The sequence below is a fragment of the Toxotes jaculatrix genome, chromosome 1 (assembly GCF_017976425.1).
Source record: "Toxotes jaculatrix isolate fToxJac2 chromosome 1, fToxJac2.pri, whole genome shotgun sequence".
Taxonomy (NCBI): domain Eukaryota; kingdom Metazoa; phylum Chordata; class Actinopteri; family Toxotidae; genus Toxotes; species Toxotes jaculatrix.
In genome coordinates, this window is record NC_054394.1 from 7,932,615 (window position 1) to 8,186,499 (window position 253,885).

Below are 253,885 nucleotides of genomic sequence, written 5' to 3' on the forward strand. Positions count from 1 at the left end.
CTGTGGAGACCCTCTGACTGTGATCACTCAATGCAGCAAAACTCATTAATGAAATCACCAAACACTTTCTAATCTTGACAGATTAAATCCCCATGGATAATAAATATCCTACCCCTGTCCTTTCCCCGTTCCCGCAACAGAATCAAACAACATCTTGCACAGCTCAGTGGGCGCACTTCCAGATTTATTGGTTTCATTTCCATTGAGCCCACCAGTGCTTAAAATACATGCAATTGTTGAGATGTAACATGCTTTTTTAAAAAGAAATGTACCTTTTTTTTACCACATACATACAATAGTTATATAGCGAAAGATACTCCAAACTTGTCAGGCTGAATCACAAATTTAGGGCTGCAATACAAAAGAGCATCCATTTCTCACCAACTGAGAGCCTGTGGAGTCACTCATTCGCTTCATCTGTACTTCTCTGCATGAGAATCCTGTGTGGCATTTTAATCACATTGTGCTGCGTAATGAAGTTTCAAATTTTTAAAAAGTTGCTTCTCAATGCAATCAAGGGAGTTGTTGATGTTGAAAAAAAAATCCATATACAGCTTTGACAAATGTTTTTGAAATGAAGTAGTCATTCTTTTTGCTATTTCCTGAGATGAAAGAAGGTCAGAAACCAGGTGTGTCGTATGAAAGGTATGCCAAGCAGAGCGTGGTGTGTCAGGACACTCGGAGAGTGTTGGGTCACTGGCTTTGTCCTCTTGTCATACACTATCCTTCACAGTGAGCACACAGCTGCCTCGTGTGACCTTTTCACAGAGCCCTGCAGTCCCTCTGTGTCCATGGTACTTCTCCTTCACCTGTACCTGCTCTGCCACATCCTTTCTGCTTTCTAATTAGCACATAGTCATTAGGCCTCTCAAATGCCCATGTACAATATCTAACTTCCCCAGTGAATCTGATGAGAGATTATGAAACATCCTCTGGCAGTGTGTCTTTTCTTTTATAATCATCAGCCTTCAGGTCAAATGCTGCATCCACATCGGAAACATGAGCACAATGAGAGAAACAGATCAGATCACAGGTAAAATCTCATTTTATCATGCTCCAGTACACAAACAGGACACGCTGAGCACAGACTGGAGTATCTGAGAACAACATCAGAGGAGATCAGTCTGATCCTAAGACTAGACATGCCATATCTGTGGTCAGTAGTTGCGGTTTTAACACAGCAGATGGCTCTAGATACAACACTGACACAGATCGACTGAAACAATTACCCAAGCATCCCTGCTGTGTTTTGTTTGGAATCATCCATTCAATGGAGACAAAATCCAGCACAAAATCTTATCTTGGCTTGGTTTGAAGAGCCAAAGAAATTCTGAGGTAGCTGTGAGCACTGTGGCTGTCTTATCTGTATCAGGATAAATATACCACAAGCATGGGAACAAATGCTGACATTGATAAGGAACATAATGTTCCTTTGATGGAGAAAGAGTGGGACACACTTAACCAGACTGTAAGGATACAAAACCATAGCTACTTACACCCAACACTCACTCACCTTTCTCACTCACTCACCTTTCTCTTTCTAATACTTCTAATCATTATTTCTGGTGAAATCCCCCTATAGAACCAACTACATGCATTTCAGACAAAAGCATGTTATGGCTCCAACAGTGGGACAAAAAAACAAAAGGACAAAATCTTGAAGCCCTGACAACAGATGTAACAAATGCTCTTGTACTTCTGCTAAAGTCAGAGATGATATGACATGAAGAACAAAGGAAAGGGTGAAAGGTAGACAGTCGGCCTCATTCTAGTAGATGAACTTGAGAACAAAGTTTTTAACACGCACACATTTTTGGGCCCTTGAAGCTGTCCATCAAATGTGAAGAAAAACATCAAATGCACTCAACTTGTCCCTCAACTGCTCCCTGAGCTACTGGCAATGGGACCACAAATGACTGACAGCTGGAATTAACGGCCTACTGTTCCTCAATTGGTCAGATACTCAAGTCAGAAAATGTCCTGAGCTATGTTGCTGGCATGGGAAAACTTTTTTTTTTGCTTCCATTGGTCTTTACTCAGCAGGGTTATTTTTGAGACAATCAAACAAATACTCTTTTTTTTCACCCGCCTACGCCAGTTTCAAATAATGATGTGCACTTTATTTCTCTGCCAGCTTTTGAGGGTGACTATAGGTCTGTAGGGCTGAGTTGCATTTTAGATTAGATAGGTTGAAAATAAGGCAGCAAGTTGCCACAAATTACAGGATTCTGACACTGTGTCCATCAAAAGCCATGTCTTCTGCTCAAGTGTCCTTTAGAAAGTTGCTCTGAATAACAGCTTCAGCAAAATGTGTGGGATGGAAAATAAAACTTCTTGCTTTCCACCACTGGTCTGGTCAAAGTCAACATGCCTGACACTACTGTTGCAGGATGAAGGACAAGACATAGCAAGGCTGAGTCATCACATCTACTCCACATGCAATCAATTTATTCAATCTGATTGATGTGTGTACACTTTTGTCATGGGAGCTGTCAACAACTGTGATAGATTTGCTGGTTGAAAAGCAAATTCAGGGCTATAGGACTTCACCATGGTTTCCCATGTGTTGTACTTATTGTATGCTACAGTACTTTACAAAATGTGTGTGGTGTGTTGTTATGTAATGGTCTGTAATGTTCTGAACCAGTTAGACTCAGCAGGAGGTTAAAAAACCCAAATTGAGTCACAAATTTGTTTCTGGAGATTTGTCATGCCTCCCAATTTACTTTTAAGCCTCTAAACTCACCAACTGTGTAAGTGGAACATCTACTTAAAAGTACAGTTGCTGTCCTGTTAAAAGTACGTTTTGTTTAATAGCAATAATTTTTTCAAATGACATCCAAACTTTAGTCTGCGCCTTGATGATTTTTTTGTCCTTAAGAGGCACAATCTAGGCCAAACACTGCAATGATTTGGAAAGGTTTGCTCTGCTGGCCATCCATAACAGCCTGATCTCCATTGATGGCTGAATGAAAAGTGACCAGTCTTGGGAGAAACTTAATATTTTAAAAACTGAGCCAGGGCATGGAGAGAGGACATTGCATTATAGCTCAGGGAGATAGGGAGGAACGTGATCAGATACTTAAAAGAGGCTCAGGTGCTGGAAAGAGAAATTTAATGATGTCCCAAGAGAAGACAAAGCCAAAGCAGGCTGACCCTGTCAAGTCAAAGCCAAGGATAGTTACCTTGCCAGGGCGAGGGACATGTAAATGTGCTTGTCCCTCTTCACGCTTTGACATTTCAATGAACCAAAATAATCTACCTCATTAAAGTCTTAGTGCATCTAGCACAGTTTAGGGGTGTGAGAGATGGCTGTGCACCATTGTTTAGTGTCAAATGTGTAGAAAAAATTGGGTCAAAAAGAGTAAAATTGTTTTACTTTTTTTTTTTTTTACAGCATCCCAGTCACATGAAATGGAGTCACAGCAAAACAGACAGTGCAACAGTGTTTCTGTCATTGAGCTGTACAAGCTTTTTCTACAGTGACAGATGGTGCGGTCAGCTTGAAAACAATGGTGAAGGACACAACAGCCAAGATGTCATGGAACATCCCTGCCTCCATCTATATTGACTTAGTGTGAGTGCAAGTGAGACGACCTCACACTTGGCTTCTCTTATAACACACTACATCAACTTTATACAGTGTGTGTCGTCTCTATTCCCCAGACCCAACCCAGCACAGCACCCTCTCATCAAGCAGGTTCAAGGGTCAACTGGCTGCGCAGTCCGCCTCTTGTCAGATTTACAACATACAAGAGGCCTTGAGACACATTCTTACATTTTCTCAACACAGTACGTGACAGAGTATGGCCTCTCCTGGGAGATGTAATCTCCCTCATCCCCACTGGCCTTGAGGATGCCCCTTGCTTAGCTGTGTCAATTAAACTCAGCAAAAATTATGTCGACCTCAAATTATGTACAGCCCATCCTGCTGCGGTCACCTCTAAGTGTAGCTGTTCAGGCCAATCTGCAATGCAGCATTTTTAAATGCACCACATTTAACATTTGTGAAGGTGATTTTTATCACACTTTAACTGATATTCAGAATGACTGGTTTTCCTATACTGATGTCAGCTGACAGAACGTTTCAGGTTAATGGTTCAAGGTTGACTAAAAGCCTGCAAAAGACTTGTCTACTCCCTCTTTAATATCTCTTCTGGGAAATTCTGGTGGCTTAAAAACAAGACATTCAATCTAGCAGATCACACAATAACAGATGATACCTACACACACCCATAAACACTCAAGGCTTCAACAAGCTTCAACTGGGAATTGTCACGACTAGGGCAAGCACTTGGACCCAAATGCACGACCCCACAGATGAAATCAAAAATAACAGTTTTATTCTAACAAAATAGCAAACAAAGAAAAATACAAAACATGAACACAAAATCACTCTTAGCGAGGAGAAAGACTGAACAACCTGAGGAGTGAAAAAACCAAACAAGAAACAAAGTAACAAATAATACAAAACCTGACTGGGGAAATAATGATAACACACAACCTGACATGAGATACGAGACAGGGCAAAAGACATGTGACAAGAGACAAAAAAGAACTGAGAAGAACACAGGGAAACGACGAGACTTAAATACACAAGGCAATGGGCAACAGGTGAAACCAATTAGGGCGGGGCAGACAATCACAAAGGCGGGAAACAAGACAAAGACAGGAAGTAGAACAAGACACACAAGGGCAATGATTTCAAAATAAAACAGGAACTATAAACAAGACTTAACAAACTGAATCTGAAAAGGTCCAAATGTCCACAAAAGAGATCATAACATAACAAAAAGGGCTCAGAAAACAGCCCCATTAGGGGCTAGTCATGACAGGAACTGCCAGAAATCACATTTGTCATGAGCACAGTGAATGACAACCCTGATTTAGTGATATCTGAAAAAATAACCCATTTTCCTTAACATAGAGATTCTGTATATTGAGAGGACATAATAGGAAAAACACATCTGAAACTGTGACCAAATAAAAAAACAAGGAAATTAAGTTACACAAGTCAAGCGCTCAACCTGTTGTAGCATGTGATAATGCCTACTTTTCTACAGAAAGTTTTCTGAAGAGTGGTATGGAAAATGGCTTCTGAGTGGAGATATTTGCAGCACCACATTTTGACTTTTATAAATATTGTTTTCTTTTCCCTGACACCACATTAACTGAAGAGGATTGCAGTCTAACTACTTCACCATCCTTTGACCGCTGTATAACACAGACAGATGACTCAACTTAGAAATGCTTTTTACAGTAAAGTTATATTATTATGGTTCTACCATTCACAGGACGCTGAGCTTGTTCCCGGCAAAAACTGTGTTTGGTTAAACAGACAGACCAGTTAAGGCACCCAAGTGTTCATGTGGATAATAACACGTTTATCCAATTAAGTCAGTGAAAGGAAGGAAACAGATACTGTCACCGCAGAAGATGTCAGTGACATCATATGACTGTATCTGTATGAATTAATAATAGCAATTTTATTCTGTCCCACTGATGTGCTGCATTTAACAAAGTATTTGCTTCTTTGGTCCAGTCCGATGTCCACTGGATGTTATTTTAATTCCCTGAAGGGGCTTCAACACAGATAATATTCTGCTCAGATAAATATGCACAGGCCGGCCCATTTGCACTTGCCTTGACCCCATACACTTTTGAAGACAGCAGATTAATTTTTTTTCCACACATGGAATCTATTGGTTTTTACTCCATTGCTGCTCCCAGAGCCCTGCACTTCTGCCAGTATCCCTGCAGCGATAAAAGCAAAAGTCACAGCTGGTGAAGGGAGTGCAGATATTAGTCTTCATCAGACCAGTGAGACAATGACACTTATGAAGACCTATGTCATTTAATATACATCACCAGCTTTATCGCTGAAAAAGGGAACAGAAAGCACAAGCCAGTGCCTTAGGCTGCTCAAGGCTGGGCTAACCAGGAGGCAAGAGGAGAAATCAGCCTTGTATTTCAAGGCCAACTCTGCAACTGCTGGGAAGTAGAAATGTTTTATTCCGCTCCAAAAAGCAACAATTTGCAAAACAATCTCCACCCTGTTCAGTTTTGTCACCCACTGCATGTTTCCTGGTTTACAAAATCTTATTTTTTTTTTTTTTTATCCCCACCAGAATATCATTAAAGTATATCTCCCTCATACTTTGCATAATCATGTCCAAAATTGATTCACTGCTGAAATCAAATGTTTCATGAAGTCATATTATGCACAATCAGAATCCGCTGGTAAAGAAGTTCTGAGATTTCATTTTTCCTCTCTCGCCACAGCCCAATTAAATAACATCCAGTCTTTATAATCAAGTGAAAGACAAAGAAAAAAAACATTCATATTTTCTCCGAGGCCTTTCATTAATCAATTTAGGAGCGACAAGCAATTATTTCTTGTGGTTAAAGTGCATGCCATCAATCTGGACTCTCCAATTAGCCTATGCTCAGTTTATAAATGTACATTTCACTTGACCTCCTCTGCGTGACTGTTTTGAAGTTGCTTGTAGAAACTTTTCAATCAGGAACTTTGAAACTGACCTCATATAGCAGCTAGAGGCTTCAAAGTTCACTTCACATCTCATTATACAATAGCACAATTGACTGTGCTGGAGTTGGCTGAGAGGGAGATAGTAAATCCCCATGTGATAATTACTGTGTGTCACATGAGCAAAATGTGTACAGTATCTAAGTCTGTGACAAAGTCTATGTTGGATTGGGGGTGAACAGCCACTGTATGGGTTTTGATTTATAATTGAGCGTCTGATTTCACCCGCTGATAGCATCATCAAAACGCTGTGACAGATGTAATGTGTTGTATGTGATCTTGTGGTATTGCAGTTTAATTAAATGCCCCACTGTAAGTGTGTACCCTAAACCCTGTACATGTAATTAACTTCTCTTCTGTTTTGCAAGAGAGCTGTGATTGTGAGGTTTGCAGTAGAGATGCCTTTAGATGTGTGCCACTAAAAAGCATTAACTATAATAATGTTGTCTTCATACTGAAACATCAGCATTTAAGCAGTTTTACTGTTGTAGCTGGTTGAAGTGGAGCTTGTTTTAACTACTTTAAGGTGAGTGGATTAGTTCAGTAGTTCCCAACCTACAGTTGGGATCAGGTCCATTATGAGGGGTCACAAGATAGATCTGTGGGCTCATGAGATGATTAATGGGTTAGGAAAGAAGAAAATTATTTTCCACCACTATACTTGTTTACTCCCATAAGAAACTTGTGGGAGTAAACACACTAAACACAAGCTGACCGGTCACAGTTCTTCCAGTGCGTACTTATTATGTCCGTGACTGCCATAGCCTGAACGTGCAGTTACATGTTTGAGGCGGCATACATGAACTATGCTGCTGCCTTGGCGGCTCCATAGTTACGCCATAACCCCCTTAGCACAAATTCTGGCTTAACTCAAACCACACAGAGAAAAAAGATCAGCAGATCTCAGTGAGCATTAAAAAAAAGGTGAACAGAGGCAAGGCAATAGACATTCTTCACTGCAAACATTTTGACTAGTCCTTGCACGAAAAGCACAGGTGAAAAAACAGACAATGGCTCAGTTCCATCAAGTGTCCCAGTAAGGCATTCTAGTGAGCCAGCACGCACAAAAGCAGGACCCTGGAACTGACTGATCTAGATGCAATGTAGTTGTTTTCAAAGTTATCATTTACACCTCTGCTTCGTTCCTGCTATGACATGCCAAAATGTCTGCTGTGACAAAGGTCTATATGTATACAGAAAAGAAAGGGTAGAGACTGTAGAGCACATTAATGTGGTGAACACCTCTGGTTGATGTGTTTTGTCTGCCAAACACTGTTTGAGTACTACACATGAGAAATATTTGTACCGTATAACAGTATAACAGCAGGAAAACGTGAATATGAATAGTGTCACCAATACTGATGTGGACAAGTTGGTATCTATTACATTCAGGTTGAAGAGGCAGTGATTGAAAGAGCTAGTGAAGAGTTGGAGCTATTCAGACTATTTACACAGCCATATTTAATGTCCTCCAATACACCGTTGCTTGTCACTGGCATCAGCAATGTCACATGACTAGCCTCAGATGTGCATAGTTCACTCACACTGTGACTTGAAAGCCTGATGATCATGTGTAGATGGCATTAAATGTACCTACCCAAAGATACAATGAGTATTTGCCCAGAGTGCTGTATTTGACTGAAGCCAAGAACATACCAAATGTGACTTTGTTTGTATTGAAGATACCACCAGCCTGCCTCTCAGCTGCTGTCGAGGAGCTTCTCAGTGGAGTGAATGTAACTAAGGATACAAGTTTGATGTGTTGTCATCGAATATGCTAACTTCACATTTCTTTGATAAGCTGAGGTTAATAAATATACACCAACACTCAATTTAAGCATACTGTTTTGCACACTTGGCTCAGTTTAATAGTTGTCAACTTTGTTCCTATTGCCACAGGCTTGACTTACAATCTGTTCTCTGCATCTGCAACACCAACCTCTAACAACCTAAACACAGCCGCAGAGGAGAGGATGACGACGTCCCCTCTTCAAAATTCTCAGGACAAGGGTGTCACGGAGAGACCCCGTGCCCTAAAGTAAGGCACATGCACACACACTCTTTCTCACTCTTTTTATCAGAATGTTGATCCTGGTGTGAACTGTTGGTGGTGATGTGTGTGGTATGAACATTTGGATGAAGGGGTGAAGAAGAAAAGAGGCATCGTGATTGTATATTGAAATTAAATTGTGTTCACCTGTCTCCTTTGTTTCACTTCTTCCTCTATTAGACCACAAACAGCCAAACTTGGGCTGGAGTGGTCCATTTGCTTAAATAGGGGGGTTCACAGGGGAAGAAACCAAGTGTGGTAGAATGGAAGGGGTGTTTTGTCTTTTGTGCCGAAATAACCAGTATAGATATCCTGTTTAAAAAGAAATATGTGTTTTTAAAGTAAGTTTAACTGAACTTCTATGTGAAAATGTGTTATTTGATATTGTTATTATTGTAAGTGTGCTGGAAGACATAATTGATTTTGATTGCTTGGGAAGGTGTAGTCCAACAGTGAGGTGAGGTGGCCGAGGGGCCAGAGAAGAGAAGCACAGCTCCCGAACACAGCTCCAGAACGTAGCTCCTGCCATGGGCCCGAGTTTTAAGGGTAGGCCTATAGCCAGGAAGGCAGTTTAGAGTGGATTTTTTTTTTTTTGTATTACTTTGATTCTTCTTGAAAAGTGACTTTTTTTGTTTGTTTTTTTTTTGTTTTTTTGTTTTGTTTTTTTTCTTACTTTCTTTCTGGTTGCCCAATGTGAATTTTTACCTTGGAGTTTCTGAGCAAGACTCTCATTTTGACAAATAAAATGGATTTGGGAACTGCTCCAGACTGCTGCAACTCATTGTTTTATACCGGGTTTCTCGGCCACCCTCACAAAGGGTTTTAGAAAAATGTGATGAGTTTGAATAAGGAGCTCCTCTCCCCTGTGTGTGTCCAGCCTCACACGGTTTTACAATTTAGTGGGCTTGACTGGAAATCCTGTTAGTGTGGTGCAGGACCTCCAGCTCCCTATCTGTCTTAATCAGAAGGCGCGCGAACAGGCAGTAAAAGGAAAGTGTGATATTTGCTCTCTCTGATCATTACATCAGCTACTCACCCTGCCAGCTGAATATTTATCAAATATCTGCTTTACCATTCATGAGAAACACCAAAGTTAAATTTGGAATTTCAGTAAGATTGCGTTCACTTTACCTTTCAAACAATTATTTCACTTGTGCTCATTGTTGCTCTAAGTGTCAATAACCTTTCCACAAGACCTTAAATAAAATACGATTTAAAGCAGAATAAAATCTATACAATAACTGACAAAAAATATTTTGAATTACCTTGTTTGTTTAGAGTACCCACTGTTTTAGACTGATAAAAAAATCGTTCATGTAGCACACCATTGTTATTTCATAGTGAGAATCATTTTTGCAAAATTATATATATGTATAGTTGTGCGTTGTGTTATCATGATATCAACTTCTCCTCTGCATTGTACTGCATTCGTACTTTTCTCTGCCAGGCGGCCTTTGATGCCTTCAAAATGTCAGGGAAATCAGTTGTTATCTTGTTAGCGAGATGTTCCTAACAGTCTATCTTTAGTCACTCTCTTATGATTCCTGCTTGGTGATTCTTCAACACTGACACCGCCTCCGATGACTCACTGAGCAACAGACACCAGAGATTATTAATGTTTTTACAAAAATAGTTACACAGAAATAACAGCAGCAGCAGTAACCCATGGTTACAGAGATGACATCACCTGGTGCCATTGATCTCTTCTGCACTTCTTCATTTCCAAGTTCCAATTAATTCGAGGTGACAACCTGTCATGTCAGGATGTATTGTCACTAAAGTCATTTTCATTTATAAAACAACAAAAAACCCCACACATTTTCAATTCATTTGATTCCACCCAACCCTGGATATATAAGTCTATATTTTTTTCTCCAGTAGGAGATGTGCCTGACTGGTGTCCCAGCTCATTTGAGAAATGTTACATCATCAGAGCGATTCAGCCCTTGAACTCTCTTTGGTAATCTTTGGTAATAAGCAAGAGGAGAAAAGAAATGGAAAGTTTGCAGAGGGGAGAAGCGTGGTCATAATGAACCAGCTTCCTGCACGGTAATAAAGGCCTGCTTCTAATGCCAAGGGCAGTCAGGCAAGCACGAAGACCATTACAGCTGAGCAGGCTGGCTTACAGCTCTGTCTGGGAGGCCAAAAACAGCTCGGAGAGAGGCCCCACCCCCACCCACACTCACCCCACCCCACCCCCCTACAGACACAATTATCTAGCAAGGTTGCAGCTAGTGTTTCCTCCTGGTGCCAAAGGTGAAGATATGTTAGAAATGTCATTTTTTTAAATACTCATTTCTCCAAAAGAACAGGCGGTGAGTGCACTCCCTGGAGCATTTCTCCAGGACAGCAGGACAGAGGAGGGCAGACAAACCACAAAGAGACAGTGTACGTTCTGCTACAGGCAGTGGGTCACAACTGCTTCACATGAAAAACAACTGCTCTCTGGATGCTTGAAAAGTACAATCTAAATGCACACTTTACACTACGTCTAGAGTAACTAATGGTTAATGCATTACAGCAGTGGCAATTTGGGTTTTTGGAGGGGGGGGGGGGGTGATGTTGATGCTATCATGCTGACCGTTACTTTACTAAAATTCAACTGGGATTCTTCTTTGTTAGTTGCTTCCACTATCATTGTTAATGACTGATAAAAAGTGTGGTGTGGGGGAGGGTGTGAACTTTTTTTCAGTTTCCGAAGGGGGCAATGCTAGAAAACGGTTTGAGAACCACTTGTGTTATAGCATGTATAGTGATATCAACTGATATCATTTGTGAAAATAAATCCTTGAGGCCACACTTTTCCTAAGCTGACGAATCACAAAACATGAAAAGCACTCCAACTTCTAATTGCTGTAACTTTTTTTTTTTTTTGTAGCTGTTCAAGGGAAAGCGATGACGAGTCATACTGAGATCTTTCAGCACAGAGCAAAATAATTTGCACAAAATGAGATGCAGGAAGTCATTTGAAATGGCACTGAGGCTTGAAGAGGAAAATTGCAGATGGTGATTTGTTAAAAAGTTCCATTAACTCTGCATTTAATTTGCTTGGACTTTGACAGCAGGCACAGTTACTGTACTTTATCTCACACTATTTGGAAGTGAGTCAAAACTATAAATACTTCTTACAAGCACAACAAACTTACACTTCATAGTATGGAAGAAGCTCTGAATTTAAGTTGACTGATGTCACAAACTGCTCCCCTTTGGCTCAAGGTTACATATACTATGTTAGATAATGCTGAGATATCCCATATGTGGGGAGGGTCACACAGAGAGGTGCTGATGTAAAGCTTTACTTAAAGCACAACTGGCAGGACAACAACAAAAGCGGAAGCTGAATAAAATGACAGAGGTGGATTTCTTTGTTTATCACAACACCTTGTCTGCACTGTTTATCCCAAACCACTGTACTGACTGTAAACCTGTAGCTATCACACATACAGTATATCACCATTATCTTGCAATTTATTTTGGTACTTTCACAAGCTTTGGGCTAATATACAACATCTGCAGAGACTTGCACAATGTGCAGGCTTTTTTACAGCCTCTGGAAAATTGTTTTGTCCTTCTATTCTCATGGCATACTGAAGCTTTTCATTCCAGTCACTATACTGTAAGTACCTCTTAGTACACTCGACCAGTGCACAGCTGAACAGTCACTTCTACAGATGCAATAGTGTGTCATAATATGAAATGGATATAAATACTGAATCTGTGGATGAAAGGAAGGCCTGCAGTTTCTCCTACGCCAAGCAAACTTGGGTGTGCAGTGACTCATTGCTGAATGTATATTTGCACATTCATTATTTATGTTTCATATTTTATTTGTTGTCCTTTGTGCTCTTAAGTCCAATCATCCAATGTTCTTGTGTCAGGATGTATTGTGGTACAGCAGGACGTTGCCTGTTTGACTTTAGTAGTGAAATGTTTCTGCACCAATGTTAAATGGGGCTCCAGAATCCAGTTCCTACTGTTTATGTTCTACACAGACACAGGAAAAGATTTTTAAAGTGATTAAATTATTTTCTGATGTCTCCGCTAGTTAGAGATTTACATATAGTATTTAATCATTTATCAAATACTTCTTCTACTTCATAAGAGCACTTTTTGCTTTTCATTTTACTTCCCAATATTTGCAGTGTTTGCCGGTTGATACTTTGGACCACATGTTGACCACAAGTCACTATGTTTAGACTGTTTTTCTCCTCTAAAATAACTTCAAGTCAGCATCATGCTCAGCAAGTGTGTTCTTTGATTCAATGTAATGAAATTAGGGGCTTGAGAACATGAAATTTGTTTCCATAACAGTTGTAACATCAAAGCTGGCATACACTTAGGCTTCCCTCCAAATATCATTTTATCTAGCCCTGTGCCAGCAACATTAGCTGATGTTTCATGGTTTAGATATTTTTTGGAGGGGGGATGGGGGGGGGGTTGCTGCAGTGAAGAAGAGATCAGAGGGAGATTTTTGATGGATATGGTTATATTTATAAGGGTCAAAGAAGGCGAGATACACATAAGGATGCATCACAAGAGGCCAACACAATATGAAGTGGTGTGCCCACTGAAATCATGATACATATTTAAAAAAAATAACCTATGTTTGTTTGCCAAACATAGGTTTGAAGTGGACTTGGCAATAATTACTGACCACAGACAGTAAGTGAGTAAGTGACCTTGCATATGTTGTAATTTGTCTGTAGGAAAACTTCTTGGGGCTGAAACATGCCTTTCAGGGCTGCAACATGGGAGAATGTGCACAGGGGCACTGAGGCTTGAAGAGGGAAATTGCAGACAGAGATTTGTTAAAAAGTTCCATTAACTCTGCATTTAATTTGCTTGGACTTTGACAGCAGGCATTGTTGCTGTACTCTGTCTCACACTGCTGGTTCCCTGCTGACAAAAAATTTACTTCAAACCATGGAAGAATCTCTAAGTTCAAGTTGACCAACGTCACAAACTGCTCCTGTTTGGCTCAATGTTGCATATGTAATGTTATGAATGAAATCTGGTACTTAGGGAAGGTCACACAGACAGGTGCTGATGTAAAACCATTCACTTGCTAACCTGACCTTGCAGGCAACTAACAGGAGAACAACAAAAGTAGAAGCTGATTAAAATGACAGAGGTGGATTTCTTTATCACAATACCATGTCTGCACTATTCTTCCTGAACCACTGTACTGAATGTAAACCTGTTACTATCACATATATCACCATTATCTTGCAATTTAGTATGGTACTTACACAAGCTTTGGGCTATTTTATCTACAGCGGTCTGCACAATGTGACTTTTTTTACAGCCTCTGGAAAATTGTTTTGTCCTTTTGTCCTTTTCGTGTGCAGCCCTGACCCCTGTGCACACAACATGCACAGGGGTCATCTGGAAACACATGATTTGCTTGTTGTTGGACATGTCTGAAATTGACCCATATTGTGTCGGCTTTCTGTTTTAGTCAGCAATTAAAAATGTAAATTGAGGCAATAAAATATACAGTGAGTGACTATACAAGATTCACCAGTGACAGTTGTATATACCCTGCTACCTTATTAATGTTGTTACTGATGTAGCTGCTTGTTATCATTCTTAAAATGTCTCAGTGTTTAAGATATATTATCTGATTTTATTGTAACATCCAACATCTGTTAACTGTGCAAACGTCACTTTAAGTGAACAAAAGACAAAAAATCTTTGTGCTAAAGTTTATTAAAATTCCACAGTGAAAAATAGTTAAGTGAGTTCCATTAAGTGATTGATTAAATTGCTCCATTCTTACTTGTTCACATGATCATATAATACAGTCACTGGTAACAGAGAAATGTCTCTGATCACTGTCCACTGGCCACCGAAATGATCTCCCTGTGGCAATAAGACTCTGAATAGTAGATGACTGTAATCTGTGGTTTGTGTCCACAAGTGATGTGCCAGCTTTCGTCATATGCAAGACAACAGACAGTAGCTGCTGACTCAGACTGACTCTGCATTAAAGAAATGATGTAAATTCAGTGTCTTGAATTGAACTTCATTTATGACCCAGGAGAGGCTACAGATTTAACAAAATCATCATCATTCATTTTTGCCCTGTGAGAAAACTGGTGTTGGTGGTAAGTCTGTGTGGCCTTGATGAGTGGGTCACAGGTTTTAAAAGATAAATACAGCCAATCAGCCAAGTACAATGTGAGACTAAGAAAAAACAATATTATAATACACTGTAAAGTTGACTCAAAAAGCTCAGTGTAAGAAAGAGTCAAGCAGGCTGATCTGAAGGCAACTTTTTTTCAGGGTGATAACCTGAGAAAGATGGCCATTAATCTCCATACTGGCACAGGGCGTGGGATGGAGGCTTTGAAAGCATTTAACAGTATCTTTTTTGAAAGTGATTAACAGTTTGAGGTAGATAATTTCTTTTTACCTTTTTACTGAACTGCTTTATGTATCCAAGCTGATAACGGAAACATTAATGTTATCCTTAATCACATTATCAGTGACATGAAAAGCAGGTTTAATGTGTTCCTATTGCTTGTTACATTAGAATCTATGTCATCTGGGCCAGATAACATAGTATGGTACTGAAATAATATCATATATGTGGACTTACCTAATTCTGAGGTGCTCAATAAAGAATCTGGTGTAAACAAAGTGCATTCTTTCCCCTCCTTGCTCTCTTTTGGGGTGACTGATAATAATGCCTCTCTTAATGTTTGTGGATGTCAGCTCTTATTACATGATTAAAGCAATAAAGGAGCATTGGTGGTATTTGGTTTCTGAAGGTTTTGTAGCATTCGTCTATAAAATCCTCTGTACCTGGTGCTTTATTCAGCCTTTATATGGAAAAAGCTCAAACTGTTTCTCAGCTCTCCTCAGCAATTACATCTTTGTTTTGCATCCACTCACATCTATCTATCTATCTATCTATCTATCTATCTATCTATCTATCTATCTATCTATCTATCTATCTATCTATCTATCTATCTATCTATCTATCTATCTATCTGTCTATCTGTCTGTCTGTCTGTCTGTCTATCTAACTATCTATCTATCTCCATGGTACATCCTCTAATATATCTTACAGGCATACAGGGACAAACTAATCTGATGGAAAGACTAAGTAGTGATTTCTGGCTCCACACAAGAAAGTGTCTCACATGAGCAGTGATGTGGTTTTATGGCTCCCCAGGCACAGAGCAGAACATTTAAAAGGCACGGCTCAAATGAGCTTAGCACACTTTATTACCCATCTGCAAACAGCTTAAGTGTCAAGCAGCACATCCATGAGTTGGTAATGTTCACAGGCATACTGAAAGATGAGGGCAATTAGCCCTGAGAAGCGCACATGGGTGGTACATAACTAAACAATACAAAGCTCTTATTCAAACTAAAGCCTAAAACAAAGGTGCGCCATCCGATACTAAAACCTACACATAATACAGGGTGTGATGCCTTTTCTTATAGTACCTGAACTGTAATAATGGAACTTTAATTATATTTGTGTTGGTGGATGGACTTTACCAAAGACGACTAAAGTCTTTTGTCACGGTAAAATATATTGCAGTCAAAAGAAGTGCTACAGTGTTCAAGACAAGACAGTCTCAGGTCAGGTGGAACTGGTGTTGTTGAGGGAAGATAAATAGTACAAATGTGAATGTGAGTTTGACAAATGCTGTGGGAAATAAAAATAGACAATTATGACAGGTGTGTCACAGTATATGTACCATGGGTGTCTTCCTGTCAATCATCTACTCCAGAGCTGATGTTTGAGTGATTATGGAATGTCCAAGCTGCCTCCAGGCTATAAAGATACCAAAGCAGACAGAACTCTGAGAGTGTTTGTGCAGATAGTTCTTGTTTCTAACAAGCAGCAAAGGTCCTGTTTTGCCTTTGCAAAATCTGAGTTGTCAGTCCTGCTCATTCACAACAGCTTACTCAAAGTGTTACCTTGCAGGCAATAAGGAATGCTATCATCAGTCTTACTTCAGTTCAGAGTTTGAAGGTCATGAAGATGTCTTCAGCTTCAAGTAATAATTTTTGAAATTCACTGTGGTATTTTCATGTAGGGCATGTTCACCTGTGCCAGCAAGGACAGCGTCTCTCAGACTCAAAGGTGATTTGTCACAGCAAATTGAGTTTCATCTGGGGCCAGTACCACTTCTTCAGTCTTGACAGCAAACAAGGAGCAACATGTTCTTAAAGTCATTTAATAACTTGGGGTCAGTTTGTTTATTTCAGGCTTTCATTTATTTAGGGAGAGGGTTTGACACACACAAGGTCCAGTCCTAATGCTCCCCCGCCCCTTAAGCCCTAAGCACTGAACCACACACTTTAATTAACATCACATGTGTGCTCAGCAAAAATGTGAGAGCGCAATAGGGGTGCAAGAGATAGGGACAGCAGTTTGGGACGTCATGTTGCCTGAACAGACAGGTCAGTAAAATGAGGCTCATATTTCTGTTGTTTGTTGGTGGATTCAGGAATGTTTATTCAGATCTAATGAAACAAAGAGTGCTTGCTGCTATGTAAAATTTTTCTCATTTCTTGAAGCTAATACCCTCAAGCAAAGTCAGCAGCATTACAGACATACAGACAGATGGAAAGTGTGCATGAACAGCTAAAAGAGTCTTCAAGAGAGCCCTCAAGCACTTACAGATTTCACACAGGGACAGACCCTGTCCCAGTTCGTCCCTGTAGACTGAATGCGTATCAGCTCCAAAGCATCTGGATGTTAAAGAATCAGCCTGATATATTTGCATGTTATATCCTATTCACTATAAATGAGGTATTTACAACAAAACTCCCAACAATTTTACAAAGCAAACAGTGGTGTTCCAGATTTTCTAATGCGTGTCTCTTACCTTTGAGGCAGCCAGTGGTTTCTGTTCATTCTGTGTGGTATGAAAATCTATTTGGTGTGACTTGGCACCTGCTTGACATACACAGATAATCCATCACAGTGAATATCATGTCTGCTTTTATGGTGAGACTGTCCTCTCCAGACAAATGTGTAAGTGCTCCAAAAATGACATATGTTTACATTCAAGTGACAAAGCCCTCTAGTAGCCAAAGTAATTATGATGGGAGCACAGGGGGAAGTGAGGCTATAGAGTGATAAAGCCTGTGCAGGGAGAAGGTCGGGGTGGATGGATGGGTCAACAAAATATTGGACCACATTGCGCAAAGATACTATGTGAGGTGAAAGGGCCAGGTAAGGGAGGCAATTAAGATACTTTGTCCAATGCCACAATTTGTGGAAAGGATCGTACTCCTTCTTGGTCTCATAACTCATTCAGAACACACAGACATGTTACACGTTTTTAGATTCAGTGTGACTTTCAATTTCCAAGAATATCATCGTCCCTATAAATCTGCTTTGAAAACATAGAAAGAAGTGTTCCTTTTAACTCCAGAACCTGCCTGGGACACATCACATTTTTAAATTGTCTTCAGAATCAAAATAATCCAGTGATAACTGTCGGTACATCTCAAACAGGAAATGTTAATAGCTAATTCGGTGATAGTGACATTTGCCCACGTATAACCAACTACAGGCCAAAAAGCCAGGCTCAAGTTGTTGGCCACAGCTAACTAACTAACTCCACAGGAGCATAATACTTCTTGTTTACACTGCCTCAAGCCCCTGGATTATTGGAACTGTAATTCCAAAACACAGAGCATGATTATCCCCCAAAGAGTAGTAAGGCAAATAATAATTTCAGCAGGGACAAACACGCATTACATTTTTCATGTTATTTGACATAAGTAAGGCCCAGAATCTCCCACTGGCATTGTTGTCATTGTCCTGAAGCACTAACGCTCTCCTTTTTCCATCAACAGTTAGATGTTTGCCCTGTGTTGAAAACCCGTGGACGTATAGATAAGTATAGTACTTTGTCTTTGCTCTATAGAGAAATCCCTGGAGCCTCAAGTGGAGCAATGACATGAAGAAATGTGCATGATGATCTCGAGCAGCCTTACTCAGCATCCAGTAATGTAGCACTGAGAGCTCACCTCCATGTCCAAGGTATTGTACTAGGCTCCAATTTATCAACATACTTAAAACTCACAGGGGGGTTAAGTACATGAGAAAATCCCTACCATTAAGCTGATGTACGAGGACAGTGATGGTCATTTAATTCTGCTTAAATGACCCAGAGGGATCCAAGCGTAGACCATCATCTCGTTATGACCACTCTCATCCTCTGTCTAAACCTGCACCGCTGTACTGTATGTACGGCTGAAATCTCTCTCTCTCACATGATTATGAATCCAATATTCAATACTGGTATGCACAAGTTAATTTGTTTGCATTGTTTGATTTCTTTGATGTTTTATGATTTAGCAAAGTGATTTATTGAGCTTCTTATTTCCACAACTTCAGATCTGACTTATGATTTTTATCACATGTCCTCACATACAGTGTTTACTTTGCATTTGGTTGCGGATGCAAATTCTGGCGAGACCGAAAATCTGCAGCTCTTTTTTTTTTTTTTTTAATAGATGAAAAACATCTGAAAAGCCGATTACCAGTTAAGTGGAAAATGATGATCATTACAAGCAATCAAGATGGGCTTGTTTGCATTTTGCAGATAAGTTAAGCAGCTGTAATTACAGCACTGGGCACAGGGGCTTTTCTGGAGAGATTACATGCAACAGAAGAGAAAGGTTTAATGCTAAAACTGTCAGGGGCCTGGTTCCCTTTTTAGTTTTCTCTTATGTAATGTGCAGAACTTTTAAAACAGTAAATATGGTCTGTGTTAATTTCTGATGTTAAACTGTGTTTCTCATTGGTTTAAATAATTTATTCATAATTTTAACGAGGATACTACATCAGATATTAATGGTATCACTGCTTATACAACATGCTACTGCTGCTGCTGCTGCCGCCTTTCACAGAGCATACTGGCTCACTTGTGGATGACAGGCATTGTACTGAGTCCCATAACACTAAATTTCTCATTGCTTTAAAAGGACAACCCCAAATCTTATTGTGCTGATTGCTGTGGAGCCCGACCACACACTGGTAAACAATACTTTTTCTCTTGAGTTTTTTTCATCACACTGACAGGATTGCTGTAAACTCTGTGGAACTATATCTGACAGGTTTCTCCCGAAAAGCAAAAAAGATGAGGGTTATGACCTGAAAGTGCCTCACAGACAAGCACTCGGAGTTGACTCTGATAGTACTCCAGCTCCACAGGTCAAAGGTCAGTGTGCATTGCTGCCAGCATTGTGTATTTACTTTTATCTTGATTTTCTTCCAGATTTTGTCTGTAGCTGATTTATTTGAACAAGTCATTACTGGGATGACGTGTGTGTCCTGCTTGATGCAGGAATGATGACAGCTGATCTTGACCTCAATATTAGAAAATATTTCTTTGCTGAACTTTGTGCCCAACATGCAGGCAAAGGGACCAGCTTTATGACATCTGCTGTCCCAGCCCACTAAGCAGTCTGCTGGTAACAAGCAGATCTGTTGCACTTGTCATCCACCTGCTTTTCTTGGATATCAAATCTGGGTCAAAGCCAATTTGCAATTTTGAAAAGTACATTATATTGTATAATGCAATTAGCAATGTTAATTTAGCAATAATAGCAGTACTGTTACTGTTTGTGTTATATGCTTTGCTGTCTTCTTGGAAGGGAGGCATTTATATATTTATAAACAGATCCATTTATATTCACCTATATTTATTTTGCAATCATGAAACAATCGTGAAAACATGCTCTTTTGATGTTGTCATTAACGTGTATTATTATCTTTATGTTGTCAGATAACACTGTGCACATAAAATAGTGCATGCAAACAGAAATTATACAAAGATGTCATTGCCCTGCAGTGTGTGAGCTACCTTTTTAAAAAGTCTGTGTTTTCCACTTGGACAGAGCTGGTCGTCTTCCACAGCAGCAGTGGATTCATCCAGAATCCAAACGGCCCGGTACATCGCTCTCATTCACAATGAACTGTACTGGATCTACATGAATATGCCCAAGCAAAACAAACATTGTATTATGCAAATTTGTCTTTTAACACCGATAATCACGTTGTCATGTTGCATATGAGGAAAAAATAGTCAGCATGTAGTGTTTGATGCCATTAGTGGAGTCTACTTTTTACATAACATCCTTTAAAAATAACCTGATGCTTTTGAATAAGCAAATGTCTGTGTCTAAAAATAATACAGAAGTACAGAATTTTGTGCAATGCTGTAAGGAAAGTGTATGAAAATTGTATTAGAACAAGACGTGATCTGTTAGATAAAGGCAAAATAAGTTCTGCGGTACATCACACAGCGTAATTCTATGTGAGGCGATGCAGCCTTTCTCCCCTCCAAATGTGAATAATCACAGGGTAATTATGTTTAAACTGGAAATTTTTCACATTCTGCAGATGTTTAATAAACACCACAGTTTGTGTTTTCATATTCACAGCAGTGCCTATTCCCCTCACACTGCACTGCTTACATGGCAGGATCAAAAGCTGTGGAGGGGAGATATCAAACCATGCCTGGATCTGTGTGTTGAGAGGAGTGTTCACCCTGGGGGCAGTACAGACAACACCTCTACTTTCATCACCAGCACAGGGCTCCCTTGGAGCTCAGGATGTTGAACAATGCTTGTAAGAAACCAACCGGCCCTTCTTCTTTAGTGGTGCCACACGAGTATTTGTGTCATGCTGCAACTGAATACTTTAATGGCTGTGTTCTCCTCTTAACAAACCAAACAAGTCCCTTTCCAACAGGCAGCCCTGTAAGATTCAGCAGACTGCTTTAAATTGTTTCCAGCCACCTCCTGCAGTGAGTCACAATACCCTGTTGCAATGCTGCTGAATTATTGACGAGCCAATACAGATTATTCAGACAAGGGTTGGTGAAGTTGAAAAAAATGTGAAGCTACAGGAAACCTTATGTAAAATCATACTGTTTTCAGATGAAGCTTTAGATGTATTTCTGTACTGGCAGCAGTCCCCACTGGAATTTAATGAGTCACCTCCGGTGCACCCCTCCTAATTCAGTATGCACCTGATCAGAAAGGAAATAAAATGGACCAACTTTGTATCTGATATCAAAAAGTTTAAATTTAACTTCTCGTGTGACACCTGCCATCTGATTTTTCTTTGCCATAGGCACCTCTTTCCTACTTACAGTCCCACCTGGTCCCCAGACAAAAATGTTGTAGACATGCCTTCCTGATGGGAGTGTGTCAAATATGCAAATGTAATGTAAAAAAAAAAAGCCACATAAATAATGCAAACAACGTCAAGACGTCACACAAAAATAAACACATATGGTTGTTGTTGCTAAGAGACAGTGAGCCAGAGGAGATGAACATCTGAACAGTCTGGACAAGCCACAAAGCAGCCTAATGTAGAGTACGCTGCACAGAGCTCAGTGCAACAACCAGAAGGTAGCTACGTTTGTTCTGTGTTTGTTAACAAAAAGTGAATATTTCTGACACTGACTGAACACAAATGCAAATTCTGAAATAGGCAGAAGTTCCACTTTTTATTTATCAGATCTTTACAGGTCTGCCTGAATTTATAATAAAGACAATGTGGTGTTGAACTTTTGCAATTCACAAGTCATTTAGAAAAACTCACCTGCTTCTGATTCAATGTATTTCCAACTGTGGAACCATGTTCCTGACCTTGTTTCCCAAGCCCATACTGTGTACCGGTGCATCTTTGCAACACAAAACATCCCTTCCATTGCACACTGAACACGACAGCTCATTCAGCAAGACAGCAGTGTCTTCACTCTGACTGTATAATAAATGAATTTGTCAGTCACTTATTGAAGGCAGCACCCTTGGAGCAGCAGTAATCCATACCTGGATGACTTTGTGCATTGTAATGTGGCATGCATTACAAGGCTGTTCACATTAACCCTGTGGCCCTGGGAACAGAAAGAACTTACAAACAACTAATGACAGTCTGGTTTTGTTTGACGTTGTAAAAGATTCATTTTCTGCTCGAGAGAAATCAAATCAAATCTTGCCAAAATAATTCTACAGTTATTAGAAGAGAACCATCTTTGTGATATCAAGTTCACAAATAAAAAAACAAACAAAACACAAAAACAATTAAGTTTAGTTGTAATTCAGGTTTAACATTCCTATAGTTTTAATCTCTGCCAGTCATCGCTGTGTCACTTTGTCCAGTTTTCCACATTTACTAATTTTCTCCAAAAAAGCAGGTGTTGCATCTTAAAAGACACTGGGTAAGTGTCAAAGAAAAGCATGCATATTTAATCTTAATGTGCCATATGTTGGAGAAAGACAGCTAACATCACATTAATTACCACGCAGGTCTGCAGCAGTATTGACTGTTTCCATGGACATATCATCCTGTGGGCTTTGTTCTCTCATGGTGGAAGAGTGAAGGCAGCATAGATAAATACATTTATAATTGTCTATAAAGACAAATACGAGTATATATTTAATTAGAATTCAGAATTTTAAAATGCATCTTTCATTAAATCTACAGAATAACAAAATAAACTAAAAATGTGTAACTGAAGACAATCCTGTTTGTAAGCTGATAATTAGGTCAGGTCTTTCCTGATCGCTGGCAGCACAGAAAACCACACAATAGCTGTGACAATGCACAGATATAAAAGAGCAGCCTCCCCTCGTTTGTACAACACCTGACAGTGTTTTCTCTTTGTTTTTCTTAAGTTATGCCCTGCTTCCATGCTGCAGAACCTGTCAACACAAGCGAACACAACCTCTTCTAATGAGCAAGCCGTAAGGGAGGCAGTAGTAGCAGCTTCTTACAGAGTGGATTAGTGAATGCGGTGGTTAGACTGCCTCCCGAGGGTGCTTACATCCACACTGTCAGAGTCACAGTGACTTTGTTGTCAAGGTCAGCAAATGAGTCAGGTGGGATGGCTCACTGCAGGGAGAGGGTGCAACGTTCCTCCATCCGTCACGGCATGATACAGCTTGACTGGGATGACATAATGCCACCACGCGCAGCCGTGTCACAGCGAGAAGGACACAGGTTTTATTTAGCTTCTTTGTGGAGTTTGCAGGATCTCACGTTGTTGGCACAGGTTTCACCCAGGTGCTCCACTTTCCTCCCACGCTCCAAAGACATGCAAGTCAAATTTACTTGGATGCTCAGAGGAAGAAAGCAAATAAGTGACAGAATACTGAGAATATTCAGAGCTTAATGTCAAAGGCAAGACAGCTAAAGCACAGGCTGTGTGGTCAAGCTTAAAGCATGAAGGAAGTTTTGGTTCAGAGCATCAGTTTGCCTCCTTTTACCCAAACTGATGCAGTGATAATGAGAATTAAAAATGTCATGGATACACCTCTTTTTTTTTTTTTTTTTAATTTTCCGAACGTCTCCCACAGCATGTCATTGGGCAAGATGCCTCACAAGCTGTTTGCAGGCAATTAAGAATACAAGAGCTAATACTTTACTGTTGCTCCCATTACAGCTATATCAGCAGTGATATCTAGGGAAAATAAGATGCTTACTGTGTGAGAAATAGTGCGTCCCAGTAGGCAAGCTTCCATAACCACCACAATAGTCAGAGGGATAAGCCAGCACAGCTCTAATTAGTCCAACAGAGGAACTTTTAAGGGCTGCATCAGAGCCAGGAGCTGAATAAATACATATAAATGTAAAATAGAGAAAAGTATGGTAATATTGCTTTTTATTGTGATCAGCCCTAAACTGAAGCACTCTTCTATAGGAGCTCTACAGTGTGTGAGAGCCTTTTTCTGATAAGCTGGATACACCTATTCAATTTGCTGATTAAAGTCATATCAGGCGGTGCTCCTGACAGCTGAGCTCCTGTGAAAAGATAAAAGTCTGAAGTCTGAGGAATCAGTTTCAAAACACCACCATTTTTCCACCGCACCAAAGAGGATGAATGCTACACACATGCAGAAAAAAATGCTTCCATATCCATACTGAAAATGTTTTCATTTAAAAACCAAGCTGCTTCTTTCCCATGCGATGACGCTAAGGCGCCTTGACTGATTTATTTTCTGCTGCTGGATGCTCCGGGCTTCCTGGAGAAGAGAAGAGAAGAGAAGAGAAGAGAAGAGAAGAGAAGAGAAGAGAAGAGAAGAGAAGAGAAGAGAAGAGATGCTGCTCCATCACTCTAATAGCCCACTGGAAGACCATCATAAAAACACAGGAGTCATCACCCATGTTCCTGTTTCTCAGTCCACAGAGTATGCAGATGTCTTTTCACGTTCAAACCCAACTGAAACACCAAATATATACATATTTGTGACATATTTGTTACAATACAAGGCACACGTGCAGCATTGTCTGTAGGTGGTGGAACATAGTTTGTTCATTAACTATAATATACTGTATATATTTTACGTATTTAGAAGTGTTTACTGAATGTAGAATTTAGACTGTTGTAAGTGATGTATGTATGTGAAGTATTTATTGCCTTTAGGCAGTGATAGAGGCTTCCAATATGTACTTCAAAAGCTGAAGAAAATACATTTTTCTGTGAATGTAATTCTTTTAATAAATCCAATACTGTAAACCCTGGAGCTGTAAAAAAAAAAAAATAAAAGAAAATAAATAAATAAAAGAAAACATTTTCATTACTGAAGAAGTTTAATTCAAATCCAACTTTGCAGAATGCCACAAACACAGTATAAGGAAGACTTCACTAACAATACTGACAGAGAGTTCTGACTCTCAGCAGACAATTCTTTGCCATTCTTGCCAGAATGCAAATGTGCACCAGAGAAGTGACCAGAGCGTCTATCTTGCAGCTTATGTGCAGATATTTTTTCCATTTCATTTTCTAATAATAAAATTCAACCACAAAATACATTGGCAAAACAACTCTAAAGTAAACTGAAAATGCGACTGCTGAAGAACAGACTTGCAGACTGCAACCTGACGTAACCGAGAGAAAGACGTGACAAAGGTGGAGGGCTACAGGATCACAATGCAGCTGCATCCAGTTGACATCAGGGTCATACATCAAGGGATAAATGTAAGACAGATTTGATCTTTTTGAATAAAATCATGTTAAGGTAAAAAGACAATACAAATCAACCAAAGAAAGCCTTTCATGTTCTGAGAGCTTGGCGTGTGTTATGTAAGGTTGATTTATAGCTGACAACAACAGCAATGCTGCGACAATGCTGTTTTCCACAAAGGTGATGACAAACCGACAACACCGGGGTTACAAATTGGTCTACATAAATAAAACATTGGAAAACTCTGTAGAGCATTTTAAGAAGTGGTGAATGAAAATGGAGTAACAAAAAGAAAAAAGCATTAAAATTTAAAGCAAGGCCATTACAAATGAATTTTAGTGAAACCTGTTGTTTGCAGACTAAAGTCATTACCAACTTGAACCCTGCCTCACTGCTTCTGGAAGCTGATAGATAGGATTGCTGCTCATTGCTTTTTTCCTGCGCCCACACCCAGAGGACACAGTGATGGATGATTGGCGGAGGACAGCTGCTGCTCTGCCTCTCAGGAGGGTAACTAATAGAAGAGGGGCAAGTGGGCCGGTGCAGCGAGTACAGAACATCCTCAAGTAAAACATTATATCTCTTATTAGTGAGCAGAAGAAACCCTCAGACCTGAGAGTTTCTTATAGCTTCCTCTTCATCTGCTGATATTTCACACACATTAGGTAATGTGGAAGATGATACTGGTACCTTAGTGGTCATGCTTTATAAAGATGCTGTGTATTTACTCTCCTCCTATGGTCACACACACACAGACTTGCAGCTGTATCACACATTGTGATGAACAAAAATCAGTACACTGTTACAGACACTTCTCTTCAGAAGGATTGTGATTTCCAAGATAATAGCCAAAGCATGCATATTTAATGAGCATCACCTGCTCTGAATTAAATATGGAGTGAAACACTCTTAGCATGAAGAGTATTGTCCTCTTGTGCTCACTCTGCTTCAGTACGATGCTTGACTTCCTAACCTGTTAAAGCCAAAGTGCTTAAACAGAGAGTTTTCAATCCACATCACAATGTTGATAGGTGTCACCTGCCACATTAAGTGGCATTAACGACAGCATCACAGTTAACTCCGATTTTTTTGCAGGCAGCTGTGCAAAATTGCACACCTTTCAAAAACAGCAGAATAAGCAACCAAATACATTCCAGTCTCATGGCAGTTCATGAAACAGAAATTTAATCTACTGTCTTGTACATTCCTTTCATTTTTGTGACAGTAAAATAAAGTAAAACAAACTACCATGAGAGAGGGTTGACACCCATCATTTCAACAGAAAGCTAGAAAAACATCCAGGTATTTTGAGGCAATGTAGAATGAAAAGGGCCCAGGTTATGGCCCACTGGCGTAATTGGGGGCAGGGTCATGGTGAACAGAGAGGAGGACGATGAAAGACATGAGCCCTGGGGTGTGGGATTGGAAGGAGCCTGAGAGGCATCAAAGGATGCTCTTGTTCGTGGTCCAGTGGAGGAAACGGCAGAAGACTACAGGAGAGGCAGAAACACTGTCAAAGTGGTGAACAGCAGATGCCAGGGCAGGAGCCCCTGGCACTTTGTCTCAGTGAACCAATGGCTGCTTCTTATGGTCGGAGGATGATGTAGGAGCATCATGGTTTCAAATGTGATTGTGCAATTTGAGATTTAATGGACAACTTTCATATGTGAAAAACCTGAATCATTGTTGGATCTGAAGACTACAAGTGAGCTTACCAGACCTCTGCAGCCAGCTCCTCATTTCTGTTTGAGACCAACAACTCATAGTAACACTAGCCGCTACTAACATAACACACCTGAATCTGTTTTGGTTGACCTGCTGACCTGGGAGAAGTTACACATAACTAATGTGTGTGTGTGTGTGTGTGTGTGTGTGTGTGTGTGTGTGTGTGTGTGTGTGTGTGTGTGTGTGTGTGTGTGTGTGTGTGTGTGTGTGTGTGTGTGTGTGTGTGTGTCTGTATATCCAACATGTTTCCCAAAATAGGAAACACAATTGCTAAATGCACCCTCCCAGCTCAGCTGTCTTCTTACACTTAGCTCTAATCAACATTGAATCTATTTACTGCACAGGTGACAGTCACTTTGCAATCTCATACATACTGCAGTGAGCACTTTGTTTAATCTACCATGCTTCTACACTCCCTTGAGGTTTCACAGTCGAGATTATAACAGCAGGCACTTGGCTGGGTGTGGCTGGTTGCATCATGCACACAATGGGAACAGCATTGCTCATATCCACTCACAGGAGCTATCCCCTCACCACAGCACAGTTGGCCATATTTTTATCAAAACTGCATCATCAGCTGTTTAACGTGGTATCAAAGCAACTGACCACATAGCAGTGGCAAAGAAACAAAACTTATATTGCAGTGGAGAGCATAAATACTTGCATTGCTTGCAGTGTCAGTGATCTCAAAAGGCTCGGAAGACTCAGAGCCATGACTTTCCTGGCTGGATTTGTTGTTGTGGTTCCGTAGGGAGAGTTGAAAAGATAAAATGGTTTCATTTGGGTCAGGTCATTCGTGCAGTTTGAGCCCCAGAGTACATTAGAAAGAGCTGAAATAACGCTCTTAGACAGTGCAAGGAGCTGACTTGAGTGCCATTGCTGCCCTGTAGTGCTTTTAACATGCCCTGTGGATCCTTTGGGTTCATTAAGCAGTTTGGTTTTTGTGTCAGAATCCTCTCCACAGCCCTCTGTGACATGGGGAAAATGCCCTTGACCGAAAAAAAAAAAAAAAAAAAGCAAGCGCTACAGGTAATGCCAGTAGGCATTTTCTCTAAAAGTTATTTCCAGAGTGAAAAGGTAGCTAGAAGGTAAATCTGGGTGTGGGGGTGAAGAGGGAAAGCAGAGTTCATTCATGGTATTTAATTTCCATGCAACAATACCTTTATATACCTTTATTTTATATGTATAGGGTTTTATATATGTAGCAAAAAGTAAAACTTTTTGTAAAGTAAAAATTTAAATTACTTCCTATCTGATAAAAGTTATATTTCTGCTTTTAGTCATCTTACACAAATCTTTCTAAGTTTCTTTAATGGCATATATTCTACATCGGAAAGAAACTTTTTTTTTCTTGTGAAATCCCAGGGTGTTGCTTCCGAGGACTCGTGTGTTCCAGTGATCAGAGAGAATGTGATTTAAGGTGGTGATATGCAGAGGTGTCATCCTTGTCTGGTAGACGGCTGCTGCAGTGCGGTATGAAAGTGCTCCCTTCGGCAGTGAGCACGTGTTGCTACATAGCTGCTTCCAACTTAAGAATTCACCAGAGATAGACTAGGTCCACTGGCACTTATGCCAAAACCTCACAGCTTTAGATATTTATACTCAGTTCAGTATCAGACTGAAACATGACGAGATTCTCTGAAACTATTCTTTAAGTTTTAAAAAGGATTTGTGAGTGTATGTGAAACTGCATCCAAAGAGAGTTCATTATTTGATTTCACCACAGTATAAGAAAAGTTCTCATTCTCACAGCAAACAAACAAAATATATTTTTCTCATTCTACAGTTCTCCTTTTAAAAATATAAATCTGAGATCAGACATTGAGTTTCTGTTTCTTTTTTGATTAAGGTTGGTGAACAGTAACAATACCAAAGGCAGCAATGGAAATAAGTCCAAGATTTCTGTCAGATATCTTGTCAGTGTCATAGCTTTGAATGTTATCAATAAAGTCAAAAGGTAAGTATTAGATCCAGGTTAAACCACTTTTGGGAAGCAGTATATGTTATGTGTTTATTTTTGGAGACAGTATCTTAGTGGCCAAGAATACAAGCTTTGTACATAGCAAACTGTTATTTGGTGTTCTTTGAAGGAAGGTGTCAGAGGAGGATATGATTCACCATCTCTAAAAGTTTTCCTTTGGAGAGATGAAACAGTGGTACATGATAAAGCACCTGATTGTCTACAAATGTGAAAACAAACAAACAAACACACACACACACACACACACACACACACACACACACACACACACACACACACACACACACACACACACACACACACAGTCTTTGCAACCCACTGTGGAAATTGTGCGTTTGGAGCCACATTATCACTCATTATCATTAATGGAGATGGAAGTGCACCATTCCCTCAATTCAGTGCAGGAATCACTTATCTAGATTCTCTTTTTGGGTGATTTAAACTACAAAATTATTAACTACAAAAAAAAAACTACAAAAAAAATTAACACACTGAATGCTCAGTTTACCATCACCCAGCAGACAAAACAAGACAAACAGACTGATGAAGAAGGAACTGCAAACCAAGGTTGCAAATAAAATGCTACATTTGAGTTCATCACAAAGTTGCAAAAAGATAAAGGCTAGATAAGTCAAAGTTTTGTTATACAATAGCATAGATTTCCGTAATTCTGCACAGAATTGGTTGCATGATTAAATTTTTTCTTATAAAGAACTGCAACAACAAAAAATAACAGCAAATGTAGCCACAAAAAAAAAGCACCCGCATAATGGAAAGGATGTCCCAGCCCGTGATACAACCTGAAATCAATATTTAATGTTTATTCTCACTCTGTCTCCTCCTGAACTATAGCAAATTGGTAGAGGGGTGCCAGGCAGAACCCGGCAGATAGTGGAGTCAAATATATGACTGCTGGACAAGTGAAGTCACAACTCATCATCTTTACACTTCTCTGGGAGAGACAGGTCATCCCGTGGTCCTGACACAAACATGAATCCTCCTAACCCAAATACAGCCATCCCAAAGCACATCACCTAGTCTGCAGACAGGTGCTCTCAAACAGATACCAAAGCTTAGAGCCACTGAGGCCGTTTATCTCCTCCCACCCCCCTCAACAAATGAGGCCACAGAAAAATATCTAAAGTCAAAAGGAAATGAGGCTGTGCTACAATAAAAAAAAGAAAAGATAAAACAGCATTAGACACAGCAAAGTCAGTTGACTTTGTATTAACACAGTCTGCATCTTTAAGCATTACCCTGAGCCATCTGTTTGAGTATTTGCAGATAATTGGCATACAGAGAGCAAAATGCATAGCCCACGGTTTACCCTTTCTTACACATCGTCACGCTTGGCCTAATGCTTTTTGTCCACACCCTGATACTGGAGCACTCAGTCGGGGGATTGGCTGCCCACGCGGTGCCTTGCCTGTCAATTGATCAGGGCCTGACTCCAGCTTAGTGCACCCTCACTGGAAACCTCAAATGAGGTGCAGCACAAATGCATTCATCTTCATCAGAAGAGCACAGGATAAAGTATCAGGGAGTTTTTGTGCTGCACAGATGGTTACAAGGAAAGCACTGAAACCAGATGTTTTTTGCCTCTATCTGTAGTGCTTCAAGTGCTATCACTATCACATAAAATCTGTGCTGTGTCCATGATGGAGCTGTGTTGCAGGCCCTCTTCGATCACTCATGTCTAATTATGTGGTGCTTCTGTGCAGTGTTTGTTGGCTTTTTGCAGTGAGGTGTGCCAGCCATTTTGCAGTACTATCAGTTTCGGGGTTTACAAATGCACTTTTCATTTTGAATGCATTGCAACTTGAAAACTTTATGAAATTTTTTCAGTGGAATCTTTTTTTTTTCAGCTTAGTGTTTCTGATAAATCATCAGTCTACCAGAGCCCTTACTGACCAGGGAGAAAACACACACACCGTTTGAGACTTTGACCTGTGATGAAACTGGAGACCTTTGTATGCTGTGTACCAGTCAATACCAAAGAGTAAAACAGCCTGCTCAGATGGAGAATCCTGTATTCAGTCTGGCCAGTGTAATTCATTAAACTGTTGCTCATGCCCATTTATCATAATCAATCAAAGGGCAGCTGTGCCAAAAGAGCAATTTAGAGCACTGCCGAGTTATACCATTGCTGAGTCTGTAATAAGTTTGAGGAAGATTATATAAGGCATTATTGGACCTTGGAGTACAGTTTGTGTCAGAAAGTAATGAATCATTCATTACTTGATATCCATAGCTTACAAATCTGTCCACAGGTTCACGTCGAGAAAAAATGAAAATGAATTAACTGTGAACATACGAATACATTTAAAGCAACAGAGATCAAACAAGCCAGGTGCTGAGAGCATATGGAGGTTTACGGCTGATTTTTAAGCAATGAAAACAAGGATGCTATTTTTCATCCCACTGAACTTTTCAGTTGCATCCATGTACCGTGAATGACAATACAATGCTCTCAGTTCAGCTAAGAGGAAAAACATACTTTAACCATAGCAGTAACAATATTCTGTGGGTGCTATATAATTGGCAACTGCTTGCTCTGGGCAGACTTTGGATCCCAACACTATTGATTATGAGTAACACCACATGCCAGAGTTGGATGAATGATGAGCAGTGAGAGGGATAGAACTGATGAGTGTGCCATGAGGGGGTTGTTTGTCTTTTGGCCAGGGAATTGTGTCAAGACTCACAACCTTCAAAATCCATCAGGGTCTAGCTGTCCGACAGACTACATGTTCATTAAAGTGCATTAGACATGTGGACGCTTCCATTCAAAGATGCTGTTTAAATGGCACCGTCCACTTTAAGACTTTGTTGTTTGAGCAAAGACAAAACCTAAAAATAAACATTTCACTGATCAAGAACAGAACATGATTCCTAATCTCTTTTCACTTGTGCTTATGTAAATAACAAGGCATGATGAAATGTATTTCTATAATGAAAAACGCACAGATGACACATTATATGAGGACACAGTAACACATTCTGAGGTAAGTCTTACCTGTGAAAAAGCAGAGTTGTTGCCTGCTTTGTAAATGATTGCCTTATAAAACCACATTCAAAAGTGCATATACAGATTATTCACCCTGACTGAAGCAAAAATAAACAACACTGATCATTTTCAGCATATTTTCTAGTCAGGTCGGCTGTTACCACACGCAGTGAACGGCCCACAGTCCCAGCAGAGACATGCTGCAGCTGCTGTGCTGATGCCTCTTAGATCTTCAGGACTTGGGCGATGTTTTGTCCCACTTACATGCAGCAGCTTTGTGAATTAAAAAGGCTTCACAATAAACCCTGCTTGTGCTGCAGTGGATAGCAAAGCCTTCCTGTGGGTCTGAATTAGTGTTCTTGGACTTGTACCCAGAGTCCCTGCAGCCAAATGAAGCCGAAGGAAAATTTTTCTTTGCTGCCTAACACCAGCAGAGGGGGGTGTGCTCAAGTCAGGAGGAGCATGTGAGTGTGTCAGCTGTGTGCCGGCTGAAGCCTGCTTCCTATGTTTCTAAGCAGCCACGCCCCGAAAAAATACCATACACTGACAAAACCACAACGACATGCTATGAAATTTAATATTTATTTGAACACAAACATCGTTGGCAGCCTGGTACACTAGCAACATTTCACAGATCTGCTACTTTTAAACAGTGAAATGATATAATGTGAAGAGAGCGAGACAAAATATTCAGCTTCTATCTGTAAATGTAACAGGTTAAAATGATGACAATCAGATATTTCCTTAACTCTGACCCACTCCCGTCGCTCCCACCAAATCATAAAGATGAGCATGCCTGGCAGATGGAGATTTAAAGGGCTGTCATAGACTTTCCAAAGGTTTTTGCTCATACTAGCTGTCACTTAGGAAACCAAACTGAAAAGCATACTGCCTCAGTGGATCCGAGTGAACATTCTCCCTCCTGTGCAGTTGGAGAGCTAATATTTAGAGTTATTTTAAAGGAAAAACGAGAAAACAGGTTAAAGAAAGCCTTTCTGCAGGGCTTTGTGAAATAGTCTGAGATGAATTATGCACATGCACTGGCTTTTGATATCCATCCCACAGGGCTTTTTCTCTTTTCATTAAAGCTCTATTTTCTCCAACTATGCATCCTTTTTTTAGAGAAAATGACTGGGCAAAATCCTTTAGTTCAAATCAGTGCAAGATTAAATAGCTTATTGTGTGTGTTTTTTTCTGAGGCTGATGGCTATTCACTGGCCCAGGGCTGTAATACTTTACACTAGCTTAATTTGGTGAGGCCAGTGTGTTGAAATGGCACTTTGATCTCATCACATTGAAAAAGACTGACGGGACCTCAAATCAATGCAGTCACCCTGAAATCAATTGTACCACTGCACAGCAAGATCAACCAATGTGAGTAGTTGGCGGAGGCATAAAACTTATAGCTGATTCTCACATCTGTGCACATAGTGTATGTCTCTGTCTATGTGTTGGACTGGAACAGCTGAACTGGAAAAGTCTGCAAAATCCAGTCTGACTTCAGGGGCTGAATATTGTAAGTGCCATGAAAGATATACAGTTTATATAACCAATCATAAAACATTCCTGCACACACACACACACACACACACACGTTTGGATACTTTCTATAGTCCCTAAACCTAATGAATGCATAGATAATTTTACTTACAACGCTGAATGGAGCTATAGGGCAAACAAATTGGAGACAAATCCTGTCCCGAGCTGAGTCTGTTGGTTAAAATTCTGAAAGTCATTCTCAAACACAAACACAGACATTCATAAACACCCCCACATGCAGAGTGGCACTGCTTTCTAAATCATAATTAATAAATAATTCATAACTAATGACGCTGAACTTATTTGACTGAATAGATCTCTGTGTCTCACATCTGTGATAGAAAGAGTGACGTGTAGTTTAAACTCTGTGTCGCCTCTGCCGTAGCTCGGCTTAATATAGCAGCGCATATCATACAGTGTGCACTTGCAGCGCGCCCCGATCCCGCCATTTGGTAAGAAAAAAAACGGGTTATTTTAACGTTAAGACACGGAGCTCATCCATATTAGAAGAGTCTTTAATGAACTCAGACCGTAAGAGACACTCCTCCTGCTCCTGGCTCCCATTGCTCCGCTCCCGTACCCAGTCGATGCGCGGGATGAAATTCATACCCCCATCTTTATCAGTATCAGCATCGCCTTGAAGACAAAGAGAGCACTGCAAATGAAAATATGCTCCAATAGCAGGAGAAGCCAGTCTTAAAGTCACTAATACTGCAGCCGAGCCCGCCTGGAGGCAGACAGGCACCGGTCCTTGGAGACTCTTCGGGGATGCGCAAAGATGTGAGAGTAAAGAGCGAGAGGCATTGTGATTGGCCATACTCTTTCTAAAAGCATCAGGCACGGCGAGTCATGTTTGCTCCAGCCAGAGCATCAACGAGGTGGCATCAAACTTGAAGGAGACGTATTCTCAGCCCGCACAGTCGATGCGTTCACAGCGTCAACCATAAACTTGCATCATTTCCCCAAAGAGGCGGTGGTGCTGAAACAGAGAGACTTGGCTGATCAACTAGTGAAGAAGAGGAAGACGCTCTCACTTCTGCACCTGCTTCTCAGCTACATGGTATCAGGGAGCCCCGGTTGAGGTGAGTCCAATACTAGATGCAGTGCACAGTAAACTGCACATAAGCTGTTTTCAGTCATTTCTATGAGATATTGTGTTACAGCCTCTAAAGTCACCAGCGTCCAATCTGTCTGTTGCCTTTATCTGTTGTCCTGAGGGTTTGCATGTGTTTCATGTTAACGATCTTAGGCACTGGCTATAGCTACAAAGTTACGATAGGCTATTCATCTCTCTTGAGTTGGTTTAGATTACATAATACAACCAGGTAAACATATTGACCCACAGATGACACTGATTGCCTGTTGATTCCTCTATGTATGCTTGCCATCATCAAGTATCCCACTCTTCAAAATTTTTTTCGGTGTCAATCCAGCTGTTCTCTGCAACCCTTGCAAACCAAAGTTTGAGAATGAATGCAGTTCTTGTCTCTTGTCCCTATTCTGTAAAGGTCTGAGATAGCTTGTAATGCATTACACAGAGTTTATTTACTTCAAATTTAAACATAGTTTATCAGTCGAGAAATGGCAAGGCCATGGGATCACTGTAAAATTAAGCACATTATTGCATAGTTAAAAAATGCAATAATCTGTTACACTGACTGTTAATACAGTTTGTTTTCTCTGTTTAATATTTTCACACATCAAGATATGACATAGGACGGGTCTTCTTTACATGCATTGTTAAAGTGGCAATGAGGAAGTGATCCATTCAATGGTGCTTAGTGGCTTTTATTTTTTTTTATCTAGCCTGGCAAACCTGGTGGTTGGAGTACAGTCAGATATATAGAAAAGATCAGGACAGAGTTTGTGTGTGCTGTTGTTTGGGTGTCGCATAGAATTGCTGTGTTTTCTAGACTATAAATATAGCCACTGCACACAAACTGGCCTCAGGCATGTATTTTGGGTCATGCCACTTTTATAGCGTAAATGATTTTTCTCTAGCATCTTGAACACAACCTTAAGCTTTGTAGTGACTTTAAAACCCGAGAAGCTCCCACAGTGCTGTCCAAAGAAATCAGAATAAAAGCAAATCAAACCAAAAAATACATATATATAAACTGATTATCCAGCAAGAAACCACTAGACCAACATTCCTGCTTGTTTTCCTTTGATTTTCTTTGCATTCATTACGCATGTCGGTGGTCAGTTAAGAAAGTTTAAAGTCTACAAGATCTTAAACAGTGTTGTAATTGCAAGTACTGTGACTTACTTGCTTTAATCAATTACCCTGTCAAGCTGAGAGGGAGCGTGGGTGTCATCAAAGCAGAACAAGGCCCTTTTGAGGTGGGAAACTTGTGGTTGAATGACTTGTGATTAATTTCAAGTCATGACTTAATTTCAAAGGCACGTTTTTTTTTTTTCCCAGTCTTTTGCATTGAAATACAAAATACTACAAGTTTGGTATTTTTTATTTGCACAGAGCTTAACACACATTGCTGACTCAAATCCAGTGGGTCTTTGACACTTTATATTAAAGGATTATAAAAAATATAGAGTCAGGAGATGTAACATTATTGAATTCAGATTTCTGAGGTTCCACTGCTGTTTGGAAGATCATTTGTATTTTCCTTTTATGTGTAAATTTAAACCATGGACAGATGACAGTCCCAGCTATCATAATTTAAAATGAGTCTTGCACGTCTTTACAAGAGGAGATGGGATTTTCTTCCACTTCCACACTTTGTAATTTAGGCAGAAGACAGGTGTATTTTTTACCTGAAAATCTTGCTGAGGTACTTGACCTGTGTGCCAGATTTTGATATTCACTCCTCATGCAAAGACAAACCCTCCACAAGATCATAAACAGAGCTGTAATTGCTAGTAAGGTTGCTCGGTGGTTTTAATCAATTACTGCGCCATCCTCCATCTCTCTGGATGGGGAGCACAGGTGTCATCAAAGCAGAATGAGGCTCCTTTGAGGTGGGAAATGCGAGACTCAATGACTTCACTCAGCTGGGTCACTGGACACACAGCAGAGCTTTGACGCGTACAAATTGTGCTTGAAGATGCTGTGTTCATCCTGGGAGGCTCAGCGGCTGGCAGGGGACCAGCGGAGCGGGGACATTGCACTCCAGATGGCCCAGAGAGGCCAGAGGAAGAGAGCTGTCCAAGCCCAGCTGGGAGTAAGGGAAGCTGGACTGCCGGTAGTGTGTGTGTGTGTGTTTAAGTGATTGTGGGAGGGAGACAGGATGAGAGAAACATTAAAAGACAGAGAAAAAGAGGTTCGTATGAGGGTGTGTGCGTGCTGAAGGAGTGATTGGGAGAGATGGGGAGAGAGAGAAAATGAGAGCGAATGAAACAAGTGCCTCTGTTTGTGTGTGTGTGCATGCATGGAGGTAGTGATAGGAAAAGTGTGGGAGGGAGAAGAAATAAAAGAGAAGATGAAGGAGCTTGTATGTCTGTGCGACTGTGTATTTGTGTGCGTGTGTGTGTGTGCGCGCGCGTATTGAAGGACAGGGAAGCAGAAAGGGTTGGAGATGCAGAAAATGAAAGAGAGAAAGAAACAGGCGCATGTGTGTGTCTGTGTGTGGGAGGGAGAGAAAATGAAACTGGTAGAAGCAAGCATGTGTGTCTTTGTGTTTGTGTGTGATTGCAGTGAAAGCATTACTGGGAGAGAAAAGGCAGGAGGGACCGAAAACAAAATAGAGGAAGAAAAAGGGAACGTGTGTGTCCCTGGGACACAGTGAGTGTATGAGAGGGGGAGAGAAAAATGAAAAACAAGAAACTGGTATGGTGGGATGCTTGCATTTGTGTGTGTGTGCGTTTGTGGAGAGATGGGTGCATATGTGTGTGGTCTTACTAACAGTGGTATTCACTGATAATAGAAAACATGTAAAATGGGGTCCTACTTCAAACAGAGTTTCAGCTGTTCAGTCAGTCAGCTCTGACCTCTGACTCTCTGATCTACTTTATTCACGCTCTTGTACCGGAGCCATGTGACGTACAGGGGTTGTTGTGTATGTGCTTTATGGCACCTGGCTTCAGGCACATGACCTCCCCCTGTGAGCTCAGAATCTGATATTCACTCCTCGCTCTGATTGAGGAGACGTCCTGCATGTGGGAGGCTTTTTCTTCTCTTTTTTATTGCATGTTACATCTTGGAAGGGTCTCATTCTTTCTAAAGTGAAGCCACCTGAGAACCAGAGCAGTGCACATGACGACAAACACACAGCGGCTTCACAGAGATAACTTTGCCTCACTGTATCCATTAGGGAAGCCGCTAGAGAGCAGACGGAGAGAAAGCGTGCTCTTTTCATTCTGCCACATCTGCTCTGTGATGGAACGAAGCATGATCTGCACTTTGATCACAATGAATTATTCCTATCCCTGGCTATAAATATGGTCTGTCTTCAGCATCCAATCTCTCGCCTTAAACTAGGAATCTGTGCTCGCCTCAGAGTCTCTCTCTCCTGAGTGTGTCACTGCGGGTGTACTGCAGCTCTGGTTTTCTTCCTCACACTGTGGAGGAATCAGAAGCCATCCCTCGGTGCAAACCTTTGCTGGAGAAGACTGTGATGCGTCTCGGCAAGAAAATTTATAGATGCTGTCCAATACAGTAATAGCAGTATTTTGAGCTAATATAAAACACAAAAGGGCTTTCTTAAAGGGTGAGGCTGATGTACAACAAACCCCATGAAAAAAACAAAACCAACAGTATATTGGTTTGTCTCTAACTCTACAACATAACAACCACGTTCAAAATAAGCTTGTTTCCACTGCAGCTGTCCGCGGTCGTTCAGTCCAGTATGAATGATCTTAGTCCACAAAGCTTCTTTAAATGTTCTTTATGGAGAAGTTATGTAATGTGTGACTGGTCCAGAGAATATCAACTAAAAAAAAGAAAATGGATATGAATGTTTCCATTGAGGGCTGACTAGTGATTTATTCTGTTAATTCCATATGGGACCAATGCTTAGTACATGTTCTATAAAATATAACATCTTTAAATATATTCATAATGTACTAAATTCCCAAACAAGTATATTGGCATCTGTGTTACAGATGTCAATACAGCAAAGCATTTTGATAAACACAACAGTTCACGATAACAATACGCACAACTTGGCTAACATACATGTTCATGTCTGGCTACAGCCTGGACACTCAAAATGTGCTAGCCGTAGTGTTTTATGGACATTCAAAACCGTATTTATATTAAATAACCAAAAACCAATAAGCTTCACTGAATTCCACAGAAATCCCCTTTAGTTCAAAATCACATCTCTCCAAGCTTGAGCCTTTGTCAACAACACTCCTAAATCACAGCTTAATTTGGAGGCTAAGTGCTAGCCAAGAAACAAGGGCAGCACAAACATTCAGCAAATTAAAATGTAACCAAGTATATCCATCAATGTATTGAAAAAGTGTGGATAGATTCTATACCTGAAAAGGTAGAGAATCGATAAAGATGTCCACCCATGTTGTTCATTCTTACACGTTTATCGAGAATGAAGCAACCGTGGCAAGAGCTCCCTCTTCTGGACGCCTGTAGCCATCACTAATCAATCACGGATGAGATCTTAAGGTCCTTGCTCACATAGCTTGCTGATTTTAACCAAATAATGAATTAAACAAAGTAATTTTTCTCACATCTCAGAAATAGTTGTTAACCATTCTAAACTATTATTCATACAAGAGATCATCCATTGCTTTTTAATTCTAAGTTACTGTCTTAGCATTTACATAAACTTCAATCTATCATATCTGAGACAACCAGCTTCAAGCCAATTCATTCCTACTGAAGATGAAAATAACTTTGTTTTTACTGTTTTAGAAAAAGTAATTTAATAAAACATCAGGACACTGAAATTCCTAGCAAACATTACTCAACCATGAATGTTCTGGCAACGCTTTTCAGACCTGGGTGTAGATTGGAGTACGGATTAAAGGGACAAAATAACAAAATGAAGTTATTTTAATGAAGGGTGAAAGAAGGAGATATGGGGAATACTTGACTTGATGATCTTGCTACCCTCAGGCTGTACCACGCCTAATCAGCTAGCTGCAGCACTTGCAGTAACATCAGTGAGATAAATAAACATTGAATTCGAAGTGGTTGGTACTTACAGTTTAAATGAATAAAACATGAGAATTAAAAATCGTTTATTTGCTCAAACATTCCTCCATTGACTTTACATCTAAATTTCGGAGTTAGAGTTAGAGTAAGGCCAGTTAATCTGTGTTCCGTGCTCAAATATGTCATTTTAACATCAACCAGTGTTATTATTGTAACTTTAGGCAAAAATGCGTCCTGGATGGTGGATGAAAAATGGGGGACATCAAGTTCTTTTTAAAGGACCAAAGTTTAATAAACAACATAGCTAACAAGAATGTTTTGTTGCCTCTGTAAAGCTGAACAAACTGAACTGAACTGAGTAAAGTATCATTTTGGAAATCTGTGTCATTTGGATCAAGAGTAGAGTTATTATGTGATACTATGCTTAATTATGACAGGGGCATTATTTATATGGAAGATTAGCCACAGCGTGTCCACTTGACTAGTTTGTTTGTAAAAGCCATGCATCATCTTATCAGGAGGATCCAGTTTAACCAGCACAGAGACACACCAGGAGCTGAAGCTGCAGCCTCTCAGGTGAGCTCAGATGTCAGCTGTACAGATGTTTGAAAGACAGTTACACAAAGTAGAGTGGAACTCTGCAAAATGTGAGATGTGAAATTTTTTCCAAGAAAAAAGCATGGAATACAAGTCTGGTTTAAGGCAAGTCATGTAACCAAATATATAGTGAATGAGGCATGTGAGCCAAAATATCCTATCCTATTAAAACCAAATCTTGCTATGGATATGGATTAATACACATTTGGTGTGCTAGTGAGTATTTACAGCAGAACAACGATGTGTATGTGGGATTGACTCAAAATAAACTTGCAGCGCCTGCACTCCCTGTTCATTGTAATGAGGGAACGTGTCACTGGGTGCAACATTGTGGCTCACTGATGTGTTTTTAATAGTTTTTGGACAATAGTGGAGCTCAGTGGCACAGAGGAAAAAGATACAACAGCCTTTGGATACACAGATAATCCTTGTAAGTAGGATACAGTTATAGTTGGTTTTGGTGTTTTCATGGTATTTGCAAACAAAAAGAAAAATATCAAATTCCTCCAAACTTACCTTTACAGCAGATTTTGCTGAAGTGTTAATGGCCACACAATAATACATATGTAACAGAAATGAAAAGTATAATTTATCATCATTGCTATAAAGTTTTACATTTTGGATATACTGTGTAGATTTGGTGCTGTAACGGGGTCTATGATTCATTACCTCATTTTGATACAAGACTGGGAAATAGATCATAATTCACTGGAACGCCACCAAACCGGACCTAGCCAGCTGAGCTGGGATTGACTTTGTGTTAATACATCATTTCTGATTCACAGAGCTGACTACAAGCTCTTGACTGGCATATTCAAAAAGCCTCTGATGTATCAGGAACAAACTACAGTACAATTCTCATGAGAACATGGAAATAGTGACAAAGGATGGCTTCAGGCTGTGCTTTAGGAACAATCAACAGAGACTGCATCTATGTCTTTGTATATCAGTGCATCCCACAGGGACATGGTGTGTCTTTTCTTAGTATCACTGCGTGTGCATGAGAGTTTGGCTGATTTTAATACATAAAATTCCCAGTTCCTCTACACAGCACCTTCACATCGTCTAACAGCCTCACCCACAAAGTATGGCACTATCAACCTATCACCTCTAATGGGAACAAAAGGTCAGTCCTTAATTATTCATTCGGGATGTCAAACAATGCTTGCCGGCTGTTATTTAGGGTGGGGGAGACCCACTGAATAATTCACGGGCAAGATTCTCTTTCCTTCGAGGAGCGGCACGGTGGTTCAGATGTTTGCGAGAGTCTTATCTCAATGCAGGAGCCCTCTGTCATTCCTGAGCTGACCTTGGCTGTCACTGCAGCAGCAACATGGGTGGCACAGAAGGTGGCAGGGACTTGTGTTCTTCCCCTATCTGCAGGCCTCCTCCACACAGTGAGAGTGAGTAGGAAGGACCACAGGGAGCTGGCTGTTCCTTGTCTAAGTTCCCCCAGTGTCTGTTTACAGTACACCATGTGCCACGCTGTGTCAGGTGGGCGCCAATGCATTAAAAAAAGGCAGATTACTCTTTTACAATGAGTTATTCTGCTTTTCACCCAAGGTACGTTTCTGTTTTGGTATACTAGCCATGTCAATTGCTCTTAAGCGGATTTCTTAAGATGTAAGGGGTGTTTATTGCCGCTGAAGAGGCAAAAGCAGATATTAATGCTATTAAAGTGCATTAAACTGAAGAATGCTGTAATGTGAGTCACTTCCATGGCAGGATTAGAGGGAGGCAGCATGGGGAAGATTCTGAGTAAGGAGAGAAAGTGAAAATGTTCATGTTGTTATGTGAGAGGCAGGAGGGAAAGACAGGGACAGATGAGACAGAGAGAGTGAGAAGAGAAGTGTGTGTGTGTGTGTGTGTGAGAGAGAGAGAGAGAGAGAGAGAGAGAGAGAGAGAGAGAGAGAGAGAGAGAGAAGAGAGAGAGAGAAAGTGTGAGTGACAAAGAGAGAGAGAGAGAGTCTGCCAGCTCTGCCATCTGAACAATAACAGAGGCACTTACACAGATACAGTACACATCTATCATGCAACGGACGGCAAGGAGTCCAGAGGAAATCAAATGAGAAACATGTTTATCATTGTAAATGCAATCAGCAGAATGACCCTGCCTTCCTATGGCCGCTATCTTACTGCTGGGTTTACTGTACCATTCAATGAAGGCAGAAGAGATCATCAGGACCGACTGCTCTGCCATTTTAGATGAAAAACAGTGATCAATAATTATGGATAGAGGTACTTAAGACTTCAGCTGCCTTAAAGGATACTTCTGCTCAATCTGAGGAGGTTTTGTACAACTGTCATCAAAGTAAAGACATTTTTCTGAAGACAGTTATTATTGGTTAGATCCTTGGGCAAAGATTGAAAGCACAATAGAGATCTAATTATACCAATGCCTGTCTTGACAATAAGTAGGCATTACTGTCTCTACCCGTAAATCATGGTTTTGTTTAAATTCATGTATTACCAGTCTGCCTGTGTGCCTGACACACAGTATGCAGTAGTTGTTTCTGTAGTATTTTGGTGTATGCAAATGAAAATATGAAAGCTGTAAATCATCATCTCTGAATGCGGATGAAAAGCGTTGTGTGCATAGTCCAAAATTTAAAAGCAATAGTTGACTTTTTCCTGCCACCTTCAGGTCTGTTGAGGATCCAGGCTGATGAATTGGGGAATGAAAACAGAATGTTATTTGGGGACACTGATGCTCAGGGGTTGGCTTGTGATGTCAGTATTTCTTTGTGAGATACTGCCCTTATTGCCACCTCAGTGTGCGCAGAGCAGTGACAATGCTCGTTTATCATGGAGCTGAAAAAAAAATAGTTGAGGAGAAGCAGGTTTCACCAGTGTGTCTTTGTTAAACTGCGGGAGAATGGCTTGGATTGGCCCAAAGAAATTGGAGGGTGAGGAGCAGCCTTTTATCTCAGGTTGACAAGGTGACTGTTTCAGTGGCTGATGCTGGACCATGTGCCCTTTTAAGTTTGAAGGCAGCAAAGTACCTGGAAAACCCAGGACCAAGGGCACGAACATGCTTGCTGCCAACTTCTGGCTCCACTGTGGGGCTCTTAAAACGTTAACTCTTCTGGAACCACACATGCCCAGGTGGCAGGGTGTTGATCAATTAGGCCAGAGTTTTGCTGCCCAAGTTAATTACACTAATTTATTTTGCCTAAGCTTGTCAGTAAAAACTTGGCAACACATTCATGTCTTTCTGGGTGCACTGGCTAGGTGCTAGTAGGTGGGCCCAAATGAGTTGAACATTCCCTCATAGAGCAATCAGGCTAAAACACCAATCAGAGAATTAATGCCAGTTTACAGTAAAATTGAAATACCATCTGTCCAGTTCGTTTGTGTTAAGTTTTGAACTTAGAGAATAAGTATAAAAAAGCATTTAAACAAAATGGGCTGCAGATCCATAGAGTTCTGCTTAAGGTCTGCTGCTTCAAGTTTATGCAAGAAAAAAAACATGAAATTTGAAGGATGTGGTGATTAAATGCATTAAATCCTTTCATCAACCCCCCACAACATTCTTTAGCCAGACACAATGTCTTAAGAAAAAAAAAAATCAAAAAGACCTAATCAACACATACTTGACACTGCTCTTGTAAATGCTGTAATCAGCATGCAACAATGCCAATAATTGAAATGTATTAAGGTTGATATATTTATTTCTCTTAAAAAAATTAATATCAGTTTTACATGCTATATGAGGCCCGATTTTATCTGACAAATTGAATTTGAAGTTGTTTTTATATTTAAAATTACGTATGCTGAATAACTATGTTCTATGTAGTCCAGTCCAAGTGTAGTGTGGTGCACAAAGTCTCACAGATCGTGTACACTGAAGACTGGGGCTTCACAAATAAACAGAAATATATTTGTGGTCTCTTTAAAGACCTTCAGATTTAGCTGTCAGATATCTCAGTCCTTATATCAAAGAAAAAAAAGTAAACTGCAACCTTTTGACAAATGACTCAAACTGATATATCAAGCCAATAAATCACATGGTGAGCAAAGCCAACAAAGACTGACATACAGCAATTATAGGCTGAACTGTAAATAAGAGAAACATATGACAGTGTGTTTTACACCAGTCTGCTCACACAGTGTCTTTTTTGCTTTAACTGAAAACAGGCTTAATATTCCGTTTGCACATTACACACTATATTCATTATTGAACTCATGCATTTAATCATTATTTATTATGGGGAATAAAATCAATAAAAATAAATTCTTTATCATTATCACATGTATTTATTCACTCCAGGTGTGCTGTAATTTACCTTTAAACTGTTAATCATTCAATCCCCGAGTTTCCTCTGTAATTGAGTCAAAAGAAACACATCTACCTTGATTGTTATTTAATGTTTATTATCAAGTGATCAATTCAGGCTGAACCCCCACCCCCCACCCGCCCCCACCACACACACACACACACACACACACACACACACACACACACACACACACACACACACACACACACACACACACACACACACACACACACACACCCAAAAGAAAATGAATCCCATTTTTTTGTTATCTGCTTCTCCATATGATTAAACAAGTATCAGAGGCAGTGAGTCGCTCGTTCAATTAGTGTTTCATTTACCACATTTAATTACCCAGAATCTCTGCCCTCTTTGACCCTGCAAGAAGCCTAATGTGACTAATGAATGCACTTACCTGATTTCCTTGCGTGGGAAATTGCATCAGTGTCTATTTCCCATGATCTGGTCACAGGAAGGCAGCATATATATGGTGACTGAAGATTAAAGGATTTTTTTGGGGGGGTGCAGATGAGTGTTTATTGACCAGGGCAGGGGTTTCAAGCCAGTATTGAAAGGCCCTGTGATGACTCCAGCTGGCCACCTTACTCCAGCCAGACACTTTGATGTTCAAAAAGCCCATATAGCCACAAGTAGTCACAAATCTTACTGTGTGCCTGTTGAACACAAGCACACATTTGAGCAGGCTGAAAAAAATACTCTGAAGCAGTTATTTTCATTTCAGCCTTGATCATATAAAATGGTTTAAAACAGGTCAGTCAATGTGCTTTACATGGAAATGATTTTCCTCATGTTTTGGACATGGTGTGTTTCAGAGTTGAGGCTCAGATTCTCCCTTAGCAAGTCTTTAAACAGGCCTTGAAAAAGTCTCTCTGGACCAAATGAAAAAAATTCTCCTTTGTTTTGATTGAAGATGCCATGTATGTAACCACCATCCTTTCTTACTTCTGGTTAGCTGGCAAACAGCAATTAGAAAAATTGCAAGTTTCTCAGTTTTGCTTCATTGAGCTTTTTATCACACTCGCGTGTGTGCAAGAGAGTCAAATTTCTGATTACAGCTTTGGATTGCATTAACTTGTAGCTGCTGTATAATATTTGAGAATGATTGGCCTGCAGTAAAATGCAGACAGTAGAGTATCATGAATATCAGTGTACGTCCATACTCAAAAACCCCATTCACCTCTAACATGTGTAAACTGCATAATGGTGACATGGATCGCTTGTGATGACAGGACCAAATACAACATATCATGGACATACACTATCATAGCTGCCCAGTCACTGCCACATGGCACTGAAACCTCACACCTATGAAATGTTAAATTAGACTTAATTTGCATGTTCTTTAAAAACATGTTATTCAGCTGTATATGCTGCTTCAGAGAAACTGTGTCTGTCTTAGAACTAAATACATTCTGTATAAGAGATGAGTCATGTGAATCTCAAGGTTAGAACCCAGAAGAATTCACTTGCTGAATACTTGAAGAGCTTTAACAAAATAGCTTGTCACGAAGAGCTTTAATTAAAGGAGAAACACAGAGTTCATTACACTGTAGCTGTATATGTGACTGTCAGCTCCCTCCTCGACTTTATGAAGTGTTACAGCAATGTGAATTTAAATGGTAATCTTGATTTTTGTGGAGTGGCTTAAGGGAGGTCCCTGACTCAAACAAAGCTGCATGTTTTGCTCTTACTTATAATTGGCATGTAAATAATGATCGCTAATTTGAGTCATGCAGAAGTAACTTGAAAACATTTTAAACTTTACGGTCAGGGCATTAAGAGCCGAAAACAATCTACAACACTTTTACAACACTGCTAAATATAAGTGACTGTGCCTCTTGTTGTCAAATTACAAAAGGTCATTTGACATTGTAGGCAGAACCGGTCAACTGTAGGCAGAATGTGTTGCAGCATTTGTGGCAAAGTTTTTTTTCTCAATTTTTAAATGAAGCAAAGAAGCGTGCCCTGAGCTGTGGCTATCAGACTGGGAAAAACTGAATTAAACTTTGATATGAGCCATTAGCTTTCAGCCATGTTGTTTCTTAGAGAATGTAGCCAGTGGAATTAATGTCTTGCATCTTGTTGTGATATACACCTGCTGTTTAGCACATTAAGCAGTGGAATGTTATTCCCTCAACATAAGTGCTTTGCATTCAATTTTAATGAAGTATGACTATTAATATTTAAGATTAAAGATTCAAGCATTAGTGTCCAAGTGTAAGCTCAGTGTTGATGTCTTCAAAGTGATTGCGATAAGTAAACTCTGGTCTATCCTGTTTAATACAAATAATGATCCATTTATGCAGCCATTAAAAATTCACATTACCATTCAATTACTGTTAATCAGTTCCTAATCAGATGTGAGTCTATTACGCTTGGGCAATTTAAGCCTGGTATTAAAGCAGGTATTACAAAGGAGGGCAGAGATACTTGATTATGCATGTCCAAAATCACTCCACATTACCATTTTATTTTTACCGTGGTATAATTAATATCTTTACATCCCACCCTCAGCCCTTAGAAATGTTTAGCTGTGTTTATACTCCTTTATATTTGTATTGGCATGGATAACTCAGTACATTTTCAAGGAAAACGAATTTGTGTGAAGACATGCACTTTGTTTAATGTTGAGAAAAGTAGTTATGGTTAAATGATAATCACTGATGAATCTTTTTAATTTTAAGACCACAATCTTTTCCTAAACTTAACCAAGTGCTGTGGGTGCTTAACTTAAACTTAAATCATGCTTTAGTTGTGTGGATATGAAAAGGAAGACATGAAATAACTTGTCAGGGAACAATTTACAGACAATTAACAGTGTAGAAATATTTTCAGCTCATTATAAAACTTTTGTGTCTAGGTAATTAATGGGAAACACTGGCTATGAACAGCATGAACATTTTGAGACTTGCCAGAGATGTTAATTAACAATGTTTCCTTGTTATGTTGATAAAAAATATGATTTGTGATTGTCATTGTGATTTCTGTCAAATGCATTTTCTATTGAAAATTAGTAGAATTGGTAGGAGCCAGAGAGAGTGAAGGCTCACTTTAAGCACAGCCTGCCTCATTATCTATTCAGGGGTACTGTACAGTAGATGTTCACACCTGGGATCTGCTCAGTCACCGCCACTGTTGGCTTGTGAACAGCTACTAAGAGTTCTGAAGGCATTACTCATTCCCTTTCCCTGGCCAAATTTTCCCAGCCGCCTCAGGAAATCAAACCGGCACCTTCTTGATCACAAACCTGTTTTTTGTTACCTACCTGCTGGTTTCATATGCTCTGTGATCCTGCTCATGTTTTAAACTCTGACTTCAGAAAAAACAGGTTGTGGGCTTAGCACTGGTGTACTGGTTGTCAGTTGTCAATGTTTCCACTTCCAACATGTCAGCAGAAGCTTCACTGTAGACTCAAAACTACTTTGTTGGCATATCAGCTGAGTAGGAATTTGTTTTATCAGAATTTGGTTGAAACAGAAACAGAAACCACAGTATGTTTCAAGTCAAGTGGGTCATTTTAAAGAGTGGGCCTTATGGTCAGAGTTAGTACCATTAGTTTGACAGTTATCACAACAGGTGGGCAAATATTGCTTACCCACAGCAGCAAGCTGCAGAGCTTAAACTAAGTGTTGGTGTGGTTGTTTAAACTCTCTTTCTTTTTACTTGGAGAAAATAATACTAAGAAATCTTGGCAAAAGTTTGTTTTTTCCTTTTCATGTTATTTTCACAAAGTAAATGCAAAACTAAGAATTCAGTAACCCTGAGTTCATACTGCAACATCTTGGCAGATGTTCAACTACTGAGACTGAAATTATACTGTTAAAGTCAAGGTCATGGCCACTCTATACCAGATACTTTTTCTTGTCTGCTGTGTGGTCTCTGTAAATTTTGTGAAATTACAATAGATGTGCAGATGCAAATATGTGCTCTTTGCACAAAGTGAAAAAATATGTACTTTTCCAAAATGATGAAAATGACGGTGGCATACATGAGAAACAGGGCCCGGGAGCAAGACTGTTGCTGATAACTTGCTGATAACAGCACAGGAGAGGAGGACCCACACATAGACTCAAAGACTGGATGATGCAGTGAGGTATCTTTAACAACAGAAATCGAGCTTGCAGGTGGATGGTTATGCAAGCAGGCTGGTGAGTTGACAGGCAGGCAAGCAAGCAGGTTCAGGTAACAGGTAACAAATGCAGGTAGCAGGTGAAATGCACAGGAACATAAGCAGTAGTTGTAACTGTAATCCCAAAATTAATGCTATTACAAATAATAAATTATAAAACTGTTGTACCTGTTGCCAAGATGCTGTTTGGTGTACTAGACAAAAGTATAGTAAAGTGCTTGGGTAAGATCCTTTTCTGAGTAACACTGTCAAACATTAGTTGAAAACACCTTACTGTAACACTACATTCTTTTCTTTGTGAAAATACTATTTACCAGTCATCCAGTTTAAAAAAAAAAAAGAAGAAGAAAAAAGAACATGCTCTTGTTTCTCCAGCAACACCTGGATCTATAATCCATGGTTTAATCTGGTTAGTTTCATTTTATTGTTTTGAAACAATCTCAAGTCAGAGAAACACATGATGCAATTCAGAAAAGGAAGGCCATATACTATAGGATCATACCACTATATATTTATAACTGCAGTCTCTCACAGGCGGCTGTGGTATCCTGTGAAGTCTCACTTTGTAATCACATCCCCCACTTCAATATCTTTCCTTTTTTTTCCCTGTACTTGCACAGAAAACACTCCCCTCTTGTTTATTGAAAAAAAAAAATCTAACTTTGATCCTTGGCTCATCTTTTTTTCAACAATTCTGTCATCCATGATTACAACAAAAACAGAGTATTCATGTCACCATGTAATAGTGACTGTATCTGTGGAGAGGTGCAAAAGAAAGAGAATGAATAATCTTGGATGATTCAGGTTTTTCACTGGATGTATTTGCCAAATCGCTAAATATTCTTACCAAACCTAAATGGTCACTGAAAAATGACAACATATGCAAAGTGCTTTTGTGACCATAACCACATCTAGAACCCAGTATGTAAATCTCCGTCTCCTGTGTCTAAGTCCAAAGAGTACAAATATGTTGCGCTGAACATAATCTAGGCAGCAATTACATGTCCTTAAATACACATTTAGCAAAACAAAGTAGTAGCATAGAAAGTAATTTCTAACAGATAGGGCTGATTGACATTAGTTGAGACCACAAATAAAATAATCAAAGATAAGCCAGCTGGTAGGTTGTCAGTCAAAAAGATAATGGTCTCCTCCCAGGACCCTGCAGCAAGTGCTTTGGAGCCAGACCTCAGAAGTATAAAACAAATGTCCTCTGCTCTGGTTTATATTTTTCCTCATGCTAAGCCATGGCTACAAAGTTTTCTGTTAAAATTTATTATGTTGCTACTCAGTTCAGTCTGGAGGCCGTTAGCAGGCTGGTAGATCTCAGATTACAGGAGTTTGTGATTCACTTAATGTCCAGGCATCAATACCTGGACATCAATCAAGACCAAACACCACCTTAAAAAAATCTCTGTAACAGAGAGGGGTTTGATTAACATCACATTAACTTAATATACTGTATGAGCTTGGAGCTGCATGAGGCAATGTATCAAGCTTCAGTGCAGTATATTGATATGCAGTATATATGACTGAACCACATGCAGGACTCAGGATGCAAATCATTAAATGACATTTTATATCTGCCCAAGACTTTCTTTGGGCAAATTATGCAAATGAGCAGCCCTCCCTCTGTTAGAGCAACACTTGACTTATTTATTTGAAGTTAAGATCATACTACTCATCATACTACTACCCTGTGTGTGTGAGCCACAAGTCAATATGGTTTTTAGTTTTTTTTAAATTTATTTATTCTCTTTTAACTCCTCCATTACAAAGACCACAGTACATCTTTTTTAGGACTCCTGTCTTAGTTGCACTGCACCTACAATAAATATGATGTGTTTACCTTTCTATGAAATAGTTAACACCAGAGGAGCTGTGGTGTGGTAAAGTCAGCCATCTGCAGAATCAGAAAATAATCAGAGAATATGCCGCAAATGGTTTCACATTGTGATGTTGACTGTGTTGATGTAGTGCTGGTACATAGAAAAATACTATATTTCTGTCACATCACAATTAAACAGCAAAAACCTGGTGGAAAGTACAATAATGTGCACTAATCCTTTGATTTACAGTAAAGTATGGGACCTGTTCACAGAGGTATAATCGGGCTGATTTATCTGCCACTCTTTCCACAGAGCATATTAATGTCCATTAATCAAACCAAAAGTAATCTCAGCTGGCTTTGAGTTCTTAATGTCAACTGGGTTCCTCTTTTATAGCTTGTAGAGTAGCTGGGAAATAATAATTGTCTTTTTAAAAAGAAACTGAAGTTCTTCAGGCTCACCTTGATGATTTTAATTTGGTGCACCGAACTTCTTTTTGGTTTGAGTTGACCTTGACCCATTTTCTGCTGTGAACAGTGGACAAGCAAAACTGATTATTAAGTATTAAGTATTTCTGGGTTTAATCAATTTTTTCAAAACTTTTAAATATCCCTCTCCTGTTCCATTTTGAAAGTTTTGGTAATTTCTTGCCAAAGTTCCTTAAAGTTTTGCTAGCCTTACTCTTTTGCTGAGTCATGGTCAGTGTCAGTGAATGAATCATGTCTTAAGACACAGGTGCAGCCGAGATCTAACATAGCTGATTATTGTCTGTGATGTTAGAGCTGACGCTGCACAGTTGCTACCTCTGTTCAGCAAAATGATTTGAATTGGACCATAAGCTCCCTGTTCACAGTCAGTAAGTGTTGATACAGTGAGGTGAGGACAGACGTCAGCAGGGTTTGCTGGTGCCCATGCCTCAGGCCTCAAGCTTGCTTCAAACAGACTGTCTTAATTAAAGATGGTTAAATAGGAATAGGTTGATGATGGGTTTCTCAGATACATTTTTAACAGATGAGAGATGGCACTGATATCTGTTTCTCTTTCATTCCACCATTTGGTCCAGCTATTGGACCAATACTGAACTGTACACTGAAAAAAATGTTTCATTGAATTTACTCAATTTTAATGTTGAAAGTGGTTGCACGCAATACATTCATCTAAATCTAGACATATTTATATATTATAAGTTGGCTGTACTAGTAATTTCAAATAAATTATATAAGCACTTTTGGCACGAAAATTTGTTACTTTTTTGTACTTCCGTAGTAATTCTAACTAAACCCATGTTTAATTTACTTAAATTCATTATGTAATTCATATATTGTGGTTAGCTAATTTGTTATTGTGCTTTAAATTAAATAGTTTTATTCTACATTACGTAAAATATGTTAATTCAATTCACAATGTTAAGACAAAAGTAAGCAAAAAATGGGGAAAAAAATTCTCAAGAGCACTTCTCAAGAAGAATCAAAAATAACTAAATTGTTTTATGCTACTGTCACAGGGAGACCCCGTGCACTAAAGTAAGGCACATATACTACACATGGGCCTTACATGTGCTCTTTCTCAGGTAGATTTTATCAGAATGTTGATCCTGGTGTGAACTGCTGGTGGTGATGTGTGTGGTATGAACATTTGGAGGAGGGGGTGAAGGAGAGAAGTCACACTGTGATCGTGTATTTGATTTATTGAATTTAAATTTTGTTGACCTGTCTCCTTTGTTGTACTTCCTCCTCTGTCAGACCAGGAACAGCCAAACCTGAGCTGGAGCGGTCCATTTGGTTAAATAGGGGGGTTCACAGGGGAAGAAACCAAGTGTTGGAGAGTGTGAGGGGTGTTTTGTCTTTTGTGGTGAAATGACCTGTATAAGTATCTTGTTTAAAAAGAAATATGTGTTTTTAAAGTAAGTTTAACTGAACTTCTATTTGATAATATGTTATTTAGTATTGGGATTATTATTAGGAATTTGTAAGTGTGCTGGAAGAGATAATTGATTTTGATTTCTTGGTGCAGTCCACCAGTATAAAAGTGAGGAGGTTGTGGTGGCCGGAGCCTAAAGGAGAGAAGCACAGCTCCTGAACACAGCTCCTGAACACAGCTCCAGATTGTAGCTCCTGCCATGGGCCCAAACTTTAAGGGTATAAGCAGAAAGGCGGTTTAGAGTGAATTCTTTTGTTCTGTATTATTTTGATTCTTCTTGAGAAGTGCTCTTGAGAACCCCCCCCCCCCCCCTTTTTTTTTCTTTTTGCTTACTTTTATCTTTCTGGTTGGCCCAATGTACATTTTTTACTGTGGAGTTTTTGAACAAGACTCCATTCCATTTTATTTTCAAATAAAATGGAATTGGGAATTGCTCCAGTCTGCCACAACTCATTGTTGTATACAGGTTTTCTCGGCCACCCCCACATCTACATATGCATTTTGATTGTTTTAAATAAAATTGTGAAATGAATCAAAATATTTTACACATGTAGAATAAAACAATTTAATTTAAAGCACAATAACAAATTAGCTAACCACAATATATGAATTACATAATGAATTTAAGTAAATTAAACATAGGTTTAGTTAGAATTACTAAGGAAATCAGAGTAACAAATACTCAGAATTTTTGTGCTGAAACTACTTACATAATTTATTTAATTATATTATATTATTTAATATTATTTATTTAATTATTAATATTCAAAAATATTAAGTACAGCCAACTTAAAAAATATGTCTGGATTTAGATGAATGTATTGTGTGCAATCACTTTCAACATTAAAACTGAGTAAATTCAACAAAACATTTTTTTCAGTGTATTGTGGCTACAGAGCAGCTCACATGGAGGTAGACTCTAAGTCTTTTAAAAACATTTTTTTCAAGGATGTCTAAAGAATGAGTCAGTGTTTCACTATTAACACCGTGGGTGCAGCTGTAATTTGGCATAGTTAATTGTTGGTGACATTACAAGACAGACAGACAATACACAACTGACACTCATTGTAGAGCAAAACATCAACAGGACTGTATGACAGCAAAAATGACATGGTACTGAATATAAACACAGTGCAAGCTAATGAATCAATCCACTGAACCAGACTTGGTATATAGCTGTGTCATTTGAGCAGTGTAGTAGTCAGGGTTACGATTACAAGCAGGCTCAAAAGAACACAACTTGAGAAAGCTGCTGAGCATAGCGCAAAACAAAGTGACAAGAATGTGCTGGTGTGGTAAAGTCACAGATGTGCAAAGTACCTGCAATTGTGGCTTTCAGCTTGTGGAAGCAGAAATCGCTGTGTGTGACTCACTATAACCGCGTTGTTGACAAGCTTGCTTGTGTTGAGTCTGACCTCCAAGCACGCTGCATGAAAGGCAACTGGGAGCAAAGGCCAGAGACTGCAGGGGATGTCACTGATGTCCAGTGCGAGGCTTTGCTCTCGCTAATTTTAGCCATTACCAAACTGCTCACTGTGTAATAACCCAGCTCCAGCACCATCAAAGCAAACAACACCAGTTGCTGCTACCACTTTGTAGTGCTCAAACCCACTTAATGAGGCCTGTCAGGAGAATTCAGTAATAGCAAGGACCCATCAGCTGCTAGCTTGTTTTATGTCTTAAGTGGAGCAATGAATCAGTACAGGCTGCTTGGAGTGAGGAAGTACATTCAAAGCCCTGGACAGATGCAAGATAAGAAAAAAAATACAGTACAATAGAAAATTGATTGATTTTCCCCTCAGTGGTTTATTCAGCAATCTTTTAACTCCCACTGGCAACCAGAAATCAATAAAGAAACTGTTACACTGCCTATATTTGACATCTTGTAGATTCTCTTATCAAATTCAATTGTGCCTTTGACTGCCATCTTTATTTTTGTCAGCTCTTTGGTTGCTTGCTTTTTAACAACATATTTGAGTCTTTGAATCACACCTGCACACTCTACATATACAGAATGATGCTGCATAACTTTACATCTCAACTTTTCTTTTGCTAAGACACATTTTTAAAACTTTAATTTTGTCAAATCGAATCAACTTAATTTGCATAGTCCAAATAATAACATTTATACATTCAGAGCAGGTCTAGACTGTGCTCTTGACAAAATTATTTGCAGAAACCAAATGTTCCCCCCTGAGCAAGCACTTGGTGATAGTTGCAGAGACAAAACTCAGTGGGTGTTGAACAGGATCATGGAGGCGGTAGGTGGCTTGCAATCACAGAGAAAATGCCAAATTAGTAACATGTATTAACGAGAGATGCATCATGGGAAGTCTCCCAGCAGTCTAGGCCTATAGCAGCATAACTAGGGGATGGTTCGAGACAAGGTTGAGCCAGCCCTTACCATAAGCCACAAAAAGTAAAGTGTGAAGCCTACTCTTAAATGTGAAGAGGGTTCACCCTCTCCAAACAATAACATGGTTCTACAATAAAGGTGCCTGATAGCTGAAGGCTCTGCCTCTCATTCTACTTTTCAGAGATTCAAGTAACCACAAGTAAGCCTGCATTCTGGGAACACAGTGTTCTAGTGGGGTAATAGGATACTATGAGCTTTTTAAGATATGATTGTGTCTGATTATTAAGGGCTTTGTAGGTGAGGAGGAAGATTTGAAATTCTGTTCTGGGTTTTACAGGGAGCCAATGCAGAGACTAACACAGGAGACATATGATCTCTAGTTTCTGTGGGTACATGTGCTGCAGCATTTTGGATCAGCTAACTATGCCAATACTGATGACTCATTAAATGTGTTTCTGAGGTGTTTTGTCAATTACAGTAACTTCAGTTTTGTCTAATAGCAGAACCTTGTGGACGTCTGTTCCTAACTTTCATGTACATCGAAGATTCACAGTTAACATGTACAAACTGAAATCAATCTGATAAATAGGACTTACCCAACTTAGTGCGGTCCTTTTCATGCCAATTAAATGTTCCAGTCTCTATGCTATGATGCACTCTTAATCTTGACTAAACTTCCTCAAATAAAGAATTGTTATTTAGAAAGTCAAACTAGTGATTGCCTACTGCTTTCTGAAGGATCTTAGACATAAACAGAAGGTTAGATATAGGTCTATAGTTGCGTAATACACCTGGATCAAGAGTAGGCTTTCTAAGAGGTTTAATTACAGCCAATATAAAGGACTATGGTACATAGCCTGCCAATAAAGATGGATTGATCATATCCAGTGAAGAAGTTCTAACAAGTGGTAAAACTCCCTTTAGCAGCCCAGACAACTGTCTTTTCATCAGCATGTCTGAGATGTAATTAAAAGGGTTTCAGGGTGAGATGAAATCCAAGGACAGATTCAGTCTGCTCAAAGGTTGCACAAAGAAAACTTGTCTACAGCAGACTTCACAGCAACTAGCACACAGTGAGGAGTGTGGCAGTGGCAGACAAGATCCAGCAACCAAAAGGTCATGAGCTTGATTCCAGCACCAGCTAATTTATGTCCGTCAACAGTCATGCTTTTTGTCAAAATGCCCTTTAACAAAATGCTTCCTAACTTCATGCTATGAGTGCTAGGTAAACTATAAAAATGTCCTCTCATTAAAGCTCATGTTTTGGCACCACAATCCTGTACATTTTCATATTTTAGCATAAAAAACATAAGAAGAGTTGACTCAGAAAAACCGTGGGCAAAACTGCTGGTTGCAGGCACAAGCAGATGTCAAAGTAACATTTTTATACATTTTGTAGTGGCTATGAGTTTGAGTAAAGTACATTTGAATATTTCATTCATTGACCTGTATTTTTGTTCTGGGACACAGTGTTGCTGGTAAGTGGGAACTGGTTTTACTACTTACAACGACTTCAGAAAGTATTCAGACTCCTTCATTTTTGCCCCTTTATTATGTTGATTTTAAATGAATGAAATTGCTACACTATATAACCCATAATGACAATATGAAAACATGTTTTTAGAAATTTTTGCAAAATTATTAAAAATCAAAAACTGAAATCTCTCATTTACAAAAGCTTTCAGACCCTTGAATCAGTACTTTGTAGAAGCTCATTTGCCAGTAATCACAGTTATGACTCTTCATGGGCAAGTCTCTGCAAGCACCTGGAATCAGGCAGGTGGCAGATCTTCTCAATCTCCATAAGGTTGGATGGGAAGTGCCTGTGAACTGCCATTTTCATTTCTGCATGCTTCCGGTTGTTGTGCTGAAAGGTGAACTGTGCACTTTGGAGTGGGTTTTCTTCAAGGACCTCTCTGTATTTGGCTACTCATTCTTCCCTCAGTTCTGACCAGGCGCTCTGTCCCTGCTGCTGAGAAGCCCACCATTGCATTATGTTGCCACCACCATACTTCACACCGTGGGGATGGTGTTAGACAGGTGATGAGCAGTGCCTGATGTTTGCCAGTCACAGTGTTTGGAGGTCAGCTCAGAGAGTTAGATTGTTGTCTCATCAGACCAGAGAATCTTTTCCTTATACTCTGGGTGTCCTTTGGCAAACTCCAAGCAGGCTACCATATGCCTTTTACTCAAAGTGGCTTTAGTCTAGCCACAAGCCCTGATCTGTGCCTCGCTACCATTTTATTGCAGATGTCTGGAGAGAGTTCACTGGACTCAATGGCTTGTCCTGACATTAAGTGTCAACTGTGGGACATTATACACACAGGTGTGTGCCTTAATAAATGTCCATTTAATTTATTTTGCCACAGGTGGACTCCAGTCTGGTTCTGGACATATCTCAAGGATAATTAAAGCAAACAGGTTGCACCTGACCACACTTTGGAGTGCCACGGCAAAGGGTTAGATTGCTTTTGTAAATGAGAGATTTCAGTTATTAGTTTAAAAAAAAGCTCTAAAAGTTTGTAATTGTGGGCCATTGAGTGTATGCTGGTGGGCAAAGATGGCAGTTTTATCCATTTAAATCTATAACACATTAAAGTGCAAAAAGTGAAAGGGTCTGAATACTTTCTGAAGCCTCTTTGTGCCTTAAATACGCTTTGCAGCGTTTCTGCATTCACCCGCTCAGACCTTTTAAAGACAGTGAACAACTTTTTACCAGCCAGAGACTTATCTGAGAAATTAATCACAGAAAATACTCTCTCCCTATTCAAACTCTGCCAGAGAAGAGGAACTCAGAGTAATGGGAATGTGTTTCTGGCAATAAAATTGGCTACAGTCTAGTGATTTTTTTTTTTTTATGCTGAGTTCTCCTTCTCTAAATCCCATGAACCCAGGGCTTCTCATGTACATCTGAATCAAATCTGATGGCCATTGTGAAATATACATTATCAAATTTATTCATTTTGCAATAGATATTCTCCAGCTGGTGGGAATGAGGATGAATATATGCCACAAAATGGGATTCTTTTCGAATTGGTTCCCATTGTTTTCATTTTTATGCCTACCTAACCGAAGAGGACAGGGGGAATTGTGTATTTATTCATTTAAGTGGTTAAGTTTATACAGTATATTTTTCATGCACATAATTCATATTTTCTGACTCCTATCCTACACATGTGCATGCCTGTGAGAAAAGGGCTACTTGAGCCCAACTGAGTAAGCATCTTATTTAAATCTCTGCAGTGAATAGCACTGCTGTCTCTTTCAATCCAAAGCTGTAATAAATTGACATTCATCATTTTTGCCTATCAAATTGTACTGTTGTGGTTACATAACATTTTATACTAGTTGTATTTTATTTAAGGTAATGTAGAGTGCAAGTATTTGCAAGTATTTCAGTATTTTTTCAGTATTATCAGCAGGACTTAGGGAGGTTAGAAAACAACACACATATTAGACCACAGATTGGTATTGTCATACAAAATCACATTGTAAATGTCTGATCAGCGGACAACTGCTGAATGTAACTGAGATTCTCTGAAGACTGAGCAGGAAGATATTCAAAAAAACAGCCTGGAACCTTTGTTCCATCCTTTCCCATCTCCTCTGACTGATCATGACTGTGAGCCGACTGATAAAGTGGAAATTCCATAAAAATAATCTTTCAAGGAGCATTTCCCCTCAAATGCTCATGCGATCCTGGGTCATGATGCCCCATTGGGAGAAGAATCTTTGAAATCTGCTTTTAAAACATCATTTTTTTGTGTTGTGTGTCGTGCAGTGAACACAAACCTTTAAGGGAGAGAAATGTAATACATTTTCATTTCTAACAGATTCACTGTGGTCTCCAAAAAGATAAAATGCAACATGAAACTCAGCAACTTTGAAATATCAACTGCACCAAAGTAGTTCTATTTTTAGCAAAACAGTTTCCATTCCCGCTTTCAACATGTTGGACAGAACGAGAATCACAATCAACTTGTTCTACTATTTCTAGTTTTTGTCTGTTTCAATGCACGTCTCCTATTTCTCATCCCATCCCACATTTTATGTACACATGCTGAATTAGAAGAGAAGTATTTTGTGATGTTTCGAGGGGTACGCTCAGTAATGAGCAATACATGCTGCATAAGGAGGATCAGATCTGAGAAGCCTGTACATGCTAATACTACAGCGAAAGCTTCCTTTACACCTGTTGCATGTTTGTACTGTCTCTCATCAAATGATCAGAGTCTGTGAAGCTGTTTGAAATGCAACCTTGGTATTTCAGTCTGAAAAGGCCGTCAAACAAAAAGGGCAGGGCCGTCCTCGATCTGCACACCGTTTGAGCATACGTACGTGCCAGCTGTATTTTGTTGACCCTGAGACATGTTAGGATTCACAACTAATATACATGTCAATAATCTTGAGTTTAATTTTAGAGTTTAGACTTGTAATCGAATTCATGAAAAGAGGATACATTTGCTATTCAGCAAAGATTTACGGAGTAAACTTTTAAGATAGAAGAAGAACTTTGACATGTAACAATTTACATGACATTTATTTATTTATTTATTTATTTATTTATTTATTTATTTATTTTCATCGTTTTTGTCTGAAAGTGATGGATGTGGCGCCATACTTTGATTATGTCACTTTTTAAAAATAATTTCTTTTGTTTTTTTGATCTAGTGTTCACACCAGGATCCTCAGTAACAGACCAACTGCAGAATCAGAAATGCAAAAGTAGCAAAAATGAAAATTATTGACACAAAATCTCAATAGTCTGCATCAGCTCAAAATCACTTGTAATTACTTTATCCCCATGATGAAAGAAAAAAATGACAATAAATAGATTGCTGTCTGTATGCAAATGGAGACAGGCTTTGTTTTTTTCTCTTGCTCAAACTTTAGAGGGGTATCGATTTTGTAACATGTGTCCCACTGGTCTCGCTAATCCGCATTAATGCTGTGCCTCCACGCTCCATATACTGTCTGAGCAAATGTGAAGAAAGGTCACCGCTGGTTTATTTACACCTAATGTCAGAAAGCTGGATGCATAGATTTGGGGTGACATTCCAGTCTCAATGCATTGCACAGCTACAATATCAGAGTTTCCCTGTCATGTATGTCAGTATGTAATTATGTTGCTTTAGTTGCTGGTGTGTCTTAACACCATGGTACAGTGAATAATTCCATTTCCTGCATAGGGACATATGTATTTCAAAGTTTTAATCCAAAAGAATTTGGGGATTGAAGTGATGAACATCATTTATACAAGACTTGCCACTCACAGCATTCACATTTGAAAAGCTGGAAAAGCAAACATTGGAACTGGTGTGACATTGTGTTTTTCCCAGATACAACCACTGTACAGATACTACAGATCAGAATCCACAGTTGGTGAAATATGTTACTTCTTTTTCAGTAAACAGTCTCTCTCTGTGCTGCTGAACCCTCAGAGACAGAAACTCACCTTTTCTTCTTCACTCATGCATCTTTTATAACAAAATTCCAGCACTGTACTGCTGTTTTTTGCATGCTTTAACCCATTTGGCTAAAAAAGCGTGCTGTGAGCTGTGAGTTGTTGGAAACCCAAACTCTCAAGATTTGACAGCTGGCTGATGAACAGCGGCCTTTTTGGAAGACTCTTTCAGATTCACACAATCCTTTTGACATTGACAACTTTTACTTTTTGGTTGTTTTCCTGGTTTGATTCTCTAACAGCATTGCTTGTGAATGCAAAGCTGTTCTGAAGCTTACTCTCAAAATTAATTTACTTTCTTTCTTCTGTCTTTAAATTTATTTAATTATTATGTTCTTTAATTATTATTAATTATTAGATGTTGTCTGTTCTTCTCACTCTTGTAGTTCGGCATGTTTAATTGTGTTGTGTGACTTCTCTATGTTAACATGAGGCTCATAATTAATCCCTTCACGCTCCTCAAACCTACTTTATTATTCCGAAAAAATTTCAATTTTGTTTTGCAGCTGATAACATTTGAAAAGATTTCTTTTGACCTTGCTTAGAGAAAAATCTAGTACAAATATGCTATTCCACCAGGTGCTCTCTCTCTTTCTCTTTTTTTCAAAATCCGTGTCAATTGAAACGTTTGATTGAAGAACATAGTGGCATGAGGATAATACATTGCCGTGTTGCTTCAGTCTTGCAGAGGGCCCCAGTAAGCTCTGGATCCCTCGGGACTCGAGCATGTGTGATGTGGTGTGCACACTGAGTGATATTGACGTACACTGTCAACATACACCTTTCACATTGTGCAAAGGGCACAGAGCTTTTCTCAGCCTGTGGGTCACAATAGGAAGCAGATCATGCTCTGGTAGCACTGAAAGCACAGGCCCATAAAACCTCCTGCCAGGTATTTGAATTTGGGAGTTAGGGGGAGGTATTTCCACACTGGTTTCAATCGAGGCACAGTCATAATGAAACAACTCTATCTCATCAGTAACTGGCATCAAAATGCACCTAAGCAAAAATATAACCATACATGCACCATCTTGAATTATATCTGCCTTGCATTAATATCAGAAGCAAATTAACCACATCACACATTACACATTAACCAGATCAGCGTATTTTAAAACCAATGGTCATGTCTCAGCCAAATAGTTGTCAGAACATTTCTTACAACATCACAAGAAAAGACTGGCACAGTCTTGGAGCATATCATTCTACTACCACCCATCTACTATGTCGGCCTTATATAGCAGAATGTCTATGACTATAATATTTCAGTCACAAGGGGATTAGTGGAAGCACGTTCACTGGAAATATTCTAAAATGACGAGAGAATGGTTGAATGCTTTTGTTAAAATAACACACTGTTATTATATTACATGTAATAACATATAATAACAGTTACATTGTAGACAAAACATGCAAGGTTTGTAGGCACTGACCTCATGAATTATTGGTGGGAGGAATTTTAAAACCACTCTTAATGCACCTTTAAACCAGACAACCCTCAGGGGACCTCACGGTTCCTGTCTGTCTCACTGATGCTTATTGACTTGGGCTAAACCCCACATGCCCTGCACAGGGCCCTTTGCAAATAAATATACCGCTCTATTCAGTTTGATTGTGATCTATTGGAGCTGCCAACTCTGATCAACACAAAGATGCCTGCAAAGCGGGAGTTCCTGCAATATACTGCGTTACAGTACTTTCACAGCAAGCAGAGACACAATATTCCCAGCATTGTTTGTATCTGAGATCTATGGACAATGGAGTGCTTTTTCAATATCCTTGCTATTACTTGCACTGACTGGAAAATAAATAAATCTTTTTTCTTCTTGCTTTTGCCAAAATTTGGAACACTAGTCTCATATTGTAATCGACTTAAAATATCAAATATCTAAATATCAAAGCAAACTTCAACCAATTGCACATTTTGTGTGGGAGATTGGCCTCTGGCTTAACTTAAGCATTAAATTATTCAATCATCTGCGTCTCATGTGCCCTAGCACTAACTCCTTAGCTTGTAGCCTAAACTCACTCAAAGATTATCCATAGCAGGAAGACGTCTTTTTTTTTTTTTTCAAACAGAAGGTTGTATTTTTATTAAATGGCCCATAGATCAATAAATCTTAAAAAACAAACATTTTAAAACTGAAATTTTATTTTAGGTAGTAAAATCATAATTTATTTTTGGATCCATCACAGGTGAAAACCAGTGATGAATATGTTGTGCACATGAATTGGAGAGAAAAGCTATGCAAAATACTAAAAGAATAACCATTTAACATGAAACTGGTCACCAATATCAAAAAAGAAAAACTGTCTGACAAGTAGCTAAACTATTTTCTTACAGTGGAAAAATATAAATAAGGAAAACCTCACCTACATGTCTGACTGTGGCACCTTAACTTTGTACCGCTTTGTTTTAGCCGCAGTCTATTTCCTGCTCCTGGTGTTAACTTCTGCATGTTGTGGAAGGAACATATCATTTTCTCCTTTTCACATAATTTCCTTATAACATATGGCACAACTTTTTCATAAATTTCAGGAGACTAGGCCCACAAGAGGAATATGTGTTAAGATCTGCTCCTCAGTTCCCCTTGGTTCCTGTCTCCTCACCCACCTGTTCACCTGTTCCCTATCTGCAATCACCTGAGTGTCTCCATCCACTCACACACCTGTTCCTAGTTTCCTCGTCACCCCAGTCAGTATTTAATCTTGCCTTTGTGGCCAGCTCCCTGTTGCTTTGCCTATGTTGTGTATCTGCTGCTTGTGTGCATTGTCCTGTTACCTCTACCTGCCTGTGTTTCTTCCCTCCTTCCTGCCTGACAACTCATCTGCCTGTAAGTCTAATTTCATACATCAAGCATACTTAACTGCGTCATCCTGTCTTTGAGTCTGTGTTTGGGTCCTCCCTGCCTGTGCTGTTATCAGATTTAATCACAATTAAGAGTCTTTTTTTAGGTCAGTGCACCACTCCAAATGATACCCAAATAATCCATCTTGCACAACTTATAAACAGACTATATGTGTTACAACATCAAACAACAACAACAAGATAGTATCTCAAAGGACTGTGGTTTTGGTCTTGTTTGTTTATTAGTTATGTATTTTTCCACCTACATTTTTGTTTGGACAGAGGACAGCAACTCTGTGTATTTCATGTAAAATACAGCTTCCAAGGTCCTGCAGAGAATTAACATCAGTATGAAAAGAATTCAAACAGAAAGGCATTTGAGTTTTGCTATTTGTTACAGTGTCCCTTCATAGCATGATTAGTTCCCATTAATCACATTCCGACTGAACACATCTGTGAGGGAAAACTACCTTTCAATTTGATTATATTCTAATTAGCATTATGGTGTTAAGAGGTGCAATCATTTCACTGAGAGCTGAGAGCATAATTCACTCAAGGACAGAGCCGAAGAGACAGCTTTGTAGATACATCAGGTTTAATGGTGTATATGTATTGAGTGTGCTTTCTCACTACCAATGGTGGTGTGTGGTGTTTTTTTTTTTTTTTTTTTTTTTTTTTTTTTTTTAATTTTATTTATTTTTTTATTGTGATTCTCGACAAACAGGATTTAGGCGCTGTGATCCTTTCTTTCCGGCTACACAAACTTGCATGTAATACATTCAGAAATATTTCTGAGGATAAACATGGGAGGCTTTTGTAACGGCTTTGTTTTGTTATTTCAAATATAATCGCTTTTCTCTCATCAGTGGACAAGAATCGCAAGTGAGTTAAGAAGCCAGTGATTTTTACTATACAGCTTTCTTTTATACTGCACTGAAATCAAGGTTCCACAAAATTAACAAAGCAGACAAGCATCCAGTAGATCTGGAGGATGCGGTATGACCTCCCTTCTGGCAATCTGCAAAACCCTTTGACAATTTAAAAAAAAAAAAAAAAATAGGCGAGGAAAAATGAGTGGGATCAGCACAGATTCAGCACTATTGATTTGTATGTGTTTACCAGTGTGGAGGACTTGGGTGGGAACATGCTCAGAGCTTGAGGCAGTAAATCCTGAGCAGGTCAAGGTTTAGTGGATTCCTGAATAAGCCAAAGGACCTTTCCCCACAACACCCAGGTTTAATGAGTTCTTAAGTGTATGTTTTGAGTGTGTTCAAGAAATTAGGCCAAGGTGACAAGAAAAGACTTTCAATGAAATATAAACCAGAGGCCACATCATATTTCTATGGCAACATTTTTTGCTTTATCTCATTTTATGCCTTCATTTGCAGATTTAGAATCAATTTCATCAGCCCATGTGTCCTTACATTAACATTCGAGGCTTTTCAGTTAATGCAGCTAATCCAGATTCCTAGAGTTATATGATTTATTGTTGGATCTCTTGCCGGCAGTGAATTAAGGCCAAGATGTTGTGTAATTTTGTTGTTTTTAAGGCTCCCCTGAGGACACAGTGTACAGTATCTGTATTGTACGTTTATTGGATACATTTATTTCTTGTTTCTCACTAAAACTACTTAGCAGGTGTCCAGACAATCCCTGTAATCTATCTACTTCTTACACAAGATCTGAATACATAGACTTACTGTATAGCCAAGCAGCCACACACTCATACCAGTCATGTATTGCAGAGCCATTGTTTAAACCCAGAATTTTTACATTGTTTCGACACTTACTTACTTAAGCTTGTGTTGTCCATATTCAGTATGAGACCACTGTGTATTCCTATTTGATTTAAGTTGTGACCATAATTTGCCTATTCGTTAGCATCGTAGCCAGATGTATGATCAAAATACTACTACTTTTCCAATGACAAAATGAATCCATCTGCATCTTCCTGTTGCAAATTACATGTTAATCTACAGGAGTTTTTCTGCTATGCATGTACAGAAATCGCTCAGGGAACATTGTGTTCATTGCAAACCAAGATCCAGAAACGTATGTTTAGCTGTGCACACGTGTATGTTTAGGTCAATGAATTTTACTCTCTGTGGCTTATTTCTTTAAATCCAAATCCTTCTTCTTGATGGTTTGCTTTCCCTTTTACAGAACTGAAGGCAAAAAAAAAATTAGGAATACCTCCTCAATACTGGGTTGCACTAGCATTGCACCATCTGTCTCAGTATGTCAAGGTGTAAAAGTTCCTCGGCCTGTCTCTTCCTTTCCATCTACTTCCTCCTTTCATGACTGAAGTGCCATTTAAAAGCAGATATAAACAGTGCATACTGTAGATTGGGGCTGAACAGGCGACCTTCTGCACATAGCTTTTAATCAGCTGTGAGTTGTTGGTGAGTTTCAGTGGTTTTTAAATGGTAATGAATGCATTAGACAATGCAGCTTAACTGTTTGCCAAATGAACCATTTATCTGATGTATCAGGGTCAGATATGTTCCTTTTAAACAAAATGGTCTGCAGCTTTGAACCTACAATATGTGTAGTTGCCAATCGAAGAATATATACAGTGCCTAACAAATTTATTAGACCACCTGTCATAAAAACAAAACATAAATATTCATTTCCTTACATTGGGTGGTGGTCTAATAAATTAGTTAAGCACTGTGCGTGTGTGTGTGTGTGTGTGTGTGTGTGTGTGTGCGTGCGTGTTGAATGAAAAACTGTTTCCAAACAGCTTTTGGACAACACTGTAAGCACAAATAGAAAATCACACTGAATTACATGGAAAACACAAGAAGCAGGAATTCTGTAACTTGGATTTTAAGGTTGAGAGCACTTTTGGTTCCACCAAATATGCTTGCATGTAATTTATCTACTCTACTCTGCTGGCCATTGAGCTGCTGTAAGGTCCTACGTATAAATAGAAACTAATCTGTAACCTCATCTGAGAGCTGTGTAGCGGAGCACAGCAGTGCCCTGTGGCAGGTAGTGGGCTGACATGATATGGCGAGGATGTGTTGTATTTGAGCATGTCCGATTGTGTTGGAGCTGTCATCACCTGCTCTGCCTGAGCTGGTAGCTATCCTGGGGCCAGCGTGCCAAGTCACAGTCAGACAGCTTTCTCATTTGTGATGGAGCTGGGAGATTTTTTTGGTGTGGCTGTAGGTAGGTGCATTACATAGTGCAATTTGATTCGTGACTATTTATTCATTTGGTTTTATTCCAAACTGTAGGGGGCTGTTGGGAATGGAGCCAAAGGAACAGATGCGGTTCAGTCCACCCCCCCACCCCCCACCCCAACCACAAAGCAGAGGGATGCTTCACCAACAATTGTGGTTAAAAATCTAGAAGCTGAAAACCAGATGCCCATACAGTTTCTCTTCCAGACTGGTGCCATATAGTGCTGTCAGATGTGTAGTCACCCATTGATTGGCCTCTCATTCACTGAAAAATTGTTGAATGTGTTACTTTCACTGTATGTATCAATTTTACATGTGTAAATTACAGGTTTTACTGACTATTTTCTGCAGCTGATTATTTCCAGATGAACATTTCAAATAAAAGCTGCAATCAAAATATAACCACTTTCATCTCAGCTTGTGAGGAATAAAATTTGTGCACGAATGGTTCACAGTTCTGTAGTTTGTTACAGCAGTAATGCATTATGAATTAAGGATTCTGATGCTATCATTTCAGAGTAGGAACTGGCACTTTTCCATGTTAATGCTTTGCATTTACACATAGTGTAGTTAGAGTATTGTTTATGTGTACATTGCCTTCTTGCTGCTGAATAGGGGAGCCCCTTTTAAAATATCTAAAGACCTTTTCTGGCAGTAAGCAGCATAATAAAGCTAACAGGGTTGATGGCTGATCTACATTGATTGCTAAGGCTCATCACAGAAGTGTGGCGAATGCATTATTTCTCTCAGAGATCACCGGCTGTCATCCATAAAGACAATTAGCAGTGCTTTGAACATGATCCTATACCAGCTCCCATTCTACCTTCATCAGATTCCCTTGCATATAATAATTAATTTATGAGACAGACCTGGCAACGGCCTCCCTTTCTTTTTGTTTACTAGCCAGCACTGTTCACTTTCACTAACACACCAGAGGGACTTGACATGAATGGTATTGGAGAGAGGGAGAGAGGGAGAGAGGGAGAGAGGCTCTCAACTATTGGGAGCAGGTGACTGGATTGGATATGTAGTGAGATATAATAAAAATGGGATTTCTTTGCCTTCTTTGCCATTCTTTGTTGTGAGGCATTCAGCTAACATGCAGTGTTTGATTCATGTTTGTTAGTTAATATTATATATAGATATAGATAGATCTCTCTCTCTCTCTCTCTCTACATATATATATATATATATATATATTTATTTATTTATTTTTATTTATTTATTTTCTTTTTTTTTCTTTTTTTTTTCTATTGCTTTGGGCTTTTATATCTGATTACAGGGTTGTAATTCTTTGAAGAGGTCTGATAGAAAGAAGGATGAAGGTTCCACATTGTAACCATAGCTATTGTAACCCAGAAACAGCCTCCCCCGTTTTGGAACACTAAATGTTTTTGGTTTTTTTTTCTCTCTCTCTCTCTTTTTAATATCTTGAGGCTGTCGCCATCTTTGTTGTGTACAGTTACTATGGTAACAGGTGTCCTTCTCATCTGTTGCAAGCTTAGTAGAAAAGGCAGTGGTTACTTGTCCATATGTGTCCATGTCACCTCAGCTCTGCAGTAATATAACAGACTGCTCTCCCTGTCTCTCTCTCTATAGCTGTGGTCTCAGCTGCAGAGCAGCAAATCATTCACAAGCTGGATTCAATCGCTCATTACTTCAGCAAGCAACACAAAATAGCCAACTCAAGGTGATGCCAATGTTACATCCGTATCCTCAGCATCTGTTAATATGACATTAGCTTCATTCATTCATTCATTTTCTACCACTTAATCCTCTGTCAGGGTCGCGGGGGAGCCTATCCCAGCTCACTATGGGCAAGAGGCGGGGTACACCCTGGACTGGTCGCCAGTCAATCGCAGGACAGACAACCACACACTCACACACTCACACCTATGGGCAATTCAGAGTAGCCAATTAACCTATCAGATGCATGTTTTTGGTATTGTGGGAGGAAGCCGGAGTACCCAGAGAGAACCCACACAGGCACAGGGAGAACATGCAAACTCCACACAGAAGGGCCCAGACTGGGGTTCGAACCAGGAACCCTCTTGCTGTGAGGCGACAGTGCTAACCACTGCCATGACATTAGCTTACTTTTAGAAAATGGTGTGTGATAGCCTGCAAGTTCTCATAGTTTGTCCCAGCTGTTCTGTTGTATCAGTTTCTGTCAACAACAGGCAAATTACTGAGAGACATAAGGTTTTGAATGAATGTTATTAATGGTAGTGCTACACATCGAGCTGCTAAATTAATTTGTGAGCGAGAGCTTTTTTTGGGTGAAGGAAACTGATTGAAACTGAGGGCCCTCTAACATTATTTATATGCTCAATGGAGAAAAGCCTGATACCTGTAGCACTTTCTGTTATCACAGCAACACACTCATACATCTGTCAAGCACACCTGCTGTGGCCAAGAGAGAGATTAACCACACCCATAGCCAGCCCAGTAACAAACACAGATGGCAATGCTGTGAGAGGCTTGAAAGTTTCAAGGAGCAGGAAGTATACATGGGTCTCAGTGCATGAATCCAGGGTGGCCACATTTCTAATCTGGGGAAAGCCAGCACACCTCAACCTACACGCAACTGAGGGGAGCAATAGTAGCTGACGTTACGTTGAAGGTCTGTCGAGGTTGAACTTGAGGACAGATCCAGAGAGGATCCAGAAATGTCCAATCACAATAAATTTTCTCCTCACTATTCCCAGTCGGGAGTTAAAAAATAAAGTATTGTGCTCTGTTGTAGACTTCAAGAAACACTAAAGTTCTTACTTTAACTGATGGTTCAGTCAGGGCACGGTGCTGCAGCAGAGCATGAAGTAAAAATCATGCAGACCAAAAAAACACATTCACCCGTTTTACCAAAGTAAGAGCAAAAGCGCTATTTAATTAAGGAAGCCATTTCCAAGGTACTGTACATCAATCAGTAACTGTCTCTAAATAATCAATGATTCATTCACATTTTGACCAAGACTTTACTGAATATTATTTAAAACATATCTTTATTTTGTATTGCAGTCATTTCACAATAGAAATGGTAGATTTTTCATTTCAGAAAAAAAACTCAACTTCATCAGAAATTATTTGGAAAGGAAATCACAGTTTACTGGTCGATGAAGACGTACATATACAATAAACCACATCCAGTTGACTGGCAGAATTTTAATTTGCTTGCAACTAAAAAGAACAACTGTTTGATGTGTACTATATATGAACATCAAACATGGAATCAGCTCCATCACTACTTTAACGCAGAGGGGCTCTTTTTGTCATAAAATGGAAAATGTTATGTCATTTCTTGGTTTATACATCTGTTCAGAAAAAGAGTACAAAGGCACTGTCTTTTAAGTGAAGTGTTTTTTGATCATAATGAGATGTTTGTGTCAAGTTGTGACAGTGGCTGTGATTTGGTTTTTATCTTTTGTTTTATTATTTCAGATAGATTTCATAAGTTGACAGAGAATTCATGCTCTTGGTTTTTTGTAGCCCTGCCCTGTGTCAAAAAAAAAAAAACAATAGTTACACACAAACATAGCTGGGAACTGTCCACTGCAACTTCTGTTTCACCCTCAGTGTTCAATCAATGTGTAAATCGTGTAAAATATCAACACCTTAAGGTTCTTCACTCTTGAAAAATCTTTCAGAACTAATTTAGTAACTCAAGGTGAATGGGCCAGACCACAGTCAAGTTCACTGTCATTTATTACCACTGGGTGTATTAGTGGCTGCAGAGAGTCACAAGTCAGAAAAATACCAACCTGGTGCAGGTAAACACCACAGCCTCACTTCATAACGTACGGCTGCTTTTGCAAAACAGACCCGCGTTTCTCTATAGTCTTTGGGCATTTTGAGAGAAATTAAAATATTGTGAAATATTTCAGGTTTTGGACAAAATCCTAGCACACGACATGTTGTGCCTTTTGCATTTGTGTTGCGACGTTTGCATTTGCATGGCCTTTCTCAGCCACTGTAATCCAGGGCTCCATGCTAGGACCAATTTCTTTCTTGTTGTACCTTTTGTTCTAACCTTTTATTTTGAGAGCTGCACTAGTGAGATCGTCCAATTTTGCTCCTTTTATTTAAAAAATATTAAGTTTTCAGTGTACATAGAATGAATGCTCACATTCCCTTGTGCATGGATAACTGCAGTGGTCCCCCAACATTTATAAATCAGAAAATCAGAGTCAAAATTGCACAGAGGAGCAAAATTCAAAAACAAAAACCAAGAACAGGGACCATACTAATTTTCTTTTCAATGCTGTTATTCTGGCTGCCAATTTGTTGTTAGGATTGATTTTAAGATTTTATGATGCATCTTTATTCAGTCTTTTTAACTATTGTGTTGTACTGGTGTATAATTAGCTATAAATTCTGCACTAAATACTATATTGGTTTTTACTTTGTTTTATATGTAGTTTCCTGTCCATCAGATCTTATATTCCACTTTTGAGTCTTTTTGCTGTTTCCTATCTTATTCTTTAATTCTCACTGTTTTATGCTGCTTTGTAACCCAGGTTTTGGTAAAACGATAGAAATACATAACTTATAGTAATAGTGGAAGTAGACGAAGAACTGAAATGTCCACAGCATCTTCACAGTGAGAAGACTTGTGTCGTACAGTCTCAGGTTTACACTATAAAGGGAGCTGCTGAAACCAGCCGCTTGCTTGAGGCCCAGAAAACAAGGACAGTCTTTTCAAATCACTAAAATCAACACTGACATGCATGCATGCTTTTCACACTTTGCTGACTCTGTACACCCCTTGCCATTCCTTGCGCTGGACCTAAAGGGGTGTAACTCTGAACACTAGTTTATGCACTTTCAAAAATATCTCCAACAACAAGAAACAAAAGCAAGATGTTTATGTGACCCCAATATCTTGTACAAAACTAAGGTGATGAAACTGTGGGGTGAGACCTGAGAAAAATGGAAATAGAAGTGAAAACCTAGGATGATTTCCTGTGATAAAGTTACACTCTGTGGTTTTGTGCAGGCAGTGTGAAGGACATGGTCAAACTCTGTACGGCTGAATGAAAGAATAACATCTCTAAATGTTAGAGTTCCCCATCTTGCATTTAATGTTTTCCTGACTCTGAAAGTGTAGGATGAAAACTGAGTCAACGGCACAGCAATCACTTCCATCTGCTTGTAAAATGGAAGATGGCTTTCATTTTGGACAACATGTAAACACAGAGAAACCTAGCCAGTAATGCTGTAAATATATTTTCTTAGCATTCAGCATCAAGTCAATACCTCTAATGAAAGCTCTAATTGTTTATGTACATACCAGTGTAGTGTGATACCGTAACAGTAGAACCAGCAGAGATGTCGTACTTTTCTGGGATTAAGGAACAAGATGGTGATACGACAGGTGCTGGCTTTGTACCAGCTCAATGACCAAAGTCCCTATAATCCCAGTAAAGAACACCCTCATGAGTATTGTGGCTTTAATACAATGGCTAGCACTGCATGTTTCCTGATTAAAAAGTTTTCTTTAAAGTAGAAAACTGAAAAAAGTGGCGGCCAGCAAGAACAGCCTGCTGGTCGCCATCTGACTTGGCACGGCAACTGTGCAGTCAACAAAACAACTGAACATACAGACGGGTGACAAATTAAAGGTAAAACCTGAATAAATGAGTAGAGAAACATAAACACAGATGCTTCCACACAGGTGCACTGCATGGCACAGTTAAGTAGTTAACATCCAGCCATGCTCTGTGGCATGTATACAACCTCTGAGCACGCTCAGTTGATACTGATTTGTATCAAGATGGCAAGAGGGAAAGATCCTTTGAAAGAGGGTTCATTGTTGGGGCATGGATGGCTGAAGCTTTAGTCACAATGACTGTTCAACTGGCTTCTGTTTCAATAGGAACAGTAACTAAAGTCATTTAGATCTATGGAAAGACATCAGTAAATAGGGGTGGAAATTTCATGCTTCAGTGTGATAAGAAAGGAAAACCACAAGAGGTGACTGTGAATGTCAGTGCAGGATGTGATCAGACTGTGTCAGCAAGAAAAGTCCAACAATTACACAGAGAGGGATATTATAGTAGCATAAAACATAAAGCATAAACCACTCATTACAAAGATGAATGCACGTATGAGAAAAAATAGTCACTGGTCTACAGGATATGGTCAGATGAGCCATCATTCACCATGCGCTCAACAAGTGGGCGACTACAATATGTGTTGTACACCAAGAGAACGATACATACCTGAATGCTTGACCCTGGGATCCGGTGGCTTGCTTATGCTGTGGGGCACGAAACATCACATTTGTTATCTGACACTCATTTTCATCTCATTTATAACTTCTGGTTTTAGCCATAAGTTAGTCAAGTGAAGTTCTGGACTAACTGAGCCCAATATATTTTCTTCAATGACAACACATGCTAGAGCAGTCACCAAAGTTCATTTGCATATTAATTTGAAGACAGATGCTACATGGTCTTTCTGCTGTATGAACAGAGCCTAGAGTTGGTCTTCACTCATGCCAGTCCAGCTGGAATAGTGTTTACCATACTGTATCCTTACAAACAGAACACAGATTTATTTATTTGGAGGAATTAGGTGTCAGCCCATCTTGTTTTCATGTTGAATTTCTGAACAGCTCTAATTCGTCAGACTTCATGGGTTGTTCTTTCTAACGAAAATATACTGATGTCTAGGGTTTCAGTAAATAATATACACTGGCTTATTTTGTCTTCCTCTGTGTTTGTAACCTTAATCGAACTGCTACGCTGTTAATGTGTATATTGAAAACAAAAGCTTATGTAAACACTATAATCAAATTCAAAATGATTGGATTGTGTCTTGTGTTCATTTTTCTTCTGCAAATCAATAACTACTACTACAATCTGAGACACAACTGAATTTAGATAGTCATTTTTATTACAAGAAGATCCACCATCCATTTATAAGAATCAGTTCAGATCAGCTATTTACTTGCCATTTATCAGTGGCGGAGGAAGTACTGAGACAACTTGAGTAAAAGTAGCAATACTGCAATGTACTGCAAAAATACTCTATTACAAGTAGTCCTACATTGAAATGTCCCTTGTGTAAAAGTATTACTCGCAAAATATACTTAAAATATCAAAAGTGAAAGTATTCAGCTCATAACAGTGGTCTCTGTGAATGTTATACTATTATACATTATATTATTTGTTATTATTAATGGTCTAATTTGTTAAGTGTCATGACTGAGCAAAAGACTGAACCCAAAAGCACGACTCGATATTCAAGTGAAGTAGAACTACCTTACATTTGTTGTTTACTACAGTACCTCAGTTAATGTACTTTAATGTACTTTTCTACATTTCACCACTGCCATTTAGTACACACCATGAATTCTGCCTCACAATACTGATGCCGAGAAATGAAACACTCAGAACGCGCTCTGCCTGCTTTGCTAACTCCACTTTTGTCTTTGTCTTGCTTCCCCTCCTCTTACCATACCCACTTTCTTTGATTTTCTCCAGAACTTATTACATTAGCGTCTGACTGCGCCGCATCATGCTGTGGATGAAGTGGAAGATGGTGGTGGACTCCCTGCGTGGAAGGAGAAGGAGGCTGCCCTGTTCTCTCTGGTTCCTCCTGCTGTTCGCTGCTGGAGGTCTGGTTCTCTTCATCCACCAGCAAGATCTGTCAGAGATGGTCCAGCAACAAGGCCCAGGTTAGTCTCTACTTGCCCTAAAACAGCATATAGTAAGGTTCACCCAGAAGGGATTTTTGTAGGGTGATACTTGTGCTTTCCCAAATGGAACAGATGTTTTATTCCAGTGTTAACCTTCTAAACGCAGGCCTGTTTTCTTAGAGTCTCTCAGCATGTTCGCTGCAGGGGAAAGGAAAATTCCTTAAAAAGATCTTAAACTGGGAGGCAAGAATTAATTTTCAATTGATTTAACGTGTTTCAGCAAAAAAAAAAATTGCACAGAAACGTGAAAAGCACTTAGACAATTGTACAACTCTTTAGCTTTTATGTACTTAGTTTTATGACAATAAATCACCTTGTACAACATGTTTCAAACATACTGTGAGCTGAAACTCTTTATAGTATTGAAAAATTGCAGTTTTAGACAATTTTCTAAGGACAATAATAAGGACATTTGAAATCTTTGAACACAAACCAGAAAAATAATTCAATTTAAATCTTCCTTTGGAATAAAATATGTAATTTAAATGTAAAAAAATCTAAAACAAACAAACAAATGGGCTGGTCCCATTTTAATTGATAGTCGATAGAAGTTGATAAAATACCTTGATTCATTAAGCGGTAACATTTAGTGTCTTGCCTCACTCTCTGACACTACAGGCATTACCAAAGAAAAAAAGCGGATGAAGTATTCAAACGTGATAACTCAGCAACACTGTTATGAAACTTCCAAAGTCAATGAGACAAGTGCAAGTAAGAACTTGTGGAATTTTTAACAACTTGAGAAGGAGGAGTGCTCTGCCTCAGTCTGCTGGTGTTGTGCTGTGACCTGTTACATTCTCTGACCTGTAGCAGTGCAAATTTGCCTTCAGGCAGCATTAAGTTCATTGTGCATGGAAAATATGAATGATTTATTTAATTGATAGTCAGTGAATGATAAAGTAGAATTAATATTATTTTGACAATATTGTTTTTACTTTAGTTTCTCTGGTGTCTACAGCTGCAGCACAGCCCTCCAGTGAGAAGCAAAAATGAGTCCAGCCAGGATTAATGAATGTTACAGAGCAGTGACAAAATGTGTGGTGAATGGCTTACACCCTTTCAGCACAGCAGAATGTGGTTGAGGCTGAATAGTTTATCACTGTAGTTTTTATTAGTGTTAATCATGCTTATGTGGTAACTTTTCTTTTTCCCTAAACTGCAATTAAAATCAACAATTGTGTTGTTAATGTGATCAGAATAAGCTAGATTCATAAATGTAAAATTTTATTTTTTTTGTTACTCAAAACAGCTGGAATTTGTGATGTTACTTTGCTGAGTGAATTAATACGTCTTCATTATTTATTTATTTTATTTAACCATTTAACCAGGTAAGTCGGTTGACAACCAGTTCTCATTTTCAACAACGACCTGGCCAAGAGGCAGCAGCAAGAGGCATGTTATACAATAAACATCAAACAATAATCGCAATCTTGAACACCCATAACAAAATAAAAACATGAAGTCCATTCTCACAAATGTATACATACAACAACATACAATACATACAACAAGGAGATCACAGCAAATTAGAAGCAGGTGCACTGATCGGATATTATAGATCGTAATGAGTTGTTGAAAGTAGATAACGGGATGAAGGTACGGAGTTTAAGTGTTTTTTGTAACTCATTCCAGTCACTAGGGGCAGCAAAATCTAATGAGGAATGACTGAAAGAAGTGCAGACTTTTGGAGTGATCAAGGTGATGAAGTTACTCGAGCATAGGTTGCGGGTGTTGCTGGAGATGTTGATTAGTGATTGAAGATAAGGTGGGGCTTTGCCGATGATGGTTTTGTAGATGAACTGATACCAGTGCAACAATCTACGGGAGTGGAGTGATGGCCAGTTAATGAGAGAATACAGATTACAATGATCAGTGTTAAAAGGGGCACCGGTGACAAAGCGAATAGCAGAATGATAGATGACGTCCAGTTTATTGAGAAGAGTTTTGGAGGTGGATCTATAGATTATATCGCCGTAATCTAAAATAGGAAGGATTGTCATTTTGACCAGGGTGTGCTTTTCTGAGTGAGTAAAGGATGATTTATTACGGTAAAGGAAGACGATTTTTGATTTGACATTAGAAAGCAGTGTGGTAATGTGAATATCAAAGGAAAGTGAACTGTCAAGCCAGATACCTAAATACTTGTAAGAACTGGCCAATTGTAGTAGTGTACCGTCCAAGGTGGAGATACGAAGGTGACAGGGGGTCTGGGGTAAATGACGGTTGAAGATCACGAGTTTGGTTTTGTTTGTAAGAGGAGGTGAAGGTTGGAAAAGGCATGTTGGAGACTATTAAAACTATGTTGCAAGGAAGTCAGGGCAGCGTTCAGGGCTGGACTGGATGTGTACAAGATGGTGTCATCAGCATATAAATGGATATGAGAGTCGCCAACAGCATGAACAATGTCGTTTATATAGATTTTGAATAGGGTTGGACCTAATAAAGACCCCTGAGGGACATCCATGGATAGAGGCAGGGGATCAGACTAGTAACCCCCAGCTTGCACCAATTGCTACGACCAGAGATGTAGCTTCTGAACCATGCCAGGCATTCCTCCGAAAGACCTATGACTTTGATCTTGTCAAGTAGAATGTTATGGTTTACTGAGTCAAAGGCTTTAGCCAGATCAACAAACACACCCACACAGTATTCTTTTTTATTGATGGCACATATGATGTTATTTAACACCTTAAGTGTTGCAGAGATATACCCATGGCTGGATCTGAAACCAGACTGCATAGGGCTAAGAATACTGTGGGATTCCAGGTGGTGGGTAAGTTGCTTGTTGACTAATTTCTCAATGATTTTGGAGAAGCAAGGCAAGACGGAGATAGGCCTATAGCAGTTGAGGTCTAGATAGTCACCTTCCTTAAAGAGAGGGGTGACAGCTGCAGATTTCCAATCTTAGGGGAGTTCACAGGTTTGCAAGGAAAGGTTAAACAGATGAGTGACAGGTTCTGCAATAGTGTGTGCTACAATATTGTCAGATTTAATTGCAGTCTTCCAGAACTTTCTGGGGTCAGAGCTGCTAGTGAGGAATTGATTTTTGTAATATTCTGATTTTGCTTTTCTGATTGATTGGGTGCATCTGTTCCTTACTGACCTGAAGGATTGCCAGTCGGATGTGGTCTTCGATGGCTTTGCTTTATGCCATCTGGAGTGTTTTAGACGGATCAGTTCAGACAGCTCAGTGCTAATCCAGGGACTGAACCGATTTTTGATTCTGACTTTTTTTAAGGGAGCGTGTCTGTTCAGGATAGAAATTAATAAGTTCTTGAAGTGTGACCAAGCAACCTCAACAGTAGGGATGAGGCTGATTCTATGCCATTTTTCCGTTGCCAGGTCGTGTAAGAAGGCCTGCTCGCTGAAGTTTTTTGGCAGACATTTGTAGATGATTGGGGGGGGCGTTTGATCTTTGTACCATTGCGGACGCAAGCAATACTGCAGTGGTCACTAAGGCTCTGGCAAAAAACAGCAGATAAGTACTTAGTTGGTCTGTTGGTGAGAATGACATCAATTAATGTTCCATTTTCTATAGACTTATTATTAAATCTGGTAGGAGCCTGAACAATCTGGGAAAGATTTAAAGCGTCCAGCTGGAGTTGCACAGAGATGGACGGATTGAGCATATCCCAGTTCAAGTCCCCTAATAACAAAAATTCAGAGGAAGTGTACGGGCAATGAGTTCACTAAGAGCAGATAAGGCACAGACAGGGGCCGATGGTGGCCTGTAACAGCCAGCAACACTGAGAGAATAGTTCTTCGAGATATTAATTCTCAGTAGCAGCAGTTCAAACTGTTTAGGTACAGATTTGGATAGTATGGCAGAACATTGCAAGCTATCCTTACAGGAAATATCAACCCCCCCACCCTTGGTAGGTCTATCCTGCCGAAAAATAATATATCCGGGAAGGGATATAGCAGAATTAGGCACAGATTTCTTAAGCCAGGACTCTGAGATGACTAAAACATCAGGGTTAGCAGAAAGAGTATACACTTACAGCTCATCAAGCTTGGGGAGGAGGCTTTGAATATTTAAGTGTAACAGTCCAAGACTTTTGCAGCTGCAGAAGCTGTCAAAAGTCAGTGTTGGTGGTGTTTTGTTTCTGGACACACAGCCAGCTGCATGTGTTCCTCCACCTGATGCAGCCAGAGTCAGAAGAGCTATGCCGGAAGCTTGGATCCCATGAGGAAAACTACCAGTGTTGCACAATGCTAGCAGACACAGCGCAGTGAGGAGTGACGTTGTACGTATTGACATCCTTAAGCGAGAGACCAGTCGGTGCCAAGATGGAATCCGACCCAGGCTTTTTGTCCTTCTGATCGGGACTATCCACGGAAGCGTCCGGGTGGAGATGTAATCCAGTCCGGGTTTTCCGTCCTGAGTTAGGTGAGCTGGTGACGTTGCGTAGCGTCCCTCGTAACCAGGAAGTCGATGCCGACGAGCGGCGCTGTGATTAATAAATAAGAATCAGGGCCATGCGTGGAATAAACCAAGAAGACAATGTAACACCAGAATCAGAGGACTTTCCTTGATGTGAAGGAGTGTGAGCTCGTCAAACAGTTGCCGCGACGAGACGGTCCTCCCGGCCCCGCTAGGTGGGTAGGCTGGCATCAACGGAGAAGCGGCGCGTCAGAAGCTACGACAGGTAATCCACACATTGATAAGACCCAGGGACAATCCGAGGAAAAAAGGAGTAGCGGTGTAACCCGAAAACTTGTAGTGTTAATCGGGAGTCAGAGCAAGCTAATGCTATCACATTGAACAACCACACGGACGAGAGGACAGGTAGAGGGACGGGCAGGTGGGGGAACGTGCTGCCATTCCAAGATGGCCATTCCAAGATGGCAGCACGTCCCCCCCACCTGTCCGTCCCTCTACCTGTCCTCTCGTCCGTGTGGTTGTTCAGTATGATACCATTAGCTTGCTCTGACTCCCGATTAACACTACAAGTTTTCCTCACCAACCAAACCAACTACAGAGATACAAAGGATTCGTATTCAATAAGCAGATTTGGAAGTGGTTTCATATATGGTAAAACGCTGAAGCCGTCAGCTGTGGCTGCTCAGCTGCAAGTCTCTGTCATTGCACCTAAACATACATACTAGCTCACGTGTATGCAGTTCTTCACAATGGGTTCAGAGTGACTGCTGCCCAGGCTGATTGAGACGGACTGTATCTGTGATTATATTATGACTTTGGCCACTACTCTTGCTGGCTGGCTGTAGACATGTTTTTTTTATATCATCATGATTATGGTTGTGTTAGTTTATAATTGGTGTTACACTAACTCCATGCAGGGATTGCGTGTGTGTAGGTAGTTGATGTAGTTGTGCTGGCTGAGCTTCATATTGAAGCCACTGTAGACCTGAAACCCTGTGGTGTATTAGTAAAGCATCTGTCATATCTGATAGAAGCACCACAGGCTCAAATCCTGTGTGGCATAACAATGCTTTCTTGGCTGATGTTCATAGGAGTAGTAAAGAGTACAGTTAATAGAGCCCATATCCGCAACTCCAGACATTCAACCACAAATGGAACCAATCCACAGCAAAAACCATATCCACAGCCACGTCTTCAATCACCACAGTCAGACAGAGAAGCTAAAGCTGTTTCTTACCCTCAGTGTTACACACTGTGTAGCCGCAAGACCACACCTACAGTCGTTGCTCCCTCACTCCCCTGTTAAACTTTTTAAAATATATTGGGAGAGAGGCTCATAGTAGAATTTGATGCAAGGTAATGTACATGTATTATATTTAAAAAAATGTACATATGCATTTAGCCAGATATTCTGCAAACTGATATAATAACACATAGTCAAATTCTAATAAACACACACATACACACAGATATGAAAACGCACAATCATACAAAAACAACTACACTAAGGTATGCACACAAAATTAATGGGACAAAACACACACTCACACACAGGAAATAAACACATACACAGGTGACCCAGTGCACGGATGCTAGTACAAATAGCAGTACACATGTAAGCACACCAAGGTCTTCCGTAGGTGCATATGACGACATGTGCAATTACAGCACACATAAGTGTGCAAATACACATGATGCATGCACACATTTACAATCAAAGAATAAGAGAAGAGAAAAGGATGTGTTTGTGTGTGTGTGTGTGTGTGTGTGTGTGTGTGTGTGTGTGTGTGTGTGTGTTGAATCCAGGTTTAACCAGAGAACATGATAGAGAGAGAGAACATTTGTTCTCCAAATACTTCCCTTTTCATTCCAGCTCGGTGGCCTTGTGGTCTGCGTTTCCACCATGATAGAGAGAGAGGCCGTACATTCAATTTCCAAATGAGTCAAACCTTTGTCCTCATAAAGCAACCCGGTGTGCTTCTGCTTGGTACCCAGCATTAAGGAGATTGGAGTTTAAGCAGCCGTGATGGATGAGTGTCCTGAGCATGTAAAACTAAGCCGCTTCATGTCTCAGAAACAAGAGATGAGCCGCTTGCTTATGTGCCTTTTTGGCTTGTACTACATATCCACCTAAATGAGTGGAAATGTAGTAGTGTGTTGCTTCTGTTGTTGGAACAGCCCCTGACTTTGACTTCAACTCAAATTTAAACAATATTTTTAAATATATATTTTTTGTTCTTTTTTATGTGGTCCATTTAGATTAAACTCTTTAAGAACCATAGTGCATTTCACATGAAATCTTATTTTGTTAATGGTTTTACCTGTGGTAAATCCATGATTGAAGAAACGTTTGTAATGATCAAAGGAAAAGCTGATGAACTGGTCCAGAGCAGGCTCTCTGAAGCCCTCACGAGCAGAGTCAGAGAAGCTGCAATCCACTGAGTATCGCCACTACAATGTGTCAACAGCACTGTGAATCATTATGAATATCAGAGCCGTGTCACACTCCACAGCAATAAGAGCCACTTAGACAGAGTGGAATCCCTCCAACCCTCTAATATTCCCCTGATTGTCAGATGCTTTCAGGCACAGTGTCAGGTGAAAAAAAAAGGCCATTCACAATGATGCAACCACATAGCACACACACAGAAGCACACATGCAACACAGACGCACATATTATTTGAACAAATACATACCATCAAAACCATTGTTTAATATTCATGACAAATATCAGATAAGAGCCCTTAAGAGCTTGTAAGCAGTTGGTTCGTGCAATCGAGGATTATACCAAATTGATCTTTTCTTCATTACAATTTTAATGTGTTCTCAGTGGTGGGTTCAGGGTCAGGGAATGACTCATGAAGAAAGTGGTCAGTACGTCGATTCACAGATATTTATGAACTAATTATTACCTCATGATTCATTAATATAGTATCTTCCAAGCTGTTCTCTAGTAACTCATCATTATCTACTCCATAGTCCTGGTGTCGGAGTCATTAGGGAATTATTTATTTGCAACTCATCAACTGTCAGGTTGTTATTGATCATTCCTCACTCGTTCCTTTGTAACAATCATTTTCAACTAAAAGAGGAACTCTGGTTAATTTCAACTAGCGTCCATAGTTTTGGCTAAAATTTCAGAAATGATAATATTGTGCTCAACAAAGTGTTTGCTGAGATCTGGAAACATAGTGACATCACTACAGTAAAAGACAAGGGCAGTCAAATGACCAGTCAGATTCATTTTATCTCAATTATGCTATCTTTATCTTAACTTTATTTCCAGGAAAAAATGTTTGCAATAGTATAACACAATTGTACTTACTTTAATTTCACTTAATTCTTTATTATGCACTTTGAAAATGTCATGAGCAATTATAAGCATATTCTTTTATTCTGATACTCATATTTGTAAACCCCTAATGAAGCATATGTAAAGATATATTAACATTTTAAATCAGTTTCAACACGAAGTCAGCATACAAAGATCTCATTTAAGTCATTTCAGTTCATTTATAATTTAATATTGCATTTTTCTTAAATCAGGGCTGTCATGATGGACAACAGTAAAAAATAATTATTAATAATTATTTGAGTTGGTGTATGGTTTTCAGAAGATATCCTCCTTTTTTTTTTGTAGGCTCTTTCTTTGAAACCCTTAGCTACTGCATAATGTCCATAGATTTTGAGGCCTTGCACATTTTCCCACACCCACATCCTTCTTTTATTGTGTCTCAATCCAAACTTCTGTGTCCAGATGATGAGTTATGAGGTGGGTGACAGTTTAAAAGAATAAAAACTGGTTAGAGGAAGCACTGCAAAAGCCTTGATGCCTTTCTGTCTTCTCCAGCTAAAGCTATCTTTTTATGACAGCTATACTGTCATTTTTATACTATATGCATTTAGTAATAATGTATTTATGTTTGGAAAGCTGTTAAAACATTTGCAGCTGCTTTATTTAAACACAGTGAATGTCTTTGTATTAGGAAATATTTATCATGACACACAGCTGCAAGTACAGGCTACCCACAACGAAAATCTAAATTTCTGTGTGAAACTGAGCTTTGACTTCAGGACAGTGTTTCACTATCAGCCAATTTTACACTATAATTTAAGAAAATTTTACTATTAGTGAACTACTCACCACCTCTTACCATACATCAAACTATTTGTGGCATGCAGCTTGTAGGGAGTGTGTGTTTTTCTTGTCTTAGAAGCTTCCTGATGGGTTAAACTTAGGACACAACACAGAGGAATACTAAGGCACATTAATCTTAATTGTCATGGCAATCTGTACAAGCTGCTCACTGACTATCTGAGGGATCTTTCATCAAGCGTTCACATTGATCAGCCATCAATCAGTATCGTCAGGTAACTATTGCAGTGCTACATGTTTCTGTGAATTTCACGGCTCTGCAAACTGAAAATTGACTTTAATAATTCATGAGCTGTATATAAAACAAGACAGTTATATATTTACAAATGTACGTTAACTCAGAATAAAGCAATCTGTGATGTTATTCAATCAGTAGAAAACATGCGGATGTTCTGATTTTAAGGTTGGATTTAATTTTGATTGTGTTATAGTGTCCAGGCACTTCTTTGAATGCTGATAATCCAGGTCTCTCCTGGGAATTAAAATATAGGAGAGATTTTAAGGGGAATTTCTCAGATCTCTGGAACTTTTCTCTGACACAGTAATAAACATGGCTTCCTATCTCTTATCATCTTTAAAAACTTAATGAATGACATGATTGGCCTGATAAATACATCAGATTCATAGATTTAAGTCACACATTAAAGCTAATTTTTAAATAAAAATAATTATAGTTTTTTTCACTTCAACTATTTCATATGGTTTAAAATAGATTTCCCTTGAAGAGGAGACCTGGGACCATATTACACGCTATCTAATTCATTCATTTTCCTCAATTAAGTCCAGAAGTTGATTCTACTCCTTAAACTATTTGTTTTTATCAAATAATTTCTGGTGTCCAAACATCAAAATCCTTTCTTTTTCTTATGTTTTCTTACAGACAAAGTATGTTGTTTTCTTGTTTGGATTCATTTTGTGTTACAATCTTTACATTTGCTTTCTGTTCCAGAAACAAGTTATTGCACAAATGGAAATTCTGACCCGATGGTACCATCAGATGAAAAACGCAGGGGATCACCAAAGTTATTATAGTTCAGAGTTGCAGAGACCTGGATGTCTGTGCCTTATTCAATGCAAATCCAACCAGGAGTCAGAATATTTCACCCAAAACGAAAACTTTCAACCTCACAGAGTCATTGCAGAAAAAGTCTTGAAAGGACCAAAATTATTAGGAGTCATAGAGGCACTATGATCCACAGTTGCCTGCGTCAAAATCTGATATTAAATTTTCATTCTAGACCAAAGTGGTGACCATCCTATAAATACTCAGTGAAACACTTTCAGCCAAGTAAATTACAAATGTTTTACTACATCTCAACATAATATAAATAGGTTATATACACATAACAAGCTGTGTGTTACATTGTGAGAATCCCTCATATAGAGTAACAACATGGGTCGCTTTTCCTTTGCTCAGTTTAGACACATTTTTAGAATCTGGATTTGGTTTAGGTTTCATTTTGATGAAATTTTTAACTACAACAAATGACTTAAGCTGTCACTTCACTCACAGTTACAATGAGGAAATTGCAACAAACCTAATTATTATGTATTTTGAAATGATCATATACAAAAGAAATTGTCTGAGAATTTACACTGTGAACATTATTCATTATTATCAATATGGTGTGCATTGCTGTTGAGTGGGAGCAAAACACAACATATAACACAACAGAAGGGTGTACATCTATAACTATAGCTATGGCCATAAATAGTTCTGTGTATATGTATTATAAATGTGCACGTCTTTAAAATGATAATGAAACACAGGAGAACAAATGTAGTTTTGAGGTGCAATGTAAGATCCTACTGCTGGTTAAAACTGATGGTAGAGAAGAACCTAAACCAGAGTTTATATCCTGTCATACCATTATATCATAAATAAATACATAGATTTGAACTCGGCTTTATTGGGGTTTTGAAAAATGTGTATGAGTGATTCAAGCGAAGGTAATGGCTGTTACTTTTTAGTGACAGTAACATATAACCAAATCACTGAATGTGTGTGAGAAAGCTGTTTCATTATAGTGTTACTCCTGTGTATGTTGGGCTGTAAAATAAAGCAGACTCTTGCTTACCGCTTTTTCGAGGTAATCACTGGGTAATCATTGGGTAAGCGGGCTATAAAATGTACAATTGTTCATTCTGGTATAATTACACAGTACACCACAACAGATACTATTAACCAGAAAACAAAATATGCCCATGTGTTAAATGCTGACATGTTAAAGCAGATGTCTCAGTGTAAACAGTAAGTGGAATATACAGCATTTCTTTGCTACCAAAATTGAATGAATGCTGAAATTGAACAAGGTAGCGGGATTTCATTGAGGATTTCTCTGTCTTTTGATTACCAGCCATTTTTCAAGCACGCAGTGCATGTCTTAGGATAAGTTTTGCAGCCTAAGCACATCCTTTTATGTAGCCCGCTATTTCCTTGAATATTAGTAAGAATTCTAGTTTACTAAATCATGCATGAGAGACTGTGTACTGTATACAGAACACAGAGGCTACACAGTCTTCCCAGCCCTCTTGCTAAAGCACAATGAGCAAGCAGTATCTTTGCCTTAAGCTATGGTGCTTCACCCCAGCAGAAGCTCATATCTAATAGAGCTGAGTTATAATACATTGGGTGTCAGCTTTTATCTGCCTCCCCCTCCTTCTCCACCTCTTTATTTGGCTTGCGGTGCGCTTGAAAGCTTTGTATCCCATGGTTTAGATGGCCTGCACAATGGTGGCTGAGAAAACTACAGTTGAACTGGCAACAGTCTCCCCCTGATCTCTCCCAAATAATTGTTTAAGGGCAATTGGAGAAACAGCAGCCACTTTCTCAGGGAGAAGAGGCACCTGAAGACCTAACAGTTCAGATAAATTGTCTGCACAAATTTACACATCTGGGCATTTTTCAGATGAGTATGGCACCGAGGAATAACTTCTCTGGTGAGTGGAAAGCCGACGTCTGTGTCACCTCACTTACCTCAACGCAGACTAATCCATAAATGAGGAGAAGAGGCAAAATAGCTGCCCCATTTCAGTGTGCTGGAGAAAACCATGTAAAATGATTTAAATCATTTAAACTTCCAGGCAACCAAGTGCCTGGATCTAAGTTTAAATTATAATAACATGCCATTTCTTAAGTTCATTTAACAGAAGTAGGCTACGTGGAAAGAGTTTAGCATTGCTGGCCTCAGCTGACTGTGGCTTTGTGGGTGGAACTGGGTCTACACCACACCCAAACCATATTCTTTTTTTCAACTAAGTCTATTATTTTATTTCAGTTTACTCCAAACTTGTTAAGTCTACAATGCTGTATACATCTTTATGACTCATGAAGAAAGTGGTCAGTACGTCGATTCACAGATATTTATGAACTAATTATTACCTCATGATTCATTAATATAAGTATCTTCCAAGCTGTTCTCTAATAATTCATCATTATCTACTCCATAGTTCTGGTGTCGGAGTCATTAGGGAATTATTTATTTACAACCCATCAACTGTCAGGTCTCAGTCCCAGGTTTCTGTAAGAAATTATTTTTAAATGCAAACCTCACTCATCTCTAGGGTTGAGATGAACAAGTTGCAAATCTCAAACCCAACTTGACAGCAGCAGCATGTTGAAACCTTTTAATTTAAACAACGAAAACCATACTGGCTCTTCTTCGTAGCTCTTAGTTTTGATTCAGAAATAAATATGCCACAAAGAAATCAGTTTTGCATACTTTTCACTCAGCTTTCTCTGCTACTACACCCATCAGTTTCCAGCTCCAGCATGCAGGTGTCAGCAGCTTAGTGTTGATCAGCTGTAGATGACACTGGCTACCTAATGAAATAGGAAACAAGGGTGTAAAATAGATTTTTTTTTGTTTTTTTTTTTTTTTTGTTATTCATTGCTGATAGTGGTTAAAGATTCCAGACATGTGGCTGGGTTATATAATATTCTCATTCTACTGATCTGTAGTAGTATTACCTTTTCCGAGTTTGGTTTGGAAACACTATTCAAAGAAGAAATTGTTACTTAAAACCTGAAGAACAGGTACCTTAAAACAGCTACAATCAATATATTGACAATAACATTTATGGGAGTGTTTCAGCTCAGTGTTGGTTTTTCAGATCTGCAACTTTATTGAATTTGTTCACTGCCATTGTCATTGCATTGTTTTCTACTGCAGCAGACATTTTTTTGTGAAAAAGCTTTAACAACCCACTTTACAGTGTCAGACTCAGTTATCTAGCATTTAGCAGCTGAGTAGCCAAAAGTCTTTCTCAGAGAAGATATCATTACCTTGGATTTTGTTTCCTACCTAACGTGGTTGACATCTACTGTAGAAGGAGGTGCTAGCACAGTTAAAGGCCAAGATTTGAAAATGTCAGTCTCCACTGACTTTCTTTGAACCAAGTAAAAAAACAAAAACAAAACTTACCACAACACTTCTTCCCTTTGAATGCCATGATACATTTAATCCCATGATGTAGCACTGTCATTACTACTACCACTGCTGTTACTAAGAAATAGGAGAAGTAAGGAAGTAAGGGGTCCATCATCATGTGGGCATGCTATCCTTCCATTCAGGCAGCATGTTATGAAGTACACTGGCGACTTCAGAGGAGATAGTGTTCAATACAGCACTCCAGTAATGTGCCTTCAAGCAGTTTAATAACTAGTATAACCTATAGGAGATAGCTGAACCCCTCCTGCACATGCAGGAGAGGTTAACAGTAGGGAGATCCTGGGGAAAGCATAGAGAAGATGCAGGCAAAGCAATCATGAAAGACCATCTTTAGATGCAGAGAGGCTTGTTGTTTTGGCTATAATCACGTCAAGTTCATTCTGAAATACTACATTTTTCTATATGCAGGCCACATAGTATACACTAAATAAAAAAAAAATATAATGAAACTAAACATCTGGCTGTCCACTGTTGGCCCCATCCAACCTCTCATCCCTCTATCTCTATCTCTGTCCACATGGATCCTGCCAGGAAATGGGCATATTGTTGTTTGCATGCTCGAAGGTAAAATCTGATCTCTCCGTCAGAGGTCCAGTAATCCCTTAAGCCTTGTCTGTTTGCAAAGTCCAATTTAGCTGTCTCTTAATGTAATTAAATTGTGCTGATGACCCTCAAAGCAGTGGAACTGCACTGTATTTGAATGTTAATCCTCCACTAGCTATTTGTGGAAAAACCTGAATGCTATTTTATCCTGACTTTCCTTTTTTTTCATCTGTGTGCGTAAAGCTCCTTTAACAAAGCCTGTTTGTGTTGTGTTGGCACTATCCCTTCCATTCCTCCCAGAGAGGGAAGATCATTGAAAAGCAATACTTGGCAAAGCCAACTCCATCACAGTGATTTTACACAACCTTAAGTACAATATGCCCCCAGGAAACAAGGGCGATTCTGTCTCTTGAGCATAAACACATCAGCATACCTTGATTGGAATGTTAAAGTCATGAAAGTTAAGCTTTGCCATCCTGTTCAGTGTTGGGATCACATGGCATCTGGCATGGGACATAGGTATCTGAGCAACTATTATAGCAACCACTGTTCCACATTCAGAACCGCCTTCCCCTGTTCACCTGAGGGAACAGAGGAAACCTTACCAGGGGCCCCTGGGACACCATGAAAAGAAAAAAAACCCAGACTATTTTTATGCATGGTTTTTCCGGTGCCTGCATCACCATCTCTCCAGCCTCCTCCAGACCTGGGCCATGTCAATTGGATTTAAAATGGAGCCGCTCAGAGGCAAGTGCAAGGTCATGTGGTTTTCCATTAACATTAATGCCCGGGGTTATGCCACGAGAGCCTTGCAACATAATCTGTTTTCCTTGCCATCTGATCCTTCTGGCCAATGGCTTCTATATGCCAATCTATACAAATAGATTTTATTTTTTGAGATTCCCAGCAGAGGTCAAAAAAAAAAAAAGCCTAAAAAAAATTACATTAAAAATTTAATTAAAAAAAAATGAAATAAAATAAATAATGAAAACAGAAACACTATATATAAATATGCAAAGTAACAAGAAAACTGTTTTTATATAAACTGTAAAATGAAAGTTGAAGAACCACACGGAAGGTTTTTGCAAAAAATAAATGAATGAATAAATAAATAAATAAAAAGTAATGGAACTTTTATGTTGTAAAAGAAAGGCTACTTTATTTGGTTCAGTGAGATGAGGTTGCAGCCACATTAAGGCAGAGCTGAGTCTAAGGACGGAGTTCACTTCACCGAACTGTTGTTCAAACTTTAAAATAGCTGGTCTTGTGCTCTCCAGAAAATGTTGAAATATGAAACACAGATCCAAAAACAACTATACAGTGAGGGATAAGAAAAGAGAGAGAGGATGCTGACTGAAACAAACAAAAAAAAACGTGCTGCGTTCTTTCTTTCAACTCATTCTTGTTGAAGGTGCATCTTTTGAGCCACTGACGAACAGACAGGGTTAGAACTCCTACTGAGCTGCAGAGCATGGCTTGGCCATCCTGCGGGTTCAGGGAGGGCTTTCAGGTTGCCCTTTTCCATAATGCCATGCTGGGTAACATTAAAAACTCCAAAGGAAATAAAAGAGAACAAGGCTAGAGCACCAGGTGGATCCAACAGTGAGGCTGATTTTTGAAAATGTTTTTGAAGACTGTAATCACAGATGCTGCCTCTCTGTCAGTCGCTGTTAGTCTGTCCCATGCTATGCCACTGCAAGAACCACAGCTGAGGCTCAATACACTCGCTGTGGCTGTGAACACAAAAGGTTTCCTCTTTAGGAAGACAGTTTCATAAACATAGACAGTTGGAAAATCAGAGATATAGCCACCAAAAAAGGCCAGGTTCACAGTGGTAATGATGCTCTGAATTCCAATTTTCTGTCCGTAACTGATTGCTTTGGATGACTGATCACACCTAGTTTAGGATGGAGCCCATATCCAATAGCAATACAAACTAACAGTGATTTCATAAAGACATCTATAAAGATGTCACATCTGTTTTTGTGCTTTTTCTACCTCTCTGAATACAAATCATTTACAGTGCGTGCCTTTAAATTCTGGCTGACTAGAAGCACCAAAATGCCAGCTGAGACACAGTTGGCAGGACACCTCTCCTTAACAATGCATGCATTGTAACCGTGTTCGTCTGTAATTATTATGAGCAGGTCGGCTTCAGCAGTACACAGCCATGCCAGCACTGATTAAACTCAGCACTTGGCTTCTTGCTCACTATGACATTGTCCTTGCTGTCACTGTCCTCAGTTGTTCTGCTATCTGTCCAACACTGAATTTTTAGGCATCTCTAGGAACAAGACGCCTCCCCAAGGGAGTGATGATTAATCAGGACTGAATTGGTCATAAAAAACTGCTTAATAACTTCAAAATGACAGACTAAAATGGAGCCGTACTTGACAAACCTGGCGTGTCTGCTCTGATCCAACAAACAGAGAGAAACTATTTAATTTATTTTACAGATTAAGTAAGGAAACATCATCTTCTCTTGTTAATGTCTAATTCCTACACTCAACTGCTGACCCTGGGAGGTTGTACAGTAGGCACTCATGATATCATCTCCAGTGATATACTTTCAGTAGATGATTCATTACACCTGCTCAGACATTCATTTTTACATGCACTGAGATTTAATTCTTAACACAGCAGCCTATGGTGTAAACACTCCACTTCACAAGTTCTGTGTTTTTCTGCTTAGACCTGCTGTCACCAAGGTACAAGTGCAGGGCAAGGTGTGATATATCAGCTTTTCTTTAAAATCTGATATATCGACCCTCCCCACTTCCCAGACCTCTCATCCTTTGTTGTCTCTATAGGACTAAATGTTGGTAGGAATATTTCATTTAATGTACCTGAACATTGGTGGAGATACCATCTATCCCCCACGTTTATTTCACCCTGACAGAAAGAAACTTTGTAGAGTTAATTTCATCACGCAGCACTGATGTGTTGCATAAGCGGAATGATTTTTCTAATGTCACTGCCTCTGTATGAGTCTGCTCATATCAAACGTAATGTTCCTGTCGGAGGGCTTGTCTTCACCCCTGCAAACACATCATAAAGCAGAAAACCTTGTCTTAAGTATTATCAACCAAAACGGTATGAAAGTTTGAGCTTTGTAACCACCTTCCAATAGGCTAGAGAGGCTGTGAACAGCATACATAGACAGGAAGAGACATACAAAGAGAGAGTGGGAGGAGAAAGGGAGGTTATATAACCACTGTTCTCACCAAGGAGACATCTTGCCGTTTCAAAAGCAAAGCAGTGATAATAAATGCCAGTGTTCAAGATAGCTTAAGTTATCATTCACTCAACAAGAGAAAATTATGCAAGATGGGCTATTGTTAGCGCAACAGCAGTGTATATGCCATTATTCTGTTAAACAGGTCAATTACTATCTGTAAGTGCCAGTGACTCTCTCCCAAGCACAGACATCCAAGGCTCAAATCTGTTATTAAAGTTTATAACTTGCTTCTATAGTTCAGTGACATTGTGTCACTTTAATCAACTATCTGTTCATAGACAAACAACACAGACAAGCTATAAAATATTTGAGCCACAGAAATGTCTATCTAGTGTTTCATTGACAGCTGTAAGAGAGCTTGAACAAAAGGCACCTGGACGACCAGCTGCCATGTCAAGGTCAAAATGTAACACAAGAAATTTCCTGGTTTTTTTTGTAAAACCTTGGCATCTGGGACCTGCCGTTTCCAATAAAACATCTAGTGTCCACACATCTCAGCATACTGAGCTCTCAGCATCTCAGCCTGATGTCTGTGCAGTAACTTCATGAGGGAAAAGGCTTCCTCTGAACACTATCTCTGTGTGACTTACAATATTGCACAAGATCCATGCCATTCTCTGCCCTTATTATGGTCATGGATATTATTCTGAGAGGGATTCCACATGATTGTTCCCAAAGGACAGGCCCTGCCTTAGGAGCTGTGATCCATCCCTGCAGACTGAAGCCAGCGTACCCATTATCAAATCAGACTTGAACCCATCCCCTGTCTGCCGGGGAGACGTGTTGAATGGATATCATTGTGCACCGCTGATGCTTCCATCACTGTAATCCCTCTACAAAGTGCAGGCACTCTTAGAGGAAGATGAAAAGAGCGGAGGAGAGAGTGGCCTCTTCACCGTCTGTGTCACTGCAGAGGGCACAAGGAGGGAAGTTGGTGGAATCAGTGGCCTGAGCCGGCGACTCCTCAGCCCTCCCCCAGCCAGAAAAGAACAAAAGATTAAGCCCTCCTGCTATCCAGAGTGATAACAAGCTGTCAACTCCTAAAATGTAATCTGCTGACTCCGGGAGGAAGTGGTGGTGTCAGTGGAGTGGGTCGCGAGCTGATGCTTATCTCCTGAATGGCGTGCCATTGATGGAGAGAACCGTGGCCCTGCTGCCATATACACAAAAGCACCTCTGTCTGCCACCAAACAAAGAGGTCTGCACCAGCAAAGGAATCCATACTGAGCCAATTTTCGATATATTTATATACATATATCCCCTCAAGACCTCGTCTCTCTCTCTCTGAAGTGAGCCACAAAGAAAAGGTGATGGGAATGATAAATGACATGAATAGCAGCCAATAGACTGGGGATAATAAGGCATTGCCCCTGACAATGCTGACAAGTGATGGGAGGCTCCCCTCTGTCAGCTTGTCTCTCGAGCCCTTCCACTCTGTCTGGGCCACAGATTGTTAAATGTAAAAGCCATATTGCTGCCAACCCCAAGTCCTAATGCACACTTCAGTGGGTAGTGAGGCTGTGATATGGGAGCTGTCACCAGGATGCAGCCACTAAATCAATCCAACCTGGGCATTATCCAGCCTTTTAACAAGGGGATTGCAATACAGCCAATTGCCCGCAACTACTGTATCTCTCTGTCTCTCATCAACCTTATGCCCCCCCCAGTTTGTTTCGCTCAATTGTTACAACTCCAAAATTGCTTTTAAATCACCCAACAGAGCTGCCAGATGGCTAATAAAACATGCATGGCCATTTTTGATCATATTAGCTATTAATATTGACAAGCTGAATTTTTTTTCCTTTGTCTTTCCTTTTTTTCTTTTTTTCTTTTTGTCAGATTTGCATGGGTGTTTTGTCTCTATTAGGGTAAAAAAAATCTAATTTTCTGGTGCATAAAAAAAACCACTTACAATCTCCGCAGTTATGGCAGAAAGAGGGAATTAGTCACACAGGAGCTATTTCAGGCTGTTTACAATTTGATTTTAGACCAGGGCCAGGGGGTTTTCCCTTGTGGACTTGGGGCTATTGATCCTGAAACACCAGTCATATGATATGAAATAGATACTCTTTGTTGTTTTCTGTACAGCTGAGTGAGAGAGAAATGACTTTGACCTAGTGCTATTTTGGGTACCTTGGAGTCACTCTGTGCAGGCTAGTTTGATTGTGTCTGTTGCCCGAAAGTACTCATAATGATCAAATAACCCAGACAACAGAATCAAATTGTGAACATTCTTCCAAAAACCAATAGATCAGAAATGGCGATGAAGAATGGCTGTAAAGAAAGTACTGACTGTGTATAATAGGTTGTGATCCATTTATGTATGAAGAAATAAGGAATATACAGCTATGCTAGCAGCTCTGTGAGACCACACTTTTGACACAGCGGTGCTTTGAGCTAAACACTAATATCAGTATGCTGATGTGTCTGCAGTGACAACACTAACAAGCTGATACTAATCAGGTGTAATGTTTACTGCGTGCATAATTTTGCTGTAGCATGTTATCATGCTAACATTTGCTAATTAGCATTGAATGCAAAGTACAGCTGAAGCTGATGGGATTGTGATTAGTTTTGCAGGTATTTGGTCATAAACCAAACTGTTCGACAAATTGAAATTTGGCCTGATCATGGCACCAGATGAAATGTTGGAGATTGACATTGATACCATTTGTCCTCCAGGTACCATGGATGTCTGTACCAAGTTTCACTGTAATCCATCCTGCCGTTTCACTCTGGACCACAATGGTGGACTGACTGACCAACATACCCACCAAGAGATTACGTTCCTTAGAGTCATGCAGGTAGCATGGCTAAAAAGCATCAGAGGACAATGAATAACTTAAATTTAGATGTGGTTTAGTATATATTCCGGACATTTTAATCATTAAGGAAATTATACTAGTTTACAATTAGTGTAGTGAATTATGGTGGACGGCTTCTCCTTTTTATTAACATTTATTGCCAGAGTGCTATTGATAACTGTTTGTCTTCAGGTGTAATCCAGAAAGCTCTTTGGCTGATGAAGCTGCAACAGTCGTTGTCAAGTATCGGAAAGTATGAGCTTGGCCTTGGACAAAAAAAGTCAATTTCCTGGCTTGTGGCTGGGCTACTTGTCTGGTAATGAGTGTCTCTGTGCCAGTGGTTGGTAAGTGAAACCAGTGGGGTAAAGAAAGGAAATGATGTAGACTGAAGATCCTGTTATTTGTCTTGTTCAGTTATTTTTATATTCATGTATCCTGAAGTAGATTGACAAGGTGCAAGGGTGCCTTTATTAGACTTACTGAAGAGAAGCAAGATTTTGTCAGTTCTTCAGTTTGTATCCCTGATAAAAAGAGTGAAATTCTAGTAAGCATCACTCTCTTCTCTCTTAAAACAAGAAGCACTGCCAAGTTGCCCTCATGAATGACACTTAAATCCCAAACACTCCAGAAGACTGTGTTTGCACTGGGCAGATGCCAGTGGGATTGTTTGGTTCTACATGAAAATTAGTATTGCTCAAAAACAGTGTCTTTAAAATTGTAGATAAAAATAGAAAAGGTAAAAATAAGGAAAACAGAATTAAGTCTCTCCAGTGTGATATTTCGATGTCCCAAATATTTGAGAGAATAATTTTTATGCCCGATGTATGTATAAACTGATTTATAGTTTAGTTTAGAATTTAGTTAACTGATGGTCTTGGCACTACTGCAACACTAGATGCATGTATTGTATATTAACATGATGCTTTGTGCATTCTTTATATACCTGATGCAGAGGATATTAGAGAGGTGTCTCCCATAAATTCATTCAGGTGCAACTTTGTTATCAGGTAACATATGTTTTGCCTGAGTTATTTTCCTATACAGGCAACCTATCCAGTGGGGCATTTTGCTTCAAACCCCAGCCATTACACAGCTGAGTACATCTTCCCACTTTATCTCAGCTCCAAAGCCTTGTCCTTTTTAGCTAATGGCCTTCGGTAACTGAATGAGAGGCCATTAATGTCAGTACTGAGGATGCAGCACAACAATCTAAACCTCATTTCTGACTCTATTACTACTGTCAGATGATGACCACGTCTATGATGAGGAGATTTTTATGAAATGAAAAATTAGACCTTATTTTTCCATTGACAGCCCATATTGTGGAAGGTATGCAATGTTTTTACACTTGACACATAAATGAACCTATTAACTTTAATTTCAAGTAAAGAAAAATGAACTGAGAAATTGCTCCTATCATTTTTTTCTGCAAAAAATATGACAACCTCCTTAACACTGTCATTATTTGAGCATATTGTATCTGACATCTTTGAGAAAAAGTGAAATAGAGAAATTAGTTTCAGCATTTTTTCTTTTTCCTATTCCCCCCCCCCCCCCCCCCCCTTTTTTTTTTTTTTGCCGTACATGTTAGGGCCTTTTAACACAGCTTTCACAGAAAATTGAAAAGCTTTCAGGCAGCTGCCATGCAGTTTGCAGCCTGTTTCCCTGAGTCAGAAGCATTTTTGCTCATTGTGTTTTAGTCCATTAGACTGAACCCATAACAGGTACAGGCCATTAAATTACATCAAGACAAATTGAGCTGTTCACAACCCTTTTCCAATTTTCTCAGAGGTTGGCACAAAAGAGAATTAGACATAGATCCCCTTATATTTATTTCCTGATTTCTCAGTAAGTCTTTGAGGCATTTTGTCTTCCTGTACCATAAAACACCACATGGCTTGTTTTATGAGAACTGACTTAGGTGAAGCCGAGGCCAAAGGACTTAACCTCCTCAGTAGAACTGTCTTCCACTTCCAATTACTGCTGCATCATGGTGGGGGATTTAGCCCACCTCCACTGGAATTGATACACTCAGTCCACTGTAACGTACTGTATGTCTCACTGGCCCTTTGGCTAATTGGTATCTTCAGACAGCCACCACACAGGAAATAGGACCCCACCTTTCACTCCCCCGTCTATTGATTATGAATCAGACCATATTTCATGACAGAACATTTCCTTATTTTTTTGCCAACTTCATTGTGGGTGTTTATGTGCAAAGAGGATTCCGGAGGATCCATACAAAATGGTAGGAGCACTGTTAAGAAATAAGCCCACTTCAATGGAGGGATTTGCAGAGCCCACTCAGAGGTAGGAGGGAGCCTTTCAAAGCCACCCTTTTTCCAAGGCTGTTTACTGCACTGTACTCCACACAGTGACTGGAACCACTCAGCATGTTTCCCTCAGCCTGCAGCCAGCAGAACCAACACCACATTCAAAAACTTTCGGCTCCACCAAAGACCCGTCAAAGCCTGCTGTGCCTCTTTATTGTTGCTTATTGCTTAAAAGAAAGACCAATAAAAGCTGAAAGCTTCATAATGAAAACTCCTTCTTTCTTTCCAAAATGACTTGTAACTATTCATTTAGTTTTCAGAACTAAAATCCAATACTGTTGCCATCCACTGTGTGGAATATTTACCTTCTTTTCAGCTTTTATTTATTTATTTATTTCATGGCAATTGAAAAGATAACAAGTACATTTTTTCTTTCTGTGAGAATGTGGAATTTAAAAATTCTACCAACAAATCAATATAGGCTTAAACCTGACAAATATGCACCCAGCAATGTCTGTCCCATCATGGTAAGACTGACCCCTAAATGGCAATTCTATCAATTCAATGTCAATCCTCCTCCGAGCAGAGGCACAGAGGGAAGTGAGGCAGCATTAATTATGAGTCTTCAAGCTCCAAGGGACAGTTAATCTTTGTCATTTTGCTCCTGGAGACATTTGGATCTGCCACTAAGATTGGAGCCAGGTCACAGCTCTTGACCCTTAACTAAGAATAAGAATTCTGCTCACACATTTTTTTCCCACACATCTCCTCCAGGTTGTTTTATGTGCAGTAATGTCCTCTCTGACTGAAAAGTTTCCGTGATTCAGAGGAAGGAAGTTAGAGGTCAGTTGATGACCTTTCAAACAAGTATTTTATCTAAATAGCTTGAACTCATAGTAACTAAACTGAGCTGGATCGCAATTATTATGTACAGTTCATCTGTGATTTCATTACAAAACCCTTCAGGATGCCTTTATGGCTTAACATATTCATTTTTTTATTTACTTCAGGTGAATACAAAGTTGCAGATATCATGACTTCTATCATCATTACATCATTTTGATTTTATTTTTTAAGAGAACTTTTAATTTTTCATTATAATTCCTATCTATCTAATTATCAACCCTTATCTAATTGAATTTGTTAAGCGACAACAGCTAAATTGTCCGCTAGCTGGAAAAAATAAGTCTGTCCTTCCTCTGTTGATGCCACAATAACACACAAAGGCTAGTAGGGGCCATCATAACCCAGGTGTAAAGAGCTGATTAATTCTCGCAGGCGAGCCAGGCAACAAAGCACCACAGAAAAAAGCTGTGAGGACTCAGTGAGCGAACATTTTGACAGAACTGGGGCATCGCCACGATTATACCTTCTCAGTGCCCTTTTGTGTGTGTTTAATATCTTTGAAACAGGACAGGTTTCACTGCAATAAAAGCGATACATAATAAATACAAGCTTTTTTTTTTTGTTTATTTACAGCTCATGTAAAGTCCAGCTGTTCACATGAGGCAGACTCTCATGGATGTATGCATTGTCTCCATGCTGACAGCAGGCTGGGGACACAAACTCTCTCTGTTAACAGCATAAGCTGCACTGCAGTATGCAGGGTCACAGGCACAGGTGTGGGAAATAAAAAGAGGAGATTTTAGAGCTGCTTAAGCTGTTAATTCTGTAAATGCCTTCACACAGGTTATATTCAGATGCACGCCCTGTTTGCCTTTCATCTGCTCCCCACCACGTGCTCATTCTTTTGCTGTGACAACATGCTACACCTCCGAGATGTTGAATAGCGCTCTCCAGAGAATATGCCACCTAGCAGACAGGCAGAGAGAAGAAGGAAACTCTGACTTGAGCTGCTATAAAGATTAATGAGGCTCCTGTTGTCGATGTCAGTTTTAGGCCATCTCTGCACGGAGACGAGCGTGGGATGTTTGAGGAAAGAGACCTGCCGTGCAGCGTCTCCAGGTTTGAGCGGTACTTGTTATCTTGGAAACAGGAAGATGTGGTGGGGAGGCAGGCAGATCCTGATGTTGGCAGTGTGTGTGGGTTGGTGGGGGAGTTTGATGGAGTGGCACTGTGCGGAGCTGGAACAAGGGGGACTGTGTAAAGTTCAAAAGCATCATCAGCTTCATTTGTGGCTTCTGAGCTACAGAGCTCAGGAAAACCCCAACAGATGCTCCATCTGGACACCTAGCTTCTGTCACCATCGTCTCCACAGTAACGCCCCAGGATGAGTACAGTAAGCAGTGGCTGTGTAGAGGGATTTAAAACCGAACATCCTTCCCGTAATTGTTCCATTGATGTATTGTCCAGATAGAAGAAGTAGTAGTGCAATAAGATCAAAATTTTTCGCATGTATTTATTTAGCATTTGTTTGGCTACTTTCTGATTGTTATATTACAGTAGTTGTTCAGCCTGTAGGGGCTTCAGATATCTGCCATCTGCACTGTAATGTAGGTCTTTACCTTCCATTTCACTTCCAAAATCCTTCCATTTACAGATACAGCAACAGCTGCTTCATACAGAAAAGTGAAAATATACAGGAATCACTCAGATGAGAGCAACAAAGAAAAACAATATTGCCTTCCCAAGTGGAGTGATGATGAAAATATTCTTTGGTCTATACTAATAGGCTTCACTGTTATTTATTATTTACAGAATACACAGAGTTTCACATCACACTGAGCCACACTGGCTTAGCCAAAAGAAAACTTTTTTGCTCGTCAAACACCAGCATAGATTTCTAGGTTTGATCATATAACAGCAAACTTGTCCATCTTTATAATGTTTTTATTTGATGATTTGCCTGCAACCACCAACTGCAGTGCATACAGAATGGTAACAAACAGGTATCACAGCATGTAAAAAGATGCTGGAAATATTTTTATGGTGTTGATGCTGTTGTCACAGTGGATCAGGCCAGCTTGTCAGTCCAACTCTATCAAAGTGTGATTGCTTGGAAACGTGATGTAATAACAAACAACAAAGCAATGTCTTCTCATCAGCATTGAAGACAAGCCTGTCTTAACTCATAACTTTTGATTCCAGCCTCTAACTGAATGTGTATGGATTATCCACCTTTAACGGAAATAGTCTGAGCGTGGGTGAGGAAACTGCACATTCATTTCTTTGTGTTGTCAGCACAGAAGTGTTAATGCATTTTGAACCACAACTGATGGAATCATACATCTGGGAGGGGATTGGGGTTTTTCACACTCTGTTATTCATAGATATGCTCTGGATTTTTATTTAATTAATTCATTTATTTATGCAGTTTACATCATTCTTCTTACTATGGCTATAACACTGCAAGAAGTAAGATGCTGCCAGATGCCATTATCGAGTCCCTAATTTGTATACTCTAATATTTGATGAAGATCTGTCAATAAAGTGAGGAGCTTTTTCCTGGTCAGCAATAAATTAGAGGTGGCTTCAAAGAGAAGGCTTCATTCAGCTCCTTTTCCACACAGCACCTGTCATGTTTGGAGTGACTCTGTGCCAATCACCGCATCAGAGAGATGATTACCATGTCCAAATTTGAACAGCCGATTATGCAGACTTTACTATTTACACTCTCTTAAACAGGGAGGGCAATACTGTTCTGTAATACAGGTGATGACCAGGGGATAAAATAAGGAAAAAGGCCTTCTGACTTCTTTTACTAATCACCTTGAGGAGATAAATTGCCTTAAGTCATGGACACATTTTACAGAGTAAATGGTGTTTGAGAGATTTATTTTTGCTTGATACTACATCGTATATTTCCTCAAAGTGAGACAAAAGGTCACTGTGTTTCAAAAAAATACAAATTACAAATTTCTCGTGGTGCACTATAATTGCAATGCTTTCAAAAGTCACTTGATGAATGTGCTGCTAAAAAGAATAGCTCAGAATTAATCAAGGCAAAAATGTGTAAAATATATTTCATCACCTCACTTGGGTGCCTATGAACAGTACAGCACTTTATATTATTGAACCTAACCTCAGCCAATTTGTCACTGTCCACAGGGAGACAAAGTTATCTGCAAACAGAGGATTAATCTGTTGGTTCTCTGGCTTCTCTGTTTCACTGTGAAGCCAAAACTTGAACACCTGGAGTAAAATCTTTCACTTGCTCGTGTCTAAATTTTTGCCCAGAGAAGATGTAGTTGATAAGTCAGCGCCTGTGGAGAACAGTCTGCTGATAACACATTACAACAATGTTATTTTTCCCAGTAATAAGCAGTTCAGCAAATTAGTGTTTGATTTTCAGTGATTATATCAATTACCATACTGCAGTTCATGATGTGATAATTGTGAATAATATAATTAAACATTCCATAAAAGCTCATCATGTAATAACCTGGATATAAGTCAGTTAAAATACATCATGCATAAAGTAACAATGTTTTTTTTAATAGATATACATAACATGCAGTATTTCAGCTGAAATTCCACTTTTGATGACATAACATAGTAGCATAATGTGTTATAATAACAGAGCTAAATTAAGTGTGTAAAAGTGCATTTTAGGTAACGTATCACTCGAGACTGTGTTTTCATTACTCCTAACTTTCATATGTAAAATTATCAAAGCTATCAACATCTACTTATCTTTGTTCTGTGATTCATTTCCTTCATAATTAGTCATCAGCCTTTAAATTAACATGAGCGCACACATCAGCCTAGCTTACATAAGTCTCATCTCTGACACAGTGTGTCTTCTGGGCAGTGGATGTGGGTGTTTCCTTCATTTTTGTAGACGGCACTAGCCAAAGTCCCACATCTCCCCCTCATCAGGTTCATTCTTGTCTCTTCTGTCCTCTTATCTCATGTAGCTGTTCTCTCTTGGCACTCAGCATCAAAGTGTGGAATCCCTCTTTGACTAAAAGTGCAAGTCCTCCAATTTGTACCAGGATCAAATCTTACTGATGCTAACTCTGTTTCTGATTGGACCCCTGTCAAGAAAATAAAACACAAGGAAAAAAAACCAAAACTAACAAAAACAATTGTCCCAATCTGTGCAGGTCAATAAGAGATGTAGGGCAGAGGGAGCATGAGGAATGGGTGAGGCTCTCCTGCGTAGCCAAGCTCATCTAATGAGTCGTCTTAGCGTAATTTGGCCTCATGGTTCGTCTCTCTCTGCCCCCCCCACAAGCTCAGTAGGGCCAGAGAGATCAGCAGGCTCAATATCCCCCTCTTTAATTACTCACCTCATTAACACATGGCTCCTTTCACTCTATTGCTGCTCGATGGACACTCACCCAGCAAACGCAAGAAGCATCTTATAACACAGCCTGATTGATTGGGCTCGCTCTTGTTACAGCTGTTAACATTATTGGCACAATCAAAAAAGATGACAGGGATGGAAGCTCAGGATGTGTCAAAACAGAAATGAAAGCATTTGCTAATAAAAAACTGAGGAGGAATGAAATACTTAAATTTGCGGTTGAAGATAACTCCTGGTTTCTCTGGCATCTTCACCAGGCTTCTTTGACACATATATGTTAAAATAATCAAACTAAGTCAGATCAGAAGGCACATTCGCAGTAAGCATCTGGAAAAGAACTAAGCATCCCCCCCCCACCTGTAATCCTGATTTGGAAGATTAAAAAAAAAAAAGTTTTGAATAATGCATAAACGCAAACCTCTTTCAGGGATCAGTAGCCTCTCTGCTGACCAGCGATAAATCACGCCTGCATTATCAGTCCTGCTAAAGTTAAGAAGACGATAAGTAAGGTGCCACAGAGACAATGATAGATACTCACACTTTCCATGGGAGATGGAGGGGATTTTTGGATCCGCTTTGGTCTGTCTTGACATTTGTATTATTGATTTTCATTCTTTTGTGCTGCTTTGGCTTAGGTTTCTAATTGGATCCATTCTTTGCCTGATTTGTACCTTATGGCTGCTTCGAATTATACTTGCCAGCATATCAATGAAGGGTCCAGTTTTTATCTAGTGCTGGTATGTACATTTTTTAAACATGAAATGGGCTGTGTTTTCATTTAGTTTATTCTGTTTCTTTCTTTAAAGGTTCTTTAATTTGTCAGCAAATGCTGACTTACAAACATAACACAAGAGACCATGAACTTGAATGAATGAAGTGCATTGTGCCAAAGGCACATAAATGGTAGCTGTTTGGAGGTTTTCCCAGCAGAGGGAAATGAAAGTACTGCCTCTGCTTCTTTTAAACTAATCTCAGTTTGGATTTTTTTTTTTCCTTGAAATCTTCCATAAAAAAAAAACAATATAAAAAACATGTTTGTATGCATGTGTGTGTTTTTAAATTATTACAGTATCAGTTTGTTGGTACACATCATAGAAAAAATTCTTTGCAATACCAAGAGATGACTGGCTACTAAATTTTTAGTTCATGTGTCTCTTCAAAACATTATCTCAACATGACATAGAGTCACAGTTAACCCAGCACTGTTTAAAATCTGCCCCAGAGGCTATAGTGGGGATAGTAGCATCTATTTGGCACAGAGGCATCTAATATAGTGACATATCACTTCCAGCCAGTTTGTTCCATTTATTTGATTCCTCTCTCTGGAAAGAACCTATTGTGTTTGAGGCCTGGAGTTATTGCAGCCATTTGTTTGCTGGGGAGCGGCTTTATCGAAGAGCAGCTACAGTAAAATATGTTTTCTGAATACGACAGGCTTCTTCAATCCTCTCCTCCACTCCGTTGGAGGTTTGACATGATTAATATTGTCATGGACAGTATTAATGAAAGTCTATTTTTAAACCCTAGACAAAAGCAGAGCTTTCACTTGTGCAAAAATAAATTGAGAGCTTCAGCTCTGCTGCATCAAATAAGACAATTCCTCAGCATACGCGTGGCGGTTTTGTATGCCTATTTTTAAATGCTGCAGGCGTGAGATAGTTCTGCCTATGTGTCACCGTTTCGTTTGCTCTGATTTTCTGTTGTTTATATTTTGCATATGTACTGATACTGTACATCTGTCAGCATTACGCATTAATGCCTATACCTGTATGTTGTTGCAATAACTCTGGATGACTGTCATTAAAATTCCTGCACATTTATTGTATATTCCTAGGCACATGAAATAATTATGTTTTTCATTCATGCTGTCTGCTGCGACACTGCAGTGCATCTTCTGAGGCTTTATTAGACAGAAATACAAAAACATTTATTAATTACCATCCTGCTGTCTGGGTTTTCTCCAGCAGTTGTTGAAAATTTGGTAATCATTATGCGTGATCCCTTAACAGTAAAACTGTATGTGTGTGTGGAAATGAGACTGTACAATTTAATTTTAATGTACAATTAAAGTGTTAGAAATACAAAGAAGAAGTACTTTTTCTCCTTTAAAATTTAGAGTCAGGAATGCACACGCATTGTCAGTCGACTTTTAATAAATACCTATATACAGAGTTGTGTATTAAGAAATATTAACAGTTTTAAGGTGTTCATTATGTTGCAATTGGCAAATATAAATAAACAGCTTAAATAGAAATGTTGTTTTCTACCTACTTGAAAATAGGACACGTAAAATCAAGGTTAAATTTGGGAATACATACTGAAGAATAACTAACTTTTTACAAATGTAATATCTGAAGGTGAAGTAAATAGTAAAGTTTTACAGTGTAAATGAAGCTGGACACATTATTGAACTTGACATGACATAAACACACCGTTTATCAGTTCCCTGAACCAGAGTCAGCAGTGGTCCCAATCAGTCTGATGTCTGTCCCTCAACTTTACACTTCATCATATTCATCAGTGTCATCAGTTGTTATCATGTCCTTGGCAGCTTTGTCAGTCTGACAGGTAACTCATTTTAAGAGGCAATTTGGCATGCTTTTACTTTTGCATTACATTATTAATGTGAAGAAAGTATCTTTGAAATGGCTGAAATGTAAGACAGTGTGTACAATCAATATCTTTATACATAGGGGTGAACTGGCAACAAAAAGCAGCCTAAGAATTTGCTGTCCAGTAGCTCCAGTTTCAAACAGACACACCATGTTTTATGATTAAGTCATTAATAAAAAATAAATAAATAAAAAAGCAAAAAAAAGGACCAATCTGTTAATTTGTATTAGGCTAATATGTAAAATGATAAAACTGCTTCAAGGTTTTCCTCCCCATGTTTGTGTGTAAAAAAAAGTTGAGTTGAATTAATATGATGATCACTTGACACCTAATTTGACTTAATCCCCTTCTTTGATTATCATAATTATTTTAAATATTGCAAATCAGTCAACAGAGTTTAAACACAGAACTAAATTAGAACCAGCAGACTATGCACAGGAGCACACTATATTTGGATACATATTCACACAAAGAGCACTTTACTTCCAGCAAACTAAATTCACACAAAGAATGCTATATTTACACCATATTACACAAAGCATTTTATATTCACACACCACACACACACTACATTCACAGTGGTTTTGTTTGTGATTTCCTTTCTGAAGAGTAGAGTGTAAAATGTTGGGGTTTCATATCATGAATGGTGAGAACATAACAGACCAGAAAAGACACCTGACAGGTGCACTCAAATCTGCTGGCTCAAGAAACTGGTTGCTTACTCATCATAGATGATGGACTCTTGCTGTTGCCCTGGTTTAAGGTCACAAATAAATACACCCACACAGAAACAATATTGTCATACTTTTCTGACCTATACTTACCTGTTGTCTGAAGACAGTAAAAAATTGTTAAGCAGCAAAACACAATCTGCTAGCTCACTGTTTTGTTTACATTAAATGGGAGTCGTGTGACATTTCCTGATTTTCTATTCACAAAATGCAGAAACAACAGATGTTAGCATTTTGAGTGTGCCACTGTTTTATGCCACAAACGTGCATACAGATAGGCTACTGACTTATGCAAAGGAGGACTGAGGAAAAGTACTTTAAGTTGTCAGGAGGCAGTGTAGCATCATCATCACCTGCAAAGTGCTTAAATAAATTCATCATCTTATCACACTTTGCGTTGTCAGCCAGCAAAGCTTTTTACTTTTTTTGGTGCAACTTTTCTACACCAATGGCTGCAGATTGTCTCTAGATACATATGACCAGTGCTAGATACTAACTACTCGAGCACTATATCCTTTCAGTTGTGATGGCAACTGCTACCTGCTATTCCAAATTGCACCAGCCATGTCGCTGCAGCGTATATGACCTATTGAATATCTGAATATTGTCTATATTCAACGTTTTTCAGGCCAAGGACCCCCCTGCTAATATGTTCATGTTAATTCATGTTAACATGTTTTTAAAGACGTTTAACAGGATATTTAACAGTAGTGGAAATACTTTAAGAATTACAGAAAATATTTTTTTCCTTCTCATCCCTGGGTATGTTAGCAAATCAGTTAGAATCCAAAGGTATAGCATTAAATGAATAGTTTGACATTTTGAGAAATGTGTTTATTCTTTATGTAAAGAGCTGTATGAAAAGATTGAGGCCACTCTCATATCTAAACTATTAGCTAAGGCTTTGCACAAAGACTGGTAACAGGGGGAAACAGTCAGCCTGGCTAAAAGGTAACAATGGTAACAAAATTCACCCACCAACACTTCTAAAGTTCACTTAATTAACATGCCATATCTCATTCGTTTAATCCATACAAAACACTGTGAATGAGTGTACAAACAATTCTGAGTTTTGTGGAGGGTAATGTGCTGAACTATTTCTTGGCTCCAAGTTCAGTTTTTGTATGGATTAAAGGTGCTGGAAGGCAAAGTTTGTTTCCTTTTGGATAGAGCCAGGAAAGCTGTTTTCCCATGTTTCAAATCTTTGTGCTAAGCTAACCAGCTACTGGCTGTATATTTAATGGACAGATATGAGCGAGAGATATCCATCTCCTTATTTAATTATCCACCAGAGAGCCAATGAGCACATTTCCTAAAACATTAAACTATTCCTTGAAGAAGCTCCCCGAACATGAAGTAACACATTTGGATATCTGATGTCTGAGAACACATTGCAGATACTTTGAATACAACAAATCCAAAAACATGATGTTAATTAAATAGTTTATGATTTATTTATATATTTATTTATGTTAAAAATCTACAAACATTTAAACATATTTACATTTTAATTTGAAAAAGCACCACACTGCGACCCCCAGTTCCCTAGTATGCATTGTGAGAGTGTCTATACATATTTTTAGTCCGTATAGCCGTGTCTATACCAGTCAAGAGGCCTTCCTCTGGCTTGTGATGCATGCATGGTTTGCTGTGCAGCCACCCATTCATGTGTGTTCTTACATGCCCTGTTTACTGGCAGTGCTTAGTCAAAATAACCACTCCATTATCACAGTGCACTTTCTTATACATCAGCTAGGGAGAAGTGTTTTATAGTCATTATACACTGACAGTTAGCAGGCTGAAACACTTCAGGGTATCTACATGTTAAATGGGAAAACATTTACATCCAGAAGGAACTAAAATGTAAAAAGTAACAGGGTGTCTATAACTTATTATCACAGTGAACTGTAAGCTATCATTGCCTTGTCCCATCATTAGCTGGATGTTTCTTATGTGTAACCGAGCGTTGCTTCTTTTATCCATGGCCGTTCCACAGCCTAACGCTTGGAGCTGGTATGCTTCAAGGTGTCATATTATTGTTACCATGACGACGAAATTGTTAAGGCTGAAGGGCTTGTTTCTTTTTTTACATTTTGAATACGTGATGGGGTTAATTCAACAAAGCATCTGTGCTGTGATGCGCTGACTTACTTTCACCTGTCTCAACCTACTGTTCATCCTGTTTACACAATGGTGCTCATGCTAACATTGCACGTTACTGTGCTGCAAATCATATGTTTTCTAGCAGTTTTCCCATTGCCGGAGTTTATAAAACTACGCGGGTATGTGTTGGTTAAGTCATTTAATCATCTCTTGGAGCATGAGCTGCTTCTTCTTTCTTTCTGTATCCACCTTCTCCTCAGCACACACACGCCTGTTCTTGTACTGTGACAGACAGATGAGCCCTCAGCAGTTCATAATCTCTTAGGTTACACCCTCTCAATGAATATCAGTCACCTATGGTATATAGTATATAAACTGGGAGAAGCGAGGGGAAATAGCTATTTTAAAAATCACATTTGGTTAATGAGCCCTGCGTTTCCAATGCGGCATCGGGGAACACAGTAAAACGAATATCTACATTCTTGAAGTGCTCCTGTTCTGTGGGAAAGTTCCCTGTTTTCGGCCCATGGCACCTCCTGTTATGGAGGTCTTAGGGGGGCGCGAAGAAGCAAGACGGAGAGTCATTATGAGGAGTCTTCCTCAGCAGCTGGGTGGGTCTGCAGTTTAGATTAGCATTTTAATGAGGGGAGCGGTGGGAAAGCACAGCAGGATGACCTATCCGGTGACACTAAGAGTATGTAAATGATTAATTACAGTATCTAGAATGCATTGGTATCATTCGCTTGTTAAGTGAATGAGGTGCCTGTCAGAATGCAATTCCAGTATTGATACTATCGCCCTGTATCAAAGCTTTCTCCCAGTCATCCACCAAATGGAATGTGATTATAATTAAGGGGGAATTAATGAGATTTCTCAAGGTAATATTTAAGAACATTATCCAGTGAAAGCTGCTATTAAAGCACACTGTAGAGCCATAGGCGCCTGTTAGGCTCAAAGAAGACAGATTTTCAAAGTTTTATCTCTTTTTAATGAAATCCTCATTGTATGCTATTTGACAATACCATTGGTTTGTTTTGCAAAAAAAAAAAAAAGAAAAGAAAGAAAAAAACTTCTGTCCTTGATAGAGAACAAGCTAAAATTACTTACTCTCAAATTTGTCTCTCGGTATTTCATGTTCTTCCTTCTCTTCTCAAACCGTAAAGCAAACATGACATGACAGCAGTCTTAAACTTTGTGGGCTATGAGCATGATGAATATTACCCAGCCAGTTTTGGCTTTTAATATACCATATAATTACATCAATTTGGAAATTAGTGCCACTTTCCAATTAACCCTTTCCTGTGTAGATCCAGATTTGAATAAAAAGTGGTATACTTTACTTGTAGCAGTACCTGATCCTCATTTGAATCACTCAAAAAAATCATATGAAATGAGTTACTGTCTGAAACAGGCGAATACAGTGGAGAAAAAAGACATAAAAGTCAAGCATATTTCCTATTTGTGACTCAGTGGAATAAAAAGTGCAACATGATGCTGTTGGAAAGGCAATGAAAAGTAATTTGTGAGAAAGAGTAGGCATGTACTTTATGAAATTGCCCAAGCAGAGCTTGTGCTCAGCATTTACTTGAGCTTTTATTCATTGCAGTCTTAAAAGTCAGTGTGTAATCTGTATTAAGAAACAATAAACTAGAACTGACTTTTTAACCCTCTTTCCTCGAAGCCTTTTAAAAAGTATCTCAGACTATTTGTAATTTTTAATGCCTTCCATGACTAGTGACAACTTTGTGAAAGCTGCACTTAAAATTTGATGTGTGTCACAGGTCTGACTCACACAGCCAAGGTAAGCCATTTTAATTGACAGCGAGGGGATGGATGGCTCCTTATCCAATATGTGATTTTAGGTTCCACCTTGGAGATGATCTATGGGACAGCATGAGGCAGGCTGGGTTGGGCTGAATGTAAATGATTCTGTAATAGTGTGTTCGTGTGTCTCCTCAGCTAGACATAACTGCATTAGCGTTGCAGAGATCTGGAAAACATATCACACCAGGTCTGCTCACCAGGTGTACCCTTGATATAGTATGTCCCCAGTGGAGAGGTTCACAGTGAGCTGGGAAGTTTTCCTCATACAAGTGTAAACAGTGTAGAAGAGAAAGCAGGACAGGTTCAGGCCAGAGAGGAGGAACATCACTGATGTAACCATGCAGCAAGGTCATTTTGATGAAATCTATACTCCATGCGATGAAATGTGAACCTTCAAAATGACACATACAGCAGAGACAAGGATATCTTCATTCACCTTTTATGTTCGGGCAAAAAACCCATTTCTCAACTCATTCACGGTGAAACACCTATAAATCTAACTTTTTTTTCCAACAGAAAACTAAATGAAATCCTCAACAGCAATACATGAAAAACAAAATAGTAGATTCCTGTAACACACTGGTTAGCTACCGTTGTCGCTCCATTTTAGGCATTCAGTGATTGCAGGACTGAATTCTGAACATGAACACCACATACCTGATTATTTCCCAAGATGCTAAATTACAAAACCATCTCAGTTTGAGATCGTGTTTTTGTTTCTAAAGCCAATTATGTCTTCCTGCCTGCACAAACCACACTTATACAATTCAAGGCCAGAGTAGCACAACCCTGAACAAAGCTCAGGCTGGTTGTGTATACATGTAATTACCACCCAGGGACTGTGCTTAGTGGTTCATGGCATCCAAAACACCGCCTGCCCTGTGCTTTCTTAATTACTCTAATTATACTGCTGATTCTTTTTGGCACTTTACTTTTGATTACTTCCTGAGAAAAAGCCAGTGGGAAACAAACTAATACACACACAAGGTTTAAGCAAAGCTTTGAAAACAAAATATGTAAAGCTCTCATTGTAACCGTGTGCCCAGTACAGCCAGCATAATGCAGATTTGAACCATGCACCTGCTGTACACTGATGCTTTGTGTGGCTTGCTTGTGCTTTTGAGGCTTGAGTCCATATAAAAACGCATATGTGGTGCCTTCATGACACATTAGTGGCATGTTGATTGATAGGTTGATAATATGTTTGAGCCAGTAACTACTAGTTTTAAAGATAATGATATGCTGAGTTGCTTAGTTGAGGCTACAAAACCAGTCATTTTCATTTGGTATGATCTTATCTGTTTGACCTTATATTGCTTCAACAGAGCTGTGTCTCCCCGTCAGAGAAGGTGCTGAACAAGGTGAAGGGTTTCAGGTGTAATTATAGATATACTCTGGGGTTAGTCTGTTTTTATTTCCTCCAGTAAAAGAAGACGACAACCTTCAAATTCAAAGTTCTGAATTTTGATCCTTGTAAACTCAAGCAGTAAGTTTAAAGTCATTATCTCCAGTTTTATCATAGTAGTTCTTGTATTGGTCTTAACACCAACTTTCCCTTCTCTGTGCATGCTAGCGCATGAATAATGGATGAGGAAATTAATATTCTAAGTCACCATGTGTTTTATTTCTATAACATACAACAAACCACGTTCCGTTTATTCTATGCACCTCACTGCTGAGGCGGATGTGGAGGTAATTCATGACAATATTGACACCAATCTTGAATGCTTTTCCCCACCAGCAGCTGCTTGTGTAAAACTTCCATTTATGTAATGGATCATGTGGTGTGCAGATATCCATACAATATTGACCTTGGGCTGAATAAAGTGAGGACAATACCAACTCCAGGGGCCCTGCCCTGTGGTTGACCCCCTGCTCTGGCTTCATTGGTAGTGGGAGTGATCAATATAGTATCACAAAAAAATAATAAGACATCTCTCAACTTTACACACCGACTTTGACATTCCTCCAGTAATACGGAATGTCATTTGTAGGGAATATAGATGACAGAGGATCTGCAAGTCAGAATATCTCCTTGCATTTTCACATGATAATAAACTCATTGCTTGAGACAACAGGACATCTGGCAAAGTGGGGAATTATTTTGTGCATCACTGTAACAAGAGAGCACATTGCTCACAAGGGAAACAAGACTGGTGGGTGCCAAATCTTTAATTAATTCTGAGATTCCCATCATGCCATGAAAGTGCTCTGTAGATTAGCAGATTGGACCACAAACAACAGAAACAGTGTCTCTTTTTAATGAAAGTGCACACGGTGGTCATATTTCACTTAACGGCTGATGTCAACAGATGTTACGTTATGGGCTCGTGCTGGCTCTTTTATTTCCTCTGGCTTTGTTTCCTGTTTAGCGCTCTGAGCTACACAAATCCCCTGATAAGTCGCAATGGAAGCTGCTTCATTCCTCAGCAGAGATTTATTTACTAAGTCATTTGGAAAATTAAGTAAAAGAAAAAAAAATCCAGTTTTTGTTTGTTATGAAGCTGAATACTTTCTGTGGAGACAGGATTTCTGTGCTGCAGATAATGGTTTCCTCCTTGGAGACAACACACAGCATTATGCCAAACCCAGCTCAGTAAATGAAAGGTTTCATATAGTGAAGTGTTATCCCTCTGTAATAGCAACAGAACCACTCTACCAGCCAGTAATGAATGAAAAAGATAATAATGTAACCAACTACATTATTCAAATGATCCCTCAGCAGTCTGAGCTGTGTGTAATCATGCTCTCTATTTGACAGTCTATGAAACTGCAGCCCTTCATTCACAAGGCACACAAAATCCAGAAGTACATGACATGATTATGCATGCTTCTCATGTCATTGGAAGAGGACAAGGCCATGGTCTCTGCATGGCTCATAAAAAAGACATTTTTCTCTTGGAAAATCCTCATTCAGAATCTGAACCACTTCATTCACCAACCACAGTTAATATACACAAGTTTCATATGGTAATTCTTATGGTGAGGAACTTTTTTCAGAGCCTGTGCACAGAGCAACTCTAATGGCAGACAGTACAGTATACAGTATATAGATCCGGAGATTATGGAAGCCACTAAGCTGATAACATGTCGCCCCAGTAGACTATATGAAGTTTATCAGTGATCATGGTGCTGTTCTCCGTCAGTAGAACAGACTTTTTTTTTCAGAATTGTTTGTGCATTAGAAACCATTTGATGAGACCATACCAGGTTAGATATATATTTGCTGATTGTACATGTTAATGTTTACCCCGGTTTTACAGGAGGGCATCCTATAACTGATTGGTTACAGGACTAACACCGCCAAATCCTTTCTTTCATCAGGGTGGTGATCTCCTACCTACTCCACAAACCACTTATCTTGACTGCCCCAGCCCTGTAGCTGTTCAAATATACAGTACATCACTGTGAGGGGGCATATAAGACACACTTTCCTGATAACACTCAATGCAATACAGCAGCTGAAGCGCTCCAATTAAAATTATCCTACCTGTGGCTGTGAGGTCTGCATGTTGCTGAGACCATGGCTTTGGCACAGGTGAGTGGGCTGCTTAGTGGCAAGACAGATGACACAGCAGAAGCCAGTCTGCATCTTGCGGGCTGACTGACTTATCCAGTCTGCCCACCCACTCGCGGGGAAGAGTGAAGGAACCAGCAGGGCAGATGGGACCAGAATCTGACTCATTTTAATAGGCCTCGGAGTTGCCAGTTGGCGTTTAGCCTGTGAAGTGAGGCAGAAAATAACACCTTCTAAATAATGAAATAAGCCTTCGTTTAATGAAAGATTCAGGCTCCATGTCCTTTTACTAAATCTGAAGGCCTTGGATGAGGATTATGTTACTATGGCAGAGGTTTCCCGCATGCTAGTGAGTGATGTTGTGTACTATGAATATTACTCACTCTCTCATCTCTCCCTCTCTCTCTGCCTCTGTCTCTCCCTTTAGTCCTAGGTCTTTGACTCTCTTCCTCTGGCAGGATCAAATTGTTTTAATTTGCTGCATAAAATAGGAAACTATTTGTTGTTGACACATTACAAGGCAGCTAATAATAGAGGATTGACAATTTACATGAAAGACACACCATAACAGGACCTCATATGTAACAGATGGGACATATTGTGTGATAGCAGATTAAACATTCTGTAGGCACGACAAGTATAGATTCAAAGCCAAAGATGTGCATGCATCTGGAGAAGACTGGTAAATAAGATTTATACCGCAAGCACTGTGGGGGCTGAAAACCCATCAAACCATAACTTATCATGTTCTTCTAATTAGCCTTTTCTACTGTGCATACCAGTGTCCTCACCAGCAGTCAAAAATTAAACCTCATTAATATTCTGCCGTTACTTGAACTACTTGCATAATTTTTCATAAGCATAATGTGACTTAACAACAAAAGACATCAATTCACAGCAGCACAGCCTGCAAGAGTCCTTGTTATTGCTAATAAACAGTCCCCTAAATAACGTTTCACAAGCATAATGTGATGTAACAATCAAAGACACTGCTGTGTGGCCGCAGATCCTCAATGGTTCCACGTTAAAGCATTGCAAACTCTCAGTCGCTACTTTGAAGTACCACCTCAGGCAGAGGAAACTACTTATAGCTACTCAGGAGTGTAACCTTATATAAAGTAGAAGCCATGCTATCAGCTGATCAGGAGTCAGGTAACTGCTTGTTGTTCTGCAAACAAACACATCACTAGATTGCAGTGGTGTACAGTGACTTTTTACAGATAGGAAAGGAGAGCTGAAGAACCAGCTATTATTATTCCTTTGAACTGACAGTAAACATATTAAAATGTGTCGTATAGAGGAAAATATCTTTAAAAATCACTTCTATGGTAATCTACAAAGTATTTACTACTCGACAATAGCACACTCAAGTGACAATGCAGAATCCTGTATTTTACTGCCTGAATATGTTGTTTCAAACTTCTCAAACTTACTGCAGGTCTTGCACAGAGAACCTTACACATTGATTAACAGGAAAAGATTATATGATAACAAAAAAGCGGGACCGAATTAAAAGGTTTGGGTGTTATGTTAGATGTCCGCTTTCTCAGAATGGGTTATATTGTACATAGGTAGTAGAGGACAAAATGACCTTGTCGCCACCTTTTGCTCATTTCAAAGACAGCCACAGTGTACAGAGTAAGGAGCAATAACACAGTAGGAGACAGCGCTGTCCATATTGCATCATGTGACAACTTGAGGCTCTAAGATGTAATCTCAGGGAGCCCTCTGCCTTGAAAAGTAGTTTGGCTCCCTTGACAGACCTGCCAACAGCTGTCTACTTTTGTTTGCCTTGCTGCTGTCTTCCACAGTCTTCTGCTGTGAGACCGATCACCTAACCTGCCGACAGAGGAAGTATGTGGCATGCCCTCCTACATTGCTCTGACAGCCACTCTGTGCCTGCTGCCAAGTAAAGAGTCTCTCCTTGTTCTAAAGGCAAAGGCCTACAGTAATGAACCATTGATTGTTTTTAAATCTGATTATAGACAATCAGATATTCAGCACTTGGTTGGCTGTTACATGGCATGGAGTCGGGAGTAAGAAGGCATTAGACCTTAAAAGCCTCCTAAAATAATATCTAACCTTCTTAATTTTATGTAATTCCTTTTAAAACAGAGCAGTATATTATATATACAGTATAAAGCAGTATCTAGCAGTATATAATATATATCAGAGCAGTATATAAGAGCAGTCATGCGATAGTGTAAACCAATAGAATATATGTTGAGAGAAAAGCACGCTAGGACAGTCCTTATACAGGAACCCCAACAAGTCCCCCAACCAGAACAACCACATAGGTCGTTTGTCCCTTCCCTCTGAGGAGACCCATAGGAATGTCTCATGAAACAGTGTCCCAATGTGACACGTGTACTGGACCCTCGTTGTCATTGTTATTGTTAAATATGCGGTTAAGCTTATGGAAAGGTCATGGTTTGGTTGGGTTTAGGCGCAAAAACTATTTGGTTAGGTTTAGGGTGGTTTGGATTAGAGTAAGTACTTCATTAAGTTTAGAGGACCTTTGTCATCATGGTTACAATAACAAACAAACAGTTCAAGTGTTGGAACTGTCAAGGTCACCTAATAAAAAAACATAACTGCTGTTCATGAGATGCTGCTTGCATCTGTCTTTTCTGTCATTTTCGAGTGGCCATGTTCCATTGATACAGAGTAGGGCCTGTCAAGCAGAGGAGGGAGCAGCGTTCTGTGGCTGTTTGTGCGGATGATTCTGGGATCTTTGAAGGGTGACTAGCTATAGATAGCTATGAACAGATGTGCTTGTCAAACTGCCCTAAACTCATCTTCCACCATTGGAAAACTGTACATGAAAACTGTACATGACAAATTAGAAAATTACCTCAGTCTTCCTAATAGGTAGCAGTAGCAAGTAAACAAGCAAATTACACAGTGATTTATCATCTTAAATTGGTATAAATTGAGCAGCTTTTAAAAACTCCTTTCGCAAGGAAAGCTTTCACAGATATACAATTGGGTCCAAAAGTCTGAAAGTGGGGTCAGACGTTCGGACCCTAAAGAGGGCTCCATGAAGGATATTTTTCTGCTGAGCAGTGGACTTTATTTTTGGACTCCTTGGACTGAACAAAGGACTCATTATGGTAATTTGGTAAATGAACTGTGGGGAACTGAATTTGCATGACATCTAGATAAAGAACGGTTTCTGTGTTTTAATACAATTGAAGTCATTGTGCTTTTGATGGTTGTTAGATGGTTCTTTTCATGGTTCATGAACCTCATTAGTATTTATGTAGTCCTATCCACTGTAGGGTTTGCTTCTAACTTCCTTAAAAACGGGTAAACCTCACTGTGACTGGCATTCAAACAAAACCAAATACACCGTAGTGAATGCAAATTTGAAGCAGCTTTCTCAAATTATTAATAGCCACATTAATTATTGATTGGTCATTCAACACATGTAAAAAAACAAACGTGATTTTCTATACTGAAAACTTTATTTTAAAAATTACATTAAGGATAAATATTTATCGCTGAAGACTATTGAAAAGAACTGAATTCACACAGATGAAGTACAACTGTAACAGGCAATGGTCGTCTGGTTTTTCTTTTTCTTAGATTGATCAAATCTACTTTTACCACATGCAGATGCAAACAACAGCTTGCAATCATTCTCCACCTCCAGATATTCATTTAATAATAACAAAGGTCCCTCTTTCAATGACTGTTCCATGAAATTTTCCTGATACATTGCTACTGAAAAAAATATCAGCTTGTAGCACAGAGCCAAAATAAGAATTTACAAACAAAGCAGGAGAATTATTTTCTGAGGCTCTTTGACAAGATCCTGTCCTCAGAGGAGGTCAGATGTCTTGGGTCTGAGGCGCTCCCCACTGATTGGATTATTCTGCTATTCAAGCAGAAGCGTTGCTTGGCACACAAATGTAAAGTGAGAAAATTCAATGTGTAAGGCCAGATGAGATGCTAATAGAAAAGAAGAATTGCCCTCGGAAGAAATTCAAAGGGGAGGCAACGCATATAAGATATTTTAAAACTGAAGCCAAGGCTGGTGTCTAATGCCGTCTCAGCTCTGCTGCTGTAAGAAGAGGATGAGACTCAGAGTGAGATAATCACACAGCACGATCAGCTTTTATGTAGGCAATCTTAACAGTAATCATCCCTTCCTATCCAAACAATTCCAATGTTGGCATGCTTGTAGCTAGCCAGCCAGGCTGAACCGGCCACTACCCACATCCAGCTACTGTACTACTGCACGTCCAATATATTATGAAAGCCTCTGACTGTGCAGTAGCTCTTCTATCTCCTTTGTCTCACTACCACACAAATCTGATCCTACCACATTGATCCTACCACCTAAATTGAAACCTATACTGATCCTACCACGCAAACCTGTGGTAAATTATCTTTCATAGCACCCCTCACAGTGGCCACCTTTAATTAGCTAATGTTACCAGAGCCATATTCATTGCAAGAAAAGCTGTTCCTCTCACTAAATTAGCCTGTCAATCAGAGCACATTCCCAAGACTCTCCCATTTCCCTCTGCTGCTGATTAATGGCATGAAGTGAGTTTATCAATGTGCCATATGCAGAACGCAATTCATTACCCTCATCTCCAGGATTCAGCAAAAAGCATGTCCTGCCTGCCTATTTGTGACTGTCCACAGGCAGAGGAGATATAGCATACACACAGTAATGGTGCTTGTTAGTATGCTAATGTAAATATCAGTTTAGCACACACCTACAATTTCCAAGCAACACGTGATGAGACAAGCAAATATCCCCTCCAGGCTGACATGCATCATGGGAGAAGCATACGAAGACGGGTGACCATTAATCAAATCATCCACAACTAACAAGACAAACTTATTTTTCTTTCTCGATTAGCAAATATGAGCCTGGGGATTCACAGCTGGTTACATATGCAGTAACCCTGAGGTGAATTCACACAAAACTGCTTTGAATACATTGATCAGGCTGCATTTATTGACCAATCAGCTTATTATTTTACAGGCTTGAAGAGACTTTCCCACTGATGATTTATGACACAGCCCATGTAATATTTGTTGTGCATTTAGCTTTTAATCGTTGAAATAAAGAAGATTCTCAGTAGGTAAGCTGTCAAGGTTAATCCTCCATTTTCAAATATGGTTTTTACAAAACATACATTTCCAAATTATGTCAGTTTATGATCGACTCTATCGAATGTCAGTTCTAATTAGGCTAATACATTCTTTTAATTTAGTGAGGAAATCATTTTCTCCATCACTTAACTAAGCACTGCACAAATGATTCATAGCTTTGGATTTGCAGATTGATAAATTATGAGGATGTTTTTTTTTTTCATATTAACCTCAGCTGTCAGAGTGCTGTTTGAATTTAATTCTGCTCCAGTCACTTTATTTTATGACACAGAAGTTCAATGAACCTGGGCAGTCATGTGCAGCACTTTGCGTACTACAGGGGGTAGTGACACCAGAGTTCCTTTTCACTGTGTCATCCAGTGGTGCTATAAACAGCCCCAGTTTATCTGGTGAAAGGTTTTAGTGACTCTTGGAGATAGGCCCTAAATAGCTTGTGCTGCCTTTTGTGTCTCTAACTTTATCTTGGCAGCTGTATGATGTCGTCTGAGGGAGAGCTCACCAGTGAGGCCTTAGAGAAGGCATGAACAGAGAAACGCTCCATGGTAAAGAGCGGCTATAAGCCAAGGAGATACTAGTATTATAGAGAGAGGGAGTGAAGTGGTGGCTTTAAGGTGATGGAAAATCTTATAACATTTATAGCGCATATTCTTTGACCATGCATTGACCATGCAAAATGCATTGGAGCACAATGCATTTTGACCTAATTCCATTTACTCCAATTTTTATGGAGTAAATAATGTTTTGTGTCCTTTTACACATAGATAAATGGTATACAGTTTGCAAATTGGCAACCACTACTGCTAATTATTATTATTATTATTATTATTAATAATAATACTCAGTCATAGTGGTTGCATTTTGCTCATGTCTCCCTCAGCGGCTGTTTGCCCAAATTTGGATTTTCTTGTTGTAAATGCTGCCAAGATGGCATGGAAGAATAAGTATGAGCCAGGCTACAAATATTACGAGACCTACAGAGTCACCTGAGGTCCTCTATAGGTTTCGTGACCAAACAGCGCTGCTTTCTAACTATTCACCCTGCATTGTATTAAACACATTTATTAATAAAAAATGTGTGATTTATTTGTCTATGAAGGATTAATTCCTAATATGCTGTGCAAACATCAGCCCGTAGCCCTCTCTGCTCTAATTCTCTGGTAGCCTGTCAGTGGTGACGGAGTTTCTATGGTTACAGGGACTCTCTTATGTTCACATGTGCACCTGCACCTGTTCAGAATTGTCTGGGCTTGCAGAATTGAGGTGTGAACACAAACCGCCTTTTGTAAACTGTCACTGGACATTTTGGTAATAAGCTTTAGATGTAGTCTTGTGTATTACGGGGTCAGGGAGGGCAACTCCATGGGCCTGGAGCATCCTCATCTTTAACTTTGTAAAAAAGCAACCATTGATGTTGACCCTATAGCTGTGGTCCAATTTCGGACTCATTCACATTTACTTATAGGGAATTAACTCCACAGTTCACGTTGTCTTGGTTTGCTATGAACCAAATGTTGGTAAATGATTGACACAAATTGACACAGATGATTGATATGTGACAGTACAGTCTGGAAGCTGTTGGAATTTATGTACTGATGCCATGTTTTATGCATAGTACAACTTTAAAATAGACTTTATTATGTAGGACAAATTTCACATGGGCACAGAGAAAACAGGGGTACGTGTCTGTAGTGAAATGAAAGGGAAACTGCTTCACACCATGCGGTTTTACAACACTTTTTAGTTTGATTTTCTTTTTTGTCTGAAAAATCTGACATTCGTTCAGTTACAGGCCACATACTGGGAAAATAGCTCATTATTTAGGGAAATGTGTGAACCTAGGAAACATTTTAAAATAAAATGGATCTCTTTTGTTGCTAGTTATCATACGCTGGAATTACAGACCTGAACTGACAGTCAATCTTTTGAACACTAAAGACATGATCAGATTACTGATTCATTTTCTGGTATCGTTCATAGTTTCTAAATGCAATTCACATTTATTAATATTCCCAGTTATGTCCATTTGCACAGGCTTGGATGTTGACCTGAAATGTTTGGTATCAGTTCAAGTCTTACCATAAATATAAGATTCACAAAAATCAACATGTCTTCGTGGAGTAGAATCAATTTGGTGATCCTAAGGTTCGTAACACAGGCATCGTGAAAATGTACCCAAATTATATGTTATATTTATACACACTCTGTGCATCAATGCATAGAATTTACACATTTTCAAAATGCAGTTGCTACACAAACCAAGCATTTGGATTTAACTGTTTTTTTTTTTGTTGTTGTTGTTTTTTTTTCTCATCAACTTGGACCCAGAGAATTCATAGAGCCACGATAGCCAAATACACACCATCAAGGAGTCATGCCACCCCATATGTACCCCAGATCAGTGAATACAATTTATTTTCTTCAGTGAGAGATACAAGTGGGAGAACCATGTGGGAAATCACATCAAATTATAGTTTCATCTACAGACTAATAGCAGTGTATGTTCAGATATTGGTTCTATTACCATCATGGAATTGCAGATTGTGATCTCTTGTGAATTCAGTGTCAGCAGCTATTACTTCTTATTTAATTTGCATGTCAAATGACTCAGGAGCACCACCACCTCTTCCCTCTCTCATTTACCAGAGTCTGTTACTGTAACAGCTATTGAGTGAATTGACACCCATCTACACTCCCTGTGCTATGTCTCACTATAATACAGTCATGTCTGATGAAAGATTTTCAGTATACAATAATTAGAGTCCTTTGTGCTGTAAGATAGTCCTTTATGAGTACGAACAGTGGCGCACAAAAATGAATGATTTCATGGCATTTATGTGATGAACAAGCTGACAGGCCTGGAAGATGTTATCTGTGGATGAGAAAATAAAGGCAGCCTTTTTTGTCTAGATGTTTTGTATATTTTGGAAGAACTATACAGTACAACACATCTATGTCTGTGCGTGTGGTTACATGTGAGTTTATGCATCTTTTTCTTTCATTTTTTTGGTGAGATGTGGGTTATGTTAGTAGGTATGGGTAATCATTTACAGGCTGGCTGTTTTCTGTAAACTTACAAACGAATGCACTGCTGCTTTTTAGGATGATGAAATGAGGCCTCTGAAAGAAGCAGTGCGAGAACGTGATGGTGATAAATTTATTATCAAACAGGGTTTAGCGCGGGGCGGGATAAACATGAAGCACATTATCTCATGATGAAGATGTTGGGTCGACTGTCCGTGAATACTGAAAGCTTTTTCTGAACAGAGGTTTTGAGCACTGGCTGGTGATTAAGTTGTAAATCGAGAGAAGGCAGCACGGGTGCAACTGCCGGGACGATAATAGCCTGTTGTTTTGGGGGTCAGAGAAAACTAATTATAGAGACTCCACTTCTATATCACTACTCACTCTTTTTCAATTCCACTCAAGAGTCAAAAAAAATACGTGTCCGTTTTTTTGGTTGTTTGGTTTTGTTTTGTTTTTTTTTGGTTTTTTTTTGTTAATTTCCAAAATGTTGGGCAGGGTGCCATCTGGAGAGAAATTATGTGGGGAGAAGTGTCAAGCATAATTCATTGCAGCATGTTGTGGGTGTGAGAGGAGCTCTGGGAAAGGGAGTTGATTCATCAAACTCCAAATGATGTGCCTTTTTCTTCACAGCAAAATGGCAGAACAGTTTTGTAATGTGCCTCATTCCCAATGCCCTTGGGACACTTGAAGGTTTTTTGAAATTCATGTTGTGGTTGCTGTCAGAGTTCAGTCCAGACGTCTCATATGTGTAGATATAAGCTCTTTGTAAACCATAATCTTGCACCATTATTTTTAATGCTGCCACAGAAAATCATCTGCCAGTCCGTTTTTCTCACTGATATGGGTAACAGACCTTGAAGTCATTATCCAGCTTCAGTGTTAAAAAGTCCTCTGAGCTGGGGCACTATGTTACAGAGATAGTCCCCATGCCATAGAGACTTATATAAGGTTTGTGTCAACTAAGTGATACACACATGAATGGTGCCTGCAGAGCCAACAAGCTGCCAATGGTTTTACAGCCACTGCATGGAGCCCCATTAAAATAACACTCTGAACTCGGCTATAATTCACACTCCTGGAACATCTCCACATTGACCCATTGCTGCTTTGATTGGGCATTTCTGTCAAAAGGTCCGCTATCACCGTAAGGGAGGTTTATGGGGCACAGCCAGAAGCTGTGTTTATTTTATGACAGGCATTTCAAATAAAAAGAAGAAAACACAAGCAATATCATTAATTCCACCACATGGCTGGGAAATGTTGTCTTGTTTGTCTGCTGTGGTCATTTTTAAAATTTATTTATTTATTTATTTTTTGGTGGCATGTTGTTCAGTCTCCTTTATAGTTCAGAATTGCTTGTTGTTGTTTGTTTGATAAAGTTAATTTAGGCAAACTTCCTCATGGTCTGCTGGACCTTATTGCACCTCTGGCCACTTACTACACATCCACCACAGCAGCATCTGTGCCATATGTCGTGCTGGAAGAGAAGTATGTTGAGCACATTATTAGAGAGAGTACAGTCTTGTCTTCTGTCCGTGTGTGTCGAACAAACTCATCAGAACGGCCTGTCATTATGCCTCAACACTGATGTCACTGAGATAAAGAGGGAAGTTTTAATTACACAGACTCTAATTGTAAGCTGGTGTTTCTGTTTAGTAAATAAATCCTTTCTTGCTCTGTATTCAAAGTTAAATCATATGTATTACTGCCAACTCATGAGTATGAGGCCTTTGTATGCTGTTTTTCATCTGAATATTTCATTGTTTCCCCACACTGTCTGTTTCTTAGATTTTGTAAAATATAAATCAAGCCAGTAAGCTATACTACCTTGCTGGACTAAACCGAAAGCACAAAGCACATTGTATGACTACTGCTTATAATGTTTTCTTTATTCCTTCTCTTGTAGTTATTCTTATTTTTCCTACTTATTTTGCCTGCTTCCTGCATCCAAAAACGTCTTTCATGATGCTTCATTAATGAGTACATTCATGCAGTGTCTCCAGAGAGAAAACAGGGCAATATTTTCCGCGAGCAAAGCTGAAGATTAACTCCAGCGAATCTGCATAATTCCACATCAGCTGTAATATACATGTGTTTTGCCTGCAAAAAATACGGATTATTTAAATAGGTGTGTTGTCACGACAACAAACGGCAGACACACAGCACGGTTGTGACATTGTCCAGTAGATAAAGTAGCGGTTTAATTAAGACATATGTAAAGTGCTGTGATGTATGGGAAGAATGGATAGATCAGTCAACCTGAACAGTCCACAGCACAGAGCTGACGGTGTCTTACCTCCTCGTATCAGAGACGTGATTCAGTACGGGAGTAGATCTCAAGCTTTCTCTCAGTGTCACTTCAGCTCCTATAGAACAACCGTGGGCTTCAGCCACAACCTTGACTGTGCAAAGGTCCATTCTTAATCTGTGGAAGGCTTTAGACCAGGGATGTCAAAGTCAAATACACACAGGGCCAAAAAAACAAATTTGCTACAAGCCAAGGGCCGGGCTGATTCAGTGTTTATTAAAACATATTGAAATGATTACACATAGCCTATTGAACCAATACCTAACAAGGTGTACTATTTAGGCTAATGTTTAAATGAATAATCCAGTATTTTATATGGCTCTGTCAGTAATTTCCAGTGAAAACATTTTCAACAGGCACATAGACAAAAACAAACTTCCTTTAAAGAGAAATCACATGTCCTGTACATTAAATGAATAAAGCAATATTGTCTTATGGCTCTGTTAGTAATTTCAAGCGTCCACCTTCCGTTTAGCCATTTTTTAGGGAGGGGGGTAGCTGAAAGTCAACATCTGCTCTGACTGCTGATGGATAATTAAAACGATGCCCGCTTGCTGCACTGCAATACGGCGAAGAGTTTTGGTAGTCATGACAACCAGGCTAGCACTGAAGTGAGTCTGTTCGCTACCGTTGCATTGTGGGTAATGTGGTATTGGCGCACGCAAAACGGCAGCGGGCGGCTACGGCCAGTGGGCCGGTTCTAATACTAATCAAATATCATCCCGGGGGCCATAAAAAATTCTTTTGCGGGCCGGATGTGGCCCGCGGGCCTTGACTTTGACATATAGGCTTTAGACCATGGCTTATCTACTATTTACTTATTTGTTTACACAACACACTGCATATGTTTCATTTATGAATTTTCAGCCATTCAAAATAAGTAAGCTATTCAGATTATGTTTATTCTGATTGCTCTTATAATCAGAATAATCTTCCAGTAATTGCAACGCATGATGGTTACCATGATTTTCAGCTTTATTATTATAAAGCTGTTTCATATTCAGTTATTGCCAAGCCCTGTGTGTTATAGGCACCTAATCTATAATCACATGAGTTTCTTACATAGCACAGTGGCAGAAATAAGACATTAGAATCCTGGCAGTTGTATTAAAGTCCATTAGACAGATTTATTGTTCTCTATAAGAATACTTATTTGAACCAAACATCCATTTCACATTTCCAATGAGTCATGCTCGATTAAATTCAATGTGTTGAAGATGGAAGAGAGTATTATTAAGCTGAGCGGGTATGTGAATTAATTAAACTTCTTATTTTTAATTCAATATAAATGTCAAGCTCTGTGTGTAGCCGGACATTGAAATCAATCAGACTTTAATATAACGGGATCCTCTGCCTGTGACAGGGATCAACACGTCTGCGTCACACATGGGAGTGGGAGGAGGTTTGAAGGCTCAGACTGTCTGTCCTCTGATCTAGAGCTGTCTTTCCATGTGTTTGACACCAGAGCAGAAGCGTAACATTGAAAAATAGCTCCCAATCATTCTTAAGAACAGTGAATCACCACTGGAAAAGTGGATTTGTTGTGGCTACTTAACACTCTCTTGTCATTGTTGATAGGAATATATTTCCTTTAGCATTCTGTCACATCTGACAAAAATTCATTGGTGTGAAAGTGACAGCTAATCCCAGGTTTTATATGTCCCTTTGTGGCACCTTTATGGGGTCTATAGCACAGAGAGGGGCTCACAGGGAAAACAAAGTCATGAATTCTGCACCAAACCTTTTGTTTCTAGTTTTTTTTTTTGGTGAACATAACTTTAAATTACAGTCTTCTCACACTGCCACGCAGCAGGTACAATTTATTTCAGTGCAGATGAGGAAATCCTTTGAAATTTTAACAGCAAGAAAAAAAAAAGGCAGTGCAGCAACAAATGTGAACACAATTCATGGGCAAATGATCTTTTGTACAATATATCACACAACAAACTGCATAAAATTGCATCCATCTGTTGACACTGAATACAAATATCAAGCCTGTCGTGATGTTCGCAGTGTCAGCATTTACATATTCGGCTACCTGCAATGACACCAGACAGAAAAAGACAAAAAGAACTAATTTCTTTCCAGTGGTAATCGAAATGAACAGGCTCTCTAACACTGAGTTGTAGCTGAAGTGAGTATCTGGCCCTGGTGTTTCTACGGTCAGCTTCAATCAAGAGGAGGAGCGAGACAGATGGGGTTTGGTTTTGTTTATTCATTTTCATTAGTTTATGGAGTACGTACAACAATTAATCTAGAAAAATCGACAGTATGACTGTAATGTGTACATGCTGATGACTAACTACGCTGTCTTTTAATCTTCTCTGCCTCTGGCCAAATCATTATCAGTTGGACCGGCGGCAAAGTTGCAGGTAGTCATCATAAACCAATTTATATTTTAATGAGCATGGCATTAGATGGAAATGTTGAATAGGTCATGTTCAGCGATGCTAAGCAGAGGGAAGGGAAGTTTTGAGTCCCATTATAGGAGGTAGAAAACCAGCTGACTATGATTTGTGGTAATTGGCAAGGCGTTCTGCTTCAGTGCACATACACAGCCCATTCAGTCACACTGTGTGGCTTCGATTCAAAAAGCTGCAAAAAGCATAATTATGTTTATTACTTTTCCCCACACAAAGTGAGTGCAATCGATCCCAACTGGATGGCTTTAGTCTCTCACAAGATATGACACTCAGTAATATAACACTTAATTATTTTTGCTGACTGATCTCGAGCCCGGCAACATTCACGTAATGAGCTGCACTTCCGCCCTGCTCAGCTGAATTGTTAGGCCTCTCTGCAGTTACAGTAGAGTGGTAAAAATGGGAGCCTATGTGAAAGTTATGATTCAGTGACCAAAAATGCGCAGCACTGGAAACAGCATTACCAAAAAGCTACAGTATGACCAGCAAAACTTGACACTTCTGTAACGTTGCTTTAACCAATATATATAAATACACCTTTTCAAAGCTCTGCATGAGTTTAAACTATTTGCCCGAATAGACTTGTTCTACAACCCTAACCCTAACTGCACTTGACTTTATATGTATATATATATATTTTTTTTTTTACACATTAAGAGACAACTTATACTTTTAACATTAACATTACTAGCGTTTTAGTCCTTTACACGTCATTTGTTCATACAATTAAAATATCATGGTAAAAGACAGAGAGTAATAGAGCTCAATCAGTGGTGGATGAAGCATTGAGATTATTTTGTTTTAGTAAAAACCCTGCATTCGTGATTTCACTGACGTAGAAGTACAGACGTGTTAGCAACACTATCTACTGAAACTATCAGAAGTTAAAGCACTCCTTAAGGACAAAATGGCCACTGTCAGTGTACTACATCACACTTATTATGGGATGACTACATTTTAGTGCATGGTGATAATTTTAACTGCTTTATATTAGTGATGCACCAATCCAATCTGCCAGACTAATGACCTTATTAAGCAGATTAGAAGTAATCTGTTCACATTAAATACAGTTTCTTAAATACAGTTTTTCTGTTACACATTACATCCATTCAGTCACAGCTAGCCGCTAATGCCCTTTTAGTATCCTTTATATAATATTACTTATCCTAATGAGGTTGGATCAATGCATCTTTACTTTTTATATTGTTGAGTAGTTTAGTAACAGTGTTTCATATTTTATAAGATGGTCAAAGGTTTGGTATGTTGAATTTTGCTCTGCAAAATAATTAGTAACTATGGCTCTATTAACTATAGGAGTAAAAAGTGCAATGTTTGCCTCTCAACTGTAATGGAGAAAAATATAGTACATATACATTATATATATAGTAGTATCACATGGAAATAAGTACAAGTTCCCCAAAATTGTACCATACATGAGGAAACTCAGAGGAGGAAGGAAGCCAAGGGGCTTATACAAAGTCCTCTCCAACAAAAAACAAAGAGTTCAATCAACTGTAAACTTAAGTATCAGGCAATAAGAGAAAGTAAACAAAGCAACATAACAGTTATTGTTGAATTCCAAAGTGGAGTTTGGTGGCCTTATGTGATTACATAATTTTTCATTTCATTCAAATATTTTGAAGAACATTTTATAGCAGGACAAGCACAATCGTAAGTAACAACATTAACGGTGGCTTCATTCCATTTTCTTGTGTCCCACTAAGCAACAGCAGTGATCCAGGTGTCAGGGCCTTGGTACTGAAACCTGGCTCACTGGCAGTGCTTATGGGGACACTTAAATGGAACAGAGCCATCATTAATGTTATCAATTACACACTTTTCCTGCTATGACAGGTCAAGATATCTGCTGTGAAAAAGTTCTCTTCATCCTGAGCAGAGGTCAAATCAGCCAGACAAGCTGAAAACACCTGTGTTAAACATCAGGTTCTAGCTTCATTTACCAGCAGGTGCAACAACAGTGCTCCCTGTAGGCCTTTCAACCTGTGGGACCAGCACTGATACAACAAAACAAACCAAATAGTCCAGCTGTACACTAGATTAGCCAGGTGTGTGTGTGTGTGTGTGTGTGTGTGTGTGTGTGTGTGTGTGTGTGTGTGTGTGTGTGTGTGTGTGTGTGTGTGTGTGTGTGTGTGTGTAGGTGTAGGTGTGTGTGTGCAGGTGTGTGTATGTGTGTGTCAAGGACAACAAGTTCATCACATCTTAAAGTTCATTACATGAACCCACTTCCTCCCTTAGCCAATTTTACCTTTTGCACATGAAGCTGAGAGTGCCAGACTAATTGTGCTGAGCATAAACTGCAACTGAGTTGGTCCTAATTAATTAACACTGTGATGCCTCCAGTGCCTGAGAGAAATACCAGAGTAAGTTAGAATTTGTTAGTGGAGATTGTGAAAATTAATGTGTGTATGTACACATCTTTCTGCGGTTGTGTGGACAACCTTTGGTTTGAAACCATCTTTGTGAGGACAGTTTGGTTGGCCCTCACAGCTTTAAAGGGCTGTCTCAGGGTTAAGACTGTTTTAGGGTTCAGGTTAGAATTAGGTTTAGGTTAGTATTAGTTAGTAAGATTTGGATCAGGGGTTGGGGGATGCATTATGTCAACAAGGGTCCTCACAACTAATGTAAAACAAGAGTGTGTGTGTGTGTGTGTGTGTGTATCAACAATGGGAAACATGGATGGTTAAATTTTCTGTGATCCCCAGACTGTGACAGGTCATTAATAAACAGAGAGTGTGTAGACTTTAAAAACTGATGATAAAAGTGAAATAAAAAACTCTTACTTCATACATAACACAACTGTTTTCTCTATCTCTACTTTTATTTCACTGTTTAACACAGAGTAGTTATGTAAAATGCACTTTTGAAGTTATACAAAATTATGCATTCCACAGACCGTGTTTCCCCCATTCTCAAATTTACCCCTGCACCTCAAAGGAAGGTGTCAGTGCTACAAACAGGCACTTTAGCTCATTGACAGAATTACAGCTATCTTCAACAACACTAAAAGCAGCACTGTGAATGAACCTCACCAAAAAAAAGTAAGTGTGTCGATATCTTGCAAAAGAGTAATTGTGTCAGAGCTGGAGGATCAATGGCTGCTTCAGCCTTAATAGATTTACCATGTTAAATCCGGACATTACATTACCAGTCAGCTTGTTATACTTCAAATGAATTACACAAAACCTCAAGCATGTGCGTTTTTGCTCTATAAGTAATTATAGAGTATGATCCCGTGATTATATGAAACCTGAATATATTACTATAGGCTATTATGCTAATTTCCAGAGTCTACAGGTGGGAATTTGCTGTGTACCTTAGCATTTGCAATTTGATGATCGCTTCAATTCCAAATGCATTGCAATAACATTACTGCATATTATCCTGCCATACAGGTTTTCATTTCAATTTAGTCCCCTGCTCTATGATCGACAGCTTATCTGACACCATCTGAATTGTCAGTCCCACCTCCCCCACTCCCAGCAGTTCACGGCAAACATTAATAAGTATTTGCAAATAGTATTTGAGCCAACTCTGATCTGTTTACATAAGACAGGAAATCCATTACTACAATGCATATATCTATAAAATTAAATATTTAAGACAAACCCCATTAACTGAGGGTAATTATAAAGATAGATGGTCTGCTTTGCTTCATTACCAATTAAAAAGACAATTATATTTGCCAGCAATCGCTGCCATGGCATAATTTACAGTGTTAATGCCTGGTCAGTCAAGGTCAGTTATTCTTCTCACGCAGTTCCCATCAATCACAAAATTCTTAAAATACAGTATTGTGAACTTTATGTATGCAGGTGTATTACAGGAATAAATGACATTATGCTTAAGTTTCAAGGGAGTTGGAGAATGTCAGGCAAATTTAAAAAGTGCATTGTTTGCAGGCATGTAGGAAATGAAAAGATTTGTTCTATAACATTATTTTTCAACCACCTCTCTGCACAGCAAACCCTACTGCAGAAGTACTTAACCTTAGAGACCTGAACCACATCTAGAGATTTTTTTTTTTTTGACTGTGATATTTGACATCAGAATAACAGTGCTGGTACATGATTATAAATTATTATAAATACATACAGGGTGTTATTAAAGGCAACTCTAATGAGCAACAGCACCCAGGTTTCTCCACAGTGTTATTTTAATAACATATGACAATGCTTTTGCCTGAAAACCTTCTTGATATAGTTTATACCCTTCAGCTTTGCTTCTTGTTGCTGAAAGCCATCACTGTATACCCTTGCTAAAACTTTAAGTGATATTCTTTTTCAAAGATACTAAGAGTAGAAATTAATTATAGAAACAGCCATTGTCATCTGCATAATGTTTCAGTGAAAGATATGTATGTGTAAGAGGTTTTGTAGTGCAGCCACCACCAGTGATTTTCATAATTTAAACAGGGCAGGCCATATTAAATGTAGATTAATTGCCAAGGTGAACACTTAATTCAATAAAATATAATTTCCCTAATGTTTTATTTAATACCACTGTATAATTAATTAAATCACCAGCAATTTATTATGAAGCAGCAACACAAGCTGTCGAGACTAAATGACATAAAAGCTGTGCCAAAACAATGGCTTGCATTTCTTTCTTACTGAACTGATAGTCTTCTCTCTACTCTCTGTGTTCACCATTTTTTGCACAGACTAGAACTGACAATTGGACAAATTTAATTGACAATTTGTATTTTCTCTCACCTCATCTGATAATTCAAACGCCCCCTCAGTGTTCCCACATTGATTTTGGTCTATGTTGCCTTGGGCAAGACCTCGAAGCTAAGTTGTATAGTCATTCTGGAGGAAGCTGGGGGCCAAGGGCCAAGGGCAGTCCTCACTGAGGCCCTGGGGGCTGATGGCTGTGGGCAAGAGCAGAAAAACGCAGGCCAATAGAAGTCCACAGGGCACGGGTGTTGCATTAATTAGCAAGTGAGGGTTTCAGAAATCACTTTTAGGGAAGAAAAAGAGTCTGCAGGGATTGTCTGGAGATTGTCTTGAATGGGCCCCAGAGATTCCTCTGTTACTTGGTGAGCAAGGTTAAGTTGCTCCTTGTCTTTTGCTGCGTCCAGCTCACTGACACTGAGATTACTGTGCATACTGTATGTCCTGTGTATAGTGTTTTTAATGCATTTTTCTTGTTCTTCTGAAAATTGTCTCTCAGGTCACGTATGCATGCATTTGCTCGAATAAACACACACACACATGCACTCACACATACACAGAGAAGCACTCGCATCTATGCACAAAAACAACACACACACATTGTATTGTTTGTCGTATGTGTCTTTGCAAAATGAAGGTATAAAATTTCAACTTCTTTATGTTTGTTAACTTTATAAAACAATTAATCTTATGAGTCAAAGCCAGAATGTGATCATCCTGAGCAAAATCAAATAGTATTACAATATTTAATGAATATTTAAATTTCATGAATGTAAATGTATATCTTCAGTGAAAATACACTGCAATCTACTACTGAGCATATGTGGCCTAAGCCAAAGCTTAGCACAAAGACTGGAAACAGGGAGACAGCCAGCCAGTTTCCATTCAGAGATAACAAAGTCTGCCTACCAGCACCGCTAAAACTCACTAATTAACACAAGGGGCACCGGTAAGTGGACTTTGATATCTTCTGTCAGAGCCAGGCTAGCTGTTTCCCCTTTTCTAGTGTTTGTGCAAAACTAAGCTAACTGTCTGCTGGCTCCAGCTACAGACATGAGAATAATAGCCAACCTCTAATCTAGTAGTAGGCCAGAAAACAAATAAGCTCAGTTCATAAGTATAGTACACATAAACTAAGTAAATATAAAACAATCATATAAAGCAGTGGTATTGTAAACTATAATTGTTTACATGGTCAATATGTGTAATGCAAAACTTGCTTCATTTCATAGACAAGAGTAATTTGACATGGAGACTGCTGTGTGAAATTTGTGACTATGTTTCCTCTTTGTTCCCCTGTCCCTTCTCTATTTCTATGCTGCCATTCAATCATCTGTTCATGCTGACATCTGACAGGTAAGCACAATCTCTATCACCTTCAACTAAATGTACCATTGTGATGAAGTCAGCAATAGGGTAGCGTTACAAGAATTAAAAGGTTTGTGTTACATCTGACACCATATTAAACCTGCAGTTGAACTCATTGTCTGAAATGTTCCCATGCAGCCACAGAGGCATCACTTGAAAGCAATGCAGAGCTAAGTTGGCCAAGAGTACATACAATAGTCTTTAAGATGTCCTTATTGTTTCTTTGTAAAGTAATGCGAGTATTAGTGACGCTTTCCCTCGCACAAGGACCCTATAATTTTGGGTGCCTTTAGGCAGTTTTTAGAGGCTGACTTGAAACCGGCAATGAGCTGAATATTGATTTCAAAAGAAATATAAAGCAGATTTCGGATGAGTTCCACAAGGTTGCTTGTTCTCGGAGAAAGCGCATAATAGATATGCAAAGTACATCCCTATGCACAGTGCAGCATGGCAGAAAACATTTCAGCAGAGCTTGCATACTTGCATTTGTTTGAAGATATCAAGGCTATTGTTTTCCCCCTAGAGGAATTTGGCTTTCTGGAGGAGGACATTTTTGTGAATTGTTTTCTATTTTGAGGTGGTTGCACAAGACGTGTAATGAATCTGTTCATGAGCAGCTACATAAAAGTAACCTTAGAAAATGGATATTGTTGATACGAATTTAAAGGCTGTCGGCTGAAGGCTCTTTATGTGAAGTAAATCATTCATTCTTGAGGAATCAAACCACAGTAGCATGTGAAAAAAATGCTTTGCAGGGTTTAATCTTTAGGAGAGTGATCAAGTCATTCTTTGAATCTGGCACTCTGAGGGTCAGTTGTTATGTTTTTTCTATTGAATGTATTGATTTGGATTTGTTGAGTGTAATCGAATCCACTTTCCGTACCAGCAAGTCTGCAGCAGTCACTGCCTGGTATCACTTATGTTATCAGTGCTTTGCATTTTTCAAGCTAAATATAACTGACTGAAATCTTTGAGAGGCGTATACAAACAAGGCCAAATATGGACCGCTTTAACCACACCCTCAGAGGGCAGTTTGACCTGAGACCTGCTGACCACTGCTTCAAGGTCCCAGATCTCAGCTGTGAAAATATTGTTTGCATTTTATTGACTTTCTGATCACATCCAATGTATGGAAACCATCTTTCTTTTCTTAAACCACAACTCAAGGCTGAGGCTTTAAGTGATTACTGACATATGTTGGCGTGTTGTGATTTACCAGTAAACACCACTGAGATATAACCAGTCCTCGTGGCACTTTGAATAAACATCTATGTAAAAACCTGGCTTGAATATTGGAGCAAAGAGGGAGCTGGGTGAGAGTGAGCATGTCGCTAGGGTGCTGAAGTGCGCTCCTCCTATCGCAGATGTTTCATTAATTTAGACACACGATGTCTCCAGAGGGCTGAGCTAAAGTCTGGAATCCCACAACAACCCTGTACAATACATCCACCCTCAACTGCTCATTAGCACTACCTGCACTACACCTGTATTGTACTGTACGCCCAGCTCACATCATTACACCCAATAATATCTCTCTTTACTAACAGACTTGTCAACAGTGGACTGAGACAGCTGATTCTTCCAGATACAGATGATTTGCTCACTGTGTCAGAAAACTGATCTATATTGACATTTAAATGCTAAGAAGATAGCATGCCCAAGTACAATGGACTGATTTGTTTAATGATAGTCTGTGCTGCACCTGAGACATGTTGTCCCAAAGTGAAATAGAACATTTATTTCCAAAAAAAAAAAATATTAATGTGCAGAAGAAAATGTATAGATGTTATTTGTCATACACACACCAGCTACAACAGTAATTCAGTGGGTGGTGATGCAGTTTGTACACTATCATGGTGTGGAGAATGAAAGCCACCTGAAGCAGTCCCCTGTTTTTTGTCTTGTGGTTTACTTTAGATCAGAAGACAATCAGAAACGCAGCAGGGACAGGCCCTCCCTCTGTCTGTGTCCAGTCACAGCAGCGCTCTTTTGGTTTCCCCCCAACCCTTTCCTGCTCGCTCCCACCCACAGCTTGTTTATTGCATTCATAGCATTGCCTTTGATTTTCTCAGGGCAGCAACATGACACATCAGCTGCCAGTGTATTGTCGAGATGACTCTGTCACATGAGAGGCATCCGGCTTGTTTGTTACTGTTGATCTGCAGAGACAGGCGTGGTCCGCCTGCTTGGCTCCCATCTCACACTCCCATCTAGAGCGGTCTTCCCACATAAAATTGAACCTCATACCATGAGCTTGTTGCTACAAAATGCAGCCACGCTGTCTCACAGTCTGTGGAGATTTATCAGGGTCAGCCTCCCACGACTCAGAGACACACAGCCAGACCTGAATATAATCCTGCTCTTACCCACCACACCTCACTGATGAACCAAACTCGTACAATGCTTCAGTCGTTCTGGTATGTTTGTGTGTTTTCCTGCATATGCACACATGCACACACACAGCCTTGTGCATCAGTCTGTGGGCATGAATGGGGCGGAGTACAGACCGCTGATATGGAACTGAATGGAAGCACTTTGGCTCTTTGTGTTGAAGGATCGATTGCTGGTGACAGACCAGTGTCTTCATAAGGTTTTTAATGAAAGCTAATCTTTTGAATTGATTTATATGCAGTTAGGAGGAGTACTGACGGAAGGGTTTGATGAGGACAGACAATAAGATAAAGCATTAAACTTTAATATGCAACAGTATCATTTTTTTGTACTAACAAGGTTTATAATCTGTCATTGTGTGGGAGAGGGTTGTATTTCCCAGTTGTAGCAGAGATTGGACAGGGTACAAAAGGAGTCAGGAAACAGAGGACCCTCAGGCTGATGAACTGAAGTACACGGTTTGATTTGCAGGGTAAAATAGTGCATACAGACCAATGTTTTGACACTACAGTGCCTTCGTGGGCAAAGACAAAAGGCAAATACATAACTAGAACAGATGTATAATTGTGTCATTTGGATAGTTGATGAACAAGAATTCAAATCTATTGAATAATGGATCCAGGGTTTGGAGATACCATGGTCAATGTTCAAGTGCCACAGCCAGAAGCAAAAGAACACAGAAGGAGCTTAAAGTTCCAAAAATAACAGAAAAAATCAAAAGATCCACTGATGAAAAAAATGCTGAAAATAACCATTGTCTGGTTTTGTTGATGCGTTTTTGACAACCGATCACATTCAGTGCTAATGGCACAGTGACCAACAAATTAAGTTTCTTGTGGTTGCTTCTCAATGAAAGCCACCCAGTGTTTCATCAGCTGAGCGCTTATATTGTGAAGCAGCAGGATGTTAAAATTGCACTGGATGACATGCATGCCTCATTTCCTGCAAAATCTCCTGCTTATATACACAATCTGAATCCAGTTTGGGGATGGTGGACTCTGACACTTCCAATAAAATCTACTGTATGGAAAGATAGTGGCTGCAAATAAATTAAAGGGCTATTGCAGAAATGGGGTTTGATTTCGTGAAAATCTTAGGGATAATAAACACAGCTTATGAGGCAGGATATCATCAGTGTGTTATGGTCCTTTTGTCTCTCTGAAGTTGACTGTTCTTGTTCCGAGAAGCACCAGATACAGCTACACATTGTTGCTGAACCCCTGTATTGTTTCTGTAGGTAATAATGATAAATCTTTCTTATTTAAAAATAATGATTAAAAGCCATAAATGCATTAATTTTTGCTCCCTGGCTGATATGTTCACCAGTCTGATTGAAGCTGCAATACTTCAATGATCCCATCAAAGTGGAGCTAAATCTAAGGCCTGACTGTGACCTTATAAAACACTACAAGTCTGGGATAAGTTGCTTCAGTCTACCAGGCTTCTTAAAAAGTACTTAAGGTTTCTGGATCTCAGGCCTCCAGTTGTTCTTTGAGAAGGATTGATGGCTGTGGCAGCGGCTCTGTAAGGCCACGTTCCATCAGCAGCTCAGTGGATCAGAAGCTACGTGTCTGAAATGTGTCTCTCACCTCAGCTTGGCCTCAGATCTATTCTCCATTTTGCCCATTGCACAGAGAAGTCCCCTGTCCTTTGCTCTCTGTCTCTCTTATGGTAGCCAAATGCAGTGCAGGATTTACTGACAAATGTATGAGCCACTGCACCACGTGGACATCGACTGAGTGATTTGCAAAACTTTTGTACTTCCATCTTTATTCTACTCAACAAAAAAGTTGTGATACCAACAGCAAAAATGGCACTGATTTGTTTTCCATTATTTATCTGGCCCTTTGGCAGGCCCTTCAACAAATCTCAGAAATTCAGACGTTTCTCCATCCTTGTAATTATTTGTTTATAGCCTTGTGGCATTGATTATTTCTCCTGCTCTGCCTCGGTGCTGTCCTCCTACAGTGATCAAATAGCTAGAGGATAGACAACCACACAGGCCTTACTCACCAGCCCACTGGCCCATCGTGATTATCCGCAAACCCGGGTAAGGCAACACAAAGCAGCCTGATTACCACCTGACCGTGGGCTGCTTCTGCGCAATATGGATGGCTCTGATGGAACTGTTGGCTTTGAAGTCACTGAAAATCCCACGCTGCATCATCCTACCCAATGCTCTCTCTCTTTTTTCTTTTTTTTAACACCCTCCTTCCATCAAATATTTGTGTTCTTGGATATAGCTCGTTAAATGAGGTTCCCAGACCTTTAGTCTCATTAAAAAGAGAAGTCAAGCTCCTTTCTATTAGGGAATGTTATCTTGCTTCAGCCAGGCGCTTAAAAGTGACTTAATACTTGAGCTCATTAAAAAGAAAAAAAAATCAATTAATTAGCTGTTTTTTCCTGTCAGCTTCAGTTACACCGATAATAGTATTAGTTTTGTAGAATGAGGGTTGTGGGCTTTGATTTATGTCTTTAGCAGGCTACTACAGTATTCAAAGTCCAGAAAGACTCGCAAAGAAGAACGACTGAGACCTTTGAGGGTTGTAGTATCTGAGGGTTTCTGTTCATTCTTACACCTGATGGCTGACTCGTACGGTCACTGTGTCACATCAAAGGCTGATAACTCAGAATAGAGAAATCCAATTCTTCAGGACCGCTGCACCAGAAAAGCAGCAGACGACAGACAGTATCACTGTTTGATTTTGAAAGACATACCTCAGTCTGCTGGTTGCAACCTGAGAAATGCAACATTTCATTTGTCTGTAGAGCTGCTAAAATGTTCCCCTGTATCAATTACATTTTTAAAACACCTCAACCCTCTTAAGGTTTTATGTTCGCTAATATACCTTGCATTATGTGCATAAATTCTGGACAGCAGACAATCAATGAGATGACTTGTGCAAGCAAGGTCTATGAATGACAACTGGAACCTCTGAAATTCAGCACAGTGCAGTCTATTGGCTTTATAACATTATCTGACCCGATTGTCAGTAAGTAAGCTGCTAGATGAAACAGAATGGAGTGGGTTCCTTGATGGCAGCTGTTTTGATGTTAAGATAGCATGATCCATGTAGGTTTCAGAACACACTGTCCTTGCTTTCATCCATTTAAATGGTCATTGCCTTATTCATGACTTCATGTGGAGCTGAGCTACCAGGCAGCTGATAGCAGCACACAGTGGTCAACAGAAAATAAAAGCTGTTGATGTTGGTTTCTTTATCTTTGTCAGTGATGGTTAGTTAAGTCTGAGAAACTAATATTTTTTCCTTAGATTTTCTTTTTCTTTTTATTTTCTAACAGACCACACATCCTTTTAGAAACAAAAGAGAATCACCACCTGAAGATTTTCAATCAATATTTCACCACCGCTGATATTTACCCTCAAATCATGAGTATTTTTCTAAGCAGAGGTGGCACGTACTGTGCTTCATTTTCATTCAGACATTCAGTCTGTCAGGATAGTCGATATTTTCAAACCATAGATATCTTGTCTGAACTTTTGATTTGTGAAACACCAGTTGTAGTGATAAAAAAGGATGTTATAATCTTTTGACAGCTGCTGGAATCCCATTCTAACAGATTCTAAAACACAGGGCAGAAAACATGCTTCAAAGGTTGATTTTGACCAAATGTAAGAGGTTTAAAAAGCAATATGTTGCTGAGTCTTTACTATTGATGCTTTTGCATTAGATGAGTGTATAATGCCATGTTCTTTTCATAAATTATGCAAACTTTTATTGTGCCTTACTAGACATATGGGTGTTTAAAATTAATTGTCTGCTGTGTTATAAAAGGAAAACACCATGACAGCGAGTGATGTCATGTAAACAAGTTGATCTTGACTGCTTGTTGCTTTGTTAACCCAAAACACAATTATGTGTGCCAAATGTTGTATTTTACGACGTAGTTTAAGTTCCATTTCACAAAGGCAGGGAAAGTAAACAAACCTTTTTAAACCACAGCTGTAGCTAACATCATTTCACCAAGCTTGTCTAAGGCTTTAGCAGGCAGTGGGGAGTTGTTCTAAGACTGGAATTGGCCCATCACAGAGCCCGGCAGGGCAAGGTCACCTCCTCTCTGCTCCGTATCGAATGCCAGTTGACAAGAGAAAAACAGGCCTTTCCCTCCTCAGACACTTAAAAGACCAACCATTCCAGGATTTAGTGGGCTACTGTTCCTTTTTGATGACGCAATGCTGAGTAAATACTTGTGCACCCTAGAAAACTTTGTCATTCTACAGGAACATTTATTCTGCCTGCTCGTGTAAGCCTGGACGTATGCTCTATCTTTATGCACAGATGTGGACTGGCGATCGGGCACACCGGGACAAATCCCTGTGGGCTGCTACACTGGTGGGCTGATGGACCATCAAAAAATCCATAAAGTTTCCACATCTGTGTACCTGCCATTCGGGGCGCACATGAGACCATGCTGTGTGCATGCTCCATTACTGAGCTCACTGCCCAATCACAATCAAGTTTCAGCCCCCACTGATCCAACCCAATCATCCCCACCACCACGCCCCCCTTCACTCCGAAATAACGCAATAAAGGAATCCTAATTAATCTTTATGGTTTGCTTAACATAAGTTAAAATTAATTAAATGTGAAACCTTTAACATCACTTTATGGAAATGTTGCAGTACAGTACATGTAAAATGTGAGGTCCTGCTGTCTTATCCTCACATGCTCCACAGTAGATCAGTGGAGGGATTGTATTTGTATGGGAGACAGCAACAGTGACATTTCCAGGTGGCTTCACCGATGGAGGAAAGACAGCGAAGCAGAAGGATTTAAAAACTTATTAGAATCTGTCCTATTAATATGCAAAGGAAAGCTTTAAGTGGCCTAAAAAAAGGCCACATATTATTTTGACTATAAATTCTTCAGACTTGGTATTTTCATCATCTGATTTTTTTTTTTTCTCAGATGCATTCTCAGGACAGTGATGGTTTATCCTTTGAGTTAATCTTCCATTGTCTCTCACCATACTGACTTTACCCTGTTAGCTTCAGCAAGCTATTTCCAAACCACCGAAGTGCCAGGGAGCTGTAATGGGTGACTTTTTGCAACATTAACCATTTATTGGAATTCTGTGCTGCACCTTCAAAATCACCCCCATGCCATCCATTATCCTTGAGAAAGAACAATGCATGGATGTGAACACAAATTCCAGGAGAGGATGAATTTCAGTCCATTTTTCTAACCTGGCAATTCATTTGTCATCCTCACAGCCTGAGGAGCGGCTGCTACCTCCCAGGTCTCTGATTAAACAGGAGAGAATTAATAACAGGTGTCTGAGGACGGGGAGGCTCTGCCTATTGAAAAAAAAAAGGTTCCTTGGGAAGAAAGGCCAAGCAATAAGCCACAATCTGCAATTAGAGCAAAAGAGCAGGGGGTAGCTGGAGCTGGAGTGTGTTTGCTATGTCACATCAAGCCTCCCAAACCCCTTGTAGGTCTTGTAGTTGTAGAGAAATTTAGTATGGTTAGAATGAACCAGATGAAATTGTTGGAAACTGCCATGCAGTCACAAAGGAAAGACACAGTACTGGTTAGATGTCTTTCACAATAAACTGCTTTAAATTCATGATTTGTGCCTGTACATAACGTGCCCTTTAAATGCATCCAAGATGGAAAAAAATAGAACACTCAAGGTGCTCGCTGGAAGCCAAGGTAACGAATTCAGGAGAATCTTTGATTACCTCTAATGTGGTTATAGGTAATGGTGACCTGTCTCTAAGGAGCCAAGCCAGAGCTAAATTATATTTCAAATCCATTAAACCTTACCTCAGATCCATGATTTGCTTCCAGCAAGCAGCTACCCAGGGCAGCAGGTAATTGAATTTCAAACCTGAAGCCAGGAAGCAGATAGGCCCCTGAGCTAAGTCCTCTGCATGAGGTGGAATACTGTTATGCATAAAGCCATGATTTATTTGTGTCTATCAAATCTTGTAATCGGCTGCTCTCTGCCATGGAGATGAATAAGGCCATTTGTTGAAACAACACTTCTGTGGAAAATATTAGATTGTGATGACCAACAGACATATTAAGTTATTAAATTTAAGCATTTAGCCTGAGTTTAGGTGCAGGGGAAACTTTAAGTAGACGGAGAGACATGCTTAATTACACAGACATAAAAATATGAACGAGGCACTATGCTGTGCTGTGATATATCTGATTCATTTGCACTTTCTGCTACACAGGTTAGGATCATCAGGCCTAGAGGCTGTTCACTTAATACATTTTTGAGTGTAGACTGAAGCTGCTACATCCTGTCAGTACACACTACATTTTAAAACAGCCTCCGATCAGTTATTGGATGAGGTAATGGAACAAAAACAGACGTAACAATAAACATCAAATAAAAAATTTAAATCCTGTTCAGTGGGTGTTGAAATTGAAACCCTTGTTCATAAGCAGACTTTAATTCAGCCTGGTGACAGACAGACTGAGCTGTAACCTTGATGTCTAATTGCTTACAGTGGGCTGAACTCTCAGGGAGACTCTGGGCTGTTAATAGGAGGATCATGCACTCAGGGAAAAGTATTGGCTCCGCTTTCTCCTGGCTGTCATCCCTGCTATTTCAAGACATCCCTCACCGCGGAGTCAAGACAGACGACACCAAACTCAATAGCGAATCAATCATTAGACCAATTTACCAATTAGGCTCAGTGTACTCTATAAATAAACACATCACAGCCCTCCCATGCTCTGCCTCGTGAGATACCTTCTCAAAATCTGGTCCAGCAATCAGGGCACACAGGCAAACACGTCACATCAATCAGGGACCTCTGTTATACCATGGATATGATTGTCAAGAAAACAGCTATTCATAGCATGTATGCATCATACATACAGTATATACACTCGTTTTTTTATTACTCACTATTACATGCATAATCTGTGGCTAATGAGCGCTTAACACCCACCTATACAAAGAATTATCCAAGCATACACCGTCATTAATAATGCAAGGAGTCCCCACAGCTTTCTATTAGTTTCATATTTGCAAATTACATCATCATACAAAAAAATCCTGTACTAAGCAGATGTATGTCCACTACAATGAGCGTGATTCTCCATTCAGGTGACATCTAAAACATTTGGAAACAGCAGAGTTAAGATTTCACGACGTGCTGTATAATTTATAATGGAAAGAGAGGCTTTGTAATGATACAGCAGCTCTTGGCATCATCACTTCCCCTGGCAGGCCATCGCCTGCTCTCAGCCTCAATGCTGGAGCTGCCACTGCTGCTGCTGCTGCTGCTGCACAGCCTGCCAGAGCTCCAGCATGCTCTACCTACCTGTCACCATGCAGAGAAAAACACTTCATTCACACCGAAGATACATGTCACTAACTCTCACAGCGAACCACAAGCATTTACAATAACTGTCAAATCACTGAGTTTTGGGGGAAAATATCTATAGCTTTCTCTGATACGCGTATCTGTCTTTCAAGGCGTGAGCATGCACAGACAGCGAATGTCAGAGCCCGGATCACTTCATTTAGCAAGTACAGCAACATTAGGAACTGTCCTGGTGGCATATAGGCACAGAGGCATGGCAGAAACTAAGAATGAAATCCAATATACGCTGAAGTACAGTGTATGGGGATGAACGGATGAAAGTGTAGAATAAAGAAGACAGTGCAGGACTTTATACTGTGTATAGAGTATATGTACATTTCGCTCTCAAATGCAGTGTTCTGACTGGATATATATATAATCAGTAGCCTACCTATTCTGTACAACAAACTGTTTTAGAAGTTAACAGTGTAGAACATAGTACACACTGCACCACAGAGCAGAAGTGCTCTGAGAGTTACTGGGTCTTTCAACACCAGTGTTGCTTCAGTGGACGACCTCCTAGAAACTGAGTGCATTCCCAGAATAGAAAAAGAACTGGTTATTGACTCCACAGTACGCCCAAGTGGGCTTTATGATTTAGTGCAGTGAGCCGTCAACTCTCAGAGCTATGTGCAGCAAACAAAAAACATTTTATCAATATTCCATCAGGCAGGAGCCTTCTCCCTGTTAATATAGTGTCCAGACGCATCTTAGCACCCCAGAAGATCGTGCATTCAGGCAGCAGCTGCCTGCAGCTCATGGGACAGTGTTGAATTAAATGGAACGCCACTGGCCATGTCCCTACGTTGACAAGCATGTGATTTTTTTTTTTTTTTTCGGTCAAATGTTGATGCACTGTGCATTTTGTTATCTTTAAAGAGTTTGTCACTGGCAGTTAGCTGTTTGATATCAATTTGCCAGTTCGAGAAAGATGTATGAAAGAAATATGCAGAATGTATAATGAGTACAGTATACTGTGTATCCATCTGAAATAATATATAACAATAATTCTATCATTTATCATTTTATATGTCAATGAATTCTCAGAAAATTGTTTTAAAAGCTAGTCTCTGGTTTTGAGTCGTTACTCTGGTAAATCAGTCTGCCTGACAGTCTCTGCCAAAAATAGCTTCTTCCATCCGGCAAGCAAGTAAGGCTTCAAACCACAAACCTGTGAAACATTTATTTTTCTCCAAAACCCTTAAAATGCTATAAATTAAAGTGGAGTCCCTCCAGTGTAGCTTCTCTTCCCCTCTCCTGATTGGCTTTAATGATCCTTAAGTCGCATCAGTGTGTGTGATTACTGTTATGTATTATAGTGAAATGTATTTATAGTGTCAGGAAATCAGAGTCATGACAGCAGTCTCAGTGTTGCACTGAGAACAGTCAAGTTTCTTGATGCACTGCAATGTGATTATTTTTAGAGAGAGAAACATGCAGTATTGTTGCACTTTTTTAATAAACTTTTATATCATAAGTGCTGTCTCCTTTTCAAGCGCTTGTTGAACACCATTGTGAACCCATAAAAAGCTTGATAAACTCCATACTTAACACAGTGCAAATTGTTAGGGTGGTTGTCAGAAATCCTGTGAAAAACTGTTCACACGTAGTGAAAATCTAGTTGACAAAAAGTTTAAGTTCTAAAAAGTTAATTCATTGCTGGAATGACTGAGGTTATAATTTATGAATCCATCCATGCTTCTTTTTGCATTGTACTGATGAGAATTTAGGAGACTGTCATGCTTAAAAGCGCCTTTCCCCAGACGTGTTTTCACTAGCACTGCTTCAGATTCATTCCATCTACATTATTCATATCAGCTATTTAGCTCTTATCCAAAGTGACATAAAATGAGTGCACCAGTTGAGTGAATTTAAATTTCTAAATTTTTCTTGCATTACAAGAACCTAATAGTCAAGGGTGCAGTGATGAAAAAGACGATGTTCAGGCAGAAAGTTTTCTGTTTCTTGCAGAGGTCGTAAGAGTTAAGATGGAGGAGGAGTGAAGAGAAAAATGAAGATTTAAAGATTTAAAGGGAAACTGATTTTCTGACTGAACATTAACCAAAATTCACTTTCTCTTTTGGTCATTAACTTTATTTTGGAAAGCAAGTGAGGGCACATTTTCACAGTAATGACCTGACCAAGAGGCAGAAGGTCAGTTTTAGCAGGTGAATTTAAAAAAAAAATAATAATATGAACAAATTGATACTGAATCAAAGCACAGTCCTTCTGGCTGCAGTTAGCAATTAACTGATAGACTATCAGACTGTTATTACATTATGAAGCAGCATGCTGTGACATTATTCTATAAACTAAACCCTTAAATGACAATATAGCTGAATTAACAGTCCTCTGACATGTTGAGCTTCACAAAGGCTTGATTGATCACAGTACTACATTGATTTATATTGCACAGGTGTTCCTTTGAGTGTGTCCACCCCCTCTATAGCCTAAAGTAACTCTTATTTTCTGCCAGTGGACTGAAAAGAGAAAATGTGATATGACCACCACACCTTCACACTACCCCAATCAGTTTGAGGCTTACTGCTCTGTCACAGCTTCTACTTATTGCACAGATAGTACTAAATAAAGCCCACCCCCAGCAAATTATATTGATTATTGATGACTGAGTTCAGGGACACTGTAACTTACCAGAATACAGTACCTTTTACTGTGTAGTGCTGTTGATATGAGAAAGAGCCTCAGTATGAAGGCGCAATGTGAATTCTGCTCATTTGGTTTTTATGCTTCAGATTCTTCACTTTTCTGTATTTCTCAGGACAATTTGCAGTGTGTGCTGGGATTGAAAAACCCAGAGGGAGGGGAGGGGGGGTTTCTGGGGCGTAATCTGCGAAGGGACACAGAATGTGTAGCACCGCTTGTGCTGTGGATTATGATATTCATCATACGGCAGCTTGCCATTAAGCGTGGTGTGGTAATCCAAACAGCCCTCTGTGATAAGTAGATGGTGCCGCACATGATTGCGGCCCTGAGGAGAGGCGAGTTGAGCTGCTGAACCGGAGCCCAGCCCAGCTGACTCTACTAGCAGAGGAGAGGGCCACAGGCTGCATGAGATGAGCACTCTTCACAGCCATCAGAGAAATAGATGACTCTTTACTCAGTGGAAATCAGTGGATCCATGCCTTATGATCACAGTAATTCTACTAAGCACTCAGACCAGGATCATTTTATGATTAATGCACAAATAGCTTCTTCTGAAAAACTATAATGAATGTCATGGCACTTTTGTGTTTTTAATTAATTGTATTTGCAGTGTTTAAAAACTGCAATCACCAAACAAAAATAATCAGAACATATAATAAGTCCAAGAGTTTTGTGCAGAAACTAACTGGGAAGTCAGTTAGCATATTTGTCTCATGAAATACACCTATATTCTCAGATTGTGTACCATAAGCTCTGTACCATGAGCTCTGTCTGAAAGCAAATCTGTCTGAAAAGCCGCCATACAGTAAGCAAAAATAGTTCTACAGGCAGTATATATCTGAATGAAAATTCAGGCTGAGGTTTTTATTTGACCTAGGCTCATAACAGCGGTTCTTAGTTTGTTTTTCAATGCAAAAAAAAGTGACTGCAAGTGGTTGGATTTGCAACCATGTTACACATTTTACTTTTTTTTTCTTGAGTAAATTAATTTGAGTTCACCCCACTCAAAATTTATAGAAGGACTTGCAAGAGTGTGCCCTTTAAAGAGTCTATTGTTAAGTGTAGAACCAGGGACATTTTTATTTTTCAGTGTCAGTTGAAACTGGGGTTGTATAAGCCACATCCCACCGGTCAGGAAGCTTTACTGAAAGCCAGCTGTGAGCTGAAGTTGAATGCAGACATTTTGGACAGCAACGACATCATAATTCTCTCCTGGCAAAATGAAATCATCCAAAGTGCGAATAGGTGACCCCAGCAGAATGCAGAGACAGCGGCAGGATGTGCAAAACTTGCCGACACAACACATTATATGGTCCTTCAGTCTTGGCACAGTAGCAAATGAGGGATTTGATGGGGAGCACTAGAGCAGTGGCTTGAGTGGCAGAATGCTCCTAAAGCCCCAGCTAGTTCTAATGAGGCAGCTTGATGTAGCAACCAGGTCCACTGGGCGCAGGAAGGACCAGATGTCGCTCGTACACTCACTCATTCCTTCCAGCACAGCCTGCGTTCACCGTTCAGCCCATCTGCTGCTACCAAGCACAGTCAATATTTAGCCACTGGGAAAAGGACAGACACGCTCGGCACCTGGATCATTATAGTGCCTCTGGTAAATTGGAGATATTTTTTTTTTCTAAGCCTAACTAAGAAAAAGTAAACAACTCTTTTTCAGCCCACACTCTGTAACCCCTTGGACTTGACCTCCTGATGTTTCAGATTCTTCTTTTCAATTCCCTTAACAGTGTATACTAATGAGGAGAAACTATAACACATCTCAGTGCTAGATCGCATCCAGGAACAGTTGAATAAGCCTCACAGCTCATGTTGCATGACTCAACAGTGAATCATGGGTTGCCAAGGCGCCACTGAGCAAAAGTGACATGCAATATGCCAATTCTCGCCTGAAGATGACATTAACAAATTACTGAAGAGGAGGAAAATAAAAATTCATTTCCTTCAGAGAAAATGGTTGATTTTCTTTCTCAGTTTGTCTCTTGCACGCTGTGTGTGACAAGTGTGTGTTGTATCATTTAGCTCAAGGCATCGTGATCTGCAACTGTGTTACCAAGGCTGATGGGGAAAAGTGAGAAGTAGCTGAAGTTTAGTTAGAGGTGTAAATTCTCAGTCCGAAAACCAGAAGTAGAGTTGATCCAGAACCAGCCCAAAAAGAGAACTGAAGGTTTTATATTATTTTCTCAAAATGACACATTTTTATTTATTTTGGTTTTAATATTTGCATTATGGTATGCTAGTGTACAAGACAGCGGTCAGCAATTAAAGCCAGTCATCAGTAATCGCTTGTTATTGTTACTTATTTGGGACCTGTGGTGATCATGGGGCCCAGAGTAGCCTGTGAGGAGCCTGTAGCAAACCTATGAATCATAACATTCAAATGCTGGGAGTAAAATCCTCCATCCTCCATGTGCACTTACCTTTGTTTACAATGTTTCTGGAGCCTATACCAGCATGCACTGGTAACCACTGAGGATTTTGATACCTTAATGTCACCAGGTAACTTTTATAGTATTATGAACAACAGCAGGGTCCTAACATCTGAAGGCCCAGCTGTGGCAATTCATAATTGATCTCTGCTGAACGAAACATTTGTACTGCATGTATAGTGCTGTAGAGATCTCCTGGGCAATCCAGAACAACTGTGTGCTCATTCTCTGAGGAGAGAGCATGGTGTTGAACATGATGAAATAAGAGTAAAATTACTGTACACCATTACCCCAGTTGCACAGTTCAAAGATTAAAATACAGAGCAGACATTATACAAGCTTACTTTCCGCTAGTCTCGAAAAACCTGACAAAAATCTTTATCAACTCCATGTGTAGGAGTATGCTCCTGTGCAAAGTTTGTGCACGTTTGTCCATGCACCTTTGCTTGCAGCAGCTATCAAATACCTTTAAGGAGAGACAGCCTATAAAAAGCATGGAGAACATATCTCATATTAGTTCTTCTCCCAGCATGGCGTGTGCCACGTCGAGCTGCTCCTGTGGGGTGGATTTATATTCAAATTCATAGAACAGCATGCTTTGTTGCTGCAATCCCAGTCTGCTTACATGAGGAACTTGAAAGGATGTGTTCATGTCAGCTTTCTGCCTCGGCCTACAGGCAATAAGACGGGTGTTGTTTCACCATTAATTCTTCACTTAAGTTATGAATTGTGTCTTGGCTTTACCCTGTGTGGCTCAGATGAACTGAGGAGCTCTTATTGGAGTTAATTTGCATTCTATGAAGCTGTTAGTGGCTTGTACTTATTATGAAAATGAAGGTTAATCAGTAGTCATTGCTTCAAACTTTCCTTTAAACTATAACAGATATGTGCTAAACTATTTAGAAACCCTCCGTGGTTTTTCAAGTCACCGGCTAAAAGGAAAAAAATAAAATCCCACCCCCCTCCTGACACAGTAAGTGCAACAAAGGATTATCTCGTATTACTTCACAGACTCAAAGAAAGTCAAAAACCTTTTCGATTACTTTTGTGTGTCAGACTGCTGCGCACACAACAGCACCAGCTATAAACAAACCTGTGAAACAGCCACATCAAAAAAGAGCAAAATGGCCCAATGATGGGCAAAAAATAAAGAAACACACTGAAGCTTTGGCCAGCTAGCTGAATAGTTAATATACATAGGAAGGTTATAGTAGATCTGCAGGCTGCCTTTCACATTAATTATTAAAATAATAGAAAAACAATCAAATTTTATAACACATCATGTGCGTGTCATGTGCATGACAGTTTTCTTGGGAAAGCAACTGAGGTGATACATGAAATTAATTTATAGGAGACAGGATTCATATGCTTGGAAGTCCACCCTTACAAACGTGAGTCGTGCTGGAACATTAATATGTATTTTATAAAATGTGTGGTGGTCTTTGGTGGACGGAAATCTTTGGTCACTCATTTCCACTTTCACTGTCATACACCACCTCTCAGCACCACCATTACATCTGCCACAGACCACATGTTTGCATGTCTGCTTACAGCTTGCAGTTTCTAACTCTGTACTGTGAAGACAGGACGCATGTATTTGTGTGTTGTCACATCAGGGCATGTTACCCATGAGCTCACTGCCACATTATCATGTCACTGATACACATCTAATGGGGCTGTTATGAGGGCAATGTGCCTTGAGGGCCAAACTGCCCTTTTCAGTTTGCGCCTCTGTAATTACATTAATATCAGATATATCAGACATAAAATGCAGGGGTAGCCCATTGGTAGTTACTGAAGAATCAGGGCACAGCTTCTCCAGCTTAACCTATCTGTGAGAATAGCACAGAAGATACAAAAAAAAAAATCACTATGTACAGATGAGATAGTTGTGGGGATTTTTTTTTTTTTTTGCCCCTCTCAGTATTTTATTCTAAGAGGGAAGGAAAGCCAGGAGGGACAAACAGTAGAGGAGACAAAGGAGAAAATACTTTAGCAGGATTAACTCCAAGGTCACCAAGAAGTCTTCATGACTTAATTTCTGAACAGTAAAATGAAATGGTTTTCTTGAGTTTGTAGGAAAATGACCTCATCAGAAAGTAACCTCTTTTCACGAAACTACTTCCCTTTCCATTGAGGAGTAGGCTGCTTTGGTCTGCCGATGGCTATTATTATTCTTTACTGGTGCCTCCTGGTCAATAGTTTCAGGGTAAATCAGGGCCCATAAGTGGAGTGCTGGGTTGTCTGTCTGCTCTGTCAGTTCTGGTGCCCTTCAATCGACAGCATACAAAATGAGTCCCTGTCTCCTTGTAAACACTGGATGATAAGGCAAGAAACCCTCATAATCTCCTCTGATTCCCATGCCTCACTGCGCTACACATCTTACACTTCTCGGAGGGTTCATTTCCTTTTGGATTGGTGGGCCCAGTTCAGGGATTTCTTCTGTCATTTCAGCCAAATGCCTTCAGTGAAGGCAAGTGCATCATTTGTTTTCATCTGAATAAACACCTTCTTCACAGTGCACTGTGTTTACTGTCAGAAACTTTTAAGTGTAACTGGTCCAATACAATGTTTCTGAAAGTGCCTTGAATGAAACTGAGATAGTATCTAAACCGACAGCCTCATTTTTTCTCTGGTTCCTATCAAGTGGGTGGGGTTTTTAGTACAAAGGATGTTGTCAGTGAAGGAACACACTTAAGCTGCTTTGAAAGTCAGGCATCTCACAGTTGCAGTTGCTGCAGTATCAGGTTCAGTTTACAGCCGTAAGGAGATGAAACAGTCAAACAGTCTTCTTGACTCCCACAAGTCCTTGTGTTCATACTGTTCTGGCGTTTAAATAGCACGCCACTTTCATGGAAGTTTCACTTATCATGTCTATGCATTTTTTATCTCTTTGCTTGTCATTTAACTACATTTAGTCCCACATGTCCGTTTTAGTTAAGGTTAGGGTTAGAAAGAGAAGAGCTGAGAAATGATGTGGTGTCAAATGACCCAGAAAAGTAAAAATTGCATCGTGATAACACGTAAAATGACTTAAGAAATTGGCGCTATTCATACGCCATTTGGTGAGATTAGGCTGCTTTGTTGAGAAAAAACAAGCCTGAAGTATATTGAGTAAAAACCTAATTACATTTTTGATCTTTTGTCAAATAATCGTTGTTTGCTTTGCTCAAACATGTGAACTGTGGAGCATCAGCCCTGATCTATTTTTTCCTACAAAGCGAGCCATGAACCATCAGGGAGCATTCCTCTTCCCTTGTTTTTTCATCAGCGGTCACGCTGTCTTCCATCTTCATCTCCACCTTGCCTCTTAACCTAAACAGCCTCTGAGCAATCCTTTCTTTAAACAGCTTGTGACCTTTAGGTGATGCTGATGCTGAGCTGCCATCAGAGCTAATAATATCTCATTAGAATACAATAGCCAAGTAAAATCCTGTTTCTAAAGCTGTGCCAGGAGGATTTACCCAATACCCACAGAGCCTGCCAAAAGCAGAAAAGGAGAGTTCTCTATTCGTATTTCAAAAAAGAAAAAGCCCCCACTCAGCATATATGACATGGCAGCATACACTTAACTGTGGCATCATTTGCCAGTTTCAGCTTTACATGTTGTTTTATTTCATTAAAGCAGACTTCATCAGAGCTCAGAAGAAAAAGAAAGCTTCTGTAACATATGGTGTTACAGAATATATATATGTGTGTGTGTGTGTGTGTGTGTGTGTGTCTTTTCAGTACCATAGTTTAAATCAAAATTTCTTCGTCTTTTTGACTGCTAGCTGTTGGCAGGTGGCTCTGGCCTGCATCCACTCAATCTGGAAACCAGTGGCCAAGCAGCCTCCCACCAACAGACATTGATGCCTCGGTCTGCACTGTGTGCAGTGGGAGCTGCATGAATTCAGTAAAAGGGATAAAAGATACCTGCAAAGAGAGGAGGGAGAGAAAAAAGAGATGGTTTTGAAGCAGATGGTCCCTTACTGTGTGCATGCATCTGTAGCTTGTGGAGTGGCAAAAAAAAAGAAAAAAACACACATCACTGTAAGAAGAAGAAGAGGGAATAGAAGATCTCCTCGGGAGCAATGTAACACAAATGGGGTTGTTGCTGTTAGTGGTTTTTCAGCTCACATGGCTATTACACCCACTGTAATAGCCACCTTCAAACTCTTGTTCCATCAGACATTTTGTGTTTCCCGGCAAATGGTCTAATAAAGGTAAGTGCTGTGGCATAAACCAACTTAGAAATCTAACAGAACATATAGATTTTTACATTTGTAGTTTTCAAACTTTGTACACCTCACATAGAAGAGTACCAACGAAAACCCAACATCAGCAGGCAGCAGCTGCAGCGATAGCAAAGAAAAAGAACAAAATGCTTACTCTCCTTTGTGCTAGCAGTGGACTGAAAGGAAACAAGCCGGGGTTCTGGGACATGTAATTCTACCTGGAAAGTTTGGCAGTCATTCGTGACAAGAAGAAATGAATGAAAGAAACATGACAAAAAGCTCATCTCGGTACTTGATAGCAAAAAGAGCTTTTCTCTCAACCTGGAGAGAGACCCTAAGAAGATTGCATCAATCATATTTCTTTCTGTTCTCAGATTACTTTGATATATGCAGTGTAGCCAATCCTATTTCTCCCAGACACAAAGGACCACTGAGCACTGTTCTGTGCTTTTCACCAGCTCAGCACTTTATACCTATGTGGAGAATTGTGATTCTGTATGATGCCATCAAGGTCAGGTTGTTGTTACCCCTTGCCCTTTGATTGGATGTTTTAAATTTTGTCACGCCTGGCCTTCAGCCTGCTATCAGCTCACCCTTGAGAGTGCCACTCCAGAGGAGATCTCCCCAGGCAGTTAGAGGCAAGTGCTAGTGGGCAGCCTGGGGAGAATATGCTTTTAGTGCAGAATAAATCAATCTGAAAGAGAGGCTTTAAATCAGGAAAGATGACACTCTTGTCCCATTTTGCCTGGCTCCATCCATGTGGCATTAATTTAAGGTCAACTTCATTTCTGTGCACAGAAACAGACATTGTCTTGGCAAAGGTGTTTTCATTCCCTGTAATTTCCAAAGATCGATAGATGCAGTCAGTGACCCACAAAGCTCTGAGGCTGACTGGGAGTCTATTTATAGCAGCCAGTGTGTTTGCTTTGTACTGACATGCAGCACCATTGAACCTCCACTTGTATCACAAGTTCAGGCTTGTTAGAGAAACAGGTGCTGGAGTTAAAGACTCACCGATAAGATGACGGTGCTAGGTTTGGCATTAGTGGTGATGATGGTGGTGGCAGAGGTGTAAAACTTGATGAGTGAAGTGAGGAAATGAGGTCAGCGCTGCTTCTGCTACAAACGCTCCCAAGAGTTTGTTTATGAGTCACAGCTGTGAGTTAATGCAAAGTGAATAGAGGTTTCACATAGTGCACGGCAAAATCCCAAACTGTAATATTAAACTCACATGGTGCGGAAGAGCAAGTAATCAATTACAAGCAAAGTAAATTGGATGGCAGGCACGGAAGGGATGGACAGCTGATGACATATTTATCAAGGCACAATCACAATCACCTGAATTTTCCAGCTCCGCACGCACTGAGTGACAGACGGAGAGTGCTGCCTCTTTAACAGCTTCCCTGGGAGACAGGTTTTAAGGAAATGGGACCATGCAGTACATTTTCGCTATTTGGGGAGGAGACTTGTGTTTCAAAGCTGGAAGGCATGTAATAAAGAATTCATCTTTTACCTGAAATAATAAAACATGGGAGGTGAATTATGCATCTAATCCCAAAGCGTGTATTTCTAAGTCAGAATTGAAAATTGCAAAATCAAGCTGATGAATCCAAGACAATGAGCGCCCTCCCTGAGAGAGCACATCTTATGCCATATTAAGTAGCACAGAAGCCACACACACACACACACACACACAGACTGAGTCAGGCGACAAAAAGTAGGAAGTCACATATTTTTTTGGCTTGCAGCTTGGTCCACTGTTTTACACTAGGATATTAGCTTCCTCGCTGACCAAACAATGCAACTCCTCAGGCTATGCTCTTTCCCTAAGATGCGATATCCACGGTGAGGACAGTCACAATGAGACGTGTTTGTTTTTCTGGACCACAGTGCATGCTCCAAATGAATCATACAAATGTTTATTTAAAGAGATTAATTCCTCTTACAGTGTATTATTCATCAGGTTTTTGAGGGCATCCTGGCTTATAATATAGCTTGTCATTTTCTCCAACTGACTGAAGCACGGCTAAATTGTCCTGAATAATTCAGGGGGCTGGTAAATAAAACAGCAGACGGGGCTGGCGTTTGCCTGGATGGAACAGACTGAAAGGACTCTTCGGTCTCCAGGTGAGGAGTCTGCTCCTCTTTCAGAAACAGAGAGAAATGCGCATTATTTAAGCTTGGAAACACTGGGCCTTCATCCAACACAGGAAGCTACAGAAGGAGATGGAGGAGGGAGGGAGGAGCAGAGGACGAGCAGTTGGCAGCATATAGTTGAGCCTGGAGTGGGAAACAAACAGTACCAGTGAACAGAAGGCAGGACCTCAGAGGAGGGGAAGGCTCGAAGGGCTGGACAGCACAGCATCAGAGCAAATAAAACCTGTGGTGGTGTGTTGAGGCACAGTTTAGAAAAACGTCCTCTGACATAATCTGAAATTTCATTTTTGTTATTATTTAAAAATATACAGATTCGTTTTTTTCACTGATCACTGATACCTGTTCAGGGGCTAAGGGACATGCACTTGGCAACAGACAGAAAATCCCCATAAATGGGGATCTGGTCCAAAGTTGTATATATGTATGTATTATTCAAATACATTCACATACTTTCACATACATTCACATACATGACATACATTTGGCAAATTTAGAGTCACCAGTCCATCTTAAATGAGTGTGTCTATCATTAAAAAAAGTAGTTCAATTATTGTCATATGTAAAGATATTTAGAGAGATAAGGAAAACCCATTCAACCATGCAGCAAGTCTTGTTCTCCATGCTGTGAGGTCTGAGGCTCTATGTCACCCCCTAAGGGGTACATTATATAGTACAATGAGGGATGGGCTTCAATACGGTACAGTAGTAATGGAGTGTATCTTCCTCTCTGTCTTCAGGTATTCAGATCATTGATATGTTTGTCCATTTAAACTGCTATAAGTGGTCAAACTCCCCTAAAAGACTGATAAATGTGTTTCAGACAGTGGTGCTTTCTCAGTATAAAAGGAAGTTGTACAAGGCATTAAAATGAGGAAGCACATGCGCAGAAAAAAAAATTTGCACACCCTGAGGGAGGCTCAGTGAAGAGTCTGGTGTGTTTAGGCTACTTTCTATGCCAGCTCTAAATAAATTTTTAATCAACCTGAAAATTTCTGTCCCTGTGTATTCTCTCCCATTTTAATGTCTTGCTAGAATTTCTTAAGTTAAATTTTAAATGATCTAAGATCAAAGTTATTTAAATTGGCATAGAATCGGAGAGAAATTTTGTATTCAACCATTTTACCATCACAGCTTGGACAAATTTATAATTCAGACTTGGTTTATTTTGATTTTTAGCTGAAGTTTCCAGTAATTTAACCTTTGACTTAGATTGGGTCAAAACCAGAGATGGAAAAGTTATTCAGTGTGTGTGCAAATGTGTTGGCTAAAATAGCACATTACTGCTTTACAATGTAAGTGGTATACTTTGACACTGTGGTGATAAGGTCTGAGGTCCCTGGTCTGCTGTGTGTTTGCGTGAGTGTTTTTTTTGTTTTGCTCATATGACGATAATGACTGTATTCTATATAGTAGCTGGACTGTGTCCTCTATATAGGGTATCCTGGGAAACCATGGGTTGCGTAATGGAAATGGCCAATGGTAACAGGGCATGGATATGACTTCAGACAAGCTGGCATAGATATGATAATAGAGATGGTAATCAAAGCTAATGGAGGCTCACTGAGCCATCAGAGTGCATTTCCTATGCACAACACGATAAGATACGATTTCTAGGACTTGGTCTGTCATGTCATGACAGGTCTCTTATAAGGAAGTCACTAAGAGCAAGTCATTAGAGAGGACTGTCTCCAACAGTGGATAAGTGCCAGTGGACAAGAATCCCATCTCACTGGGTAGTTCTTCTTTAAAAAACAGGTGCTACACAAAAGGGTACACTTTTAATAACATAACAGATTAAGAAAATAGGAAAACATAAATCCAGAGGCTGGATATGATGGTAACAGCTTACACCAATCATTGATCAGTGTCTATGAGAACATACCCCGAACTGCTGTTATTTGATGTGTATTGTTTACACACTTATATTATTATTAAAAAATAAATAAAAAAAAAACTTACATATGTTAGTGATTCAGGAAGGCTTGAATCACTAACATATGCTTGAACAATTGTATTAAACAATACATTTCATGCTGCATAAATGGATAAACCCATCATCATTTCCATCATCCCATTTTATTATAGAATAAGCAATTCTTGGCCCCAAGGTCATCTATTAAACATCTCCACACATCGACCAAACAGAAATCAACAGTAACGCAGGGCAAAATGAGATGAATCCCAAATATACGGAGGAAAGTAACAACAAATGTTTTACTCATGCTTTCAAATGACCACTTTGGTAATTTTCTGGTAGAAAATCTGTTTTGTTTTGTTTTTTTTTAATTTATTAAAGCTCCATTAGCCAATGTTTTTGGTATTAACACTGAACTAAAAATGTCACTGTAATGTGAGAAGGGCAGCTTCGGTCACAAAGGCAAAATCAGGACAAAAGGTAGCTCAGCTAAAAAAAATGTAAAAAGTAAATCACAGCTAAGGAAAATAAGCCAATATGTTTCAGGGGTCTCTAAATGAAACTCTAATGAGCAGGTGGAAAACAGCTGTGCAAGGAGGCAAAAGGTTAGTTGAGGTAATGAGCAGTGGTCTTAAGGACACCTAGATGGCAGGTCTGCACCAGAGATAAATACAAGTTTATGATCTGATGAGAGAGAAGGAAGTCTGGACGTCCCTGCTTAGACTGCTGCCCCCGCGACCCGGCCCCTGCTAAGCGGATGAAGATGAAGAAGATGATCTGATGATTTTCTATAGAACTATGATAAAGTTCATTATATAGTAAATGTATAGTATCTCATTTTAGCAGTTACGTAAGTTACTGCTAAAATGAGTTACGAGTAATTTACTTAGAAAATGCTGGCAAAGAATATAATGAAATGTTCATATTCAGGACACGGCTTCATTAAAATATGAGCATCACTGCTGGTAGCATACAAGGAAGGCCACATACCTATGTGCTACCTGCATTTTGGCAGAGAGTGGAAATGAGACTGGTGAATAAAGTTGAAAAAATTACAAGTGAAAGATTTTTTTTCTCTGGAGCTGACAGATCAAGGCAGAGATAAAAGAGCAATGAATATTGAATTTACGCTCAACAGGTGACCAGCAACATTCCAAGCCACACTGGGATACCTACTGTACAGCATGTCCAGCTGCCTTAGCTGTAAAATTCATGTGAAATATGTTTTGATGTGCATTATTACACCTCCAACTCCAACTCCATATGTTTAATGATAGCGAATTTGAAATAGACTCATTTTTCCAGCATGAGCACACTGTAATGTACTAACTAAATGTGAAATCAAAATGCAAACAAGGCTTTTACATTTGAATCATGCATGATTTTAGCTCACAACAAATGAAAATAAAATGGAAATGGGGGCTTGTGTTCTAAGTGAGAGCAGGTGAGAGCTCACCTTTTGTCTCATTTACACAAATGTCCATGCTTGATGTTTGTCATCTTAATCTGGAGCCACTATGTATCATCCCAGGTTTATATTTTGTTTCAGTTACTATCAATCTTTCCCAGTGAAAACCAAACGCAGACAAGTATTGATTTGTTCTTTGTTCTAATTTACCAATATTCACCAAGCTTTCCCTGGAGTTAAAGCAGGTGGTGACCAAACACCTCCTGCTTCTACTTCTGTTTTTTTAATTGCAGCTGAGAACTAGCATTTTAGGAGCATCGTGGTTACCTTTTGCTTTGCAGTGTGGACCACAGATTAAATCTTAACCATTAATCCTGTTTGCATAATAAAATTAAAGAACATTTTACTGCATGATCCACTTGGTAAATTCTATATCTATGGTTTTAATATTGAGACAGATGAATTCTTCTTTCATCTGTAATCTTTCCTGTCCCATATTTATTCATATTTACATGCTCTTCTACCTGCTATTAATTACATGCTGTACTGAATCCTCAATGATCACAGAGGCCAGCTGTGTGTCTACCAATAATATGTAGTTTGTAGTTTAAGATACTGTGATGGAGTCTATTTCTGTTATGTATTACTTTCCTCTTTTTTGGAGCTGCCTATGTTTCTAAAAGTTGAGTAGACTTTGTAGTTTAAGTTGTTGAGAAACCTTACTTTTGCCTCAGTGTTCTGCTCTTGCCACTTTCCTACTGACTTCCCTCTTTGTAGAGTTTGTTGAGCAAGCCTGTCCACCTCTTCGTTTCCCTTCAGACAAACACGAGCAGGGACAGAAAGAGAATAGACATACCTTGCTGTGTAAGTCTCGAATGCACCTGCAACATCTTGACGGCAGGAATTAAAGGATCTCAGACTCTTAAGGACAGAAACAGAGTCAGAGTACATTTAAAAATGTTTTCGCTCTAACCATTGCAGAGCCGTTGGTACTGCCAGCTTTTGCACTGAGTGTATTCCAAGATCATTTGATGTTTGCTTTAACCTCACTGGAACAGAAATAGCAGCACATATAGTCTGTTGTTCTGCACCCTTACAAGCATCAGTATACATTTTTAGATACTGGTAGTAGTGCTCTCTAACATGAAAATGCTGTTATCAACTCAACTTTTCTATTCTCAGTCCAGTTAACTTCTCATAAATACATATCAGTGAGCTGTGTTGGAGGCACTTGTGGCTCAGACTCTGGAATAACCAGACTCATCTGTTAGACTCATCAGAACATTAGCCCCAAGTCTTCTGCAAATCTTCCTCTAACCCACCTGAAAGTTACTTTCTCCCTTTTTCCTTGTTCCCAGCACTGCAGTAAAATCACTTCGGTGGTGTTGCTCTCCATGGCCTTTAAAATTAGCCCGCTAATTAGTCATTAGTTGCATCCCTCTGACATCTAGTGGCATTTCCCCTGCAGGGTTGAAATAGGCCAGGGTTCGACTTCTCTCCTCCACAACACCGTCTAGGAGTTTGAGTTTGAATTTTATTGAAATTCTCCAGCAAAGTTTTTGAGGCTGAGCCACAAACCACACTAATGTAATCAAGTACAGACCAAATCTGTGCTGTGCACATGGTTTTCAGAGAAGTGAAGTTGGCACCTAATTCCACTCTGCTTAAACACCTCATGCAAAACAAGTAATGTAAAACAGAATGCTCCCACTGATGTCAGCAATAATGTTATAGGCTGTACCAAGTACAGAGGCGCTTTAATGTGTTGGGATAATTAGTATTTGTTTTGTAATGGTTTTCTTGGCATATGGTGACAAATACTTATGGCTTGTTTGTACTGATGATGACAGGCAGCAGTATCATTGACCTGTTTTGTGTGTCAGAGGCTGAGACACCCCGGAGTGAAATATGGTTCTGCCTAAGATGATTACTCAGTGGCCTGAAGCCTGTTTGAAGGAGTTGTCCTTTGCAGGTCAAGACAGAAGGATATTTGTTGAGCGGTGTCCACATGATGTTGCCTTTTTGATGAGTAGCATTTTTCCTCAGTTGAGCAACATTAGCAGTTTAGCTGTTTGCCTTTCCTGACATTTGGGATTTTTTTGTTTTATTTTTGGTACACATGTATTGTGGCTGCATAGTATAAATAAATCACCTTTTCTTAGTCTCTGACAGTGTCTCTGAGTCTGCCTTCTACCACCTTCCTAGACACTCTGGGCAGATCCACATTTATTTATAGAGTTGTTTGAAAGACATGGTATGATAGCTGGGTTGCAGGTTGTGTGGTATTTTTATTTATTTATTTATTTTTTTCTTACTGTTTTTAATGTATCCATGCTTTCTTCTGGGTTGTTTGTGCAGTTATCACTAAATAAATATACAGTGATAAAGACCCACACAAATGGAGCATGCATAAATGTATGAAGCAGCATACACACTGCAATAACAGCAAAGAGGCGTGACAGGTGAGGGAGTCTAAATATCCTTTAGCCAGGATGATCACACATTAACAGATAAGCAGCAGAAATCTGATGGAATGAGGAAATTTAGAGTTTCTGATTGAACTTATGCTAAAACATGATTCATTTCTTGGAAGAAACAAATTTATGGACAAAATTAATCTACAATCCGCTAAGAATTAACTTTGATGAGAAGCAGCAACAAAACAGCTGGGACAAACAAAAACCTGCAGGCTAGCAGCTAGTAACATTTATAAGGTAATCTAACATTAACATAAAGTGCTGTTGATGTGGACGTTATCGTTACTTTCACACTCAGCTGTCTGTCATGTTGCTATTGGAAGAAATGAGTAAATTCCAGGTTTAATGTGAACTGTCCATCATCTAAAACATCCTTTAGATGTTCACTAAAGAATTACCACTACCTTATTCAACATTTTAGCTTGTCCTCTCAAGCTAAATCCAGACAGTGAGCAATATTTCACTGAGCACAGTCGGAGTTTGGAAGTGCTACCAGGAGATCCTGTGGAGAGTCTGCCTGTTGTATTACTGCCGAGCTGAGTGACGTGGGCTCTGTGTGTGTGTGTGTGTGTGTGTGTGTGTGTGAACAAATAACCAGTGCCTTTTCCACTAACCTTGCAATAGATGAGAATGACACCTATAACCATGGTAACTAGGAACTCAGAAACTGGGAAATTAAAATGAAAACTGTCATTTCTGTTACACATAAAAGACAAACCATCCATTCCAGTTTCTCCTGGTTCTTCACTTTGACATAAAAGAATCCTGTAGGTATGACCAGAAAAAAATGTGTCAGAATTGCTTTAAAAGTACACCCTTAAGCAGTCAAACCAAAATTGTGTGAGGCAGAAGTACCCTAGTCCTTATTTCTGCCTCCAAACATCCTCTCCAGAAGTCTGGAGTGAGTATAAGCTCACAGGAGCTCTTATTTCATTAGCAGCTGGGTTCTGTGAGCATCCCCAGTATAATACAGGCTTTGCAGTCCCCCAGGAGAATCCAGAGTGGTTGTGCCAAAAGTCAGGAAATGAATCGCCGTCTCTCACTCTAATCCCTACCACCACCTTTACATGAGAGAGGTGAGACTACAGCTCTTGTCTTCCTGTGGAAAAGTACATGCGCATGCCACTGTCTGAACCATACATCATTGTAAATATGCAGCAACCAGTGGATTAGGGTTTGTCAGCGTCCTCCACAGAAGCCACCCCAACAAACCATCCAGAGCCTCCAGAGGCAGTCACTCACCATTACCCAGCCTAATCACTGAACATGCTGCTGTCTCCCATTAATGGACTGACAGTGTTGGGCGGCATCTGGGATGTGAGTTGAGTGGCACACGGCCTGCTTGACTGAGCACCTTATTGGCTCGTCAGCACGGAGAGCTGTTTAGTGTTCTGTTGTGTGATCTAATGAGATATCCTGCCCGGTTGTAACCGTGTGAGGAAAAAGGGCTGCTCCTAATGCTGAGATGAGCACCGCTGGGAAGAGAAACGACACTGGCCACCTCCAGTTTGGCAGTGGATGATGATATCTCTCTTTCTTCAGCCCTGTTATCTTTATATATTAGACAGCACTTCTGTGGCATAATGTGTACAAACTGTACACACTGTAACTTTGAGTTACAGTGAAGGGATATTTAAATGTACCTCTCTTGGTTTTGTAGAATCAGCCGTCCCCAGATAATGTAATTTTATTCAGTGCCTCATCAGGACAAACTTTGTCTTTGCTAAAACAGTGACAGTGACAAATTTTGGTGATGCCAGCTGTTTCATTATCCCACACAAATGAATTTCACAGAACTTTGGGGTTAATTAATTGCATAAGTTCCTGATAGCTTCATTTTGTAAACAAGATAAAAGTCAGCATACTTCTCCCTGTGCATCTGGACCATAGGGACTTATATACCAGGGGTGGGCAGTAATGGAGATCCTGTAGAGAAGTGATGGATAGCCTCCTTTGATTCTCTTATACTGTATGAATTTCACGCAACACCTATATATCTCAGAATGGTGTAGAAGTACAATGAAATGAAAATGGTTTACCACAGCATTTCATTTCTTCACCTTCAGAGTAAAAAAAAAAACTGCTTGCCTGACATATGGGTTTCTTGTTTGAATGCACCTCAGCAAAATGCTCACCAGATTAAAACAGAATTTTTTGAAGTAAAACACACACACACACACACACACACACACACACACACACATATATATATATATATATATATATATATATATATATATATATATATACACACACACACACACACAGTAAATATTGCTACCACAGTACTCCAACCTTACTGATACACGACACTCATTAAATCAGCCCCGTCAGTCTGTTGATTTAGTTCATATGGCATGTGTGGTTATTAAGATTATGCATGTATTGAACACAGGACGATTCGCAGTCAGCCCTACTTTCATTTCTGGCATTGATATGTTTTAGCTGGTCCCTACCTGTCAATAATTGAACCGTACTCTCCAAAACATCTTTCCCAAACTTGACTTAATAAGGCACCCTGTGGCAATACGCACTCTGCTGAAGGAAAAGGAGAGTGTCAACATGTTTTCTGTCTCCCACCATGCTCAGAAATCCATAGTAAAAATGATGAATTGACTGTAGTACCCATTTTGCTACTGACCTAGAAATTAATGCTCTAAGTGGAATCATACAGAGAACTTCAGCTTTTCCTCATAGAGTGGCTTTCATGGTAATTAGCAGGACCTTTATAAGCTTTGAAGTTTGCATGCAGACCTAAGATTCTACAGGTAATTCTCAACATTGGTGAAATCTGAATACAAATTATGCACTTTGGCAACACATGGTACAACATAAAATGTCTTTTTTTCAAGGATCCTTTTTATATTGCATTTTCCTGGGTTTTTCTTTTTCAACGAAAGTGCTCTCATTTTTTTGTATTTAAATTTCACCTAACGCAGTTCAAGTCTGCCCTAGAGAAAGTAGAAGTAGAGAAAGGGCAGGATGTCACCATTTCTGATCTGATCTGGTAATCTTTCTGTGTTTATGTCTATGGTTTATGTCTGTGTGTTTTAAAGAGAACATCACCTCACACACACACATACACACACCTGGGAGGTTGGGCCATGGATCATCTTAGACCATGAAGGTGAAAGCAGTGAGACAGACGAGAGAGAACATGAGCAGACAAAACCCGAAAGCCTTTGCAACTGTTCAGTCACCGATGCTGTTCTGATCCAGCAGTTAAGCCAAACTCTAAATGTCTCCATCACCAAAGCCACCCCTGGACACACACACGCACATACTCTCAATCTGAGTCTAACCCTCTCTCAACCCAAAACAGCCATACACACAAACATCTTAACATTTTAAACCACAGACTGAGCCTGCACAGTCGTGCTCCAGGCTCAACGTTCAAACAACACTTAGTTCAAACTGTTTCACTGCAAACTGGTGGTATGTAAATACGCCTGATGTAAATAGTCTTGGGTAGGAATTAAAATCCCATTAAGTCAAATGGGTTGTTGACCTTCCCTCTGTTAGGGAAAATTATGCAAGTGTTGAACTCTACTGAAAACTATTATGCAAAACTGCTTCTTCCCCATGTAATTTTCAACAGAGATTCAACTGCAAATATGAATCATTACCCACCCCAGTGGATGGGAAAAAAAAAAATGCAGAAATATCCTTCTATCATTGCCATGAAATTATTATTCAGGGGTGTCACTTAATGCACTACATCTACATTTGCTATCGGTGAATGTAAGTTGCAGGGAGCTGTTTCAGACAGAGAGATAAAAATGAATCCTGCTGAGGATATTAAATTATAAAGATATTAAAACAGCTCTTCAGGGGGATATGAGGTACTGTCTGTGGACCAGAGGATTTTATTAACAATAAAATATTGCTTTTGATATTCATAATAAAAATGGCACGATCTTTTCAGGCTGCTTTCTTTCATTTTGAGAATAATTTATTGGTTTCTAGTGCGCTGCAGCTCAATGAAGTGACATTTTGAAAGTGAGCTTGTCTTCTATATCTAGCTGTCCAATTTACATACAAAGAATAGCTGTCTTTTCAACTTGAGAAAGCTCGGCGATATTAATACCTGTATACAGTGTGTTTCTTTTCATATGGTGCATTATACATGATGTTACACAGGGGTTAAAGTGGGATTTGGCAGGTATCATTTTTCCAACCCAGTTTAGGTGAAATGCTGCCCACTTCCGTATGGAGTTAGGACTAAGCCTCAATTATATTCCCATGTGGACACACACACAGACAGCTGTGGACACCAGGGGTGATTGCTGACGTTGCAATCTTCAAAACTTTTTCAGTTTGATAATAAAGGTCTCCATAAACTAATTTTCATGTATATCTAAAAACAATTACCAAACAATTATGAAATGTCCAAAATCATGCTTTTACTTTCCGCAAAATGTGGTTTATCTTGTGCAACGTTTACAAAATTTTATGCCTCCTAATAGAATTGTTAACAAGACACCATCAGCAGTTATGTAAGAGTGGAACAACCAGGACAAATGTTAATATGATTATCTGGTGACAAAAACTGAACATTTTAGCTATGAGGATATTTGGTTTTGGCACTGCAGTTTTTATCTAGTTATCTATCTAGTTGGGAAATTGTGCAAGGCAGTTTTTTATTTACTTATGACACAAGCCCATGTTTTGCAACTAGCAATCTCAAAATATATGCCGAAAATTGTCATTGTTGAATGGTCATAGCAGCATTTTAAAGAAATCTACAACCTCTTTAAATTGTCTATGAAAGCTGAGAAGTGCATTGTATTATTCTGCAATGGGGAAAAAAAAGCGGCATTTTTCATCGCCTGAACATAAACGTCTGAAAGATGTACATGTCTCATATCATAAAATACCAGTAAAGCAAGACTTTACCAACAAACATTCTGAACTGACACTGAATATTTGCTGTTATATGCATCTACTTGCTTGCTTGAATCTTTAATACAGTCTTTTATTCTGCGCTCACAACATGTAGCAGTCGTACAGATTCCAAATGTTTGAAATTTCCAGTTGTTCATATCATTGGAAAATGATGATCACTGTCATAATAATGAATTTAATTTATACAATGAATGAAGAATTATTTATATCACTCTTTGTGTTTTACCTAAAACCTTACAATCCCATATGTGCCAGTGTGTGCACCTGAGGTCCTCTATCAGGGTTCTTTTGTCTTTTCCCAAAGTCAAGACTCAAGACTAAGACTCTTCTGTCAGGCCCCTGGGGCTCTCAAAGCAGTGTCTGAGAAAACCAGACTCACTTAACTTAATTAGAACATACTTATATTAACATGCTTACCTTTTAAATTTTGTTCTTATCTCCCTGTTCTGTTTGTCTTGACAAATTGAGTGCTACATTTATCTGTACTGTTGTATTTGTTGCACTTGTTCCCTCCTGTCTAGTACTTTGTGTTGTAGATGTAAATCAGCTTTAGACATGTATTATTAGTAGGTTACTGTTGCACCCAGCAGGAAGTGTAAAAACCATGATGTGTATCTGATAACTAAGTGTGGACAAACAGATGATATCAGCTATGTTTTGACACCTGTGTAGTTGCAAAGGTAGTGTTAATTGTCATAAAGGAAAATGTTAGGCAAAACACAATTTATGATACATGCTTTGAGTTAGAAAAAGGTCATGTCAAATATTAAGTAAGTCTTTTCCCTGCATTGCCTCAGATACCAGAAAATGCAGCTGTTCTCTCAAAAATTATAAAAAGACTGAAACCACACCAGCATCAGAAGGTGAGGCAAACACTTTTCAGATGTCTTTTCCACTACAGTAGCTCCTCATGAGCGATAAGTGCAACTAGATGCCAGCAGCATGTATTTGGTGCTTGTCTTACCAGGACTGATACTTTTTCTTCCAAACAAATATACCATACATTTTAGTAAGCAATTTCTGAACACAAGTTTCCAGCACTGATTCTCGTTATATTCTAGGTAACAGTACATTCTGTATTTTTATGTTGGGTGCTACTTTTTACTTATATAAAACATGTCAGTGTTTCTTCCTCCACTGCTGCTACATTAATTTTCAGTTCTTTACATGATATCTTTACTGCATCTTGCAGCCTTTTAAGGTTTGCCTCCAAATTTGTTTTGTTTCCCTCTTTATACTCTTCTTTATGCCTCAACAAATAGTACTTGTACAGCTTTAGGAAATCAGTCACAGGATTGATTGATTTTCTATAACTAACAATCAGCAGATTTTCACTCCATTTGTCTGAGGGTCGGCCTTAATGTTGTCACAAGAAAGGTTAAGTGTGCAACAGAATGTATCTGCAATTTGCATTTAATGACTTTTAAAAAGAAAAGTATTTTTGTTCATGATTGTGACTTAATAAGATTTGATTCTGATGTATATTTGTTGTAGAGTTATTATCCCTTTGTATTGATGAGCACCACAATGTTACTCAGTGATTAATGTAGGCTACCTTATAATTTCAGAAGATTGGTCAGTTGCACATTCACACGGCCAATCTCCGGTGTGTGTGTGTGTATATATATATGTGTGTGCCTGATGTGGTGGAGGTGGGGTACACCAACCTTTGTCTGATGGATTGTTTTCTCCCAAATGAAGACATAAAGGGGGTGGAGGGGGTGATGGGAAGAAAGTCTGTGCGTATGTGGGTGTGTGGGTGTATTCTCTTTTCTTACCTCTTTGGGATATTTTCCAATATAAACATCGACCTTGTCGGGACCAGTAGTCCTCATGAGGAGCAAAGCCCAGACCTAATGCAGAAAAACGTCATTTCTGAGGAGTAAGGTGTAAATTGAGGTTAGGTTAAGGTTAGGGTTAGGCATGAATTGGTTATGGTAAGGGTTTGGATTAGGGTTTGGCTGTCCACAGTGAATGGAAGTCAGTGCAATGTCCTAACAAGGATAGCTACACAAACTTGTGTATGTGTGTGTGTGTGTGTGTGTGTGTGTGTGTGTGTGTGTGTGTGTGTGTGTGTGTGTGTGTGTGTGTGTGTGTGTGTGTGCCCCCTAGAAAAGAGGAAGGGGTTCTTGGAGTACCTAGAGATGAGCTTACCGCGTCTCCTCACCTCTTTTTTCTCAGCTCTCATTCTGCAGCAGCTCCCAACTGAGCCGCAGGTGGTGGCAATCTCTGTCTGTCCCACTGCTCTAACTGTATACACACAGAGCTGAGAGCTGGAGGGCTGCTGCCCAATAACACAGGCTTTACCTCTCAGATAGCACAGCCACAGTCATGTGCACACACACACCTGCAGGAACGGCACAGACACACAAACAAAAACACATATGTGCATGCACATGTTGCACATATTGTTTAAATACTGGCACACATGTATACATGTGAAACAACATACACATCTGTTCTTATAGGGTCCTATGTAATACCTCCATCATCCATCCTCCATCCTCTTCACCACAAAGTTTAGAGCCACACCAGACAACATTTGGATGTTCGAACACATCCATCTCAGCCTAAATCACAACCTGGGGCTGCACAAATGAAGCATCCCATCCACGCTCCTTCAAACAACATTCACTCAGCCAGTTCACCAAAATGAAACTCTGGTGACACTAAGGTAAGTGGGACAAAATCTTAATGCCAAGAAAATCTAAATTAAAGTACTAAATTTCTCAAAGTGATTATTTATCCCAAGACCAAAAAGTAATCATGTCAAACAATGACCATCAAAACCTTGGGACTGCCCATGCTTTAAAGAATTTGCAGTGTGAGAGATTATTAAAAAGATGATATTACCAGTTACAGTGCTTAATCACATTGCCTTCAAATTAATCATTGAGCTTGACACTTCATCAGTCTCTTGCAGTTTGCATGCAGTTTCATCACACCATTTTAAATTGACATTCATTTTCCTCATCTCTAAATTTATCTCTTCATTTGGTTCCTTCTGCCTTTTCTGTGCTTTTCTTGTGCTCGTTGTTTGTATGATAAGTGGTTTAGGACAGAAAGTGCTGATGAGTAAAAGTGGCTCTGTTCTCATTAAACAATACATTAATCACATCACAAATCCAATCACATGACAATGTGTTAAATTCAAAATTTATATGCTTTTTAAATGTTTTAATTAATATTTCATGCTTTTTCATCCAATCTATTGAGTTTGAGTGCACTTTTGCGGCTTCAAGCCCTGCAGACTGCAAACTCTCAATCACACTAGATGCAGTTTTGATTTTACTGCATCCACTACTATCACTACCCTGAACTTAGCAAGAAGCATTTTGTTATGAGAATTAATTTTCCATTCTTGTAGCAACTTGCAGCCATAAACTATTTCCTTCTCTCTTTGTTCTTTTTCATGCTCTCTAACACACACACACACAGCTCCCTCTGGAATTAGCTCTCTTTTTATGGGGGGCTGGGTTCATTGTATATGACAGTGGCCTTTCGTTTTGCTAATGTAGGTGATTTTCTCCCCATGAAAGCACTGTAATCCATCTCCTGCTTGCAGGGGGTGGCGATTTATTGTGCGCACTAGGCGTTAACACACCACAGCTAAGAACAGATGCAGTTCCTTAACAGATAACACACTGGAATAAGATGGAGCATTCAGATTAGCTGTGGTGTCAAATAAATTGCATGCTATTGGAGTAACACCGGAGTTCTGAAACAGTATCTCCTATATCAGATCTGCCATAGGTTTTGGCATGACAGAGACTAAATGAAGCGTAGCTTTGCATGGGTTGCCGCCACACGGGACCCTCAGCATGCCTCCTGTTTGACAGTAGCGCCTACACATCCATGCCCATATGCAAACACATTTCACACACAGATGCATGCAAACCCACATCTCTCTCGCAGTCTTTTCTCTCTGTCTTTTCTCTCTGTCTCTAATCAAATACTCTCTTCTTTTGTCAGTCTAATGCTAACATTTGATCTCAGTAGTTTCACTGAAAACCTACATGTGCAAAGAGGATCAGCAGAATTCATTTGTGAAAGAGCCAGATTCCCTTTGGTGGATCTTTTAACTTTATGGCCTTTCATCAGAGTTTGACAGGCGTAACCCCGAAAGCGAGAGCATATAACTTTATACTTTTTTTTCTGTGAAATTCAATTCCACTCTAATATCCTGGTATTAATGTCTAATTTTCTGCACCGTGACCATGTTCACTAGAAAATTCCATTTTTGCCTCAGAATGAAAACATTTAAGACTTAAATTGTCTAAGGGGTAATTACAATTGCATGCATGTAGCTGCATTGATGTTGTAATATTATGCTTAATGTGGAAAAAAAAGCGTGGCTTGAAAATAAGATATCACCAACAGTTTGGCTTGGCTTTGTGCTGCAGCTCTCTGGATTCTTTCTTTTGCAGCAACTTTTTTCTCAGGACTGACAAAACGTTTCAAAACATTACACCCGCTGCTTCATTCTCATTCACACACTGTCAGGTCAGCAGCTTAAATCAAATAGCTAAGAGAGCATTTTATTTTGTTGACTTATGAGAGCTATTGATTGAGTGGTGCTGGTCCAAGTCCTGACTTTCTGCCTTAATCACTTAATCACATTTCCTCAATCAGCGAAGTTCACATAGACCATTCCGACAGGCCCGAGGGGGGGACGCACCCAAACACAGGAATGCATTTGCAAAAGCCAATACACACAGAACGTCAGAGAATGGACCTTGACAATCAATGGCCTCACAGCTGAAGTACCCATTTACTCCTGAATATTGTAGGAGAGGTGGCATCATCCTAAATAACCACCAGCCCACCCTCGCCCCACCGCCAACACCGCCTTTCAGTCCCATGGCCATTAGAGCTGTCTTTGTGGTGGTGAAGCAATGACTGCAGCTTTTCTTTATTGATGGGAATGTTTATGAATATTTGAAGGCCCTTTCAACTTGGCATGGTAGGAAATAGGGAAACAGCGGCCTTTGTGGGTGGCATTTATCCTGCTACAGCACAATATGCTGCTCTTCTTAAAAGCCCTTTAGAACAGGAGTGTGAGAGAGCAGCAGTGTGAATCCTCCTCTGTGGCAAAATGTCACTATCACCCAAAGGCCCCATCAGCCACACCCACTACAATGGTGTAATTCACATCACTCCTCTTTGCTTTCTTTCTCTTTCCTCTCTGTCCCTCTGTCTATTTAATATGAATGATTTCTCCAAGAAAACAGACAAAGATGGCCACAGTGGGAGGACGTGAATCCAGAATTATTACTCCACTGATTCATCTTGCAGCAGATGGCCTCCTTTTTGTGAGTGTGCACGTGCATTTGTGTGCATATTAAAAAACGTCCTTACAAGAGCTGTGAGGAGAAACAAACAGCGAAATGGAAGAAAAGATGGCCAGAGATAGCGAGAGGCGGCGCCCACACAGTGGGGGGTGCTGCCAGGTCAGGATGATTTGCCCTTCCACCAGCTCTCTCCACACCAGTTGCTTTGGAGTCTATCCAGCTGCAGCCGCCTCCGGTGAAAACAGAGCTGACCTTTTCCAGCACTCAGGTCTGCAGGATATGGGCTCTGAAAGGGTTGTAATCCTCGTCTTGGCATCACTCTCGCTGATTTTATTGCTTTCTCTTGTTGTAGAGCGATTCAATCGTGATAGTACACACAGTGTTATTTGGAATTTGTGTCCTTGCATATTTTTCTGATCCAGACATGCATTTCACCAAAGTGGTCAGAGCCCGGGGGGGGGGGGGGGTTTGGGGACGGGGGCGTATTTCCTGTATCCTCTATTCGACTGTTATGGGTTCAGGTTTTCATTCACCGCCACTTCAGCAGTGTAATATCCAGAAAGCTGCAGCCTGCCCTACCATCACCCTCCAGAAACTCACCCATGTCGCTCCTCCTACACGACTCCTTCTGGCTGCTTCTATCAAACTCAACACTCTAGTGCTGGCACACAAGGCTGTGATACTGGTGATGTAAGATTTGAAGCTTATTTTATTGCTGCACTCGGTGTAAGTCGCTCAGAACTAACCCATCAACTAAATGACTGTAATGAAAATGCAACACTGGAGACATCAGGATGGTTTCTACAGCCCGTGCTGCTGTCTCCCAAAAAAGATAAAGTGATTCATTTTGTTCCAAACCACCAATATCAAAAGCTGTCCATCAACTTGGAGACAGCTTGCCAATGTTAATATTATCCCCTTATCTGTCTCACATTTCATCAGACAAAGCAAAGAGAAAAAAAAAACATTGATAGTGTGTTCAGTGCCTTTTGATCGTGACAGTCTGTCCCACTCTGCTCCCCCAGGGATACAAATCCATTTTTTTTACTTGATATGAGGCCAAAAGTTAGATAGTTACCAACTCTTTCTCAGCGGGAATATGGAAAGAATACACCTACTGAAATATCTTAATGCGGGTAAAACAGAACAGGAGCATATACCAGCATGAAACAAATCATTAGGCCTGAGGTAAAGAGAAGAGGCAAAGTCACTGATTTGCAATTACGAAGATGGTCTTATTTTTCCCCTGCTTATCTTAACTTCTCTCACTTTAGTGGCAGAGCAACTTCTGTTGGCTTTCTTTTTTTTCCACGTTATGACCTTATCCCTGGGTACTGGAGAAAAAACTGTCTCTCAGGAGCCAATCTCCCTTCTAATGCTGAATTTTAGGAGCGAAGGAAATTGGAACTAACATGAAAAACTGACAAATAACGAGAGCATCTCCCCGCAGTGCTGTTTGTCACAGTCTGAAACATCTGAATTGAGCTCCAGTGTATATGCCACTGTAATGAATGATGCCTCCCAAGTTTCATTTGCAATTAAGGTTAATTAGCAGATGTACGGTCGCTTTTTTTTCTTTGCTGGCTGTGGATTATTGGGCCTCTGTATGACAGAAGGACACCCTGTGGACCAGCGCTCAACACACACTGAAGGTGAGCTAATGGCAATATCAGTAATTAGCTTACATTTGGTCTCTAGATTGTTTAGTGAGGCCAAATGGTTCATGTCATTCAGCTCTGCAGATCGGTTCACATTTGTACCAGTGGGAAATACTCCAGCTTGTTAAGGTGACACTGAACCTTCCCCTGCTGTAGCTTTTGCTGTGGGTGTGGCTTTACCACTGACACACTGTCAAATACTCTACAAGCATGAGGACGAGAACACAAGTGTTTTATGGTCCTGTTAGAGCACAGCTGCTCCAGCTCCCTCTCATATTCCAACATATTCTCACAGCCTTTTTCTGTAGTTTGTTCATATTTCATGTAAAACACATGTTCTGGAATATATCTTATGAAAAGTGATGGCCCTATTTTTCAAACAAAACAACAAACTTTTGTTTTTATTAAATCATAAAATTCTCCCACACCAGTTTATTCCAGTTTTATCTCACTTATTTGGTTCTGTCACTTATAAAGATTATATTTAGATATTAGAGATTTTATTTAGAGACAGAACCTTTCACTGCAGCTGTAACATCTGAAAATGTGTAGATGATTTGCTACTGACTACTAACTGTTTGTTATAATGCAATCTTTCTGGCAGTCAGTGTACTCTCTGTTTTATGTGTTATACTTGCATTGTTAGCAAATTATCAGCATTTGGTGACAGACCTGGCTCTGTTACAGTTTGACTCAATTCTGACGGCTGCCGTCTGGCTCTTGTAGCGTAAACATCAGCAGAATGTGGATGGGTGTGCCTGGCACACATGTCCAACCAAAGAGGAAATCCTCATGAATATAACGATTGAACACACTTATACATTATTTGACCATATTATGGACACCAGTTGTTTTTTTCTGATAACTAAACTTTTTGTGCAGTGTAGAAAATTTGGACAAAAGTGAATGTGATGCTGATGCTTTTACCTGATTTACCTGTAAATTATTAAATACATTTTCCAGTTTTTTTCAACCATCACACTGGTCAAGCATATAACCCTCTCAACTATATCTTTAATTCAGCTATGTCTCATAACCATGAAAGTTAAACTCTGCTCCTGAACATAAAAGCAGTTAAGACCTGATAATAGGCTTTTTCCACTTTGATGTAGCACAGTTTGCTTTTGCTCCCACTTGGTTTAATTGTAATAGTGTTTCATGCATCCCTGGTAAACAGAACATTTTCAGTTAAAATGTTTGATATGGTCCACATGTACACCAGAGAGCCACCTTAAATGCAGGCTATGGCATCTGATATTCAAATGAGACAGCTCGTGTTACATCAAAGTGCCATAACCTTCAAAATGATGGAAACACTCAATAGGAGGCACTCGTTCCATGCTGGCAGGCGGCGCAATTACTGCACCGCACTGTGGGGGATGAAGGGTGCAACCTAGCACAAATAACACTCAAAACTTCCTGTTTCCACACTGACTGCTGGTGCAGAGTTTTATTTCAGGCGAACATAGTCTAAGATACTCTCCATCTTAGCTGGGTTGGATGGAGAAGGGTTGTGGAGTGTTCACTGGCAGAAATCTCAGTGGTGTGAATTTGGGAACTGAAAAATTGAAGTTTATTTGGATAACACCTATCATCAACAACAAGGCAATTCTGCTTTGCATAAGACATAAAAGGCATTAAGCCTGTATGTAAAAGGAGGAATGTTCCCTCTCACAAACTGCTGTTAAGGTGCTTTGGAACAAGACAAATAGAAGCCCACATGCTTCCAGCAGAGCAGCTTATTGGCCTACATTATGAAAAGTGTGAGTTTTTCTGAAACACAGTAAAGTTGCAGGCTGTAAAAGCAAAACAATAAACTGAAAGATGCTAAAATACTCAGTAAAGCTGACGGGAACTGCAGAATAGGGTTATAATCCTCTGTGGGTTGATTATTTAAATTACCATTTTCACTTTTCACGTGGTGACTTGACCTTTTGCTAATGTAAAAATATTGATTTGTGCAGCTTTAGAAAACTTGACTTGAAAAGGGATAGAATTAATGACTGTTAAAGTCCACTTCTGGCTTTGGCTGACCCTCATTTTGGACACTCCCACACCGAACAACTGATTGAATTACTTGCCCATTTTCTGTGGAGGCACTGTGAAGATTAATGACAGGTATTAAGTCTATATCTGTGTCATACTTCAGCTGTTTAAGTTCCTTTGAATATAAAAATTGGCCATGAGGAGTAACATTATCACATCAGCTCATAATCTCACCTGATCATTGCTGCTGTTTGACAGTCATTATTGTAACTTGGCTGCCATTGTTCTTCATATGAAAACTGTGATTCAGACTGTAGACTGTGCTGCTCTTCCACTTTTACAAACTCCCTCCCTTCCTTTCTGGTATTAATGTAGCGTAATATTATTTTGCTGGAATGGTTAAGCGTGTCATTTATTCATTACCTGGCCAATCCCTGCCAGGCTGAACCTCCAAGCCATCAGACGTACCCACGAGCTGAGGCTGTAATAAGGTTTTAAGTGTCTGTCATTAATAATGCGGCGCTGACGCGACACAAGGCTGATATGTGGTTTGTGGGCCACCATCATTAGGCGGGACTGGCAAGGCGCTTGATTTCCTCCTTTCTCTTCCCAGTCAGCAATCTGCTGTTTCCTTTTAGCTTTCAGCTGCTGTGAGTCCCCTGCAAGTCTGTCAATCACCTGATTGACAGCTCATCTTCCCGGTAGTTGATGTCATCCCTCTCTGCTGTTCACTTATGGCTGCTACGGACAGCTCGCTATTAGACTGATGCAAAGGACAGATTAATGGCTTGAGTACCGTGACAAGATGCTTCCCCAATGCTCAGGCATGAAGCTTAATCTGACATTCAAGCGACGGGACACAACACTTCCAGTGCAGTTTATTTGATCTCACAGTGAACCTTAATGGTATGAAAAATGAAAAAAAAAAATTAATTTAAAAAAAGAGACCCAAACCTTTTTTGAAATAATAATTATCTTTGCAGATTTGCAATCTTTGGAATCTGGCAGTCAAAAGTGATCCTCTGAAATTTTCATCTGCCACCATTTTCAGTTCTTCTGTGGCGAGAAAGATAAATACCTCAAGATAATCCTCAATTTATAGGCTTTAGCTTGACCCATTAAAGAGAAGCACTCAAAATTTTTCTAAATTAATAGCTATTTGAGCAAAACTGAGCACTGTGGCTTATGCAAAAATTAGACTTGCAGAAATGCACCTAAACGTCTCTGTAGTGCTATGCTGAGAGGGATGTTATGGGTAACTATAGGCTGCAGAAGAGCAGAGCTGCACACCTCAAGAATCTCTGCAATGTGGCCCTGCATGTCAAAAAAGCTGAACAGTTGATCTAATTTCCTGTTGCGATGTGAGCTTGAAATGGTATACTGAAACTGCACTGAACATGTTAAGGTTATACCCAGAATCCATACAAGTATTTGGTTTAGTGGGTTGTGTTCAATAACAGCAGCTCCCATGAGGCTTTTTATTTGTCCCCTTTAATTCATCTGTTATTCATGGAAGCTTTACCAATACTAAGAATTGTATTTGTAATTGGCTGAGAACAATGTGAGCTTGACTGAGTGAGAAAACAGTATTTTCCCAATATTAAGTGTATTTGACACATTTTATAATATATAAGTGCAGTAGCTTTGAAATTTACTTTTGCTAAAATTACACCCCTATATCCAAAATATTCTAACTGTATGTTACCAATACATTGAAAAGAAATATAAAAAATATAATCCCTGCCTAGTCACAAGAAATGTAGAACAGCACTGCTGTACTACACACAGGTCATTGGGAGGTAATCGAGGTTGGTGGTGGGAATGCAAAGTGTAGGACTTTAACAGAGCAGATTAGGGTTTCTTTAACAGAGCAAAGCCTTTGGTTAAAATTAGAGAAACAATGAGAGGTTAAATATTCAAATAAACTAGTCTTGCTTCAAATCTGTATTTACTTTTTTAATATTACGTTGAAGACATATACGTATGAAAATACAATTCTATTTTCTGTTGCAGATTATTCATATGCATACAGGGTTGCAGAGTTTCCAGGACATAGGATTGCAAAATCACTAATGTGATCCTGCATCAAGTAGTAACTGATACCAGATCGGCATGTGGTTAACAGGTACTCGGTTAAATGAATGGCTGACCTCAGTTCATGAATAATTGCAGTGTGAGAGGCTGTGGAGAGCGTCCCATCTCTGCCCACTTCGGTTTCTGGTTTATTTCATTGTCATATTTGGGTCACATATTTTTCTGTTGCACTCTGCTGGTATTCTATTTCTGTGTCTTGTGCTTCTTTGCTTTTTGTTTCTCTCTTTCTCCCCTTTTTTATTATCTCTGTTTCTCTCACTCTGCCCCTTGGTGTCATTTTTTTCAGTGCCTCTCTGTCACTCTGCTCTCCATATCTTTCTGTCTCCCAGCCCCCCCCCCCCCACCTCATACATCCCACCAGGGTTTCTGTCCTGGCTGTCGACGTTGCACGAACCGAAGAACTGGTACATTTGTTATAAGTCCATTGTCAGCCACTGAGCAAGGCACTGAGTTCAAAGTGAGTCCCATTCAATAACACAGAGCTCCCATAGAGCCGGCGCTTTCGCAACGCACCGCCGGCCAAACTCCCGCTCGGCCAGAGCCCTCATCAGTCGAACCTGCTTTTCATGCAACATCAGAGCTGTCAGTCGATCGACCCGCTGAGGGTAGAAACCGGCCAACTTCTGCAGCACGGTCTCATAGCACAACACACAACAAAACAAGACAAAAAAGACTCAGCTATAAAGGCAAGCAGCCACAGCAGGAGGAAGGAATAGCTTCTTTCACTTTTTCATTGTAGGCATTTCACTGACGCTGTGAGTGCAATGATAAAATAAGCTTAAAGTTTTAGGTCAGCAACATCAAACAGCAAGCAGCACAATAACAGTTTTGGAGAAGCTACATAGTTTGAACCTAAGATGACTGGGCATGGAGCTGAAGTGTACACTTTCTGCAACACACAATAACACAACATGGAACTCAGTTGCCCATCAGAACCGCATCCAATATTATGTAATATTTGATACATTAGAAAAGTCATTCCATGATAAAGTGTTTGTCTCTCTTCACTACTCCCACCTAACCTCAACCCGGCTTATCTTTATTACTGCTTCATTAGATAATTTTATTTCCTAAAGGGAAATATTGCTACAGCTTCCAGTCAACTTCACTGAACTTGCAGCTGTAAGTTTTAAGTTTTAAATGTACATAGATGGACACTGTCAATAAGATAATAATAGCAACTGCTGGGCAGTGAGTCCTCTCCCTTTTAAATTGTGCTGTAAAGTTGCAGCTCTCAATTCTCTCTCTTCTGAGGGACTTAAACCAAACTGTGTTCGACAAAATGACAGAGCTGAAGTTTTTTTTTTTTTTTGTAGTGATTCACTTTATAATGCAATGAATGCCCAATTTTGTAGAAGCATCCACCACTTTCAGTAAATCAGCATCCCACTCTGTGCCTGACACCAGCTCTTCATGGCTGGTTGCTGTCACCTCTCGTGGCCCTATTTATTCTGTACATTAACACTGCACAATGTTAGTGAATGCAAAGCAAGGATTATGTCTCCATTTTCAAGTGCTCATCTCAGTGCTGTGCTGTTGTTCAGCGATGGCTTCAGGAAACAGAAACTAATTCATGTATATTAATGCTCATCTCCTAACAGCCCTCACACACTGAGCCCTCAGAGTTTGGTGAGCGATGCTGCTGCAGAACTGGTTGACTGTTAGGTTACTAGCTTTGCATCTTGAAATAAATAATACTTTGATCTCTTGCCACTTTCATTTCTGCTTCTATAGAAGATACGGTCCAAAAGTGTGGGTGGATTTTTGTGGACTCCAAACAACTGAATACATTAAAAATAAAACTTAATTAACTTAACAGAAGGAGCACAGAGCAGGCACAAGACCCAAAAATGTGAAAAATGTACAAACTTTAGTTCTGTTAGAGTTACTGACTCACAACATACAAATCTGTTCACTGTATAAAAGAAATGTACGATTTAAATATGCAAGTGTTTTAGTCTAAATCATTCAAAAATGAACTAATATTATCAACATAAATAATAAGAAATAATGGTTTTGACGTTAAGTCAGACGTCTATGTATTATGTTGCAGAAATATCGACTGAAGTTAGATAAGAGAAGATAAGAGAATCCTTTATTAGTCCCTCAGTGGGGAAATTGCATAAGTTAGAATGTTAACCAATTTTGTAGCAATGTGACAGGATGAAGAAGTTTTAACTGTGAGCCAGTTATAAACTTGTGTTGCATCCATCCCCTCCCTGTAACATTCTTCCACTCACTCCTCAAGCTAAGTATTGATGCTGCTGCTCTCTGTCTTCCTCGCGTTCCTTGACCTCTCATGGCTCGTCCTCTACTCCCACTCCCTCTGCCCCCATTTGATTTTCTCTGTCTCTGACTGGACATACTGGGTGTGAAATCGTCGTCGTCAGAAAACAACCTACTAGTTACATAATCAGACAGCAGGGTAAACCTGTGTGGAAAACTATTCCCCAATCCACTCAGGTTTAGCAACATGTCAGCAGCTGCCCAATGCTGAGCTTATACTGTATCTACTCTAGCTAACATCAGCCCAAGTGAGGTTGAGGATTGAAACTTGGTACTCATGTGTACCCTGAATGACAGGTACATAGAAAGGGCCAGTAAAAGCTAGATGGATTTTTTGACAGCCCTCCGGCCCACAGGTGTAGCGGCCCACAGGAATTTGCCCGATGGCCGGTCCAACTACGGCACAGAGAACCATGAGTGCATTTCCTTGTTTCTTACAATGGGGTGAAAACCCCAGCTTTCTGGTAATATGCTGCTGTGTATTTGATTGGACAATAAATTAATCTGTTGGTCATTTCCTACTATTTTGACTAAACTGTCACCACTACTACTGCTGCTATAACAACAGTGTTAGACCATGTAAATTATATATAATTAAGTGAACAGACATTTCTGCATCAGTTTAAAGACTCCTACTCTGCCTCAGGTTTGTTCCTCTTCAATACCAGTGTTTACATTGCAGGAGTTTCTAATCTTACTCTAATCAATTGCATTTTCTGAGACACTGAAGACGCTGAGAGTTTTGTTGCAGTTGGCCACTCCACCTCCCTCTTCCTCTACACCTCCTACATGAAAGTCTTACATAGACAACATTTGCTAAAAGCAAATGAATGAATCAGCTTTGGAGGACAACATTTGAGACGCATTGCTGTGGTGTTACAACTTATGCAAACTGAGAGCAATTCGACCCACTTCTCCACTTGAGACAGTTGGATAAGAAGTTCTACAATCTTTTGTCATTTTGATTCTTTTGTGTTCCTTTTTCATCTTTTCTTTATGCTGATCTGAGATTTTAATCTCACTCATGTTAACCTCAAGAAACGCACAAAACTACAACAGTGGAAAAATCTTTTTTTTTTTTTTTGTGAATGTCATTTTAAGCTTCTTCTCGTTTGGATTTACTAAAATGACCCCAAACATCCATCTTGTGTCACTCTTATGAACCCTGGATCCAGGACTGTGTCTACAGTTTGAAGAGATATGGTACACAATGATGTGAGGTGTTGATTCAAAATGTAACAGAGGTCAACTGATGCCACGGGGGATTTGAAGTGTTGGTCTGCCTGCTTGCATGGGTGTGTTTGGCTCTGGTATTTAAATACATAATCACTTACTTGCTACTTATTACTCATAGAAAAAGTCAGTGCATTGCTTCAGTAATGACTCTACAGCAAAAATAAGACATGACATCACTTATTATATAACTTTTTATAACTTTTTTTTTTTTAAACTCAGCCCAGCTTCATCACAGGTGCTTTCAAACACCTGAAAGCCACCATACCCACACACTACATCTTTGAAGCTGCACAGATCAGTCTCGCAGTTTCACTTTGTTCTCACTGCTCTCAACAGCATAGTTTCCAGCTGTGGCAAACAGTTACTTTTAGCTACCGAAAAAAAAAAAAAAAAAAAAAAAGCTCTTAGAATTTCACCAAACAGCAGAGCCTGGCATAGTGGGGAATTTAGCAGCTAAATAGCCAGATGTTTCCCTCAGGAGTTGGTGCAGACCAAAACACAGCTATCAACAACTAGCTTAGCCCTGGTGACTGCATGCCACTATCCCGTTCTCCCTCTGAAACTGTAGGTACTTACACACCCTCCTATATTTGAATAAAAACTAACCAGTGGCCACTTAGCCAGCTATGAAGACACAACATGTAAATAAGACTTTGGAGTCACCAGAAGAATTGTAATTACCTATTTCAAAGCCTTTACACTACTTGTTACTGAAAAAACTCATCACATTGTCACTAGATTAGAGGCTGAGTAGAGGGTGTGTATATGGCCAAAGAGGACTTTCCCCTCAGGTGGACACAGGTGACAGAAGTCCTGAAAGAAATCACTGCCGGCATGAAACTTTCTCATTTCATTTCTTTCCCCCTCTCTCTCTCATTCAGTGTCACCCTTTCTCTCTCCCTCATTCTTTGTTTCCATCACTCTGTCTCTGTCCCTTTGTCTATTACTTCTCAGCCTTACTCCCTCTGCCTCTACTCCATATTCCTCTCTTGTTGTTCAAGCCTTTTTTGTTTCTTTCCATCTCCTCTGTCCCTCCTCTCTCTCTCAATATATCGGTCTCTACTTCCCTCTGCTCTCCCCTCTCTCACTTGGCTTTCTTCCTGTCTTTCTCTCATTTGATTTTAAACTTCTTTTTTCTCTCTGACAAGATATATGTTTGCCCTCCCACCCTCATTCACACACACACACACACACACACACACACACACACACGCACTGATGCACACATCTCCTTCTCTCTTTCTGTCCATCTTATCTGGATCTCTACCAGCCCGGCAGTTCTGGCCCGTTGCCTGCCCTCCTCAGGGAACACAGCTGAGCGTGGAGAAAAGAGGAGCAACGCCTAAGGCCCAGCCTCCTTAGCCTTATCATACACACATACACACACTGGCATATAAACACACCACTGGAAATGTGTGGAGTTACACATGAGTGCTGGGGTCCTTGCAACTTGACTAAATTGCAATTCTCATGGGTATATTTCCTGATGAATCACAGTTTTCAGTGTACCCCAAGGTGAAATGAAATTGCATTTATTTTTTCTACAAGTGGAACTTTTGACTGTACAGAACTGGAACCAATTTCACAAATTTCAAGGTGTATACAATATGACACTGTTAAAAAGGAAGACTGTAATGTATCTGTCACCTCCCAAATAGTGGTGGCAGAGCAGACCTCAACCTATAATCTAAAAGGTGGCATTTTTAGTGAAAGTAGTGCTGCTTGGCACATCACTTGCAGACAAATTCAGAAAGGCTTTTGTCAAGTTTATGACAGCTCTACTTCCAAATGAAGACAGAAGTATTGGTATAGTATTTGTAGTATATGGCTCAGTTTTGTGTCTCAATAAGCAGCCATCATTATTGTCCCTGATTACAGCTGTGCTTGTCTGACTGATGTGTCAAAATGTCAGGGTAGACATCTAATTTAAGTTTGGTGACACCAGACTTATTGAATTATAGTCAGTTTTCTTACTTTTATGACCCTATGTTGTAGTATTTCAAAGGTTTTCAAAAAAGAAAACACACCAAGAGACACATATGGTGTTTCCTGCTTTTGGTCCAGTTCCGCTTGGTCTCAATCAAGTTGCCTAGTAATGATGTCTTGAAACAGCCAAGGAAATAAGAAATAAAATAGACCCATAAAACCGATAAAATACCCATATATTGAAGCATTAAAATTCTGGATTAACAATGGATTAGGATTTTTTTTTTCTTTACAGAAATGCAGAATCCCTACATGTAGAATTGCAATTAATCAGTTACTTACAAACAGGTATGAAAACATACACACATGCAGGGCCATCCTCTCAAAGCTCAGCAAGTGATCTATCTTTTCTATCTGCTTGAATGGTCTTAATGGAGGCTTTCTCACTGCTTATCAAACTCACAGTGCTTAACCAGGTATTACCACAGTTACAACAATCAACAAGCCTGCCCACTACCAGGAGCCTGCAGGGCTCAAGTATGTACACAAAGACTGTGATGTGAAGGACACACAAACACACACACGCACACATTCATACACAACATACACTTGCACCTGATCATAAAGCACACACACATACACACAAACATGAATGCACCTACTCACACATGCCAGCAGCAGCGGTGGGCGGTCCCCGGCGAGGCAGAAACACACTAATGGATAATGACAGGGTTTGACAGCAGGAGAGTGAGCTGAGTCACTCTGGGCGCACAGGCAATGAATAAAAGAACGGGAGTGCTGTCTGAATATCCCTCACTGAATGGATTTCCTTTGATACCACACTATTCCTGCCAGTCTCCCTTGGTAATCCTGCTCATTACACTGTGCTGTCCCTCTGTTCTGAGACTGGCAGCAGCAGCCAGTGTGAGAGCCGAACAGGAGGTACAAAAAGTCGTCCTCACTGGCTAGCCAGCACCGCCACAGAGGCTGTAACCAGTAGCTGTGTCTTGTCTGTATCTTGATGATTACTGGAGGACTCAACTTTCATCACAGGCCTCTCTTACGGTCATTGGCTGACTCACAAACACAAGCTATGATCAATTAATGCAGCCTCTATTGTCCAAATTGCACAAAAACAGTTTATGTGATGTTTCTGTTGGAGGATGAGTTTTTTCCCCCCAGAAATACATTCTCTCACTGTTTTGCCCATGTGTCTTCTCCTAATAGGAAGATTCACTCTTCACATTGGAAGCTGCGAAACTGTTCAGTGAAAGGAACCAATTAAAACTTTCTCTGAAACCTGCCAGTCATATCATCTTAATGCTTTTTGATTTTGGTTAGTGCTGTTTGACAGGCGCAGTTTCAGACAAAAATTACTTTCTGTTTCACTTTTTGCATCAGCTCATAACAAGAAGAAGATTGCATCTCTGAAAACTCTGTGAAAGCTGCCAGTCATATCATCCTATTGTCTCTGAATGCATCTGCCCCACTGAGTTAGCTCCAATTTAAAACACCAGAAAGACCCAGCTCTGGCCAGCATTGGCTTGTTGTTCACAAGACCACAGTCTGGCCAAAATCATCATTTGTATTGCTCCGATCTGTTCTCCCAGAGCCTCAGACACAAACAGCTCTGACAAAAGGTTAGATGTCTAGTTTGCCTGATTAACCCACTACTGCTTTAGCTAGACAACTTGTGAAATCTATTCCAGGAATCTCCGACTTGCACTTTTTTCCCTCCCATTTCAGTCGGACACGTTAAATGTTGAGCTCTCTGTCAGTGTCACATTGACACGTAAATGCTATTCCAATTATTCTGCATCCTCTCTGCTCGCTGTCAAATTACCAGCGCTGGGAGTGGAGCATGGCTCTCACTGCACCTCTCTGGCATTTTCCCTGACAGGGAGAAGAAAGGAGCCTGAGATAGCAGAACGAGGGAGGGCTTGGGGCTCAATGAGCATTTTAAATGCTGAAACCAGGTAATCAGGCAGACCAGGAGAGAACTGTAGGATCGAAGACATTTTGCCACGGATGTTTTTCAGCAGATTTTTCAAGCAAGCGTGTAGTTTGTGAATACCTGACCAGGTGCTTCACATGTACAAAAAAATGCTTGCAAACTGAATTTGTGCTCCCTTCGTGGTTTATTCTGCAGCGTTTTGCCATCACTTGTTTGTGTTGACGGCAAAACATTTGTGTCAGGATGCTTACTGCTATATACATAAATATGTAGACATATGTATAGATAGATAGATAGATAGATAGATAGATAGATAGATAGATAGATAGGTAGATTATGAAGCTTGTTCGAGAAAACCTGATATAAAAGTGAAGAAAAACTGCAAAAAGTGTGAAATGAGTGAAATTACAGAATTAGTTGCGGAAACATTTTCAATCAGTACCTACGCCTGCATTGTTGCTGCTTTTTATTCAGCTGTCGGCTGATTTTTTTTTTTACTTTGGTTTTGTTTCTCCATAACAGGCAGAGCAGCCAGCAGGCAGTCAGCAGCATGTAAGCTGCAGCAAAAACAAGCTGTGTTTCTTAAATGACACCTCAGCTCTGGGGACCTTGGGGCAACAGCCACCTGACGTGTGTAAGAGTTATTTCGGGCATAAGGGAGTGTCAGTCAGTGCGACAGCCCTTTGCAGTATTCACACACACACAGACACACACACACACACACCTCTCATTAGCACAGAGCTGTAGAGAGGTTGAGTAAGTGCTGCTCTGTTCAGATGTTCACACACACTTCACTGCCTGTCAGAGCCCAACCACACAGAGCACTGTGGGACAAGAAGCTTCTGAAAAAAAAAGAAAAGAAAAAGTGTCTAAGAAGGAAACTTTTACCGTCATTATTTCCATCATTATTACCATGCAGTGCTGAAGACAGGGAGAAACCTGCTACAGTCACAGAAGCTGTAAAGGTACAAATTTAGTAGGCATGTTTTTCTCCTTATTGTTTGGTGCTGTTTTTATTATTTTGCTAGTTATCATGAATGTAGCTGGGGAGCAGCGCTGAGGGCACAGGCAGGAGCAAGAGAAAATTATAGGTTGGAGACTGAAGGCCATAGGTGATGCACTGGAGAGGACCAGAGTGGAGGGGAGAGAGGAGATAAGGCACATGGGGGAGGATGGAGTAAAGGACCAGCATCTGGAGGGGGAATGAATGATAATGGAGGGAATCTAGAGGAAAACAGAGGCAAGACCAGAGGCTAGTAAGAAGAAAACAGAAAAGTGCTTGAGGCTAATCAGGAGTTGCTATAAAGGCCTGGAATGGTCTTGTTTGTGGGGTGGTTGGAGCTCAGAGGTGAGCTTGCAGGCATGTTAAGAATGCATGGCTTCAAGGCCACTGACAAAGAAATAAAGTTGCTTGGAGGTACGAAGCTTGGAGGTGCTTGTCCTGTTCTGCCCAACTCATGATGTACTTGCTGATGACAGCTAATCAATCGCAGATATTTACACATCATTGTCAATGAAGCTTAAGCTAGTTTCAAGCATCTCTTTCTCTAAATGGATTAGCTTTACTGGGCAGGCTTATATGGTGTTACTGCTTGTTGACCAGATTTACAAGATTATGATCTAATCTTCATCCTGTATGTTGACCCTCACTAAACAAGCACAGCTACAAAAAAAACGACAAAAAGTAATCCCCCCAAAATGAATTGCTAAACCACAGGAGAGAAACTTCAGTTTGTCTAATCAACAGTTTGCTAGCTGCCAAAAATATAACACAACACATATTAATCACAACCCCAGAATTCCTTTGCTTTTATTAAATCGTCTTTGTTTTCTTTGTCTTTCCTTATTATTAAAATCATGTGACTGGTCATGATGAAACAGGGTTTCAGCCCTAGCTGGGACGGTCCAGCGATTTGTAAATTCTGCAATCTTCCTCCTCTCAGTAGCAGTTTTGGGACTGTATCTCCAAAAGTTTTTACTGTGCTTTTGGTGCAGAATACTTACTTTTCAGAAATCAAACATTTTTTCAGAAATTGTTTTATAGTGGACTTTTGTGAAGGTGTCTGAAGACAATAATAGTCTCAATTCTTGTTCAAAGAATTTAATGAAATAGGCTACAAGAATACAGGCCGTATTTCGTTGATTGCATTGGGTTCCAAAGTCATTTTAATCTTCTTTCTGCGTTTACATGTGATGGACTGATGTGAACTGTAGGCAGTGGGTGAATGCTGAAGCTGCCGATCTACCAGTGTGTCGAGGCGGTCCCCTAACTATTCACTTAGTATTCAGCTGCGGTCCCTGTGCTTTACTCACATGTCTGGACTCATCAGTCCCTGCTGTAATCAGTAGTGCTCTGACAGGAAAACAAGGGGTGTGTAAGAGAACGTGAAGCTAACTCAAATGAGAGGACAGGGTAAACAGTGACAGGGCCAATTCCAGTTCCCAATCTCACTGCAAATAGAGGTGAACAGGGGAGCACAGAGGCTTAACGAAGACATAGCAGCATCTGATCACAGCACCTCAGCTCGCCACCAGTGTACCAACAGGTCATGATAAAAGGATTTGGCGTTGACTTTAATCTAGAAGAAATGAAAAATTGTGGTAAAAAAAGACTCAAAAGAGGTCATCAAACAACTCATTTAATCCTTCCCAAAGCCAATGAACAAAGCCTTAAATAGTTGTGTGAAAAGAAAAATAAATAAATAAATAAATAAAAAATAACCACACAGCACAAGAAGGGCACAATTATGTTTTGAATTATTTTATTTGTTTGAAGAGTACAGTCAAAACCGGCACATCTTCTCCAATAAAAGCCATCAGGTCGCTCTCAAATCAAAGAAAAATATGGTGGAAAGTGAAACTTGGAATATTAGTATAAAGGTACACAGACAGGGACATGACTTTCTTACCCTTTTATCCAATTCCAGACCAGAATGTCTTTTCAGTCACCTTTAGAAAATAATATAATCTCCAACTCATTTATGAGACGCAGATGTTCTTTTGAGATGTTTGTGTTTGAATCAAAAAGATATGGCATTCTTAAATGAAATTAGGTGGATTTTATTCTCATCTGTTTCAACTGAGATAAATTTAGCCCTTATTTCAGCACCAGGAGCTGACCATGATCCAGTAGTGTAGAGAATGACTGTCCTCACCCTTGTTTAACTAGTGTGTCCCAACCAGCTGAATAAGCAAGTTTACAAACCTTTTGGAGTTATCGTTTGCTGTGTATTTATTCATTAAGAATGTAACCTGTGGTGGGGATAAGGAGAATAAAGCTTTTGCTGAAGCAGGCCCTACTCTATATGATTGTCCTGTATCAGCAGGAGGGAGGGAGAGTAAAGTGGCAATAGAGTGAGTAGTCAGACTGGTACAATTGTGTGTGCTTTCCAGGTGAGAGCAGAGGAGGCTATTTCAAGCAAATAGAAGGGAGCACAATCAGCTGGATAGCTGTATGTCAAATTTTTAGGAACTTGTTTTCTGTTTGGAGAAAAAAGTCAATGCTTCCATCTGGCACCTGGCTGGATGACTGTGTGATGTAGCAGGAAGATTTGTGGCTGTAGAGATATTTTCTGATGTCGATGGCGTGCTGGTTGTAAATGAGGTCACTGTCTAAGGTCAGGACAAAATACGGATGGTGGAAAAAAAAAGGGGGTTTGTGTTGTATGAGGGCTGACAAGCATTTCCTTTGTTTCTGAGACCTTGAGGTGGAGAAAGGAAGGAAAATCCTGTTATTGATTTTTTTGACAGGCCACAACAAAGTTAATGGGGACTCCAAGAATGGCTGTGTCATCTGCATGTTTGCAGACAAAACAAGGGTATGCTGTTACCATAACACATGGTATACTGTGGAGGAACACACTGAGGACTTGGCCCTGGATGTACTGATGTTGGTGGTGACAGTGGGATTCAGTGTACTTACAGCCCATAGTCTGTTCAAGAAGGTATGGATCCGACAGCCAAGTGGGGGAAGGGAGTTGGCTTTGGTGTGGTTTCTGTGTTGGCGTGTTTAATGCAGACCGGTTCCAGACCCTGGCCTTAATGTTTGTGTATTTTACACAGTGTAAAATACACAAACAGTGAGGAGGAAAATTCTACTTAAAGTCCAATCCAGTTTCCTTCTGTTTAAACATTGGTTGTCATCCTGGAGGTCACAACCGAGGCAACCAGGAACATGAGGAAGAGAGGACCCAAATGCAAAAAGCCCCAAGACAAGCAAAATGAGTAAACTAAGTCTTTTAATAAACCAAAATCACTGGAAGAGTCCAGGACCAGGGAACAAAACTTAAACAACTAAAAATCATCCACACAGGAGAAAAATACTCAGGAACAAAACGAAAATACTTGAAAACAAGAAAACCAAGGTAAGTCCATGAGGGGGGAAACCGCAAGGCACAGGTACACGAGAAAACACGGGACTTGACGTGGCACAGACACTGGCAGACTTAGGTACAGACGAAGACACAGACTCGGTTTCAAAACCTAACAAACTAAACAACCCCCCTTAGTCATGACATTGTTGTCCATAACATGACATGTTAAACCAGGTTTGGATAAACAAGGTGGAGTGTCTCTTTGTTTGGAAGTGTTGATTATTAGATAATACATTCATACCTTTCATGGGGATTTAAATGGATGACATATCTAAATCGTTATAACTATAGTAGATTTCTGAAACAGGGTTAAGATTTTTTTATGTCCAACTCAGCAGGCCTGTGAGGAAAAATTTGGTTTGGGGCCAAATTATTATTATCCCACATATTAGAGTATTATTCTAAGATAAGAGTCTACATCCTTGTGTCTACTTTGTTCATGCAGCTGTCTGTGAAGTTTGTCAGTGCCGTGGCTCTCTTCACAGCATGTCTGTTGTCTCTTTCCCTTTGAATAGTTGACTCAGTGTTCAGGCAAGAGCTACATCAGAGCACATCACTCCTCTCATGTCATCATCACCTCTGTTGAATCCTCTTCTTTATCTAGCCGTGCCTGTGCGAGCTCCAGGAGATCATACAGCAGCTCTGCCTGGAGATTTGACTGTGTGAGCTCACAAATTTCAGGCCTCTAAACCAGAAAACTTAACAAAATCTCCACTCTTTTGTATCCTATTAGCTTCCTATTGTCAACAGCAAGGGAGTGGTTCAAGGAGGGAGTACTGCAGTGTGTACTCTGCGCCTAGGTCAAGAGCGCTGCAGCATCTAAATAAGATATGTGCCAATTAAAGCCTCCTGCACCTCGTCTCGGCCGAGATAATTCACTTAACCCTGGGCTCACAGCTGACAGGTAGCATTTGTTTACACATCCCTCCTCATGCACGTTGCCAGGCCCCATCCTCTAAGTGGTAATAAAACAAGCTGCCTCTCACCAAACCCCCACATACAGCTCTGACTCTCTGTTTCCATGGAAATCTGCCCTAGGAAGTCTTTGCATTTCCTAACCTTGAAAGTACCCCTAGTAGGCTCGACTCTGAGAATTTATTGTTGTCAAAATGAATTGTCATAACAGCAATCAGTGCAACATTTGATACCCCCTTTCAGCAGCTTCCTGTCTCTGTAGTTCATTATTACCTCTCCTGTTGTGTTCAGTGGCTAGCGTTACCAGCATGAGAAAAGAATTTGAAGATTTAAAGACTTTATTGCTCCCACAGAAGAAGTTTGTCTTTATCATTAAATGCATTTTTGCCATTTTGGGCTCCAAATGAAGGGTTATATTGAAAAAGCACAATACAGTATGTCCATTTAGAAGATGAAAAGCCAATTGGTTGAATTTTTCATTTAATTATTCTGTGATTTAGATACACACATAGATAGATAGATAGATAGATAGATAGATAGATAGATATGTGTATGTAAATATATACAGGTATGTATATATTTATGACTTCATAAACTATGTATGTGTGTGTGTGTGTGTGTATAATGTAGCATGCATGACCCATTCATAAACTCACTCGTAGGAGTGTTTAGTAGTTCTGATCAAAGTGATGGTGCATAAGCTGAGCAGCTGCACTGCCTCAGAGCAGGAAAGTGCCCTAAAAATAGTGCAAAGGTGTTAATGCAGTACCACAGCCTCACATCATAAATAGTCTTCCACCGTGCTCCATTTTTATCTCACTAAATGTTGATGTAGTCTTTGTATACTTAGCCTGTGCTCTGCCACAGATGATTATGAGCCAAAGCATGTGTTATTTATAGTGAATGGAAGGCACACTGATTTAATGTGGCCGGGCAATTGGAGGAAGTGTCCTCTTTTTCATTTGAATTTCAACTAATGAGAGAGCACATCCCTGACAATTTACGAGTTTTCCCAACACTTGACCTTCATGTGGGGTCAAAGGTGGAAATAGAGCCCACACATGGTGGTGTGAACATCATGTAATTTATGGATTCCACTAATAACTCTATCCTTGAATGCACCCTCTGAGGAGCAGTAAAAAGGAATTGCAATGAGGAGGTCAGAAGAATGTCATAATGGGGTTCAGGGGGGGAGCTAAAGAGGTAGCTTAATACATACTGCTGGATAGCAAACCACTGTTTACAAAATTACATTGTCCTTTATCATAAAAATTACCACACATAATATTGTATTTTTTATTAAAAGCTACAAGATGAATACATCACTGATATACAATCTTGACAGAAGTCAAAAAGGAAAAAACACTCCTCAACCATAAATCTGAAGCCTATAATTATTCTGTGTTCAAAACAAACAACAAACAATACAGACTAATAAGATGTAATTAGGACACAGAGCCAGGAACTGGAATGTCAGATCAATATGGAAGTTATCACCACACAAAATGCAACGATAATGAAACAGCTTTATCATCTCACCTGAGAAGAAGACACTTCAGCTCTGATGCTTCCCAACCTTTTCTAAGTGGCATGTCTTCTAATGCCAGTTAACTGCTTGTGGCACTTTGCTCCATCAGTGAGTTGTCCAGTATTAATTTGAGGACAGTGGGAATTTTAGTGACTGAGTTGTACTTGTTTGAAAAAGTAGAGTAGAGAATTGCCAGGTATCTCAGCACCTGGAGCAGCATTGTGCAGGTTATTAACAATCCTAACAACTTTTCTGCATTTTTGTATTATAGACTATATAGAGCATTTCTATATATTCAACAATTAACAATTAAATCACCCAACTCTGCAGTTCCCCTCATGTCTGCAAAAATGTATTGCATATTTCAGCTTATTGTTTAGGTTTTCAGGCCTGCAACTGTACTATTTTTGGTTCAGCTTTCACTGCTTTCACATGGCTATTTTCAACAAAAACCTCTAAAAGCTCTAAAACCCAGTGTATACTATTTACCTAGCACCAGACAGAAGACAGATACAGTTAGCGACAACCTGGTGAATACAGTGGAGCATTTAGCAGCTCAAGAGACAGATGTTTGTTTCAGGACTTGGTGGAGTGCAAAAGAGTGTGCAAAGTGGAGAGATCAGTTTTTAAAACTTTTTTTGATTAATATGTACAACTTAAATTAATCAAAGTAGAATACAATATCTGTTGCATTAATCTCTTCTAGCACTAAATCCTACCAAGTGATTGAGTCTGGTATGGCTTCATGGTTCCTACTACCAAAACAGAGGGATGAATGTATTTCTTGGTGTTTCTGGTTGTTTCATTTACATCAAACTGGTTGGATTAAAGATGCCTCGGTGATTCATTCTTGGCCAAATCTGTTGTTTGAATTCATGAGCACCTAGGAAAGTCTTAAATCTTCCAAGTCATTCTTCATGAGCCAGTCTTCAGATGATAACACACACACATTTTAGATGGCCCACGTTTGGTCTTTAGAGAGCCCCTGCAAGTACGTCTTCAATCCCGAATCACTGATTAGTTACCCATCAACTCCTCCTCCCCAGCAGCTGCTCTCTCTGGCCCGGTCCTGGAGGAATTCAGCACCAACAGAAACACTGTTTTATCTCTTACCACAACAAGTTAAAACATCAATGAACCAGAGCTTAAAGCCTAATACCTCTGTTCTCAAGCGTTTTTCCTCTGATAAACCACACCAGCATGCCAAAGCCCTGTATTCCCACACAGAGTCAAGTGGAGGAGGAGCATGTGTGCAGAGTGCAGGTGTGGGTGGTTTGTTGGGTAAGAAGGGGAGTGCAGCTGGTAGGGGTCACAGTCGCTCAGTGTGCTGAATGACTAATGAAAGGTTTATGGTGGCGCAGCATGACTGCCTAGTCTGAATAGTGGGCTGGAGGAGGACATGCCTTGTCTGGCTTCTAGTACCCTCCTGGCCTGTCTCTGTTTAAAACTGAGCATTTAACAAGTTCTCCCAGAGCATGGGTGCCACAATCCTTCACTTAACAAGCTCATTATTTCACATTGTTTTTGTCCTTTGCTCCTCCTCGGCGGTGGTGGCAGAGAAAAGGATGTTTGATGTGTGTCTCTGTTAGAGAGTTGTACAAGGGTCTTTGAGGGGGAAGGATGGTAATGGATCCACTAATGATGTGGCCCTTGCTTCTGTGGATCCTTGCAGTAATGCTGGGTCGTCTGCATGAATATTCAAAGCCTTTGTCTCTGAAAGAGAGGTGGATGTTCAAGGTTACTTTAGAGGGCAACAAAGGACAAGGCTCAAGTGTTTATTCTGCTTTTACATCAGCTTCCATCATCAGCAAAATTACAGTTAAAATACCTGACAAATACCTGATCAAAGCAGAACTTACCAGAAGCCTTCTTTTGATCTATGCTGTCAACAGTGGATTTTATATTTGTATGACTTTACCGGGAAGCCTTTAGAGCTTCAAAATAGCAGAACTACCAGACTTTGACATTTAATGTCTGGAGATAAAAACAACTTCAGCTTTATTGGTGGACTGTTTTCCTCCCATTACAGAATTCCCCACTGGTACATCTGAATCCTGAATCTCTCCGTTAGTGCAGCAGAGAATCTTTTTTTGTTGTTTGTTGTTGTTGTGGTTTTTTTTTAATGCTACAATGGCACCAAATCTGTATACAAAATAAACCTTTAATGCCTCTCAAGCAAGTTTTCGATAATTTACAAACATTACATACATTACATTTAAATAATTTTTGGTAACATCTGGGCTTCTGCTGTAGCTACTAAATCTGTATGTGGAATTACTGGGATGAATTTCCTGCATCTCACCGGATGAAAGCTGAGTCTTAACAATTTATCAGTGTTTCACTGCACAGCAGTAAAAATCAATAGCATAGTTATACTGAATGGAATTGACTGAGTGTGAAATTGCAATCAAACAGCAACTATTACCCTCTACCAAATAGATACTACAGAGATAAATGATGTTTACAAATCCCACTGAAATTTAGTTTACACTGTTATATTACTTGTTTCAGTTATACTCTATCATGAACAAATGTTCCTCTCGTGAAATGTAATTTTGGCTCCCTTCTTGAGAGAATATTGCATTTTCAGAGCCAGAACTCAAACTCTGTTTGTAACAGATTTTTAAGACTATATTTATCAAATCAAATCAAATCAAATCAAATCAAGCCATGTCAGATTCATTTTCAGAACAACTTTAACAAGACACCTTTGTCACAGAGTGTGGAAAAGGACAAGTGGGTTTGCTGGATGCTCAATTCAGTGCTCTGGGCTTGAATCTAATTTTGCCTTTTTGCATTTCATTTTTCCTGTTTCTCAAAACCTTCCCCTTTGCAGAACAATGGATATAAATAAAGGTCAAATATTCAAGAAATTAAATATATGTACATGCTTCATATATGGTTTTCTTGAATTCTGTCAGAGGTTCAGCAGACAGGCACAATAAAGGGTTTAAAATTTTACTCTGCTGGAGGTGCGACACAGAGTGGGAAAGTGTGACAGTATTGACATCAACAGCTGTGACAAACTTGTAACAACGGCCAGACAAAACACCTCTTAGAAGGAACCAATTAAACCTTTGGAGATTTCAATTACCACCTTGATGGGGTTTTCAAGATCGATAACCAAGCGTGTATCTTGACAAGATGGTCAGGGCTACAAGGGACTCGCACCGCTCCATCAGTTTAGAACAGCAGACACTGAAAGACCATTGCTTTTGTTGGGTTTGGATGTATCCCTGGCAATGGCATCTGTGTGTGTCGTGATAAATATTCATGTGTTTCATATGCGCCAATGCAAACTGATATCAAAGATGCACATCCTACATGAGCTATCATTAGGGTTAGGAGATCAAATAGCACAGCAGCACCCAAACAAGATTAGAAAATGTCACACGCCACCTCCTTAGCCCCACTCCTCTTATTTTTCCTCCTCCGCCTCTTCCTTCAGTGTCTCGTTCAGAACAATGAAGACAAGATTCAACACACAGAGGCAGACAGCAACACACAGCTCTCCAGCGCATACTAATCTAAAACAACATAGCATCTGGGCAACACATTCTATTCCCTCCCCACTGAGGCGTGTTAAGTGTGAGATAGGGCTCTACAGATCTCATCACTTAGGGAAGGTTGTGGCCTGTGTCTACCCCCCCCCCCCCCTCCCCCCACACATGCAGGTTCCTATCACTTCCACCCTCAAATTGGAAGTGACAGGCCACTCAGGCAGAGGTGTCTTCGCTCCCCCCATCAGCAGCCATGCAGCCCCACTCAGAGCTGTCAGCCTGATTACATATCAGCAGGATGGGGGGACCTAAGGAAAGGAGATGTCCAGCTGGAGACAGACCACTAAACAGGGCGTCTGTCCTTCTGCCGCACATCTGCCAATACACATACCACCTGTCTCCAAGGCTGCCACAAAACCAATCTGTATGTCTTTATCGCTTTCCCACTGTCCTCTAGTAAGCCAACAAACTGCACCTTTCTGTTCATCTGCGTCTCTTCTGGTCTGCACACTGTCAAACTTTCACTGGTACTCTTGGCAGGCTCTATCAGTTTTCTGTCTTTCTTTCTTTCTTTCTTTCATTCATTCATTCATTCATTCTTTAGTTCTTTCTTTCATTGTTTTGCTCTTTCTTTCTCCCAAATTAAAACAAATGACAACTCATTTTCTCCTCCTTCTCTTTCTGGCGTTTTTTCTTCTCCTGTTTCGTCCTCAATGCACAACTCATTTACCAACTTTTCATGCTTGTGGCAGCTCATTACACAGATAGAGCTACCTGTCTTCCCTCTGTGGACTAGCAGAGCAGTGGTGGCTTGCCAGGGATCAAAAGTAGACATGCTAAGTGTTAGGAAGCATTAAATTATTGGAGGCTCTGCTGCATCAGAGGCACCTAACTCTCTTCCACAAGGACAAGAATACATGTTGTTTACTTAAGTGCTGATTTTCTTGTTTCTTTTCTCTTCTCTCTCCCCAGGCGTGAAGCTTGGAAGCACTCCACGGCAGTCCAGAGAGGTACGTGTTTACTCCATTTCTCCCAAAACACAGATACGCAGGTTGCTCCCACCTGTTATCTATTGCAAAAAAGTGATTGTCGGCCTTGTACCTCTCAGCGTGTCTGATAGCATCTGTGTAGAGAGACTGACCTCACACTGTGCATTCAGCCAGTCAGACTTTACTGAGTAAACGGTCTCAGTCGAACCAGGCCTATATGTTCCCCAGGGTGTGATCACACCCGGAGTTGTTTTTTTTGTTTTGTTTTGTTTTGTTTTGTTTTGTTTTTTTCCTCTTCCACAGTATAAGCTTTCTTTATGTTTTTGGTTAGTTTACATCCATTGTTCCACTGGGCTTTTCATGTAACAGCTACTGGATAACAGCTAACTATGATTATTCATGCCTTTGCATTTTGAGGTCACTTCCTGTATGTTTTGGCAGTAATTTGCACGAAAGAATTGTTCTCATCTCCTTGAACAAAACCAAATTAAGGCTCCAAGGTTTGAATAAACAATTACAATTAGGGGTAAAATGGCTCTGTAATTGCCACGTATCATTAAAAAGGCATGCATGGGGATTATGAATCAGGCCTTGACACCAAGACAATCTATAAACTAGGTTTCTATGTCAGATATGCAGCGCTTAAACTACAGCAACTTCTTTTAGCTGACCCCAGCTTGCTTTCATCTCTCCCGTGGACATCAGCACTGATGAGAGTCTTACATCAGTGCAAACCCTGAAGAACGTGATGTCTGGTGTATAGGTTGCAGTCCCGTGGTTGCCTTGCTCATTAAACAGACAGGGATGAACCACTCCCTCCTTTTTTTCGCCCCAGATGTCCCTGCAGATGAAAGAATATGGCCATTTAAGTCTGGGATGGGGGGGTGGGGGTGGCTTGAGCCAAGATTCATGATGGTCTCATCACCTTGTCTGTTGTAAAATTAAAATTATACATCCAGTCCGTTGGCTTTATGATGCCATTACAGTATTTAATTGAAATAAAAAGTCAGAATGCATGATGGCCTTGGGCATCATCTGATGGTAATCAGACAGTAGATGATTCTAATTTAGATTCCCCATTAAGTGTTTATAAGACATTTATATGATATTACAGCTCGGTTTATTGATAGATCATGGATGGCATTGGGCAGTTTGTGGCATTTGAGTGCAACAAAGTTAGACTTTTGTTTAAGGTGTAGTGAAACAGCCCCATCAAGTGGCCTATTTGAGTACTGATGACAACATGTGGTATAAATGGGTTTATTTCTGGTAATAAAACTCAAATTTACCCAAATTATTAAGCAATAAGTGTAAATTTGATGTTCTTGCACATTTGTCCATATTATCAGATGAAAATGTTAAGAAAATTGTGTGTTGTTTTTTGTTTAGTCTGCTTCTCCTTACTATAACCTGTGTTGTCATTGTTTTATAGACTCTTTCCACTCAGGACAGAGAGAAAAGCAAATCAGACAATTACCCGGACCACCAAACAGCAGAGGGCATCTTGTCCAGCCCAATCCCTCCAATGCAGTTCCCACACTTTGAGAAGAGCAGAGAGACAGCCATTCCAGGGTCTCGAGAGCAGGACATAGGTTCCCTTCATGTCTCCAAAAGACACCGCAAACTGCTGAAAACAAGTCCCCCCATCAGCCACACCAACAGTAATGTTTCCTCATCCTCTTCTTCCTCCTTATCTTCAATTTCCTCCTCCTCTGCCTCAGGCTCCTTTTCCCCTGAGAGCTGGAAAAAGCTCTCCGACATCCTGGAAGCCCGTCGGCAACTGATGAAGGAGATGTGTGCTAAGTACAAAAGCAGCATCTCCAGGACCATCACACGTCATCACGTGAAACACCTCTTTGTGGAGGACAAGTACAAGTTGTTGTACTGCCAGGTGCCCAAGGCAGGCTGTTCCAACTGGAAGAGGACCCTGATGGTGCTAGCAGGCCAGGCTGCCAATACTCAGAGCATTAAGCATGACACAGTCCACTATGGCCACCATCTCAAGAAGCTTGACAGCTTTGACCGACAGGGAATCATGCACCGACTGGAAACCTACACTAAAGTCATGTTTGTCCGAGAACCTCTGGAGCGGATGGTGTCAGCTTATAGGGACAAGTTTGAAAATCCAAACAACTACTATCACTCGCTGTTTGGGAAACCCATCATCTCCAAGTACAGGGTAAACCCGTCCTGGACAGCCCTGAAGACAGGCAGCGGGGTCACATTCAAGGAGTTTGTCCAGTACCTACTGGATGTCCACCGGCCCGTAGGAATGGACATCCACTGGGAGCAGGCGAACCAGCTGTGCAACCCTTGTCTCATAGACTACGACTTCATCGGCAAGTTTGAGAACATGGAAGAAGAGTCCAACTTTCTCCTGCGATGGACTGGGGCACCACCCAACCTCACCCTGCCTAGTTTTAAAGACAGGAACCCAACTGACAAGAGGACCTCTATGCAGATCACACAAAAATACTTCTCACAGGTCAGTTTGTTGGAGAGACAACGAGTCTATGATTTCTACTACATGGACTATTTGATGTTTAACTACTCCAAGCCTTTTAAAGATTTATATTGACTGACTCCTATCAAGACTCTTAAATCACAGTTACATTCCACTGCGTCTACATCTCTACCATAATAGTAATCTTAACATAAAGAAGCTCAAACACATGCTCACAAAATCTTTGAATCTAAGCAAAGAGATCAGAGACCAAATTTACTCTGAATTTCGCAAAAGCTGCTTTCTATGAATACATTTCAACCAGATTATCTTCATTTTTAGACAGCTATGAGATGAAAAGGTTAATGTGATGTCGTGTTAAATACTCTAAATTGTTCTGAAATGCAAAGTATTTATTCACTACTAGTGTGTGGTGAGGTAGAATTTTAAAATTATGTTCCTAAAAAAGTTTATTGTTGTTCAACAGGCTTTAAATTATGCCTTACTGTGAGTCAAATAACATTTGCAAATGAGTTTCATGGTTTGATTCAACATAGGTACCAGACATGGGTGGGATTTAATATAGGTTCCAATCACATTGCTAAATTCAGACACAATTTCAGTATGTTATGTGAGCTCCTACCACCTGTCTTGAGAGTAACCATACCACAACATACTAGAATATATATGTTCTTTAGTCCTTGATTAACCTCAGATGAAGCTCAAGTAATGATCACCGCCCACAGTCACCTTAAACTACCCTGCCATGTAGCTACTGTAAATTTTTTCGGACAGACTCTTTTTTTCTTAATTTGAAATATTTGCATTTACTATTTGACTTACATCAAGTTAGGCATCAGTATACCTCTACGTATCAGTGCATACTAATACAGATATTTCATGTAAATGGTTTTACTAAACATAAAGTGTAAGGAAATGAAACACTATAAATATCATCAATCTTGAAAATGTGTCAAGTGCTGCCCACTTGGAAGCTGTGTGCACTTATTGTAGCATTTTTGTATTTCTAACATTGTTGGTTAGGTTTGTGTTTCAGTCTAACACATAAACTGCTGTAGGTTAACCATCATGAGAGGTATTCACTTGGGTTGTTAAGGGCATCCAGGTTCATGCAGGGCACAAAGTGTTGCCAGTGTCTCTTACTTAATACCTGTTCTTGTTACAGAATTACTAATCATTCAGTTTCTGTTGACAACTTTGGCAACCAAATTGCAAAAAAAGGCCAAAAAAAAAGCAAACGCACATAAAAGCAGGTGTTTAGATTTGGTATAATTACAGTCTAATGTATGAACTGAGGAAAAAGAAAAGGCAGTGCCCCCACTTCTCCATTTATCATACCAAAACATACCCTGAACAACAGATCTCACACTGTCAGTAACTCCATAACCTCTATGTGTATCACATCTCTTCTACTCCACTATATAGGCTTTTTTTCTGACAGTACTGTGTAAAATTGTATAATGGGCATTCAGATGACTATCTATTTTTCTATGTATTTCTAAAATATATATATATATATATTCAGTGCTTCTTGGTGAAGGTATATTTGTTTCCTTTTTGATGTCATTGATTGTTCTTTCAATAATACCAGTGTAGAGTGTTGTGTAACTGAAGAGTTTCTTTCCAAAACAAAAATATCCACCAGCTAAAAACCACAAGTCTTAAGAAACTAAATGACTGAAATTAGCGGTACCATTTAAAGTGCAGAAGACAATTGAGTCTGATTGATGAATAGATACCACTGGATGTTTTGGAGGAATTGTACGTCCTTTTTTTTTTTCCTTTAATGAAAATGGATATATACAATTTTGGAAATTAGCTCTTTAATTACTTATCCCTGGTCTGTTTGGTCTCTCAGTAGGATAGTAGACCCTGTACAGATGAGCTGCATTCCACCTAGTTACTCATCCTGGCTAATGACATCTTTACCCATAGCAACTCCACTATGTGTGTCTGTGTGAGTGTGTGTGTGTATGTGCGATAACTGAATAAGCTGTGTAGATGTTTTGCAGTCTTTTTTCCCCACCTCCTTCAGAAACATATATACACACAATGCTAAAAGACACTTTGCGGGTACAGTATCCTGTGTGTAATGTTACTAGACTGGTAGATTCCCAACACACCACCCATCTGACCCTGAAGTCAGCTTCTTATGAACTTTTTTCTTAAGCACTACCTGATGCAGGTCAGACCACATAACAATGTGCACTGGAAACTGCAGAGAAACTGGCAATTCCTAGGTCCTGAGCATTCAAAGTCACACATTGTTAATTTATGCAGCTATTATAATGCTTTAGATTAGACATGTCTTAGGGACTATTAAATATGATTTAATAAGAGATACAACAAGACAGAACCATTCAGCAGACTAATTATGTTCTGTAAATCTTCAAGATTATACTGACTGAATGGAGACCTCAGCCAAGGTTTCTCCAAATGAAAGCTGAGTTTAAATCTTCTTGGGTCACAGTTTAAACTTATTGTGCAGGGAGTACAATGAAACAGTTATTAAATATCATGATGCCAAAATAATCAATAGAAATACCCTGAATACACAAAATACAAAATATGATAACACCTCTGGCTACAATCAAAGAGTGCACCTTTTATGAGGGCATGATGCAAAGATGAATTCCATCTATTGTGATGCAACCTATGGCTGGTCTCCTACAACGTAGCAGTCACTATTCAGCTATACGCTTTGCTACTCACTGAAAATGTGTTTTATGTAAGAAATTACTTTATAAAGCGATGTATTTGCTATGAGTAAAGGGAAATTCATATTATTTAACTCTATACACACTATAATCAACTTCTGAAGACTTTTGAGAATTTTGGTGGTATTACCCTTTCACAGTGATGGTAGCTGTATGAACTCTTGTCAGTATAGTGTGTTGGCTTTTGCAATTCCAAAATCTAATCTTTGTTTAGGTTGTGGTCAGATTCTTTGTAGGTATAGCCAATCTCTGACCAAAGCAGCTAATGCATTATGAATATTACTCTTGCAAAAACTCTGTCAATCCTTGCCCCCAGCTAATAAAGCTTTCTTAGTGTGTGGGTGTACGGACAGATTTATCAAAAGCATAACTACAGTAACAAGTGAATGTATAACTGTTTATCGTTGGTGCAAAAGTGTAAAAAAAAAACAAAACATGATCTTAAGCCCTTTGCCTTATTTTACACTGCCAATCAAATGGTGTACTTCAGGAAGACATTCTTCAGGTGGTCATTATTTCTGGCTGATGAGTGTCTACTAATAAACTGTCTTTAGCATTTTCAACGTGCGCACATTCTTTTCTTTCCTTGCACTTGTGTTGTTTGTTTGTCTCAGGTCTTATGCGGTTTCTGAACTTTGAAGAGTCGACTAATGAGCTCCAGCATGAGAGTCAGTGGTGCAAGGCTTTGCTCTGAGTCACTGTTTGTCAGTATGCTGTATTTGTATTTGTGCAGTATTGAAATTCATTATGCCTCTGAATTCACTAAAAACCAAGACAAAAGCGTCTACAGCATGGTGCTGTATTTAGGCACAGAAGTGGTTTGAGCTAAATGCTACAGTTGCAATGCCAACATGCCAATGTCAGGTATGGTGTCAGGTATGGTGTCACGATATTCATTCAGTATGCTAACACATACTACTCATTCATTCTCAGCAACTGGTCAATGAGTCTTTGTAAAAGGTATCACCGACAGAGCAGAGGATCTAATGTTGGCAGCTTTCTGAATTTGTTCAGTGCCTAAAGGCTGGTGTCTATTTATCTCTCAAAGAAGAAAATCCTCTATCTTTTGCTCTTACACTGTTATGTGTCATCAGTTTGTCGTGCTCTGGATTCGCTAGAAGGAATTTTGTGAATATTTAACTTTTTGGTGCCCCAGGTTCCTTCAGTCTGTCTCACCTACTTCTGCTTCACATAGTAGTTTCCAACATTTCCCAGGATGGCTTCTGAAAAATCCCTCAGAATAACTTCTTTCATCTTGCTGTTGGTTTATATGAGGGAGGAGAGAGAAACAATAATAGCAACACAGTTTCCAATTTTCCAGTTTTGTTTATAACAAATCATGTAGTCACAACAAAGAAAGACTTTACTATTGCTCAAAACACATCTAGCAGCTGTGCTGCATTGTGGTCGACTCTTGTTACTGCCTGCTCCATGATGGATTCTCCAGTGATTGTTGAGCATTTGTGCTAAAATGGCAGCTCTCAAAATACAGATCAAGGTTGTTTTTTGGTTGGATTTGCCCTTTAATTTCTTAATTTACTTTTACTTGACAGAGAAAATTTCAAACATTATTTTTACAAAAGAAAAAAAATGTCACTAAGTGCACATGTGAAGCTGCATTCCACAATTCTACCAGTTCTTCCTTACAGAAAGTAGACTCCAACTCCAAGCTCACAGCAACGAGAGCTGATATATCAGCTCATCAATATGTACCTAGTGTTGCTCAAAGATCCAGCAGAGTCAGTTATGTGCACCGGAGAAATTTCTGTCAAATGCCAGTATCACATTCACTGAGCAAAGTTTAGTGCTGGGTATTTTTTTCTAAATATGATTCACTTCACATTCTCTATAAGTCAAATTTTGTAATTTTGCGATCAAAGTTTCAGTTGGGTGCTTTTGTTCGTCCATCATACAAAGTCATGTGGTGTCAAATCAATTTGCTTCCTAATTCCCCTCAACTCCTGTGTGTGTCCCTCATCTCCATGTTCTCCCTCTCAGACGTGCCATTCTTCATCTGCCCACCAGATGTCCCCGGACTTCCTATTTGCTGTTCCACTTGCTCACCTGTCCCTCATCTCCGACCACCTGAGTGTCTCCTCCCCACTCAAACAACTGAACCCAGATCCCTCATCAACCTGAGCCACTATTTAAACCTGCCACTTTCACCAGTTCTTTGTCGAGGTCATCTGCTCATGTTCCTGTTTATGTTCCTTTGGCTTTCCCTGTGTTCCTGCTCCCAGCCAGTATTATCCTGTTACCTCTACCTGTGTCCCAGCCTGCCTACTTGTCAACCCACCCATCTGCCTGTAAGCCTTGTTGTTCATCATTAAAGTATCTTCACTGAATCTGCCTGCCTTTGAGTCTGCATTTGGGTCCTCCCTGCCTGTGCTGCTTTCATCAGCTGTGACAGCGTAGTGCCTGTTCTGAAGGAAAGGATTAGCTTCATTTCCATTCTGTGATTAGATCAGAGTAGGTACCGTATGGTGCCTGAATATATACAGTAATCTGCATGATTCTCACACACTCTACCTAGATTCAAAAAGGGGGGGAAATCTGTCACAGCAGCACTTTTTGTCATACCAGCATTTTACCTTTCAAAGTCACATTGTTTCAATAAAAACCAATAGCAGCCTTACTTCTTTTTTTTTGTTGTGCTAGCATGTATGTGTGTGTATATGTGTGATCTTGTGTACGTGTGATTATACGTATGCTTGTGTGGCAGATGGATATTGCAGCACAAATTGATCACTCTGTAGTGTTAGAAATTTGATTAAATGCTCAAGGCTGATTTCCGCAACAGCTCTTGTATAAGTCATGAGAGCACTTTGGGGGAAGTTAAAACTGTGGAGAAAACAAAAGCCATCCATTTACCTCATTAGTGTGCGTGGAAAATCTTGACATGCTTTGAAGAGAACGTGCTTGTGTAGCTAAATCAGCTTAAGGGCCAAAAGCAGACATACAAGGGAGGCAACCAAACATCCTCCCAAAGTGATAAACAACCTCGCCTGGGTTGGGAGGACTGTAAAAAGAGACTTTGCTCCATTTTTCAAGTATTATTATTATAAGTTCCTCAGTTAATCTTCATGTTTGCCTTCAAGCCAGCATTAACATGGCTGATGACAGGTTTCTGCTGATTCTGACGACAGAGCTCTATCACACAAACATTCAAAGGCGCGCGTGCACACACACGTGCACACATAGCACAATGACTCACACTGCTCACTGCTTACACACTCTTACGAGGTCTACAGTGGCAACAACTGCATCAGTGCCTTTGCAAATTCTCCAATTTATTAGCAGAACAAAACCAATTTGAGGGGTTGACTCTTCAGTTCAGTGAGGCGATATTTGAGAGGCAGAAAATATTTCCTCAAACGTCAAACACAAAAACCTCTCTGATTCCCATGCATGCCAGGTTAATTCTCCCCCTTTCACATGAAATCCTTGTTTGTTTTGGCAATGCATTGCAGCACGCTCCAGACACATCTCTCAGTGATATGAACCTCATTAAAATGATTTGCCCGAGCTCTGTTATTAATCAGGCGAAGCAAAACGACAAGTGGGAAATAATTTTATGGAGAAAATCTCAAAACTCGAGTCCTGTGGAGGACATGTGCTTCTCGAACATCTCATTTGGTTAACTAGCCTGGCTCTTCCATCAACACGCTGCTCATTCTGGAAACAAGCACTTGTGTTTAATTTGGCAGGATGGAGCCAGTGATAATGTCATGAGAACGACTTTAGAGAAATAAAATCTCAATCTGTCATTATTTCATTTTTTCTTTTGTGCACCAGCAGGAAATCTGACCGTCATGAATTACTTGCAGTTGCACGCTGTTTGTATATATAGTTCAGAAACCATACACACCATGGGTCACACAGTTTAAGAATGATTTACATTTATTGTTGTGATATACTCAGGGGCGGGCTGGGGTTGAAATTCAGCCCGGGAGCTTGGTTTGGAGAGGCCTTTTACCCGATCGCAAAGCAGATGTAAGTGGAACTGTGATTTTAACATGAATACATTATTTGCAATATAAAAACAATCTAACGAAATACAGTAAGTAGAGTGTACTAAAGTAAGCTGCATATGCTGTGTGTGTGTGTGTGTGTGTGTGTGTGTGGAGAACAGAGGCAAAAAGACTGGCAGATAGACTGGCAAAATTAATAAAGTTAATATGACGTTTTTATGACATTTTGAGGTCTTACAAAAATTTGACTTTTTTTGACGCCTTACTATACTATGACGTTTTTTATGACATCTTGAGGTCTTACAAAAATTTGACTTTTTTTGGCCGATTTTGACGCCTTACTATAGTATGACGTTTTTTATGACATTTTGAGGTAAAAAAAAATTTCGACTTTTTTTGGCCGATTTTGACGCCTTACTATACTATGACGTTTTTTATGACATTTTGAGGTCAAAAAAAATTTCGACTTTTTTTAGCCGATTTTGACGCCTTACTATACTATGACGTTTTTTATGACATTTTGAGGTAAAAAAAAATTTCGACTTTTTTTAGCCGATTTTGACGCCTTACTATACTATGACGTTTTTTATGACATTTTGAGGTCAAAATTTTTTTAAACTTTTTTTGGCCGATTTTGACGCCTTACTATACTATGACGTTTTTTATGACATTTTGAGGTAAAAAAAAATTTCGACTTTTTTTGGCCGATTTTGACGCCTTACTATACTATGACGTTTTTTATGACATTTTGAGGTCAAAAAAAATTTCGACTTTTTTTAGCCGATTTTGACGCCTTACTATACTATGACGTTTTTTATGACATTTTGAGGTAAAAAAAAATTTCGACTTTTTTTAGCCGATTTTGACGCCTTACTATACTATGACGTTTTTTATGACATTTTGAGGTCAAAATTTTTTTAAACTTTTTTTGGCCGATTTTGACGCCTTACTATACTATGACGTTTTTTATGACATTTTGAGGTAAAAAAAAATTTCGACTTTTTTTGACCGATTTTGACGCCTTACTATACTATGATGTTTTTTTTAACATTTTGAGGTCAAAAATTTTTTTGACTTTTTTTGGCCGATTTTGACGCCTTACTATAGTATGATGTTTTTTATGATATTTTGAGGTCAAAAAAAATTTCGACTTTTTTTGGCCGACTTTGACGCCTTACTATACTATGACGTTTTTTTTTGACATTTTGAGGTCAAAAAAAATTTCGACTTTTTTTAGCCGATTTTGACGCCTTACTATACTACGACGTTTTTTATGACATTTTGAGGTCAAAAAAATTTTGGACTTTTTTGTCGAAAAAAACGCCTTACTATACTATGACGTTTTTTATGACATTTTGAGGTCAAAAAATTTTTTGACTTTTTTTGGCCGAAAAAAACGCCTTACTATACTATGACGTTTTTATGACATTTTGAGGTCAAAACATTTTTTGACTTTTTTTGGCCGAAAAAAACGCCTTACTATACTATGACGTTTTTTATGACATTTTGAGGTCAAAAAAATTTTTGACTTTTTTTGGCCGAAAAAAACGCCTTACTATACTATGACGTTTTTATGACATTTGAGGTCAAAAAAAATTTGGACTTTTTTTGGCCGATTTTGACGCCTTACTATACTATGATGTTTTTTATGATATTTTGAGGTCAAAAAAAATTTGGACTTTTTTTGGCCAATATTGACGCCTTACTATACTATGACGTTTTTTATGACATTTTGAGGTCGAAAAAATTTTTGACTTTTTTTGGCCGAAAAAAACGCCTTACTATACTATGACGTTTTTTATGACCTTTTGAGGTCAAAAAAAATTTGGACTTTTTTTGGCCGAAAAAAACGCCTTACTATACTATGACGTTTTTATGACATTTGAGGTCAAAAAAAATTTGGACTTTTTTTGGCCGATTTTGACGCCTTACTATACTATGACGCTTTTTATGACATTTTGAGGTCAAAAAATTTTTTGACTTTTTTTGGCCGAAAAAAACGCCTTACTATACTATGACGTTTTTTATGACATTTTGAGGTCAAAATTTTTTTTGACTTTTTTTGGCCGATTTTGACGCCTTACTATACTATGATGTTTTTTATGACATTTTGAGGTCAAAAAAATTTTTGACTTTTTTGTCGAAAAAAAACGCCTTACTATACTATGACGTTTTTTATGACATTTTGAGGTCAAAAAAATTTTTGACTTTTTTTGGCCGAAAAAAACGCCTTACTATACTATGACGTTTTTATGACATTTTGAGGTCAAAAATTTTTTTGACTTTTTTTGGCCGAAAAAAACGCCTTACTATACTATGACGTTTTTTATGACATTTTGAGGTCAAATAAATTTTTGACTTTTTTTGGCTGAAAAAAAACGCCTTACTACACTATGACGTTTTTTATGACATTTTGAGGTCAAAAAAAATTTGGACTTTTTTTGGTCGAAAAAACGCCTTACTACACTATGACGTTTTTTATGACATTTTGAGGTCAAAAAAAATTTGGATTTTTTTTTGGTCGAAAAAAACGCCTTACTATACTATGACGTTTTTCATGACATTTTGAGGTCAAAAAAATTTTGGACTTTGTTTGGCCGATTTTGACGCCTTACTATACTATGATGTTTTTTATGACATTTTGAGGTCAAAAAAATTTTGGACTTTGTTTGGCCAATTTTGACGCCTTACTATACTATGATGTTTTTTATGACATTTTGAGGTCAAAAAAATTTTGGACTTTGTTTGGCCAATTTTGACGCCTTACTATACTATGATGTTTTTTATGACATTTTGAGGTCAAAAAAATTTTTGACTTTTTTTGGCCGAAAAAAACGCCTTACTATACTATGACGTTTTTTATGACATTTTGAGGTCAAAAAATTTTTTGACTTTTTTTGGCCGAAAAAAACGCCTTACTATACTATGACGTTTTTTATGACATTTTGAGGTCAAAAGTTTTTTTTGACTTTTTTTGGCCGATTTTGACGCCTTACTATACTATGATGTTTTTTATGACATTTTGAGGTCAAAAAAATTTTTGACTTTTTTGTCGAAAAAAAAACGCCTTACTATACTATGACGTTTTTTATGACATTTTGAGGTCAAAAAAATTTTTGACTTTTTTTGGCCGAAAAAAACGCCTTACTATACTATGACGTTTTTATGACATTTTGAGGTCAAAAAAATTTTTTGACTTTTTTTGGCCGAAAAAAACGCCTTACTATACTATGACGTTTTTTATGACATTTTGAGGTCAAATAAATTTTTGACTTTTTTTGGCCGAAAAAAAACGCCTTACTATACTATGACGTTTTTTATGACATTTTGAGGTCAAAAAAAATTTGGACTTTTTTGGTCGAAAAAAACGCCTTACTACACTGACGTTTTTTATGACATTTTGAGGTCAAAAAAAATTTGGACTTTTTTTGGTCGAAAAAAACGCCTTACGTTTTTTATGACATTTTGAGGTCAAAAAAATTTTGGACTTTGTTTGGCCGATTTTGACGCCTTACTATACTATGATGTTTTTTATGACATTTTGAGGTCAAAAAAATTTTGGACTTTTTTTGGCCGAAAAAAACGCCTTACTATACTATGACGTTTTTATGACATTTTGAGGTCAAAAAAATTTTTTGACTTTTTTTGGCCGAAAAAAACGCCTTACTATACTATGACGTTTTTTATGACATTTTGAGGTCAAATAAATTTTTGACTTTTTTTGGCCGAAAAAAAACGCCTTACTATACTATGACGTTTTTTATGACATTTTGAGGTCAAAAAAAATTTGGACTTTTTTTGGTCGAAAAAAACGCCTTACTACACTGACGTTTTTTATGACATTTTGAGGTCAAAAAAAATTTGGACTTTTTTTGGTCGAAAAAAACGCCTTACGTTTTTTATGACATTTTGAGGTCAAAAAAATTTTGGACTTTGTTTGGCCGATTTTGACGCCTTACTATACTATGATGTTTTTTATGACATTTTGAGGTCAAAAAAACTTTGGACTTTTTTTGGCCGAAAAAAACGCCTTACTATACTATGACGTTTTTATGACATTTTGAGGTCAAAAATTTTTTTAACTTTTTTTGGCCGAAAAAAACGCCTTACTATACTATGACGTTTTTTATGACATTTTGAGGTCAAAAAAATTTTGGACTTTGTTTGGCCGATTTTGACGCCTCACTATACTATGATGTTTTTTATGACATTTTGAGGTCAAAAAAATTTTTGACTTTTTTTGGCCGAAAAAAACGCCTTACTATACTATGACGTTTTTTATGACATTTTGAGGTCAAAAAATTTTTTGACTTTTTTTGGCCGATTTTGATGTCTTACTATACTATGACGATTTTTATGACATTTTGAGGTCAAAAAATTTTTTGACTTTGTTTGGCCGAAAAAAACACCATACTATACTATGACGTTTTTTATAACTTTTTGAGGTCAAAAATTTTTTTGACTTTTTTTGGCCGAAAAAAACGCCTTACTATACTATGACGTTTTTTATGACATTTTGAGGTCAAAAAAACGTTGACTTTTTTTTGGCCGAGAAAAACGCCTTACTATGCTATGACGTTTTTATGACATTTTGAGGTAAAAAAAAATTTCGACTTTTTTTGGCCGATTTTGACGCCTTACTATACTATGACGTTTTTTATGACATTTTGAGGTCAAAAAGTTTTTTGACTTTTTTTGGCCGAAAAAAACGCCTTACTATACTATGATGTTTTTTATGACATTTTGAGGTCAAAAAAAATTTGGACTTTTTTTGGCCGATTTTGACGCCTTACTATACTATGACGTTTTTTATGACATTTTGAGGTCAAAAAAAATTTGGACTTTTTTTGGCCGAAAAAAGCGCCTTACTATACTATGACGTTTTTTATGACATTTTGAGGTCAAAAAATTTTTTTGACTTTTTTTGGCCGAAAAAAACGCCTTACTATACTATGACGTTTTTATGACATTTTGAGGTCAAAAAAATTTTAGACTTTTTTTGGCCGAAAAAAACGCCTTACTATGCTATGACGTTTTTTATGACATTTTGAGGTCAAAAAAATGTTGACTTTTTTTTGGCCGAGAAAAACGCCTTACTATGCTATGACGTTTTTATGACATTTTGAGGTAAAAAAAAATTTCGACTTTTTTTGGCCGATTTTGACGCCTTACTATACTATGACGTTTTTTATGACATTTTGAGGTCAAAAAAATTTTTGACTTTTTTTGGTCGAAAAAAACGCCTTACTATACTATGAAGTTTTTATGACATTTTGAGGTCAAAAAAATTTTGGACTTTTTTTGGCCAAAAAAAACGCCTTACTATACTATGACGTTTTTATGACATTTTGAGGTCAAAAAAATTTTTGACTTTTTTTGGCCGAAAAAAACGCCTTACTATGCTATGACGTTTTTTATGACATTTTGAGGTCAAAAAAATGTTGACTTTTTTTGGGCCGAGAAAAACGCCTTACTATGCTATGACGTTTTTATGACATTTTGAGGTAAAAAAAAATTTCGACTTTTTTTGGCCGATTTTGACGCCTTACTATACTATGACGTTTTTTATGACATTTTGAGGTCAAAAAATTTTTTGACTTTTTTTGGCCGAAAAAAACGCCTTACTATACTATGACGTTTTTTATGACATTTTGAGGTCAAAAAATTTTGACTTTTTTTGACCGATTTTGACGCCTTACTATACTATGACGTTTTTTATGACATTTTGAGGTCAAAAATGACGTTTTTATGACATTTTGAGGTCAAAAAAAATTTGGACTTTTTTTGGCCAATTTTGACGCCTTACTATACTACGACGTTTTTTATGACATTTTGAGGTCAAAAAGTTTTTTGACTTTTTTTGGCCGATATTGACGCCTTACTATACTATGATGTTTTTTATGACATTTTGAGGTCAAAAAAAATTTGGACTTTTTTTGGCCGATTTTGACGCCTTACTATACTATGACGTTTTTTATGACATTTTGAGGTCAAAAAGTTTTTTGACTTTTTTTGGCCGAAAAAAATGCCTTACTATACTATGATGTTTTTTATGACATTTTGAGGTCAAAAAAAATTTGGACTTTTTTTGGCCGATTTTGACGCCTTACTATACTATGACGTTTTTTATGACATTTTGAGGTCAAAAAATTTTTTGACTTTTTTTGGCCGAAAAAAACGCCTTACTATACTATGACGTTTTTTATGACATTTTGAGGTCAAAAAAAATTTGGACTTTTTTTGGCCGAAAAAAGCGCCTTACTATACTATGACGTTTTTTATGACATTTTGAGGTCCAAAAAATTTTGGACTTTTTTTGGCCGAAAAAAACGCCTTACTATACTATGACGTTTTTTATGACATTTTGAGGTCAAAAAAAATTTGGACTTTTTTTGGCCGATTTTGACGCCTTACTATACTATGACGTTTTTATGACATTTTGAGGTCAAAAAAAATGTTGACTTTTTTTTGCTGATTTTGACGCCTTACTATACTATGACGTTTTTTATGACATTTTGAGGTCAAAAAAAATGTTGACTTTTTTTGGTCGAAAAAAACGCCTTACTTTACTATGATGTTTTTATGACATTTTGAGGTCAAAAAAAATTTGGACTTTGTTTGGCCGATTTTGACGCCTTACTATACTATGATGTTTTTTATGACATTTTGAGGTCAAAAAATTTTTTGACTTTTTTTGGCCGAAAAAAACGCCTTACTATACTATGACGTTTTTATGACATTTTGAGGTCAAAAAAATTTTTGACTTTTTTTGGCCGAAAAAAACGCCTTACTATGCTATGACGTTTTTTATGACATTTTGAGGTCAAAAAAATGTTGCCTTTTTTTTGGCCGAGAAAAACGCCTTACTATGCTATGACGTTTTTATGACATTTTGAGGTAAAAAAAAATTTCGACTTTTTTTGGCCGATTTTGACGCCTTACTATACTATGACGTTTTTTATGACATTTTGAGGTCAAAAAGTTTTTTGACTTTTTTTGGCCGAAAAAAACGCCTTACTATACTATGATGTTTTTTATGACATTTTGAGGTCAAAAAATTTTGGACTTTTTTTGGTCGAAAAAAACGCCTTACTATACTATGAAGTTTTTATGACATTTTGAGGTAAAAAAAAATTTTTGACTTTTTTTGGCCGAAAAAAAACGCCTTACTATATTATGACGTGTTTTATGACATTTTGAGGTCAAAAAAATTTTGGACTTTTTTTGGCCGAAAAAAACGCCTTACTATACTATGAAGTTTTTATGACATTTTGAGGTAAAAAAAAAATGTTGACTTTTTTTGGCTGATTTTGACGCCTTACTATACTATGACGTTTTTTATGACATTTTGAGGTCAAAATTTTTTTTGACTTTTTTTGGCCGAAAAAAACGCCTTACTATACTATGACGTTTTTTATGACATTTTGAGGTCAAAAAAGTTTTGGACTTTTTTTGGCCAATTTTGACGCCTTACTATACTATGATGTTTTTTATGACATTTTGAGGTCAAAAAGTTTTTTGACTTTTTTTGGCCGACATTGACGCCTTACTATACTATGACGTTTTTTATGACATTTTGAGGTCAAAAAGTTTTTTGACTTTTTTTGGCCGAAAAAAATGCCTTACTATACTATGATGTTTTTTATGACATTTTGAGGTAAAAAAAAATTTGGACTTTTTTGGCCGATTTTGACGCCTTACTATACTATGACGTTTTTTATGACATTTTGAGGTCAAAAAGTTTTTTGACTTTTTTTGGCCGAAAAAAACGCCTTACTATACTATGACGTTTTTTATGACATTTTGAGGTCGAAAAATTTTTTGACTTTTTTTGGCCGAAAAAAATGCCTTACTATACTATGACGTTTTTTATGACATTTTGAGGTCAAAAAAAATTTGGACTTTTTTTGGCCGATTTTGACGCCTTACTATACTATGACGTTTTTTATGACATTTTGAGGTAAAAAAAAATTTCGACTTTTTTGGCCGATTTTGACGCCTTACTATACTATGACGTTTTTTATGACATTTTGAGGTCAAAAAGTTTTTTGACTTTTTTTGGCCGAAAAAAACGCCTTACTATACTATGACGTTTTTTATGACATTTTGAGGTCGAAAAATTTTTTGACTTTTTTTGGCCGAAAAAAATGCCTTACTATACTATGACGTTTTTTATGACATTTTGAGGTCAAAAAAAATTTGGACTTTTTTTGGCCGAAAAAAACGCCTTACTATACTATGACGTTTTTTATGACATTTTGAGGTCAAAAAAAATTTGGACTTTTTTTGGCCGATTTTGACGCCTTACTATACTATGACGTTTTTATGACATTTTGAGGTCAAAAAAAATGTTGACTTTTTTTTGCTGATTTTGACGCCTTACTATACTATGACGTTTTTTATGACATTTTGAGGTCAAAAAAAATTTGGACTTTTTTTGGTCGAAAAAAACGCCTTACTTTACTATGATGTTTTTATGACATTTTGAGGTCAAAAAAAATTTGGACTTTGTTTGGCCAATTTTGACGCCTTACTATACTATGATGTTTTTTATGACATTTTGAGGTAAAAAAATTTTTTGACTTTTTTTGGCCGAAAAAAAACGCCTTACTATACTATGACGTTTTTATGACATTTTGAGGTCAAAAAAATTTTTGACTTTTTTTGGCCGAAAAAAACGCCTTACTATGCTATGACGTTTTTTATGACATTTTGAGGTCAAAAAAATGTTGACTTTTTTTTGGCCGAGAAAAACGCCTTACTATGCTATGACGTTTTTATGACATTTTGAGGTAAAAAAAAATTTCGACTTTTTTTGGCCGATTTTGACGCCTTACTATACTATGACGTTTTTTATGACATTTTGAGGTCAAAAAGTTTTTTGACTTTTTTTGGCCGAAAAAAACGCCTTACTATACTATGATGTTTTTTATGACATTTTGAGGTCAAAAAATTTTTTGACTTTTTTTGGCCGAAAAAAACGCCTTACTATACTATGATGTTTTTTATGACATTTTGAGGTCAAAAAAATTTTTGACTTTTTTTGGCCGAAAAAAACGCCTTACTATACTATGACGTTTTTTATGACATTTTGAGGTCAAAAAAATTTTTGACTTTTTTTGGTCGAAAAAAACGCCTTACTATACTATGAAGTTTTTATGACATTTTGAGGTCAAAAAAATTTTGGACTTTTTTTGGCCGAAAAAAACGCCTTACTATACTATGAAGTTTTTATGACATTTTGAGGTAAAAAAAAAATGTTGACTTTTTTTGGCTGATTTTGACGCCTTACTATACTATGACGTTTTTTATGACATTTTGAGGTCAAAAAAATTTTTGACTTTTTTTGGTCGAAAAAAACGCCTTACTATACTATGAAGTTTTTATGACATTTTGAGGTCAAAAAAATTTTGGACTTTTTTTGGCCAAAAAAAACGCCTTACTATACTATGACGTTTTTTATGACATTTTGAGGTCAAAATTTTTTTTGACTTTTTTTGGCCGAAAAAAACGCCTTACTATACTATGACGTTTTTTATGACATTTTGAGGTCAAAAAAGTTTTGGACTTTTTTTGGCCAATTTTGACGCCTTACTATACTATGATGTTTTTTATGACATTTTGAGGTCAAAAAGTTTTTTGACTTTTTTTGGCCGAAAAAAATGCCTTACTATACTATGACGTTTTTTATGACATTTTGAGGTAAAAAAAAATTTGGACTTTTTTTGGCCGATTTTGATGCCTTACTATAATATGACGTTTTTTATGACATTTTGAGGTCCAAAAAATTTGACTTTTTTTGGCCGAAAAAAACGCCTTACTATACTATGACGTTTTTTATGACATTTTGAGGTCAAAAAAAATTTTGACTTTTTTTGGCCGATTTTGACGCCTTACTATACTATGACGTTTTTATGACATTTTGAGGTCAAAAAAAATGTTGACTTTTTTTTGCTGATTTTGACGCCTTACTATACTATGACGTTTTTTATGACATTTTGAGGTCAAAAAAAATTTGGACTTTTTTTGGTCGAAAAAAACGCCTTACTTTACTATGATGTTTTTATGACATTTTGAGGTCAAAAAAAATTTGGACTTTGTTTGGCCAATTTTGACGCCTTACTATACTATGATGTTTTTTATGACATTTTGAGGTCAAAAAAATTTTTGACTTTTTTTGGCCGAAAAAAACGCCTTACTATACTATGATGTTTTTTATGACATTTTGAGGTCAAAAAATTTTTTGACTTTTTTTGGCCGAAAAAAACGCCTTACTATACTATGACGTTTTTATGACATTTTGAGGTAAAAAAAAATTTCGACTTTTTTTGGCCGATTTTGACGCCTTACTATACTATGACGTTTTTTATGACATTCTGAGGTCAAAAAATTTTTTGACTTTTTTTGGTCGAAAAAAACGCCTTACTATACTATGAAGTTTTTATTACATTTTGAGGTCAAAAAAAATGTGGACTTTTTTTGACCGATTTTGACGCCTTACTATACTATGACGTTTTTTATGACATTTTGAGGTCAAAAAATTTTTTGACTTTTTTTGGCCGAAAAAAACGCCTTACTATACTATGACGTTTTTATGACATTTTGAGGTCAAAAAAATTTTTGACTTTTTTTGGCCGAAAAAAACGCCTTACTATGCTATGACGTTTTTTATGACATTTTGAGGTCAAAAAAATGTTGACTTTTTTTTGGCCGAGAAAAACGCCTTACTATGCTATGACGTTTTTATGACATTTTGAGGTAAAAAAAAATTTCGACTTTTTTTGGCCGATTTTGACGCCTTACTATACTATGACGTTTTTTATGACATTTTGAGGTCAAAAAGTTTTTTGACTTTTTTTGGCCGAAAAAAACGCCTTACTATACTATGATGTTTTTTATGACATTTTGAGGTCAAAAAATTTTGGACTTTTTTTGGTCGAAAAAAACGCCTTACTATACTATGAAGTTTTTATGACATTTTGAGGTAAAAAAAAATTTTTGACTTTTTTTGGCCGAAAAAAAACGCCTTACTATATTATGACGTGTTTTATGACATTTTGAGGTCAAAAAAATTTTGGACTTTTTTTGGCCGAAAAAAACGCCTTACTATACTATGAAGTTTTTATGACATTTTGAGGTAAAAAAAAAATCTTGACTTTTTTTGGCTGATTTTGACGCCTTACTATACTATGACGTTTTTTATGACATTTTGAGGTCAAAAAAATTTTTGACTTTTTTTGGTCGAAAAAAACGCCTTACTATACTATGAAGTTTTTATGACATTTTGAGGTCAAAAAAATTTTGGACTTTTTTTGGCCAAAAAAAAACGCCTTACTATACTATGACGTTTTTTATGACATTTTGAGGTCAAAATTTTTTTTGACTTTTTTTGGCCGAAAAAAACGCCTTACTATACTATGACGTTTTTTATGACATTTTGAGGTCAAAAAAGTTTTGTACTTTTTTTGGCCAATTTTGACGCCTTACTATACTATGATGTTTTTTATGACATTTTGAGGTCAAAAAGTTTTTTGACTTTTTTTGGCCGATATTGACGCCTTACTATACTATGACGTTTTTTATGACATTTTGAGGTCAAAAAGTTTTTTGACTTTTTTTGGCCGAAAAAAATGCCTTACTATACTATGATGTTTTTTATGACATTTTGAGGTAAAAAAAAATTTGGACTTTTTTGGCCGATTTTGACGCCTTACTATACTATGACGTTTTTTATGACATTTTGAGGTCGAAAAATTTTTTGACTTTTTTTGGCCGAAAAAAATGCCTTACTATACTATGACGTTTTTTATGACATTTTGAGGTCAAAAAAAATTTGGACTTTTTTTGGCCGATTTTGACGCCTTACTATACTATGACGTTTTTTATGACATTTTGAGGTCAAAAAATTTTTTGACTTTTTTTGGCCGAAAAAAACGCCTTACTATACTATGACGTTTTTTATGACATTTTGAGGTCAAAAAAAATTTGGACTTTTTTTGGCCGAAAAAAGCGCCTTACTATACTATGACGTTTTTTATGACATTTTGAGGTCCAAAAAATTTTGGACTTTTTTTGGCCGAAAAAAACGCCTTACTATACTATGACGTTTTTTATGACATTTTGAGGTCAAAAAAAATTTGGACTTTTTTTGGCCGATTTTGACGCCTTACTATACTATGACGTTTTTATGACATTTTGAGGTCAAAAAAAATGTTGACTTTTTTTTGCTGATTTTGACGCCTTACTATACTATGACGTTTTTTATGACATTTTGAGGTCAAAAAAAATTTGGACTTTTTTTGGTCGAAAAAAACGCCTTACTTTACTATGATGTTTTTATGACATTTTGAGGTCAAAAAAAATTTGGACTTTGTTTGGCCAATTTTGACGCCTTACTATACTATGATGTTTTTTGTGACATTTTGAGGTCAAAAAATTTTTTGACTTTTTTTGGCCGAAAAAAAACGCCTTACTATACTATGACGTTTTTATGACATTTTGAGGTCAAAAAAATTTTTGACTTTTTTTGGCCGAAAAAAACGCCTTACTATGCTATGACGTTTTTTATGACATTTTGAGGTCAAAAAAATGTTGACTTTTTTTTGGCCGAGAAAAACGCCTTACTATGCTATGACGTTTTTATGACATTTTGAGGTAAAAAAAAATTTCGACTTTTTTTGGCCGATTTTGACGCCTTACTATACTATGACGTTTTTTATGACATTTTGAGGTCAAAAAGTTTTTTGACTTTTTTTGGCCGAAAAAAACGCCTTACTATACTATGATGTTTTTTATGACATTTTGAGGTCAAAAAATTTTTTGACTTTTTTTGGCCGAAAAAAACGCCTTACTATACTATGATGTTTTTTATGACATTTTGAGGTCAAAAAAATTTTTGACTTTTTTTGGCCGAAAAAAACGCCTTACTATACTATGACGTTTTTTATGACATTTTGAGGTCAAAAAAATTTTTGACTTTTTTTGGTCGAAAAAAACGCCTTACTATACTATGAAGTTTTTATGACATTTTGAGGTCAAAAAAATTTTGGACTTTTTTTGGCCGAAAAAAACGCCTTACTATACTATGACGTTTTTTATGACATTTTGAGGTCAAAAAATTTTTTGACTTTTTTTGGCCGAAAAAAACGCCTTACTATACTATGACGTTTTTATGACATTTTGAGGTCAAAAAAAATTTGGACTTTTTTTGGCCGAAAAAAGCGCCTTACTATACTATGACGTTTTTTATGACATTTTGAGGTAAAAAAAAATTTTTGACTTTTTTTGGCCGAAAAAAACGCCTTACTATGCTATGACGTGTTTTATGACATTTTGAGGTCAAAAAAATTTTGGACTTTTTTTGGCCGAAAAAAACGCCTTACTATACTATGAAGTTTTTATGACATTTTGAGGTAAAAAAAAAATGTTGACTTTTTTTGGCTGATTTTGACGCCTTACTATACTATGACGTTTTTTATGACATTTTGAGGTCAAAAAAATTTTTGACTTTTTTTGGTCGAAAAAAACGCCTTACTATACTATGAAGTTTTTATGACATTTTGAGGTCAAAAAAATTTTGGACTTTTTTTGGCCAAAAAAAACGCCTTACTATACTATGACGTTTTTTATGACATTTTGAGGTCAAAATTTTTTTTGACTTTTTTTGGCCGAAAAAAACGCCTTACTATACTATGACGTTTTTTATGACATTTTGAGGTCAAAAAAGTTTTGGACTTTTTTTGGCCAATTTTGACGCCTTACTATACTATGATGTTTTTTATGACATTTTGAGGTCAAAAAGTTTTTTGACTTTTTTTGGCCGATATTGACGCCTTACTATACTATGACGTTTTTTATGACATTTTGAGGTCAAAAAGTTTTTTGACTTTTTTTGGCCGAAAAAAATGCCTTACTATACTATGATGTTTTTTATGACATTTTGAGGTAAAAAAAAATTTGGACTTTTTTTGGCCGATTTTGATGCCTTACTATACTATGACGTTTTTTATGACATTTTGAGGTCCAAAAAATTTGACTTTTTTTGGCCGAAAAAAACGCCTTACTATACTATGACGTTTTTTATGACATTTTGAGGTCAAAAAAAAATTTGGACTTTTTTTGGCCGATTTTGACGCCTTACTATACTATGACGTTTTTATGACATTTTGAGGTCAAAAAAAATGTTGACTTTTTTTTGCTGATTTTGACGCCTTACTATACTATGACGTTTTTTATGACATTTTGAGGTCAAAAAAAATTTGGACTTTTTTTGGTCGAAAAAAACGCCTTACTTTACTATGATGTTTTTATGACATTTTGAGGTCAAAAAAAATTTGGACTTTGTTTGGCCAATTTTGACGCCTTACTATACTATGATGTTTTTTATGACATTTTGAGGTCAAAAAAATTTTTGACTTTTTTTGGCCGAAAAAAACGCCTTACTATACTATGATGTTTTTTATGACATTTTGAGGTCAAAAAATTTTTTGACTTTTTTTGGCCGAAAAAAACGCCTTACTATACTATGACGTTTTTATGACATTTTGAGGTAAAAAAAAATTTCGACTTTTTTTGGCCGATTTTGACGCCTTACTATACTATGACGTTTTTTATGACATTCTGAGGTCAAAAAATTTTTTGACTTTTTTTGGTCGAAAAAAACGCCTTACTATACTATGAAGTTTTTATTACATTTTGAGGTCAAAAAAAATGTGGACTTTTTTTGACCGATTTTGACGCCTTACTATACTATGACGTTTTTTATGACATTTTGAGGTCAAAAAAATTTTGGACTTTTTTTGGCCGAAAAAAAACGCCTTACTATACTATGACGTTTTTTATGATATTTTGAGGTCAAAAAAAATTTGGACTTTTTTTGGTCGAAAAAAACGCCTTACTATACTATGACGTTTTTATGACATTTTGAGGTCAAAAAAAATGTTGACTTTTTTTGGCTGATTTTGACGCCTTACTATACTATGACGTTTTTTATGACATCTTAAGGTCAACAAATTTTTTGACTTTTTTTGGCCGAAAAAAGCGCCTTACTATACTATGACGTTTTTTATGACATTTTGAGGTCAAAAAAAATGTGGACTTTTTTTGACCGATTTTGACGCCTTACTATACTATGACGTTTTTTATGACATTTTGAGGTCAAAAAATTTTTTGACTTTTTTTGGCCGAAAAAAAACGCCTTACTATACTATGACGTTTTTTATGACATTTTGAGGTCAAAAAATTTTGACTTTTTTTGACCGATTTTGACGCCTTACTATACTATGACGTTTTTTATGACATTTTGAGGTCAAAAATGACGTTTTTATGACATTTTGAGGTCAAAAAAAATTTGGACTTTTTTTGGCCAATTTTGACGCCTTACTATACTATGACGTTTTTTATGACATTTTGAGGTCAAAAAGTTTTTTGACTTTTTTTGGCCGATATTGACGCCTTACTATACTATGATGTTTTTTATGACATTTTGAGGTCAAAAAAAATTTGGACTTTTTTTGGCCGATTTTGACGCCTTACTATACTATGACGTTTTTTATGACATTTTGAGGTCAAAAAGTTTTTTGACTTTTTTTGGCCGAAAAAAATGCCTTACTATACTATGATGTTTTTTATGACATTTTGAGGTCAAAAAAAATTTGGACTTTTTTTGGCCGATTTTGACGCCTTACTATACTATGACGTTTTTTATGACATTTTGAGGTCGAAAAATTTTTTGACTTTTTTTGGCCGAAAAAAACGCCTTACTATACTATGACGTTTTTTATGACATTTTGAGGTCAAAAAGTTTTTTTGACTTTTTTTGGCCGAAAAAAACGCCTTACTATACTATGACGTTTTTTATGACATTTTGAGGTCAAAAAAATTTTTGACTTTTTTTGGCCGAAAAAAACGCCTTACTATACTATGACGTTTTTTATGACATTTTGAGGTCAAAAATTTTTTTGACTTTTTTTGGCCGAAAAAAACGCCTTACTATACTATGACGTTTTTTATGACATTTTGAGGTCAAAAAAATTTGGACTTTTTTTGGCCGAAAAAAACGCCTTACTATACTATGACTTTTTTTATGACATTTTGAGGTCAAAAAAATGTTGAGTTTTTTTTGGCCGAGAAAAACGCCTTACTATAATATGACGTTTTTATGACATTTTGAGGTAAAAAAAAATTTGGACTTTTTTTGGCCGATTTTGACGCCTTACTATACTATGACGTTTTTTATGACATTTTGAGGTCGAAAAATTTTTTGACTTTTTTTGGCCGAAAAAAACGCCTTACTATACTATGACGTTTTTTATGACATTTTGAGGTCAAAAAAAATTTGGACTTTTTTTGGCCGAAAAAAGCGCCTTACTATACTATGACGTTTTTTATGACATTTTGAGGTCCAAAAAATTTTGGACTTTTTTTGGCCGAAAAAAACGCCTTACTATACTATGACGTTTTTTATGACATTTTGAGGTCAAAAAAAATTTGGACTTTTTTTGGCCGATTTTGACGCCTTACTATACTATGACGTTTTTATGACATTTTGAGGTCAAAAAAAATGTTGACTTTTTTTTGCTGATTTTGACGCCTTACTATACTATGACGTTTTTTATGACATTTTGAGGTCAAAAAAAATTTGGACTTTTTTTGGTCGAAAAAAACGCCTTACTTTACTATGATGTTTTTATGACATTTTGAGGTCAAAAAAAATTTGGACTTTGTTTGGCCAATTTTGACGCCTTACTATACTATGATGTTTTTTATGACATTTTGAGGTCAAAAAATTTTTTGACTTTTTTTGGCCGAAAAAAACGCCTTACTATACTATGACGTTTTTATGACATTTTGAGGTCAAAAAAATTTTGGACTTTTTTTGGCCGAAAAAAGCGCCTTACTATACTATGACGTTTTTTATGACATTTTGAGGTCCAAAAAATTTTGGACTTTTTTTGGCCGAAAAAAACGCCTTACTATACTATGACGTTTTTTATGACATTTTGAGGTCAAAAAAAATTTGGACTTTTTTTGGCCGATTTTGACGCCTTACTATACTATGACGTTTTTATGACATTTTGAGGTCAAAAAAAATGTTGACTTTTTTTTGCTGATTTTGACGCCTTACTATACTATGACGTTTTTTATGACATTTTGAGGTCAAAAAAAATTTGGACTTTTTTTGGTCGAAAAAAACGCCTTACTTTACTATGATGTTTTTATGACATTTTGAGGTCAAAAAAAATTTGGACTTTGTTTGGCCAATTTTGACGCCTTACTATACTATGATGTTTTTTATGACATTTTGAGGTCAAAAAATTTTTTGACTTTTTTTGGCCGAAAAAAACGCCTTACTATACTATGACGTTTTTATGACATTTTGAGGTCAAAAAAATTTTTGACTTTTTTTGGCCGAAAAAAACGCCTTACTATGCTATGACGTTTTTTATGACATTTTGAGGTAAAAAAAATGTTGACTTTTTTTTGGCCGAGAAAAACGCCTTACTATGCTATGACGTTTTTATGACATTTTGAGGTAAAAAAAAATTTCGACTTTTTTTGGCCGATTTTGACGCCTTACTATACTATGACGTTTTTTATGACATTTTGAGGTCAAAAAGTTTTTTGACTTTTTTTGGCCGAAAAAAACGCCTTACTATACTATGATGTTTTTTATGACATTTTGAGGTCAAAAAATTTTTTGACTTTTTTTGGCCGAAAAAAACGCCTTACTATACTATGATGTTTTTTATGACATTTTGAGGTCAAAAAAATTTTTGACTTTTTTTGGCCGAAAAAAACGCCTTACTATACTATGACGTTTTTTATGACATTTTGAGGTCAAAAAATTTTTTGACTTTTTTTGGCCGAAAAAAACGCCTTACTATACTATGACGTTTTTATGACATTTTGAGGTCAAAAAAAATTTGGACTTTTTTTGGCCGAAAAAAGCGCCTTACTATACTATGACGTTTTTTATGACATTTTGAGGTCCAAAAAATTTTTGACTTTTTTTGGCCAAAAAAAACGCCTTACTATACTATGACGTTTTTATGACATTTTGAGGTCAAAAAAAATGTTGACTTTTTTTGCCGATTTTGACGCCTTACTATACTATGACGTTTTTTATGACATTTTGAGGTCAAAAAAAATTTGGACTTTGTTTGGCCAATTTTGACGCCTTACTATACTATGATGTTTTTTATGACATTTTGAGGTCAAAAAAATTTTTGACTTTTTTTGGCCGAAAAAAACGCCTTACTATACTATGACGTTTTTTATGACATTTTGAGGTCAAAAAATTTTTTGACTTTTTTTGGCCGAAAAAAACGCCTTACTATACTATGACGTTTTTATGACATTTTGAGGTCAAAAAAATTTTTGACTTTTTTTGGCCGAAAAAAACGCCTTACTATGCTATGACGTTTTTTATGACATTTTGAGGTCAAAAAAATGTTGACTTTTTTTTGGCCGAGAAAAACGCCTTACTATACTATGACGTTTTTATGACATTTTGAGGTAAAAAAAAATTTCGACTTTTTTTGGCCGATTTTGACGCCTTACTATACTATGACGTTTTTTATGACATTTTGAGGTCAAAAAATTTTTTGACTTTTTTTGGCCGAAAAAAACGCCTTACTATACTATGAAGTTTTTATGACATTTTGAGGTAAAAAAAAATTTCGACTTTTTTTGGCCGATTTTGACGCCTTACTATACTATGACGTTTTTTATGACATTTTGAGGTCAAAAAAATTTTTGACTTTTTTTGGTCGAAAAAAACGCCTTACTATACTATGAAGTTTTTATGACATTTTGAGGTCAAAAAAATTTTGGACTTTTTTTGGCCGAAAAAAACGCCTTACTTTACTATGATGTTTTTATGACATTTTGAGGTCAAAAAAAATTTGGACTTTGTTTGGCTAATTTTGACGCCTTACTATACTATGATGTTTTTTATGACATTTTGAGGTCAAAAAATTTTTTGACTTTTTTTGGCCGAAAAAAACGCCTTACTATACTATGACGTTTTTATGACATTTTGAGGTCAAAAAAATTTTTGACTTTTTTTGGCCGAAAAAAACGCCTTACTATGCTATGACGTTTTTTATGACATTTTGAGGTCAAAAAAATGTTGACTTTTTTTTGGCCGAGAAAAACGCCTTACTATGCTATGACGTTTTTATGACATTTTGAGGTAAAAAAAAATTTCGACTTTTTTTGGCCGATTTTGACGCCTTACTATACTATGACGTTTTTTATGACATTTTGAGGTCAAAAAGTTTTTTGACTTTTTTTGGCCGAAAAAAACGCCTTACTATACTATGATGTTTTTTATGACATTTTGAGGTCAAAAAATTTTTTGACTTTTTTTGGCCGAAAAAAACGCCTTACTATACTATGATGTTTTTTATGACATTTTGAGGTCAAAAAAATTTTTGACTTTTTTTGGCCGAAAAAAACGCCTTACTATACTATGACGTTTTTTATGACATTTTGAGGTCAAAAAAATTTTTGACTTTTTTTGGTCGAAAAAAACGCCTTACTATACTATGAAGTTTTTATGACATTTTGAGGTCAAAAAAATTTTGGACTTTTTTTGGCCGAAAAAAACGCCTTACTATACTATGACGTTTTTTATGACATTTTGAGGTCAAAAAATTTTTTGACTTTTTTTGGCCGAAAAAAACGCCTTACTATACTATGACGTTTTTATGACATTTTGAGGTCAAAAAAAATTTGGACTTTTTTTGGCCGAAAAAAGCGCCTTACTATACTATGACGTTTTTTATGACATTTTGAGGTAAAAAAAAATTTTTGACTTTTTTTGGCCGAAAAAAACGCCTTACTATATTATGACGTGTTTTATGACATTTTGAGGTCAAAAAAATTTTGGACTTTTTTTGGCCGAAAAAAACGCCTTACTATACTATGAAGTTTTTATGACATTTTGAGGTAAAAAAAAAATGTTGACTTTTTTTGGCTGATTTTGACGCCTTACTATACTATGACGTTTTTTATGACATTTTGAGGTCAAAAAAATTTTTGACTTTTTTTGGTCGAAAAAAACGCCTTACTATACTATGAAGTTTTTATGACATTTTGAGGTCAAAAAAATTTTGGACTTTTTTTGGCCAAAAAAAACGCCTTACTATACTATGACGTTTTTTATGACATTTTGAGGTCAAAATTTTTTTTGACTTTTTTTGGCCGAAAAAAACGCCTTACTATACTATGACGTTTTTTATGACATTTTGAGGTCAAAAAAGTTTTGGACTTTTTTTGGCCAATTTTGACGCCTTACTATACTATGATGTTTTTTATGACATTTTGAGGTCAAAAAGTTTTTTGACTTTTTTTGGCCGATATTGACGCCTTACTATACTATGACGTTTTTTATGACATTTTGAGGTCAAAAAGTTTTTTGACTTTTTTTGGCCGAAAAAAATGCCTTACTATACTATGATGTTTTTTATGACATTTTGAGGTAAAAAAAAATTTGGACTTTTTTTGGCCGATTTTGATGCCTTACTATACTATGACGTTTTTTATGACATTTTGAGGTCCAAAAAATTTGACTTTTTTTGGCCGAAAAAAACGCCTTACTATACTATGACGTTTTTTATGACATTTTGAGGTCAAAAAAAAATTTGGACTTTTTTTGGCCGATTTTGACGCCTTACTATACTATGACGTTTTTATGACATTTTGAGGTCAAAAAAAATGTTGACTTTTTTTTGCTGATTTTGACGCCTTACTATACTATGACGTTTTTTATGACATTTTGAGGTCAAAAAAAATTTGGACTTTTTTTGGTCGAAAAAAACGCCTTACTTTACTATGATGTTTTTATGACATTTTGAGGTCAAAAAAAATTTGGACTTTGTTTGGCCAATTTTGACGCCTTACTATACTATGATGTTTTTTATGACATTTTGAGGTCAAAAAAATTTTTGACTTTTTTTGGCCGAAAAAAACGCCTTACTATACTATGATGTTTTTTATGACATTTTGAGGTCAAAAAATTTTTTGACTTTTTTTGGCCGAAAAAAACGCCTTACTATACTATGACGTTTTTATGACATTTTGAGGTAAAAAAAAATTTCGACTTTTTTTGGCCGATTTTGACGCCTTACTATACTATGACGTTTTTTATGACATTCTGAGGTCAAAAAATTTTTTGACTTTTTTTGGTCGAAAAAAACGCCTTACTATACTATGAAGTTTTTATTACATTTTGAGGTCAAAAAAAATGTGGACTTTTTTTGACCGATTTTGACGCCTTACTATACTATGACGTTTTTTATGACATTTTGAGGTCAAAAAAATTTTGGACTTTTTTTGGCCGAAAAAAACGCCTTACTATACTATGACGTTTTTTATGATATTTTGAGGTCAAAAAAAAATTGGACTTTTTTTGGTCGAAAAAAACGCCTTACTATACTATGACGTTTTTATGACATTTTGAGGTCAAAAAAAATGTTGACTTTTTTTGGCTGATTTTGACGCCTTACTATACTATGACGTTTTTTATGACATCTTGAGGTCAACAAATTTTTTGACTTTTTTTGGCCGAAAAAAGCGCCTTACTATACTATGACGTTTTTTATGACATTTTGAGGTCAAAAAAAATGTGGACTTTTTTTGACCGATTTTGACGCCTTACTATACTATGACGTTTTTTATGACATTTTGAGGTCAAAAAATTTTTTGACTTTTTTTGGCCAAAAAAAACGCCTTACTATACTATGACGTTTTTTATGACATTTTGAGGTCAAAAAATTTTGACTTTTTTTGACCGATTTTGACGCCTTACTATACTATGACGTTTTTTATGACATTTTGAGGTCAAAAATGACGTTTTTATGACATTTTGAGGTCAAAAAAAATTTGGACTTTTTTTGGCCAATTTTGACGCCTTACTATACTATGACGTTTTTTATGACATTTTGAGGTCAAAAAGTTTTTTGACTTTTTTTGGCCGATATTGACGCCTTACTATACTATGATGTTTTTTATGACATTTTGAGGTCAAAAAAATGTTGACTTTTTTTTGGCCGAGAAAAACGCCTTACTATACTATGACGTTTTTATGACATTTTGAGGTAAAAAAAAATTTCGACTTTTTTTGGCCGATTTTGACGCCTTACTATACTATGACGTTTTTTATGACATTTTGAGGTCAAAAAAATTTTTGACTTTTTTTGGTCGAAAAAAACGCCTTACTATACTATGAAGTTTTTATGACATTTTGAGGTCAAAAAAATTTTGGACTTTTTTTGGCCGAAAAAAACGCCTTACTTTACTATGATGTTTTTATGACATTTTGAGGTCAAAAAAAATTTGGACTTTGTTTGGCCAATTTTGACGCCTTACTATACTATGATGTTTTTTATGACATTTTGAGGTCAAAAAATTTTTTGACTTTTTTTGGCCGAAAAAAACGCCTTACTATACTATGACGTTTTTATGACATTTTGAGGTCAAAAAAATTTTTGACTTTTTTTGGCCGAAAAAAACGCCTTACTATGCTATGACGTTTTTTATGACATTTTGAGGTCAAAAAAATGTTGACTTTTTTTTGGCCGAGAAAAACGCCTTACTATGCTATGACGTTTTTATGACATTTTGAGGTAAAAAAAAATTTCGACTTTTTTTGGCCGATTTTGACGCCTTACTATACTATGACGTTTTTTATGACATTTTGAGGTCAAAAAGTTTTTTGACTTTTTTTGGCCGAAAAAAACGCCTTACTATACTATGATGTTTTTTATGACATTTTGAGGTCAAAAAATTTTTTGACTTTTTTTGGCCGAAAAAAACGCCTTACTATACTATGATGTTTTTTATGACATTTTGAGGTCAAAAAAATTTTTGACTTTTTTTGGCCGAAAAAAACGCCTTACTATACTATGACGTTTTTTATGACATTTTGAGGTCAAAAAAATTTTTGACTTTTTTTGGTCGAAAAAAACGCCTTACTATACTATGAAGTTTTTATGACATTTTGAGGTCAAAAAAATTTTGGACTTTTTTTGGCCGAAAAAAACGCCTTACTATACTATGACGTTTTTTATGACATTTTGAGGTCAAAAAATTTTTTGACTTTTTTTGGCCGAAAAAAACGCCTTACTATACTATGACGTTTTTATGACATTTTGAGGTCAAAAAAAATTTGGACTTTTTTTGGCCGAAAAAAGCGCCTTACTATACTATGACGTTTTTTATGACATTTTGAGGTAAAAAAAAATTTTTGACTTTTTTTGGCCGAAAAAAACGCCTTACTATATTATGACGTGTTTTATGACATTTTGAGGTCAAAAAAATTTTGGACTTTTTTTGGCCGAAAAAAACGCCTTACTATACTATGAAGTTTTTATGACATTTTGAGGTAAAAAAAAAATGTTGACTTTTTTTGGCTGATTTTGACGCCTTACTATACTATGACGTTTTTTATGACATTTTGAGGTCAAAAAAATTTTTGACTTTTTTTGGTCGAAAAAAACGCCTTACTATACTATGAAGTTTTTATGACATTTTGAGGTCAAAAAAATTTTGGACTTTTTTTGGCCAAAAAAAACGCCTTACTATACTATGACGTTTTTTATGACATTTTGAGGTCAAAATTTTTTTTGACTTTTTTTGGCCGAAAAAAACGCCTTACTATACTATGACGTTTTTTATGACATTTTGAGGTCAAAAAAGTTTTGGACTTTTTTTGGCCAATTTTGACGCCTTACTATACTATGATGTTTTTTATGACATTTTGAGGTCAAAAAGTTTTTTGACTTTTTTTGGCCGATATTGACGCCTTACTATACTATGACGTTTTTTATGACATTTTGAGGTCAAAAAGTTTTTTGACTTTTTTTGGCCGAAAAAAATGCCTTACTATACTATGATGTTTTTTATGACATTTTGAGGTAAAAAAAAATTTGGACTTTTTTTGGCCGATTTTGATGCCTTACTATACTATGACGTTTTTTATGACATTTTGAGGTCCAAAAAATTTGACTTTTTTTGGCCGAAAAAAACGCCTTACTATACTATGACGTTTTTTATGACATTTTGAGGTCAAAAAAAAATTTGGACTTTTTTTGGCCGATTTTGACGCCTTACTATACTATGACGTTTTTATGACATTTTGAGGTCAAAAAAAATGTTGACTTTTTTTTGCTGATTTTGACGCCTTACTATACTATGACGTTTTTTATGACATTTTGAGGTCAAAAAAAATTTGGACTTTTTTTGGTCGAAAAAAACGCCTTACTTTACTATGATGTTTTTATGACATTTTGAGGTCAAAAAAAATTTGGACTTTGTTTGGCCAATTTTGACGCCTTACTATACTATGATGTTTTTTATGACATTTTGAGGTCAAAAAAATTTTTGACTTTTTTTGGCCGAAAAAAACGCCTTACTATACTATGATGTTTTTTATGACATTTTGAGGTCAAAAAATTTTTTGACTTTTTTTGGCCGAAAAAAAACGCCTTACTATACTATGACGTTTTTATGACATTTTGAGGTAAAAAAAAATTTCGACTTTTTTTGGCCGATTTTGACGCCTTACTATACTATGACGTTTTTTATGACATTCTGAGGTCAAAAAATTTTTTGACTTTTTTTGGTCGAAAAAAACGCCTTACTATACTATGAAGTTTTTATTACATTTTGAGGTCAAAAAAAATGTGGACTTTTTTTGACCGATTTTGACGCCTTACTATACTATGACGTTTTTTATGACATTTTGAGGTCAAAAAAATTTTGGACTTTTTTTGGCCGAAAAAAACGCCTTACTATACTATGACGTTTTTTATGACATTTTGAGGTCAAAAAATTTTGACTTTTTTTGACCGATTTTGACGCCTTACTATACTATGACGTTTTTTATGACATTTTGAGGTCAAAAATGACGTTTTTATGACATTTTGAGGTCAAAAAAAATTTGGACTTTTTTTGGCCAATTTTGACGCCTTACTATACTATGACGTTTTTTATGACATTTTGAGGTCAAAAAGTTTTTTGACTTTTTTTGGCCGATATTGACGCCTTACTATACTATGATGTTTTTTATGACATTTTGAGGTCAAAAAAAATTTGGACTTTTTTTGGCCGATTTTGACGCCTTACTATACTATGACGTTTTTTATGACATTTTGAGGTCAAAAAGTTTTTTGACTTTTTTTGGCCGAAAAAAATGCCTTACTATACTATGATGTTTTTTATGACATTTTGAGGTCAAAAAAAATTTGGACTTTTTTTGGCCGATTTTGACGCCTTACTATACTATGACGTTTTTTATGACATTTTGAGGTCAAAAAATTTTTTTGACTTTTTTTGGCCGAAAAAAACGCCTTACTATACTATGACGTTTTTTATGACATTTTGAGGTCAAAAAATTTTTTGACTTTTTTTGGCCGAAAAAAACGCCTTACTATACTATGACTTTTTTTATGACATTTTGAGGTCAAAAAAATGTTCAGTTTTTTTTGGCCGAGAAAAACGCCTTACTATAATATGACGTTTTTATGACATTTTGAGGTAAAAAAAAATTTGGACTTTTTTTGGCCGATTTTGACGCCTTACTATACTATGACGTTTTTTATGACATTTTGAGGTCGAAAAATTTTTTGACTTTTTTTGGCCGAAAAAAACGCCTTACTATACTATGACGTTTTTTATGACATTTTGAGGTCAAAAAAAATTTGGACTTTTTTTGGCCGAAAAAAGCGCCTTACTATACTATGACGTTTTTTATGACATTTTGAGGTCCAAAAAATTTTGGACTTTTTTTGGCCGAAAAAAACGCCTTACTATACTATGACGTTTTTTATGACATTTTGAGGTCAAAAAAAATTTGGACTTTTTTTGGCCGATTTTGACGCCTTACTATACTATGACGTTTTTATGACATTTTGAGGTCAAAAAAAATGTTGACTTTTTTTTGCTGATTTTGACGCCTTACTATACTATGACGTTTTTTATGACATTTTGAGGTCAAAAAAAATTTGGACTTTTTTTGGTCGAAAAAAACGCCTTACTTTACTATGATGTTTTTATGACATTTTGAGGTCAAAAAAAATTTGGACTTTGTTTGGCCAATTTTGACGCCTTACTATACTATGATGTTTTTTATGACATTTTGAGGTCAAAAAATTTTTTGACTTTTTTTGGCCGAAAAAAACGCCTTACTATACTATGACGTTTTTATGACATTTTGAGGTCAAAAAAATTTTTGACTTTTTTTGGCCGAAAAAAACGCCTTACTATGCTATGACGTTTTTTATGACATTTTGAGGTAAAAAAAATGTTGACTTTTTTTTGGCCGAGAAAAACGCCTTACTATGCTATGACGTTTTTATGACATTTTGAGGTAAAAAAAAATTTCGACTTTTTTTGGCCGATTTTGACGCCTTACTATACTATGACGTTTTTTATGACATTTTGAGGTCAAAAAGTTTTTTGACTTTTTTTGGCCGAAAAAAACGCCTTACTATACTATGATGTTTTTTATGACATTTTGAGGTCAAAAATTTTTTTGACTTTTTTTGGCCGAAAAAAACGCCTTACTATACTATGATGTTTTTTATGACATTTTGAGGTCAAAAAAATTTTTGACTTTTTTTGGCCGAAAAAAACGCCTTACTATACTATGACGTTTTTTATGACATTTTGAGGTCAAAAAATTTTTTGACTTTTTTTGGCCGAAAAAAACGCCTTACTATACTATGACGTTTTTATGACATTTTGAGGTCAAAAAAATTTTTGACTTTTTTTGGCCGAAAAAAACGCCTTACTATGCTATGACGTTTTTTATGACATTTTGAGGTAAAAAAAATGTTGACTTTTTTTTGGCCGAGAAAAACGCCTTACTATGCTATGACGTTTTTATGACATTTTGAGGTAAAAAAAAATTTCGACTTTTTTTGGCCGATTTTGACGCCTTACTATACTATGACGTTTTTTATGACATTTTGAGGTCAAAAAGTTTTTTGACTTTTTTTGGCCGAAAAAAACGCCTTACTATACTATGATGTTTTTTATGACATTTTGAGGTCAAAAAATTTTTTGACTTTTTTTGGCCGAAAAAAACGCCTTACTATACTATGATGTTTTTTATGACATTTTGAGGTCAAAAAAATTTTTGACTTTTTTTGGCCGAAAAAAACGCCTTACTATACTATGACGTTTTTTATGACATTTTGAGGTCAAAAAATTTTTTGACTTTTTTTGGCCGAAAAAAACGCCTTACTATACTATGACGTTTTTATGACATTTTGAGGTCAAAAAAAATTTGGACTTTTTTTGGCCGAAAAAAGCGCCTTACTATACTATGACGTTTTTTATGACATTTTGAGGTCCAAAAAATTTTTGACTTTTTTTGGCCAAAAAAAACGCCTTACTATACTATGACGTTTTTATGACATTTTGAGGTCAAAAAAAATGTTGACTTTTTTTGCCGATTTTGACGCCTTACTATACTATGACGTTTTTTATGACATTTTGAGGTCAAAAAAAATTTGGACTTTGTTTGGCCAATTTTGACGCCTTACTATACTATGATGTTTTTTATGACATTTTGAGGTCAAAAAAATTTTTGACTTTTTTTGGCCGAAAAAAACGCCTTACTATACTATGACGTTTTTTATGACATTTTGAGGTCAAAAAATTTTTTGACTTTTTTTGGCCGAAAAAAACGCCTTACTATACTATGACGTTTTTATGACATTTTGAGGTCAAAAAAATTTTTGACTTTTTTTGGCCGAAAAAAACGCCTTACTATGCTATGACGTTTTTTATGACATTTTGAGGTCAAAAAAATGTTGACTTTTTTTTGGCCGAGAAAAACGCCTTACTATACTATGACGTTTTTATGACATTTTGAGGTAAAAAAAAATTTCGACTTTTTTTGGCCGATTTTGACGCCTTACTATACTATGACGTTTTTTATGACATTTTGAGGTCAAAAAATTTTTTGACTTTTTTTGGCCGAAAAAAACGCCTTACTATACTATGAAGTTTTTATGACATTTTGAGGTAAAAAAAAATTTCGACTTTTTTTGGCCGATTTTGACGCCTTACTATACTATGACGTTTTTTATGACATTTTGAGGTCAAAAAAATTTTTGACTTTTTTTGGTCGAAAAAAACGCCTTACTATACTATGAAGTTTTTATGACATTTTGAGGTCAAAAAAATTTTGGACTTTTTTTGGCCGAAAAAAACGCCTTACTTTACTATGATGTTTTTATGACATTTTGAGGTCAAAAAAAATTTGGACTTTGTTTGGCTAATTTTGACGCCTTACTATACTATGATGTTTTTTATGACATTTTGAGGTCAAAAAATTTTTTGACTTTTTTTGGCCGAAAAAAAACGCCTTACTATACTATGACGTTTTTATGACATTTTGAGGTCAAAAAAATTTTTGACTTTTTTTGGCCGAAAAAAAACGCCTTACTATGCTATGACGTTTTTTATGACATTTTGAGGTCAAAAAAATGTTGACTTTTTTTTGGCCGAGAAAAACGCCTTACTATGCTATGACGTTTTTATGACATTTTGAGGTAAAAAAAAATTTCGACTTTTTTTGGCCGATTTTGACGCCTTACTATACTATGACGTTTTTTATGACATTTTGAGGTCAAAAAGTTTTTTGACTTTTTTTGGCCGAAAAAAACGCCTTACTATACTATGATGTTTTTTATGACATTTTGAGGTCAAAAAATTTTTTGACTTTTTTTGGCCGAAAAAAACGCCTTACTATACTATGATGTTTTTTATGACATTTTGAGGTCAAAAAAATTTTTGACTTTTTTTGGCCGAAAAAAACGCCTTACTATACTATGACGTTTTTTATGACATTTTGAGGTCAAAAAAATTTTTGACTTTTTTTGGTCGAAAAAAACGCCTTACTATACTATGAAGTTTTTATGACATTTTGAGGTCAAAAAAATTTTGGACTTTTTTTGGCCGAAAAAAACGCCTTACTATACTATGACGTTTTTTATGACATTTTGAGGTCAAAAAATTTTTTGACTTTTTTTGGCCGAAAAAAACGCCTTACTATACTATGACGTTTTTATGACATTTTGAGGTCAAAAAAAATTTGGACTTTTTTTGGCCGAAAAAAGCGCCTTACTATACTATGACGTTTTTTATGACATTTTGAGGTAAAAAAAAATTTTTGACTTTTTTTGGCCGAAAAAAACGCCTTACTATATTATGACGTGTTTTATGACATTTTGAGGTCAAAAAAATTTTGGACTTTTTTTGGCCGAAAAAAACGCCTTACTATACTATGAAGTTTTTATGACATTTTGAGGTAAAAAAAAAAATGTTGACTTTTTTTGGCTGATTTTGACGCCTTACTATACTATGACGTTTTTTATGACATTTTGAGGTCAAAAAAATTTTTGACTTTTTTTGGTCGAAAAAAACGCCTTACTATACTATGAAGTTTTTATGACATTTTGAGGTCAAAAAAATTTTGGACTTTTTTTGGCCAAAAAAAACGCCTTACTATACTATGACGCTTTTTATGACATTTTGAGGTCAAAATTTTTTTTGACTTTTTTTGGCCGAAAAAAACGCCTTACTATACTATGACGTTTTTTATGACATTTTGAGGTCAAAAAAGTTTTGGACTTTTTTTGGCCAATTTTGACGCCTTACTATACTATGATGTTTTTTATGACATTTTGAGGTCAAAAAGTTTTTTGACTTTTTTTGGCCGATATTGACGCCTTACTATACTATGACGTTTTTTATGACATTTTGAGGTCAAAAAGTTTTTTGACTTTTTTTGGCCGAAAAAAATGCCTTACTATACTATGATGTTTTTTATGACATTTTGAGGTAAAAAAAAATTTGGACTTTTTTTGGCCGATTTTGATGCCTTACTATACTATGACGTTTTTTATGACATTTTGAGGTCCAAAAAATTTGACTTTTTTTGGCCGAAAAAAACGCCTTACTATACTATGACGTTTTTTATGACATTTTGAGGTCAAAAAAAAATTTGGACTTTTTTTGGCCGATTTTGACGCCTTACTATACTATGACGTTTTTATGACATTTTGAGGTCAAAAAAAATGTTGACTTTTTTTTGCTGATTTTGACGCCTTACTATACTATGACGTTTTTTATGACATTTTGAGGTCAAAAAAAATTTGGACTTTTTTTGGTCGAAAAAAACGCCTTACTTTACTATGATGTTTTTATGACATTTTGAGGTCAAAAAAAATTTGGACTTTGTTTGGCCAATTTTGACGCCTTACTATACTATGATGTTTTTTATGACATTTTGAGGTCAAAAAAATTTTTGACTTTTTTTGGCCGAAAAAAACGCCTTACTATACTATGATGTTTTTTATGACATTTTGAGGTCAAAAAATTTTTTGACTTTTTTTGGCCGAAAAAAACGCCTTACTATACTATGACGTTTTTATGACATTTTGAGGTAAAAAAAAATTTCGACTTTTTTTGGCCGATTTTGACGCCTTACTATACTATGACGTTTTTTATGACATTCTGAGGTCAAAAAATTTTTTGACTTTTTTTGGTCGAAAAAAACGCCTTACTATACTATGAAGTTTTTATTACATTTTGAGGTCAAAAAAAATGTGGACTTTTTTTGACCGATTTTGACGCCTTACTATACTATGACGTTTTTTATGACATTTTGAGGTCAAAAAAATTTTGGACTTTTTTTGGCCGAAAAAAACGCCTTACTATACTATGACGTTTTTTATGATATTTTGAGGTCAAAAAAAATTTGGACTTTTTTTGGTCGAAAAAAACGCCTTACTATACTATGACGTTTTTATGACATTTTGAGGTCAAAAAAAATGTTGACTTTTTTTGGCTGATTTTGACGCCTTACTATACTATGACGTTTTTTATGACATCTTAAGGTCAACAAATTTTTTGACTTTTTTTGGCCGAAAAAAGCGCCTTACTATACTATGACGTTTTTTATGACATTTTGAGGTCAAAAAAAATGTGGACTTTTTTTGACCGATTTTGACGCCTTACTATACTATGACGTTTTTTATGACATTTTGAGGTCAAAAAATTTTTTGACTTTTTTTGGCCAAAAAAAACGCCTTACTATACTATGACGTTTTTTATGACATTTTGAGGTCAAAAAATTTTGACTTTTTTTGACCGATTTTGACGCCTTACTATACTATGACGTTTTTTATGACATTTTGAGGTCAAAAATGACGTTTTTATGACATTTTGAGGTCAAAAAAAATTTGGACTTTTTTTGGCCAATTTTGACGCCTTACTATACTATGACGTTTTTTATGACATTTTGAGGTCAAAAAGTTTTTTGACTTTTTTTGGCCGATATTGACGCCTTACTATACTATGATGTTTTTTATGACATTTTGAGGTCAAAAAAATGTTGACTTTTTTTTGGCCGAGAAAAACGCCTTACTATACTATGACGTTTTTATGACATTTTGAGGTAAAAAAAAATTTCGACTTTTTTTGGCCGATTTTGACGCCTTACTATACTATGACGTTTTTTATGACATTTTGAGGTCAAAAAAATTTTTGACTTTTTTTGGTCGAAAAAAACGCCTTACTATACTATGAAGTTTTTATGACATTTTGAGGTCAAAAAAATTTTGGACTTTTTTTGGCCGAAAAAAACGCCTTACTTTACTATGATGTTTTTATGACATTTTGAGGTCAAAAAAAATTTGGACTTTTTTTGACCGATTTTGACGCCTTACTATACTATGACGTTTTTTATGACATTTTGAGGTCAAAAATGACGTTTTTATGACATTTTGAGGTCAAAAAAAATTTGGACTTTTTTTGGCCAATTTTGACGCCTTACTATACTATGACGTTTTTTATGACATTTTGAGGTCAAAAAGTTTTTTGACTTTTTTTGGCCGATATTGACGCCTTACTATACTATGATGTTTTTTATGACATTTTGAGGTCAAAAAAAATTTGGACTTTTTTTGGCCGATTTTGACGCCTTACTATACTATGACGTTTTTTATGACATTTTGAGGTCAAAAAGTTTTTTGACTTTTTTTGGCCGAAAAAAATGCCTTACTATACTATGATGTTTTTTATGACATTTTGAGGTCAAAAAAAATTTGGACTTTTTTTGGCCGATTTTGACGCCTTACTATACTATGACGTTTTTTATGACATTTTGAGGTCAAAAAATTTTTTTGACTTTTTTTGGCCGAAAAAAACGCCTTACTATACTATGACGTTTTTTATGACATTTTGAGGTCAAAAAATTTTTTGACTTTTTTTGGCCGAAAAAAACGCCTTACTATACTATGACTTTTTTTATGACATTTTGAGGTCAAAAAAATGTTCAGTTTTTTTTGGCCGAGAAAAACGCCTTACTATAATATGACGTTTTTATGACATTTTGAGGTAAAAAAAAATTTGGACTTTTTTTGGCCGATTTTGACGCCTTACTATACTATGACGTTTTTTATGACATTTTGAGGTCGAAAAATTTTTTGACTTTTTTTGGCCGAAAAAAACGCCTTACTATACTATGACGTTTTTTATGACATTTTGAGGTCAAAAAAAATTTGGACTTTTTTTGGCCGAAAAAAGCGCCTTACTATACTATGACGTTTTTTATGACATTTTGAGGTCCAAAAAATTTTGGACTTTTTTTGGCCGAAAAAAACGCCTTACTATACTATGACGTTTTTTATGACATTTTGAGGTCAAAAAAAATTTGGACTTTTTTTGGCCGATTTTGACGCCTTACTATACTATGACGTTTTTATGACATTTTGAGGTCAAAAAAAATGTTGACTTTTTTTTGCTGATTTTGACGCCTTACTATACTATGACGTTTTTTATGACATTTTGAGGTCAAAAAAAATTTGGACTTTTTTTGGTCGAAAAAAACGCCTTACTTTACTATGATGTTTTTATGACATTTTGAGGTCAAAAAAAATTTGGACTTTGTTTGGCCAATTTTGACGCCTTACTATACTATGATGTTTTTTATGACATTTTGAGGTCAAAAAATTTTTTGACTTTTTTTGGCCGAAAAAAACGCCTTACTATACTATGACGTTTTTATGACATTTTGAGGTCAAAAAAATTTTTGACTTTTTTTGGCCGAAAAAAACGCCTTACTATGCTATGACGTTTTTTATGACATTTTGAGGTAAAAAAAATGTTGACTTTTTTTTGGCCGAGAAAAACGCCTTACTATGCTATGACGTTTTTATGACATTTTGAGGTAAAAAAAAATTTCGACTTTTTTTGGCCGATTTTGACGCCTTACTATACTATGACGTTTTTTATGACATTTTGAGGTCAAAAAGTTTTTTGACTTTTTTTGGCCGAAAAAAACGCCTTACTATACTATGATGTTTTTTATGACATTTTGAGGTCAAAAATTTTTTTGACTTTTTTTGGCCGAAAAAAACGCCTTACTATACTATGATGTTTTTTATGACATTTTGAGGTCAAAAAAATTTTTGACTTTTTTTGGCCGAAAAAAACGCCTTACTATACTATGACGTTTTTTATGACATTTTGAGGTCAAAAAATTTTTTGACTTTTTTTGGCCGAAAAAAACGCCTTACTATACTATGACGTTTTTATGACATTTTGAGGTCAAAAAAATTTTTGACTTTTTTTGGCCGAAAAAAACGCCTTACTATGCTATGACGTTTTTTATGACATTTTGAGGTAAAAAAAATGTTGACTTTTTTTTGGCCGAGAAAAACGCCTTACTATGCTATGACGTTTTTATGACATTTTGAGGTAAAAAAAAATTTCGACTTTTTTTGGCCGATTTTGACGCCTTACTATACTATGACGTTTTTTATGACATTTTGAGGTCAAAAAGTTTTTTGACTTTTTTTGGCCGAAAAAAACGCCTTACTATACTATGATGTTTTTTATGACATTTTGAGGTCAAAAAATTTTTTGACTTTTTTTGGCCGAAAAAAACGCCTTACTATACTATGATGTTTTTTATGACATTTTGAGGTCAAAAAAATTTTTGACTTTTTTTGGCCGAAAAAAACGCCTTACTATACTATGACGTTTTTTATGACATTTTGAGGTCAAAAAATTTTTTGACTTTTTTTGGCCGAAAAAAACGCCTTACTATACTATGACGTTTTTATGACATTTTGAGGTCAAAAAAAATTTGGACTTTTTTTGGCCGAAAAAAGCGCCTTACTATACTATGACGTTTTTTATGACATTTTGAGGTCCAAAAAATTTTTGACTTTTTTTGGCCAAAAAAAACGCCTTACTATACTATGACGTTTTTATGACATTTTGAGGTCAAAAAAAATGTTGACTTTTTTTGCCGATTTTGACGCCTTACTATACTATGACGTTTTTTATGACATTTTGAGGTCAAAAAAAATTTGGACTTTGTTTGGCCAATTTTGACGCCTTACTATACTATGATGTTTTTTATGACATTTTGAGGTCAAAAAAATTTTTGACTTTTTTTGGCCGAAAAAAACGCCTTACTATACTATGACGTTTTTTATGACATTTTGAGGTCAAAAAATTTTTTGACTTTTTTTGGCCGAAAAAAACGCCTTACTATACTATGACGTTTTTATGACATTTTGAGGTCAAAAAAATTTTTGACTTTTTTTGGCCGAAAAAAACGCCTTACTATGCTATGACGTTTTTTATGACATTTTGAGGTCAAAAAAATGTTGACTTTTTTTTGGCCGAGAAAAACGCCTTACTATACTATGACGTTTTTATGACATTTTGAGGTAAAAAAAAATTTCGACTTTTTTTGGCCGATTTTGACGCCTTACTATACTATGACGTTTTTTATGACATTTTGAGGTCAAAAAATTTTTTGACTTTTTTTGGCCGAAAAAAACGCCTTACTATACTATGAAGTTTTTATGACATTTTGAGGTAAAAAAAAATTTCGACTTTTTTTGGCCGATTTTGACGCCTTACTATACTATGACGTTTTTTATGACATTTTGAGGTCAAAAAAATTTTTGACTTTTTTTGGTCGAAAAAAACGCCTTACTATACTATGAAGTTTTTATGACATTTTGAGGTCAAAAAAATTTTGGACTTTTTTTGGCCGAAAAAAACGCCTTACTTTACTATGATGTTTTTATGACATTTTGAGGTCAAAAAAAATTTGGACTTTGTTTGGCTAATTTTGACGCCTTACTATACTATGATGTTTTTTATGACATTTTGAGGTCAAAAAATTTTTTGACTTTTTTTGGCCGAAAAAAACGCCTTACTATACTATGACGTTTTTATGACATTTTGAGGTCAAAAAAATTTTTGACTTTTTTTGGCCGAAAAAAACGCCTTACTATGCTATGACGTTTTTTATGACATTTTGAGGTCAAAAAAATGTTGACTTTTTTTTGGCCGAGAAAAACGCCTTACTATGCTATGACGTTTTTATGACATTTTGAGGTAAAAAAAAATTTCGACTTTTTTTGGCCGATTTTGACGCCTTACTATACTATGACGTTTTTTATGACATTTTGAGGTCAAAAAGTTTTTTGACTTTTTTTGGCCGAAAAAAACGCCTTACTATACTATGATGTTTTTTATGACATTTTGAGGTCAAAAAATTTTTTGACTTTTTTTGGCCGAAAAAAACGCCTTACTATACTATGATGTTTTTTATGACATTTTGAGGTCAAAAAAATTTTTGACTTTTTTTGGCCGAAAAAAACGCCTTACTATACTATGACGTTTTTTATGACATTTTGAGGTCAAAAAAATTTTTGACTTTTTTTGGTCGAAAAAAACGCCTTACTATACTATGAAGTTTTTATGACATTTTGAGGTCAAAAAAATTTTGGACTTTTTTTGGCCGAAAAAAACGCCTTACTATACTATGACGTTTTTTATGACATTTTGAGGTCAAAAAATTTTTTGACTTTTTTTGGCCGAAAAAAACGCCTTACTATACTATGACGTTTTTATGACATTTTGAGGTCAAAAAAAATTTGGACTTTTTTTGGCCGAAAAAAGCGCCTTACTATACTATGACGTTTTTTATGACATTTTGAGGTAAAAAAAAATTTTTGACTTTTTTTGGCCGAAAAAAACGCCTTACTATATTATGACGTGTTTTATGACATTTTGAGGTCAAAAAAATTTTGGACTTTTTTTGGCCGAAAAAAACGCCTTACTATACTATGAAGTTTTTATGACATTTTGAGGTAAAAAAAAAATGTTGACTTTTTTTGGCTGATTTTGACGCCTTACTATACTATGACGTTTTTTATGACATTTTGAGGTCAAAAAAATTTTTGACTTTTTTTGGTCGAAAAAAACGCCTTACTATACTATGAAGTTTTTATGACATTTTGAGGTCAAAAAAATTTTGGACTTTTTTTGGCCAAAAAAAACGCCTTACTATACTATGACGTTTTTTATGACATTTTGAGGTCAAAATTTTTTTTGACTTTTTTTGGCCGAAAAAAACGCCTTACTATACTATGACGTTTTTTATGACATTTTGAGGTCAAAAAAGTTTTGGACTTTTTTTGGCCAATTTTGACGCCTTACTATACTATGATGTTTTTTATGACATTTTGAGGTCAAAAAGTTTTTTGACTTTTTTTGGCCGATATTGACGCCTTACTATACTATGACGTTTTTTATGACATTTTGAGGTCAAAAAGTTTTTTGACTTTTTTTGGCCGAAAAAAATGCCTTACTATACTATGATGTTTTTTATGACATTTTGAGGTAAAAAAAAATTTGGACTTTTTTTGGCCGATTTTGATGCCTTACTATACTATGACGTTTTTTATGACATTTTGAGGTCCAAAAAATTTGACTTTTTTTGGCCGAAAAAAACGCCTTACTATACTATGACGTTTTTTATGACATTTTGAGGTCAAAAAAAAATTTGGACTTTTTTTGGCCGATTTTGACGCCTTACTATACTATGACGTTTTTATGACATTTTGAGGTCAAAAAAAATGTTGACTTTTTTTTGCTGATTTTGACGCCTTACTATACTATGACGTTTTTTATGACATTTTGAGGTCAAAAAAAATTTGGACTTTTTTTGGTCGAAAAAAACGCCTTACTTTACTATGATGTTTTTATGACATTTTGAGGTCAAAAAAAATTTGGACTTTGTTTGGCCAATTTTGACGCCTTACTATACTATGATGTTTTTTATGACATTTTGAGGTCAAAAAAATTTTTGACTTTTTTTGGCCGAAAAAAACGCCTTACTATACTATGATGTTTTTTATGACATTTTGAGGTCAAAAAATTTTTTGACTTTTTTTGGCCGAAAAAAACGCCTTACTATACTATGACGTTTTTATGACATTTTGAGGTAAAAAAAAATTTCGACTTTTTTTGGCCGATTTTGACGCCTTACTATACTATGACGTTTTTTATGACATTCTGAGGTCAAAAAATTTTTTGACTTTTTTTGGTCGAAAAAAACGCCTTACTATACTATGAAGTTTTTATTACATTTTGAGGTCAAAAAAAATGTGGACTTTTTTTGACCGATTTTGACGCCTTACTATACTATGACGTTTTTTATGACATTTTGAGGTCAAAAAAATTTTGGACTTTTTTTGGCCGAAAAAAACGCCTTACTATACTATGACGTTTTTTATGATATTTTGAGGTCAAAAAAAATTTGGACTTTTTTTGGTCGAAAAAAACGCCTTACTATACTATGACGTTTTTATGACATTTTGAGGTCAAAAAAAATGTTGACTTTTTTTGGCTGATTTTGACGCCTTACTATACTATGACGTTTTTTATGACATCTTAAGGTCAACAAATTTTTTGACTTTTTTTGGCCGAAAAAAGCGCCTTACTATACTATGACGTTTTTTATGACATTTTGAGGTCAAAAAAAATGTGGACTTTTTTTGACCGATTTTGACGCCTTACTATACTATGACGTTTTTTATGACATTTTGAGGTCAAAAAATTTTTTGACTTTTTTTGGCCAAAAAAAACGCCTTACTATACTATGACATTTTTTATGACATTTTGAGGTCAAAAAATTTTGACTTTTTTTGACCGATTTTGACGCCTTACTATACTATGACGTTTTTTATGACATTTTGAGGTCAAAAATGACGTTTTTATGACATTTTGAGGTCAAAAAAAATTTGGACTTTTTTTGGCCAATTTTGACGCCTTACTATACTATGACGTTTTTTATGACATTTTGAGGTCAAAAAGTTTTTTGACTTTTTTTGGCCGATATTGACGCCTTACTATACTATGATGTTTTTTATGACATTTTGAGGTCAAAAAAATGTTGACTTTTTTTTGGCCGAGAAAAACGCCTTACTATACTATGACGTTTTTATGACATTTTGAGGTAAAAAAAAATTTCGACTTTTTTTGGCCGATTTTGACGCCTTACTATACTATGACGTTTTTTATGACATTTTGAGGTCAAAAAAATTTTTGACTTTTTTTGGTCGAAAAAAACGCCTTACTATACTATGAAGTTTTTATGACATTTTGAGGTCAAAAAAATTTTGGACTTTTTTTGGCCGAAAAAAACGCCTTACTTTACTATGATGTTTTTATGACATTTTGAGGTCAAAAAAAATTTGGACTTTGTTTGGCCAATTTTGACGCCTTACTATACTATGATGTTTTTTATGACATTTTGAGGTCAAAAAATTTTTTGACTTTTTTTGGCCGAAAAAAACGCCTTACTATACTATGACGTTTTTATGACATTTTGAGGTCAAAAAAATTTTTGACTTTTTTTGGCCGAAAAAAACGCCTTACTATGCTATGACGTTTTTTATGACATTTTGAGGTCAAAAAAATGTTGACTTTTTTTTGGCCGAGAAAAACGCCTTACTATGCTATGACGTTTTTATGACATTTTGAGGTAAAAAAAAATTTCGACTTTTTTTGGCCGATTTTGACGCCTTACTATACTATGACGTTTTTTATGACATTTTGAGGTCAAAAAGTTTTTTGACTTTTTTTGGCCGAAAAAAACGCCTTACTATACTATGATGTTTTTTATGACATTTTGAGGTCAAAAAATTTTTTGACTTTTTTTGGCCGAAAAAAACGCCTTACTATACTATGATGTTTTTTATGACATTTTGAGGTCAAAAAAATTTTTGACTTTTTTTGGCCGAAAAAAACGCCTTACTATACTATGACGTTTTTTATGACATTTTGAGGTCAAAAAAATTTTTGACTTTTTTTGGTCGAAAAAAACGCCTTACTATACTATGAAGTTTTTATGACATTTTGAGGTCAAAAAAATTTTGGACTTTTTTTGGCCGAAAAAAACGCCTTACTATACTATGACGTTTTTTATGACATTTTGAGGTCAAAAAATTTTTTGACTTTTTTTGGCCGAAAAAAACGCCTTACTATACTATGACGTTTTTATGACATTTTGAGGTCAAAAAAAATTTGGACTTTTTTTGGCCGAAAAAAGCGCCTTACTATACTATGACGTTTTTTATGACATTTTGAGGTAAAAAAAAATTTTTGACTTTTTTTGGCCGAAAAAAAACGCCTTACTATATTATGACGTGTTTTATGACATTTTGAGGTCAAAAAAATTTTGGACTTTTTTTGGCCGAAAAAAACGCCTTACTATACTATGAAGTTTTTATGACATTTTGAGGTAAAAAAAAAATGTTGACTTTTTTTGGCTGATTTTGACGCCTTACTATACTATGACGTTTTTTATGACATTTTGAGGTCAAAAAAATTTTTGACTTTTTTTGGTCGAAAAAAACGCCTTACTATACTATGAAGTTTTTATGACATTTTGAGGTCAAAAAAATTTTGGACTTTTTTTGGCCAAAAAAAACGCCTTACTATACTATGACGTTTTTATGACATTTTGAGGTCAAAATTTTTTTTGACTTTTTTTGGCCGAAAAAAACGCCTTACTATACTATGACGTTTTTTATGACATTTTGAGGTCAAAAAAGTTTTGGACTTTTTTTGGCCAATTTTGACGCCTTACTATACTATGATGTTTTTTATGACATTTTGAGGTCAAAAAGTTTTTTGACTTTTTTTGGCCGATATTGACGCCTTACTATACTATGACGTTTTTTATGACATTTTGAGGTCAAAAAAAATTTGGACTTTTTTTGGCCGATTTTGACGCCTTACTATACTATGACGTTTTTTATGACATTTTGAGGTCAAAAAGTTTTTTGACTTTTTTTGGCCGAAAAAAATGCCTTACTATACTATGACGTTTTTTATGACATTTTGAGGTCAAAAAAAATTTGGACTTTTTTTGGCCGATTTTGACGCCTTACTATACTATGACGTTTTTTATGACATTTTGAGGTCAAAAAATTTTTTTGACTTTTTTTGGCCGAAAAAAACGCCTTACTATACTATGACGTTTTTTATGACATTTTGAGGTCAAAAAATTTTTTGACTTTTTTTGGCCGAAAAAAACGCCTTACTATACTATGACTTTTTTTATGACATTTTGAGGTCAAAAAAATGTTGAGTTTTTTTTGGCCGAGAAAAACGCCTTACTATAATATGACGTTTTTATGACATTTTGAGGTAAAAAAAAATTTGGACTTTTTTTGGCCGATTTTGACGCCTTACTATACTATGACGTTTTTTATGACATTTTGAGGTCGAAAAATTTTTTGACTTTTTTTGGCCGAAAAAAACGCCTTACTATACTATGACGTTTTTTATGACATTTTGAGGTCCAAAAAATTTTGGACTTTTTTTGGCCGAAAAAAACGCCTTACTATACTATGACGTTTTTTATGACATTTTGAGGTCAAAAAAAATTTGGACTTTTTTTGGCCGATTTTGACGCCTTACTATACTATGACGTTTTTTATGACATTTTGAGGTCAAAAAGTTTTTTGACTTTTTTTGGCCGAAAAAAACGCCTTACTATACTATGATGTTTTTTATGACATTTTGAGGTCAAAAAAAAATTTGGACTTTTTTTGGCCGATTTTGATGCCTTACTATACTATGACGTTTTTATGACATTTTGAGGTAAAAAAAATTTTCGACTTTTTTTGGCCGATTTTGACGCCTTACTATACTATGACGTTTTTTATGACATTTTGAGGTCAAAAAAATTTTTGACTTTTTTTGGTCGAAAAAAACGCCTTACTATACTATGAAGTTTTTATGACATTTTGAGGTCAAAAAAATTTTGGACTTTTTTTGGCCGAAAAAAACGCCTTACTATACTATGACGTTTTTTATGACATTTTGAGGTCAAAAAAAATTTCGACTTTTTTTGGCCGATTTTGACGCCTTACTATACTATGACGTTTTTTATGACATTTTGAGGTCAAAAAAATTTTTGACTTTTTTTGGTCGAAAAAAACGCCTTACTATACTATAAAGTTTTTATGACATCTTGAGGTAAAAAAAAATGTTGACTTTTTTTTGGCTGATTTTGACGCCTTACTATACTATGACGTTTTTTATGACATCTTGAGGTCAAAAAATTTTTTGACTTTTTTTGGCCGAAAAAAACGCCTTACTATACTATGACGTTTTTTATGACATTTTGAGGTCAAAAAGTTTTTTGACTTTTTTTGGCCGAAAAAAAGGCCTTACTATACTATGACGTTTTTTATGACATTTTGAGGTCAAAAAAATTTTGGACTTTTTTTGGCCGAAAAAAACGCCTTACTATACTATGACGTTTTTTATGATATTTTGAGGTCAAAAAAAATGTGGACTTTTTTTGACCGATTTTGATGCCTTACTATACTATGACGTTTTTTATGACATTTTGAGGTCAAAAAATTGTGACTTTTTTTGACCGATTTTGACGCCTTACTATACTATGACGTTTTTTATGACATTTTGAGGTCAAAAATGACGTTTTTATGACATTTTGAGGTCAAAAAAAATTTGGACTTTTTTTGGCCAATTTTGACGCCTTACTATACTATGATGTTTTTTATGACATTTTTAGGTCAAAAAAAATTTGGACTTTTTTTGGCCGAAAAAAACGCCTTACTATACTATGACGTTTTTTATGACATTTTGAGGTCAAAAAAAATTTGGACTTTTTTTGGCCGAAAAAAGCGCCTTATTACACTATGACGTTTTTTATGACATTTTGAGGTCCAAAAAATTTTTTGACTTTTTTTGGCCGAAAAAAACGCCTTACTATACTATGACGTTTTTATGACATTTTGAGGTCAAAAAAAATGTTGACTTTTTTTTGCTGATTTTGACGCCTTACTATACTATGACGTTTTTTATGACATTTTGAGGTCAAAATTTTTTTTGACTTTTTTTGGCCGATTTTGACGCCTTACTATACTATGACGTTTTTTATGACATTTTGAGGTCAAAAAATTTTTTGACTTTTTCTGGCCGAAAAAAACGCCTTACTATACTATGACGTTTTTTATGACATTTTTAGGTCAAAAAAAATTTGGACTTTTTTTGGCCGATATTGACGCCTTACTATACTATGACGTTTTTTATGACATTTTGAGGTCAAAAATTTTTTTGACTTTTTTTGGCCGAAAAAAACGCCTTACTATACTATGACGTTTTTTATGACATTTTGAGGTCAAAAAAATGTTTGACTTTTTTTGGTCGAAAAAAACGCCTTACTATACTATGAAGTTTTTATGACATTTTGAGGTAAAAAAAAATGTTGACTTTTTTTGGCTGATTTTGACGCCTTACTATACTATGACGTTTTTTATGACATCTTGAGGTCAAAAAATTTTTTGACTTTTTTTGGCCGAAAAAAACGCCTTACTATACTATGACGTTTTTTATGACATTTTGAGGTCAAAAAGTTTTTTGACTTTTTTTGGCCGAAAAAAAGGCCTTACTATACTATGACGTTTTTTATGACATTTTGAGGTCAAAAAAATTTTGGACTTTTTTTGGCCGAAAAAAACGCCTTACTATACTATGACGTTTTTTATGATATTTTGAGGTCAAAAAAAATGTGGACTTTTTTTGACCGATTTTGATGCCTTACTATACTATGACGTTTTTTATGACATTTTGAGGTCAAAAAATTGTGACTTTTTTTGACCGATTTTGACGCCTTACTATACTATGACGTTTTTTATGACATTTTGAGGTCAAAAATGACGTTTTTATGACATTTTGAGGTCAAAAAAAATTTGGACTTTTTTTGGCCAATTTTGACGCCTTACTATACTATGATGTTTTTTATGACATTTTTAGGTCAAAAAAAATTTGGACTTTTTTTGGCCGAAAAAAACGCCTTACTATACTATGACGTTTTTTATGACATTTTGAGGTCAAAAAAAATTTGGACTTTTTTTGGCCGAAAAAAGCGCCTTATTATACTATGACGTTTTTTATGACATTTTGAGGTCCAAAAAATTTTTTGACTTTTTTTGGCCGAAAAAAACGCCTTACTATACTATGACGTTTTTATGACATTTTGAGGTCAAAAAAAATGTTGACTTTTTTTTGCTGATTTTGACGCCTTACTATACTATGACGTTTTTTATGACATTTTGAGGTCAAAATTTTTTTTGACTTTTTTTGGCCGATTTTGACGCCTTACTATACTATGACGTTTTTTATGACATTTTGAGGTCAAAAAATTTTTTGACTTTTTCTGGCCGAAAAAAACGCCTTACTATACTATGACGTTTTTTATGACATTTTTAGGTCAAAAAAAATTTGGACTTTTTTTGGCCGATATTGACGCCTTACTATACTATGACGTTTTTTATGACATTTTGAGGTCAAAAATTTTTTTGACTTTTTTTGGCCGAAAAAAACGCCTTACTATACTATGACGTTTTTTATGACATTTTGAGGTCAAAAAAATGTTTGACTTTTTTTGGTCGAAAAAAACGCCTTACTATACTATGAAGTTTTTATGACATTTTGAGGTAAAAAAAAATGTTGACTTTTTTTGGCTGATTTTGAAGCCTTACTATACTATGACGTTTTTTATGACATCTTGAGGTCAAAAAATTTTTTGACTTTTTTTGGTCGAAAAAAAACGCCTTACTATACTATGAAGTTTTTATGACATTTTGAGGTAAAAAAAAATGTTGACTTTTTTTGGCTGATTTTGACGCCTTACTATACTATGACGTTTTTTAAGACATCTTGAGGTCAAAAAATTTTTTGACTTTTTTTGGCCGAAAAAAACGCCTTACTATACTATGACGTTTTTTATGACATTTTGAGGTCAAAAAGTTCTTTGACTTTTTTTGGCCGAAAAAAAGGCCTTACTGTAAATGATTCTAGTTCTTTTCGTATGCTTTTATTCTTGTAAGTCCTACTTTGTTCGAAGACTTTTATTTTGAATGTACTTCCGGTTTAACGTTGTTTTTACCGACCTACGGACACTCATACACTTCGGTAATTTTAGCTCCTTGGCTTGATATGGGAACAAGGTAATTTTATTTTGCAATGTTGTATTATTTTGTTCGTACTCATAAATGTAACGGTGAGAGAATGTTTGTGTAATTTTGTTGTAAATGTTACGCTGAACGTTAGTTTTCGTCTCAAGCTAGCTTTAGCATTTTTTTCGGCGCATCTCTGCTAAGCAGTTTACGTTAACGGTTTTGAAATTAGGGTTTATTTGTATTATTAATGTAGCGTATTATTATTTTTGTGCTTGGTTGTGTTTGTAAGAGCTTTTTTGTTATTGTCTGTCTTTTAGCTCTTACGGTGTTCACAGAGGAGAAGGAAAGGGAAAAAGGAAAGGAATTTATTTTTGTTCGATACTAACGGCTAAATTGTGAACCTCAATAAAAAATCCTCTGAAGCATCTGTACACGAAACCATTGTCTGGCCGGGGTTTGCTACACTTACTATACTATGACGTTTTTATGACATTTTGAGGTCAAAAAAAATTTTGACTTTTTTTGGCTGAAAAAAACGCCTTACTATACTATGACGTTTTTTATGACATTTTGAGATCAAAAAAATTTTTGACTTTTTTTGGCCGAAAAAAAGGCCTTACTATACTATGACGTTTTTTATGACATTTTGAGGTCAAAAAAAATTTTGACTTTTTTTGGCCGATATTGACGCCTTACTATACTATGACGTTTTTTATGACATTTTGAGGTCAAAAAAAATTTTGACTTTTTTTGACTTTTTTTGGTCGAAAAAAACGCCTTACTATACTATGACGTTTTTATGACATTTTGAGGTCAAAAAATTTTTTGACTTTTTTTGGTCGAAAAAAACGCCTTACTATACTATGACGTTTTTTATGACATTTTGAGGTAAAAAAAAATTTGGACTTTTTTTGGTCGAAAAAAATGCCTTACTATACTATGACGTTTTTTATGACATTTTGAGGTCAAAAAATTTTTTTACTTTTTTTGGCCGATTTTGACGCCTTACTATACTATGACGTTTTTTATGACATTTTGAGGTCAAAAAATTTTTTGACTTTTTTTGGCCGAAAAAAACGCCTTACTACTATGACGTTTTTATGACATTTTGAGGTCAAAAAATTTTTTGACTTTTTTTGGTCGAAAAAAACGCCTTACTATACTATGACGTTTTTATGACATTTTGAGGTCAAAAAATTTTTTGACTTTTTTTGGCCAATTTTGACGCCTTACTATACTATGACGTTTTTTTTGACATTTTGAGGTCAAAAAATTTTTTTACTTTTTTTGGCCGATTTTGACACCTTACTATACTATGACGTTTTTTATGACATTTTGAGGTCAAAAAATTTTTTGACTTTTTTTAGTCGAAAAAAACGCCTTACTATACTATGACGTTTTTTATGACATTTTGAGGTCAAAAAAAATTTAGACTTTTTTTGGTCGAAGAAAACGCCTTACTATACTATGACGTTTTTATGACATTTTGAGGTCAAAATTTTTTTTGACTTTTTGTGGCCGATTTTGACGCCTTACTATACTATGACGTTTTTCATGACATTTTGAGGTGTAAAAAAAAATATGACTTTTTTTGGCATTTTTTGACCCCTTACTATAGTATGACATTTTTTATGACGTTTGAGGACTTACAAAAATTTGACTTTTTTTGGTATTTTTTGACGCCTTACGGCCGTATGACGTTTTTAATGACATTTTGAGGTCTTACAAAAATTTTACTTTTTTTTGCATTTTTTGACGCCTTACTATAGTATGACGTTTTTATGACCTTTTGAGGACTTACAAAAATTTGACTTTTTTTGGCATTTTGAGGACTTACAAAAATTTGACTTTTTTTGGCATTTTTTGACCCCTTACAATAGTATGACATTTTTTATGACGTTTGAGGACTTACAAAAATTTGACTTTTTTTGGTATTTTTTGACGCCTTACGACCGTATGACATTTTTTATGACATTTTGAGGTCTTACAAAAATTTGACTTTTTTTGGCATTTTTTGACGCCTTACGGCCGTATGACATTTTTTATGACATTTTTAGGTCTTACAAAAATTTGACTTTTTTGCCATTTTTTGATGCCTTCCTATAGTATGTTTTTTAATGACATTTTGAGGTCTTACAAAAATTTGACTTTTTTTGGCATTTTTTGACACCTTACTATATTAGGATGTTTTTTATGACATTTTGAGGTCTTACTAAAATATGACTTTTTTTTGGCATATTTTGACACCTTACTACACTATGACATTTTTTAATGACATTTTGAGGTCTTACTAAAATATGACTTTTTTTGGCATATTTTGACGCCTTACCCCTGTATGATGTTTTTTATGACATTTTATGGTCTTATTAAAATATGACTTTTTTTGGCATATTTTGACGCTTTACTACACTATGACATTTTTTAATGACATTTTGAGGTCTTACTAAAATATGACTTTTTTGGCATATTTTGACGCCTTACCCCTGTATGATGTTTTTTTATGACATTTTAAGGTCTTACTAAAATATTACTTTTTTTGGCATATTTTAACGTCTTACGGCCGTATGATGTTTTTTATGAAATTTTGAGGTCTTACTGAAATATGACTTTTTTTTTGCTTATTTTGACGCCTTAGTATACTATGAGGTGTTTCATGACATTTTGAGGTCTTAGTAAAATAAACAGCCCGCCCCTCATCAATATATCCTAAAATCACAAAAATGTAACAGCGTGTAAATTATGTTTTTTTTAGGCTGTAATGTTGGCTACTTTAACATGGGGGTAAATGGATAATTGCTAACTTCTGGAGCCAGCCCCCTGCGGCAGCCGAGAAACGCGAATGCGGAAGTAATCCTCACTGCTGAAACCTACAACCCTTACCTTGTTTACGTTCCACTCTGTGCCACCTGCGGCTGCGAGGACACGCTGCTGCGGTACACTGATACTGCATTTTATAGGGTAAAAAAATAGTTCCGACCACGAACCTCCCGATGGCCTGCCCGCCCCTGGATATACTCTTTAACTTCATATTAGGAAGAATGTGGCAAATTTATTATTTTGACCATACATCACTTTTTCTCTCCTGAATAACATGTCTGCTTTCAGATAGGTGTCTCTGCTGTGTGCAGTCTGTTCTACCCAGAGACATATTGTATGTAACCACATGATGGCAGTACTGCATCTGAAATATTACAAACCCCAACACTGGTTTTGCTTTACAAAGAATGATGCCTCCTGAGCACTTGCATGCACATGGGGTTATGTGTAGTATAGTAATGTGCACTTTGGTGCCCAATTTGCTGCCACCACCTGTCATGCTTCTGTTTTGAAACTAAAACACCCATGAAAGCCACTGCAAGTCTTCAAATTGAGCTGTACGCTGGCATTGACATGAATTATGCAAAAGCTTTAATGAACTGGAATCAATAAACACAGGATCTATAATGACGCCAGTCACACAAGCTGCTGTGGGCAGAGTGGTTCTTTAACCTTGGGGCTACATCTCTACCAGGCTGACACAACTGCTGGGAATGGCTGAAACAACAGGGTTGATAAAATAATTCTCCACTTTGCTTTTTCATATTTATACCATCCTAACCCCACCCCCACCCCCACAACTCTAATGACAGCATACTGGGGATGTATTTTTAATGTAAAAACACATCAAGGGTTGAGGCAAACATCTGGGTGTTGATGCTGATGGACAGGAGGAGGAAGGAGGTGCGCTGAGTTGAGAGTGTGAAGTGCAGATGAGGAAATGCAAAGTACATGTATACCACAACTGTTTTGTTTTTTTTTTTCAATTCTAAATTGTCATAAAAAGGACACATCCATAATCAAACACTTTGAAGAACAGCCTGCAACTCACATTTTCAAAAGAGAGACAAGTTAACTATCTAAATGAGACACCTACTGTATTGGAGCAGTAATATTTCAGTGGCTCACAGACCTAAGAATAATAATAATAATACAAATTTGCTATTGCCTTTGTTGGCATGAAACAGGTTTTGTGAGCTTTTGCAATTGATTTGCGTTACAGCGTTGGTTGTTTGTTCCCCGACAATCCCGTCCAACTCTGATTACTGCGTTCCAATGTTGAAAACAACTTCGCCAACTCTCTTGGCTGAGCAAAAAAGTCAGATGACTCCACGCACCAGTTTGCAGTTCAGTATGTTTCATATGTCAAAGCACAATGATCTGACTTGTTTGTTTTAGAAGAGCAAATCATCAGCATGAATAATAATAATTTGCCTCCCAAAAGCTTTAACAGCCAAGACATTAAAATTCTCCAAAAAGAAAAAAATAAATGTAGTCGTTACTGGCTGCGTTTGAAAACTAAAGTTGCCAAGGACTGTGAGAAATCGACCGTCAAATGTCTTTATTTGGCAACAGTGTCTGGAGATGAATGGTGAAAATAATGCATGGGAGGATTCCATTAATATTTTGGCTGCTTAGTTGCCCTTGATCTTTCTATCCATCATTCCACACAAACTGTACAAACATGTCTGCTAGTACAGCTCATACTAAAATGCTCCTTCGTGTCTAAAAAAACCCCATTCGTGTTCAGACCTCTGACAGCTCTAACCTACAGAAACCCTCCTAATTTTTATATCTCCTTCAGCAAGACCAGAGCTGCAGACTCCTTCAACTGTTCCCAATGATACAATATTGCTTCTCAAACAACAAACATGTAGGAGGAAAAAAAAAAACTCTTTGTGTTCTCCATAAACCAGCTGGGATCCCCTGCCAGTGTAAAACTGCTTGGCTTCTTTATCAATAAAGGTGCATCGCACATCAGAGTGTGCATCAACCTCTCATTTTCAAAAGAAGTTTTATACACTTTGGAGTACCTCTCAGAGCTTCAACAATATTGAAACTGTTTTCACATTCTCCTCTTATTTCCTCGTGGCTGGCAGCTCTCGCAAACACCCAAAAAGGCAGCCACTGTTTCTCTCTCCCGTTCTCTTTCAAGGAGAGAGGTGAGCTTTCAATGAATCACCCCCTGCTCCCGTCGTGTTCTGAACTGTGTCTTCCCTTCGTCAAGCAGCGTGAGTGATGGAAGTGACAGAAAAGACACCTGCCCTGAACCACCGCTGACAGAGAGGAAGCGAAAGAAGGAGAGAAGTGGAGGGAGGGAGGCGCACTGCCTGATGGGAGAAACACACAACGAGGCAACAAACTTGCAGAGACTATCACTTATAGTGACAGGCCAGGAGGTGCCGTGCTATTAGCAGGCCGTAGGGTAGGCCCTCAGCACGGCCCGTCCTACCTAGGATGGATGGGCCTCTCTCTCGGGACTAAATTAATACTGGGAGTCTAGTGAATTGCTTTTGGAACAATGTCCTCCTAAGGAGCTAATCAGACAGGAGTTATCTAGGAGTGCCTGTAGGCTGGCTGGCGTGGCTGAAGCGCTGTGGCTGCCTGGCAGAAGGCAGGTGCACCATGCCGACTCACAGCAGTTCATTCCCGAGCAGGACACAGTGGTGGTGTTATTCATTAGACCCTGGTGATGATGAATCCAAGGCTCAGAATTTCCAAAGAGAGAGTTTATGTGGAAAGTTTTAATAGAAAAGACAGATAATCAGACAGGGAATTTTTTAACCAAGCCGAAATTCTGAATTTTAAATTTGTTTAAAATCATATTAAAAAAAACTAATTCCATTCCACAAAAATAGTTACCCTCTTAAACCTTTCTTTATTGATTTTTTAGCCACTTGGCAGAAGCGGACCAGTCAGATCAGTGAACATAAAATTAACATATCCTCACCTTGCAAAGTTGATTTGGTCATTGTGTGGGCAAACTATGCCCCATTTACATCGAGCAGACACTGAGCAGTATCAGCATTCATTTGGACATGTGAATGCTGGCCATGTTTCTGGCTAATACTGATTTCTTTTTATCTCTGTTTTTCTCTCCACTAACTCCTCAGGGAAATTGCTGGATCTTTAGCTACTACATGCAACACTAGATTTACCAGCTAGTTTCTAACTTGCTTTCTGGCCATTTCGTGCTGAGCTGGTAGTGAACTGGAGGTTCATCAGAACTTTTTTTTTTTTTTTTTTTTTACTGAAAACAGTCTGATATGGTGTTAATGAGACTGGTGAGAAGGACCCAAAACGGTGGAGCAGCAAAACCAAAATAATAAGCTGAAACACTCCATACTGCAGAAGAAGTGCAGTAAATACTGTCATTTCATCCAACATGAATGTAAAAATGTTAATTAGTGAACCTTCAGCTATTGATTCATTAATGATTTTTAGAAAAAAAGAAAACAAAGCAGCATGTAGCATGTTTGGAATACATGCTACACTGTAGTGAACATACTTAGGTCTTCATACCACTGAAGAATAAACTAAATCCTAATTCAAACGGAGACAAAGAAAGAAGACAGACACAGAATCTTGAATCTTGAATTAATACTTCCAGACAAACCAAAGAAGATCCAAACTGTGCCGTGGCTGACAGCGCTTTGCTTGTCATCTAAGCAGTGGCTTCACAGAAATTAAGTAGTGCTCCATATCAGAGGTATAAACTGACAGGATGAGGTCAGAGCTGAAACAGAGGGGAAAGTAACAGTGAGACCACACACACGACTGAACCATAATGATGTGGATAAAACTCTCTGCTTGCATGCACAATGGAAACCCAGCGTTACTTATGGCCACTTAACGCAAAGTGCTGGTGAAAGAAAGCAATGTCTGTGGGGTGCTGGCTTCTCAGCCTGCATTAGGCCAGCCTGGGAGAGAGCAGTGCCTCTGGCAATACCCGGCCCCAGCTCTGTCTCACCCTCTGGAGGACGGCAAAAACATTCAGACTGTGATTCACTGCACAAAACAAATATATCATAGGTTAACAGGCCCGTAACACCATGTCCAACAAAAAACAAGATGCTGGCTCTGCTTGTTATGTGGAAATGATGCAGATAAATGCTACTTGGAGGAAGTGGCACTATATTATATGAACCACTAGTACATTACACGTTTTCAGTACTTAGCCAGTGGTGGAAGAAGTGCTCAAAAGAAGAAGTATTATCAGCAAAATGTACTACAGCAAATGAAAAACAACGCCTATTTCAGATATCTCACTATAAATTGCAATCTTAGAGTCATAATACTGATGCATCAGAGATTTTACTGTTGTTGGCAATACACCCTCTGCTGAGGCAGGCCCACCACAGGCTGACCAGGTCTGGATGTGTATCCCTAACTCATTGGGGCCCAGCTAAGGTCTTTCCTCTTCATCCAAAGCCACTGAGAGAAATAACTAGTGGTGGAGTAGAAACTAGAATATTTCCCTCCGAAATGTGGTGGAGAAAAGTATACACCTGGATAAGATGGAAATACTAAGGTAAAGAACAAGTATGTCAGCAATGTACTTACTTAGCTGATAGTTTTATCCATCACACAGAAGACTATGCTTAAACTTATCAGTGTCAATGTCAACCACCAACACTCCGCATTTAACAATTAAATGGAAATAAAAGCTCAAATGTGCGGTTACAGTGTGCAAAGCAACGTTTAAGCGCTTGTTTTTGTAAAATAAAAACTACAAAATTATTTGAAAAAACTATTATGTCTCCATATGGAAGGATTGTAGAGATTATTTTACCACCCACTGTTCTGTTTACTGTGAAAGAACTAAAACACAAAGGACATGATGACATGCAAAACTGCGTCATTCTTTGTGTGGCTGGAACAAAAAACAAAAAAGGACACCACCGTTCAGTGTATG

At 37.9% G+C, this 253,885-nt stretch overlaps 1 protein-coding gene across 1 annotated transcript; it reads left to right on the forward strand.

The window, feature by feature from the left end:
- The first annotated feature begins 34,827 nt into the window (after positions 1-34,827).
- On the forward strand, positions 34,828-195,243 carry LOC121183191 (carbohydrate sulfotransferase 8-like). The gene is made up of 4 exons (XM_041040125.1): positions 34,828-34,890; positions 73,998-74,191; positions 192,649-192,686; positions 194,098-195,243. The coding sequence occupies exons 2-4, from the start codon at positions 74,032-74,034 to the stop codon at positions 195,241-195,243; spliced, it is 1,344 nt and encodes a 447-aa protein (XP_040896059.1). The 5' UTR covers positions 34,828-34,890; positions 73,998-74,031.
- The last annotated feature ends 58,642 nt before the right edge of the window (positions 195,244-253,885 follow it).

Bases quoted from the DNA above. Each gene is read 5' to 3' on its own strand.
- LOC121183191 (XM_041040125.1), top strand. From the start codon at position 74,032: ATGCTGTGGATGAAGTGGAAGATGGTGGTGGACTCCCTGCGTGGAAGG. The intron at 74,192-192,648 runs GTTAGTCTCTAC...CTCTCTCCCCAG, and splicing joins GGTCCAGCAACAAGGCCCAG to GCGTGAAGCTTGGAAGCACT. The intron at 192,687-194,097 runs GTACGTGTTTAC...ATTGTTTTATAG, and splicing joins CTCCACGGCAGTCCAGAGAG to ACTCTTTCCACTCAGGACAG.